The sequence below is a fragment of the Euleptes europaea genome, chromosome 20, assembly GCF_029931775.1.
Source record: "Euleptes europaea isolate rEulEur1 chromosome 20, rEulEur1.hap1, whole genome shotgun sequence".
NCBI lineage: Eukaryota > Metazoa > Chordata > Lepidosauria > Squamata > Sphaerodactylidae > Euleptes > Euleptes europaea.
Window position 1 is genome coordinate 13781508 of NC_079331.1, and position 288358 is coordinate 14069865.

At 48.0% G+C, this 288358-nt stretch overlaps 2 protein-coding genes across 2 annotated transcripts; both read right to left on the reverse strand.

The window, feature by feature from the left end:
* Positions 1-45849: 45849 nt before the first annotated feature.
* Positions 45850-176958, reverse strand: ADAMTS17 (ADAM metallopeptidase with thrombospondin type 1 motif 17). Its single transcript, XM_056866116.1, has 20 exons — positions 176831-176958; positions 172673-172756; positions 170365-170522; positions 166689-166732; positions 142670-142775; positions 125186-125326; positions 122582-122732; positions 112909-113010; positions 110265-110410; positions 106411-106577; positions 102811-102938; positions 97032-97152; positions 87500-87580; positions 83218-83375; positions 76905-77064; positions 74277-74412; positions 67336-67540; positions 64193-64345; positions 49275-49452; positions 45850-46001 (listed from the first exon to the last, which is right to left on the reverse strand). Exons 1-20 carry the CDS (start codon positions 176888-176890, stop codon positions 45850-45852), a joined length of 2631 nt encoding a protein of 876 aa, XP_056722094.1. The 5' UTR covers positions 176891-176958.
* Positions 176959-224595: 47637 nt separating this feature from the next.
* On the reverse strand, positions 224596-259467 carry CERS3 (ceramide synthase 3). The gene is made up of 10 exons (XM_056866117.1): positions 259286-259467; positions 252536-252653; positions 248579-248697; positions 246549-246606; positions 245183-245233; positions 241782-241874; positions 241419-241547; positions 239409-239515; positions 236995-237151; positions 224596-224727 (listed from the first exon to the last, which is right to left on the reverse strand). The coding sequence occupies exons 1-10, from the start codon at positions 259465-259467 to the stop codon at positions 224596-224598; spliced, it is 1146 nt and encodes a 381-aa protein (XP_056722095.1).
* Between the last annotated feature and the right edge of the window lie 28891 nt (positions 259468-288358).

The following is a 288358-nucleotide window of genomic DNA, read 5'->3' on the forward strand; positions in this document are numbered from 1 at the left end:
ATCTCTCTCCCCCAGAGAAACACAGAAGTATGGAGATTAATTCATCATGAATTTTTTTTCTTTTGCCAAAAGAGGGCTGGAAAAGAAGAAGAGTTGGTTTTTATACCCTGCTTTTTCTCCATCATAAGGAGTCTCAAAGCAGCTTACAATTGCCTTCCCTTCCTCTCCCCACAACAGACACCTGGTGAGGTAGGTAGGGCTGAGAGAGTTCGGAGAGAACTGTGACTAGCCCAGGGTCACCCAGCAGGCTTCATGTGGAGTAGGGAATCAAACCTGGTTCTCCAGTTTAGAGTCGGCCGCTAACATGGAGGAGTGGGGAATCAAACCCAATTCTCCAGATTAGAGTCCGCTGCTCACGTGAAATGAGGAATCAAAACCGGTTCTCCAGAGTAGAGTCTGCCACTCTTAACCACTACACCGCTCTCGGTCGCAGTCTTTTGCATGCCTTTGATCCAAATTCCAATGACTACCTGCACATTAAACTCCATGTTAATGAGGCTCAAAACTGACTCAGAAAAAAAGAAGGGGAGGAAACCTCTGATAGAAGACAGAAAAAAATGTGGGAAGCACCAGAGGTTACAAGATTCAAGGTGTGGCTATGGGTAGTGCAGCTGTACCAACTATTGCCAATTTATTCATGGCTAATTTTGAGGAGCATTTTATTTTTCAATCCTCCGACACTCTATTACGCTGTTTAAAAATGTACATAAGATACATAGATGACATTTTCGTGATTTTTAGTGGAAGGGATGAAATTTTTTTTTAATTTTGAATTGCTGAACAATCTTTATTTGACTATGAAATTTTCTTACATATCTGACTTTGACCCTACTGCTTTTACTGTTGTGGTTCTGTATTAACATTAGCAACACTTTGGTTTTTGCTTATACTGTTTTGGCTGTGGGTTATATTATCAACACTTTTGCTTTTGCATTGGCTCATTATTTGGATACTGTAATACATATTTTGCCATTTATTTGAACCTTTCTCGTCACTACTATTTTGTATAATTTTAGAGTAGCTACAATTTACTAGATAAGCGTCTTGCAACCTCTGGTGCGTCCCCCATTTTTTCTGTCAAAATTGACTCAGCCTCCCATCTTTCCGAGGTCGGTAAAATGAGTACCCAGCTTGCTGGGGGTAAAGTGTAGACGACTGGGGAAGGCAATGGCAAACCACCCCGTAGAAACAAAGTCTGCCTAGTAAATGTTGTGATGTGATGTCACCCGAAGGGTCAGTAATGACCCGGTGCTTGCACAGGGGACTACCTTTACCCTTTTAAAAATGAGAATCCAAGACCAAATGGTAGTGGATAAAATCAAGTAGTGGAGAACAAAATAAGCCTCCTCGAGCATCCTCTGGGGAGAAATTGGGGTATAGAAGAAGGAGAAGCAGAGTTGGTTTTTATATGCTGACTTTCTCTCCCACTTAAGGAAGAATCAAACCGTCTTACAATCACCTTCCCTTCCCCACAACAGACACCCTGTGAGGTAGGTGGGGCTGAGAGAACTGTGGCTAGCCCAAGGTCACCCAGCTGGCGTTGTGTGTAGGAGTGGGGAAACCAACCCAGTTCACCAGATTAGCCTCCGCCGCTCGTGTGGAGGAGCGGGGAATCAAACCTGGTTCTCCAGATCAGAGTCCATCGCTCCAAGCCACCGCTCTTAACCACTACACCACGCTGTCTCCCTATAGGAGAAGTAAGTAAATAAATAGTTCAAATAAATGTATTGATAACAAGATCCAACAGGTCTCCTGGAAGCTTTTTAAAAAAACACTAAGCTAAGGCAAAGGGGCGGTAGCTGTCGCGCATTCATTTCAAACCCGACAACTTTTCACAATTCCAGCGATCAGCCCTCACAACTGAATTTCCATGTGTAAATCAATTTTTAAAAGCCCCCACCTTCATTCAGTATACATTGTAGCACCTATCCAAACCCCATTCCCAAACGACTAATGTATCTCTGTGCAACATGTAAACCTTAACCCTACGGATTTTGAGCAGATCAATTCCGTCAGTAAATTCCCAAAATTTTAAATCTGTGGACAATCGTGCTTTTTTTTTTTTTGCCCAGATTATACTTAACACACCAGTAGCGTTGTGAGCATTTATATAACCCCCTCAAACTTCCTGAAAATGGCCAACTATTTCTCTTGTTACATCAGACTTCCCCTCCTCTAGGTTATGTTTCTTCCATTCTTTCCTGGAAACATGACCAAAATCTCCATAGTAATGAATACGAATCTGTAAGAAGATGAGAAGTATACAGCCTAGCCAAGGTGTAAGACATACTCCACTATTAATTGTGCATGACTGCCTATCTTTACGACGTCCCAGCCTATAGCGGTCCAACACAGCATAATGCGTGCGAAAATAAGGGTGCGTCTGTTTTAAGTCATATGAATATGCTAAAATCCTATTTATTCAAGTGATCCGGCGACGGACATTCTGAACACTGAAAACATAAAGAAACCAGATTAAAAGGGAAGATAGACCACATGGGTTTTTACTGACTGGGGGAGGCAGAAGAACCATGGGCTGCAATCCCGCGTGCATTTACTTAGAAAATAGCCCCACTGAACTGTGAGAAATATTTCTGTACGTCGAATCAAGATTAGTGGGATGTGGAGAACACACAAAGAAACAAATTCTGACAACCTGAGAGGAAGGCTGGATGTTATTGTACAGCCTCTACTAAGTCCGTTTTCCCAATCAGATTAAGGATGCCTCCATTCATTAATCGGCCGAAAGATGATGGGAATGGTCATTAGCTGAAAAGTTGTGGTTGCGTGTGTCTTTTTAAAGGGCCAAACAATCCATGAAAGATAGACCTGGATAGGATACTCCACATTTGCAGCAAATTTGAGCGCTGACTTTAGGTCCTGAGGAACGAACAAAGGGGACCGACATCAGCTTTCATGCACACATTGGTACAGAGCTGACCTAGAAACAGTTTGCTGAATTGTGTGTGTGCACACGTGCGGACTTATGGCGACCCCGTAGGGTTTTCAAGGTGGTTTGCCATTGCCTGCCTCCGCATGGCATGAGAGAGTTTGGAGAGAACTGTGACTGGCCCAAGGTCACCCAGCAGGCTTCGTGTGGAGAAGTGGTAATCGAACTCGGTTCTGCCGCTCTTAACCACTACACCACTCTGGCTCTCTTGCTGAATTAGATGGGAGATATTCTTAAATATCTAACTCTGGCTGGAACTCAGAACCTTTGTCCGAGAAGCCTTTCCCTCCAATTATATGGATTTTGAGATAGTATTATTTTCCGGTGCCGAAAGCTGATGGTACTATATGCAAGCAGATATGGAGGGGACCCTGGCATGAGAAGATGGATACCGCAGGATCTCTGTGACTGCCTCGTAAAGGCATGCTGAAGGAATCCTGAGAAAGGGCGGAAGAACAGAGCAGGGTCTCCGGCCTGCTGCTTGAAGCCACAGAGGAACCAAAAAAGTAGACGCTCTTCCTGAGTTTCCCTCTTCCGAAACCACCCTGGACGCGACTCCAGGGCAAACCAGCTTACAATCACCTTCCCTTCCCCTCCCCACAACAGACACCCTGTGAGGGAGGTGGGGCTGAGAGAGCTGTTACTAGCCCAAGGCCAGCCAGCTGGCTTCATGCGTAGGAGTGGGGAGACAAATCCAGTTCCCCAGATTAGCCTCCGCCGCTCGTATGGAGGAGTGGGGAAACAAACCCGGTTCTCCAGATCAGACGCCACCGCTCCAAACCACCGCTCTTAACCACTACACCACGCTGAGAGGGAGGCGTGCCACCTACACAAGACTTAACTGCCAGGAAAGGAAGATACCACCTGCATCAGGTTTCTATCCCACGTGTTGAGAACCACCGTTATAAAGAACGGAAATGTCCCTGAAAACTGTGCTGGAGGTGGTGTGAAAACCCCAACAGAGAAAGGGGTACTGACTTCCGAGGGGCTGGGATTTGGGGAGGGGTGTCACATTCCTCCCCAGCCACAGCCTGGGATGGTGACTGCCCCCAACCAACCAACCCCCCCAGCTAGTTCAGTTCAGATTGGCATATTCAACATTCATCCAAGTACAGTAAGGACATAACATAACTTATTAAAAGGAAGAGCGAATTGCCATCACACCAACAAAGAAGATAATTCACAGTGGGTAGCCGTGTTAGTCTGTTTGCAGTAGTCAAAAAGGGCAAGAGTCCAGTAGCACCTTAAAGACTAACAAAAATATTTTCTGGTAGGGTATGAAAGAAATTAGCCACAATTTCTATGATTTTAGGGTCCTCGTTATTAAGAAGGGTGAGAACCTTTGAACAGTTAGAAAATCCCTCCAACTGAATCAGACTAGTATTTAAGAGTTTTAATTGTAATCTGTGATACAGAGGGCACCGAAGAAGAACATGTTGAATAGTTTCCGTCTCTTCCATAGAGCAAGGACACAGTCCTTGGGGGAAGGGGGGCACCAGTATAACGGCCAGTTAGTAAGGCTGATGGTAATACATTAAGTCTGGCTAGAGAAAAAGCCCTGCACATTTCTGGAGTATACAGTTGATATAAATACATGGCAGTTTCACCAGATTTAGGGAATGTTCCATGGTGGAGAGGTGAGCATGTCTTAGTAGCAGACTCATATAATAAATGGAGCTCATATTGAAGTAAATTGGCTCTTATAATTGAAAAGATCGCCGATTCAGTAAGTAGGAAAAGGGAATCTATAGTGATGCCGATGGACCTTATTTTTGATTCTGTATAAGAGATCCAGTTCGAGTCGTTCGAGTCTAAGGCCCCCCCAGCTACAAAATGGGAACCTGCCTGGCCTCCATCACCGCGTTGACATCATGAAACCGAACCAAGACCGGGATTGGAAAAAGGCCCAGGCCCATTCAGGGGGGCTCTGTTCTTTTCCTGAAAACGAGCTGCGCTGAACCGACCCCAAACGTCCTCAAAGGAAGCACTCTACAAGAAGGAAACCGTGGGAAGGAATTAATTCCCTGGAGCCTTCTAAAGAGGGCTGGTACTTCAAGGGGGGAAGAACAGCCAAATTCTCCCCATTGATGGGCCAAGGCAGGGAGGGCCCTGCAAAAAACGGTGGTGATCTTCAGTGAATTGCTGCTTCATTTTTTTTTTTTTTAAGAGGAGAGTTGCTTGCAACCAAATCAGGCAAAAATCACTTATTTGCCTCAAATTGGCGGCTAAAATGTGCCAGAAGAGAAAGGCTAGGCCGAGCCGCGAGCGCGCCGGTGCTTTGGGTTGCCATGGGAACAGAATGCAGATTTCCCCAATTGCTTTTTTATTTGCTAGACATTGTAATACATATTATGTTTCAACTCTTGGGGTTTTGCGGAGAGGTAAAGAATCCTTTATGAATGTTAACCATTCAGGCAACTTGGAGATGGGGGTAGGAGGGGGGGAGGTGGAGAATCGAGGGAACTAAAGAGAGAAAGAGGGAGAAACTGTCCCAGCAGTTAAAACAGGTAGTTTGTATGCATGCAGAGTCTCAATGTTAAGGCCTGGCCCGATCAGCCAGGCCTCTTTCTATTCAGAAAACCCTCCTCCGTTTCTGCTCCACTTCACGCCGCACGGAGACCCCCCAACTCCACACAAAAGCAGCTGCCAAGGCCCATGAAAAGTGATCAAATTATCAAGAACTTGACCTCACAGAGGGGGCAGAATTTGGGAGGGGGGGGAGACAGAGAGACGGAGGCTCGCAGCAAACCCAAACCAAGGGGAAAGGCTGGGAAGGAGAGGGGGGGGCACGGAGACAAACTCCCAATGCTAATAGGCTTTCTGGGGCTGGTGCATGGAATAATTTGATCAAGGGGCATTGTTAGGAAGAGTTGAGTCCACAATCTTCCCCCCCCACTCCATGCATACACAACTCCCCACCCCCCTTTGCACTGTCTAACAGACTCATCAGTCTCAAGACCTTCGAAGTGAATTCCAAGACACACTTAACAGATTGTATTTTTTTTTGTTTTGTTTAGAAGAATGCATTTCATTAGTAGCTGACGGGGATATTTTTCTTTACCTTCCACACCTCCACCCTCCTAGACCTGCATCCTCCCCACCCTCCCAAAGGGCCTGTATTCCAATGCATTTTGCAACAGAGGCAAGGAGCAACACAAAAGTGGCAGCAACAATGAACAGATCAGCCAAGCACACACAAAGAGCAACCGAAGGAGGGGAGATACCTGTCTGTGTCGGACGGTTTTGCGGGAAGGCATCCTTGAACGGGTCGTTGGAAGGGATCTGGCAGTCAGCCTTGGTCTTCTCCGGGAGATCTGTCCGTCCAGTTCCCCTCCAGCCCCCTCTTCTTCCTCCTTTGGCCTCCCAGGTCTCCAAGAAGTCTTGGGAAAGTCATTTCTACTTTCGGTTATCTAGCTTTATGATAGCTTCATAACACTCATACAGCTAGATAACCAAAGACAGAAACAGCCTCCCTTCTGTCCAAGCGATTTCTCCCTTTCCTCTTTTCCCTCTTCCAAGGCTGGGGGGTGGGTGGGTGAGGGCTCATTTTGGCACGGGGGTCGTGGAGAACAAGGCTGGGGGAGGCCGGACCTTCCACCTGTCGTGGGGAAAAGAAAAGGAGGGGGAAAATATTTTTTAAAATTAAAAGGAACAGAGGCAGAGAGAAGAAAGCAGGTATTTCAAGAAAGCCTAGTTGGTTTCTGAGCTATTCTGCTGTGTCCTGGCTAGGAAGATGAGCCACTTCTGGAAGGGGGGGGAAGGCAGGGGTCTAAACCACACTTTCTCTTGCTGAGTTCCCCCCACCCCTCCCTTGGGGGGAAGCAACTGGTTTGCATGCAGAGCACACCCTGAGAAGCCGGTCTGCTGTCTGGCCCCCTTCGCCCCCGTCCAACTTCTATAACTCTTTTTTTTCCTGATGTTAATGACCCTCGTTGGGAAGTGACGTCAGCTCAGCCGGCACCAACCAGGAGCGGCCCATTCAAATCTCCGCTCCTTCCCGCCTCTCCGACTCCCTTTGGGTTTTTTTTTTCACCACTCGGATTTGCACGCTTGGAAGTGCGCGGGTGCTCATACACACACACACACACACAGAGGGGTTTTTTTGGGAGGGGTTCTCCGGCCCTTCCATCTCTTCTTCGGCCCTCCTCCTAAACGACTGCACCAGTGTCTGCAGTTTTCTTAGGAGCAAGCCCCATAGATAGGGTTGCCATCTCCAGATAATAGCAGAAGATCTGCTATTCCAGTTGATCTCCAGCCTATAGAGATCAGTTCCCCTGGAGGAAAAAAAAAGCCACTTTGGCCATTGGACTCTATGGCATTGAAGTCCTTCCCCTCCCCAAATCCCGCCCTCCTCAGGCTCCGCCCCCAAATCTCCCGCTGATGGCAAAGAGGGACCTGGCAACCCTACCCATAGATGTCAGAGATACTCCCGGGGTGGGGCTGGGGGCTGGAGCTGGACCTCGGACCCGGGGATGGAGGAGGGGGGCAGGTTTTCTCTCCCCCTTTTGCTTTTGAACATATGAACACATGAAGCTGCCTTCTACTGAATCAGACCCTCGGTCCATCCAAGTCAGTATTGTCTACTCAGACCGGCAGCAGCTCTCAGGGTCTCAGGCGGAGGTCTTTCCCATCGCCAACTTGCCTAATCCCTTTAACTGGAGATGCCGGGGACTGAACCTGGGACCTTCTGCACGCCAAGCAGATGCTCTACCGCTGAGCCTCAGCTTCTCTAAAGGAACAAAAGTCAGACCCTCCCTCGCCCCGGTTTGGAACAACTCTGAGCTCACCCTGGAATAAGACAAAGTTTCTTTGGTTGACCTGTGTTTTTCTTTTTTTTGGGGGGGGGATGCAAAAAAAAATCCCTCTGCTCATTTTAAGGTTGCTGTCACTGAACTCGAGGTCTCCTCCTCCTCGAACGCGTCATTATTTCTTAATATCTTGCTTTCTTAACATCTCTTGGTAATTCGCGGCAGCCTTTGAGCAACCCCCAGAAGCACAACTTAAGCCGCAACCGCTGTTCCGCCGGTTCTCATGGAGGAGACCCCAACGCACGCGGAAGGCTGGCAAACCTACGCGCCCGAGAAGCACGCATTCGCGGCCAAACCCCATCCATCTGCTGCGAGGGGAAGCCTGCGCGCAGGACCGCCTCCCATCCTGAGACTGACAGGGCCATCCTAAAGAGAGTCACGCCAGCCTAAGCCCATTCATTTCAATGGGTGTAGACTGGAGTCGCTCTGCTTCGGATTGCACCGTCGGCGGGACAGGCTCCGGAGCAAAGGGCGCTTCCAGTCGCATCTCTCCGCTCCAACCCAACTGCTTAACTCGAGCTGGATCTCCGCCCTTTCCCACTCCTACACACCTGCCTTTTTTTTTTTAAACCAAAAGAGGCTACTTCCAATGGGGAAAAGATACATTTTAAGAAGGGATCCTCATACACCTGTATATAATTTCCCCCAGTCGTCTCAATGCAGTTTTGAGTGGGGTTTAAGAATGGAGCATCTAAGCGTTTGTTTTCCCGGCTGCAAAATATGATACATCTCATTTTATTGTGGCGCCCAGACCACTGGCTTTTTATCTGGCTGCTCGACGGGTCCCTGCTTACAGGAGGGGGGCAAATAGAAACAATCGCCTTAGGGATTTTTTGGGGGGGGGGTTCCCCCCAAATAAAATCTGTTATTCTCCCCTCTCCTAGACTTTTGGTCCTCTATATTTAGAAGAACCTCCCCCCCCCCCTTTTAGGACCTGCATGACACGGAGAGCGAAGAGCAGGCGCCGGAAACCTCTCTGCAGAGATCTTGCTCAGCCAAGATCGGATACACACGTGCAGTTTAAAAAAAAAAAAGTAGAAATTGGGGTGTTTTTTGTTTGTTTGTTTGTTTGTTTGTTAAGGAGATCTATAAGCAATACACCCTCCTTTTGCGCGTGGAATCTTCAGTTCGAGAACGCCCCACTCTTCCACCCATTCCCTCTCCAGCGAGGGCAACTTTTACCTCCGGGTAAGCGGGCTGACCTGGGCATTATTTAGACGGGAGACCACCAAGGGAAGTCCAGGCTTCCCTACCCCCCGAAAAAAACCCTCTGTACAGAACTCTTGCCTATAAAGACCTCTAAAATCGCCGCGGCTTGGTCTGGTTGCCGGCACAACTCAGGATCTCATTCATCCTTCTTGATATTATTCTTTTAAAGCCGCTGGAGTCTCCTCGGCTGCACCCAGAGACCCTATCGGCCCAGATCCAAACGAGCCGGGCTAGGAGACCCCGGGGCCATTGATACTTGGGGTGTTTCGCCTTGGATTTGCCGCTCTCTAGACGCACATTTTCCCCATCCACGTTGTCAGAACTCTGCATGGGGGCTTATTGAGAACTCAGATGGGGGGGGGGGGATGTGCATCTACAGAGTGGCGAATCCAAGGCAAAACCTCCCATGTGCAAATGGCGCGGAAGAGCGCTTTAAGCCCGGGGCGCTTCGGTTCCGTTCCACCGCCGGCTTCCAGCAATAAACCCGCGTTCGGAATTAGGGGTTTTTGAAACATGCAATCGAAATCACCCCAGTAGATCACACCTCCTTTGCATTTTCCAAAGGCCGCTGCATTTACATTCCCTGCTAACCGGGTCGTGCTTTCCCTTGCCGAACCCACGGGGGCGCGCACGTAGAGACACCCACCCACCCGATAACATTATATATGCATAGTCATCTCTCTCTCTCTCTCTCTCTCTCCTTCCTTCCTTCCTTCCTTCCTTGTTTCTGGGCTTCTGCACACGGCCCAGACCGAGATCCGAGGGCTTTAATCTCCCGGCGGAATGAAATCTGCCTTAGCTCGACGTTCCCACGCGCTCCCCCCCCCCTCCTTCCCAATACACAGGCTGGTTTAAGGGGGGGGGGAGAGAAAAACATGGAGAACTTTGCGCAGAGCCGACCCTAATGACACTTCCCTGGAAATCCATGGGGTAGGTTTCCCTGGGATTTTATTTCCTGGTTATGGTCCGTTTGGATTCGAGCCATAAGAAGAGACACAAATATTTCCGGGCCCTCCCCCCCACACACACACACTTCATCGAGGCGAGCTTCCAGGTACAAAGGGAGAGTTAGAAAAGAGCAAGAGTCCAGTATCACCTTAAAATTTCTGGCAGGGTGTGAGCTTTGGTGAGTCACAGGTCTCTTCTTCAGATAATGGGAGAGTCCTCCGTTGAAACCAGCCCCTTCAAGGTAACTGAGTTGTAGATCCGGTACCTAGCATTTGGGGGAGGGGGCATCCTCGTGGTTTCCGATCCGAATTCTAGACCCACCTTTAAGGTTCGAATGTAAACGCCAGGGGCCCCTTAGAGTGCAATCCTACGCAGAATTACTCCGGTCTGAACCCATTCATTTCAGTGGGTTTAGACTGGAGTAATTCATGGACACATGAAGCTGCCTTCTACTGAATCAGGCCCTCAGTCCATCAAAGCCAGTCTTGTCTACTCAGACCGGCAGCGGCTCTCCAGGGTCTCAGGCGGAGGTCTTTCACATCACCTATTTGCCTGGTCCCTTTAACTGGAGATGCCGGGGACTGAACCTGGGAGATGCCGGGGATGCCCCCCCTTTCACCATTGATCAGAATATAATTCCCCCCTTCCCAAGATAGTCTAACAAATATTTAAAAACAAATTACAATTGTACATAATCTACAGGACATAACACTTTGCTGAACAGTGGTCCCAATTCCCCCCCAATCCTAAAATTCCCCCGGGGGGGGATTCCCCCCTTGTTGAGAACCCATGGATTAAAGGGTGGTTCTGGTCTATCCTAAGTAGCCAGTCCCCAAGAATCTTTTTTCTGCTTCTCCACTACTGCACTTTCCTGGCTACCTATCGATAAGGACTTCAAGTTTGACACCCACCATGTAAAGGGGGTTTGGGGGGACACTAGGCTCTGCAGCACCGAGCCCTTCCGAGACTGGGGGGGGGGCATGTTCCATCTATTTGCTTTCAACGTGGGCGTCGTCAGAAAAAGGAAAATCAACTGGGGGGAAGGAAGGAAGGAAGGAAGGGGAGTTGGTTTTTTATATGCCAACTTTCTCTACCACTTAAGACTCAAACCGGCTTACAATCATCTTCCCTTCCCCTCCCACAACGGACACCCTGTGAGGTAGGTGAGGCAGAGAGATCTAAGAGAGGTGTGAGTAGCCCGAGGTCACCCAGCTGGCTTCATGTGGAGGAGTGGGGAATCAGACCCGGTTCTCCAGATTAGAGTCCACCACTCCAGACCACCGCTCTTAACCACTACACCACGCAGGAAGGAAGGAAGGAAGGAAGGAAGGAAGGAAGGAAGGAAGGAAGGAAGGAAGGAAGGAAGGAAGGAAGGAAGGAAGGAAGGAAGGAAGGAAGGAAGGAAGGAAGGAAGGAAGGAAGGAAGGAAGGAAAAATGCTCCCAATTCATCACCCTCCACTCGCCTCCCCCAATCCGCTAAGAAGTCAGACATTTCAAAATGGATTTCCTAAACCCTTTGTGTCTTGATGTTTAAATAAATACATAAATAAGTCCGGGGTCCTTACAGATCAGCCTTTCCCACTATAGCCCAAGGCCCCTATGTCAAGGGCCAGGCCGATCCCCCAGACTCTAAACAGGCCTCTAAACCTAAAAGACGCGCTCTCAGGCTGCCAAGAGGGTCGTGAGTGTTAGAATATCTGGCGTGAAGATATTCCTGCATTTAGCAGAATGCCTTAAGTTTAGCGGCAGCAGAAGCTACACGTGCGACCAGTGCCCAGCTCTGATTGAAGACATCTCCCACCAAGGCCAAACCCGTCGTATTTCAGCGCGTTAAGAGGATGATGCATGTAAAATATTAAGAGACAGGGTTTTTTCCTTGCATTTAAAAAAATGCACGAAAAGCACACGGGGGTTCCACCCCGGAACGCCAAATCTAAAACGTGTGCTTTTTTACACTTGTGGGCGAAAAGGCACGGGAGGTTTTGCCTCGGATTTGCCGCTCTCTGGATGCACATTTCCCCCTTCTGAATTCTCAACGCTCTGCCTGGGGGCTTGTTTTTGCGTTTGGAGAATTTGGCTGGGGAAAAGGTGCATTTAGAGAGCGGCAAATCCGAGGCAAAACCTCCCGTGCGTTTTTGTGACTCCCACTGCAAATAATCCACATCCAGGGTATTATGCACACAGAGACACACACGCATTCAGAGACGCACACAAATAAACAACCACGCACCTCTACGGTATTGTTTTATCCAAGGAAACTAGCAGATCTGTCTGTCTATCTGTCTGTCTATCTGCTATATCTATCTGCACACCATGGGTGTGCGTGCCAGCAGACTATTGGATAGGCAGGCGGAGGGATGAACGAGAGAGGAGAGAGGATTGGGGGGGGCTCTGAAGAGGGGGGCCCTCTGAAGAAATTCACCGACCGCGGGTCTCCGGCGTCCCTTTGGGGTGGGCTGGGGGGGGGGGTCTATCAGCCTACTGGACGCGAGAGGAAGTAGGAGGCGGCCTCCTCTGAATGGCACCCACCCCATCGCCTTCCACCCGCTTACTACCTGGTTAGTCCGCCACCCCCGGGGCTGGATCCGGCCCAAAGGTCTATGTCCTCCGGCGTTAGGGGCGGCCTTCGGGGAGGCGGAGGTTTGGGCTGGAGCAGCCTCGGGGCAGGACCTCCTCCCTCGGATCCCCAAAGGCGGCTTGCGGTGGGCTTCGGAGCCGGAGCCGGGCCCAGACTGCTTACCTGAGCCGCGGCGGCGGGAGGGAGAGAAGGCCCTGGCCAAGGTGCTGGAACCCCGCTCCTTCGCCGGCGCCTGCTGCCTTCCTTCGCTCCTCTTCCCCCTTTGCGATATTGATCGAAAATCGGATTGAGAAACCGACCCCCCCTCTCTCAAAGGGGGCAAACCCCGATTTTGATAAGGTGAGGTCTAATTCTTCCCAGCGAGACGAACAGCGAAATCCCCGGATCGGTAGAAATGCTATTCCTACCCCACCCATCCTCATTTTTAAAACTGGTTAAAATCAGTATTGGAAATGGCCCTTAGTAACATGGGGTCAGGATTCTTCCGGATGCAAAATCCACCTTTTCATCTGGAAACCGAATCCGCCTCCGTTTTTTTTTTTAAATGGCCTGATTCTCAGAGTTGGCGAATCTTCTGTTGGGTTCCGGGGGATTTTCCCGTGGCTTCCACCTTTTGCTGGCCTACCGAGGGCCCTGTGGGGTTCAGCTGTGTCAGTCTAGACCGACACGTTCCAGACCCCTAGAGAACTAGGGCAGGGCGCCCGGCTCGTCCAACCGTCTCCTCTTGCTTATGATTTGGGCGCAGGGGGCGAGGGAACATTTCGGGCGCTTTATTGAATCCAAAGGGTATCCTTTCAAGTCTCCAGATGCAAAGGACTAAGCCAAGATTTTGGATAGGCACAACATCTTTTCAACCCGGGGGGGGGGAATCGATGGGGAAGAGGTAGAGCAAAGAGCAATGGAGGAATGGAAATTGGGGGGGGGGCGGAGGAAAAGAGAGGCTCTGCGATCCTGCATCTCCTTTCTGGGAATTTGCCCAACTGCAGTCAAAGGTGCTATTTTGGAGAACATGGAGCGACTCTGCAAGGCCAGACATTTTCCGGAGGGGGGGTGACCTTACTGGGGGAAAACTGCCCTGTACTGCGGTTTGGGGCTTTGTGCTGAGGCGAAGGAATGCTACATGGTGGGGATTTTGGTAAAGGTGGGGGGGTCGCGTTCCGGGTCGCAACAGGGAGCCGCGCACAACCCGCTTTCTGCCTGCCTGCGGGCGCAGAACCGGCGGGCTGAGCTCCCAGGCGCCGAGGCCGCCGGCTCCATAGGGCAAGCTGCTGCTGCTGCTGAGGCCTGATCCCCCCTCTGTCGTTGTCCCCCAACGTGAAATTGACAAGACTGCCTCATTTCTCCCTCTCCAGCCTTCTGCATAAGCCTGTACAAGATCTGCTCCGCAGCATGAAGACCCTTGAAGGTCTCTCTCTCTCACTCACTCGCACACGTCGCAACCCATCTGCGGGCTCCGACCCTCCCCGCCGCCCCCCGCCCCCCCGCCGGCCCAGCAGCTCGGCTTGCAAGCCAGGCCAGACAGGCAGCCGGCAAGCGACGTCCCGACCCTCCAAGAATATAATCAGATCTCCTCTTCCATAATGGCATTTCGTGCGCGCGCCCACGTGCGCGCGCCAAACACCCATCTCGGCCCCTTTCCCACCTCTTGCGCTTCTGACGTCACTCCTCCTTTAATTAGGGAGAAGTTATTTTTAGCCCACCTCGAGTAACCCCACTTCCTTGCCTGGAAGACTCCAGCGAGTCTCTCTTTCTCTTTCTGCCAACTTTACATGGCAGACCCTGGTGTGTATTTGGGGGGGGGGAAGGGCGTCGAGGGCAACCGCGTCGCTTTTCTGGGTCATTAGGAAGGGGTCGATGCAAACCCTGCACTCGAGCAACGGGATGGCGTTCTGGATCCTGTTTATATCGCTTTCCAACTTGGGGCGAAAACGCACGGGAGGTTCTGCCTTGGATTTGCCGCTCTCTGAACGCACATTTTCCCCAGCCAAATTCTCAAAACTCAACAATAAGCCCCCCATGCAGAGTTTTGAGAATCCAGGTGGGGGGAATGTGCATCTAGAGAGCGGCAAACCCAAGGCAAAACCTCCCATGCGTTTTCGCTGCAAGTCAACCTAAGGGAGAAGGGGTGGCAATTGATGCGGGCAGGGAGATATTTTCCCTGGACCTCCGGCCTGTTCGAGAGATGCTGCCAAGCGAGCCGGCATCACACCACGCCAACCCCATGGCCTACCTCGGTGCGGTTGGTTTTGGGCGAATTTACCCGACGCAAAAGAAAGAAAGGCGATTTATGCATGGGAGGTTTTGCCTTGGATTTGCCACTCTAGAGATGGACATTTTCCCCATTTGAATTCTCAAAACTCTACACGGGAGCTTATTTTTTTTTTAATTTTAAGAATTTTTTAATTTTAAGAATTTGGATGGGGAAAATGTGCATCTAGAGAGCAGCAAATCCAAGGCGAAACCTCCAGTGCTTAACTGGCCAAAGAAAAATAATCCAGGCCCATCAATGGAGAAAACGCCGGCTCAGGAACGAAAACGAAGCCAAAGCGAAACCGAGTCGAAGGTATTGTCCGTCCGCTGCCGCTGCGAGCAATGTAAACAGATGGACAGGATAAAAAAACGGCGACAGAAATCTATCTATCTATCTATCTATCTATCTATCTATCTATCTATCTATCTATCTATCTATCTATCTATCTCCGGGGGAGACATCTAAACTTCAAAACATGAATGAGCGTCCTCACCATAATACAGAAGGGAATCAAATATAACGGTTGGGCGCAGGACAGGTTTAAACATGCACCCAAACGATCTGGCCTGGTATATTTGCAAGGCCAGGCGCCTTGTAAAAGGAATAATAATAATAATAATAATAATAATAATAATAATAATAATAATAATAATAATAATAATAATAATAATACCGTGTTTAAAATATCCCCTGGCCCCCTGGATATTTCCCATTCTTTTGAAATATCCTGCTATCCTTCTTACACATTTGCCTGGTGAATAATAGGAATGTTATCAGACCTCTTGACTTAAGAACCCACCTTCGGACAAGCTCAAAAACAAGCAGCGCTAAAAAAACCCCAGCTCGCCACTGGGAAACCATTCCATGCTGGGAAATGGGGAGCACTAGCCTCCCCGGGGCAGGCCCTCACACTAGACTGAGAGGCGACAGATTTGGGCTGCAATAGGGTCATTCTTTTTTATTTTTTGCATTGATGGATTGGTTTGCGAAGGGGTCCCTCCCCTACGTACTTTAGGCCCGTGGCGCCGCACTCCCCCCCCCAAGGATTCCCCCCAACGGACTCCTACCACACCCACTCTTTCCCACGATCTTCTCATCCCAATAACCCCCTCCTTCTAGGGCCTGGAAAGTAAGGCGCACCAGGGTCCTCAAGGCACTTAGGTGGGGACAAGTCCCGTGCATTGAAATGGATCCGCCCGCTGGCTTAGAACTGCAGGCTCCCCGCCGTTGTGAGCCCACCTGCTGGCCGGCCTGGGCTTGGTGGGTGCTCCAAAACGCCCTCCCCCCCGCGCACCTTTCAACGTTTTGCTTACGGTGGGTGTCTCGGCAGCAGCATTGGAGAAAAGGGGGGGTACCAGATCCGGAGTGGCAAGCCGGGGGAACCAGAGGAATGCCCCCCCTTCAACAACCCTCCCCACTGATTCATACCACCACTCCTATTTCCCGCCATCCAGCCCGGCATCCACACGTCCAACGCCTCTGCCTTTTGCCTGGTTGGCTTCACCCAACGCCGCGGGGAGATCGGCCACCGGGACGACTTTCCCTCTGCGCCTTCCCCTCTGCACCTTCCCCAAAACCCTTCTCCACCTCCCCTTTTGTAGGCCAGCGCCTCCCAGACCCCCGCCCCAACCCCCCAGCCGTGGGCAGCAAGACACCCCCATACCCATCCACTCCAAGACACCTCCATACCATCCATGAACCCACGAAGCTGCCTTGTACTGAATCAGACCGCGGGTCCATCAAAGTCAGTATTGTCTACTCAGACCGGCAGCGGCTTTCCAGGGTCTCAGGCGGAGGTCTTTCACATCACCTGCTCACCTAGTCCCTTTAACAGGAGATGCCGGGAAATGAACCTGGGACCTTCTGCATGCCAAGCAGATGCTCTGCCACTGAGCCATCCACTCCAAGACACCTCCAGACCCATCCTCTCCAAGCTACCTCCAAACCCATCCAAGACACCTCCAGACCCACTCTCTCCAAGACACCTCCAGACCCATCCGCCCCAAAGCACAGACGCCAACCCCTTTTGCCTGGGTGTGTGTGTGAAGATGGAGGGCCCAACCCTGCCTCCCCCCCGCCCGCCGGGAAAGCGAAAGCATCGAGGCAGCTTGGGCCCAGCCATCCGGCACTTACACGCGGCATCTCCAGCCCAGGCGAGGGAGAGGAGGCGGCGGCAGGCGGTGGAGGCAGGAATCCTTCGGGGAGGGAGAAGAAGAGGAGGAGGAGGAGGAGAAAAAAAGCCATGCAGGCGAGGGAGGCGGCGCAGCGATCCCCCAGCCGCCGATCCTCCGGCGTTTCTGCCATGGGGCGCCCCTCCCCTTTCTGGAACCGGATAGGGGGGGTCAGGGTTGGAGGCGGGGGGGCTCGCCTGGAGCCGGGCTGCCTCCCGCTCCTCGCAGCCCCCGAGCTCTGGCGGCTTTGCGAGGAGCTGCCTCCGCCGGCAGGCTGAGCCCGCACTGACGTCAGAGCAGCAGCATCTCGCGCCTGCCAATCGCAGCGGGCCGGGGGAGGAGGCAAGGGGAGGGAGGGAGGGAGGGGAGGGGAGGGGAGGGGGAGGAGGAGTCGAGGAAGGGGGGCTCGGCAGGCCCCGCCGCCGAGCAGACATCTCTCCCGGAGTGTGTGGTTAAGACTCGGATTGGGGGGGGGGGAGAAGAAGAAGAAGAAGAAGAAGAAGAAGAAGAAGAAGAAGAAGAAGAAGAAGAAGAAGAAGAAGAAGAAGAAGATGACGACGACGATGATGATGATGATGATGATGATTCTGGATCTGCTTGGCTCAGAAGGGCCCTTGCAAACAGCCCGGGCAGACCCCAAAATCAATCAGCCCCCCCCCCTAAAACCACTTTCACCCACCCATCCTATCCCAGTTCTCCCAGCTTCCGCAGAAACTGGCTGGAGGAGTGGGTTTCTGAGCAGGTAACCCCCCCACACCCGCCTCCGCCACACAGAGCTCCAGTCTTGGTTATGCATTCAAGGAGGGGCGCTGTAGGGGGGGGGGTCAGGGGAGAGCTTGGGTCGTGCTTGAGTGGGGTGGGTGGGAGGCCAGGAAGGAATCTCAGACCTGGTGGCTGGGGAGTGCAGGGGGAAGGGGAGGGTTTGTGCCAAAGATTTCGAGGCAAGGGGTTGGGTTTTTGTTTTAATTTTTCCACCCAGTCTGTTAGATCGAGTTTATTAGATAGACAGATGATAGATGACAGACAGACAGATGGATGATAGGTAAGTAGTTAAGAGAGAGGGAGATGGATGGATGGATGGATGGATAGATAGATTTCTATCTACCCGATTTCTAGGGGCACCGAGTCATTCGGAAACCACACGTTCACCCTTCCTTCTTGCATGCCCTCGTGTGCCAACATACAGCTTCTACCTGTGCCCAGGGCACCCGATAGATAGATAGATAGATAGATAGATAGATAGATAGAGAGAGAGAGAGAGAGAGAGAGAGAGAGAGAGAGAGAGAGAGAGAGAGAGAGAGATATGATAGATAGATGATAGATAGATAGATAGATAGATAGATAGATAGATAGATAGATAGATAGATAGATAGATAGATAGATAGATAGATAGATAGATAGATAGAGACAGACGGCGGGCAGACAGCCTAGCTGAAAACTCAACCCAGGTGAACTGTAGCCTTGCTGCCAGCGAGGTCTCTCTCCCCCTTCTCAAATCCAGGGCATCCAAATCCCCTTCTCGCCCTTCGGTGGGATCTGAAAGCAGGGGGCGAGGGGCTTCCCGCTTCCCGCCGCCCTCTCTGCGCCCAGCTTCTCCCTCCCTTGACCTCCGCGCCTTCTCGCCCACCTTGTTCGCCTAAGCGCTGTCCAAGTGCTGAAGCCAGTCTCTCCGCTTTCCCCCAGGCCCGGGGGGCTCTTTCTCTCTGGGGGTGGGGGTGGGGGGCTGGCTGTCCGTAGCTGTCCCAACCTCTCCACCTGACCGCGACCAGATCCAGCCTTTTAAATCGGGGGATTCTCTGTTGAAGCCAAGGCGGCGCGGTAGAAAGGAGGAAATCTGCGTGGTAAGGCCGTAGTGGGGGTTTTTTTGGGGGGGAGCTTCCCTTCCTTCTCTCTGCCGCTCCCCGTTCGTCCCTCCGCTGTTTCCCAGGACCTCAGAAGCAACCGAAGGGGAGGGGAGAGGGTCTTGCCGCGTGAACTTGCCAGCGGGGTCTCCCCATCCATCAAAATCCAGACAGACAGGCAAGCCAAGTTCATGAGCAATCGACTTAACCCCTCGTCTGCCGTCGCTAGGCCGAACTGGATTGCAGCAGATTTTGCAAGAAAGCTGACTGTGTGCTTGCGCGCGCGCGCACAAGCACGCGCGCGCGCCGGTGTGTTTTCAAACCTATGATCTGCGATTCTCCCATATTTTTTTGGCCCGAGATCCCTTCTCCCCATCATAAGCATGCACATAGATAACACCACTAATTGGAATTATTATTTAATCCTATTATTATATTATGCAAAAAAAGCATCTCCATCTGTCTCTTCTTTCTTTTCCACTTCCTTTCTGGTCGGGTTTTAGTGCGGGTATAACATTATTCTGACCCCTTGGGCTCTGCATTTGCCATCTTTTAAAAAAATGTATATATTTTTTATTATTTTAAATTAAAATAATTTCACAGTCGCCGCCTTCAACCCGGGACCCACATGGCTGCCAATCCACACCTTTGCGATACAATTAGATCTTTATGTAAAATAATGCCGGTGTGTGTGTGTGGGGGGGGGGGGCAGCCTAGCCATGTGGAGATGGGACAGCCTTAGGAGAGAGGTTTCAACAGTGGAGATACCTAAAGGCCAGCGTGACCTGAATTGCCCACTGCCTGGAAAACTGGGGTGGGTGAGTGGGATGGACAGTTTTCGGGTGTCAGCCGTCCCGACGATCAGTAGTCCCAGAGGCAACGTTCCGTGTTGCCCGCCCTTTCCCAATGGTTCCGGGACTTTGCGAGAAGGCGGGTGAGCTCGTTTGGCTCAGGCGAGCATTAAACTGTTGCACAGCGAGGGGTGGGCTGTGGGGAAGACCCCGAACTTGCAAGAGTCGCAGTACTCCACCCGAAAGGCAACAACCGGTCGTCCTAAATAGCCTTCAAAATACCCAGCAGAATAAACGCAGCGATAATTCGGCTTTGCTTTCCTGCCAACAGGCGGAAACGCACGGTCGCTTTAGCCTCCTTTATTCCCTGTTTCAGCCAGGATTCAGCCAGGATCGAAGGCATGCGTTTTCGGCGAAGGTGCGTTCGATCCCGGCTGAATCCTGGCTGAAACAGGGAATAAAGGAAGCTAAAGCCACCATGCGCTTTCTCTCCACGTTTCCCGGCTGCTCCGTTTATTTGCCTTCACAATTAATCCGGAGCTCAGTTGCCCTGTAACACACACACACTCACTCACTCACTCTCTCTCTCCCCCCCCATTTTAAACCCCCTCGCGTTTCCTATTGAATTAGATCTGCTCCATTGATGCTGAAATGAAGACGCCAAATCAACTTTTACCCGGAGTATTTTCTCACCGCCCCAAAGAAAAGTCTCTCCCCGTGGTTCCCCCCCTCTTCTAAATCTTTCTTTTCTTTCTTCTTTTTTCCCCCCCAATCCAGGCACCGGGGCGCGAGACGTGCCTTGCAATTTAACGACTTCCAGCGCCTTTGTTCCGGTCGCTCCGGGGCTCTTTTCTCGCCCTTTGGAGGAGTGAACTTACTGCAAAGGCGAATTTCGTTTTTTTTTTTTTTAAGGCGCGCATGGTGGAGAGGGGGGGGGGGAGGTCGAGAGCTGTGCGGACGGTTTCGCTGCCTGTCTGGCCTGCCGGCGAGAGAACAGCCCGTCCTCTGCTGTAGGCTACCTTAGCGCCTCCATGCCCGGCAGGCGATCAGGCCTGGCCGGCCCTTCCCCGGAAGCCGCTGCCAAGGGTGCCCGAATTCTAGGGGCACCCAGGCATTTGGAAACCGCACGTTCCCCCTTCCTTCTCGCAGGTCCTTGTGTGCCAATTTACACCTCCTACCTCTGCCCAGGGTGCTCGAATTCTAGGGGCACCGGGGCATTGGGAAACCACACATTCGCCCTTCCTTCTCGCATGCCCCCCTGCACCAACGCACAGCTCCCACCTCTGCCCAGGGTGCTCGAATTCTAGGGGCACGAAGGCACTGGGAAACCACAAATTCACCCTGCCCTCTCGCATGCCCTCGTGTGCCAATGTACAGCTCCTTCCTTTCCCCAGGGGCACCGGGCATTCGGAAACCACACATCCACTCTTCCTTCTTACATGCCCTCGTGTGCCAATGTACAGCTCCTACGTCTGCCCAGGGACACCAGGGCATTCGGAAACCACACATTCACCCTTCCTTCTTGCATGCCCGCCTGCACCAACGCACAGCTCCTACCTCTGCTCAGGGCGCCCAAATTCTAGGGGCACCGAGATATTCGGAAACCACACATTCTCCCTTCCTTCTTGCATGCCCTCCTGTGCCAATGCACAGCTCCTGTCTCTGCCCAGGAGCACCGGGGCATTCGGAAATCACATATTCACTTTTCCTTCTTGCATGCCCCCCTGTGCCAACGTACAGCTCCCACCTCTGCCCAGGGCACCCCGATTTCTAGCGGTACCGGGGCATTCGGAAACCACACATTCTCCCTTCCTTCTCGCATGCCCCCCTGCGCCAATGTACAGCTCCTACCTCTGCCCAGGGGCACCGAGGCAATTGGGAACCACCCATTCGCCCTTCCTTTCTCCGGGCACCATGCGCCGACCCATCCTTCCCGCTGCTGGAGAAGCGATCTTGCAAGCGACGTTCATTTTGACGGTGGGAGAGAGGCGGCACCCCGGCGAACTCTCCGCGGCGCGGCCCTTTCTCGGTTGCTCCGTTTAGTCCTAAGGAGCGGGGCGAGGGCGGGTTGCAAGGAAGAGAGAGGAATCCCTCTCCTCAAAGACGCCCAGGAAAGGAACCCGGGGCGAAACCGTCCTTTGAGGCCCCCAGGATAGCTGGAGCCGGCCCTGACCTGGAGAGGAAGATCCTCCCCCTTCCCCCCCCCCAAAAAAAATCAGAAATCGACAGAAAGGTGATGTCTGTCTGCCCGCCTCCAGACAGCCACGGAGACTGACGATCGCGGCAGAGACGCGCAAGAAGTCGGTCCTGGAGAACCGAGAGGGGCCATTTATGCCTGGGAGGTGTCGCCTTGGATTTGCAGCTCTCTAGTTGCACCTTTCCTTTACCCGAATTCTCAAAACTCTGCATGGGGGGGGGGGCTTATTGTTGAGTTTTGAGAATTTGGATGGGGAAAATGTGAATCTAAAGAGTGGCCAACCCAAGGCAAAACCTCCCAAGGCATAAACGATCCAGGGAGAGAGAAATCCGCCGGCGCTTTCCATGCCCAGATGCGCGCAAGCAAAACCCGCCGACCCGGCCCTCCATCCTGACCCCCTCTAGTGCAAGCAGGGCCCGGGGGCCGGAGGGTGGGGGGCTGCCTCGGGTCGGTTCCTTCCAGGTCCGGAGGAAAGCGGATTCCGACGCAAGGAGGCGGGATGGCCCCTGGGAACGCGTCCTTTTTTCAATACCGCTTTTTCGAACCCGAACTTGGGCCGGAAGCCCTTGAAACGCCCCCCCACCAAAAAAATGCGCCAAACTCTTCCCACCCGGCTTCCCACCCAACCCCGATCGCCATCGCTCCCCGCCAAGGCTTTGGGATCGATGCAGAGCCATTTACCCCCTCCCTTTCTTCATCAAACACCCCACCATGAAAAAGATGCTCGCCTTACCTTGCAGAGCTGATTCAGAGATCCGACTTTTTTCCTTCCTTCCTTCCTTCCTTCCTTCCTTCCTTCCTTCCTTCCTTCCTTCCTTCCTTCCTTGAGGGCACCCCCCAAAGGGCGGGCCCTTTCCCGACGCCTTTCCTTCACCCTTCTCTCTTGTACATCTGGAGTTGTGGCGCGTCTTCCGAACAGAAAGAAAGAAAGAAAGAAAGAAAGAAAGAGAGGGCTGGTTTTTTTTTAATTCCCCCTCACCTCCGGAGGGGAGGGCGGGCGAGGAAGAGGGGAACGGCAGGGGGCGTCGTTTTAGGATGCGCGGAGGAGCCACCGAACCCCACCTAGGTCCGTAGGTCACCTGTAATTTGGCTCGAGCAGATTCGTTTTTCCCTCCCGGGCTCCTGGTCCCGATAGTGGAAATAAAACTACGTCTATAAGTATTCATTTTAATCCCTGCACTCATCCTATTGGGGGGCGGGGGCGGTGAACCATTCGCAGTTTATCCTTCCCTGCCGAGGCTGAGGCTGGATGAGCCAGGTTGGGGGGCAGATGGAAGTCCGGAGGGATGGCTTCGCCCCCTTGGGTCGGAGTTAGCGCTGGGGTGGAGGCGAGGGGGCGACTGGGGGCTCCCAAACCGAGGCAGAAGAGGCCGGGGGGGCCCCTCCGGACGCCCAGGGGAGAGGAATTGACCCGCCGAGTGGGCTGGGGCCGGAGGACGCGCAGGAGAACTTCCCCAAAGGTGGGGAAGGGCCGTAGCTCAGTGGTAGAGCCTCTTGGCATGCAGAAGGTCCCAAGTTCAACTCCCGGCATCTCCAGTTAAAGGGACTAGGCAAGTAGGTGACCTGAAATCCCCTGCCTGAGACCCTGGAGAGCCGCTGCCGGTCTGAGTAGACAATACTGACTTGGATGGACCAAGGGGGTCTGATTCAGTATAAGGCAGCTTCATGTGAGCGGGAGCGTGTTTCTTCCGGCCATGCCCGGAACGGACAGCTCCGGCCGGCCAGGGGTTCCTTCGAGGCATCCAGTCCCGGCGGGGAAAGAACCGAGAGGAAAAGACGCCTCCAACCCGGATTAAAAAAGGACAGGGGAGTTTTTGACCAGAGAGGGGACGGCCCAGGCGGCCGCCGGACTGCGGGATCTGGGGATCTGGCAGGCGCCGGTTGCTCTCGGGAGCCTGCAAGAGACGTTTGCAGAAAGCATGGCTGGGGGGGATCTGCGTCGGTCCTTCCTAAGTTTGGGGTCCTCTCCCGTCCGCCCAGCTTCGTGGGTTTGACCGTGCATTCAGGAATACAGTCGATAGGCAGGCAGGCAGGCAGACAAACCTCTGACCCTTCCTCGTGAATTATTACACTTATACGCTGGGGCGGGGGGCTGAATTATTTCAGTGATCTTAGATATAGGGTTTATTTTAAAAGTTTTATTTCGCCTCTGTGCATGTAAGCATATGTGGACATCACAATTTCAGTAGTCGCTGTAATAGACAGCCAGCTAGCCAACCAGCCAGCCAGAGAAACAGACGGATAGACAGACAGACAGACAGACAGACGGACAGACAGACAGACAGACAGATAGATAGATAGAGATAGATGGATAGATAGATAGATAGATAGATAGATAGATAGATAGATAGATAGATAGAGATAGATGGATAGATGGATAGATAGATGGATAGATAGATGGATAGACACAGAGAGAGACAGAGAGAGACAGACAGACAGATAGACAGACACACACACACAGAGAGAGAGAGAGACAGAGAGAGAGAAAGAAAGAGAGACAGATAGATACACACACACACACACAGAGAGAGAGAGAGACAGACAGAGACAGAGACAGACAGACAGACAGACAGATCTCTGACTCTCCCTCGTTAATTATTACACTTTTACACTTGGGGTGCTGAATTATTTCAGTGATCGACCGTCGATATAGGATTTATTTTCAAAGTTTTATTCCGCCTCTGTGCATGTAAGCATGTGTGGACATTTCAGTTGTGTGGACAGCCACACAACCAGCAGTGTGTGCATGCGTGTATCTATATGCATGGCTCTCACGCTGACCCACTTGAATATGGTACTGGGAAGAATGGATACCTCCCGTGAACGTTCCTCCCCGTGTGTAATATTTGTTTGGCCGGGCGCTGGATTCGCTCACTCTTGACGCCCGCAAGGAATAAATATAGATATATAGGGAGCTGGTCCGAGTTTTCAGCGTGTTCACTCCCCCCCTAAACGCGTTTCCTCTGGGGCAACTGGGGCCGGATGTTTCCCAAGAAGCACAAGGGAAAGTTGCTCCGTCGCAGGATCTGCCCAGGCAGTTTTCAGGGGTCTGTTGGAAAGCCCCAGACTGCGAATTTCGGTTCAACTGAACCAACTCTTCCATATGTTTTTTTTTGGGGGGGGGGGAATCCCACCGTCCTAGTATAAATAACATCCTCATTGATAATCCGTATTATGTGTCAAATCCGGCTTTTTCTAATAGAACAAGAACAAAGCGCGTCCTCTCTGGTTTTGCCTTGTGTGGATTTAGGGCTGTTTAGCTTGGAAAGAAGGCGGCTAAGGGGAGACATGATAGAGGTCTATAAAATTATGCATGGTGTGGAGAGAGTGGACAGGGAGAAGCTTTTATCCTTCTCTCGTAATACTAGAACGCGGGGCCATCTACTGAAGCTGGTGAGAGATTCAAAACAGATAAAAGGAAGTCTTTCTTCACACAACCCATAGTTAAATGGTGGAACTCCCTGCCCCAGGATGTGGTGATGGCTACCAACTTGGAAGGCTTGAAAAGGGGAGGAGACATCTCTATGGAGGAGAGGGGTGTTCATGGCTACTAGTTAAAATGGATACTAGTCATGATGCATACCTATACTCTCCAGGATCAGAGGAGCATGCCTATTATATTTGGTGCTGTGGAACACAGGCAGGATAATGCTGCTGCAGTCGTCTTGCTTGTGGGCTTTCGAGAGGCACCTAGAAAGCCCTGGTCTGCAATTGAAAGAGTGGCCAATGGCAGAGGAGCATGTATTCTGCAGGTTGAATTGCGCCAGGAGATGGTGAGCGGAAGAGGTTTCAAAAAGGCACCAAAGGGAATACAAGAAGCACAATACACACACACACAAACCCACGAGCACCACTCATCAGGCCTCAATGCTGTACATGTGCATGGAAGTTTAAAAAAAAAACACTAAGCAAGGCTCTAGGAGGGGACATGTTCATGGAGGAGAGGGCTATCCATGGCTACTACTCAAAATGGATACTAGTCATGATGCGTACCTATTCTCTCCAGGATCAGAGGAGCATCCCGAGTATATTAGGTGCTGTGGAACACGGGCAGGATAATGCTGCTGCAGTCGTCTTGCTTGTGGGCTTCCTAGAGGCACCTGGTGGGCCACTGTGTGATCAGACTGCTGGACTTGATGGGCCTTGGTCTGATCCAGCAGGGCCTTTCTTATGTTATTGTTGTTTAATTCTTCTTTTAAAAAAAATGTTTAAGCACATCTGATACGTTGGCTATTTTAGCTTTAGGGTCCATTCCGGCAAGCGGCAAAGCAGGAAAACTTTAGGACAGGATCCAACCCAAACCGCACCCCTGCGAGATGCGTGTCTAGGTGCGTGACTCTCCCCCCCCCCCACTAAGATATCCTGTTGGCCAGGCTGCGTCGCCCCTATTACAGGCGTGGGGACCCTCCCGGGGAAACCCAGGGGGCTCGAGTCGACACGCCTAACCTGCCCTAGGCCGTGCCCACCGGGGGGGGGTAGTTTTGTAGGGTCACCGGGGCCCGCCTGCCCTGTTTCTTCATCCATTCGCAGGCAGGATCTGCTGCGTGCTGGGAAAGGGACCAGGACAGACCCGGGCTGGAAGCAACCGCCGCCAGCGGATCGAGGAGGGGGGATAAAGGATCCCTGGAATGAGGGACCTCCCTCGGGCACAGGGGACAGGAGCCAACCCCCCCCCCCCCAGCCTGGAGTCTTTTGCCCTAGATCTAGAACCAGGGCTCCTTCCCTCGGGGGCGTTGGCTTATCCAGCCCCACTGGAGTGGGATCGAGTATAGGGGAATCCGTCGAGGTCACCCCGCGCGACCTTCTCTGTCCCTGGGGGCGCGCGTGTTTAGGACCCCCCCCCCCGGGCGAGAAAGGACAGGGAAATAAAAGCCGGGCGAATGGGGGAAGCTCTCGACCCCTGACCCCTGGATGCTGTTCTTTCCCCACCGAAGCAGGGGGCGGACAAAAGGAGACCGGGTTGTTTCAATGAGGCGGGGCAGCCGAGGTTAAACAAATCCCCCATCCCCACCCCCTGGCGATCGCCTGGCCCGTTTCCTGCGGCCGGGTTAAGGTGACAGGGTTGTTGACTTCGCTGTCCTTCTCTTCTTCCACCTCGCCCCACCTTTATAAAATAATAAAAAAGGAGACGATTTGCGTTTTCTGGGCTTCCCTGGTTAGCTATTTCGGGGTTAAACGTTCAATTCCAGCAATGCTTCGTCCTGGAGGGGCACCTAGCATTGAATTTAGGAAATCCATTTAGGGAAACTGTGGGTGGAAAGGTCAGGAGAGCCAACGAGAAAATCCTAACTCTCCTCCCCGCCCTTTACAACCTACCTCAATTCCCACCCTGAAAAATGTCCTCGGCATTATTATTATTATTATTATTATTATTATTATTATTATTATTATTATTATTATTTGGGGGCTTCCTAGAGGCACCTGGTTGGCCACTGTGTGAACAGACTGCTGGACTTGATGGGCCTTGGTCTGATCAAGCAGGTCGTCATCTTCCTCTTCCTCTTCCTCTTCCTCTTCCTCTTCCTTCTTATTATCGGTCAATATGCATTTGAAATATACATAAAAATCGAAAAAATAAATACAGGTTATGTATAAATAAATACTGGAGTGTCGTTTCTTATATGGAGACCTGGGGCCGTTCCAGTTCGACACCTATTTTCCTGTGTCTTCAAAGGTACACTGTCTCAAAGCATCGTCACTGTTGCGAAGAACCGAAGCCAAAGCCCACCCAATCCGAAATTCACTTTTAGAAAGGGGACACCGGCCCGTTCCCCCAATTGTCAGGAAGATCTGGATCCGCTTCGCAAATAGGTTTGCCATTTATGCGCGGGAGGTTTTGCCTTGGATTTGCCACCCTTTAGATGCGCCTTTCCCCATCCGAATTCTCAAAACTCTGCATGGGGACTTATGGTTGAGTTTGGAGAATTTGGATGGGGGAAATGTGCATCTAAAGAGTGGCCAATCCAAGGTAAAACCTCCCGTGCATAAAGGTTATTATTATCTTTCTGTGTGTCCTGATGAAGCAAAAATGTTTTCTTTGGGGGTGGTGTTAGACAACGGGGCTCGTTTCTCTCTGTTGTGTTGTGTGTGTGTGTGTGTGTGTGTGTTGGTCGGCTTTTTATCCACCGCCGCTCTTTCGACTTTTATATACTGCAGGTCCGTTTCTTTCACGCGTATGTACATCGACAAAGAAAAGCACCGAAACATTCTCTATACATCGAGTCCCCTTCCGGGGGTCTACTGACTATTGCCGGCGCCCCTATAAGACCCTGCGACGCATGGAAAGCGAAACGCAGTTTACATAGGGTGGGCTTGTTTGTATTAAAACATTTTCATTATTCTTAAAGCAACCCCCCCCCAAAAAAACTTTCTATTGAGAATTTGAAGCAAACGGGGGGGGGGGAGGGGGCACTGTTAGATTTGACCCGTGGAAGGGGTGTGATATTTTGCTGGAAAGCTTCTCCTGCTTAAAGGTGGATGATTAATCGATTTTGTTTTCAGTGGGGAAATTGATTTTTTGCAGCATCTCAGAGCGCTGCTTTGATTGACAGGTGCCCTGCGCGGTCCCGTGTAGGCAAGGGCGCCACCTCGCGGCGGCGCTGAGAATTGCGCTAAGGAGCTACGCCGGCGAGGGTTTGTTTGTTCAGACGAGCTTCATTTAAAAAAAAATATAACCCCCCCCACAAAAAAAAACCCACTACTATTTTTCCTTGCGTGATGAACTTGCTGAGTTCAGATGCCACCATCAATCAGTTACGAAAGTGGGTTGGGCTTTTTCTGTGGGGTCAGGCTGACTGATGGGCAAATGATGGCCATCTGTCAGCAATGCTGATTCTATGACCTTAAGCAGATGATGAGAGGGAGGGCATCTTGGCCATCTTCTGGGCATGGAGTAGGGGTCACTGGGGGGGTGGGGGGAGGTAGTTGTGAATTTCCAGCATTGTGCAGGGGGTTGGACTAGATGACCCTGGTGGTCCCTTCCAACTCTATGATTCTATGAATAAATAAATAAAAGTTGCAGGTGGAGAATTTCGCTGAAGAAACAGCACCTTTCCATTCATCGAGGCATTTCCCCCTTTAACAAGAAGTTTCCACCTCTAATCACCATGCTCGGTGTGTTTTGTTGGTTGGCTGTTGAAGAGGAGCACGGTAGACTTTGAAAGGGGATGGAGAACCCCTCTCTAAAATGACACTGATTTTAAAACGTGGGAGTGCACTAAGTTTTGTCCATTTCATTTCCCTTCCAGCAGTACAACTAAGGGGGGGGGGAACGCATTCTTGTATTAGACAAGGGAAAGGGGGGTGGGAAATGCCAGAACAAATCCCCAAGATTCCTTCCATTTCTTCCAAGAAATGCATAGTTGAATTGTGGAACTCTCTGCCCCAGGGTGTGGTAGCTGCCAACTTGGAAGGCTTTAAGAAGGGAGTGGGCATGTTCATGGAGGAGAGGGCTATTCATGGCTACTAGTCAAAATGGATACTAGTCATGATGCATACCTATTCTCTCCAGGATCAGAGGAACATTATGTGTGGCTTTGTGTAGGAATGTTTATTCCATGGGTATTAAAACACGGCCCACAGTTCACGCCTTGTATATAATGTCAAGCTTCTCAGCATCAAGCCATACTGCAGTCAACAGCTCTGCTCACGCACGGCCTGAGTTCGATCCTGACAGAAGTCAGTCTCAGGTAGCCGGCGCAAGGTCGACTCAATTGTCCATCCTACCAAGGCGAGGCGGAGGCAGGCAATGGCAATTTCCCATGGGAACAAAACTCATTGAGAGCCAGCGTGGTGTAGTGGTTAAGAGCACTGGTTTGGAGTGGTGGACTCTAATCTGGAGAACCAGGTTTGATTCCCCACTCCTCCACATGAGCAGCGGACACTAATCTGGTGAACCAGGTTGGTTTCCCCACTCCTACACAGCAAGCCAGCTGGGTGACCGTGAGCTAGTCACACTCTCTCAGCCTCACCTACCTCACAGGGTGTCTTTAGTGAGGAGGGGAAGGGAAGGTGATTGTAAACCAGTTTGATTCTGACTTAAGTGGTAGAGAAGGTCGGCATATAAAAACCAACTCTTCTTCTTCTTCATTATAGATGTAAAACATTTTCAGTATTTTTTTTTTTTTGCTTAAATAATTTCGGCCTCAGTTAATATGCTCTAATGTGCTAATAACAGATCATCAAAGACTTCAGTGTTTTCAGTGTTATGAAGCTTGGCTTCATATCCAAACATGCTCGGTATTTCAACTAAGGTAGCTTATATCCAAGTACACCTTTGTTTACCACAGAGGTTGTTCTCTGCCTTCAACTTTTATTTTATTCCTATCTCTCAGACAGCAAAAAACTAACCCCCCCATGGTTTCAAAATTTCCAGAATTTTTTTACACCTTTATCCAAAATGCAGATTTGAAAACCACCTTAGGTTAGGGTTGCCACCCTTTCCACCCGCAGCGGGAGGTTTTTGGGGCGGAGCCTGAGGAGGGCGGGGTTTGAAGAGGGGAGGGACTTCGATGCCGTGCAGTCCAATTGCCAAAGCGGCCATTTTCTCTAAGGTGATCTGATCTCTATCGGCTGGAGATCAGTTGTAATAGCAGGAGATCTCCAGCTAGTACCTGGAGGTTGGCAACCCTACTGTAGGTGGTCAGAAAGTAGTGTGAGTTAGATATACGCCTCTAAGAAGCGAACAATGCTGCCACCTGGAGGCCAACAGGAGGCAGCGCTTCATGATGGTACGAGACCTGCTCCTCTTACAGTTGGCTCGGAGTCCCCCCCACCCAAATTATTCTACTTTCCATTTATCTGTGCCCAACATGTTTATTTTTTTCCAGAACAGGTGACAAGGGAAACCCCCCCTACATTTGCAGAGTTTTCTTGATGGCTTCTCAGTTCCCCCCCAGCATTAGAGCATAGAGAGCCAGTGTGGTGCAGTGGTTAAGAGCGGTGGACTATAACCTAGCAAACTGGGTTGGTTTCCCCACTCCTACACACGAAGCCTGCTGGGTAGGGTTGCCAACCTTCAGGCGGAGGCTGGAGATCTCCTGCTATTACAGCTGATCTCCAGCCGGTAGAGATCAGTTCACCGTAGGGTGGCCGGGTCATTTCGATTGGCGGGCAATCAGTGTTCTGGGACTGGGGACTGAGAGCAGAGTGCAATGACAGCCCCTGGGAGTAGAAGAAGTGTTCTGGGTCTGGAATGACAGGTCACAGAGTGGAATGAGGGTCCCTAGGAAGGCAATCAGTGTTCTGGGACTGGAATGACAGGGAGAACGTGGAATGACAGCCCCTGGGAGCAGCAGAAGTGTTCTGGGTCTGGAATGACAGGTTGCAGAATGGAATGAGGGTCCCTAGGAAGAGAGTCAGTGTTCTGGGGCTGGAATGACAGGGAGCAACGTGGAATGACATCCCCCAGGAATAGCAGAAGTGTTCTGGGACCAGAATGACAGGTCACAGAGTGGAATGAGGGTCCCTAGGAAGAGAATCAGTGCTCTGGGGTGGGAATGAAAGGTTGCAGCGTGGAACGACAGCCCCTGGGAGTAGCAGAAGTGTTCTGGGACTGGAATGGCAGGTCGCAGAGTGGAATGACGGTCCCCAGGAAGAGAACCAGTGCTCTACTTTGGAAAACGGCTGTTCACTTACTAAAAATTAATGTTGCCAAACTCCATCTGGGGAATGGAGGTCCCCTCCCACACCCCAGAATCATAACTGATCTCCAGTCTACATAAAGCATGCATTTATTTATTTATTCGTTACTTATTGAAAACGTTTATTGCACTCCACCTGGAGAAAACGGCTGCTTCGGAAGGTGAACGACATGGTGTCGTATCCTCCAGAGGTCCTTCCCTTCCTGAACTCCACCTGCCCAGGGGATCCACTCTCCAATCTCCAGGCATTTCCCAACCCGGAGTTGGCAACCCAAACTACGAGTCACATCTTACCTGCTTTTTTTAATGTCAGATGGAAGTGGCAGCCTGAGTTTCCACATGGGCCGTCTAGAAGGGCGCACCAGGTTTCTTAGCCAAAGAGGCAAAAGGAGTAGAGGGCCCAGAAACCTCAACTTGCGGTCTCGCATCAAAGGTGCCACCTCTGACTCTGAGTGGCATCGTCCCGGGCTTTCGGCATCCACTCTCCATCTGAAGAAGTGAGCTGTGGCTCACGGAAGCTGATTACCCTGCCAGAAATTTTGTCAGTCTTTAATGTGCTACTGGACCCTTGCTCTTTTCTACTGCGTCGTTGAAAGGAAAGAGTGGCGGGTGGGGTCACCAGGTCCCTCTTTGCCACCGGTGGGAGATTTTGGGGCAGAGCCTGAGGAGGGCGGGGTTTAGGGAGGGGTGGGATTTCAATGCCATAGAGTCCAATTGCCAAAGCGGCCATTTTCTCCAAAGGAACTAATCTGTATCGCCAGGAGATAGGATTGCCAGCTCCAGGTTGGGAAATACCTGGAGATTTTTGTGGTGGAGCCTGAGGGGGGCAGGGTATGGGGAGGGGAGGGACTTCAATGCCATAGAGTCCAATGGCCAATGTGGCCCTTTTCTTCAGGTGAACCGATCTTTATTGACTGGAGATCAGTTGTAATAGTGGGAGATCTCAAGCCACCACCTGGCAGATGGCGACCCTATGCATAGAGTCGGTGCCTGGGTGTGCCAGAAGGGGCTGGAATCACTCTGATTTTCATCCCAGTGTTTGAAAGGTCCTGGAGATTCCACACAGCGGCCCATCTATCTGGTTTCCCCACCCCGATGTGACTGTTTCCCTCCCTCCCTCTGCAGACTGCTGATGCTGCAACTCTGGAGTAACGCTGGCATACTCTTGGGTACGTCACCGGATCTCGCCCAGCACCAAATGAGTATTGTGTAATTAATTTATGCCCCCCCCTTACCACCCCACCAGGGACCCAAATGGACTAACCACCACCCCATAAAACAGAGTCTGCCTAGTAAACATTGTGATGTGACGTCACCCCATGGTTCAGGAATGACTCGGTGCTTGCACAGGGGGGGACCTTTACCTTTATCGCCCCTCTCCGTTTTATTCTCGCAAAAAATCTTGTGAAGTAACACTGGCTCATCGTTCCTAGAGACGTGGCTGGATCTCGCCCGCCTCATTTGTGCTTTGACCAGAGTGCTAGCAGGGGCCTCTACAAGTGAGTTTGATGTCATTTATTTCATTGATACTCCGCTTCACGCTCAGATGGGCACTGACAGCGGCTTACAATGGCCTCCCTGGCACAGTTGCATCCTCGCCACGACCCTGTGGGGAAGGTTAGCCTGTGAGTGGGGATTTGAACCTGGGTAACCACGACACCCCCAAAATCTTCAGGTGTTTTCCTACCCGAAGCTGGCAACTCAAGCTATCCAGGTCAGGGACCCATTTTGTGCGTGTAAAGTGTACTCAAGTAGCAGCTGACTCATGGTGACCAGGGGTGTGCAAATGTGTGTGTGTGTTAAGTGCCGTCAAGTCGCTTCTGACTCATGGCGACCCTATGAATCAATGTCCTCCGAAACATCCTATCATTAACAGCCTTGCTCAGGTCTTGCAAACTAAGGGCTGTGGCTTCCTTTATTGAGTCCATCCATCTCTTGTTGGGTCTTCCTCTTTTCCTGCTGCCCTCAACTTTTCCTAGCATGATTGTCTTCTCCAGTGACTCTTGTCTTCTCATAATGTGACCAAAATACGACAGCCTCAGTTTAGTCATTTTAGCTTCTAGGGTAAGTTCAGGCTTGATTTGTTCTATAACCCACTGATTTGTCTTTTTGGCCGTTCACGGTATCCGTAACCCTCTCCTCCAACACCACATTTCAAAAGAATCTACTTTCTTTCTATCAGCTTTCTTCAATGTTCAGCTTTCACACCTGTACATAGTAATAGGGAATACGATGGCATGGATTAACTTGATCTTGGTGTTCAGATAAAACCCATATAATGCACACACAAATATTTACAAATATATCAACATATACAAACAACTATACAGCAGCCCAGGCATGCGTGTAGGGTGCATAATAAATTTCAAATTATAAAGCCCTCTAGTTGGAATGCCTGCAATTTGTTCTACACTGGGCTGTATTGGGCACCCATTCAGAATGTGTGTGCAAGTATCAACCTGGTCAAACGCATATGGCGTGTGGTTCAAGTCTGTCACCCTTATGAGATGCCATTGCACCATGTTTTATCATTTTTAATGTTTTTAATCCTGATTTAGCGCCTTAACGTAATAAAAAAAAACATGTCTATATTATATTATTTTATCTTTTCCACCCAGCCTTGGTTACCCAGCTTTTGGATTTTTAGGTTGGGCTTCTCCCCCCCCCCCCCCGTTTTTTTGAATATTGTGCTTAGGGGTGTGCTGTGCACCATTTTTTTTCCTTTGAATTTTTTGGGTTTGGGTTTATTATACCTGGAATTTTTCAAAAACCCAAAAAAGCCGAATATAATGGATTCGGCTTTTCCGAATATTCAAAAATTACCTGAAAAATACCGGCACGGTGCTTAGATCCCTGCCCCCAGGAGCTTCCATTATCGGAGGCTGCAGGGGGTGGCAGTGGACTCCAGCAGGCAAGTAAGGGGTGAGGGAAAAGGGGGGGAAATGGTGGCAGGGCCAAAGCAGCCCGAATAGAGCCGAAAAAATTAAGCATTATTTGGGATCCACTTTTTGGGCTCCCTTTATCCGCTGCCATTTTTTTAAACCGGTAAAAGACCCCCAGAAAATACTGAAAAGGTATTTTTTTGGGGTGTGTGTGTGTTTTGGTCAGTCGAATGCACACCCCTAATGGTGACCCCTTATGGGGCTTTCAAGACAAGAGACTAACAGCCGTGGTTTGCCATGGCTTGCCTTTGCGTTAACGACCCTGATAATCCTTGGTGGTCTCCCATCCAAATATTAACCGGGGCTGACCCTGCTTAGCTTCCGAGATCGGGCTATACCATGCTGCCCTCCCTCCCTCAGGGTACCATATTACCTAACCTTCAATTCGTGACTGCATAGAGAAATTATGGATGTATATGAGGATGGCCAAATTAACGGAATTCCTACATGGAAAAGATATGGAAGAATTTTAAAAAACGGGCAAAGGCCATCACATATTGGGATAAACTGGCAAAAATGGATTTTACTACTTTAATTAGTGAGTTGTAGAAACTAGTTTTAATATTTTTTATATTTTACTGTTTATGGATATTTTTAAAACTGTTTAGACACTTCTTCGGAAGTCGAGTGATGGGTCCCTTTTTTAAGGTGGGTGGAGGGTCGAAGGGGTATCTTCTTGAATCTTATAATTTTGTAACCGCGAATGTATTAATAAGTATATGTAGATACTCTTTTGTATTTTCTTTTTTAAATTTTTTATATTATTATTATTGTGTTTATTTTGTTTTATGTTATAAAATTAATAAAAATTATATATATAAGAAAAAGAAAAACTCCAGAAGGAGCCATTTTAAACACTGACCAGCAGGTGGTGGTATTACCACGCACTATCAAGCTCTGTCCCTTTCCAGGATTCTCCAGTATTTAATAAACCCCTTCCTTCGTTCTCTCTGTTTCTTCGATGATTCACAAGTTACGTTGGCTGGGCTGAAAGGAAGCAAAACGGGGCCAGTTCTGAATGCTGCAGTTAGGGGCTTCGTGGTGTTTGACTCGATCTTGACCGCACAAAGAAGGAATTTCAAACTCAGAATAAATTAGCGTGCTTTTGCTGTGCTCTGTGTTGGACTTGTGAGGGAGGGTATACTCTAAACGCCGGCTGTGTTTAGCGTGATGGAGTGAAATAGAAACCATGAGTAAATGATAAATAGAAAACAATGGTAAATAGAAACCATTAACACGGTGTGGTTATAAGAGGGCCAGATAATCTAATGTATTTTCAGTGATATCATTAAGTAAGATACCCATTTTTGCCAGTCTCCACCTGGGGCCAGGAGATCTCCCAGAAACAATTCTTCAAACAGACATCTCCCAAATGACAGTGTGATATCTTCTTGGTGGCAGTCAGACATGCCACCAAGGGGAACTTGCAGTTTTGAAAGATACCTCAGGGTCTGTCAAGAGCCCAAAATCGACTTGGAGACCAAGTCCTATGAGGAAAGGTTGAAAGAGCTGGGTATGTTTAGCCTGGGGAGGAGACGACTGAGAAGTGATATGATAAACATCTTCAAGTACTTGAGGGGCTATCATATAGAGGATAGTGCGGAGTTGTTTTCTGTTGCCCCACAAGGTCAAACCAGAACCAACAGGTTGAAATTAGATCAAAAGAGTTTCCATCTAAACGTTAGGAAAACTTTCTAACAGAGCGGTTCCTCAGTGGAACAGGCTTCCTCGGGAGGTGGTGGGCTCTCCTTCCCTGGAGGTTTTTAAGCAGAGGCTAGATGGCCATCTGTCAGCAATGCTGATTCTATGCCCTTAGGCAGATGATGAGAGGGAGGGCATCTTGGCCATTTTCTAGGCAAGGAGTAGGGGGTTACTGGGTGTGTGTGGGAGGAGGCAGTTGTGAATGTTCTGCATTGTGCAGGGGGCTGGACTAGATGATCCTGGTGGTCCCTTCCAACTCAATAATTCTATGGTTCTATGACTTCATTTGAACCTTGCTGATTTACTATTGGGTGAAGGGTTGACGTTCTGAAGATCATAGATTTAAATTTACAGAGAAATCTAACAATCTTGGTTAGGTTTTTTTTTTGCATGGGGGCTGGGTAACGCTCAGCTGAGCTTCTGGGGGAGCGAAATGAGAAGGTGTTCCATTATGGAGCTTGTTGGGGACGGTGTTCCCTTCCCAAGAAACCTCTTAACGTAAGGAAAGCCAGGTCAGATTGCTGGTAACCCCTCAGGAGACGAGTAAAACCGTCAGCTTATCTGAAGGGCTTTAGACTAAGTGGAGGAAACAGGTGGACTCCCAGGGACTGGAGAGGGCTTGCTGTGTTTTGCGTTCCCATGAGGGATTCCACAGTGATCTGATGCCATTTTTCGAGGCAGCGCAGTGGTGAGTTCAGTGGAAAACTTCCAGAGGGAAATGGTTGTAACAAGAAGGTAAATATCCCCTTGGAATTCCCTGGTCCTTCAAGAAGAGTTGGTTTTTATGTGCTGCCTTTCTCTACCACTTAAGGGAGACTCAAACTGGCTTACAAGCACCTTCCCTTCCCCTCCCCACAACAGACACCCAGTGAGGTAGGTGGGGCTGAGAGAGCTCTAACAGAGCTGTGACTAGCCCAAGGTCACCCAGCTTTGAGTGGAGGAGTGGGGAATCAAACCCCGTTCTCCAGATCAGACTCCACCGCTCCAAACCACCACTCTTAACCACTACACCATGCTGGCTCATGCACCAGCCATCCAGTCTCTTCACCTGTGTCAGATTCAGCTCGAACGGATAGGCAGGAATTATTGGCAGAAGTCTCGGATACGTCCAGCCAAACCTATTACAACATTAATTCTTGCCCTTCGGCTTCACATGATGCCTCTTGGCTTCCTAAGGAACCCCCAAAAGGCCTTCTATTGTGCACGGAGTTCATCCATTACGATCTCCTCTGGCCGGCGCGTGCAACATGTTCTTCCAAGCCTGGAGAGGTGCGAATTGAAAGAGACCTTTGGCTGCTGTCCACTGTATTTCCCTGCTGTTTAGAGTCTCGCTGGGAGGCTGTCTCGGTTCCTACCTCAGCTACCTCTGAGAACGGGAACCTCCTGGTGGGGAAACACAGCTTCGCCTAGCTTACAGGTCGACCCGCGGGCTGAGCCAGCGTCCCATTCCCAGGTGGGATCTGTTTTGACTGTGGGCCTTGGTATTCATGGCTACTAGTCAAAATGGCTACTAGTCATGATGCACACCTACTTTCTCCAGGATCAGAGGAGGATGCCTATTATATTAGGTGCTGCTGCGGTTGTCTTGCTTGTGGGCTTCCTAGAGGCACCTGGTTGGTCGCTGTGTGAACAAACTGCTGGAGTTGATGGGCCTTGGTCTGATCCAGCATGGCTTTTCTTATGTTCTCATGTTCTTATCATATTAGGTGCTTTAGAACACAGGCAGGATGGTGCTGCTGCGGTCGCCTTGCTTGTGGGCTTCCTAGAAGCACCTGATGGGCCACTGTGTGAACAGACTGCTAGAGCTGATGGACCTTGGTCTGATCCAGCATGACTTTTCTTATGTTCTCATGCTCTTATCATATTAGGTGCTTTGGAACATAGGCAGGAGAATGCTGCTGCGGTCATCTTGCTTGCGGGCTTCCTAGAGGCACCTGGTTGGCCACTGTGAGAACAGGCTGCTAGACTTGATGGGCCTTGGTCTGATCCAGCAGGGCTTTTCTTATGTTCTTATGGATACTAGTCGTGATGCATACCTATACAGTATCAGAGGTGCATGCGGGTTCTGTAAGGTGCTGTGGAACACAGGCAGGATGGTGCTGCTGCAGTCGTCTTGCTTGGGGGCTTCCTAGAGGCCCCTGGTTGGCCACTGTGGGAACAGACTGCTGTGCTGGACTTGATGGTCTGATCCAGCATGGCCTTTCTTACTTTCTTATGTTCTTATTTGGAGTTTTCAGCTTGGGAGTTGGGGGTTTTCAGTTCAGAAGCTTGTAGTTGCCACCCTGGACTAGCACAAGATGCATGAGCTTTGAACGTGGAAGAAAGTCAATATAGCCCACCATAGTAACATACTTTCTTCTAGTTAGATACTGGCATTGTAAAGCTGTATCTGTTTTGCAAAGAAGATGCTAGGTTCTTAGGTTCAGTGAATGGCCAATCCTTGTCTTTGCGGTGGTTTGGAGCCATGGACTCTGATCTGGAGAACCGGGTTTGATTCCCCCCTCCTCCACATGAGCAGCGGACATTAATTTGGTGAACTGGGTTGGTTTCCCCACTCCTACACATGAAGCCAGCTGGGTGACCTTGGCTAGTCACACTCTCTCAGACCCACCTACCTCACAGGGTGTCTTTTGTGGGCAGGGGAAAGGAAGGAGATTGTAAGCCAGTTTGACTCTTCCTTAGATTCCCCACTCCTCCACATGAGCGGCGGACGCTAATCTGATGAACCGGGTTGGTTTCCCCACTACTACACATGAAGCCACTGGGGTGACCTTGGGCTAGTCACAGCTCTCTTAGAGTTCTCTCAGACCCACCTACCTCACAGGGTGTCTGTTGTGAGCAGGGGAAGGCAAGGCAATTGTAAGCCAGTTTGATTCCTCCTTAAGTGGTAGAGAAAGTCGGCATATAAAAACCAACTCTTCTTCACTGTGCCACTGGGTTGCCAACCTCTGGGTGGGGCCTGGAGATCTCCAGGTATTCCAACCGTTCTCCAGGCTACAGCAATCCGCTCCCCGGAGAAATAGGCAGCTTTGGGCTGTGGCCTGTATGGCTGTGACCCCTCCCTTCCCCAAGTCCCCCCTCCCTAGGCTCAGGAATTTCCCAACCTGGAGTTGGCAACCCTATCATGGCTTGGATTGCATGGGTTGATCCGGGTTTGAGCAGCGACTGGTCCTGCCTCATACACACAGAACTTTTACATCGCCTAGACCGAATACCATACCATCAGAGGAGTTAATGGGCCATTTAAATAGGGTACTGTATTGAGAGAGGGTCATTGGGGTCTGGCCATATAGATACTCTTCAGCATTCCTTGTTGAGCTGCGACTTTTTCCACGAGGCTAGAGACAGATGGATAAAGCCTTTTTATCTGGGAATCTGTCTGTGGATTGGCTAATCCGAGGGTCCTTTTAGCAGGGGTGGGTTTTAATACTACATTGGCAGTTGCCCAAAAAAATTCAAATTTTTGCCAAATATGCGAGAGAACAGATACACCCCCTCCAGAAGCATAAGCCGCACATGGCAGAGCTAAAGCAGCCTTGTTAAAATCGTTATGGAAAAATACATTTATTATTATTATTATAATTAATAAACATATTGAACCTTTTAAATTTCCAAAACGGAATGATCTTTTTTCCCCTCTATATTTACAACTGGTTCCATTATGCTTTGACTGGATAGCTTTGACATATTTTAGCCAGCACCAAAAGGAAAAAAAATAGAAATATTACCACGGCTACAATCCATACTTAAATTCACTATGAAGGGGAAAAAATATGTACACTTTTCACTTTGTATTGAAAACATACACAGTACTATTGCCCTGTATTAGAATAGAAAATGGGTATTCGACTGCAGGGGGGGCATTTTAGTTTTACCAACTCTGAAAAGGGGGGGGGAGATAGCACCATTTGATAGTGAGAATCGACACCCTGCATACAAAACATTGTGCAATTATAAATGTACAGTACTTTTAAAAACAGTACACAGAAACCTGGGTTTACACAATGGAAACGCTGCTGTGAGAATCCACCGATCTCCCAGGGAAGGAAGAAAAGACATGGCTGAATACAATAAGCACCAGTTGTTGATAGAGGTTTTTTTTTCCAACTTTGCTCTGGGGAACCCCAGGGAGAAGTTGCTTGGCAGCTGTCCCCTCACTGAAAGGCCAGCGATGGAAACAGGGCTTCCCGGAAAGCAGGGTGGCCAGATCCCTCTTCACAACAGGCAGGAGGTTTTTGGGGCAGAGCCTGAGGAGGGCGGGGTTTGGGGAGGGGAGGGTCTTCGATGCCATAGAGCCCGATTGCCAAAGGCGGCCATTTCCTCCAGGGGAACCAATCTCGGCTGGAGATTGGTTGTAATAGCAGGAGAGCTCCTACTACCTGGAGGTTGACAACCCTACCGGAAAGACAGTTCTTGAATTATCCAGTGCTCCAGGTTGTAGGTTATGGGCTAAAGCGGCACTCTGTTGTTGCAGAACCACAGTGAGGCTCAGCGTGTCTACCGATGCCCCCACCATATGGAAAGAGTAGGTGCCAACTGTGGGACATACCAAGCCCGTTGGCATTGTGTGCACAGATGACCGCTTGGAGAACAACAGTGACAGGTAAGTGACTGTTCTCTCTCTCTTTCCCCCACCCCCCAGCAGATGCAGACGTGGAAAGTGTTCCCCAAAGACACAAGGCTTGATACCCACCAGGGTCACAGGAATAGATTGTCACGAGTGCGAAAGCTGATACAAAACAGGCCCTTTTGAAAAGGGGCTGGCAGAGGACACAGACGGGCTCCCCTTCCAATCGAGGGATTGCTGCTGAAAACCCCATTTCACAAAGAGCTATGTTAGTGCAATTCTAAGCAGTGTCATACCCTTCTAAGCCTATTGACCTTAGGGCCACGCTAGACAAGATGTGTGACACCAATCGGACTGAGAAGGGGAGGGGGTCCTCCGACCCGACTTAAACTCATAACACCCAGGAACTAGTTTCTCAAGTGTTTCATCCAGCCTGGCCCTTAAAGGTAAAGGTCCCTGTGCAAGCACCGGGTCATTCCTGACCCATGGGGTGACGTCACATCCCGACGTTTACTAGGCAGACTTTGTTTTACGGGGTGGTTTGCCAGTGCCTTCCCCAGTCATCTTCCCTTTACCCCCAGCAAGCTGGGGACTCATTTCACCGACCTCGGAAGGATGGAAGGCTGAGTCAACCTTGAGCCAGCTCCCTGAAACCGACTTCCGTTGGGATCGAACTCAGGTCGTGAGCAGAGCTTGGACTGCAGTGCTGCAGCTTACCTCTCTGCGCCACGGGGCTCCTAAGCCTGGCCCTTAGAAGGGTGTAACTCTACTTAGGGCGTCATTGTAACTACGCTAAATGGAAGACACTTGTCCAGTGGGATTTTTTTGTTCTGTTTCTTTGAACGGTAAACCCACTCATAGTTTTGGTAACTCTAGCTGGTTTCAGCAGATGTTTGTTATACAGTATGGACAGTAAGATCCAGGCGGAGCTAGAAGGTCTGATTGAAAACAGTGGATATAGTTCCAGCTGCACTTTGAAATCCTCTGGGGGGATCTACACAGATGTATAACATTCATTGAACCATGGAGTGGGGGGGGGCACAGGGAGAGAAGCCTAAAAACAACAAGATGTTATGCTGAAATACATTTTCGGAAAAGGAGCGAAGAACTCCCAACGTCAACGGAAATGACAACAGTTTTTTTAAAAAATAATCTGCCTGTTGATATTGCGGCTGCAGAAAAGCCGACCTCCTGTATATGCGAGAAGAGATAACGTAGCAGAGTTGCACCTTTCTAAATCCTTTCTAAATCTAAAACGTTTAAAGCTTGTGCTGCTACCCTAAGCAGAGTTACACCTTTTGAAGCTCTGTAGGTTTTGAATGATTTCTCTCAAACGCCCCCAAACCCCACCCCGATTACATACCAAAAAACCTCGATTACGTGACATGTTTTTGATAGGTTCGGGGTGATGGTCCTGATAAATTCCCCCCAAATTTTGTGTCTGTGGGGTTGTTGTTTTTTTGAGACAGGACAGGTTTCTAATCAATTCCCCATCTTCTCGCTGAACCCATAATTGCTGAAAATTCTTTGGCTGCGATCAAAGTGGAGGGTAAATTTGATATTATCATCTCTCAAAAATCTACCCTGACACCCTGTTTTTCCTGTCCCAAAGTACGAACACATCAATAAGGCACCCCCTCCGTTTGACAGTGTTCCTGGAAAATGATTTGCCTGAAGAGTGAATCAGTTCTTTTTCAAATTCACCCATGCATCGGGGTGCCAACCGCCAGGTAGCAGCTGGAGATCTCCCGCTATTACAACTGATCTCCAGCCGACAGAGAACAGTCCACCTGGAGAAAAGGGCCGCCTTTGGCAATTGGACTCTATGGCATTGAAGTCCCTCCCCTCCCCAAACCCCGCCCTCCTCATGCTCTCCCTCCAAAATCTCCAGGTATTTCCCAACCCTGAACTGGCAACCCTACCCATGCAAGAATTGGCCAACTCTGGCACGCAAAACAACCCTTGATTTGCCAATGTAATTTATCAAGCGGGACACAGTAATGCTTCAGAACCACCTCTGCCAACAACAATAAATTATTGTGTCGCAAGGTTCTTCTTCTCCCTGGTTAAAGATATACATTTGTATAATGGCCCAAAGCCTTCAGCTGCAGAATATTAGTACACAAGGATTTAGCATCTAATGAGAGCAAAAGGTTATCCATTTCAACACGGTTCAAGTTGTTGATAAAAGTAGTAGAGTTGCATATGCGCGATGAGTGAGTCGTCTGGGAAGAAAGCCAATGTATCTGGACAAGAGTTCTAAAACCGCATCTCTACTAGATGCCGATCAGTCTCCCTCGCCGAGGGGTGGGGAGCATTTTTAACGGCCTTTTGGGAATACATAGGATCGGGATTATCCTGAAGCTGAGATGCAATTTGTTCCCCAATAATAAACTCTTCTAAGGGGTTGTTCTCACAGCAATTTTTCTGCAGTCCAGCCCCCCCCCCTTCACCTTGCAGTTTGGGGCTAGAGACATTTCTATTTGATAATAAGAGTCATATCAACAACTCCTTGCCGTTTTATGTGATTATGTTCAGAATTCAGGTATTATTCTTAAACTAAAATTTGATTCCGTTAACATTGGGAGGTAGCTTTTTAATTTTTAAAAAATATTATAATGTAATGTTTTATTATTCTGAGGCTTCTGCCCAAGGTTTCCTGAACATTCTCAGTCTTTATCAAGAATCCTGAAGAAGATCTCGAAATGGGTCGGAAACAGTACCTGATATTCTACTATTTGTTTCAAGTTTTATTGGTGAGATTCCTAAGCACAGGGGGCTGCAGGATGTTAGAAGGAACTGAAGGTCAAACTACACAAGACTTTTTTGGAACAAGCCAGGTTCTCCTTGTGGCTGGTTTCCTGAGCCCAGAATGGCCTCGGTAGGGACTCGTTCACTCAAATCTGGAACGGCATGCGGAAGGCAGGAGGCGCTCTCCTCTCCCTGCCGTGGTTCTGAGTTTAATCGGGTCCCTGCAGCCTTTAAAAAAAAATCGGTGTTCCCTGCAGCTGTTGTCTGGGAAAATACAACCCAACTCTTTTTTAAAGGTCTTCTGTAGTTTGAGCCTGAGCTTGCAACCACCTGTTTCTAGCCCTGTCCACTCTCCATCCTGTTCCTTTTAGGGGTTTGGAGGTAACAAAATCAAGGACAGCCATTGGGTTGTGCTTTCTTGGAGCAACAGTCCACAGCACTCAGATGGCGAGACTACAACTGTACGGAAAAGGGATTGCCATGGTCTTTCGGTTCGATCCACCACAATCTCTTAATGTGGACCGCAAAAATGTATTTGCAGATTATTCTCGGGCCAAAAACAAATGTATTTGCATCTCTGTGTCCCTCTGGGTTTACTTTTGAGAAGGAGAAATAAGGACCATGGTAAAAAACTTAGGAGGGGTTCTCAGGTGGTATAAGAGACAGGCGGGTACAACACAGCCAGAGATCAGGCAGAACCCAAGGAACGGGAGGTGTCTGATTCATATTCCCAGAAGCCAGGTGCATGGAGTCACCTCGGGATCAGGCGACTGGGAAGAGGTATGTCACTGAGGTAAGGCTTGGATCCCTGTCTGAATTTAACCTTCTATTCCTTATGCCACACTGGTTTATTCAGGTTTATTAGCCTGAATTCAGTGGAACCGCCACAGTCAAATACCTATGCCTCACTGGTTTCAAGCAGATATCGGCACCCCCCTGTCTATTTCAGGATGTTCCTGTTGAGTGGTAACTGACATGGTGCTGTGAAACAGAACGAGTCATCTAAGAACACCACTGGGAAGGCACAGTTCTTTGAGCATGGCTGCCGAGTTGCTGTTGCGGCCTTTCCGGTACAGACAGGATACTTTGTAGGTTACGGAGAGGACCACAGATTATCATGTTATAAATCGACCCGATCGCACGAGAACAGGAGGGTTAGCACCAGTGGAACTTGGAGAGTGAAACAAACTCTTTCCTTGCTCCAGTTGTATCCATTGCAAACGTTCCCGTCGCCAAGAAGGGCGAAAATCTCGCCCCTCGGCTCTTGAGCACCATTAGCACGTCCCCATCGAGGAACAGTCAATAAGATCCTGCATCCGTCGTCAGGAAAAATATGTATGACGTCTGACTCTTTTCAAAACATCTCCAGCTCATCTTATGGCTCATTGTATTATGGCACAGCGGTGTTATGCATTGGGTTTTGTGACGATATGCATTTCTGAATGCATATCCGTTGACCTTTTGCAAGTCCCAAATATAAGCGAAGCAGCATCAGCCATGGTTAGTACTTGGATGGGCAATACCAAGGAAGACTTGGGTTGCCAGAGAGGAAGAGGAAAGTTAGTTCTTGATTAAGTTTTTCGCTGTCTTCTCCTTGTTGCCTTTTAAAAGTATTCTCAGCGGAATGTCGACTGCAGCTGTCCCGGTCTTTCTGCAGAGATTTCAGACGCGGCTGTCCACCGCTGTTGGCTTGCGTTAGCTTTTCTAGCACATTCCCTCTCTCTTCAAATGAAGCATTTCATTAATGGCTCCCCCCTTTCAAGCTGTCAGCCCTCCACGCATAGTTGGGGCTGAGAAAAAAAGATGAACGCCAAGGCTGAAGGGTTAAGTAATGTCTCTATCTACGCTGAGTTCTTTGCCAGAGGCTTACCCTGTTGAGGTACGCGTAACGTTTCGTCAATTGTAATTGCTTTTCAAATCTTTTCCTTTAAAAAGAAAAAAAAATGGTAGTAAGCCATCCAGTGGCTGGAAATCATCTATATATTACCGGGAAAACATGTCGCAATGTCAAAACATTACACAGTTCTATATGATTGGCTTCAAGATGATTTTTTCCTCTCTCCGAAGGTGGATTGCTTTGGTACATCCATACTGGGGATGCGGTTTCAAGTCCGATGAAGGTAAAGCGCTGAAATCCACTGGGTTCAAGCAATCAGTTGCATTTGCAGCTCATAAACAAACATTCGGTTTTGTTTTTTAAATGGTGGCCAACCAGGTGTACCAGGTTGGCGGCCACCCTTGGCCACTGGCATCCGGCATTTAGAGCTATACTGCCTCTGGACATGGCAGTTCCATTCATCTATCATTGCTAAAAATCACAGATAGGTCTATTCCCCCCCACTGCTCCGATAACCCTTTTTGTTCTCTTTTTTTTCCTTAAAAAACAACAACAACCATTGCCACAAGCTTGTGGCGGTGAGTTCCATAAGTTAATGATGCGTTTTTGCGAAGAAATACGTATGAGCGGCAACCCCCTCCTAAGGAACAAAGCCCCGCTCCGCATTAACTCTTCTGCTGCATCTTGTTGGCATAGAAGTCTCTGCAAGTCTGGCAACACCGCTGGTACCACCTCATGTCCTGGCAAAGGTTCTTCTCCCGGATTACTCGACAGTAAACTGTCCACTGATCTCCCGCGCACTTGTACGTCAGGGCAGCTTTTAGGAAGCATTAAAATCAAAAGGGAAAGGAAAAACAGTGTATTATTAGAGGATAGAAAATGGATTTCCAGGAAGGGTCTCCTCTTGTACTATCCAGTACCTGTTAAGACCTTCCTTTCAAGCCCTCATTCAAATGGGACCCCCAGCCGCTAAGAATTAGCATGCCAGAGATCTATAGGTAGCAACAGAAAGAAGACAGCACGGTCTTGAAAGAATATCAGAATGCAATAAACTTATTAGGACTGGGTACATACAAAGTCTTATGTATGAAGCAATGATATAAAATAGATGACATCATTTGCAAATCACAATGCAAACAATCATACATGAGAATACAGTCCAATGTGCTTGAACATTGTTCTCAATATGGCACTTATTGTGCTTGAACATTGCTTGTACGTACCCAGTCTTTGTATGCACCCAGTCCTTCTCTATAGGTAAGTTTATTGCATTCTGATATTCTGAGTTATAATTATTGGCCATAGCTCTGTGTTCTTTCTGCTACTAGGCTCTTCACAGCACAAAATCTTTTTTTGTATTATAACCTCAGAGATCAATAGGTAGATGGACTTTAGCGCCATGGTGCAGACGTCTAATGGCTAGGCTGGGTGCATAACAGGCCCCACAGGAAAGGTCTGACCCACCAGCATCACATTTAAATGTGTGGCAGCTTCTACCCAGAGGGGGTGCTTGCTCTGCATCTCTTCCCCACCGCGCAGGGTTGTTGTTTTTTTCTGAGTTTCCACGCAACCATTCGCTTGCATGCTCGCCGCATGACTTCCAAAACTTCTATGATCTTTCTGAGAAGATGGCTCTCAACGCGGGTTTTGGATACACGTGGGCGGGAAGGTGTGGATTTCCACACTTCCCCGCCCACATCTGATACCATTTCCTACTAGGGCTGCCCCCGGATCCTACTGTCTGCCGCTACAGCAGAAGAAAGTTTTTGTGTGTGTATAATTACTGGAAGTTCTTATTCGAAGAGAGCAAGGGTAACTCTAGGAATCTCTGCAAACTCTATGGTTTCCCCCCATTTGGTTTTACCATAGAGTTTCCAGCAATTCCTAGAACTACCCTTTGTCACTTGCAGTAAGAACTTTGGGTAAAGTACGTGAAGCTGTATTTTTTTTTAATTGTCCTTCTGATGCTTCACAATCCTCCCACCAGTTGCAACCCTTTTTTACCCATTCCTGCCCCCCCCAGTTGCTATCCTCTCACGTCACAGGCAGTATTTTTGCTGTTTTTTAAAAAAATTAGTACCTGTTACCAATTGATAAATAAATAAAAATAACAAAAAGTCTGCCACCAGTGTTGGAGGGGAAAGCTGCAGGTGCGAGGGGGAAGCGTTGGAGCTCAAAGCATTTGCAAGAGCAGTGAAAGAAAAAGGGGGGGATTGTCCCTGTGGCAAAACTAAGTGCCTCCCTCCCACAGAAGAATGTATGACACAAACTTTCACCGTAGTCTATGGGGTAAATAGACTATAGTGGATTATTTATTCTTAGTCCCTTGGGTATGATGTTCAGACTTCTACATTGGGAGAGAAAGATGATGTCTGTTTGTACCTGTGCAAGTTTCTTTACAAGATTTATGGATTTCCATTCTGTATGGCTAAATGTGGGGCCTTCCGCGGAGAGAAAGCCCGACGGGTAGCCGTGTTAGTCCGTCACTAGCAGTAGAAAAGAGCAAGAGTCCAGTAGCACCTTAAAGAGAACAGCATTTCTGGCAGGGTGGGAGCTTTCGTGAGTCACAGCTCACTTCTTCAGTAGAAAAGAGCAAGAGTCCAGTAGCACCTTAAAGACTAACAAAATTTCTGGCAGGGTGTGAGCTTTCGTGAGTCATGGTTCACTTCTTCAGATACAGCTAGAATGAGAGTCCATCTATCCCCAAGTAGAGAAGAAGACAGACCAGTGGTTCCCAAAGTGGGCAGTACCACCCCCTGGGGGGCAGTGGGATTACCTAGGGGGGCACTAAGAGGCAAGAGGGCAGCAGGGGGGTGCTAGAGGTGGGCCCCTTCAACTGTGTTGTTCACTAATATACAATTGATCAAGCTATGTCCCCAGGCTGGCAAATTTGGTGGAAACTATCAGAATTTCTTTCCACATTTTGAAGAGCTGGTACTACTGGATCAAGTTCATACAGTTTTGTTGAACAAATTTCAACTAAAAAGTTTTAATTTGATTTTGAATAGATGTGCAATTAATTGTCACTGTTTTGAAATTTTATTGTTATTATCTTCTTTAGTGCGTCATGCAAATCCCTATTTTGAATAGTGCTTTTTATAGGGTAGGGTAGGGGCCCTGGGGGTTGAGTTTGTGGAACCAAGGGGGCAGTTTTCCCAAACTGAAAAGTTTGGGAACCTCTGGGATAGATGGACTCACATTCTAGCTGTCTCTGAAGAAGCAGAGAAGAATGTAGAGAAAAATGTAAGAAAGACGTAGACAAGCTGGAACGTGTCCAGAGGAGGGCAACAAAGATGGTGAGGGGTCTGGAGACCAAGTCCTATGAGGAAAGGTTGAAGGAGCTGGGTATGTTTAGCCTGAAGAGGAGAAGACTGAGAAGTGATATGAGAACCATCTTCAAGTACTTGAAGGGCTGTCATATAGAGGAGGGTGCTGAGTTGTTTTCTGTTGCCCCAGAAGGTCGGACCAGAACCAACGGGTGGAAATTAAATCAAAAGAGTATCCATCTAGACATTAGGAAGAATTTTCTAACAGTTAGAGTGGCTCCTCAGTGGGACAGGCTTCCTCGGGAGGTGGCGAGCTCTCCTTCCCTGGAGGTTTTTAAGCAGAGGCTAGAAGGCCATCTGTCAGCAATGCTGATTCTATGACCTTAAGCAGATTATGAGAGGGAGGGCATCATGGCCGTCTTCTGGGCATGGAGTAGGGGTCACTGGAGGGGTGTGGGGGGAAGATAGTTGTGAAATTCCTGTATTGTGCAGGGGGCTGGACTAGATGCCCCTGGTGGTCCCTTCCAACTCTCTGATTCGAAGAGAGCCGTGGTTCACGAAAGCTGATCACCCTCCCAGAAATTCTGTTAGATCTTTATGGTGCTACTGGACCCATGCTCTTTTCTACTGCTGGTGATGGACTAACATGGCCGCCCATCGTGATCTATCCCACAGAGGAGAAAGCGATTTAAGGCAAGCAGCTGGAACCACCATACCACGGCCACTAGTGGCAGCATCTATTTCTTCGGTGTGTGTGTGTGCCTGAGCGAGCGAGAGAAAATAAAGAGCCCCAAAGCGTCAAAGTCCAGCAAATCCACCCTTACCGAGCCTCGGAGAGGTGATAGTGTTGACGTTTATCTTCTCGTTGCACGCTTCCTGGTGGCACTGCCGGTAGGCCGCCGGCTTGGAGAGGGCCGGGCACTCGCTGCCGTGGCGGCCCGTGACCTTGTGCATGCACTGCACCACCCGCGACTGAAGGCCTTTCCCGCAAGTCGAGGAGCACTGCGGGAGAGAAGATGCGCGTCAAGAACGGCCTGGAGAGAAGGGGGCGCGCGAGGGTGACATCGTCAAAACCAGTAAAAACTGTTGCCTTAAGCCACAGCAACTTGGAAACGAAGAACCCAAATGGGCCACCGTTTTGCCACAGACATGCTCCTATTGTGTGGGGAAAGCCACCTCTTCACTTGGTAGGACAATGTAGCTCACATGGAGGAAGGACTCACCTTGAATCAGTCTGGTCCTCATTCTGGGCTCTAACTAGGGTAAAGCTATTGCCTCAGAGGCTGGGATGGGACCTGCTAGCCTAGCCTATTGAAATAGTTCAGAGGAAAGATGTTTCTGTCCATTTTTGATCATTGGATGCATTGGATGCATGCATCTCAGCAAGTTGCAGCAAAGAAGGAGGAGGAGGAGGAGGAGATGGAGATGGAGATGGAGATGAAGATGGAGAAGAAGAAGAAGAAGAAGAAGAAGAGGAGTAGGAGGAGGAGGAGGAGTTGGTTTTTATATGCCTACTTTCTCTACCACTCAAAGATGAATCAAACCAGCTTGCAGTCACCTTCCCCTCCCCACAACAGGCACCCTGTGAGGTGGTGGGGCTGAGAGAGTTTGGAGAGAACTGTGACTAGCCTAAGGTCACCCAGCAGGCTTCATGTGGAGGAGTGGGGAAACCAACCCGGTTCTCCAGATTAGAGTCCACCGCTCCTAACCACCGCTCTTAATCACGACACCACGCTGGCTCTCACCCAACAAAAGGGCAATGGGTTGGATCCAGACAGCATTTGTTGCTCCATCTTGGCCAACTCCCCTTATTACAGACCCTGTCCCATCTGGCTTTTGACCACGCAGGTCCTCCTGCATAGCTGTTTTAGTGGCCCTCCCTTTCCACCAGTAGAGAAGCTGGCTGTCTCCAACCCTCTGTTATGTGCTCCGACTTGCCTGTTGCTTTAAACACCCCCTCCTTTCCTCTACACGGTTGGCGTCCCCCCTCTTTTGTTTCCAGCCTAACATTGGCATACAGCCTACCGTTGCTATTTTCGATCTCTCCACATTCTGTATGCCGTTCCTGAGTCTGCAGCGTGGAAGCCCCACATTACTATACATAACCATAGCCTCACACCTGGGGTGAGATACAGATAACCACCAGTGGGTGGTCTTTTCAACACACAAGAAGGGAAACTCCGCACTCAACGGAGCTCAACGCCCCGGTCCTGTAGCAATTTCCACTTCCAAAATTGCTCGACAAACATCAATGCATGTTCACTCAGCCCTCTCCCTCTGGGAAATTACGCAGAATACGGCTCCCTGTTACCTGTTGGGCACAACTGAGTCCCCAAAGCCAGAAAAACAAGTCTAATGCAGGTTGAGTATCCAGCGTGGCGTAGTGGTTAAAAGCGGTGGTTTGGAGCGGTGGAGTCTGATCTGGAGAACCGGGTTTGATTCCCCACTCCTCCACATGAGCGGGGGAGGCTAATCTTGTGAACTGGATTTATTTCCCCACTCCTACACACGAAGCCAGCTGGGTGACCTTGGGCTAGTCCCACTCTCTCAGCCCCGCCTACCCCACAGGATGTCTATTGTGGGGAGGGGAAGGGAAGGTGATTGAAAGCCGGTTTGATTCTTCCTTAAGTGGCAGAGAAAGTCGGCATATAAAAACCAACTCTCCTTTTTCTTCTTATCTGGACATCCAATATCCAGACTGACCCAAAAACCAGACTTTTTGAGTTGGCATGCAGGCATTACTCACAGGCCCTCAGCAGCACTCCAATTTGCTTTCTGATGGTTCAACATACACAAAATTATTTTAAAAATATTGTTTAAAATTACATTCAGGCTATGAGTATAAAGTGTATATAAAGCATATAAAATGTAAATGAATTACGTGTTTAGACTTGGGTCCCATCCCCAAGATATCTCATTATGTATATGCAAATATTCCAAAATACAGAAAGATCCGAAATATGCACCACTACTGGTCCCAAGCAGTCTGGATAAGGGACACTCAGCCATTATAGGATACAAACTTGATACTTTGGCTTTACCAGCTTACAAAATGTTGCCGTGCTTGTGGAGATGTCTTTCATGGCAAAGGGGAGGGGTAGGGTTGCCAGGTCCCTCTTCGCCATCGGTGGGAGGTTTTCGGGGTGGAGCCTGAGGAGGGCCGGGTTTGGGGAGGGATGTCAATGCCATAGAGTCCAATTGCCAAAGCGGCCATTTTCTCCAGCTGGAGATCAGTTGTAATAGCAGGAGATCTTCTGCTATTACCTGGAGGTTGGAAAACCATATACAGCACGTAGGCTGTCATCACAATTCTCATTAATTTTACGACACAATATAACAGAATAACACAGTCACGTTTACTGAAAATAATTACTGGCATAATTAACATGCCCCAATATTTCACTTAACCCACCACACCATATAACATACAACAAACTTCATATAATGTCCTCAGACTGACACCAATATCCAGTCCTTCTATCTAGAAACAATTGTTTATTTTCAGTAAACATGGTTGTATTATTCTGTTATATTGTGTAAAAAAAATTAATGAGAATCGTTATAAGAGCCTACGTGCTGTATATGGTTTTCCAGCATTACCTGGAGGTTAGCAACCCTGGGGGGGGGGGGGGAGAACCTCCTCCTTATCACGTCGATCGATAAATATTGCAAATGTTACCTGCCTGCATTTCTCTGACAAGCCTGATCTTGTCAGATATCAGTAGGGTTGCCAGGTTCCTCTTCACAACCAGCGGGAAGTTTTTGGGGTGGAGTCTGAGGAGGGCAGGGTTTGGGGAGGGGAGGGACTTAAATGCCATAGAGTCCAATGGCCAAAGGTGGCCATTTTCTCCAGGTGAACCCATCTTTATCCTTTCCTTTTATCCCTTAGAAGCTCCTTGATCCATTGATCTTGAGCAGCATATATCTAGTGTTTGAGGGATATAAGGACTGAAACAAATCTTGCCACTGACAATGTAGCCTTGGGGTCCCTATCTATCGCTTAGTAGAAAAGGCATTTTGTCAGACACAGAGGCATTAGATTTGTATGTTAAAAGGGGGGAGATATAATGCGTTCGAAGTTCCTCATAAAAGTGGCATTCCAAAAGGGCATGAGCTAGTGAATCGATAGAGCCAGAAGAGCAAGGTCAGGTCCTGTCTGGATATGGTATATTCAAAATTCTGCCCAGCATAACCATAGAGGGGTTAGCATTCAGTCTAGCTAAACAGAAGGCTCTAGAATACATGTCAAATAATATGTATAAGCAGGCAAACCACGTGGTGGTGGTATTCCGAAGACCACTAAGTGGGAGACCCAGGGTTGCTACAAAGAGGCAGGCAGTGGCAGATCCCCTCTGTTCGCCTCTTGCCCTGAAAACCCCATGGGTTTCCCAAGTCGGTTGCAACTGGACCCCCCTTTCTTCCACCTCTGTGCGTGCCTGGGTCGCTGTATGTTATCCCATAAACAGGGCAAAACTTCCAAGTTTTTTTTTTCCACCACCGCTGCCAACTCGCCTCCTTAACACACAAAGAATCACCAAGTAGGACTCCCCAACCCCCACCATTGCCCAGCTCTGAGAGTAATTTGATTGCTTCTCCTGGGAAACGAAGAGCATCGCCTGGGCTATGCAATCGGTCTTTTCAGCGCCAGGAAGACAGCCTTTGACATCTATCTTCAACGGCCTCGGTTTGGCAGCTAAAGGGAAATCTGGCTTATTTGAGAGAGAATGCGTTCCAGCTCTCCGGGAGAGGAGGAGAGATTCAGAAAAGTGTAAAAAAGGAGGTGGATCCGGGATTGTCATAGGAACCAGAGGGAACTGAGTATTGTGTTCAGTTTGGGGCACCGCAATTTAAGAAGGATGTAGACAAGCTGGAATGTGTCCGGAGGGGGGCAACAAAGATGGTGAGGGGTCTGGAGACCAAGTCCTATGAGGAAAGGTTGAAGGAGCTGGGTATGTTTAGCCTGGAGAGGAGAAGATTGTGGGGGGATAGGATAACCATCTTCAAGTACTTGAAGGGTTGTCATATAGAGGATGGTGCCGAGTTGTTTTCTGTTGCCCCAGAAGGTCGGACCAGAACCAACGGGTTGACATTAAATCAAAAGAGTTTCCGTCTAGACATTAAGAAGAATTTTCTAACAGTTAGAGCGGTTCCTCAGTGGACCAGGCTTCCTTTCCTGGAGGTTTTTAAGCAGAGGCTAGATGGCCATCTGTCAGCAATGCTGATTCTATGACCTTAGATCATGAGAGGGAGGGCATCTTGACCATCTTATGGGCATGGAGTAGGGGTCACTGGGTGTGTGGGGGCGGGAGGTAGTCGTGAATTTCCTGCATTGTGCAGGGGGCTGGACTAGATGACCCTGGTGGTCCCTTCTAACTCTATGATTCTATGAATATCTCCAGGTACTGGGTCATGATCTCAGGTTTTCGTATGCACCGCAGAGCAAAGAGAAAGTACAAACTTGAATGATGGATGCTCCCAACGTAAATTTGCCCTCATTCAGTCACTGGGAGCGCGTCCATCATTACCGAAAAGACTCATTCATCGTGCAGCGAAATCACGAGGCCTATTGGTGAATTGGGGTGGGGGAGCCACCCTTTTCTCTCAGGTGTGCATTTTCAGGCCCTTCTTGCTTAGCTTTCCAAACAGGCATTATAAGCGAGACACGTGCGTTCCAATTGGTAAAAAGAAGAAAAAGCTCTTTATCAATACTCGCTCATGACCGCAGAATCTCTTCTCCCTCCTCCTTTCTCTTCCCATTTTGGCGTAACGACATTTCCAGGAAGTTCTCAGCTTTCTGGGCTTGTCGTCTTGAACTCTGTGCTCTTTGAAAATGAAGTCATTTTTAATTATGCACTAAAATAACACCCGAAATTCTGGTCCCGTCTTGTTCCCAAGACCGTCCGGCCTTGAAGTATAGCTCGAAGGCAGTTTGAACAGCTCGGTTGGGTGCCCCTCTGCAAATATCCGAAGATGCTTCTTGCATCAGCCAACAAAACAAAACAAAACCTTTCCCACTATATAATTTATTACTCCTCCTAAAGCTGAGTCAGACCCCTGGAATCAGAAGGCTTTTTATTATTATTTTTTTCTTGATTGGAATTAGACAAATCATCTCCTTGACACACTGCCTTTGCATGAAAGATGGTTTCTTAGCAAGACTAGATATGCCCTCGTAGCTTTAGAGAGTTCTCCCCCTCCCCTTTTACATCTTTAAACCATGAAAAACAGTTTACAATGTGCTATGGGCTACTTCGATCTTATCACTGTGAGGTCAAACTCCTCTCGGTTGTTCTTGGTTAATGATGCTAACATTGGCCATTGACCCAAAGTTTATTTTATTTTATTTATTTTAAAAAAATGTGTTTCATGGCAATTAGCTAAGCAAACAAGAGCCTGGGAAACCTGAGTAGTAACATTTCCATTCAAGGAACCAAAGCCTATATTTTAAGCAACACAAAGACAAATTTAGAATCATAGAGTTGGAAGGGATCACTAGGGTCATCTAGTCTAACCACCTGCACAATGCAGGACATTCACAACTACTTCCCCCCACACCCCCAGTGACCCCTATTCCACGCCCAGAAGATGGCCAAGATGCCTTCCCTCTCATGAACTGCCTAAGGTCATAGAATCAGCATTGCTGACAGATGGCCGGCTAGCCTCTGCTTAAAAAACTCCTGGGAAGGAGCGCTCACCACCTCCCGAGAAAGCCTGTTCAACTGAGGAACCGCTCTAACTGTTAAAAAATTCTTCCTAATGTCTAGATGGAAATTCTTTTGATTTAATTTCAACTCGTTGGTCCTGGTCTGACCTTCTGGGGCAACAGAAAACAAGTCGGCACCATCCTCCATATGACAGCCCTTCAAGTACTTGAAGATAGTTATCATATCCCCTCTCAGTCTTCTCCTCTTCAGGCTAAACATACCCAGCTCCTTCAACCTTTCCTCATAGGACTGGTCCTATGAGAACAAATCTATGGATATTTCTTTGTATCTGTGTGTCTGTAAAGTGCCATCAAGTCGCAGTAGGGTTGCCAAGCTCCAGGTACTTACCACCTCCGGAGGAAGCATGTTCCACTGAGGAATCACTCTAACTGTTAGAAAATTCTTCTTAATGTCTAGACGGAAACTCTTTTAATTTAATTTAAACCCACTGGATCTGGTCCAACCTTCCGCTATTACAACTGATTTCCAGGCGACAGAGATCAGTTCTCCTGGAGAAAATGGCCACTTTGCCAATTGGACTCTATGGTCTTATGCCCCATTGAAGGCGGACTCAATAGCATTATACCCCTTCCCCACCCCGTAGCTAGCAACCCTATGACCTTTGCATGCTGAAACACTTCCAAAAACTGCAGATGACTAGCAATGGAAATATGGGGACCCATCTTTTCGGTAAGATGAGGAACAGGTTGCCCCGATCGGGGAACCCCTGGTCTTGATTTCCATCATGCACCCCATGAGCCGTTATGCGCAGTGCAACCTACTCCTGAAGCGAGGCCAAATAGAAATTCTAGCTTTGCGAACATGTGATCACATCTAACACGTGCATGCTGACTACGCCCTTCAGGTGCTCTGACAAACTTATTACCTTCATTCCTTCTCGGGGCGATCATAAATCCTGAAAAGAGCTGCAGGAAGGAATGCGAGCTCCAATGTTGCATCACCAGATGTTTTTGTGGGGGACATCTGTACGTGCAACATCTGTGCGTGGAGCAGTACAAAGACTTAGAGCAGGTCTGTGAGGACTCCATCTGCAGAATCCCTCCGGCGCGAGCCAAGGAATCGCGTGTTCTAAATGTCTGGCTGGCGCTGCACCCAGTACTGAAACCCTCCCCAAATTCTTTGCTAAAATAAAAACTCCAACAACTTTAAAGTTTGTCCAAAACCCCAAATACTGTATCAGAAAGGGTGATGGGGAAGCATTCAGAGCTTCAAAATCACCTGTATTCTTATCATGAAGCAACAGAAGAAATATTTTGCCAGCATGGTGTATTGGTTAAGAGAAGTGGTTTGGAGTGGTGGAGTCTGATCCGGGTTCGATTCCCCTCTCCTCCACATGAGTGGCGGAGGCTAATCTGGTGAACCGGGTTGGTTTCCCCACTCCTCCACACGAAGCCAGCTGGGTGACCTTGGGCTAGTCACAGCTCTCTTAGAGCTCTCTCAGCCTCACCTACCTCACAGGGTGTCTGTTGTGGGGAAAGGCAGGTGATTGTAAGCTGGTTTGAATCTCCCTTAAGTGGTAGAGAAAGACGGCATATAAAAAACAACTCTTTTTCTTCCTCCTCGAATCATAGAATAGAATCATGGAATCATAGAGTTGGAAGAACCACCAGGGTCATCTACTCCAACCCTCTGCACAATGCAGGAAATTTACACTACCCTCCCCGCACACACCCAGTGACCCCCACTCCATGCCCAGAAGATGGCCAAGATGCCCTCCCTCTCATGAACTACCCAAGGTCACATTATCAGCATTGCTGACAGATGGCCATGTAGCCTCTGCTTAAACACCTCCAGGGAAGGAGTACTTACCATCTCCCGAGGAAGCCTGTTTCACTGAGGAACTGCTCTAACTGTTAGAAACTTCTTCCTAATGTCTTGACGGAAACTCTTTTGATTTAATTTCAACCCATTGGTTCTGGTCCAACCTTCTGGGGCTACATAGAACAACTCAGCACCCTCCTTTATATGACAGCCCTTCAAGTACTTGAGGATGGTTATCATATCCCCTCTCAGTCTTCCTTGGAGGTCTCTAGTCCAAGTACTGACCCAGCTTAGCTTCCCAGATCTGACGAGGTGGAGCTATACTACACCATTCCACATCCCTCCTCCAAAGTAGGTCAGTAATATTAATTCCCTTATTGCAGGCGGGAAGGATCAGGCTGAGGGATAGCTTGTGTAAAGCCTCCTAGTATGTCAATGGAAGAGGCAACCTTTTACCTGCAGGTCAACCCTGTTTCTTACCCCAACTGCTTACGCACTATGCTACCCTAGAAACGAAGCTTATGGGAAACAGATAAACTAATGCGATCTTGGGGTGCATCAACAGAGGCATAACATCGCAAGATGTCATAACTCCACTGTACACTGCATCGGTCAGGCTGCACCTGGAGTACTGTGTGCAGTTGTGGAGGCCTCCCTTCAAAAAGGATGTGGACAAAACCGAGCGGGTGCAGAGGAGAGCGGCGAGGATGATCAGGGAGACAGAGCCCTATGAGGAAAGGCTGAGGGAGGTGGGAATATGAAGAAGAGGTTGAGGGGGGACATGATTGCTCTCTTGAAGTATTTGAAGGGTTGTCACTCAGAGGAGGGCAGGGAGCTGTTCCTGTTGGCAGCAGAGGATAGGACACACAATAATGGGTTTCAATTGGGGGCAGAAAGATACTGGCTGGATATCAGGAAAAGATTTGTACAGTAAGAGTTGTTCGACAGTGGAATAAGCTACCTAGGGAGGTGGTGATCTCCCCCTCACTGGCAGTCTTTAAGAAGAGGCTGGACAAACACTTGTCAGGGATGCTCTAGCCTGATCCTGCATTAAGCAGGGAGTTGGCCTAGTTGGCCTGTATGGCCCCCTTCCAACTCTATGATTCTATGATTGGCAGAGTAATTTAAAAAAATGGTTTCAAATGTACCGCATCGTGTTTTTCTTTGGTTCCCCCCTCCCATTGCCAAAATAATTCCATCGCAATTAAGAAAGCTCTTGTTACTGCAACCGTGCTGGATGACTGCCGGTCCCACCTAGAAGTCATGTTTCGGTGGGGGTGGCACACAGAAGTGGGGTTATTCTAACAGGAAATGAGATCCCCCACCCAAGCAAACACACACCCCTTGTCTGAAGAACTGCTGGCAGGGTTTTGCAGACGGAGACAAGGACGCAGAGGCAACTGGCAGCTCTTTTCGTCAGGGGTGGGGCGGGGACAGGTGTCCGGGGGCAGGTTTTCAAGCGCGCCTCGTCAGCAACGGCAGGCCTTGGCAGCCGCGAGAGCCTTCTGCATGCTCGATCGTATCTATACGGTTTGCCAAGTTCGTGCTGATGCTTCCAGATGTGTTCCAAGCAGGGATGGGACCCCCAGAGGGCCCTGTTGAGTGTGCGTGTTAAGTGCCATCAAGTCGCTTCCGACTCACGGCGACCCTATGAGTTCATGTCCTCCAAAACGTCCTATCTTTAACAGCCTTCGTCAGGTCTTGCAATCGGAGGGCAGTGGCTTCCTTTATAGAGTCTATCCATCTCATGCTGGATCTTCCTCTTTTCCTGCTGCCCTCAGCTTTTCCTAGCATTATTGTCTTTTCCAGTGACTCTTGTCTTCTCATAATGTGACCAAAGTATGATAGCCTTGGTTGAGTCATTTAAGATACTAGGGTCAGTTTAGGCTTGATCTGATATGGGTTTTTGTTGGCAGTCCATGGTATCCGTAACCCTCTCCTCCAACACCACATTTCAAAGGAATCTACTTTCTTCCTATCAGCTTTCTTCATTGTCCAGCTTTCACACCCATAGTATTAGGGAATACGATGGCATGAATTGATCTTGGTTTCCAGTTACACATCCTTACACTTATAGGGTTGTCAACCTCCAGATAGTAGCTGGTGATCTCCTGCTATTACAACTGATCTCTAGCCAATAGAGATCAGTTCACATGGAGAAAATGGCCGCTTTGGCAGTTGGACTCTATGGCATTGAAGTCCCTCCCCTCCCCAAACCCCGCCCTCCTCAGGCTCTGCCCCAAAAACCTCCCGCCGGGGGCGAAAAGGGACCTGGCAACCCTATACACTTAAGAATCTTTTCTAGCTCCTTCATGGTTGCCCTTCCCAGTCTCAATCTCCTTTCTTGGCTGCAGTCTCCCTTTTGGTTGATGGAGGAGCCAAGGAATAGAAAGTCTTGAACACTTTCAGTCTCCTCATTGTCGACCTTAAAGTTGAGTAGTTCTCCTGTAGTCATTCCTTTTGTAACGTTGAGGGGGCACTGCCAATCAGGCGCTTGACAGGGGAAGCGAGACTTATTTCCCAGCAAGGGGTGTGGAGGGATGGCACAGAGTGTAGGCACGGTGCCAGATTCCCATGCCCTCCGTTAGCAAAGGGGAAAAGGGGAAAAGAGAGTTTGCTTGCCTACTGTACGCCAGCTTGGAAGCTGTGGTTGTTTAATCGCCTACTTCGGGGTGGGTGGGAACCTGAAATAAATTTACATCCCGACACCAATTTCACTATCCAGGTTCTGCTCCCTAGCTCAGAACTTCTTCAGAAGGCAGTTTTCCAGAAGGCCCCAGGTTCAATCCCCAGCATTTCCAGTTAAAAGGGCTAGGCAGGTAGGTGATGTGAAAGACCTCAGCCTGAGACCCTGGAGAGCCCCTGCCGGTCTGAGTAGACAATACTGACTTTGATGGACCAAGGATCTGGTTCAATGTAAGGCAGCTTCATGTGTTCATGTGTCCAATCTCAACACTGTGCTGCTAATGGAATGTAGTGGTCTACAACCACGAAGCATAAGTAGAGTTGCCAACCTCCAGGTAGGGCCTGGAGCTCTCCCAGAGTTATGACTGCTCTCCAGGCGACAGAGATCAGTTCCCTTGCAGAAAACGGCTGCTTTGACACTATATCCCATGGAGATTCCTTCCTGCCCCAAACCCTGCCTTGCTCAAGCTCCATCCCCCAAATCTCCAGGAATTTTCCCGGAGTTGGCAACCATAAGCATAAGATGTCAGCTGTTTAAAGGTTTGTTTTATGAAATTGTTTTTACGTTGTACTGACCTGCCTTGGAACGTCACATTTTCATGAGAAAGGCAGGTTCTATATTATTTTAAATACATAAAATTTTGCCGTTGTCAATTGTCACCCCTTCCAGATTGTTCTTTATGACTGGAAGGGATAACATTAGGGGGAAATGCAACTGTTTCATATATGCCCACTCGGACAAACGGAGCCTACGGTCAAGTCATAATTTGAAGTGGGGAGAAAGAGTGTGTGTCTTAAAATATGTTATTTCACCTGTTAATGCACAGATGCTGTTTACTTTGGCTAGGCCTCCTGTTTCCACGTTCCAGATTATGAATAATATAACGTTCAGCACTCCAAACATTTGGTGATAGAAATTCTTGGCGTGACCAAAATATAAGCTTATTCTAGGACAGACGGTGAAGAGGGGATACCTCCCTCCCTTAAGCGTTGCATATATTTGCTACTTAAAAGAACACAATTGCAAACACTTTTAGCGTTTGTGCAAAATCAAAAACGGCCCTATGAGGAGCGGTTAAAACTCTTAGGGCTGTTTAGCCTGGAAAGAAGGTGGTTAAAGGGAGACATGATAGAGGTCTATAAAATTATGCATGGTTTGGAGAGAGTGGACAGGGAGAAGCTTTTCTCCCTCTCTCATAGTACTAGAACGCGGGGTCATCTGCTGAAGCTGGAGGGTGAGAGATTCAGAACGGATAAAAGGAAATATTTCTTTACAGAACGCATAGTTAAATGGTGGAACTCCCTGCCCCAGGATGTGGCGATGGCTGCCAACTTGGAAGGCTTGAAGAAGGGAGTGGGCATGTTCATGGAAGAGAGGCGTATTCATGGCTACTAGTCAAAATGGATACTAGTCATGATGCATGCCTATGCTCTCCAGGATCAGAGGAGCATGCCAAATATATTAGGTGCTGTGAAACACAGGCAGGATGGTGCTGCTGCAGTCGTCTTGTTTGTGGGCTTCCTAGAGGCCGCTGGTTGGCCATTGTGTGAACAGACTGCTGGTCTTGATGGGCCTGGGTCTGATCCAGCAGGGCCTTTCTTATGTTCTTATGACCCTGATACTGAGCCTCAGGTTTTTTTTTTTTATATATCGGAAACAAGAAAGCTCTAATTCTTGGAAGGCAAAATGAAACAGAGGTTTTTGTGTGTTTTTAAAAACCCACATGCTACACATTCCTACGGAGAAAGCAGTTGCTCTGCTTAAAGACTGTTGCACTTGTGAGGATAAGGTAAAACCAATTGAGAACACAACATGCCTGGGACGTTTCATTTCCTTCTGCAAAAACAGGATGCTAGCAAAAGTAAAGGGACTTAACAATGCAAATCAGTCAATAGGCCTGTCCACACTACTGACTTAAAACAGAGACATTTGTCCTTTCCATGGAACTGTATGTAGTACTGGGGGCGGGGAGGGAGCAACTAGGAATCTCTAACGGTGACACCTTAGCATATCACTAACATACAAAACAGATACAAATCTGTAGGGCTTTGATTCAGTTTCTACTTTGTCTAGGGTTGCCAACCTCCAGGTACTTGCTGGAGATCTCCCGCTGAGGGTTGCCAACTGCCAGGTAGTAGCAGGAGATCTCCTGCTAATTCAACCGATCTCCAGCCGATAGAGATCAGATCGCCTGGAGAAAAAATGGCCACTTTGGCAATTGAACTCTATGGCATTGAAGCCCCTCCCCAAACCCCGTCCTCCTCAGGCTCCGCCCCAAAAATCTCCCGCCGGTGGCGAAGAGGGACCTGGCAACCCTACTCCTGCTATTACGACTGATCTCCAGCTGATAGAGATCAGCTCCCCTGGAGAAAATGGCCACTTTGGCCATTGGACTCTATGGCATTGAAGTCCCGCCCCTCCCCAAACCCTGCCCTCCTTAGGCTCCGCCCCCCAAAACTCCAGGTATTTCCCAACCTGGAGCTGGCAGCCCTAACTTTGTCCCTCATGTTGCAGTTTTATCTGGTCATACTCTGGCCAGGCCTGAAGTGAGGTACATGTTCCATGCAACCGTGCAAAAAGACCTAGGGATGTGACCGCTCTCCAAGCCTCTTTGGAAGCCAAAAACATCCAGTGTAGCTGGGTTGCTTAGCCATCATCTGCAAAGTTTGCAACCTCTTCATCTCATACAGGTGAGCAATGCAGAAAAGATCTGGGCATCCTACAGCCAATCTCCAGGTGGTGGGTGGAGATCTCCCACTATTACAACTGATCTCCAGGCGACAGAGATCCGTTCCCCTGGACAAAATGGCCGCTTTGGAAGGTGGACTCGGTGGCATTATACCCCATTGAAGTCCCTCCACAAAATCCCACCCTCAAATTCTCCAGGTATTTCCCAACCCAGAGCTGGCAACCCTAACTGGATCCCATGGTTTGACCCAAAGAGGTCCACCAGTCCACAAGGAGACCAAACGCTTATCACTGAAATGGCTCATTTGCACTGTCTAGTTTCGTCAAACATACACAACATTTAAACAACCTGTTTCTTTATAATGAGGCTAATCTTTTAAAAAACCTGGCAAATAACCATTATCTTCTTCCCGAGTGTGGTTCTCTGGACCCAATTTGGGCCTAAGGGCATCATCTGGGAATTCCTGCTCTCACAGGGCAGACGGAGTTCTCCTTCGAGAGAAGGGAATCAGGTCAATCTGTATTTATCATCCTATCCCCAAGTTTTTCTTTACTCGAGGCAGGAATTTGAGGAACAGCTTAGCCCGGGCTTGTCAGAGCTTGGGAGCTAAGCAAGATCGGCCACAGGTAGTATTTGGATGGGATACCACCAAGGAAGACTGGGGTCGCTATGCAGAAGAAGGCAATGACCAACCACCTCCATTTGTCTCTTGCTTGGAATGTCCCGTGGATATGGTCGCCACAAGGGTTGTGAATCAACGGCATGTTCCCAGCGTGGCGTAGTGGTTAAGAGCAGCAGACTCTAATCTGGAGAACTGGGTTCGATTCCCCACTCCTCCGCATGAGCGGCAGACTCTAATCTGGAGAGCTGGGTTCCATTCCCCACTCCTCCGCATGAGCAGCGGACTCTAATCTGGTGAGCCAGGATGGAGTCCCCACTCCTTCACCGGAAACCTGCTGGGTGACCTTGGGCTAGTCACAGTTCTATCAGAACTCTCTCAGCCCCGCCTACCTCACAAGGTGTCTATTGTGGGGAGGGGAAGGGAAGCCGACTGTAAGTGGCTTTGAGACTCCTTAAAGGTAGAGAAAAAGCGGGGTATTAAAACCCAACTCTTTTTCCCTTTATCCCTTCCTTCTTCTTCTTCCCTTTATCCCCTCTTTGGCTAGATGGGAATGGACAGGTGGAGAAGAGTAGAAAACCAAGATTTTGGAAGCCACAAAGAAGCTCCAATGGAGGCATCACCCTCATTCCATCAAAGCACATCACCCATAATTCTCATCTCCAGCCACCAGCTGAATGTTCAATTTATCCTTGCAGCTTTGCTTCTAGTAGAGCCAAACTCAGTTTTCACAAAACACTTCTGTGGTTTACCATGGATTCCCCTTGGCTCACACAACAGGAACAGTGTTCTTCTGGCTTAAAGCAATTTGCATGACAAAGAAGAAAAAAGAGAAGAAGGGTTTTTATATGCCGACTTCCTCCGCCACTTAAGGGAGAATCAAACCGGCTTACACTCACCTTCCCTTCCCTTCGCCTCCCCACAACAGACACCCTGGGAGGTAGGTGGGGCGGAGAGAGTGTGACTCGCCCAAGGTCACCCAGCTGGCTTCGTGTGTAGGAGTGGGGAAACAAAATCCAGTTCACCAGATTAGCCTCCGCCGCTCATGTGGAGGAGCGGGGAATCAAACCCGGTTCTCCAGATCAGACTCCCTGCTCCAAACCGCCGCTCTTAACCACTACACCACACTGGCTCTCAAAAGCCCTCGATAGCAATTATGGTTTCTATCACGTTATGTAAATACAGGGGTTAGCAATGTTATATTCATCCACTGACAGACCCATCCCTCTGCTGAGTATACAAGGTTCTAAGTACGGGCATACCTTGGACCAGTCCCCCGTCTTCCACTCGTAACAGCCCGTGTGATCCTCGCAATCTTCCTCATCCCTCGGCCTGGTGGCTGCATCACACTTCCCTTGCGAGTTGGTGCAGGTGACCGTTCTCTTCTGCATCCCGCGTCCACAGTCCGACGAACACTGTCGAGCGACAGGAGAGATCAGTGGTCGCCGATCGTGGCAGAGAGGAAAGCGGAACAAAAGCGTCTCTCTCCGACAGCATCTGAGGTTTCCGAAGCATTATTGATGAACTGTGTATTCATTCTTTTTTTTAGATCCATATCTAGCTGCTTTACCTGTTTGTTCTGTTACTGTAAATGCCAATAAAGGTTCTGCATTCTGTATTCTGCTTCCAAAGCACTTTCCGATTTGTACAGAAACATACGAAACTGCCTCATACCTAAGGTTGCCAAGTGCCCAGTGGCGGTGGGGTAAAATCCCGCCAATCCACCGGGCCGCCCGCCAACCAGCTGGGGGCTGGCGGGCACTGTGCGCATGCAGCGCACGAGTCACTTTCAGGTTTACCCGGAAGCGACGTGGTTGTTCTGGCAACTTTGGCTAAAACTCTATGGAAACCGTAGAGTTTCGGCCAAGATCGCTTGAGCATCCGCGTCGCTTCCGGGTAAACCCGGAAGTGACATAGGCGCGTCGCACGGGGTGTGCGCGCGTGCTGCGACAGGCGTGCGCACACATCGGGCACCTCGGCCGCAGCCCTGCAAAGCTCCAACTAGTGGATCTATGGGGCCTGGCAAGCCAACGCATACCTAGCCAGAATCGAGCGGGTGCAGAGGAGAGCAATGAGGATGATCGGGGCCTGGAGACCAAGCCCTATGAGGAAAGGCTGAGGGACTTGGGAACGTTCAGTCTGGAGAAGAGGAGGTTGAGGGAGGACATGATTGCTCTCTTGAAGTCTTTGACGGGCTGTCACTTAGAGGAGGGCAGGGAGCTGTTCCTGTTGGCAGCAGAGGAGAGGACTCGCAATAATGGGTTTAAATTACGGGCGGAGAGGTATCGGCTGGATATTAGGAAAAAGTTTTTTACAGTTAAGAGTTGTTTGACAGTGGAATCAGCTACCTAGGGAGGTGGTGAGCTCCCCCTCACTGGCAGGCTTTAAGCAGAGGCTGGACAAGCACATGCCAGGGATGCTCTAGGCTGTTCCTGCATTTGAGCAGGGGGTTGGACTAGATGGCCTGTATGGCCCCCTTCCGACTCTAGGATTCTAGGATTCCAATACTAGCCCTAGAATAATGCTATCTACTAGACCACCTGCTGAAGAAAAAGAAGAGTTGGTTTTTATATGCCGACTTTCTCTGCCACTTAAGGAAGAATCAAACCGGCTTTCAATCACCTTCCTTCCCACAATAGACACCCTGTAAGGTAGGCAGGGCTGAGAGAGTGGGACTAGTCCAAGGTCACCCAGCTGGCTTCAGGTGGAGGAGTGGGGAATCGAACCCGGCTCTCCAGATCAGACTCTGCCGCTCCAAACCACCACTCTTAACCACTACACCACGCTGGCTCTCAAGAGGCGTCCAGGGGCGGTTTGCCATTGCTGCTTCTGTGTAGCAACTCCGGACTTCCTTGGTGGTCTCCTGTGGTCTCCCAAGTACGAATTGAGGCTGACGCTGCTCAGCTTCCGAGATTGGACAAGATCGAGCTAGCCGGGGCCGTCCAGGCCAGGGCAACCGGCCTCCACCAGCTAGCAAAAATCCTGTCTTGGGCTTTTCAAGTTTTCCCCCCATGGCTGCAGAGGAGGCAGCCGACTGGAAGCTGAATAAATAAGTTGGCGACATGAGATACTCTGTGAAAACTTTTGAACAATTCTCCAAAGAAGCCTGTCTCTTGGGGGGAAGGGGGGTCCAGGACGGAAACAAGCCCGGGCCTGAGACGAGTTACAACCAACGGGCAGATCTCAGCAAGCCCTTCCAGCTGTCATTAAGGGGGGGGGGAGGAAAAAATATAATCCCCGCAGTCGTGACCTGCTGACCCTGTTGAGGACATGAACGGCAAGTGTTTATGAGCCGGCGGGTGAACGGGCGTGCCTTGAAACACTTCGCAGCAACTCCAAAGCGGCCCCTCCTTACACACTCACTCACACACACACATACATAAAGAATCTGGGAAGACTTCCACCTAATTTGCTGCGGTGAATTGCATGATCCTCCCCCTTTAGGGTTGCCAACTTCCAGGGACTAGCTGGAGATCTGCTATTACAACTGATCTCCAGCCAACAGAGATCAGATCACAGGAAGGAGAAGGAGAAGGAGAAGGAGAAGGAGAAGGAGAAGGAGAAGGAGAAGGAGAAGGAGAAGGAGAAGGAGAAGGAGAAGGAGAAGGAGAAGGAGAAGGAGAAGAGGAGGAGGAGGAGGAGGAGGAGGAGGAGTTGGTTTTTATATGCCTACGTTCTCTACCACTTAAGGAAGAATCAAACCGGCTTACAATCACCTTCCCTTCCTCTCCCCACAACAGACACCCTGTGAGGTAGGTGAGGCTGAGAGAGCTCTAAGGGAGCTGTAACTTGCCCAAGGTCACCCAGCTGGCTTTCTGTGTAAGAGAAGGGAAACAAATCCAGTTCACCAGATTAGCCTCCACCGCTCATGTGGAGGAGAGGCGACTCAAACCCAGTTCTCCAGATCAGACTCCACCGCTCCAAAGCACCGCTCTTGGCGATAGGACTCTATGGCATTGAAGTCCCTCCCCTCCCCAGGCTCTGCCCCAAACCCCACCCCCCTCAGACTCCGCCCCAAAAATCTCCAGGTACTTCCCTACCCGGAGCTGGCAACCCTATCCCCCCTTCAAGAAAGTAGCATCTTGATCACGAATGGTATTCTGCGGGCTACTGGTAATTATCTTCGGCTGTCTCTAGATATTTCCCACATCCCTCAGCTCTGGAACTAGATTTTAGTGATCTGTCTCTGGATCACATGCAGATACCTAATTCTTAGTAATTTACAGTAATTCTCACTAATTCCTGGCAAATGCATTAACAAGACTGTGCTGTCCTCTAAGCTAATATTTCCTTTTTTAAAAATCAAGTTCATTTCTGTGTCTATAATTGCACCCATTTGGGGGTAATGACTGCGATGTTTCTGGCCCATACGGATTTCTCTTCTCCTTCCCTTGCGCCTGCCTACCTTCGACCATTCCGACGCTTCCCAGATGGAAAGGCAATCGCGGCCTTCGCAGCTTTGGAGGGGCGCTGGTTTGGGACCGAGGCAGTAGAGGTCCCTGGTGCGCACGTAGGTGCCGTTCTGCAGCTGATAGACGCAGGTCACTTCTCGGATCTGGATGCCTTTGGCGCAGGTGGAAGAGCAAGGGCTCCACTGGCCGGCCACCCACCTGTTGGGAGAAGATTCGACAGGTTTCATCGGGTGAATACAATCCCGGCGCTGCGCACGAGCCAGACACAAATTGCTGGTTTGTGTGCATGTGTGAACATGTGTCACCTTCTGTCAACCATCTGTACCCATGGAATCATAGAATCCTAGAGTTGGAAGGGGCCATACAGGCCCTCTAGTCCAACTCTCTGCTCAATGCAGGACCAGCCTACAACATCCCTGGCAAGTGCTTGTCCAGCCCCTGCTTAAAGACAGCCAGTGAGGGGGAGCTCGCCACCTCCCGAGGGAGCTGATTCTCTTGTTGAACAACTCTTACAAAACCTTTTCCGAATATCCAGCCGGTACCGCTCCGCCTGCAATTTAAACCCAATTATTGCGAGTCCTCTCCTCTGCTGCCAACAGGAACAGCTCCCTGCCCTCCTCCCAACCCTTCAGATACTTCAAGAGAACGATCATGTCCCATGTCACTGTGGGAAATCTATTTTTATGATAGAGGGGTGCTACATGTTCACTCCCATCGGTTAGCCCTGACCTGGATGGCCCAGGCTCGTTCTGTCTTGGAAGCTAAGCTGGGTCATCCCTGGTTAGCACTTGGATGAGTAACCACCAAGGCAATTGCAGGTTTCTACGCAGAGGCAGGCAACAGCAAACCACCTCTGTTTGTCTACCCTAATCGGGGTGGATCAAGCTAGCCCGATCTCACAAGATCTTGGCTGTGAAGCAGGGTTGACCTTCGTTACTATGTGAATGGGAAACCGCCAAGGAAGTCCAGGGTTGCTACGTAGAGGCAGGCAATGGCAAAACACCTCTGCTCATCTCTTGCCTTGAAAATCCCTTGAGGGGTTGCTATAAGTGGGCTGCATCTTGACGGCGCTTCCCACCACTTACTTACACAGCCTCTTTGTTTCCCGGTCCAAATAGCAGCCGGGATACATTAACTCTTCCTCGAATCCCCACTGCTACGAAGGTTTGCCGGGTAGGGTTGCCAACCTCCAGGTACTAGCTGGAGATCTCCTGTTATTACAACTGATCTCCAGCCGATAGAGATCAGTTCACCTGGAGAAAACGGCCGCTTCGGCAATTGGACTCTATGGCGTTGAAGTCCCTCCCCTCCCCAAACCCTGCCCTCCTCAGGCTCCCAAAAACCTCCCACTGGTGGCAGAGGGACCTGGCAACCCTATTGCCGGGTGACCTTGGGCCAGTTGCACACTCTCAGCCTAGCCTACCTCACAGGTTTGTTGCGAGGGTAAAATGGAAGCGAAGAGAGCGACATTTTAAGCTGTTTCCAGTCCCCATTGGGGAGCAAAAGCGGGACGCTGATCCCCCAATAAATAAATAACTCATCTGCACTTCTGGCAACAGCCGGGCAGCAGAGGCGGAACGCTTCGAGAGCAACCCTCGGCCGGCAATTGCGGGATGAAAAAAGGCGAAGAGGAATGCCTTTGGCCATTTCTTCATGGAAGGTTTTGCCTTGGATTTGCCACTCTATAGATGCACCTTTCCCCCATCTGAATTCTCAAAACTCTGCATGGGGTTGGATGGGGGGAAAGTGCATCCATCAAAAGAGCAGCAAATCCAAGGCAAAAGCTCCCATGCATAAATGGCATTTTGAGAACCGTTGATCGCCCGTCTCCGTAAAGTACTTCCTGTGAGCTGTCACGGAGGAAGATTCCCCTCTATAATTACAGGAATTCCTGGTCAAAGTGCAGCCCTGTGTGAGCCGGGCGCAAAATGCTCAAGGAGACGGCAGCGATTGACTCGGCCCTTTCGGGACGCTGGAATGCCACTCTGTCATTTTGAGCCTGTCAGCTTGATGAAGCCTCCCAAACCAAACAAGCCTCCGTCTTTGCAACTTGACGCGGAGGAAACCAAGCAGGGCAGGAGCGAAAAGAGACGAAAGGCAGCTCCTGGCAAGGAGGCCTTTCTAAAAGCCTGTTTAATAAAACACACACGCACACATGCACAACAAAAAAGAAGCTTTTGTTGTTCTTGTTAAATTGAGGAACTACAATTATGTACAATCCAAGTTATCATTTACTCAGAGCTTAGATCAGTTGGGTGTTGGCGGCGGGTTCTGCATTTGCACTTTGCTGTCAGAACCTCAGAAGCAGGCGTGGGCCGGCGTCCAGGAACGGCTGAATTAAATCTAGCAACGGGTATTGTAATCTCGCCGTGATCTATAGCTTTTGGCAACGAAAGGAGAGAAAAGGACGGAGAGCAGAAAGGAGAGCGGCGGAGATGAAAGGGGCGAGGATCTCGGGAGAAACCACCCTGGTTGTCTGCCTTCGGGAGGGATGGTTCGGACCCCACACCGTCCTCCCCGGAGAAAAAGCGGGTTGTGACCTCAGTTGGAAAGGGAAAGAAACGTCAGCCCCGACCCCTGTCTAAGGTTCTGCCCTTCTTGAACAGAGGCGCCCACAAGGCAGTGGAAAAGAGACGAGCCCCCGCTTTCTTTTCCAGATCTCTGGTCGGTGAGGAAAGGAAGAGTCAGGAATTCTGGATGATCGACAGGGGTGGGTGAACGGATAGTCCAGAGCCCCACTTGCATCCACCTACCGGATAGGAGCCTTTTCATGCACTTGTGGCAAAATGCCAACAACTGCGAGAAAGAAGGGTGGGGGGAAAGCTAACTTCAGTTCTGGCGCGGGAAGGCCAAATTTATAGCCGTGTCCTGGACGTCAGCGGGGTTGCTTCTCAAGCAATGCTTGGTTTACAGAATACGTTGGTGGGCTACTGATTAAAATGTCCTTGTAAAACTGAAAGAAGAAGAAGAACAAGAACAAGAAGAACAAGAACAAGAAGAGCTGGTTTTTATATGCCGACTTTCTCTACCACTTAAGGAAGCATCAAACTGGCTTACAATCACCTTCCCTCCCTCTCGCCACAACAGGCACCCTGTGAGGTAGGTGGGGCTGAGACAGTGTGACTTGCCCAAGGTCATTCAGCTGGCTTCGTATGCGGGGAAACAAATCCAGCTGGCTTAGGAGCGGGGAAACAAATCCACTTCACCAGATTAGCCTCCGACACTCATGTGGAGGAGTGGGAGATCAAACCCGGTTCTCCAGATCACAGTCCGCTGCTCCAAACCACCGCTCTTAACCACTGCTCCATGCTGGCCGGTGGGGGGAGTGGAGAAAGGAGAGCAGAAGAAGCCATTGGCTGCAACAAGTGATTTTCAGGTGGGTTGTTGCGTTGGTCTGCAGTAGCCAAGCAAGATTGAAGTCCCGGAGCACCTTTAAAGACCCTTAAGATGTCTAGGGTATAAGACTTCGAGAGGCAAAGGACCCTTCATCAGATACAAGTATGAATGGAGATCCCTGAGACCTTATATCCCAGTCAGAAGACACAACATTCCTCCCACCTTCTTACTGGGATATATGGATATTGCAGAGCCTGAGAAGGTGCAGAAAAGAGCAACCAAAATGATCAGGGGGCGAGAGCAACTGCACTATGAGGAGCAGGTAAAACTCTTTGGGGCTGTTTAGCTTGGAAAGAAGGTGGTTAAGGGGAGACATGATCGAGGTCTATAAAATTATGCATGGCATGAAGAGAGTGGACAGCGAGAAGCTTTTCTCCCTCTCTCATAATCCCAGAACGCGGGGTCACCTGCTGAAGCTGGAGGGTGAGAGATTCAAAACAGATAAAAGGAAGCATTTCTTCACACAACGCATAAATTGTGGAACTCCCTGCCCCAGGATGTGGTGATGGCTGCCAACTTGGAAGGCTTTAAGAGGTGAGTGGAGATGTTCATGGAGAAGAGGGCTATTCATAGCTACTAGTCAAAATGGATAAGAGTCACAATGCAAACCCCTTCTCTCCAGGATCAGAGGAGCAGGCCTATTATATGAGGTGCTGTGGAACACAGGCAGGATGGTGCTGCTGCTGTAATCTTGCTTGTGGGCTTCCTAGAGGCCCCTGGCTGGCCAGTGTGTGAACAGACTGCTGGACTTGTTGGGCCTTGATCTGATCCAGCAGGGCTTTCCTTATGTCCTTATAAGCATGCCTATTATATTAGGTGCTGTGGAACACAGACAGGATAATGCTGCTGCAGTTGTGTTATTTGTGGGCTTCCCAGAGGCGCCCAGTTGGCCACTGTGTGAACTGACTGCTGGACTTGGTGGGCCTTGGTCTGATCCAGCAGGGCTTTTCTTATGTTCTAAGGGTTCAGGGATCTCCATTCATCCAAGTAGGAGACTCCTTGGAATCTATCCACCAAAGCAGCCGAGGTGAAAGCATTTAGCCTGGCCAAGAGGGGCGTGATACCAAAATAACAGCGTACTGCATATTCTACGCGCCCTGCCAAGAGTCAAGTGACGGTCGAACGCCTCCAACGCTCTGTTTGGGGATCGTCTAGCAGCCCGTGGGCCAACAGACAGGAGGAATGAACGGGAACGGGCAGGAAGTTTAAAAGGGGAGCCCTTCGTTCTCGTCTCTCGAAATCACATACAACCGGAGGCTGAGCTCGGCGGGGAGAAACGGGAGACGTTGCTGTGAAGACCGCCACGATAATTCTACTTGAACTCCGAAGGCGAGCCCAGAACCCGTTAGGGGGGAAAAAAAGTAATAAACCAGAGTCACGGTGAAAGAGAACAGTCTCTTTCAGATGTTCTCGGCCAGAGGCGATGCCAAGCATGCATTTCTAATATCTGGGTGGGCAAACAGAAGTGGAAATTTAAATTCTACGGAGACGCAGAGAGAATGTGCTCCGGGAAACGTTTCCAGTTGGCAACGTGGGAAGCGTGAATGTGTGGTCGACCTGGAGAGAGCAAGGGGAATGTGCAGGAGAGAGGGAGGCATGGCCGTCTGGGATGCTGTTTGTTGCCATGGAGCCGGGGGCCAAACGCGCCCCCCGGCCAAACGCGCCAGTGCTCTGCTTGTCCGGTGAAGGATAAGGGCCCTTTATTGTGACTATAACGTCTGCTCCGTAATTCCACACCAGAAGCTGCAATGCTAAAACTGCACAAAGGGGTGGGGGGGGGGGGAAGACATCAGGCCAGGCAGCTAGGCAATTGAGACTTTCCTCCGCTCGACGGGACCAGGTTGGGTCAGAACCGCCCCTCAGCTCAGACCCCGAAACCGTTTGCAATCTTTCCCGAAGTTCAGAGCAAGAGGGGCTGGGTATGTGAGTGGAGAAACGAGACAGGCAGTCTCCCAAGGTACCAAAACGTCATCTTTACGAGGGGCCTTGTGTCCACGCAGCCGAAAAACCAAGGTAGCTGCACCAATCTGTACGGAAAACAAAAGGTGTGCTAGCCAGCGTGGTGCAGTGGTTAAGAGTGGTGGGCTCTGATCTGGAGAACCGAGTCCGATTCCCCACTCCTCCACATGAGCGGCGGACGCTAATCTGGTGATCCAGCTTGGTTTCCCCACTCCGCCACACGAAGCCAGTTGGGTGACCTTGGGCGAGTCACAGCTCTCTTAGAGTTCTCTCAGCCCTGCCTACCCCACAGGGTGTCTGTTGTGGGGAGGGGAAGGGAAGGTGACGGTAAGCCGGTTTGATTCTCCCTTAAGTGGCAGAGAAAGTCGGCATATAAAAACCAGCTCTTCTTCTTCTTCTATTAAAAAAAAATCTAAGCTTATTTTCAGAAAATGGTCCGATATGTTTTGAAGGAAGAACTATTTTTGACTTGAACCTTCCCTATTGCAACTCTTTCCGAGAGGCCAAAAAAACAAATAGCATGACCGAAGCTGTGCCAGTTGAAACATAACTGCACTTCACCATCTAAACCAGCCCCTATTAAACTGAGCCTCAGCCTCATCTGAAAAATACCCAGACTTTATTGAGTCTTTAGGGGGTTGTATAATTGGGGGATAATTGGGGGCGCCCTGACCTGGCTATCCTAGGCAAGATTCGAATCTGCCACTCATGAGGAGGAGTGGGGAATCAAACCCGGTTCTCCAGATTTGAGTCCACTGCTCTTAACCACTACACCACACTGGCTCCAAGCCAAGTGTCTCCACACACTTTCAAGTGCTCTTGGCGTAGTGATTATTCTGGCCGATGTTCGAAGGGAGGTGCAACACGAGGTGCCACAACATTTTTGGGCTTCCACTCAGGCATAACGCGAACACTTAAGCCTGCAATAGCCAGAGCGCTCACTGATATCACAAATGCCTCTCTCCTGCTTCCTCTTCCATACAATGGGCAGACGCTTGTGCAAATACCATATGATAGATTCAAGGGTAATTCAAGATAGTGGAACTCCCTGCCCCAGGATGTGGTGATGGCTACCAACTTGGAAGGCTTGAAGAGGGGAGTGGACATGTTCATGGAGGATCCATGGCTACTAGTCAATGAATACTAGTCATGATGCATACCTATTCTCTCCAGTATCAGAGAAGCATGCCTATCATATTAGGTGCCGTGGAACACAGGCAGGAGAATGCTGCTGCAGTCGTCTTGTTTGTGGGCTTCCTAGAGGCACCTGGTTGGCCTCTGTGTGAACAGACTGCTGGACTTGATGGACCTGGGTCTGATCCAGGAGGGCTTTTATTATGTTCCTATTATAATTATATTATATATAATTATATTGGGTGCTGTGGAACACAGGCAGGACAATGCTGCTGCAGTCGTCTTGTTTGTGGGCTTCCTGGAGGCACCTGGTTGGCCACTATGTCAGCAGACTGCTGGACTTGATGGGCCTGGGTCTGATCCAGCAGGGCTTTGCTTATGTTCTTACGATTATGAAAGGCTCTCAGAGAGAAAAGTTTATGAATGGCTGTAACTAGGCCCATACCTTGATTGACAGGGATGGACGTTACATCTTCTAACCTGAGGATCCGGACGGGTAACCCGCTGACAGGCGCTATCATTTACCAACATCATGGTCTTGTTGACAATCCGTGTACAGGACACAACGGTCTTGCGCTCTCCTGAAAGCAAAACAAAGGCGGGAGGGAATCATCCCTGTGCTTGTCTATTTATTAAAAATACGACGGCACTGTTATTTATTTAAAGAAAGTCAAAATCGTTTAAAGCAACTATCGATCCTTACGGAACTAAAACATCACTAAGGGACAGAGACAGCATGGTATAGTGGTTAAGGTGTTGGACTAGGACATCTCCACTCATACCATGGAAGCTTGCTGGGTGACCTTGGGCCAGTCACACACTCTCAGCCCTGACCCTGGTGGGTATTTGGATGGGAGACCTCCAAGGAATATCAGGGTCTTGAAGCGGAGGCAGACAATGGCAAACCACTTCCGAACATCTCTTGTCTTGAAAGCCGTATGGCAGGGGTGGGGAACATCAGGCCCAGGGGCCGTTTAAGGCCCGCAAAATCATTTGGTCTGGCCCTTTGTGGGTCCTGGCAGATCTCTAGCTCAGAAGGATCTAAGACAGGTGATCTGCCCCTTCCTGCGGACAGGAATAGCCTCTGTTCAAGGCGGATGTGAGTTTGTTTTGCTGAGAAAAGGAACCTTTTTCCCCCCTTGCAGAAGAGTCATTAGCTATGGAACTGCTAGGACCGCCCAAGAAACTGTGTTAACTTCCACCCAGTCCATGGAGAAACATATCCCCTCTGTACTACAAGAGGGCTGAGGGTGGAAGTGGCGACAATGGAGGGGTTAAAGGGGGCAGGGCCAGAATGTGCGGGGGGAGAGGAGTTCTTAGCCAGTGTGTCCTCATTTCATCCCTGCAGGCGGAGGTAGAAGGAGCTGACTGTAGAATCCGGCCCTGACCATGAGGAGCAGAAGCAACTCTGGCGTGTGGCTGGACGGCTATGCCCGGCTGATGCAACAGACCATCCTGTGCCACCAGGTGGGCAAGTGCACCACTGGTTGCTTGCCCGCGCCGGGGGGGGGTGTGTCATTTGGGGCAGCTGCTTGCTTGGGGCTTGGTCGGCTAATTTTTAAGGTGATAATTTTGTATGGCCCGCGAATGATGTTACAAATATCCAAATGGCCCTTGGCGGAAAAAAGGTTCCCCACCCCTGCCCTACGGGGTCGCCATAAGTCAGCTGTGACTTCATGGCAAGGAAAAGGGGATATTTAATAACTGTTGAATCCCTGTTGACTTTCAGCGGGTCCCTGTTTTGCAAACTGTGAAATGAGTTAAATTCACAGGATTGCTGATTCTGAGCACCGATGCACGAAAGAAACTCGACTTTTTTAGCTAGTCGGGTTGGGGCATTATTTGTCTTGTTAGGGGGATGCACGCATACTGAATACTGCTTGCACAAAAGCGGACCCCCTGGGCTGTTTTGGCTCAGGAAAACTGCAGTGGGGGGAGGTTAAAGCCCCCCTCCCCAATGCCACAGTACCTATGAGAATCAGGTCCCATGGAGCTTAGGAAGAAAGCTTCCCACGGTCAATCACACTGTGATACGCCGAGATTCCCCCATAACAGATAAGGTGTATTTCCATTTCTCTTATGCGGGAGTTGCAACGACAGCCATTAATCTGGCACTCTCTATCCTACCTTAGAACCTCTGCCTGCCATTAAGAGAGAATGGGATTTGGACATAGGTGCAGATTCTGTCATCAGGTCCGGTTTCCCAAACCTTCTCTGATGATGGTCATTACCTACGGTCTTCAGTTCTGGGATTCTTCACTGTAACATGGTGTCATGTGGCTATGGTGATCCCTGCTCTGACCACACCCAGGTTAGATTACTATTACACAGTTTACATGGGGCCACCACTGAAGACTGTCCAGAAAACTTCAAATGGTCCAAAATGGAGTGGCCACCCCATTATCAGGGGATGGATACAGGGATCATATCACTCTTCTGTGGAAAGATCTGTTCCACCTCCTGCGCTAACCATTTTGGTGTGGTGCTCACCGCCCCCCTCCCAAAATTCCAAATATGCCCACAGGCTCAAAAAGATCAGGGGCCTGATTATTACTGGTTGCCACTACCACAATGAAGCTGGACAATGAAGAAAGCTGACAGGAAGAAAGTAGACTCCTTTGAAATGTGGTGTTGGAGGAGAGGGTTACGGATACCGTGGACTGCCAAAAAAACAAACCAGTGGGTTATAGATCAAATCAAGCCTGAACTGACCCTAGAAGCTAAAATGACTAAACTGAGGCTATCGTCTTTTGGTCACATTATGAGAAGGCAAGAGTCACTGGAAAAGACAGTCATGCTAGGAAAAGTTGAGGGCAGCAGGAAGAGGAAGACTCAACAAGAGATGGACTGACTCAATAAAGGAAGCCACAGCCCTCAATTTGCAAGACCTGAGCAAGGTTGTCATAGATAGGACATTTTGGAGGACACTGATTCATAGGGTCGCCATGAGTCGGAAGCGACTTGACGGCACTTAACACACACACACTACCACAATCTTCTCTTAAACCTCGCCACCTGACCCCACAGCTCTCCTCAAAGCTATCGCTCCGGCCCTTTTCACCCCGGGGCTCACCTCCACCGCACTGGACGCTACACCCTTCCCACCCGCTGTGTGTCCAGATGTATAAGGAGTCCGGCAGGTTTTCCGGCTCGCTTCTGTTTTCGGCAGAGTGGTTCACGGGGATGGTGTATTCATAGTGGATCCCGTAGTTTTGATCATGGAACAGAAGCACCTGGTAGAGAGAAAGCGTGAGAGAAAGACCCATTAATAGGGAGTGGGGAGGAAGGGGAAATATCAGAATAGGTATGCAAAAAAAAACCCACCAAGGCGGGCAAAACAACCAACCAACAAATTTACGTTGAGTTTTGAGAGAAAGGTAAACCAACTGCCACTTGTTTTTTAGGTATTCCCATCCCTTGTATGTCTGTGTTTATGTATTGAAATAAAAATCCTAGCGAAAAAGAGAGAGAACCTTCTGTAATCTCCTTCCCCTCTCTTTCAACGAGCAAGAGATGCTCAGCTTTGCAGTCTCTCTATCACCGAGCTAAGACTGCTGAGGGTCATAGGACAGGGCTTTTTCAGTGGTGGCACCCAATTTGTGGTACATGCTTCTTCTTGAGACTTGCCTGGCTCTTTGCTTCTATCGAGCCAGTGTGGCATAGTGGTTAGGGTGTCAGACTAGAATCTGGGAGACCCAGGTTCAAATCCCCACTCTGCCAAGGAAGCCTTTCAGGTGGCCTTGGGCCAGTCACACATACTCTCAGCCTAACCTTCCTCACAGGGTTGTTGTTGTGAGGATAAAGTGGAGCAGGGTCACATTATGGAAGCTTCAATGGGGTATAATGCCACAGAGTCCAAAGCAGCCATTTTCTCTAGGGGAACTGATCACTGTTGCCTGGAAATCAGATGTAATAGTGGGAGATCTCCAGCCACTACCTGGAGGTTGGCAACCCTAATGACTGGGGTTGCTATGCAGAGGGAAGCAATGGCAAACCACCTCTGTTTGCCTTCTGCCTGTAATGGGGTCGACATGAGTTGGCTGCGACTTGGGGAGGAGCTGCGGCTCAGTGGAAGAGCCTCTGCTTGGCATGCAGAAGTTCCCAGGTTCAATCCCCGGTTAAAAGGACCAGGCAGGTAGGTGATGCGAAAGACCTCTGCCTGAAACCTTGGAGAGCCGCTGCCAGTCTGAGTAGACAATACTGACTTTGATGGACCAAGGGTCTGATTCAGTAAAAGGCAGCTTCACGTGGTCATGACGGCACACAAGTATTATTATAACTATTGAGAAATGTGGCTTCTAAATGCCTAAAAACAATCAAAGAGCATTAGAATCATAGAATCATAGAGTTGGAAGGGACCACCAGGGTCATCTAGTCCAACCCCCTGCACAATGCAGGAAATTAACAACTACCTCTACCCCACATCCCCAGTGACTCCAGGTTCCTTCAGAACGAGACTTCGGGTCTCATCCGTTCTCCCACCCATCCATTCGCTTCTGGCCACTCAACCCAAAGGAATCAAGGCTGCCGGAAATGTGAAATCAACCACTCTTACTCTTCCAGCAACTTACTAACTTTCTTGAATTTGCTGAATTAAGATGCCATCGATTGTACAAGTTTAAATCTGTCTGGAAGAATTCAGGTGTGCTGGAAGGTGTATCTGGCAGAGGTTGGGACAGAAACGGGGAAGGTGGGGTGCGGAAGCCGAAGGTGAGACGGTATCTCTTTGCGGCGAAAAGGTACGTGAGCTTATTGAATTAGCTGGAGGGGGCTAAGAGGCCCCCTGAACAAATCGAACCCTAAACAAACACGGTAAGGTGTTGTCTGGTGTGTGGTAGGGAACAGAGCCAACGAGATCTGGCCCTCTGATAGCTGGAGGCATCTCTTCCTGCTTCAGCATCACAGAATGTGATGAAATAGATAAAAGTCGCCTCCATCTCCAATACATGCACCAGACAAGATTAGGAATGGAGGAGGAAAACCCCCTCCAACCTCCCCCTCCCCAAGTCTTAGGGTTGCCAGGTCCCTCTTCGCCACCAGCGAGGGGTTTTGGGGGGTGGAGCCTGAGGAGGGCGGGGTTTGGGGAGGGGAGGGACTTCAGAGCCATAGAGTCCAATGGCCAAAGGGGCCATTTTCTCCAGGTGGACTGATCTCTACCGGCTGGAGATCAGTTGTAACAGCAGATCTCCAGCTAGTACCTGGAGGTTAATATAAAGATAGACACTTCTGTGTATATAGTAGTTAAACCAAAATTCACACAGAAAACAAATATTCCAAGCCATTTCAATATTATTCCAATATTACCATCATAATGCAAAAGTCATATCCAAGCACAGGTCATAAATTACAAAGTCACGTGTATTGTTCACCAGTAGGTGCATACAAACAGGTAAGTGTATAATCCTGGTTTAAAATATAGGTAAGTAGACACATCACCATGTATATAATAATTCTAACAATATTTTTTCTTCTTCTCTAGCAACAATATATTCATCAGAAGTCAGACAGGTGAGGAAAACGGCCGTTTTGTTCTTCATCAGTTCCTCAACCTTAATCTTTTCACTTGGTATGTATTTCTTTATTTATCTTATAAGCACAAGTTTAAACTCCCCATGGGTAGAAGACTGATCCTTCTGCCTAACCAGTACCTGGAGGTTGACAATCCGACCAAGTCTGCCCACAGGCTCTGAATTCACCTCGGACCTCTTGGTTGTTTTAGAGTATACTAAGCAATTTACGGCGCAAGTTAGCTGCCGGAAAATTGCCAGCGGATCTACATTTCTCTTCCTCTTACATTTTTATCCCACTCTTCCTTCAAGGAGATCTGGGGAGGGGGGAAGCATGCACGGTTCACCCCATTTGATAATTACAACCACCCTGCGAGGTAGGCTACGTCAAGGCCTCCAAGCGAGCTTCCGCTTCGAGTGGGCATCTGAACGCTGTGCTCCTCGGGCCTAGGGCGACGCTGTCCCTGCAGATCCATGCTGGGTCTTGAGCATGGCTTGCTGAACCAAATCTGAGTTTCCTGCCATTAAGTACATAAAGGACTATTTTGCTCAATGAAACCAGAGCACACTACTCTCTGCCTAACCTACCTCACAGGGTTATGGTGAAGATAAAACGGAGGAGAGAATTATGTAAGCTGCTTTAGGTCCCTCACTGGGGAGAAAAAAAGGTAAAGGTCCCCTGTGCAAGCCCATAGGGTGACGTCACATCCCGACGTTTTCTAGGCAGACTTTGTTTACGGGGTGGTTTGCCAGTGCCTTCCCCAGTCATCTTCCCTTTACACCCAGCAAGCTGGGGACTCATTTTACCGACCTCAGAAGGACGGAAGGCTGAGTCAACCTTGAGCCGGCTACCTGAAACCGACTCCCGTCGGGATCGAACTCAGGTCGTGAGCAGAACTTTGGACTGCATTACTGCAGCTGAAGTGTGCTGTCCCTAGGGTTTCCAACTTCCAGGTACTATCTGGAGGTCTCCTGTTATTACAACCGATCTCCACCCGATAGAGATCAGTTCCCCTGGAGAAAATGGCCACCTTGGCCATTGGACTCTATGGCCATTTGGACTCCCCTCGCCAAACCCTGCCCTCCTCAGGCTCCGCCCCAAATTCTCCAGGTATTTCCCAACCTGGAGCTGGCAACCCTATACCCATAGCTTAGTTGTTCTCATTTAAAGCTTGGGGTTTAAGAGAAAATGGCCAGGTGTAGTTTTGAGCAATGCTCAGCAAACATTTGCGGCGGATCGTTTCCACCTTGGGTAGATGCAGCCTCTAAGGGGACACTGGGCCAGATAACCCCTGAGGCCCTTCTAGTCCTCTATTTCTATGAAATCAGGCACTCTTTACCAAGGTCTTTTTTTCCCTTTTGGCTGATCGGTATGAAAACAGACAAATATCTTTTGCAAGACGGGGGGACATAAAAAGACACATCTGTAGCTACAGAGAGCTTTATGAGCCCGAGCCGGAGGCCAAACCGAAGACAGACGAGAGAATCAGCTCGGGTTTTTAAAGCTCCTCGCGGGATCCAAAATGCTTTGGCGCTCGCCAGCGCGAGAAGTGAAAGCCCTGCCCTGCCCTTACTGAAGCAAAGGAGACGCCAACGACTTCGCTGCGCTTTCTTCGGAGGAAGCCGCCGTCTTGGGAAGCATCTTGGGGTCTTTGGTTGCCAAGTGGGGGCCTGAAAAAGACCTTAGCTACACAAACACTCATCTATCCAAGAAACATACTTACAGTAACGTGTTTGGAGAAATGCCTTGGATATTTTTTTTTATATATATATAGACCAAACTCCTTTAAAAACAAAAAAAACCCAGAGAGATCCTTATTATCTCAACCTGGGAACAAGGCTGGGGAAATCCAAGCGCTTGTATGAATTCAATTGCAAGCAATTGTGTACCCGCATATTATACGAATATATGTGTGAGAATTGGTTTCCAATGGAGGTGGTGAGAATTTAACCCAGGTGGGTTTGCTCTAGGGTTGCCAACCTCCAGGTACTAGCTGGAGATCTGCTATTACAACTGATCTCCAGCCGACAGAGATCAGTTCACCTGGAGAAAATAGCCGCTTCGGCAATTGGACTCTTTGGCATTGAAGTCCCTCCCCAAACCCTGCCTTCCTCAGGCTCTGCCCCCCAAATTCTCCCGCCAGTGCAGAAGAGGGACCTGGCAACCCTACTTAGCAGCAACTTGGGACCGACTTTTAATTTCTTATCCTGGTATGTCAGCTTCTCTCCTTGGCATTGCTCAGTTTCTCTCTCTCTCTATTTCTGCCTCGCCTCTCATTCTTTCTTGGTGGTGGTGAAAAGTGGCATGAAGTCATAGCTGATTTATGGCGACCCTGTACGGTTTTCAAGGCAAGAGACGTTCGGAGGTGGTTTTGCCATCGCCTGCCTCCATGTGGGCTGAGAGAGTTCAGAGGGAACTGTGACTAACTCAAGGACACCCAGCGAGCGTCATGTGGAGGAATGGGGAATCAAACCCGGTTCTCCAGATTAGAGTCCACCACTCTTAACCACTACCCCACACTGGCTCTTTGTTCTTTCCTAAAAACCTTTAAAAAGAAGAGAAAATAATAGTGTGGTTGTCTCTTCATGTGACTCAGTTGGGTTATAGAATCATGGAGTTGGAAGGGACCACCAGGGTCATCTAGTCCAACCCCCTGAACAATTCAGGAAATTCACAACTGCCTCCCCCCCCCACACCCCCAGTGACCAGAAGATGGCCACAATGCCCTCCCTCTCATCATCTGCCTAAGGTCACAGAATCAGCATTGCTGACAGATGGCCATCTAACCTCTTCTTAAAAACCTCCAGGGAAGGAGAGCTCACCACCTCCCGAGGAAGCCTGTTCCACTGAGGAACCGCTCTAACTGTCAGGAAACTCTTCCTAATGTCTAGACGGTAACTCTTTTGATTTAATGTCAACCCGTTGGTTTTGGTCCGACCTTCTGGGGCAACAGAAAACAACTCGGCACCCTCCTCTATATGACAGTCCTTCAAGTACTTGAAGATGGCTGTCCTATCCCCTCTCAGTCTTCTCCTCTTCAGGCCAAACATACCCAGCTCCTTCAACCTTTCCTCATAGGACCTGGTCTCCAGACCCCTCACCATCTTTCTCTGGACTCGCCAGTCAGTCCAGTGATCTAGAACATGATCACGATCCTGTGCAGTGCTCTGGTTTTCTGCGACCCATCTTCAGGACTTCCTTGGCCTTGGCCAGCAAATCGATTTGGAAAAAGATCCCCTTGAAGGTAGACAGCTTGAAAATGGCTGTGTTCCGCCATAGCTTAGAAGCCATTGAGTCCAATAAAGAGCATTTACTGTTCAGTTTCAGATCCACATTTTGTATCTGCCCATATCCCAAGGAGAGCTTATGACATTTTGTCATGACAGAAAGGTCAGGCTAGGACACTAATACCATACAGACAGTTTCAGGGCCGATCAGAGGATCTGAAACGAGACGTTCCTAGTCCAAAATGAATACTAAGTTCATGTAGGCTTACCAGGTCCTGTTGGTCCATGGGCTGGAGGTTTCTTGGAGCGTGCGGTGCATGCGCGCGCCTGGCACGATGCGCCCGCGCGGCTACGTCACCTCCGGTTTACTCGGAAGTGATGCGGACGCTCTATCCATCTCGGCTGAAACTCTATGGAAACCACACCAGCCCTCAGCTGGTCAGCGGGAAGCCCAGTGGATTGGCGGGATTTTACCCTCCACCACCGGGCACTTGGCAACCCTAAGTTCACGGCACCACCCGAATTTTCGGTGATTGCCTCTTTTTGGGTCTCAAAAGCCAGCCACACCAGGAACCAGATAAGGACGCACACTGTTACTCTGGAAAGCAGCAAAACCACCAAAGAAAGACAATCAAAGCATCTCAAAATTACCATCAAGTGGAGCGGTATTTTAGTAGGGCCTTTGGCCGAGATTTTCTCCCACAGGCCTCTTCGCACGTACCGGACGGTCGTTCCCGCAATCTGAAACTCCCCAGGAAGTTCAATTTTCCAGTCACTATTAATGGATTTCTTACTGGAATCTTTCAAGGCTGGGGGAAAAAAAATCAGCACAGCATGGGAAACGCATCTATTGTGGAATACAGATTACTGTGGTTTAGAATCACAAAGGTTGACAAATGTCCTTTTTTGGGAGGTAGCATTATAGGTCAAATCAAGCCTGAACTGACCCTAGAAGCTAAAATTACTAAACTGAGGCTGTTGTATTTTGGTCACATTATGAGAAGACAAGAGTCACTGGAAAAGACAGTCATGCTAGGAAAAGTTGAGGGCAGCAGGAAAAGAGGAAGACCCAACAAGAGATGGATTGACTCAATAAAGGAAGCCGAGGCCTCAGTTTGCAAGACTTGAGCCAGGCTGTCAAAGATAGGACATTTTGGAGGACTTTGATTCATAGGGTTGCCATGAGTCGGAAGCAACTTGACAGCACTTAACACACACCACATTCTGAGGGATCCCGGCCTTCCCCCAGCATTTCGTTTATGTACGTCATTTATACCCCGCCATTCTCCCCAATGGGTACTCAAAACACCTTACATCATTCTCTTCTCCGTTATCGGCATGCTATTATTTAGAATCAGCACCCAGTTCAGAAGCTGTTAGAGACAATATCTATCCAACCCATTCTGCTGCCAATGCAGTCCTAAGCAGAGTTATCCCTTCTAAGCCCGTTTACTTCAATGGACTTACCCGCGTGTCAAGTTGCAGCCACTGTGTGGCAACCCCATGGGGTTTTCAAGGCAAGAGATGAACAGGTGGTTTGCCATTGCCTGCCTCTGAGTAGTGACGAAGGTTAAAATTCAGTTTAGGATTGCACTATAAATCTTTCTCGTTGATGTGGTGATTTAGTAGAGAGGGATCGTTTGTTTTACACCAGGTAGCGCTCAAAAGTATGCATCACGACCCCAACTGCACTGTAAACTTTCTGGGGGAGGCGGTCTCACTATTTGCCCCATTGATAGGGTTGCGAGCTCCGGGTTGGGAAATACTTGGAGATTTGGGGGTGGGTGGAGCCTGAGGAGGGCAGGGTTTGGAGAGGGGAGGGACTTCAATGCCATAGAGTCCAATTGCTAAAGTGGCCATTTGCTCCAGGGGAACTGCTCCCTATCAGCTGGAGAGCAGTTGTAATAGCGGGAGATCTCCACCCACCACCTGGAGGTTGGCAACCCTAGTCATTGAGGAAAACTCATACAGGACGTATCAGGCCCCCAACAAAGCAAACAGTGCCCCTATGGTCATTTCAGGTTGAGAAAAGAACAAGGGAGTGGGGAAGTTAAAGCCCCTTCTCGTTCCATGCTGCATCCCTGGTCCAAACTGGGCCCCCGTGAGCCGGGGAATTGATTTCTTGGCACCGCCTCGCAACATATGTGTGTTCTTGAGGGCCGGGGGGGGGGAGGAGGAGGAGGAGGAGGAAGAGAAGAAGAAGAGCTGGTTTTTATATACCCACTTTCTCTGCCACTTAAGGGAGAATCAAACCGGTTTACAATCACCTTCCCTTCCCCTCCCCACAACAGACACCCTGTAAGGTAGGTGGGGCTGAGAGAGCATGACTCCAAACCACCGCTCTTATCCACTACACCTCACTAGCCCCTAAGATTCTTCAGGCTAAGGGTAAAGACAGTGCAACCTTGCAGATGCGGCGCAGATACTGTGGAGTTCCCCTGCCGCTGTTCCATCTAAATTCCTTTTCCTCTCTCCCGCTCAGCTCGGGGGGGGGGGGGGATTGTTCTGCCAGGTTGAAACAAAATCCAGCTGTGTAGGTGCCCTGTGATGTCACCAAACTCCCCAATCCCAATACTTTAAGAAAAACGTTTCCTATAAACACAGTTAATGAGGGGATGAATTAATGGATAAATGAACTAATAAGAACATAATAAAAGCCCTGCTGGACCAGACCAAGGCCCATCAAGTCCAGCAGTCTGTTCACACAGTGGCCAACCAGGTGCCTCAACCAAGCCCACAACCAAGACGGCTGCAGCAGCATTACCCTGCCTACGTTCCACAGCACCTCATAGAATAGGCATGCTCCTCTGATACTAGAGATACCCTCCTCTGATACTAGGTATGCATCATGTCTAATATCCATTTGGACTAGTAGCCGTTGATAGCCCCATCCTCCATAAGAACATAAGGAAAGCCCAGACCCAGGCCCATCAAGTCCAGCAGTCTGTTCACCCAGTGGCCAACCAGGTGCCTCTAGGAAGCCCACAGACTGCAGCAGCACCATCCTGCCTGTGTTCCACAGCACCTAATAGAATAGGCATGCTCCTCGGAGACAAGAGAGAATATGGCCGCTTTGGAAGGTGGGCTCTATGGCATTATACCCCACCGAGGTCCCCCCACTCCTCAAACCCTGCCCTCATAAGAACATAGGAAAAGCCCTGCTGGATCAGACCAAGGCCCATCAAGTCCAGCAGTCTGTTCACACCGTGGCTAACCAGGTGCCTCTAGGAAGCCCGGAAACAAGACAGATGCAGCAGCATTATCCTGCCCGTGCTCCACAGCACCAACTATTCATGCCATATCTTTATATTTTTAAGGTGGTGATGCCCATGTAAACCATGGGAGCAGGAGGCGAGATTCAATGCTGAGTCAACGTCTGCTCCGTGGGAATGCCGTTCCTGTCATTTCAGATCTGAGTGGAAGCTGGATTTGGAGAGAGGCGAGGGGCGGGGAGAGGGAACGCTCTTTTTACATCACGTCTGTCTTCACCCTAAGTGACGTCTGACAAATCTCAACTGGCAAGCGAGCCTCCGGCTCTGACCAAGGCAAACAAGACCGCTGGCAGGGAGGGCTTGCAGTACTCCAAAGCACACTGGCTGTCATTGTTCTCCCCAAAGCGTTGCCCTGTCAAAGTCTTCTGTGTAGGCGTTAACTTTGGTCCACACTCACACACACACACAAACCCCACCGACAAAACAGAACAAAACCCTAATAGCCCTGCCAGTTGAAAAAGAAAGCAGAAAAAGGCAAGGGATCAGAAGAATGGCACGTTGTAATCTTGGAGGCTTTTCGGCCTTTGGGAGGGACGGGACCGGCAAAAATGTTGCCCGGGGCATAGAATACAACTTCCTGAACATCTGAGATTTCACTTAACGAAAAAACCCAGTACATTCCTGGCCTAGGGTTGCCAACCTGCAGCTTCTAGCTGGAGATCTCCTGCTATTACAACTAATCTCCAGCCGATAGAGATCAGTTCGCCTGGACAAAATGGCCGCTTTGGCCATTGGACTCTATGACATTGAAGTCCCTCCCCAAACCCCACCCTCCTCAAGCTCCGCCCCCAAAACATCCCGCTGGTGGCGAAGAGGGACCTGGCAACCCTAGCCGTTATGCATGTGAAGATAGGCCTGAAAGTGTGTGGGCTAGGGTTGCCAGCTCCGGGTTAGGAAATACCCGGAGATTTTGGGGGTGGAGCCTAAGGAGGGTGGGGTTTGGGGAGGGGAGGGACTTCAATGCCTTTGAGTCCAATGGCCAAAGCAGCCAGTTTCTCCAGGTGAACTGATCTCTATTGGCTGGAGATCAATTGTAATAGCAGGAGATCTCCAGGAGAACTGGAATTTGGCAACTCTACCCATTGGACAAGTTACACTGGGAAGAGAACCCCTTCCAGGACTCCTATTAGAGTTGCCAGTCCCTCTTTGCCACCGGCGGGAGGTTTTTGGGGTGGAGCCTGAGGATGGCGGGGTTTGAGGAGGGCAGGGACCTCTGTGCCATAGAGTCCAATTGCCAAAGCAGCCATTTTCTCCAGGGGAAATGATCTCTATCGGCTGGAGATCAGTTGTAATAGCGGGAGATCTCCCTGGAGGTAAGGAACCCTAGTCTGGGCGCAGCAACACACTCAGGCACTGATCAACCCCTGCCCCTTAGCCTTTACCTTTGCTAGACAAGCAGATGATCCCAAGCCAGCCTAGACCTGCTTAGCTGTAGCTGTGTCAATGTGAGATTTTTTTGTCTTTAAAAAATCCCACATATTAATGCAGAAGAAGCAGCTCTTCCAAAGAATAAAAAAGAGGCCCTTGGAGGGATGAGAATCCCAAAGGAACAGGATCTGACATCCAATATCCTTCCCTTCCCTAATATTTTCCACTGGGGCAAAAGGCAATCCCATCAAGGGGTAAACAAGCAAGCGTTTCTCTCTTCCTCTGATTTTTACCCAGAAAACTGTGAGCAGGTTGATCTTCCATTACACGGATTCGTCGAGCTCCTGCAGGGATCACGGTCGCTTCGATATAACCTAGGGAAACAAAGCAAATATGTGAACGAGGCAGGAATGATTTTTAAAGGCGCAGGGAAATAGACAGTGGCCCCTTGCGATTTATCACGGGGACCGCATAATGTTTTAAAAAATACCCAACTCCGACTGAGATTAGAAATAGGAAATGATGTCCCATTTCCAGCGCTATGAGCCTGCGGAGCGAAGAAGAAAATCCCTCTCCTTGTGTGAATTTTAAAAAACCTACAGTGACAAATTATGCCAGATTAACCTTGTTTGTGTGCACTGGGCTTCTTTACATGGAGCCGGCGTCACCCCCTGAATCAACCTCTCTTTTCTACAGGCAGGGAACCATGGCTGGTTTCAGCTACACATCCTCGCTCTGCTAATTCAGCATTCCTTTGAGTTTGCAGATAACAGTTCCTTTTGCATGCCTTCACGCAGACACAAGGAGCTGCTTCAAGCTTTGGTCCTGCTTTAAGCAGCATTGGTCCCGTGGCTCCCCTGCCTTTGACTTGGCCACAGCTCTTTAAGTCAAGATTTACAAATCGTGTTTAGCTTGTGTGCGTTGGGAGCACTTTTTGGCCATTTATGCTTGGTAAGTAGCAGTGCATTCCAGGTTGAAGTGCCCTGCATATTATTTTGATTTCTTCACAGTGAACCGTCATTCCAGACGGCCGCGCATACCTGCGTCACATTTCTTAAGAGCCCCTTTAACGTGACCTTTTGTATTTGCTCCGCCCCCGCGTCGAAGCATTCACTGAAGGAAGCATGCAGAATCCCAGCCGCGGCTTAGCTATGCAAACGACCATCGCTAATGGCTATGCAAACGAAGGAACGAAGGAGCAGGTGAGTGTGTGTGTGGGGGGCTGGAATTTGTTTGACTTTCCCCTCTTGCATCGGGACCGTGAATACTCATGTTAAAGTTCGGATTTAAAGAATCAGCATTGAGCGAGGAGCAGAATCGACCCTGCATAAACGGCTACTTTTAATTCTGAGAACACTGAGGGGTGTGTGTGTAAAGTGCCGTCAAGTCACAGTTGACTTCTGGCGATCCAGTAGGGTTTTCAAGGCAAGAGACGTGCAAAGGCGGTTTCCCATTGGCTCCCTCCACATCACAACCCTGGTATTCCCTGCAGGTCTCCCATCCACGTACTAGCCAGGGCCGACCCTGCTTAGCTTCTGAGATCTGACGAGATCAGGCTAGCCTGGGGCTAACCAGATCTATGGTGATGGTGAAAAGTGCCGTCAAGTCACAGATGACTTACAGCGACCCTGTCAGGCAAGAGACGTTCGGAGGGGGCTTGCCGTTGCCTGCCTCCGCAAGAGCTGAGCGAGTTCGGAGAGAACTGTGACTGGCCCGAGGTCACCCAGCAGGCTTCATGTGGAGGAGTGGGGAATGGAGCCTGGTTCTCCAGATTACAGTCCGCCGCTCTTAAGAAGAAAAAGAAGAAGAAGAAGAAGAAGAAGAAGAAGAGTTGGTTGCTATATGCCGACTTTCTCTACCTTTTAAGGAGACTCAAACCGGCTTACAATCCCCTTCCCTTTCTCTCCCCACAACAGACACCTTGTGAAGTAGGTGGGGCTGAGAGAGTTCTGAGAGAACTGTGACTAGCCCAAGGTCACCCAGCAGGCTGCATGCGGAGGAGTGGGTAAAACCCATCATGGTCTGTTCCTCCAAGGTTCTACAAGAGCCAGCATGATGGGAAAGGATAAAACTCCAAGGACGCCCCTTTCGTCGCTCATTACTACTTCCCCCTTTGGTTCTCCTCACCCCTATTTGCATTTCCATGTCACTGGATCTCCCCACCTGACTGTGCATCAACCCTTTTAATTTTCTTCTCCGCTCCTCAGGTTACCAAAGAAACAGCTCCACATCCCCGGAGGGGAGAGAGCGGAGGCAGCAGGAATGCGAATCAAGACTCCTGTTGAGGCCAGCCTGACAGATTTGGCATTTCTCTGATTGGAAAGTGTGCCGCAACTGAGTTTTACCTTTAGTAACGGGATCCGTAAGCATTAAAGCAAACACCAGTCTGGCATACAACTTGGTGTTGGGGATTTTTTTTCCACCCCTTTACCCGCCCACCCCCGGATGTCCAACTCGAGATACTGAATGACATTCTGATCGGCGTATTCGAACAGGGCGAAAATCTTTCCGCAGAACCCGCACGGGCCAACCGACGGCAACCACCAGACAGGAAAGAAGTGATTAATGACAAGGAAAAAATGAAAATAAAATCAACAAACACCTTGTAATCACACCCAGTCACCATTGTTAGGAAGTCACCTTGGAACATGCCCAAAACCTACTGTGCGTTATATTAATTTGTCATTATTAAAAAAGACACGCGTGCAATTAATCCGAGTCATGTCATACCAGTGCCCTTCGAGGCTTCCACAGTGCTTCCTTTTCACTGGTAATTAAATGTAAAGATGTGCAGAAATGGAGTCAGTGCGGTGTAGTGGTTAAAGTGTCAGATTAGGATCTGGGAAAGCCAGGTTTGAATCTAGGGTTGCTGTCGATGGGTTGGGAAATGCCTGGAGATTTTGGGGGTGGGACCTGAGGAGGGAGAGGTTTGGAGAGGGGATGGACTTCAGTGCCATAGAGTCCAATTGCCAATGCGGCCATTTTCTCCAGGAGAACTGATCTCTGTCGCCTGGAGATCAGTTATAATAGCGAGAGATCTCCAGCCACCACCTGGAGGCTGGCAAACCAGGTTTGAATCCCCACTTGTTCCAAGGAAGCTTGCTTCGTGACCAACCTCCAGGTACTAGCTGGAGATCTCCTGCTATTACAACTGATCTCCAGCCGATAGCGATCCGTTCACCTGGAGAAAATGGCTGCTTTGGCAACTGGACTCTATGGCATTGGAGTCCCTCCCCTCCCCAAACCCCACTCTCCTTATGCTTCGCCCCAAAAACCTCCCACCAGTGGTGAAGAGGGACCTGGCAACCCTATCACCCAACAAAATTCCATGGTAGAGTGGGGATTCGAACCTGGTTCTCCCTAGATCCTAGCATGACGCTCTTACCACTACCCGATACTACACCACACTGGCTTTCATCTCGATATTTAGCCAAATATATCACCCACCTTTCTACGTGGATGCTGGGTTTCTAGAGAATTTCCACCTGCTTTCTAACTAGGGATGAATCAGTTCCCATGTAGGGTTGTAGTAGCTGGAGATCTCCTGCTAATACAACTTATCTCCAGCCGATAGAGATCAGTTCCCCTGGAGAAAATGGCTGCCTTTGGCAATTGGACTCTCTGGCATTGAAGTCCCTCCCCTCCCCAAACCCCTCTGCCCCCCAAAAACCTCCTGCCGGTGGCAAAGAAGGACCTGGCAACTAGGTGTCCCCCGGCAATTTGCCCCTTTGCCCGCCAACCAGCTGATGGTCGGCGGGCAAATGTGGGCGCGCGTATACGCCGCTGCCGGTCACTTCTATTTTACAACCGGAAGTCCCGCCTCGCGTGGGGCCTCGCGTTGCCGCGCAATCTTGATCTGTGCCTTAAAAGTCTTCCGCCAGAGGAGAGGTAGGACCTGGCAACCCTACCTCTAACCTAGATCTTTTTAAAAAATCTATTTTAAAACCGATTCAACTTTTTAAAAAGATAAGCAGAACCGCTATATGATTACTTGAATGAATGCATATACATTTTTAAAACCCAGGTGCGTTATTGTGTGATTTGTGCAATGGTGTGCTACTACTCTGTATGTTGGCGGTGAACCTTACTTTTGAAAGCGCACACAGTACAGTTCTGGGGCATGTTCCTCTGAAAGAGAAAGGGGCTGGAAGTTTTAAGCTAGCTTTCCCGCAAACGGCAAGTTACGGAAACCTCATCTTGTCAACCGGTTCCAGAAATGTCCTACAGGTACGTGCAAACTCACAAACAAGGGCTAAGATCATATTTCCAGAACTGCTTTCCTGGGCTTCAGGGTTCATCTGTCACTGCTTCCTGAGGGATTAATAAATGATGGGAAAGACGCTTGCCAACATTTGAAGAAAAGGTAGCTCTTAATAACCTTCTCCGTTACAGGCAAGCCACAATCCCTGTTTGTATCCAGTTTTCCCACCAAAAAGAGCAACAAGTGTCAATTATTCTGACTAATGGAAGTCCCATTATCTAGACGGACTTTTCTCTCTCTCACTCTAAAAGAGGATATTTCAAAACCCTCGCAGGAGCACTTCATTATTTGACAATTCAGAGAGCCGTTTGCAAAAGTGGCGCTCCGCGTCGGGAACGGCTCTCTTTTTTTCTGGCACGCAACAATATTTCTGGATCGTCTGGGTTACATCAATGTCTCAGGAATGCAAAACTGTGAAGCGAATCCCGCATACAAAATTATAGGGCAGAGCCCGAACGAGGGGAGACACCTGAACAAAGAGGGAGAAAGAGGGAGGGGAAAAGAAAAAAGAAAGACAAGCTTTTGATGCTATGAAGATTAATACATGGGAAAGGGGCCGCTGCATCTTCGTGGAGAAGACCGGAGAGCACCAGCTGAAGATAATAATAATAATAAAGCAAACATTTTGTGGGTTTCCAGGATGAGGCAAAGTTATGTTCCCCAGACAGTGAAAACAGATGTTAGTGTGATTTTCAGTGTGAAGGCCGGACTACTAAATAGTTGGTATGGATCCTTGGAAGGTGATCTCTTGAGGGAGGTAGATGCCATCCCAGTGGTTCCCAAACTTTTCAGGCCACCGTCCCCTTGGTTCCACAAACTCAACCCCAACGCCCCCTACCCTATCCTATAAAAAGCATTATTCAAAACAGGGGTTCACATGATGCACTAAAGAAGACAAGAACAATAAAATTTCAAAACAGTAACAATTAATCGCACAGCTATTCAAAATCAAATTAAAACTTTTTAGTTGAAATCGATTCAACAAAACTGATGAACTTGATCCAGTGGTACCAGCTCTTCAAAATCTGGAAAAAAAAAATTCTGATATTTTCCACCAAATTTGCCAGCAAGGTGCCATAGCTTGATCAATTGTAAATTAGTGAACAACACAGTTGAAGGGCCCCACCTCTAGCGCCCCCCTGCTGCCCTCTTGCCTCTTAGTGCCCCCTAGGTAATCCCACCGCCCCCCAGGGGGGTGATACTGCCCACTTTGGGAACCACTGGGATTAACTTGGAAAAAAAACTCCTCAAAAACCACAACAACCTTAAAATACCGATTTGATCCAACCAGCAGAGAGACAGAGAAAGACCCGACACCAAACCGTTATCTAGCCCCAAAGCAGAGAGCAATTGGGCATCTTACACGAGAAACACTTGAGAGCAGCTTTTGCTTTGACCATCACACACGTGGAAACCTTCTTACATTGGCTATGGGACACTGGGAAAGAGAAAAGCAATTGGCAATGGGTTTAGTTCCATCGGCAAAGTTGGTTTGCGCAGGTCAGCAATCGCAAGGAAGGTCTGACGCTGCTCCCCATACAGCCCCCACATGTCCCTTTGTAGAAGAGAAACACAGTTTTGTGACAACCGACTTCCCAGTCACTCATTCATAGGCTTACCAATTGCCTGGTGGCCCGCCAATCCACCAGGCTGCCCGCCGACCAGCTAGCGGTCGGCAGGCAAAAGAGGGGGAGGCATGCCGTGTGCACGCACGCAACCCGCGCGCTGCGCTGACATCGCTTCTGGGTTTACCCGGAAGCAACGTGGACACTCTAGCAACCTCTGGTGAAACGCTATGAAAACCACAGAGTTTTGGTGGAGATTGCTGGAGCGTCCGCAATGTCGGTGAATTGTGCAGGGTGCGCTCGTGTATCACGTGCCCCCAGCCACGCCCCTGCAAAGCTCCCGCCAGTGGAGGAAAGGGACCTGGCTACCCTACTCGTTCACTCCTTTCCTGAGTGTCTGCTTCCAACAGCAGACGGACGGTGTCAACGTTGGACCAGAACCAAGGGGTTGAAATTAAATCAAGAGAGTTTCCATTTAGACATTAGGAAGAATTTTCTAACAGAGCGGTTCCTCAGTGGAACAGGCCTCCTCGGGAGGTGGTGAGCTCTCCTTCCCTGGAGGTTTTCACGAAGAGGCCATCTGTCAGTAATGCTGATTCTATGACCTCAGACAGGTCATGAGAGGGAGGGCATCTTGGCCATCCTCTGGGCATGGAGTATGGGTCACTGGTGGGGGGGAGGTAGTTGTGAATTTCCTGCATTGTGCAGTCCATTTCATGACTGAAACATTCCGCTTTATCTCTGCTCTGGCCGCTCACAACAAGCTGGCCACACTGGAGTATGACCAATACACAGATCCTGCACAGAGGGCCAAATGATATAACTTGCTTTCTCCGCTGCTGCACAGGAACCGCACGGAGCATCATTTCTAAAGCCTACCGGGCCCCGACCGGCTTGCAGGCTTGGTGTCCAGGGAAGAAGGGTTTCCTGCTTCCCCCACCCCCGATGGCATTTTACCAAGCTGAAACAGTCCCAGAGGGGAGTAATTTGCATCACTTTGGGCCTGCGCATGCACAGAATATGCCATATAAGGGTTGCCAGCTCTGAACTGGGAAATTCTTGGGGGGATTTTGGGGGTGGAGCCTGAGGAGGGTGGGGTTTGGGGACAGGAGAGACTTCAATGGCATATAATGCCATAGAAACAACCTTTCAAAGTGGCCATTTTCTCCAGGTAGGGTTGCCAGCCTCCAGGTAATACTAAAGATAAAGATTAGCCTGCTGTAATAGGAAGTATGGCAAACAAACAGCAGTGTAGGCTGTTGCTGTTCCATTCAACACAGAACTAGCTATTATGCAGTCAGTGTTGAACCCTGATGAAGAGGCATTTCGAAACAGGATGAATACCGGATCCCTGTCTTTGATTTGATGGGTTTATGAACTTTCCTCTGCCTATGTTTTGATGAGTGGAAATACTACCACCTTCTAATTGACAACTTGATTGTATCCTGGCAAGACTGTGAACAACACTGGACAAAATTTGAAATCATATAGCATCATGAAATCCTACAGCAACTCATGTTGTTTCCCTGTAGTGGATTTATAGGTTTATACCTGGTTGTTAGATGATTGTATATTTTGTATGTTTGAATAGTTGGATTTGTATTATACTATTACAAACCTCCAGATAATAGCAGAAGATCTCCTGCTATTACAACTGATCTCCAGCCGATAGAGAACAGTTCCCCTGGAGAAAAAAGCCACTTTGGCCATTGGACTCTATGGCATTGAAGTCCTTCCCCTCCCCAAATCCCACCCTCCTCAGGCTCCGCCCCCAAAATCTCCGGCAGATGGCAAAGAGGGACCTGACAACCCTATCTCCAGGTGAACTGATCTCAGTCGCTTGGAGATCAGTTGTAATCCCAGGAGATCTCCAGCTGCCACCTGGAGGTTGGCAACCCTAATGCCACATGCGGGCGGACACAGCTCGCTAAAAAATATCTCCATCTTTCTTTGTGAAAAGGGAACAATCACAGCGCAAGAAAGGTAACGTTCCTATTTCGGTTACACTTTTCGCCATTAACAACTTGGATTACTATTCCGAACAATAAGAAGTATGATTACACTTCACAAAATATAAACCTACGGCATTCAGCTCTGGCATACGACGTGCGCTTCCTAATTTTCTTTAATTGTTTCTGATCTTGCGTCACGCAGCATTCGAACCAGCTGTTCAAATGCTCGGCCCCTCCAAAGCCAAACAAGTGACTTCATAATCCTTCAGTGGCCCAGCTCAAAGGCAAGGGGAGTTGCCAGAGGTCATGGCAGGTGGTGTATGTTATCTCAAGGCCGCATTATGCAAAATGTAAGTTTTAATTAGGTGTTGCCAACCTCCAGGTGGCAGCTGGAGATCTCCTGCTATTTAAACTGATCTCCAGGCAATAGAAATCAGTTCCCCTGGAGAAAATGGCCGCTTTGGCAATTGGACTTGAAGGGCTGTCATATGGAGGATGGTGCCGAGTTGTTTTCTGTTGCCCCAGAAAGTCGGACCAGAACCAACGGGTTGAAATTAAATCAAAAGAGCTCCCATCTTGACATTAGGATGAATTTTCTAACAGTTAGAGCGGTTCCTAGGTGGAACAGACTTCCTCAAGAGGTGGTAAGTGCTCCTTCCCTGGAAGTTTTTAAGCAGAGGCTAGATGGCCATCTTCCAGCAATGCTGATTCTATGACCTTGGGCAGTTCATGGGAGGGAGGGCATCTTGGCCATCTTCTGGGGGTCACTGGAGGTGTGGGGGGGGAGGTAGTTGTGAGTTTCCTATACTGTGCAGGGGGTTGGACTAGATGATCCTGGTGGTCCCTTCCAACTCTATGATTCTATGATTCTACTTTGGCAATTGGACATGGCATTGAAGTCCCTCCCCTATGCAAACCCCGCCCTCCTCAGCCTCCACCCCCAAAATCTCCAAATATTTCTCAACCTGGACCTGGCAACCCTAGTTTTAACCCTGCATGACCTCTTTATCGAAATGAATGTAGAACTCCGTCATCCAGTAAACGGTGGAAATCTTGACATTCCTCACCAAGATCATTCCATGTGGAATAATGACTGTTACCTAAGGCCATGAATTCTGACTGAAAGCCACAAGTTCTACACGGGATGTTCGACAGGTTAATCAGCCTGGTAGCTCACAGATCTTTCTCTCCATTGACCATCTCTGATCTGAGCATGCACACCCTTTGGAGTCTGCGCCTGCACACTGGGAATTGAGGCAGAAATATGGGGGGAATCCAAATGGCTGGACGATTCAAGACCATCCCTCGGCTGAGATGCCCAAAGGTTTGATTCCCCCACTGAGATCTGAATAGGGAAGGCGAGATTTTTTTGGGTTGGATTTGTTGGCAGGTTCTGAAACCACACAACCAACCAGATGGAAGAGGTCCTTCGAACAAGGGGGGGGGGAGAAACAAATAAGGACCTCTTAACAGAGGGCAACATGGCACAGAGTGGTAAGCTGCAGTACTGCAGTCAAAAGCTCTGCTCATGACCTGAGTTCGATCCCGACAGGAGTCAGTTTCAGGTAGCCGGCTCAAGGTTGACTCAGCCTTCCATCCTTCTGAGGTCCGTAGAATGAGTACCCAGCTTGCTGGGGGTAAAGGGAAGATGGATGGGGAAGGCACTGGCAAACCACCCCGTAAATACAGTCTGCCTAGTACACGTCGGGATGTGACGTCACCCCATGGGTCAGGAATGACCCGGTGCTTGCATAGGGGACTACCTTTACCTTTAACAGAAGGCAGGCGGCCACAATACAAGTAATTGTTTAATAATTAAAAACAACTTTATACTTATGTTCTGAAACTGCAGCATCTGAACCAAGAACTAAATTATGAGAGATATCACTCCACGCCAACATCAAATCAAGCACCGCACCGTTGTTCAGCTGAACTTCTTAACTTTGCCTTCCAACTTCCCCATACGTTAACCCCCTGGAAGTACAGATGTTCTTGCCTTTCATTTACCCCATACCAGGTGGTTAAGACTGCGAAGTGGGCTACTTACCCATCCCTTTGGTATGGTTGAAATCGCCTTTCACCACTCTGCAGGTTTTGCCGTCTCCGTTGCAGACCCCGCAGCGGTCTTCTTTGGCAGCCGAGCCAATGATTCCATCACAGCCGATTTTCTGAGAAGAATAAGAGGTTCTTCGTCACTTCGACGAGTCAAGAGTACAACCGCCAACACAAAAAAAGGCGCTTTCGCACAACTGGAAGGAAGGGCAATGCCTTTTTGTAGTGAATTAAGATTCATCCTACTCTGCTAATTTATCAGCAATCTTGTTTTCATGTGTGTACAGTTCTGGTCACCACACCTAAAAAAGGATATTACAGAGCTTGAGAAGGTGCAGAAAAGAGCAACCAAAATGATTAGGGGACTAGAGCAACTGTCCTATGGGGGCGGTTAAGACGCTTAGGGCTGTTTAGCTTGGAAAGAAGGCGGCGGAGGGGAGACATGATAGAGGTCTATAAAATTATGCATGGTTTGAAGAGAGTGGACAGGGAGACGTTTTTCTTCCTCTCCCATAATACTAAAAAGCAGGGTCATCTGTTGAAGCTGGAGGGTGAGCAATTCAAAACTGATAAAAGGAAGTATTCTTTTACACAACGCATAGTTAAATTGTGGAACTCCCTGCCCCAGGATGTGGTGATGGCTGCCAACTTGGAAGACTTTAAGAGGGGAGTGGACATATTCATGGAGGAAAGGGGTATTCATGGCTATTAGTTAAAATGGATACTAGTCATGCTGCATACCTATTCTCTCTAGTATCAGAGGAGCATGCCTATTATATTAGGAACTGTGGAACACAGGCAGGATCGTGCTGCAGTCGTCCTGTTTGTGGCTTCGTAGAGGCACCTGGCTGGCCACTGTGTGAACAGACTGCTGGACTTGATGGGCCTTGGTCTGATCCAGCAGGGCCTTTCTTATGTTCTTATGTGTGTGCTCTGCAATGTAATTTTACAAACCTGTGCCCTTAGAAACGGGCTCTTCTGGCCTCTGTAGATAGTAGTTTATTGCATAAAACCATAGGCCATTATAATCCAAAAACAATATAACAGCAATTTTAAAATAGACAGGCCAATATCATTAAAAAAGGGGGGGAAAGTACATTAAAATACGCCCATTCTATTCTATCCAACTTTCCTCAATTTATATTTGCTTCTCTCTGGTTTTCTTGGCCGCCAGGCTGTAAAGTGCCATTTCTGGGAGATATAGGGATCCATATCTGGTATCAAATAAATTAATTTATCAGCATGAGATAACGATTGCAATGCAGATAGAATATTAGCCAAAAACCTATTTCGGGGTTCGGTGTATAAAGGGCAGGCCAAGATATCACAGCCGATTTTCTAAGAAGAACAAGAAGTTCTTCGTCACTTTGATGAGTCAAGAATACAACCGCAACACAAAAAAGGGCGCTTTCACACGTGCCAAATAGTATACTTTCAATGCATCAAAAGTGCATCAAAAGTGCATTATTCGGCATGGGGGAAAGCACCCAAAGAGAATGCTGGAAGCCAGGGGTAGTGCTGGGCAGTACAAAAGAATAACAATTCCATTAAAAGAATCATTAGAAAGAGAGGTTGGAATACTGATCTACTAAATGCTAACAAGAACCTCACTAATAGGAGAAAAGAAGCATACCACCCCAAACAAATGAAGCATATTAGTAGTCGGCTGCAGCATAAGTTATTAGGGCTTTGTGGATTACTACCTAATTTCCATTCGGGGGAAATTTAGGACTAGTGTTTCCACCAGATTAGGGGTGTCGAACTCATTTGTTATGAGGGCCAGATACGACATAAATGTCACTTGGCCGGGCCAGGCCATGCCTCGCCAGCCCAGATCAGGATCAGGGGGTGGGTGCCTTGTCAACTCAGATTGGGACTTGGGGGTGGCTAGGGTTGCCAGCCCTGGGTTGGGAAATACCTGGAGATTTTTGGGGCAGAGCCTGAGGAGGGCCGGGTTTGGGGAGGGGAGGGACGTCAATGCCATAGAGTCCAATCACTAAAGCGGCCACCTTCTCCAGGTGAACTGATCTCTGTTGGCTGGAGATCAGTTGTAATAGCGGGAGATCTCCAATACTACCTGGAGTTTGGCAACCCTAGGGGTGGCTGCCTCGGCTGGCTCGCAGACTGGATAAGACCTTTCAAGGGGCGGGAGCCAGCCACCGGGCCGTGTGTTTGACACCCCTGCACTAGCTGCTGCTTTTATGGTGTTTCTCCCCAATTGGGGCATATTTCTACTTCCTGGATGAGTCACATGAGCGATCCTTGCCCATCAGAGACCTCACAGTGATCTCACAGTGAATGGCGTGATGCTTCTCCCGCTAAACAATCTATCTCATTCCTTTTAACAAGCTCCTTTCCGAAAACACTCAATGGGTGGGATGTGTTTCTCCCTTCCTTCCTCCTTTTTTTAAGTCATGCCACTTCTCCCTTGGCACAAAATCAGAATTTTATACTTGTTTGGTCTTTTTCAAGGATTTTTGAAAAAAGTGTTTTGGATATCTCCACAGAACACCAGTTGACACTGAGCGCATATGCGCTTGGGTGTTGCTGACGCCGGGGACGACGCTGATTGCCGTCCCGCACACTTGCCTCACGCGAGAAACGACAGCGCGACTCAGAGGACGGCATAATGCGTCCCAGATGCGAATCTCAGCCAACCGCCGCTGTCAACAGCATGTAAATATTGACGTCGCCATGTGCCTGCAAATTAATCATGGGGACGTCGTGCCGGGAGAGCAGATCCCTCTACGCTGCCCACGCTTGCCCAAACTATCCGGTAGTCCTGGAAAGGCCGCCTCATGCAACGACCCGGTGGGCTGTAGCCACTCTTCTTCACGGGGCAGCTCCAAATTTGTGGAACTGAGCAAACCCTCACAAAAAGCACCAGTGTTCTGATTCGTACCAAGACGAAGTTGCAACATAGGAGGCCACCAAATCTCCCTGTATATGGAGTGTGAGCTTCGACAGTACGTAATGCATACCTTCGCTTATGTGCGTGTGTATGCCATCAAGTCACAGCTGACTTGTGGCGACCCTGTAGGGTTTTCAAGGCAAGAGACGTTCAGAGGTGTAACCCAATATAAGGCTGTGGCTCAGTGGTAGAGCCTCTGCTTGGCATGCCGAAGGTCCCAGGTTCAATCCCCGGCATCTCCAGTTCAAGGGACTAGGCAAGTAGGTGATGGGAAAGACCCCTGCCTGAGACCCTGGAGAGCTGCTGCTATAGTATTATGAGAGAGTGAGAAAAGCTTCTCCCTGTCCACTCTCTCCATGCCATGCATAATTTTATAGACCTCTATCATGTCTCCCCGTAACTGCCTTCTTTCCAGGCTAAACAGCACTAAGCGTTTGAACCGCTCCTCATAGGGCGGTTGCTCTAGCCCCCTGATCATTTTGGTTGCTCTTTTCTGCACCTTCTCAAGCTCTGTAATATCCTTTTTTAGGTGTGGTGACCAGAACTGTACACAGTATTCCAAGTGTGGTCTCACCATAGATTTGTACAAGGGCAGTATGATATCCACTGGGAAGGGCGCAACTGTGCTTTAGGGTTTCACTGTGGGCGACTTTTGCACATATAAATACAACATCTGTAACCATCAATCTATTATTAAAAAGTTGCTGCTGCTAAGTACCTGATTTTCAGAAACTCAGGTGCCATGGGGAAAAGGGCTTACATTTTGTAAGTTGTTTTTTTTAAAATAAGTCCTACCAGGGCAAGTTTCCAAACCCCGGGGGGGATGGCAACTCCTTAGCTGAGAGGTGTTCTTATTAAAGACTGCTCAGTTATTCTAGCCTGATTCTCCGATCATGATCTTCTTTGGATGCGCTCCAAGACTCACACATTAAGTTTAGATTTTTATTTTTTTTAAAGACACTGTTCTTGAGTTCTGCAACCAGCTGGGATGTTACAAAGAGAGAATTATTATATAAAGTTGGGGAGAATGAACAGCAGCGGAAACACATGGGCCGGAAAAAAAACCCCTATTAAAAAGAAAGTGGAGAGGGGAGAGAAATTCCAACTGGGTCAGATGCTCTGCTAGTAAAAAACCACAGGTGGCTTTTGGAATTGAAGGAGGCTGAATGGGGTGGGGGGGCGATGGGGGGGATAAGAGTCCTGATTTCAGAGATAACTTCTCACATGGCTTGGATGGAGTCCACCGAGGGCTTTAAGAGGTTAAATCCAGCTCCTTGAACGGGGACACAAAAATTATGCATTATCCAGCGGAGTTGGTGGAAGACCCGCAAACGAGACAGGCCAGGTGCAGATTAACTGATTCATAAGGACACTGACCCGATTTTACGATCATGGAAGGTTTTGAGGACTAGATACCTATTTTGGACAGTTAAAGCAGTGCCTGATCCCTGTAATCTACAAGGAGTTCAGACCAGGATACCTCCCTTCCCGCATAGCCACAGGGCTGAAAAGGATTCCCTGACATACGGATGAGGAGGAGGAGAAGGAGGAGAAGGAGAAGGAGAAGGAGGAAGAGGAGGAGGAGGAGAAGAAGAAGAAGAAGGGGAGGAGGGGAGGAGGGGGAGGAATTGGTTTTTATATGCCGACTTTCTCTACCATTTAAGGAACAGAAGAAGAAGAAGAAGACGACGACCCAGCTTTTCTCTACTGAAAGGAGTCTCAAAGTGGCTTACAATCACCTTCCCTTCCCTTCCCCCCAACACAACAGGCACCTTGTGAGGGAGGTGGAGCTGAGAGAGTTTGGAGAGAACTGTGACTAGCCCAACGGCACCCAGCAGGCTGCATGCGGCGGAGTGGGGAAACCAACCCAGTTCTCCAGATTAGAGTCTGCCGCTCATGCGGAGGAATGGGGAATCAAACCCGGTTCTTCAGATTAGAGTCCGCCACTCTTAACCTCACTGGCTCTAAGAAAACCGAGGAGCACTTAAGTTTTCTTATGAGACAGCAATAATCACTGTCTATTCTCGCTGCCCACCACAGGCCTCTGCTAGGCTACTCCTGAAGGTCTACTAATCCTGACCCTGGAACAAAATTAGAAGGCTCAATGGGCAGCAGAGGAGGATTTGTAAAAAAAAAATCCTCCCTCCCTGCCTTCACAAACTGTTAGGGCACTTAAGTTTTCTTAACTTCGTGGTCTGATACAAGCCAATATTTCTTCCTAGTTTTCAAGAATGCTTATCAGGACAGAAAGATTTGACCTGAGGCAGGATATGTCAGAGAAGGGTGTTGTGAGATTAAAAATCCCCCAAAACCAGAAACCAAAGCAATACAGCTATTGGAGAGGACTCTACCACCCTGACGGGTGATCTGCGGAATCAGTCCAAGGGCAGAGAAAACAACTGCTCAGCACTGCGCACCTGAATACCCTTTGAATAGTTGTTACGTCGCCTACCTGAAGAAGAAGAAGAAGAGTTGGTTTTTATCTGCCGACTTTCTCTACCACTTAAGGGAGACTCAAACCGGCTTACAATCACCTTCCCTTCCCCTCCCCACAGCAGACACCCTGTGAGGTTGGTGGGGTTGAGAGAGCTCTAACAGAGCTGTGACTTGCCCATGGTCACCCAACTGGCTTCGTGTGGAGGAGCGGGGGAAACAAATCCAGTTCGCCAGATTAGCCTCCGCCGCTCACGTGGAGTGGGGAATCAAACCCGGTTCTCCAGATGAGAGTCCACTGCTCTTAACCACTACACCATGCTGGCTCTACCTGCCTGTGACACACACACAAGCATACACACCCTTTAGAAGTTCAACAGAAAAGCTGCAAAGGGCGAGCTTAAGAGAAGATCACAAAACGTTTCTCCACCTGGCACTTTCCATGAACACAGAGCTCGGTCTCATAAGGTCCGCAGGGAGTTCCGTCGACCACCCTGTCTGACACCAGCACGGGAGACTCCTTCCCGACGGGGGAACAGTAGAGTTCGCAGGGCTTATCTGGAAAACAAAATTTAACAAGCAACACCAAAATTCTAGTAAATGCTGGTATTGTGATTCAGCTGGCACAGATTTTCTACACATGTGGTGGAGCTGCAGTAGAGCCCAAACATACTGGATGAAAGTGATTAAGAACATAAGAACATAAGAAAGGCCCTGCTGGGTCAGACCAAGGCCCATCAAGTCCAGCAGTCTGCTCACACAGTGGCCAACCAGGTGCCTCTAGGAAGCCCACAAACAAGACGAGTGACGACTGCAGCTTATATGATTGAAATAATATCCAGCGGCCTTGAAATTGTTATTCCAGTAAGACCGGAAACAATTTTATTAAATTATTTTCCAGATAAACCAAAGGATATTCGAGTCATGTTTGTCCATGTATTACTTTTAAAAAAAACTTTTTGTATGATTAGGTTTACGTATGATTACGCTGACATGGCACGACTAACTTTCTGCGAAAGAAAATGATGGACGAACCCGAGCGGAGATGGCAACCTTTTTATAATAGAAATGCTTCTAACTTGAAAGATTTATCCAGTCTGAGAAATAAATATTAAGTCAGATAGAGGATAAGATATATGTGATATTTAATGGAAACATTAGGATCAACTAACTTGCATTAGTATGATAGAAATTAGGCAACAATTATTAATGGTTAATTATTAATAATAATAATTATTATTAATAATTATTATTATTATTAACAATTATTAATTTTGACAACAGTTAAGATCATTGGTGTTGTTAAAGAGGGCTCGGCCTGGATACCAACCCAACCATGTAACCTCCCAAGTCAACTATTTCCTTTCTTTTTTCTGTGCCCATAAAACCAAATAAAATATTTATTTGAAAAAATGTTTTTCCACATATTAACAGTGGCTAGAACAAATCTTTGCGAGATATTGGAAAAGCAATAAATTCCCTGATTTAAATAATTGGCTTGATAAGGTTAAAGAAACCTATGCTTTAATGAAGTTGGCATATTATAATAAAGACAAAAATACGGAAGAACTGGACGCTCACTGGAATGTAACAATCTCAAGGATGGAAAAAAACGCTCCCGTGTGTAAATCAAAGAGAGGGAGTGATGTAATTATCATTGGATTTTAGATAACTAGATAGCGAATTGTTTGGCTCACTGGTATAGATATTTTAGTTATATTGCAGCACGGTTTTAGTTTATTTTCAAGAATTTGTAGTATGTGCATTTTAGTAATGTTGTATTTCCGATTTCTTTTATTGTTATAGTCTCATTTTCTCTAAATAATAATAATAATAAATGAACAAGCAACTGCGGCTATACAAACCAAAGGCAACAGTGTGCCCAAGAGCTGTTTGGACCCAGGGCATTAGGGACAAATATAGAACATGTGTGTGCGCATGTAAAGTGCCCTTGAGTCATGGCCAAATTATGGCAACCCCTCACACGGTCTTCAAGCAAGAGACTAGCAGAGGTGGTTTGCCATTGCCCGCCTCAGCACTGCGACCCTGGACGTCCTTGGTGGTCTCATGAACACATGAAGCTGCCTTATACTGAATCAGCCCCTTGGTCCACCAGAGTCAGTATTGTCTACTCAGACCGGCAGCGGCTCTCCAGGGTCTCAGGCAGAGGTCTTAAACATCACCTATTTGCCTAGTCCCTTTAACTGGAGATGCCGGGGATTGAACCTGGGGCCTTCTGCACACCAAGCAGATGCTCTGCCACTGGGCCACCGCCCCTCCCCAAATGCAGATGAACACATGAAGCTGCCTTATACTGAATCAGACCCTTGGTCCATTGAAGTCAGTATTGTCTACCACTGAGCCACAGCCCCTCCCCATCCCAATACTAACCAGGGCTGACTGTGCTTAGCTTCTGAGATCTTTCTACTGCCCTGAATGTGTGAAGCATATGTGAACAAGCGGCTGGGGATTTAAATTATCACTTGATGTTGGAATAACGAATCCTCGTGTGTGAACCAATCCTCTGTTTGTGGAGCTGGCACCATGGATAGCTCCCAAGCCTGCAGAGAGCTTGAGTCTGGGGGGGCCACTTCAGGGCCAAACTACACGATATGCGTGACGCGAGTCCCGTGACCCGACTTGCAATCTGGGCGTTCATCTTCCACAGACTCCGTTGTTCAGTGAGACTTGGGGCTGCTGGGGAGAGAGAAGGTCCAGCCTTCCCTCCTGAGCCATTTCCCCAACTGGAAACAGCCATGGGGAGGATCTGCTTATCCTGCGGTCGGGATTCACGTGTTCTCAACCACATGATCCCCAGTACACGTGACACCCCACGGTGGAGTAACAGGTCCCCTCTCCACAGCTGTTTCTGCTCAGGAAAACGGTGCGGGAAGGAAGGCACTTCTCTTCTCGTGCATTATATCCCAGGGGCTATTCAGGTTTTCAACTTAAAAATCATTCCAATTCTCCTTTTTGGTGTTGCCATTTGGATAACTGTTGTTAATGAAACTATAGATAGTCCACTGCTTCAGTTTTTACGAAAACTCTTAAATGCCCCTCGATGTGTTGCTGGTGTTACCCTTCGCTCCGAGTTTGGCCAAATGTCGCTCGAAGCCAGGGCATGGTTGGCCACCTTTAAGCTACAACTTAAGGTGCACTTTAGCACTGAGGGGCGTCTAGCTACTTTGAAGCATGACCCTTTTAAACCCTCATGGGAAAAAAATCTTAGATGAGAAATTATCATTGTTGGGCTTCTCGCAGGATATGTTATTCGATCTTGTGAAAACTGAAACTTTCACCAAAATTAAAAAGCGCATTAAAGAGCTCGATTATAACAGCGTTACTTTTTGTGCTCGCCGCGTTTGTTCATCTCAGTTTTTTGGAATACCACCACCATGCTGTTTGCCCGCTTATACTTACTATCTGACAGCTCCTTGTCTTTCTAGAGCCTTCTGTTTAGCTAGACTGAATGCGAACCCCTTTATAGTTACGCAGGGCAGGATTTTGAATATACCATACCCAGACAGGACCTGTCCTTGCTCTTCTGGCTCTTTCGATTCATTTGCTCATGCCCTCTTGGAATGCCGCTTTCATGAAAAACTTCTATCACGTTATATCTCTCCCCTTTTCAGATATAAATCTAATGCCTCTGTGTCTGACATAATGCCTTTTTTACTAAGTGACAGGGATCCCAAGGCTACATTGTCAGTGGCAAGATTTATTTCGGTCCTCATATCCCTCAAACATTAGCTACATGCTGCTCAAGATCAATGGATCAAGGAGCTTCTAAGGGATAAAGGGAAAGATTAAACTGAACTAGACAATACATGGGTACAAGGGAAACCTTCTGCCTGAAAAGCTGTTATGTGTGTATGTTGCAAATTAATGTCTCTCTGTGTCATCAAGGGATGAGCATCAAGTTGCTCCCTGGCTGAGGCTCCGTGCCACATGCACTTCTGGTGCTAAACAACGGTTGGCAGCGGCACCACGTGTGAAGTGGGATTGACCAAAAAGCTGCAGGGGAACTGACCATCCACGATGACCGCCGTCCAAAGGTTTTTCTTCTTGCTGTTGTATCGATCGTGGGACTGGCACTGCTGGTCACGAAAGGTGGGCACCCCTTTAGGACATGGCAAGTTTTCGCAAACGGTGTGCTCGACGTTGGCTCCGCGGCAATTTTTGCCCCCGGGCCCAGGACTGCGAAGGGAGGACAAGCGGGAGGCTGTTAGCAGGAGCAACGCAAATCCAAAGAAGGATTTCTTCAACAAACAAGCAAACAAAAAACCCCACTCCCTTTCGGTTACGATTCCCCCGCGTCTCCCAACCCAAATCTGGGCTGCTGTGCAGGAGGAGGAGGAAGAGGAGGAGGAGGAGGAGAAGAAGAGTTGGTTTTTATATGCCGACTTTCTCTACCACTTAAGGGAGACTCAAGCCGGCTTTCAATCACCCTCCCCACAACAGACACCCTGTGAGGTAGGTGGGGCTGAGAGAGCTCTTAATAGAACTGTAACTTGCCCAAGGTCACCCAGCTGGCTTCGTGCGTAGGAGCGGGGAAACAAATCCAGTTCACCAGATTAGCCTCCGCCGCTCACGTGGAGGAGTGGGTGAATCAAACCCGGTTCTCCAGATCAGACTCCACCGCTCCAAACCACTGCTCTTAACCACTACACCACGCTGGCTCGCATGACAACTTGGACGAGTTCCAAGAGGCAATCTTTCAGAGAAGCTTGACATCCATTACTGATCTTCTCACTGGAGGATACCCCTGATAAACTTTCAAAGAGCTCCAGGCCTTTCCAGAACACACCATGAAAACCTTCGAACGAGAATTTGCTGTATTGCATTTAAGAGGCCTTGGATAGTATCCGCACACCAATAATCATGTACCCCGCGTCTCCCAGCCCAAATCTTGCTAATGCTTTTGCAACTCAAAAAAAAAAAAAAGCTGATGCTGCTTGCGTCTTGATAAATAAAGAGGCCTTAAAGTTTTATGCAAGCATGTGAGCGAGCACAGCTCTAAAATAAGAACGGGCCCGACTGTTTTCACAACACCCTACCTTGCAAGCAAGTCTTAGGTAATTCATACAGACAGTCACGCAAATCATAGTGTGGAAAAAGCCAACCCAAGCGGGGAAAACAGGAAGGTTTAAAAATACTGAGATAGACTCACAGGCTCAAATGTCAACCTGGCACGGAGCACAAATTCTGATCCTACTACTAATAATAAAGAACTCCCCAAACAAAATACATGTACATATATATATATATATATATTTAAAATCCCCTAACCAATATTTTTGGCCAGGGGCTAAACCAGCTGCAGGAGAACAAGAGATGCAGAAAAGGAATATAAAGTGGAAGAGAGTGAAACAGGATCATGTGCCAGTGCCGAGCCAAGAATTTACATGAGCAGAGGAATGTGAAAAATCAGCGCAAAAACACACACACACACAAAAAAACACACCACACGTGTGAGTGAAAGAAGAAAGGCCTGAGATGGATTCAGCGTTAGGGGGCTGATTCACAAAGTGTGCTTCTGGTGCACATTCCTCGTGTGCTTCACGACCAAGGGGCTGGAGCCCCTTTCTTATGAGGAAAGGCAGAGAAGTCTGGGACGTTTTAGTTTGGGGGAAAAGACAGCTAAGGGGAAACAATTGAGGTTTACAAAATTACACATGGTGGGGGGGGAGTGGACACAGAGAGGGTTTTCTCCTTCTCCCATAATATTCAGGGGCTCCCAATGAAGCTGATGGGCAACAGGAACAAGACAGAAAAAACAATACCTCTTTCATAGAATTATAGAGTTGGAAGGGACCACCAAGGTCATCTAGTCCAACCCCCTGCACAACGCAGGAAATTCACAACTACCTCCCTCCACACACACCCAGTGACCCCTACTCCATGGCCAGAAGATGGCCAAGATGCCCTCCCTCTCGTCATCTGCCGAAGGTCATAGAATCAGCATTGCTGACAGGTGGCCGTCTAGCCTCTGCTTAAAAATCTCCAGGGAAAGAGAGCTCACCACCTCCCGAGGAAGCCTGTTCCACTGAGGAACCACTCTCACTCATTAACGGAAAGGCTGGTCTTGGCTGCCCAGCATGGTGTAGTGGCTAGGAGCGGCGGACTCTAATCTGGAGAACCGGGTTTGATTCCCCACTCCTCCACATGAGTGGCGGACTCTTAATCTGGTGAAACGGGTTGTTTTCCCCACTCCTACACATGAAGCCAGCAGGGTGACCTCGGGGCGGTCACAGTTCTCTCCAAACTTTCTCAGCCCCACCTGCCTCACAAGGTGTCTGTTGCGGGGAGAGGAAGGGAAGGCGATTGTAAACTGGTCTGAGTCCATGGAAGGAGCGCAATCCACCTCCCGAGGAAGCCTGTTCCACTGAGGAACCGCTCTGTTAGAAAGTTCTTCCTGATGTCTAGACAGAAACTCTTTACTTAACCAGAAAACCTCAGAATCCCAGGTCCAGGAGGCAACATCAGGAGGCCTCGGCCTCTGTGCCCCATCGTTGGATCCTGATGGAGAAATTTATACAAGCGGTGCGGCTGCTTGCCCGACTCCACTGGCCTCTGGAGAGCCCTGGACAGATGGCCTGTTGTGCCCAAAAGCTGAATTGACCCTCTGCTTCCTGGCTGGTGGAAAAATTAAGCACCTCTGCCAAGAGCAGGAAGACCCACCCCCCTCCAAAAAAAAATATCAAATAAATTTCTCCATCAACCTCCAGAGGAGAACTGGCTGTCCACTGCGTGAGAGAGGATGCTGGACTAGAGGGACCACCAGTCTGATCCGGCAGGGCTCTTCTGATGTTCTTACGCTTTGATATGCACTCACACTTCCAAATATCGTGTGTCACATGAAGCTGCCTTCTACTGAATCAGACCCTTGGTCCATCAAAGTCAGTATTGTCTACTCAGACTGGCAGCAGCTCTCCAGGGTCTCAGGCAGGGGTCTTTCCCATCACCTACTTGCCTGGTCTCTTTAAGTGGAGAAGCTGGGGACTGAACCTGGGACCTTCTGCATGCCAAGCAGAGGGTCAGCCACTGAGCCATGGCCCCTCCCTGGCTGCCATGCACACCGTGAAATTCGCATAACAACTTGGACGAGTCCCCCTCACCCAACCTTCAGGCCTTGAGCGTGCTGCGTGTCTTGACTTGGAGAGGGTAAGCTGGGAATTTGGCCCGTGCCTCAGCTAGAAGCCGAACCAGCCAGCTACCGCCACCAGGAACCCTCTTGGGGCCATTTTTGCCTCGCTGAACAGTTCCAGTTAAGGTCTTGGTAGAGACTTATGGCTAGGGTTGCCAACCTCTGGGTACTAAATAAAACAACCTGTGCCGTAATAGGATATCTTAGGAAATAAGCAGCATGGAAGCTCTAGTATTAGTTACGGTGCAAAAACTGACATACACCATGTAGTCATAGAACTTTCAAAAATATTTACTAGGCATTAATGTCATGCCCTAGAATGAACCAAATGCAAAGTCAAACATATATATACATATAATATAACAACCAAAAAGATATACAGAATTGCAATTCAATAGCAGCGCAACAATAGTTCATGGGCACAAAGCGTCAAAATAAGTTGCGATAGCACCCAAAGAGGGACCCGTCGTGATCCACAGAGGCGTATACAGCGGGTGCAAGGAGAACCTTGGAGAATTCAAAGTGGAAAAAGATAAACAGAGGACATAAGACAAGCTGGAGATCTCCCAGAAATGATCAGCAGCCGATAGGGATCAGTTCCCCTGGAGAAAATGGCCACTTGGGCAATTGGATTCTACGGCATTGAAGTCCCTCCCCTCCCCAAACCCCGCCCTCCTCAGGCTCCACCCCAAAAACCTCCCGCCGGCGGCAAAGAGGGACCTGGCAATCCTACTTACGGCGGATTGTCACATTTGCGTTGTCTGAATCTGGCGCCGGTCCCGCACGTCCTGCTGCACATACTCCACTGGCTCCAGACACTCCAGTCTCCGTCGACATGTTCGGGGATGGGGGTTTTGCTGACGCACTCGCCTGTCCGGCACCACTGGAGGACGAGGAAGTCAGAAGACACAGATTTTGCAGCCGCCAGAGCTCCGGAAAGGGGAAGGAGGCGAGGGTTCGCTCACGTGAAACAGTAAGAGTTTGCAAAGCCGGGATTATTTTAGCCGCGCAACGATTTAAAAAATACGGCATGTTTAGAAACCGCAACAGAGTAAACGGCAACGCGAAAAAAAATGGACAGCTAATCCCGTTTAGGGTCCGTGACCCAGACATCCAAATAATATGGGGGGCATTTTGCAACAGGCAAAACCCAGTTGGCTGCTCTTGGCGTTACTGCTTACCATTTGCAAGTAAACATTCAAGTTTTTACTGATTACACAAATTAGGTCTTCCTGCCAATAGCCGAAACACACGAAATCTCTAGATATCCCGGACACCCAGGGTCATTGTATATCTCCGAGGGTTGTTGTGAGCATAACTTGGAGGAGGGGAGGGGTACGTAATCCACTTTGGGTCCCCATCTAAGAGACCGGTGGGGCATAAATAAATAAAACAACATGCTTCTTCCCCCCCCCCACCCCGTTGGTGGAGTTCTTGTGTCTTTAACAAGCAGGGGTTTCAGAAGGACAGCTTTCCCGCTGCGCGGGTATGAAATCATGCCAAAACCTTCCCCTGCTGACTTTCTGCTCAAATGTGAAATTCTAGAAGAAGGGGAGTTGGTTTTTAGATGCCGACTTTCTCCACCACTTAAGGCAGAATCGTCATCATCATCTGTTTATTACGGTCAAAGACCAGTTTTTACAAAAAGAGATATCATAATAATTAAAACAGAATGCCTGATATTTGGTAAAACAGTCCGTTTGACGTAAAAGTCATTTTAGCAGCTTCTTCTGCCTTATTGCACATGCCCTAGCACAGAATCTCGCAACCTGATAGGTAATATCTTTAACAGAATCATCTAATAATAAAGTGGTATAGCGAACTCTGTCTCTATCTGGGAAGCTAGACAAAATTGGGTCAATGAGCGTTTTGCGTATGTCTTGATAAAATGGGCAGTGTAATAGCACATGTTCAACCGTTTCCACCATTCCAGATCGGCATGGACAGAGGCAGAATTCGTAAGGGTTAAGCCAGAATCAAACCAGCTCACAATCACCTTCCCTTCCCCTCCCCATCTACAATCTCCCAAGCCAAGCAGAAGATAGCCTGTCTCTTGACGTCTGTTTAGGGATGGTTTCAACTTTCTCCCCCCTCGTGCTAGAAGGAGAAGGCGAAGGAGAAGAGGAGTTGATTTTTATATGCCCACTTTCTCTACCACTTAAGGCAGAATCAAACCAGCTTACAATCACCTTCCCCTCCCCACAACAGACACCCTGTGAGGTAGGTGAGGCTAAGAGAGCTGTGACTAGCCCAAGGTCGCCCAGCTGGCATCACGTGTAGGAGCAGGAAAACAGATCCAGTACACCAGATTAGCCTCCGCCGCTCATATGGAGGAGTGGGGAAGCAAACCCAGTTCTCCAGATCAGAGTCCACTGCTCCAAACCACAGCTCTTAAACACTACACCACAATGGCTCTAGTCATGGTCTCGATGGAATCCGTCCATCTCTGCATGCCTCCGGACAGCCCAGTTCTGCTCACTTCCTAACACTTCCAAAAGTTAGGATCAATCGGCTAACGAGAGCCAGTGTGGTGTAGCGGTTAAGAGCGGTGGTTTGGAGCAGTGGACCCTGATCTGGAGAACCGGGTTTGATCCCCCACTCCTCCACAGGAGCGGCGGAGGCTAATCCGGTGAACTGGGTTGGTTTCCCCACTTCCTAAAAACACTTGGCGGGTGCCAGACAAGGTGTCAGTGGGAACTGTGGTGTCACAGGTGCCATGTTGGGGACCCCTTCTCCAGAGATATGGCAGTTATCACAAAAAGGCGAGGGGAACAACATAAGCCGTTTTGGCTCCTCGTTGGGGAGAAAGGGTGGAGGACAAATGAAGTAAGGAAATAAACTTGTCCCCAAAAATCTGAGCTGGATTTCCTGAGCACACTGCCGGGTTAGATGACACACTCTTTTAGGCCAATGTCAGGAGCCCGATCGCTAGGGTTGCCAGGTCCCTTTTCGCTACCAGCGGGAGGTTTTGGGGGTGGAGCCTGAGGAGGGCGGGGTTTGGGGAGGGGAGGGACTTCAACGCCATAGAGTCCAATTGCCAAAGCGGCCATTTTCTCCAGGTGAACTAAGGTCGGCAACCACCAGGTACTAGCTGGAGATCTCCTGCTATTACAACTGACCTCCAGCTGACAGAGGTCAGCCCACCTGGATGAAACGGCCACTTTGACAACTGGACTCTATGGCATGGAAGTCCCTCCCCTCCCCCAAACCCTACCCTCCTCAGGCTCCGTGCCAAAAACCTCCTGCCGGTTACAAAGAGGGACTTGGCCACCCTAAGGTGAACTGATCTCTATCGGCTGGAGAACAGTCGTAACAGCAGGAGATCTCCAGCTTCTATCTGGAGGTTGGCAACCCTACCGATCGCTCATCGTCCGAGATTACCTTGTCTGCCCCGCATTCTGTGCCGTCCAGGGGAGGGTCCAGTTTGGTTTTGCAGGACGTGTCTCCTTCCACGAGGCACCAGAGGCCGGCACACATCAAATGCTGAGAACATAAAGAAGGGACAGAATTGGCCTTCATTGCTCCTGAAGACATCAGCTGTCATTAGGAATGGAAGGAAAGGCGTAGAGGAAGCCCTCTCTCATCGGAATCCAGCAGCATCGGGCCGACTTCTCTTTTTTATCCTACCCTGTTAACGTTTCCTGGTATTAAACGACTGAGCTGGAAACACACACATGCAAGGTCAATTTTTATCTCCTGACTGAAAAAAAGATGTTGTGGCTAGGAGCGGTGGACTCTAATCTGGAGAACCGGGTTTGATTCCCCACTCCTCTGCATGAGCGGCAGACTCTAATCTGGAGAACCAGGTTTGATTCCCCACTCCTCTACATGAGCGGCAGACCCTAATCTGGAGAACCAGGTTTGATTCCCCACTCCTCTACATGAGTGGCGGACTCTAATCTGGAGAACCGGGTTTGATTCCCCACTCCTCTACATGAGCGGCAGACTCTAATCTGGAGAACCAGGTTTGATTCCCTACTCCTCTACATGAGCGGCAGACCCTAATCTGGAGAACCAGGTTTGATTCCCCACTCCTCTACATGAGTGGCGGACTCTAATCTGGAGAACCGGGTTTGATTCCCCACTCCTCTACATGAGCGGCAGACTCTAATCTGGAGAACCAGGTTTGATTCCCTACTCCTCTACATGAGCGGCAGACCCTAATCTGGAGAACCAGGTTTGATTCCCCACTCCTCTACATGAGTGGCGGACTCTAATCTGGAGAACCGGGTTTGATTCCCCACTCCTCTACATGAGCGGCAGACCCTAATCTGGAGAACCGGGTTTGATTCCCCACTCCTCTACATGAGTGGCGGACTCTAATCTGGAGAACAGGGTTTGATTCCCCACTCCTCTATATGAGCGGCGGACCCTAATCTGGAGAACCAGGTTTGATTCCCCACTCCTCTGCATGAGCGGCAGACCCTAATCTGGAGACCCGGGTTTGATTCCCCACTCCTCTGCATGAGCGGCAGACTCTAATCTGGAGAACCGGGTTTGATTCCCCACTCCTCTACATGAGCGGCAGACCCTAATCTGGAGAACCGGGTTTGATTCCCCACTCCTCTACATGAGTGGCGGACTCTAATCTGGAGAACAGGGTTTGATTCCCCACTCCTCTATATGAGCGGCGGACCCTAATCTGGAGAACCAGGTTTGATTCCCCACTCCTCTGCATGAGCGGCAGACCCTAATCTGGAGACCCGGGTTTGATTCCCCACTCCTCTGCATGAGCGGCGGACTCTAATCTGGAGAACTGGGTTTGATTCCCCACTCCTCTACATGAGCGGCAGACCCTAATCTGGAGAACCGGGGGTTGGTTTCCCCTCTCCTACACATTAAGCTAGCTGGGTGACCTTGAGCTAGTCACAGCTCTCTTACAGCTCTCTCAGTCCTACCCACCTCACAGGGTGTCTGTCGTGGGGAGGGGAAGAGAAGGTGATTGTAAGCCGGTTTGATTCTTCCTTTAGTGGTAGAGAAAGTCGGCATATAAAAAACCAACTCTTCTTCTTTATAGCAATTTCACTTTCTTTTCTTTAATCTCCATTCCCTCCGTGACAGAAATCAGTTAAATCAGGATTAACAGCTGGGTTGGTTAAATCTGCGTTTCCTACCCACACGCCTCTCTGCCAGTTCCCTCTCTGTCTTCCTTCTCTTTTTCATCTCTCCTTTCCAATTCTCCTTTCTTAGACCTGTCCAAGGCACCATTGGCCTCCGCCTTCTACCCTGTCCCCTTCTTCCCAAGGTCTCTTTGCCATTGCTCAGTGGTAGAGCATCTGCTTGGCATGCAGAAGATCCCACGTTCAAGCCCTGGTATCTCCAATTAAAAGTATCAAGGAATAGGTGATGTGAAAGACCTCTGCCATAGACAAAGACAAAGACGGAGAAGGAGAAGAAGGAGGAGGAGGAGAAGAAGAGTTGGTTTCTACAACTTAAGGGAGAATCAAACCGGCTTACAATCACCTTCCCTTCCCTCCCCACAACAGACACCCTGTGAAGTAGGTGGGGCTGAGAGTGTGTCTAGCCCAAGGTCACCCAGCTGGCTTCATGTGTAGGAGCGAGGAAACAAATCCAGTTCACCAGATTAGCCTCCGCCGCTCATGTGGAGGAGTGGGGAATCATACCCGGTTCTCCAGATCAGACTCCACCGCTCCAAACCACCAATCTTAACCACTACACCACACTGGCTCTCTGACTTTGACGGATCAAGGGTCTGATTCGATAAAAGGCAGCTTCAAGTGTTCATGTGTTGCCATATGTTGGCTACAACCGGACGGCAAAAATAAACGAACAGGCAATCTTTAAGAGAAGCTTGTCTGCCATTACTGATCTTCTCATTGGAGGATACCCTGATAAACTTTCAAAGAACTCCAGGGCTTCCCAGAACATACGATGAAAACCTTCGAACGAGAATTTGCTGTATTGCATTTATGAGCGTTGCTACAGAGGCCTTTGATAGCATCCGCATACCAATAATCATGTTCCCGCACGCACTCGACTTAAGTTACACTTCTCCCAAGGATAAAGCGCATTCAATCAACCTATTTAATGAGATGCTGTAAATCTTGGGCGGGGGGGGAGGGGAGAACAACCCAGCTGGGAGCAAGGGGCTCATCTTTTTGCCATTAAACTGAAATACGAATACGGGAGAAAAAGAAATGTAGCAAATCCCCCTTTCCCCCCTTGCTCTCTGCAGATATAAAACATTTTGCTGAAATCATCCGGTTGCATTGGGTACAGAATACAGAAGAGGAATTCGGGCCATGCATAAGATGGATGGGTTATTGTTTTCCCTTCAGCGATTGCCTTGGCACGACACGGGACATGGACCCAGCTTAGGGTTTTTTTTTTCCTTTTGGGGAAGGGCTGTGGCTCAGTGGGAGAGCATCTGCTTGGCAAGCAGAAGGTCCCAGGTTCAATCCTCGGCATCTCCAGTTAAAGGGACTAGGTAAGAAGGTGATGTGAAAGACCTCTGCCTGAGAGCCATGGAGAGGGGCTATGGCTCTGTGGCAGAGCATCTGCGTGGCATGCAGAAGGTCCCAGGTTGAATCCTCGGCATCTCCAGTTAAAGGGACTAGGTAAGAAGGTGATGTGAAAGACCTTTGCCTGAGTACCTGGACAGCTGCTGCCGGTCTGAGTAGGCAATTCTGACTTTGATGGACCAAGGCTCTGATTCAGAAGAAGGCAGCTTCATGTGTTTCACGTGATCTCCAGTCCCATTCACTGTTATTTGTGAAAGGCGAGGATTATTACACATTCGGGCACGCCCATATACATACACTGTCATAGTTTCGAAATACTGTTCTCAGCTGCCATGTTCATGTGTGTTCCTTTACTATGTGTGTGCATAAAGTTCCATCAAGTCACAGCCAATTTATGGCAACCCAGTAGGGTTTTCAAGGCAAGAGACAAACAGAGGTTATTTGCCATTGCCTGCCTCTGCATAGCAACCCTGGACTTCCTTGGTGGACTCCCATCCAAATACTAACCAGGGCTGACCCTGCTTAGCTTCCAAGATCTGACAAGATCAGGCTAGCCTAGTCTATCCAGGGCAGAGACAATGGGCTTAGAAGCTCTGATTAGGATGCCCCTGACTGATTGCCCCCTTTCAGCGTGGTGTAGCGGTTAAGAGCGGTGGTTTGGAGCAGTGGACTCTGATCTGGAGAACCGGGTTTGATTCCCCACTCCTCCACATGAGTGGCGGAGGCTAATCTGGTGAGCTGGATTTGTCTCCCCACTCCTCCACACGAAGCCAGCTGGGTGACCTTGGGCTAGTCACACCCTCTCAGCCCCACCTACCTCACAGGGGAGGGGAAGGGAAGATGATTGTAAGTCGGTTTGATTCTTCCTTAAGTGGGAGAGAAAGTCAGCATGTAAAAACCAACTCCTCCTCCTCCTCCTCCTCTTCTTCTTCTTCTTCCCAAGAAGCTCTTTCCAAATTTGGCGCTATTTATCAGAATAGTTGCCCAGGTGAAAACATAAACACAGACGTGCTCCTTTGCATTTAGTGACAGGAGAGACCTTTGCGTGCCTGAAACCTTTGGGAGCTGCCTGAGATCCTTTGAACTGGAGACGACAAGAACTGAACCTGAGAATGTGTACGCTCCAAGCCTACTCAGAATCATAGAATCATAGAGTTGGAAGGTACCACCAGGGTCATCTAGTCCAACCCCTGCACAATGCAGGAGTTTCACAACTACCTCCCCCCAACACACCCTCAGTGACCCCTACTCCATGCCCAGAAGATGGCCAAGATGCCCTCCCTCTCATCATCTGCCTAAGTTCATAGAATCAGCATTGCTGACAGATGACTATCTAACCTCTTCTTAAAAACCTTCAGGGAAGGAGAGCCCACCACCTCCCGAGGAAGCCTGTTCCACTGAGGAACCGCTCAAACTTCCAGCTCCCAGCCAAAGTGTACACAGTCCAGACAGGCAATGCTCACTTCTAAGCTATGCATCTTCTGAAATCATCGAAACAACCATGGATGGTGTTTCATTCCCCCCCCCCCCGCCCGCAATAACGTGATCTTGTGAGCTTCTTGCCCAACACCGAATCACTTAGCTGACGGGGTTTGCTTACTCAAAGCTATTTCCATTTTGTAATACATGCACATTGTCAAATGTTTATTGCCTTTATGTTCTGCACTTTCAATCTATTCTTTTATGGTCTAAAAACACAGCATGCCAACTGGCGACAAAACAAGCAAACAGGAACCAGACCCATTGGATATACGAAATGCTTTCTACAAGTCAATTGCTCACTTCCAATTCTCCCGTCCCCGTTTTGCTTATTTTTTTGGAACCAACTAAAGCCTTTTGCCTAAGTGCATCTACTTGCATATTACGAAGGATTTCAGCCAGTCTTACGTACAAGTCATTCTGCAGAGGAATCCCAGCCTTATGACAAGCGCTCGACAGAATTCTGAACCAGCCCTCCGCTAGGGTTGCCAACCTCCAGGTACTAGCTGGAGATCTCGCACCATTACAACTTACCTCCAGGCGACAGAGTTCAGTTCCCCTGGAGAAAATGGCTGCCTGGCCAATTGGACTCTACGGCATTGAAGTCCCTCCCCTCTCTAAACCACACCCTCCTCAAGCTCCGCCCCCAAAATCTCCAGGTATTTCCCAAAACGGAGCTGACAACCCTACTCACAGGGTTGTTTTGAGAGGGCAATGAAGGAGGGGAGGCTGACATTGGGGGTCGCTTTGTTCCCCACTGGGGATACAAGCAGGATACAAATAAATAATAACAAATGATGGATCGGTACAAAGTAGCATGCAACATCTTATGCCCCCAAGATGCATTTCGAATGGCATAAGTACCATCCCTATTACCGAGCAGGAAGAATTACTGGGAATAGCGTTGCCAACCTCCAGGTACTAGCTGGAGATCTCCTGCTATTACATCTGATCTCCGGCCAATAGAGATCAGTCCACCTGAAAATGGCTGCTCTGGCAATTGGACTCCATGGCACTGAAGTCCTTCCCCTCCCCAAACCCCGCCCTCCTCAGGCTCTGCCCCCAAAATCTCCCGCCGGTGGCAAAGAGGGACCTGGCGACCCTAAGAGGAAGGCAATGGCAAACCACCTTGGAACGCCTCTTGCCTTGAAAACCCTATGTGGTTCAGTATGTGTGCGTGTTTGGTGGGTTCGATTATCAAACATACGCAGGGATAAAAAGGTTTAAACTCTTTCTCCTCTCCTCTCCCTGCACCATGGATCCGAATCAGGGCAATCCCCAGCAATTAGCTTTCTTCTTCTTTTTTAAATACTGGGAATCTTTCAGCATCTCAATTTGCTGCTAAAGTTGCCAAGTCCAAGTTGGGAAATTCCTGGAAATTTGGAGTTGGAGCTTGGGGATGGGAGGACCTCAATGGAGTGTAATACCACAGAGTCCATTTTCTCCAGGGGAATTGATCTCTATTATCTGGAGACAATAACAATAATATTAACAGTAAGAAGAAGAAGAAGAGTTGGTTTTTATACCTGATTTTCTCTACCTTTAAGGAGTCTCAAACCAGCTTACAATCACCTTCCCTTCCCCTCCTCACAACAAATACCTTGTGAGGTAGGCGGGGCTGAGAGTGTTCGGAGAGAACTGTGACCGGCCCAAGGTCACCCAGCAGGCTTCATGTGAAGGAGTGGGTAAACCAACCCAGTTCACTAGAGTAGAGTCCGCCAGTCATGTGGAGGAGCGGGGAATCAAGCCCGGTTCTCCAGATTAGAGTCCGCCGCTCTAACCACTACACCACGCCGGCTGTGATTCCGAGGAGATCTCCAGGCCTCACCTGGAAGGCGGCAACCCTATCTGTTGTAGATTCCAGGACTCTGCCCATAGCTCCCTACTCCACTCAAGGGTTTGGGGGCTTCCCCTCGGTGGAGTTTCCTGAACGTATGAAAAGCAGAGCTAAGTGGGGAAAAGAAAAATGGTCCAAAGATGAAGAAAGCCAGCTAGTTTCTTAAAAGCAAAGGCAGTGAGCATATCCTTAATTTTAATAGCTCTTCTTCGGCTGGCCTTTAAAGATGTACACATTGACAGCGCATTTCCATAACAGCAACCTTGGTGGTCCACGTTCCCGAAAGCACTCATTTTCCGGACTTTTTTTTTTTTTTTGTAAGATAATATTTTTTGCTCATTGCGTTCCCGTTGCATTAGCAGCCCTTCCAGATCCAAAAAAACTCCAGAACGATTAAGGCTCGACGCTCATTCCTTCTGCTATGGTCCGCAGTCAAAAAGTTTTATTAATTTGGCACGGCTCGTTTATGCAGCAGTGAAAAATATAAATGGGTCTTATTTTGTGTTTTATAACGGATTTGGAAGTTCCTGAGATTTTTACTCAGGGAAAAGCGGGCGGGCGGGCGAGGGCGGTGGGGAGATTTACCAAAAACAGTTACTCAGCTAATAATAAGAGAGCAAAACCTGAATTGTTCTCCCTCTTCTAAGCACGACCCTGGAGAAGATTCTGCATACGGCGCGCCTGCTTCACATCACAGTCTGGGGGCCGGAGCTCTATGGGGCTGCACAAGTCTTTGTTTGAGGGCTTTGTGTCTGTAATAAAGCTGGTGCCATCCAGCAGAAACAGCTTTACGCTTGTCGAGGAACAGTGTGACGCAGTGGTTGGAGCGTCAGGCGGTTTGCCATTGCCTCCCTCCGCATGGGCTGAGAGAGTTCGGAGAGAACTGTGACTGGCCCAAGGTTATGTGGCAGGCTTCACCTGTAGGGGCGGGGAATCGAACCCAGTTCTTCAGATTAAAGTCTGCCGCTCTTAACCACTACACCACACTGGCTCTCACATATTGTGTGTGTGTTTTGTGCCGCCAAGTCGCTTCTGACCCTATGAATCAATGTCCTCCAAAATGTCCTGTCTTTGACAGCCTTGCTCAGGTCTTGCAAATTGAGGGCTGTGGCTTCCTTTATTGAGTCCATCCATCTCTTGTTGGGTCTTCCTCTTTTCCTGCTGCCCTCCACTTTTCCTAGCATGACTGTCTTTTCCAGTGACTCTAGTCTTCTCATATTGTGACCAAAATACGACAGCCTCAGTTTAGTCATTTTAGCTTCTAGGGTCGTCAGTTCAGGCTTCATTTGATCAATAACCCGCTGATTTGGTTTTTTTTTTAAAGTCCACGGTATCGGTAACACTCTCCTCCAACACCAATACATTATGTACGAAATTAAGAAAAAAAGAAGCATTAATGTTGAAGTAGGGGACAATTCTATCTCTTACCATCTGAAACATTTGTCTCTTTCCTTATATGTGAAACTAGGCCCCCGTTCTTTCACAATTCCTTGATTAAAATATGGGAGAGACATAAGGTTGCCAACCTCCAGCTACTAGCTGGAGATCTCCCGGTATTACAACTTATCTCCAGCCGATAGAGAACAGTTCACCTGGAGAAAAGGGGCGCTTTGGCAATTGGATTCTATGGCATTCAAGTTCCTCCCCTCCCCAAACCCCACCCTCCTCAGGCTCCGCCCCAAAAACCTCACACCGGTAGTGAAGGGGGGCCTGGCAACCCTAGAGAGACGATGGTGGGAATTACCATCAAGTTACAGCTGACTTAGGTGGCTCCCTATTGGGTTTTCAAGGCAAGAGACTAACAGAGGGGATTTGCCATTGCCTGCCTCTGCGTAACGACCCTGGACTTCCTTGCTGGTTTCCCATCCAAGTATTAACCAGGGCTGAGTAAATAATGGGAATGAGTACTCCCTGATATTTTATTTCTTTATATCCTGCTTTTCTCCTCAATGGGCTCCCAAGGTGGCTTCCTCCATTCTAATTTCTTTCTTTGTCTCGTCACAACCACCCCTGAGGTCGGTAACGCTGAAAGCATATGGCCGGCCTAAATGTCACCCAGCGAACTTCCACGACAGAGCTTGGGATTCAAACCTGGCTTTCCCAGATCCTGCTATCCAGGGCTGACCCTACTAAGCTTCTCAGATATGATGAGATCGGGGTAGCCCAGGTCATTCAGGTCTAGGCATGGGAAAGCTGCTGGGGCCAAAATAACTGCTTCAGGGGCTGAATCTGGCACTCAGGCTGTCCCCATTCTAGAGAAGGTAACAGTACATAATAACATAAGAACATAAAAAAGCCCTGCTGGATCTGACCAAGGCCCATCAAATCCAGCAGTCTGTTCGCACAGTGGCCAACCAGGGGCCTCTAGGAACAAGATGACTGCAGCAGCAGCATCCTGCCTGTGTTCCACAGCACCTAATAGGCATGCTCCTCTGATACTGTAGAGAATAGGTATGCATCATGTCTAATATCCATTTTGACTAGTAGCCTCCATAAGAACATAAGACAAGCCCTGCTGGATCAGACCAAGGCCCATCAAGTCCAGACATCTGTTCACACAGGGGCCAACCAGGTGCCTCTAGGAAGCCCACAAACAAGACGGCTGCAGCAGCATTCTCCTGCTTGTGTTCCACAGCACCTCATATAATAGGCATGTTCTTCTGATACTGGAGAGAATAGGTATGCATCGTGACTAGTATCCATTTTGACTAGTAGCCATCGATAGCCCTGTCCTCTATGAACATGTCCACTCCTCTCTTAGAGCCTTCCAAGTTGGCAGCCATCGCCACATCCTGGGGCAGGGAGTTCCACAATTTAATTATGCATTGTGTGAAGAAAGACTTCCTTTTATCAGTTTTGAATCTCTCACCCTCCAGCTTCGGCAGATGACCCCGTGTCCTGGCATTATGGGAGAGGGAGAAAAGCTTCACCCTGTCCACTCTCTCCAAACCATGCAGAATTTTATAGACCTCCATCATGTCTTCCCTTAACCACCTTCTTTCCAAGCTATACAGCCCTAAGCATTTTAACCGCTCCTCATAGGGCCGTTGCTCCAGCCCCCTGATCATTTTGGTGGCTCTTTTCTGCACCTTCTCGAGCTCTGCAATATCCTCTTTTAGGTGTGGTGACCAGAAATGTACGCAGTATTCCAAGCGTGGTCTCACCATAGATTTGTACAAACCATGCAAATACTGCCAAAGTACTACCAAAGGGCCTGTCCCTTCTCCCTCTTCTTCATTTCGGAGGTTTGGCTTACCTCCATGTTCTTGCAGAAGGTCGCGTTTGTTCCAAAGAGGATCTGACACTGCTCGTCTGCGCTGTAATGCATCCCGGGAAGTTTGTAAGGAAGCCGCACGGCGTATCGGCTACGGGGGTCTGTTACCAGCAAACAGCTGCTGATCTTGGACCTGCCGAGTTAAACACACCTCTCAGAGAAGGAAACCCCGAATCCCTGAATCGTCTGCTCGCCCTGGGTGCCGTTAAGTAAGCACTCTAGGGTTGCCAACCTCCAGGTGATCAGCAAAAAGTACCAGTACTAGGCTCTATCTACAATCATTTATATGACAAAGTAACTCTATCCATACATACCAAAACATACAGTGCAATGGTGTAAATCAACACTACAACATTTAACCATAGAAGAACACAGGTAACATACAAAACTATACTATGGGGGTTACAGCATTATGTATTCCCAGCGATGTATTAAGATTGGTTCTTGTAGGTTGTCCAGGCTGTGTAACCGTGGTCTTGGTATTTTCTTTCCTGATGTTTCGCCAGCAGCTGTGGCCGGCATCTTCAGAGGAGTAACACTGAAGGACAGTGTCCTTCAGTATTACTCTTCTGAAGATGCCTGTTACAGCTGCTGGCGAAATGTCAGGAAAGAAAATACCATGGTTACACAGCCCGGATAACCTACAAGAACCAATGAACTCTGACCATGCAAGTCTTCGACGATGTATTAAGAGTTTGAAAATGTTATGAAAAATACTGTTCGCACTTTGTTTGGCCCCTTTAGCTGTGAAGACGTCTTCCAACCATTTTTTAGCCAAGGCATCTAAAAACCCTTTTAAAGCGATGTTTTTTATAACATTTTCAAACTCTTAATACATTGCTGGGAATATATAATGCGGTAACCCCCTATATTAGGTCCGTTCTGGACTACACTTGGAAGAAATGTCCAATGGACTATTGAAGATTTTGGATGACTTCTGTTTTGTATATAAGGTTTTTGTATAGTTATGTATGTTACCTGTGTAATTCTATGGTTAAATGTTGTAGTGTTGATTTACACCTATGTTTTTGTATGTATGGATAGAGTTACTTTGTTATATAAATGATTGTAGCTAGAGCCTAGTACTGGTACTTTTTGCTGACGTACACATTACAGTATCGGTGATTATTTTGGCTGGTTAACCTCTAGGTGGTGGCGGAAGATCTCCCGCGACTGCAACTGACCTCCAGCTGATAGAGATCAGTTGACCTGGAGAAAAGGACCGCTTTGGCCAATGGACTATGTGGCATCGAAGTCCCTCCACTCCCCAAATCCCGCCCTCCGCAGGGTCCACCCCCACAATCCCCAGGGAGCTGGCAATCCTAATGCACACTCTTGGCATTACATAAATAATATGGTCATCACGGTGGGTATCTCTCTGGCGAAAAGACAGGACATCGCACTTCCTGCTGATGCTTAAGAGTCTTAGGTGAACGGGGGTCCATTTCAGACTTGGCCTGACACATGAGGGAATTTGCTAACATTAAGCCCATTTATTCATGGAAGGTTTTGCATTGGATTTGTCACTCTATTCATGCACATTTCCCCCATCTGAATTCTCAAAACTCTGCATGGCGGCTTATTGTTGAGTTTTGAGAATATGGATGGGGGGAAAGTGCATCTAAACAGTGGCAAATCCAATGCAAAACCTTCCATGAATAAATGGCCTAAGAGAAATTTCTCTTTACCCAGTTTCTCCATGAACTCCAACAATCCATTTCTTTTGGTTTGGGTTACCAAGCGACCCCTTACGATAAGGGTAAGGAGATGGGTAATGACCGTCCAGAGGAGGAAGAAGAAGAGTGGGTTTTTATATGCCGACTTTCTCTGCCACTTAAGGGAGAATCAAACGGGCTTACCATCACCTTCCCTTCCCCTCCCCACAACAGACACCCTGTGAGGGAGGTGGGGCTGAGAGAGCTGTGACTAGCCCAAGGTCACCCAGCTGGAGTCATGTGTAGGAGCGGGGGAACAAATCCAGCTCATCAGATTAGCCTCCGCCGCTCATGTGGAGGAGAGGGGAATCTAACCCGGTTCTCCAGATCAGACTCTGCCGCTCCAGACCACTACACCACGCTGGTGTAAGCTCTACTAGACCTTGGGGAAGCGAAGGGAGAAAGCTAGACCTTATGGAAGCGAAGGGAGAAAACTAAATACAACTTCTCTTCTGTCTGCACTGGTGGAAGAGGAAGCGAGATCTCCCGTGAAACTCAAGTTTCTCTGCGCTGATCGGACATCCCAACGGCAGGGCATGAAACATTTCCTTCGGACAGAAAGAGCTATTCAAAAGCATCCAGGAACGTCTTCCGTTGTCACCAACCGTTGACAGGGTTTGATGTGAAAAACAGAGGGGAACTGGGATTCCTTTCAGGAAGCTACCAAGGTGCTGAAATGTGGGTATCACAAAGCTTCTGTTCTCTCGCCAGTGGGTTCCCCCCACCCAGCCCCCCAAGGCCCCAGATGCCAGAGGACGTGGTTGTTATCTTCTGGCCCCCGGCCGCTGAAACCCCCTTGCCGTTTCGGCTCGGAGACAAGAGGCGGCTGTCTCCCGGGCCAAAGGCCCAGCAACCCCCACCACGTTCTTACTTGAAGAACTTCTCGAGGTCGTCGCGGCTGCAGGAAGACCACGATAGGTCGCTGGGGTTGCGGCCCTTCACCCATTCTCCGGACATGATGTGAGATCGGCCGGTGCAAGACGCGTGGTCGTCGTCGTGGCTCATGCCCATGCTGCCGGAGGAGAAAGACACACAGAAAAAGGAAAGCCGTGAGGAGACGGGGCCTTTCCTAGCGCCATCGGAGCTTTGCCCGTCCTTTCAAGAAGCCACAAGACGCCGCTTTCGCTTGAGGCTGGTAGCACTGAAAACATTTATAACAATTATAGAGGTCTATAAAATTATGCATGATTTGGAGAGAGCAGACAGGGAGAAGCTTTTCTCCCTCTCTCGTAATACCAGAATGCGGGGTCATCTGCCAAAGCTGGAGGGTGAGAGATTCAAAACAGAGAAGAGGAAGTATTTCTTCGCACAACGCATAGTTAAATTGTGGAACTCCCTGCCCCAGGATGTGGCGATGGCTGCCAACTTGGAAGGCTTGAAGAGGGGAGTGGACATGTTCGTGGAGGAGAGGGGTATTCATGGCTACTAGTCAAAATGGATACTAGTCACGATGCAGACCTATTCTCTCCAGGATCAGAGGATCATGTCTGTTATATTAGGTGCTGTGAACACAGGTAGGACAATGCTGCTGCAGTGGTCTTGTTTGTGGGCTTCCTAGAGGCACCTGGTTGGCCACTATGTGAACAGACTGCTGGGTTTGAAGGGCCTTGGTCTGATGAAGCAGGGCCTTTCTTATGTTCTTATAAAACGAGGCACATTGATGGGCAGTGTGTGGTGTATCTTGGAAGCTGAGCAGGGTCAGCCCTGGTGAGTACTTGGATGGGAGACCACCAAGTAAGTTCACGAGCGCTACGCAGAGGCAGGCAATGGCAAATCCCCTCTGTTCATCTCTGCCCTGACCCACCCACCTCACAAGGTGCCTGTTGCGAGGAGAGGAAGGGAAGGAGATTGTAAGCTGGTTTGATTCTCCTTAAGAGGCAAAGAAAATCAGTATATAAAAACAAACTCTTCTTCTTCTTCTGTTCCAGTCCCCTAGCCAGCCCTTAATTCTGCATCTGGGTTGTCCTGGTGGAACTGCCTTGGTTCTTTGCTCTGAGTCTGGTTCCGATCCTGCCATGCGTTGCCCGTTTGGCTCTCCCTATGCTCGACCCTGATCGGATCGAAATTGATGCTGCATGCATGCCACTTTATCAGTAACACAAATCTAGCTTTTTCAGCACTCCATGCGCGCGATAACGTCACCCGAGCTGGCGAACCAAGGGCTGCCGTCTGTCATTGCTTGCTTAAATGGAAAGGAACCCTTTCAGGTGCAGCCAGGTAAGCAACTCGACCCGGAGGGACACAGCTAATAGCCGACAATCACAAGACACCAAAGGGACAGTGGGCTCAGAAGCCCACCGCCTCAAACGGCGCCTTTATGTAAAGACGAACAGACAATGCCAAGCTCTGTTCTCATGGGAGCGCGGGACTAAAATGCAAAGATTCATTCTAAAAACCGTCTTTCAAAATACACAACCCTGCACCCCCACCTGCTACTTTTATTATCATCACCTTTATTAGGCATTTACATGAGAACATAAGAAAAGCCCTGCTGGATTAGACCGAAGCCCATCAAGTCCAGCAGTCTGTTCCCACAGTGGCCAACCAGGTGCCTCTAGGAAGCCCACAAACAAGACGACTGCAGCGGCACCATCCTGCCTGTGTTTCACAGCACCTAAGATAATAGGCATACTTATAAGAACATAAGAAAAGCCATGCTGGGTCAGACCAAGGCCCATCAAGTCCAGCAGTCTATTCACACAGCGGCCAACCAGGTGCCTCTAGCATTATCCTGCCTGTGTTCCACAGCACCTAATATAATAGGCATGCTTATAAGAACATAAGGAAAGCCCTGCCGGATCAGGCCAAGGCCCATCAAGTCCAGCAGTCTGTTCACACAGTGGCCAACCAGGTGCCTCTAGGAATCCCACAAACAAGACGACTGCAACAGCATTGTCCTGCCGGTGTTCCCCGGCACCTAATATAATAGGCAAATTCCACTGATCCTGGAGAGATCATACCATAGTTATATATAGTGATATATACCACACCATCGTTATAAAACAAGATTACAAAAAACCAAATTGTCTGCAGAAGCATTAAAATAACATTGTCAGTGACATTATCCAGGAGCGCGTACAAGCGGTTCGCGTATCCTTGATACAGCCAACAGGTATCTGGCTACTGGTTGAGCAATAAAATAATTTTGTCTGATAAAAGATTACACCAGCAGCTGTTGGTCTGAGAAACTCTGAGCCCACAACACCAAATGTCTGATAGAAATGTTCCTCGGCCTCAAGTAAAACTTAGAGCTCAGTAATACATGAATTAAGTGTTCAGGTACCGCAACCATGCATGGACAACACTGGTAACAGCACCTGTCGCTGAAAGGAATTCTCTTATATCTACCATATAAAATGGAAGAATATTAAACTTGGCAAGCATAGATGCTCTGTGGATATCAGGTAGGCTTGCCAGGCCCCGTAGCTCCACCGTATTCAAGCCACATGGGGCCATGGTTTTAAAGAGAAAAATGAAGCGTCTTTCCTGACAATTTAAAATCTTTTTTATATCTTGAGTCTGAAAGGATCGGGGTTGATATTGCCATATAACAAAGAATTTAAGGTCGCGGTGGCCATGGCTTACAAAGTGGCTAACGACCGGTGCCTCTAATGTCTTAGTTCTTATCCTCGTGCGACTTATCCTGTTTTCTTTAAATGTAATATCCCTTTAACACTTTCTGTTTAATTTCAACTTACCCGCAGCTGTGGACATCTCACTTGGAGCGATTTCTTTTCGCCATTTGAAGGAGCACACCTAGACTCTCCGCGGCTTTCTCTATCTAAATATCTTCCTTGAATTATTCCATACTAATTTCTACATTGCAAGATGGGTAAGACCAGCTTAGTCTTTATGACTATTTTGCCTTATAAATTTATATCTAGTTAAATATCTTACCTTACTATTATATTTATATTATAGGGTTATTATACCCTTGTGACATCCCGCGGTAGTGACCACCATTCTTTCCCGACGTGCTAGGTAAGCCTAACGTATTAAGTAAGCCACCCCATACTTGGAATGTATTTGTGAAAGCTCTCTATTCGGCTTTGCATAATTTGGAAATTTGCTTCGTTACTGATGGTTCCTTTAAACGCTTTACGGTCGGCAAGCTGAAGAAGATCTCGAAAAGCGTCCTTGTGACGGACCCAGTCACGGACTCTTACCTTGTTAAGTCATGTTAGCATTGCTACTCTTTGTGATTGCACCTATAGTATTGTTGCTGTGTAACTATAAGCCATTGGCTTTGTTGAATTTGCTATTTCTATTTTGTATTTGTTTAGCCTTGTGCTATTTCAAATTTGTATTTGTTTAGCCTTAAAAAGGCATTGTATTTGTTGGAGCCGGTTGGCCAATAACTTTTTTGAGCCTTTAAGGCTTGGTCGTAAGCCCTGCGAGGCTACTACGCTTTTGGTTGGTTTTGAATGAATATAATTCCTATACCAAGATATTGTTTTTGATATTTACTATGTTCTATTATTATTATTATTATTATTTTGAGCCATGTGCTGCTTCTCTATACAGTACCTGGAGGTTGGCAACCCTAACTATGCCACGCTCAGGCTTCCCAGCCAAAAGGCCACTGTAAATGTGGAATACGGCGCCACTAATTAAATAGCAAGAGAGGCCAGACTCATCTTCTCACCAGGCAGACCGTCGTCGCTCGAACTTCACACCCGCCAATCTCTGTGGCTCCAGGCAGCCCGGCACTGGCCTTCGTCTCTCCTCTTAGGTTACACACACATATCTAGAGGGCGGCTAGGATGAGGGCAAGCCCCCCCCCCAACTCGTGACACTCCTCCCCCCCCCGAGCCTGACTGACATGTACCGTGGGCCCGACGGGGTCTAAAGGCTCAGGCAGCGACGGCCTTTCCCAAATAAAAAAGCCATCCTTGCCTCAAAAATTCAGAGCAAGAGGTCAACAAAGCGTCAGCGCAGGAATACCCACCTGCACAACGGAAACAACTGTACAGGCTGTGTGTTAAGTGTGTTAAGTGCCGTCAAGTCGTTTCCAACTCATGGCGACCCTGTGAATAAAAGTCCTCCAAAATGTCCTATCTTTGAAAGCCTTGCTCAGGTCTTGCAAATTGAGGGCTGTGGCTTCCTTGACAGAGTCAATCCATCTCTTGTTGGGTCTTCCTCTTTTCTTGCTGCCCTCAACTTTTCCTAGCATGATTGTCTTCTCCAGTGACTCTTGCCTTCTCATAACGTGACCAAAATACGAAAACCTCGGTTTAGTCGTTTTAGCTTCTAGGGTCAGTTCAGGCTTGATTCGATCTAGAACCCACTGATTTGTTTTTTTGGCAGTCCCAATCCCAACCAAGGCCTCAAATGAGTCACAACGTACAGAGGGGGCGAGATTTCAAGTCACTTACAAAGGTGTCTCTTTTTCCCTCGCTTGTTTTCATGCCCCAAAGGCCAAAAAAAGGTGGTTTGCCATTGCCTGCCTTCGCAACATGACCCTGGCATTCCTTGGAGGTCTCCCATCCAAATACTAGCCGGGGCCAGGGCTGAGAGCGTGTGACTGGCCCAAGGTCACCCAGCAAGCTTCTGTGGCAGTGGGGGGATTCGAACCTGGGTTTCCCAGGTCCTAGCCCGACCCTTTAACCACTACATGCTGGCTCTTGTGCATTTCATTAGAACACAGCGAATTGATGCCGGTGGCTGAAACTTGCCAGGTTTTTTTATTTTTTTAAAGGACAAGGATTAATAAAAAGACAAGGATTTCTCCATAAATACAGAAAGTTTCTCACTCATCTCCCCTTGGGACATTTCCAAAAACGACACACATGAATAGCTTTCCAGAGATCCTCATACTGACCTTTTCCTGTCCAATGTTCACCCATCCTTCCCCCTCAGCCCTTTTGGAGAAGCGAAGCTTAAAAGTAATGTCTTCGATAGACCCTTCGAGAATTCCCTAAAATAGAACTCAGGGGGTAGGGTGGCTAAGCAAAAGCAAAGGACAGGAAAATCACAGCAAATCCTTGCTTCCTGCTGCTGGCCATTCCTCTTTTTGCGCTAGGTGTTCCTCTGTTGGTCTGAACAGCAGGGGTAGCCAAAGGCTTGGAATACTGACACCAAAGCAGCTGCTAGCTACAGAGCCCAGAATTCACACTCAGCCCTCTTGCAGTTTCCTTGGGCTTTTATTCATGTTACTCTGGGGTACAAAATCTGCAGAGAAACAGCCTGAAATTCTGATGCTTGTCCAAGCAAACACAGATTTTATATTCAAACAGCAGGTGCTGGAAAACAAGAAGAAGAAGAAGAAGAAGAAGAAGAAGAAGAAGAAGAAGAAGAAGAAGAAGAAGAAGAAGAAGAAGGAGAAGGAGAAGAAGAAGGAGAAGGAGAAGGAGAAGGAGGAGGAGGAGGAGGAGGAGGAGGAGGAGGAGGAGGAGGAGAAGGAGAAGGAGAAGGAGGAGGAGGAGAAGAAGGAGGAGGAGGAGGAGGAGGAGGAGGAGGAGGAGAAGGAGAAGAGTTGGCTTGTGGTGTAGTGGTTAAGAGTGGTGGTTTCGAGCGGTGGAGTCTGATCTGGAGAACCGGCTTTGATTCCCCACTCCTCCACATGAGCGGCAGAGGCTAATCTGGTGAACCGGGTTTGTTTCCCCCACTCCTCCACACTAAGCCCGCTGGGCGACTTTGGGCTAGTCACACTCTCTCAGCCCCACCTACCTCACAGGATGTCTTTTTGGGGAAAATGATTATAAGCCGGTTTGATTCTTCCTTAAGTGGTAGAGAAAGTTGGCTTATAAAAACCAACTTCTTATTCTTCTTTTATACCGCACTTTTCTTTACCTTAAGGAGTCCCAGAGCAGCTTACAATCACAATCCCTTCCTCTCCCCACAGCAGGCACCTTGCAAGACAAGTGGAGCTGAGAGAGCTCTGAAAGAACCGTGACTAGGCCAAGGTTCACCCAGCAGGCTTCAGGTGGAGGAGTAGAGAATCGAACCCAGTTCTCCAGATTAGAGTCTGCTCCCAACCACTACACCACCCTAGCTCTCCACACCATGCTGGCTCACAGAAGGAGCTTCTTACATGATACACAGGCTGATCCATACAGACCTGTTCATCACTTGACAGAGTGGTGACTTGCATGTGCGAATAAGGTTGCCAGCTCTGGTTTAGGCAGAGGTCTTTCACATCACCTAATTGCCTGGTCCCTTTCACTGGAGATGCCGGGGATTGAACCTGGGACCTTCTGCACGCCAAGCAAATTCTCTACCACTAAGCCATAGCCTCCTCCCCTAGCCTTGTGAAGATGCAGTGGCCATCTATCCACAGTACATTGTGGATATACTCATGAACACAAGAAACTGCCTTATACTGAATCAGACCCTTGGTCCATCAAAGTCAGCATTGTCTACTCAGACCGGCAGCGGCTCTCCAGGGTCTCAGGCAGAGGTCTTAAACATCACCTGCTTGCCTGGTCCCTTTAACTGGAGATGCCGGGGATTGAACTTGGGACCTTCTGCATGCCAAGCAGATGTTCTACCACTGAGCTGCAGTCACTCCCTATGTTTGCAGAGGTCCAGCATCCATTTGGGTTCATCCACTTTGGGTCACAGAATCACAGAATCATAGAGTTGGAAGGGACCATTAGGTTCATCTAGTCCAAACCCCTGCACAATGCACGGGGCATAAATGAAGTAAGTAAAGAAGTAAATAAATGTATCCAGCCACAGATTTAAGTTTTCTGCAGCACAGAATTTGGAGCTGGTTAATGCAATGTAACGTTTGCAGAGGTCCAGCATCCATTCCAACGTGTGGCCAACAAACGGTTTAAATGAGCCTTCCCAACATTCATGACGAAGAACAATCCCCTGGACAAAATTAAGGACCCTTTACCCAACTCCTTTTCCTGGTGCCAGATTAAAATCATATTCCCACTCCCCGCCCCCTCCACCCGGAACATTGCCATTTTCCGCCCAATACCACAAGGCAATTGTCCCGCCCCAATAAAACGTTTATGGTGAGCAGTGCTGAAATATCCACTTTTTCAGCCCGTGCCAAGAAAGGCTGCAGATTTTACCTCGAAATAGCTTCCTGCAGAAAGAGAGGGAGACAAAAAGCTTCAAGCCCCACCTAGAAGACATCCTTGAGGTCAAACCAGGAGCCAAGGATGATGCAAATCTGAACCCGCCTTTTCAAGGCAGAAAGCCCTGCATAACCTTATCACACTCCCCTCCCCCCTCCTCCCGTTCTCCAGTCCCTTGGGCAGACGAATGTTAGGAATTTTTATTGGTGTTTCATACTCAAAACGGCATTGCGGGAGGAACGCCAGGAGCCTGGACTGATTCAATATGTTAAAGCTCTTTGGCTGCGAAGCCCTGATTCCGGCCAAACCTTCGGGCACCTGGGCGAGGTGGAAGAAGCAGCAGAGAGTTGGTGCGGGGAACCTGGAACTGAGCTCAGAGCTTCACAGTAGCAGCTTAGCCAAGATTGTGCCCATTCAGGTATTCAGGGCCAAACCCCCAAACAGCGTGGGATGTACAACGTTGGCCTTTGTGACGGGAACAGCCCATGAAGCTTCTGGGTTGGCTCAACTAGGTTTATGGTCTTCTGTTCTGGTCGGGTAAGCTGTAGGAGCTCCATGGCACAGAGTGGTAAGCTGCAGTACTGCAGTCCAAACTCTGCTCACAACCTGAGTTCGATCTCGACGGAAGTCGGTTTCAGGTCTCCGGCTCAAGGTTGACTCAGCCTTCCGTCCTTCCGAGGTCGGTAAAATGAGGACCCAGCTTGCTGGGGGTAAAGGGAAGAAGACTGGGGAAGGCAAACCACCCCGTAAAACAAAGTCTGCCTAGGAAACGTCGGGATGTGACGTCACCCCAAGGGTCAGGAATGACCCGGTGCTTGCACAGGGGACCTTTACCTTTTTTTTTAAAGCAGAGCAGGGCGGGCCTTTTGTGACTGGCATGTCATATGAGGCGTCTTTATTGGCTCAATTGGGGTTATGAAGAGAGTCTTCTATCTTGGTCTCTCAGGTAGGGTTAGGGTTGCCAACCTTCAAGTAGGTGGAAGGAAAAATATGCCTATGCTATAGCTAAGCGGTTAGCAAGAAAAAACAGCACAAGGCTCTCTATATATTTCAAGTACAAAAACCATATTAAATAGATAATGCTAAATGACAAACAATGTGACAAATGTGAATTATCACCCCAAGTGTGACAAAACAAATAGTACAGACAATACAAACATGAAAATTCTGTCAATATATAGTCGTTCCTATTTTCCTTTCTGGCTGAGAAGACTTCTTCAGAAGCTATACTTAATTTCATTTTAGCCTTATGGGCAAAAAGAATGAAACTGTAATTGATGCACTACTTGAAAACTGTGAAACATTGATATGTGCAATTAAGAAAAAATAACTTTTTGATATATATTGACAGAATTTTCATGTTTTTATTGTCTATACTATTTGTTTTGTTACACTTTGGGTGGTAATTCACATTTGTCACATTGTTTGTCATTTAGCATTAGTTTTTGTACTTGAAATATATAGAGAGCCTTGTGCTGTTTTTTCTTGCTAACCTTCAGGTAGTAGCAGGAGATCTCCTGCTATTTCAATTGATCTCCAGCCAATAGAGATCAGTTCCCCAGAAGAAAAGGGCTGCTTTGGCTATTGGACTCTATGGCATTGAAGTCCTTCCCCACACCCTGCCCACCTCAGGCTCCGCCCCAAAAAACCTCCCGCCGGTGGCAAAGAGGGACCTGGCAACCCTAGATAGGGCAGCCAGGCCTCCTGCTACAGTGACCGGGTTGCCAGGTCCCTCTTTGCCACCAGCCAATTTCTTCCCTATCATTTGCGGGCCAAATCTCTTGCCTTTCTAAGGATTTCCCATTCCAAAAATCAAGTATTTCCCAAGCCTTCTTTTCTAGAACCGACTAAAGACAAATTTCTTCTTTTTAAAACTTCATCGCACACCTTCTAACCTACCTGGTGGGAAATTACTACAGGCTCCAGAATGTTCCCTGAAAAATCAGGTCCTCACATGAGAAATGATACAGGAAATATTATTTTGTTCTGTTAGCTACCCATCATTGACACCCACAAAACACTATCCGATACATGGAGACAAAATGAGAAGGAGAAAGAGGAGGAGGAGGAGGAGGAGGAAGAGAATCAGGAGAAAGAGGAGGGAGAGAAGGGGAAGGAGAAGGAGGAGGAGGAGAAAGAGGAGGAAGAGGAGGAAGAGGAGAAAGAGGAAGAGAAGGAGGAGAAGAAGCAGAAGGAGAAAGAGGAGGAGAGAAGGAGGAGGAGGAGAAGGAGAAGAAGCAGAAGGAGAAAGAGGAGGAAGAGAAGGAGGAGGAGAAGCAGAAGGAGAAAGAGGAAGAGAAGGAGGAGGAGGAGAAGCAGAAGGAGAAAGAGGAGGAAGAGAAGGAGAAGGAAGAGGAGAAGAAACAGAAGGAGAAAGAGAGGAAGAGGAGGAGGAGGAGGAAGAGAAGGAGGACAAGGAGAAGGAGAAGAAGCCTGGATTCCTGCTGACAGCTCCTTTTACTTCCCAACTCTCCATTATTGTTCATAGTATAGCAGCTGTGAAAGATCATTCATAATCCTGGAGCCATTTGGCTTGGCGGTTCCAAAAAACTATTTGGGACGCACACTGCAAAGTCTCCTATGCTTTCTCTGCAAGGAGAAGATGACAGACAGAAATTGCAGATGATGGGCTTGGTATCAAAGCAACCCAGAAAGCATGTGGACAAACTAATTCCGAAATGGAATTTGCAGCCGGGGTAGGGGACAGAAAATGACTCTGGCTAACGCCAAAGCTAATGAATTCAAGTTATTAAGTTATTATCTCCCTCTTTTTTGTAATGAAACAAGCTATTTGAAAATAAATATTTTTGTTTCAAAAATATTTGGCCGAACATCTTATTACAAGAAAAATCACAGTGGGGGAACTGGAGAGGGAGAGTCTTATCTTTTTTTAAAAAAAAACACCCAGATACATTTCAGTGGTTATTAAGTGGGAAAGGGAAGGGAAGGGAAGGGAAGGGAGGAAGGGAGGAAGGGAGGAAGGGAGGAAGGGAGGAAGGGAGGAAGGAAGGAAGGAAGGAAGGAAGGAAGGAAGGAAGGAAGGAAGGAAGGAAGGAAGGAAGGAAACTTCACAAACATAGGCTTGGATCCAAACAGCTATTTGATGCATAGCCCAAAGTTTGAGTATGCACACTGGCACTTTTTTGACAGCAACCCTTTAAACAGCAGATCTTGGTGCCGTTATCACAGATTGCTTCTGGAAGTCCCCATAGTTTCTCAACTAGTTTTGCCACATGACACGAGGGCCTGCTTTTTAGAAACAGTTTGCCAGAGTTTGTTGGATCCTGGACATTTGGATCATTTCTTTTTTCCTACCCAGCAACATTTAGCAGTGGCACCATAACCTCGAAGGCATGTCCCTGGTGCGAAAGCCCTGGGAAAATCTGTTTTGGGATTGTCTGCTTGAACACAAGAAGCTGCCTTATACTGCCAGACCAACGGCCTCTCCAGGTCAGCCTTGTCTGCTCTGGCTGGCTCTCCAGGGTCTCAGAATAAGGCCTTTCACATCACCTACCATCTGATCCTCTTAACTGCTCTGCCCCTGAGTCACAACACCTCCCCAAAACTAGCAACCACTTCCCAGAGGTAGAACTAATAAAGAGAAGATCCAAAGAATGGATTTGAAAGAGAACAGACATGTTCCTAGTATGCAATCCCTGAGCAACAGAGGAAGCAGAGCTGAATAGTATATCATCCACCGCTTATGTTATAAGTTAAGCATCTACTTTCCTTCTGTATTCCTGCTATTCGTATTTAGATCAAGGTAGTCCCCTGTGCAAGCACCAGGTCATTCCTGACCCATGGGGTGACGTCACATCCTGACGTTTACTAAGCAGACTATGCTTGCGGGGTGGTTGGCCATTGCCTTCTCCAGTCACCTGCACTTTACCCCCAGCAAGCCGGGTACTCATTTTACCAACCTTGGAAGGATGGAAGGCTGACCTTGAGCCGGCTACCTGAAACCGACTTCTGTCGGGATCGAACTCAGGTCGTGAGCAGAGTTTTCGACTTCAGTACTGCATCTTGCCACTCTGCGCCACGGGACTCTTGTGTGTGTTAAGTGCCGTCAAGTCGCTTCCGACTCATGGTGACCCTATGAATCAATGCCCTCCAAAATGTCCTATCTTTGACAGCCTTGCTCAGGTCTTGCGAATTGAGGGCTGTGGCTTCCTTTATTGAGTCAATCCATCTCTTGTTGGGTCTTCCTCATTTCCTGCTACCCTCAACTTTTCCTAGCATGACTGTCTTTTCCAGTGACTCTTGCCAAAATGTGACCAAAATATGACAGCCTCAGTTTAGTCATTTTAGCTTCTAGGGTAAATTCAGGCTTGATTTGGTCTATAACCCACTGATTTGTTTTTTTGGCCGTCCAGGGGATCGGTAACACTCTCCTTTCACACCACATTTCAAAGGAATCTACTTTCTTCCTATCAGCTTTCTTCACTGTCCAGCTTTCACACCCATACAAACCATCCCTTAAATCATCTTCAAGATGCAGGTGGAGAAGAGAATATCTTCCTTAGTGTCTTGTAGATTCTGCAGGGTATGAGTTCCCCTGGTTTGCTTCCCCCCCCACCCCTCTTCTGTCCCTAAGAGTTTCTCTAACATCCCCAGTGAAATGCTAAACCGATCCGGCACCAGAAGAACGGCATTGTTTAGAAGCATCTCACAGAGTTCGTACTTTGATGCACTGGCATTGCACGGGAAATGCTAACCGGTGCTGAGACGTTTGGAGAAACCGGCCAAAATAACTGGAGTTTAATCAACAGCTTTGTGGCTCAGCTGCCTCCCCCCCCCCTTGGGTTTATTCTGCTGAGTAAGCCAAGGACACGTTAAACAGCCGGTCTCTAATGAGTTGGCAATCCAGCAGTTGTTTTGTGCCAACATGGTTCTGGTTCAATCCATCACGGCCTTTGCTGGCACAGCGGCCGCCTTTACCCAATGACGCAAACCCTGGGAGCGTTAAAAAGACTTGCTATGCAATATTTTGCAGAGTGTGTTACTGATAAAGGACACGTTTGATTTGCATGTGCAGCAGGGGAAAGGAACGTTTCTTTTGTTTTATAAGGACCGCAAATCTCATGGATCTAATCGCTTGTTAAACTAGATATCCGTGCTGGGTTTTCAGTGGCTCGGAAGGTTCTCCTTGTGCTAGGTTCTACTGCCGAAGAGCGGGATGAGATTGTAACCTACTAAGGACTCCACAAGTGGAGAAAAGCTTCCAGGTGACTACCTCTCACTACATCAGTCCGGCGTGGTGCAGTGGTTAAGAGTGGTGGTTTGGAGCGGTGGACTCTGATCTGGAGAACCGGGTTTGATCCCCCACTCCTCTACATGAGTGGTGGATGCTAATCTGGTGAACCGGGTTGGTTTCCTCACTCCTACACATGAAGCCAGCTGGGTGACCTTGGGCTAGTCACAGCTCTCTTAAGAGCTCTCTCAACCCCACCTACCTCACAGGGGGTCTGTTGTGGGGAGGGGAAGGGAAGGTGATTGTAAGCTGGTTTGAGACTTCCTTAAGTGGTAGAGAAAGTTGGCATATAAAAACCAACTCCTCCTCTTCTTCTTTCTCCTCCTCCTCCTAATCACCAAAGCAGTGGTTTCTATGGGGTTTGCCGAAATCAATCCAAAGCATGAAGCTGAGTTTAAAACACACACCCACACGCCCAAATATTTTCATTGTGACCGTTGTCAAGCTGAGCAAAAGAACACAAACGAGCTCAGGAAATGTGATTTCAATTATCCACGGGTAGAATAATGAACAATTAAATGAACAAAAAACAAACATTCCACCCTAGATGTACAACAGAACAGACAAGCAAAAAGGAGGAGACAACGAAGGGTGTCCCTAGAGATGGCCAGCAGGAGCAGTGAGTAGACTTTGAGCAGCTCTATCTATTTATCTACCCTGACCTGGATAGCCAAGGCCAGCCTGATCTCGTCAGATCTCAGAAGCTAAGCAGGGTTGACCCTGGCTAGTATTTGGATGGGAGACCTCCAAGGAAGACCAGAGTTGGCAACGGCCAACCACCTCTGAACATCAAGTTGCAGCCCTGTAGGGTTGTCAAGGCAAGAGACGTTCAGAGGTGGTCAGCCCTTGCCTGCCTACGCGTCATGACCCTGGTATTCCTTGGAGGTGTCCCATCCAAATACTATCCAGGGCTGACCCTGCTAAGCTTCTGAGGAAGGGCTCAGGCTAGCTGGGGGCTATCCAGGTCAGGGCACGATCTTCTTCGCCTGTGGCAATGAACATGTTTGCAATATGTTCCGAGGAACAAGGCATTTGGTATATGTGGGCCACAGAGGTTTGATTCCAAACCATCTGAAAGACTAATGTGGCTGTCGGGGGTTCTTTGGTTGTTCCTCCCTCAAGAAGGAGGAGGAGGAGGAGTTGGTTTTTACATGCCGACTTTCTCTACCACTTAAGGAAGAATCAAACCGGCTTACAATCGCCTTCCACTCCCCACAATAGACACCCAGTGAGGTAGGTGGGGCTGAGAGAGTTCAGAGAGAACTGTGACCAAGGTCAACCAGCTGGCTGCATGTGGAGGAGTGGGGAAACCAACCTGGTTCACCAGATTAGCCTCCGCTACTCATGTGGAGGAGTGGGAAATCAAACCCGATTCTCTAGGTCAGAGTCCACTGCCCCAAACCACCGCTCTTAACCACTACACCACGCTGGCTCTCCAGCTTCAAAGCTTCCTTTAGAAAGTTATGAATGATTCAAGGGATACGAAACTCCAAAGCTCCCGGGGGGGGGGGGGCAGGAACATACAGAGATGAAAAAGTTTTTTGTTGGGGAAATTCTGTGCACGACGCCACGTATATCATCGTGGCAAGTGCTCCTGTTAGACGTCACGTCACCAACCAAGAATGTGGTAAGCAGCATCACGTAGAACAGGCCTCAGAGTTATGACCTCCAGGCTACAGCAAGGGACCTACGTTTCGGTAGCAAGCGGAATTGGCAAAACGCCGAGCTCTTGCCCTGAAGGAGTGACAAGACCCCACTCACGGCCTGTTTCAACTTCTGGCCACAATTAGGCAAGAGCAGAGAATAAAACTTACTGCCATCATACCGCCCTTGTACAAATCTATGGTGAGACCACACTTGGAATACTGTGTACAGTTCTGGCCACCACACATTAAAAAAAGGAGACTGCAGAACTTGAGAAGGTGCAGAAAAGAGCAACCAAAATGATCAGGGGCAAGAGCAACTGCCCTATGAGGAGCGGTTGAAACGCTTGGGCTGTTTAGCTTGGAAAGAAGGCGGCTAAGGGGAGACATGACAGGGGTCTCTAAAATTATGCATGGCATGGAGAGTGGACAGGGAGAAGCATGTCACCATCAACCATGGTGAATTATGGGGGGACGACATTTTTGTTTTTAAGGCAAAAAAGGCCAGCTGCGAGGGCAAACTCGATCCATATCAGACCGGACGGGGGAAACACACAGATTTTCAACAAACATTTCGAGGTTGTCATTATGACATTCCAGAAAGCCTCTCTCTGGCCCACTTCATTATTTGGCTTAGTGTCTGCAGTGTGACCTGAGCGAAGCCAGCGACCATGACAACGAAGGGAAAGAAACGGCCGCCAGCCAGATGGTTGTTTGCTGCAGCCGGGATAACCGGAATCTCCCTCCCATTTATTCTGGGCTTTTACAGGGGTCCCTTGTGAAATATTTTCATTTTTAATGGTTATCACAGGCAAATCTCCGTATTTCACACATGTGGATAATTGCTCTTTCAACTTCCTGCTCTGGGAATTGAGAAAACTTGCATGCCCACGTTCCATCACCTCCTGCACATACAGGTTATGTTATAGGAGGTAATTTGGGAGGGAGGGCTTGCAACTAGGGCTGTTGAAAAAAAATTCGGTAAAATTCGGATTCGGCAAAATTTGGCCTGTTTTAATTCGGGAAATGCCGAAGTCCGAACTCCCTCGATTCGGATCCGTGGAATTCGGCGCCACGTTCCGAGTTTGGGGGGAAATTCAGCCGAATAAGGCCATTAAAAATGTATTTGAGCCTTTCCGTGGCTCCGGGGGGGGCATTTTTTGGGGTAGAGGTCCCAAACTTTCAGGGTAGCTTGAGGGGACGCTTCTTGCAAGAACCCCCAAGTTTTGTAAAGATTGGGTCAGGGGGTCCCGAGATATGGGGCCCAGAAGGGGTCACCCCCCAAAAAAAAATCGCCCACAGGAATAAAGCCACTTAAAGCACATTGGTGCTTTTCCGCGGCTCCGGGGGGGGCATTTTTGGGGTTAGAGGTCTCAAACTTTCAGGGTAGCTTGAGGGGACGCTTCTTGCAAGAACCCTCAAGTTTTGTAAAGATTGGGTCAGGGGGTTCCGAGATATGGGCCCCGAAAGGGGTCCCCCCAATGTGCATTTTTATTCGTTACAGCACACATTCGAGCCACTCCGCGGCTGCAGGGGGCGCATTTTTGGGGGTACAGCCCCCAAACTTTCAGCGTAGCTTCAGAGGAGTCTTCTTGTAAGAACCCCCATGTTTTGTAAAGATGGGATCAGGGGGGGCAAAATATTCTTCTACCGTACTCTCATGAACACATGAAGCTGTCTTATACTGAATGAAATCCTTGGTCCATCAAAGTCAATATTGTCTACTCAGACTGACAGCAGCTCTCCAGGGTCTCAGGCAGAGGTCTTTCACATCACCTGCCTGCCTAGTCCCCTTTAATTGGAGATGCCAGAAATTGAACCTGGGACCTTCTGCATGCCAAGCAGATGCTCTACCGCTGAGCCACAGCCCCTCTCCTCATTAACTGTGCCTGCCTATACACACACACACACACACACACCAGTAGAGATGGGACCTTCCTAGGCTTAGTTTGCCAGTGGGTCTCCCAACAATTGGGACCAGTCGTGCCCTCTCTCTAGGGACCTGCGACTCTAGGAGAGGGAGCCAACCATCTCCAACAGAGAATACGCAGAACCCTCATTCACGTTTCAGTTCTCTGAACTGTTGGGGAGGATGGTGGAAAGAGAGCCATGACAGTGGAAGCGCTCCGAAACCAGTCCTGCTTTCAGTAGAGCTGGGGCCTCAGAAGCCGAGAACCGCTGCGCTAGCATTTTCAACATCTTTTCAACATGTAACAATGATTTCCTCAAACAGCAACCCACAGATTAATGCCTTGTTAAGGTCGAGAATAGATTTAACAGCCTGGCATCTGGTTTAAATAAAAAAAAAGGCCTCCCATCATTCCGTGCTGCCGAAACTGTTTGCAGTTTGGCTCATCTACCTTCCGGCGTCAAAGGAGAAGGGGGGTGGGGAGCAGGACATTCGTTTTCATCTTGGCAAGTTTTGGTGGGAGCTGAAATTATTCTCTGCGCCCGTCCCCGAGCATTCGGGATAAGAGCGGAGAAGCCACATATGTCTCTTGCACGATTGCTGAACGCTGAGGGGTAGGACCAGACTCCAACTCTTGACAACGGTTTATTGGATTCCCTTTAGCAAGCAAATATTTGTTATTAGAGGTAATGTATTATAATGGCCACGCAAACAGTAAGGAGCTATGTACATCTGCGGCCAAGAATTTCTCTGCAAGAAATGTGTTTTTTTTTTAAAGTTATTTGATCAAGATGCTTTTTGTTTTTCCTTTTTGAAGTATGGCTTATTGCAAGCACATGCATTTGAGATATCATCTCGAGTCATAGCCTCTTTTGGTGACCTTTAAAGAATCCTAAGATCGGACACGGAACTTCCAAAGAAGAGAGATTTGGCAGAAGGAAGAGAGAACAACCAGCATAAGAAGTAGGGTGGACACTTCATCCCACCCCTTCAAAAGCAACTTCTTCCTTGAGGACCATTCCTGGTCTGCAAGCAAAATACATCCTGAGGTTGTACAAAACCTTACTTCTTCCAGCAGTCTCCTCTCCATGCTGTTTATATATCTTAACATACTGAGCTTCCTTAATAGACCAGCCTTAATAGACCTTCCTTAACAGACCTTTGGTCTATTAAGGTCAGCCTCATCTGCGTTGACCAACAAGGGCTATCTAGGGTGTCAAAGACTTTCACATCATCTGCTACTTGATCCTTTTAACTGGAGATGCTTAATAGACCTTAATGGACCTTTCTTAATAGACTTTTGGTCTATTAAGGTCATCCTCATCTGCTTTGACTGACTAGGGCTCTCCAGGGTCTCAGGCAGAGGTCTTTCACATCACCTACTTGCCTAGTCCCTTTAACTGGAGATGCCGAGGATTGAACCTGGGACCTTCTGCATGCCAAGCAGATGCTCTGCCACTGAGCCACGGTGTCTGTGTGTGCATATATGTATGTAAGCAAATAAACTGTGAATGCTTACTTGTGTCCCAGTTCGTGTGCAATGGTGAACGCTAAATTCAGCCCGTTGTCTTCTGCTAAGACGCATTTCCTTTTCGCACTGCAGATCCCTCCAAGATAGGCAATTCCTGCCGAAATAAGGAAGAAGGGCTTTCATCAACACCAGCAACTCAGATCTTCCAAACACATTGAAAGCAACTTTACAGAAGAAGCAAAACTCTCTGGTAATCTTGAAGTAGATGGGCCAAAGCTTTGACTTAGTATGAGGAAGTTCCATGCAAGGAGGGAGATGAAAGAGGTTTGTCAAATCATGTCAAAAGAATTAAAAAAAAATACTTTCAGAATGCAAGAACTTGGGAAGTGGATCATGCAGTGAAAATGATTGGAGACAGGTTCAGGATTGTTTCCCTCTGTTCTTGTTTCCGAGGCGATCCCCTGCAGAAAGGGTAGATGCTACAAGCCAGGTACCCATTTCAAGAGCGCACGGGACTACCCGCACGATATGTACCAACCTTAAGGCTGCATTTCTATTTTTTAATTAGGACGTTATTTAATTCAGACTCGGGAGGGGGAGAACTCGCAGACCCTCCAATAAGAGCTTTTTAATTAATTCAAGCTTAGAAATTTTTTTTTGTTAAAAGCTAAAAGACAAGGGATCTATTTTACTCACAAGAAATAGTTGCTCCCACACAGAGGGGGCTTGGAGTTCAGCTGCTCGTAATAATGTGAGCGGGACAATACACCCAGCTGCAATATACAAGGACTGTTCTTTTCCTCCCACCCCCACCCCAAAATCTTCAAAGCAGAAAACATCTTCGTTTATCAGGACGTTCAGGGTTAGGGGGGGTGGAAGGCAGAAATAAAACCACAACGTTCTTATTTGATCAAGAGGAATTCACACCACTTCATAATCCATACTCTTCTCAGATAGTAAATTAGAGTAAAGACAAATGCACAGTCCTAGAAGGAGTTCTTCGTCCCAATTTGCCTTACACAGCACAAAAGAGACGGGATCAGACCTCTCCTGTAAGTAATGAGATCCATGCAACGCCAGAATGGCAACGCAGCACCGAGCATAATTATGCCCTTTGTCTGAACATGAATCAGGGGTCAGAGTAATTTGGACATCTTCATAATAAGCCACCGATCCTGATTCTCTCCCCCCCGCCGCCACCTTAATTGGCTTGCTAGAAAGGGGGCAGATATTTTTGGAAGATGCAGTTAGGTAGAAAATCCTCTTGCTTTTGGCAAGAAGCAAAATCTTAATTAGCAAGCTCAGCACAATGCGGAGACCACTCTATGTGGCAGCTTTCTGTAATGCTGGAAGGTTGGTTTTGCAGTTTCCAGTCCACAGCGAGGGAAGCTTTGGCCCTCATACCGCCCTGCGCTAAAGGAAAACGAGCGACCTGCTTGTTATTAAGGAGCTGCTGTAGACAGATGCCTGAAATACAAGCTAACTTCAGGATCATGAGCTTATAGGGGTAGATCGGGTATACCCAGATCACAGCGCTATAGCACCGCATCTGTCCAGCAAAGCTTCCATACAGAAAACAACGGTTTGCGTCAACGTGTTTGTTATTGATAGGGCTGCTCGTGCCCTCTTGGAATGGCGCTTTCATGAGGAACTCTGATCACATTATATCTCTCCCCTTTTAACATATAAATCTAATGCCTCTGTGTCTGACATAATGCCTTTTTTTATTAAGTGACAGGGATCCCATGGCTACAAGATTTATTTCAGTCCTTATATCCCTCAAACATTAGATTTACGCTGCTCAAGATCAATGGATCAAGGAGCTTCTAAGGGATAAAGGTAAGGTAAACGACACCTCGGTGTTCCTACTATAGTTAAACTCAAATGCAACACAGATGGGCAAAGATACCTTTTAACTCTGTATTGTTACAAAACCCACAGGTAGCATTATAATTTCGACGCCCTTCTTCAGTTCCCTTTCAAAGCTCTCCTCAATATTTACGTTCATGCATTAATTCTTAATCCTGCATATTTCAGTTCCTCCGTTCCTCAGTGGAATACCTGTAGAAGGATGACGAAACAAAGTAACTCGAGAAAACCGTCCGGATTCTCCCGGAAAGACTGGTCACATATATGAACTGTTGGGACTGTAAACTCCAATTTTACATTGAGCTTGAAGCTCATATTGATGTATATATTGCGTTTTACTTGGTATAACATTTCATGTTTGGATTCTTTCATGTGAAATTATGATGCTACCTGTTGGTTTTGTAACAATACGGAGTTAAAAGGTATCCTTGCCTATCTGTGTTGGATTTGAGTTTAACCTCCAGGCAGTAGCTGGAGAGGAGCCTCGTGGCACAGAGTAGTAAGCTGCAATACTGTAGTCCGAGCTCTGCTCACGATCTGAGTTCGATCCCAATGGACGTCAGTTTCAGGTAGCTGGCTCAAGGTTGACTCCGCCTTCCATCTTTCCGAGGTCGGTAAAATGAGGACCCAGCTTGCTGGGGGTAAAGGGAAGATGACTGGGGAAGGCACTGGCAAACCATCCCATAAACAAAGTCTGCCTAGGAAACGTTGGGATGTGATGTCACCCCATGGGTCAGGAATGACCTGGTGCTTGCACAGGGGACCTTTACCTTTACCTTTATAGTAGCTGGAGATCTCCTGCTATGACTACTGATCTCCAGCCGACAGAGATGAGTTCCCCTGGTGAAAACAGCCACTTTGGCAATTGGACTCAATGGCCCTGAAGTCCCTCCCCTCCCCAAACCCTGCCCTCCTCTGGCTCCGCCCCCCAAATCTCCAGGGATTTCCCAACCCGGAGCTGGCAACTGTAGCTTGTTCACAGGCTCCCAGATCTCTCAGACTCATGAGAATCTGTCTTGCCAAATTCAGAACAGCAGCTACAGTTTATTGACTCCTTCATTAACTTGCGAACCGAGCGGAGGACCATTCCTCCGCTGCCGACCGGCTCATATCATTTATAGAGGATTAACAGAGGGGAAACAGCATCAGAGTTTGTATCCTTCAGGGAGGGTGGTTTGTTTTTATTTTTTGATCGATCACCTCTGCAATGAATGGGTTGACTGAGCCCCTTCGCTAACCGCCCCTTACCCCAGCTGTAATAGCTTCTTCTGAAGATGTTGCTAGCTGCGTCCTCATTAACTGGCAACTCAGTCAGCAGCTGCAAAGTGTTTACATATGGCAGCTGGGAGAAACCCAGATTTTACAGTTGTGTGCGGGTTTTGGTTTTTTTTTTTTTTTTTTTTTTTTTGCTGTTCGAGTCCAGATAGCATCATGGGTCCAAACCCAGGCTCAGAATTTACATCCTGCAGTTACGGAATTCCCTAAGTAGGGTTGCCAGGTCCCCCCTGGCTAAGGTTGCCAGGTCCTTCTTCACCACCAGCGGGAGGTTTTTGGGGTAGAGCCTGAGGAGGGCGGGGTTTGGAGACCGGAGGGACTTCAATGCCATAGAGTCCAATTGCCAAAGCAGCCCTTTTCTCCAGGGGAACTGATCTCTGTCGGCTGGAGATCAGTTGCAATCGCGGGAGATCTCCAGCCACCACCTGGAGGTTGGCAACCCTACCCTTGGCACCAGCGGGAGCTTCGTGGGGGTGTTTATTCAGGCACGTGGCACTGATGAAGTCACTACCGGCATCGCTTGGGACACTCTAGCACTGTCCTACAAAAACTCTATGGAAACCGAAGATGAGGAGGAGTTGGTTTTTATACGCCAATTTTCTCTACCTTTTAAGGATAATCACACTGGCTTACAATCACCTTCCCTTCCTCTCCCCACAACAGACACCCTGTGAGGGAGGTGGGGCTGAGAGACATCTAACAGAGCTGTAACTTGCCCAAGGTCACCCAGCTGGCTTCATGTGTAGGAGTGGGGAAACCAACCCGGTTCTCCAGATTAGGGTCCGCGGCTCAATAAGGTTGCCAGCCTCCAGGTTGTTAGCACGGGAAATTGGTACAAAAATGCACAGAGGTTGCAAAATAGCAAGTATATAATAAGTGATAAAGCTAGAAAAAACAAGACAAGTGTACAAAATGAAATCTTACCAACTAAGTAGCTAAATATATACAAAATTACAGGTAAGTATGAAATAGTCTTTTGGTGTACAAAATTGGTGTACAAAATTTTGGTGTACAAAATTACAGGTAAGTATGAAATAGTCTTTTGGTGTGTACACCAAAAGACTATTCATACTTACCTGTAACTTTGTATATATTTAGCTACTTAGTTGGTAAGATTTCATTTTGTACACTTGTCTTGTCTAGCTTTATCACTTATTATATACTTGCTATTTTGCAACCTGTCTATGTGCAGTTTTGTACCAATTTCCCATGCTAATTTCCAAACCTTTTCGGTACAGGCACGGAGGTGCCCTTTGTTTTTTTGATTTGCTTAGCCTCCAGGTTGTAGCTGGAGATCTGCTATTACAACTGATCTCCAGCCGATAGAGATCAGTTCACCTGGAGAAATTGGCTGCTTTGGCCACTGGACTCCGGCATTGAAGTCCCTCCCCTCCCCAAACCCTGCCCTCCTCAGGCTCCGCCCCAAAAACGTCCCGCCGGTGGCAAAGAGGGACCTGGCAACCCTAGTGGGGAATCAAGCCCAGTTCTCCAGATCAGAGTCCACCGCTCTTCACCACTACACCACGCTGGCGTTCTGCAGATGGCTGTAGCAGCTGTGGACATCAAGAGCTCCTACATTTGCCAGGAGACTTGGGACAACATAGCTGCCCCCTCTCCAGCGCCTTCCCAATCGCCTCTCCTCAAGGCTGGGATTTTAGAGAACAGAAATGCTCCTCAGACCCATAAGCAAAAAACAAGACGGGTAACATCTGCAGATACGTTTGGCCTAAACTTTTCAGTCATCAAGAAGCCAATTTCTGGTTTGGATTATGACTTCATATCCATGCAAGGAAAGCAGGGGTCCCTAGCAACCACCGTCTTTGTCACTGCGGCTAATTGAAACCACGCTGGAAAGAAACGAACCCATTACAAATTCTGGACTACGTACGCAACCAGGCTTCCAGTTCATGGTTTGAAAACTGGGCAGAGGATTCTTTACTAACAGAACTTGTTTATGGGGCATTCATAAGAGGCCAAAAAATATATGATGCCCTAATCCTAAAACCAATTTCGCAGCGAGGAAATGTGTGGGATGGGGTTAGGTTGCCAGGTCTGCCACCAGAGGGAGGTTTTTGGGGTGGAGCCTGAGGAGGGCAGGGTTTGGGGAGGGGGGGACTTCAATGCCATAGAGTCCTATTGCCAAAGCGGCCATTTTCTCCAGGTGAACTGATCTCAATCGGCTGGAGAACAGTTGTAGTATTGGGAAATCTCCAGCTAGTACCTGGCGGTTATCCAAACAACAAACCACCTATGCTGTAACTAGTAATAGTAGGAAAAGCAAACAGCACGAGGCTCAAAGAAAGTAAACTATGCTATATTGTACAGTCAATAACACACTTCACTGTTTGATAATAAATACCCATACATTTAAAGGCACAAAAATGCTCATAATTATCCTATCGAATAAATATACAAAACTCAACGTCCAAGGATGAAGAAGGCAGTGACGGAGAGACCGATGACTTGTTACAGGTCCCAATCCGAGGTAAATGCAAGAAGCGGGTAAGACCGAACTGAGCTTCCAAATCCCAAGCAAGTGGTGTTGGAGTAGGAACGCTGCGCCGACTGCCCTGCACCAAGCCAAGACGGGGAAGGCGGGGCCTGGCGGCAGGACAGCCAAGAAGCTGGAGGGGGCATGGGGGGGAATCATGGATGGCCAAGAGCCCGGGAGGCAAAGGAAATCCTCTTTCCAGAATAAAGTTCCGTGTTTTCGCTAATATTTTAGCTTCATCAGCCAGCAAGTTTAGCAATGCTTAGTCCACCATCAAAGGTTTCCATGCTGTAGTCATGCTCGCTTCTGGCCTAAAGAGCCTTCTGTCAACTTAAGTGGCTCCTTCATTGGAGGAGCCATTTAACATTGGTCTATCAAGGTCAGTATTGCCTACACAGGCTGGCAGCGGCTCCCCAGGGTCTCAAGTGGAAGTCCTTTCACATCACCGACTGCCTGATCCTTTTAACCGGAGATGCCAGGGATTGAACCCGGGACCTTCTGCATGCCAAGAAGATGCTCTGCCGCTGAGCTAGGACTAGATGGGCATTGGTCTGTTCTAGGGCAGGAGCTCTCAAAGTCAGATGAAACTACCAAAGAAGGGTGGGGTGGAGAGATCCATCCTTTTGTTCGTATTTTTAAAAAGGAAGACTGGATGGCTTTCCTGTTTATGTGCTCTGCCCCAGCAAGCCAGCTTCCTGAGGACATGAAGCAAAACTCGGGGCAAAGCTCAAGGAAGAGAAGCAGGAAACGCCTCGCCCGTTCAGACATCGGCCCTTTTTTGTACAGCGGGACGTTCATTATCCCATTAAACCAATCCCGCCCCATTCCCTTTCCAGACCCAACAGCAGGCTAATAAACACTGGGGAATCTCGCACGACACAGCGGCCCTTCAATTATGGGATTAGCCCAAGCACAGGAAACGGAGCATCCTCTTGACGTTTACTCAGCTACGGTGTGCCAGAGTCCCCATTCCAAAACCATCCCACCCTTTGGTACCTCCCCAGGAGCTGCAGGTGGGAGCTGCAGACTGCCGCTTCTGCCGCTTACCACTGCGGTGGGCAAAACATTCCCCTTTGTCTGCTTTGTCTGGCGGATCTTGCATATTGCAGCGCCGAATTTAGCTACTTGTTTCATCGTCTGGGCTGACCCTTCCCATCGGAGATTCCTCAGCCTCCCTTCCTCAGAGCTGTCCTTTGTTAGATTAAGGAGAGGGGGGATTAGCTTAAATCTGGCTTCGTCGTAGAAAGAGCATCTGAGAAAAACGCGCGCGATAGACTCGACTTCACCCAACTTCCAGGGACACCCCCATTCTAATCTTGATAGCCTCTTGAATCTGGCTTCTAGAATCGCTGAAGGTAAGCGTGACCAATCAGCAATAGATATACGTTGGCGCCAGCAGAATACCTGTCATTCCTGGAACAAACCAACAACGAAGGGCTTTCTCATTGGCCAGAAGAGCTGCCCTACCTTCAGCGATTCTATTTTTTTTAAATAATTTTTTTATTGTTTTCTCATTTTATACATCATAAATCAATTTCCATTAATACTTTAACAACATAAGGTAGAATCTATAAAAGTTTCTAATCTAAAAGATAACATAAAATAATTGACTTCCCCTTCATTCTCTTCTGTCCAAAATTAAATTGTATATACTTTTGCTAACAGTATCATCAGCATCAGCTGGCTGCTACAGCAGCAGGGGAAGGGATTTAAGCCATCACTTAGGCTTGGCTGATGTGCAAGCAACTTGTCACCAACCTCCTTGAGTACCTGCCTTGTTTCCCTGCTATCCTTTGGATTCCTGGTATCCTGACTTCTTGGACTGACTCTGACTAACGCCTTGGACTTCCCTTGCCTGTATTGATATCTCGGACTCTGCCTTCACTGTGAATGACCTTGGACTGTTCCCCAGACTACACTTACAGCCCTCGCTCCTCGCCTGTACCACGACAATAATCCCCCTCTATTCAGTTATTTTATAAGTATCTTATTTTATCTAGTTAATATACCTGTAATCATCCTGATATTATCACTATACCAAATAAATGTGAGGAATTAAATCAAAGAGTATCCTTTAAAACGACCCATCGAAAAATATTTTTCACAGTAAATTCTCCACATCTCCCACTCCCCCAGAAATTGTACATTATCAGTCTGATTAATATAAGCAGTAAGTTTAGCCATCTCCATCAATTCACCTTCAGCTATTCTAGAAGCCAGATTCAAGAGGCTATCAAGATTAGAATGGGGGTGTCCCTGGAAGTCGGGTGAAGTCGAGTCTATTGCGCACGATTTCTTCAGATGCTCTTTTTATAAGGAAGCAAGACTTAGGCTAATTTCCCCTCTCCCTAATCTAACAAAGACAGCGCTGAGGAAGTGAGGAATCTCCTATGGGAAGGGTCAGCCCAGACGATAAAACAAATAGCTAAATTCTGGGCTACAACATACAAGATTCGTCAGATAAAGCGAGGGATTGGCAATCTAACCTAAAATGGAGAACGTTATTTTAATCTGAGGTTTTTAGTTAATTTATCTATTTAAGAATTATATATCCTATATTTAGATGTTGAATCTTTTAATTCTACCTTGTAATCGATATATTTTAATGGCGTTGCCATATTAATAAATCTGAGTCTGAGAAGGTAAGTGTGACAATTCTTCTTCAGATATAAATTTGAAGGATCCGGGCATTTTCAGTCTCTAAACTCTTTACTAACGAAACTCAACCATGGTTTGTGGATAAATGGCTGCAGGGATTTTCTCTGTGGCATTCAGGTGTTCCCATGTACAGCAGTTAGACCCTTTCACCTCTGCATCAGAAAGTCAATCCATGGAACGACGTTGGAATGGAGAAGGCAACTCTACCCTCAGCTAAACTTGCAGGAGTCTCTCCTCGGGTTTCCAAAGTCAGCTTTTCGTTTCGCTCCTTAAGATGAGCTCACAGACTTCTTTTCCATGTTGTCACTTTCCCCAGCCATCTGCGTCAATAAAGTATTTTGGACGGAGGCAAGGAGGTGGAACGGGAGAGGAGGGAGGACAAAGAGGCCTTCAGAACAACCACCATAATATCCACCACAGAATTCGCCAGCAAGGGACTAAGGGCGCTCCCTAATGTCACAACATTCAAAGACAGAAGTCGGATGTGTAGCAACACGTGGCAAAGAACCAAATCCTTAAGAGATCAAGTCAACGTGTCTAAGCCAGTGTGGTAGAGAATACAGATAGGAAGATCAGAAGGATTTAGGTTCAAAGATTTAGGTTAAGATATACACTCATTGGAGCTCCTGGAACTCACAGGGGAAGGGGTGAAGAGGAAGAGGAAGAGGAAGAAGAAGAAGAGGAGGAGGAGGAGGAGTTGGCTTTTATACTTCGCTTTTCTCTACCTTTAAGGAGTCTCAAAGGGTTACTATGAAGGTAGAACCTGGATACTGCAAAGGGGTTACAGAAATAGATAAACAGTAAAAGGGCCAGATGTTATACCCATGATACATTAGCTTTACAGTAGACCCTTTCCAGTCACAACTCACAATTCCACTTGAGTACACACGAAGCTGCCTTATACTGAATCAGACCCTTGGTCCATCCAAGTCAGTATTGTCTACTCAGAGTGGCGGAGTCTCTCCAGGGTCTCAGACAGAGGTCTTTCACATCACCTACTACCCGATCCTTTTTTAACTGCAGATTGAACCTGGGATCTTCTGCACGCCAAGCAGATGCTCTACCCCTAAGCCACAGCCATGGTCCAACCACCTGGCGAGGGTCTCCGGCCCGTGTTTAGTCCCACTGCGTAACCATTGTAATCATCACATCATTAATTTCCTTGGAAACGTGGTTGTGTTGCTATCGGGAGGAAGCAGATCCCGCCTCCCGGTATTTGCAAACGTCGCCATTCATGGTAACCCTGGAATGGATCTTTCACAAATGGCGAGGGTCTACTCTACCTGACTTTAGCTGGTAGCTGTCTTGGCTTTCCCCCAAAGAACCATGGGAATTATATCCTCCTGGAAGTTCTCTGTTAAGATCCCTAGTTCCCCTTCACGAGTGACAATTCCAGGAACGAGGAAGGACTGTGACGCTAATTTGTACCCATACTGGGAACAAATCCACCACAGATGGTCAAGCAGTTGGAGAGTGCCTTAACAACACATAAGTTCTCCCTTTGGAGTTAGGATTGCCAGGTCCCTCTTTGCTACAGGTGGGAGGTTTTTGGGGGCAGAGCCTGAGGAGGGCAGAGTTTGGGGAGGGGAGGGGCTTCAACGCCATAGAGTCCAATGGCCAAAGCGGCCATTTTCTCCAGGGGAACTGATCTCTATCGGCTGGAGATCAGTTGCATTAGCAGGAGATCTCCAGCTAATACCTGGAGGTTGACAACCCTGCTTGGAGTTCCACAGCCCTAAATGTGCAAGCAAAACGGAGAAGCCGCGTCCCTCTCCGAAGCAGCATTCTCTTTTCAGCGCTGCACACATCGAGCCGTTGTGTTGGCAAAACACGAATAGTTCCTGTGCTCGTCGGGAGGGAGCCAAGTTGGACCGTCTCAGCGGAACGATTCCGAAGGCCTGAACTCCGAACTGATGCCGCGACACGTGGTTCAGGGAGGAATCCCAGTGTAGAAGCCATGCGTCTTCACTCCCAGCTCCAAGTATTCGTCTGGCTTCACCTCCTCAAGTCACCTGCTGACGTTGCTCCACACCCATAGTTTCAGTCGTCAGCTTTTGGGGGGACATTTTCTGTTGCGTGCGGTGGGGGGGGGTTGTTTTGGTTTTACACCAAGTGCTGAAATATCTCTGCCCTCCTATCAGATCTGGAAAGAAGCCGCTGGCGAAGGCTTCGACCCCAATAACATACCCCTCTGAACGCAGCGAAAAGCTTCTACTGTGAGTCGGTAAATAATTCGAAGGCGCTTTTTTTGTTGTTGAAAAAAAATATATGGCCGCACTGAAACCACTGCGTCAATGAAGGCTCTAAATTACATTTTGGCTCCAGCGCCGAGGCCCACGGAAGAATGAGTAGGAGAACAATACTAAAACGGCTTATCTTGAGAATCAGCAACGCCACAATCTTAATAGGCTTTGGAGGCAAATGAATTGCGCCGCGTCCTGAGCCAACTTGTCTTCTGTTGGCAGAGGAGCAAGCTTGATCCCTTTTCTTCAGAAGGGAGTTTTTAACGTGCCGTGTTGAGCAGGCCAAGAGGTTACGGTTATATTGAGTCTGGCGAAGAGAAGATGTGTGGAGATTTTAAATTGACTCTCCTGCTCCTTGCAGATATTAAGAACTGCTTTGCTAGATCTGTCCAAACTCCATGTAATCTAGCACGGTGAAAAGAATCGCAGTCCTGGTGAGGGTGGGGAAGAGTAAGAAGCCGGGCAACTGTCTAGGACTGCTGCCAAGTTGGTGATGGCTGCTGACTTGGAAGACTTTAAGAGGGGAGTGGACATGTTCACGGAGGAGAGGGTTATTCATGGCTACTTGTCAAAGTGGATACTGGTCATGATGCATGCCTATTCTCTCCAGGATCAGAGGAACAGGTCTATTATATTAGGTGCTGTGGAACACAGGCAGGATAATGCTGCGGCAGTCTTGTTTGTATGCTTCCTGGAGACACCTGGTTGGCCACTGTGTGAACAGACTGCTGGACTTGATGGGCCTTGGTCTGATCCAGCAGGGCTTTCCTTATGTTCTTATGGAGGATGGGGCAACCCAAGGCTACCAGTCCAAATGGATACTAGTCATGAGGCATACCTATTCTCTTCAGAATCAGAGGAGCCTGCCTAATATATTAGGTGCAGTGGAAGACAGGCAGGAGAATGCTGCTTCGGTCGTCTTGTTTGAGGGCTTCCTAGAGGCACCTGGTTGGCCATTGTGTGAACAGACTGCTGATGGACCTTGGTCTGATCCAGCAGGGCCTTTCTTATGTTCTTATGACCATGCCTATTCTATTAGGTGCTGTGGCAGACAGGCAGGAGAATGCTGCTGCAGTCGTCTTGCCTGTGGGCTTCCTAGAGGCACCTGGTTGGCCACTGTTTGAACAGACGGCTGGACTTGATGGGCCTTGGTCTGATCCAGCAGGGCTTTTCTTATGTTCTTATGAGCATGCCTATTATATGAGGTGCTGTGGAACAACAGCAACCCAAGGCTACTAGTCAAAATGGCTACTAGTCATGATGCACACCTATTCTCTCCAGGATCAGAGGAGCATGCCTTTTATATTAGGTGCTTTGGAGCACAGGCAGGAGAATGCTGCTGCAGTCATCTTGTTTGTGGGCTTCCCCATTTTTCTTGAACTTCATACCAAGGGCGGAAGATAGGTCAAGTGTTTGCAGGAGAGCAAATAATAAGCCTAGGTGAAGCACACCTTCTTCCCTTTTCTCTGCTGTGTCCTGGGGGGCAGGGACACGACGAGGAGATGAAGCCAGAACCCTAACTACCCCACTGACAGCAGCTGGGGGGAGTAAAAGGGTATGGGACCGAACTGCCACCCTAGTTCAAACAGCAGGAATTCAGCGCGGAGTTTGCTTCGCCGTGCCTTGTGACTGAAGGCTGAGCTTGGAATGCGGGGCGACAGAGCACCGAACATTTCCCAACAAATCTCCGGGATTAAAGGCAATGTAAACAGCTCCCGGGCGCCAAATTACGCTGAATGCATATTGTACCCAATCGGATACAACCAGTCGCTGCAATTGCTTTGCACCTGTCTGAGCTCCCCTGATCGGCATTCCTGGTTCCACCAAACACACCGTCACACAAATCAGCCTTGAAAAGAAGTCAATGTGCCCCTTCATTCTCAGCTGTGCTGATAAGAATTTGCCCTTTGCAGTACAAAATCCCCATTGCCACTAACCAACTAAAGCTGGGAGCTCTAGAAAAAGAAGAAGAGTTGGTTTTTTATATACCGACTTTCTCTACCACTTAAGGAAGACTCAGACTGGCTTACAATAGTCTTCCCTTCCCTTCCCCACAACTAGGGTTGCCAACCGCCAGGTATTAGCAGGAGATCTCCTGCTAATTGTACTGATCTCCAGACGATAGAGATCAGATCGCCTGGAGAAAAATGGCCGCTTTGGCAATTGAACTCTATGGCATTGAAGTCCCTCCCCTCCCCAAACCCCGCCCTCCTCAGGCTTTGCCCCCAAAAATATCCCACCGGTGGCGAAGGGGGGCCTGACAACCCTACCCACAACAGATGCCCTATGAGGTAGGTGGGGCTGAGAGAGTGTGACTAGCCCAAGGTCACCCAACTGGCTTCATGTGTAGGAGCAGGGGGGGGTCACCCTTCCCTGGCAGAGCTGGGCTCAGGGTGGCTTACAATATAAATACAATCAATCAATCAATCAGTCAGTCAATCAATCAATCAATATGTATAATTCACATCCTGGCTGCATCAGAATGGTTTTGTATAGACATAGTACATGGCAATATAAGAAGAAGAGTTAGTTTTTATATGCCGATTTTCTCTACCGCTTAAGGGAGACTCAAACCGGCTTACAATCACCTCTCCTCCCCACAACAGACACCCTGTTAGGTGGGGCTGAGAGAGCTCGGAGAAAACCATGGCTGGCCCAAGGTAACCCAACTGGCTCCGTGTAGAGGAGTGGGGAATCAAACCCAGTTCTCCAGATCAGAGTCCACCACTCTTATCCTATCCACTACACCACACTGGCTCTACCGGAAGCCCATTGCGATTGAATATTATTCCGTGCTTCCATGTGCGATTGAAAATTACTCTGTATTTACTATTGTATATACACTTACCTTATTGTATTCTATATTTATTGCTAATCATTGCTCTGGAGTTTTACCCTTGGGGTACAGTGATGTGAGGCTCCTCCTCAGAATACAATTAATTGCAGTTGCTGTGTATGTGCTTTATTGAAGCTTTGTTCAAGTGCATAATTTTGATTTCTCAACCTCTAGGTACTAGCTGGAGATCTCCTGCTATCACAACTGATCTCCAGCCGATAGACATCCGTTCACCTGGAGAAAATGGCCGCTTTGGCAAATGGACTCTATGGCATTGAAGTCCCTCTCCTCCCCAAACCCTGCCTTCCTCAGGCGCCGCCCACAAAACCTCCAGGTATTTCCCAACCTGGAGCTGGCAACCCTAGATACTAGATCATTTAACAGCAAATTATTCCTCTGAATCCACTGTTTCTTTATATACAGCGTTCATAGATCTGAAATCGGTCTGCGACTCAATATCTAGAACTATTTTATGGGATAAATTGAAAGCGCCTACAACTGACACACGCCTATTATTTCTGATTCAAGCCTTATTTGAAAATACTTCTATCAGGATAAGATGTAATCCCCAAGGCCATTCGGCAGAGGCTATAAGAATGGAGAAAGTCAAGTCAAGTTTATTAATACCGTCTATTTGACCAGCCAGAAGTTAGTTTATCATATTGTCCAACTTGATAAAACTGTAAAAACTGTTACAAATTACAAGAATTGATAAAAAAATTCTGGTATTAATAAGATACAGAAAATTAGTGCATGACACAGAAGTGGCTTGCCAATTTAAGATTACTAAAAATAGTAAAAGAGTTTAACAGTTTTTTCCCACCCTAATTTTGCATATTTTAATTGCAACGGCGCAGAATTTAGCAGTTATTATTTCTGATTCAAGCCCATTTGAAAATACTTCTGTTAGGATAAGATGTAATCCCCAAGGCCATTCGGCAGAGGCTATAAGAACGGAGAAAGGGGTTAAACAGGGCTTCATGTGCCCTTCAACTTCCTAAACTCTTGTTAGGGGTATGCGGGGCGGAGGGGGGGGGGTGTTTCCCAAACCAAACCAGACAAATCAGCCCGTTCAAAGCCCTGTGACGCCAGCAAGATTGCTGCACAAAAGCCGGCCTTTTCAGCCCTGCTGACCAAGGAATAAAAGTACAGACACTCAACCTAATTCCAAACTAAACAAATGTGTGTGGGGGGGGGGCTCGGACTCAGAGAGTCCAAGAGAGAGAGAGTCCGAGAGGGAGAGACAGAGACACAGAGAGAGAGAGAGATGTTGGCGGTATGCTAAAGAGCAACATGCCATGACCGTCCATATTTGACTAATGAATATGTCTGGAAAGGCTCTTGGAGGCGCAACGAGAAACTGGCAAAAGGCCAAAAAATAAAAAAATACCCCAAAAGGAAAGAAATCAGCATTAAAGATTTATCTCAGTGTTGCGATTAAGTAGAATTTGTATTCTCCCCCAATAGAGAAGCTGCCGGGGGGTTAACGTTGTCGCTAGACTCCTGTTTTATTTGACAGTGTCGGAAAACCGCGGACTATCGGCCAAAAAAGGGTACCTCTGACATACAAGTTAACAAGTGCCACCTTCGGATATTTCGCCAGGTCAGCCCGAATAGCCCCAGCTTAGCCTGATCTTGTCAGAACTTGGGAGAGCAGCAGGGTTGTCCGTGGTCAACGCTTGGATGGGAGACCACCGGCATTGCTGTGCAGAGGAAGGCAATGGCAAATTACCTCTGCAGGGGTAGTGGTTAAGAGCAGTGAGTTTGGAGCGGTGAACTCTGATCTGGAGAACCGGGTTTGATTTCTAAGTGACACTCCAGGAGTCCCCCTAATCTCTAAGGTCAAGACCATAGAGACATGGGGGAAAACTCCTAGCCTGTCATTATGGAGGCCGTTTTTCTGGACATATTTTTTTCTCCTCCTCAACTTCTAAAGGCTGGGGGATTGGGGTCCATGCTGGGGGTTGCACCGTTGAGGGTGGGGAAATGGCAAGCCAGGCAGAGGCGCAAGCGTGGCAACCAGTTGTATTTCTGCCTGTCCCCAACAATCCTCTATTTCTTGTGATGTCTGAATGCTGCCAGGTTTGCACGAGATGGTAGCTCACAGTCGGATCCTATGAATGTTTACCGTGAAGCAAGGTTGCCATTCAAAATGGGATTTCCTGAACCCGCAACATGCCTAGGACTAGGCTTGCTATGTCCCTCTTTGCTACTGGTGGGAGGTTTTTGGGGCGGAGCCTGAGGAGGGCGGGGTTTGGGGAGAGGAGGGACTTCAATGCCACAAAGTCCAATTGCCAAAGCAGCCATTTTCTCCAGGTGAACTGATCTCTTTTTGGACACCTTTAGGGTCACTTTTGATTTGCTGCTCTTTCTCTTTGAGCAACGTGCATTCTATCAGTTTTGTGTATTGCCCTAGTTGCAATGTGTATTGCTGTTCCGTTTCCATTACATTTTTGATTTTGAGCCTGCGTGTGGTTTTTTTGGGTTTGCTATACCACCTGGAGGTTGGCAACCCTACCGAGGACTGCAGCGCAGAGTAACCCAATTTTATGTTTATTCGGAAGTCAGTTCTGCTGCATTCGGTGGGCCTGACTCACAGAGAAGCGCAGCTCTAAAGTTATTTTGGCAGAGACTCATACGCCCTTTGGCCCCTTCAAGGGTTTTTCAGGCCCCACAGGCGCCCAACGGTGGTTCATCAGCCCACGCGAGCCCCCTTTCATTTCTGCTCGCTTTCTCCCACACTCTACTCCAGTCCTCGCCGGACCGCTCTTTAAACGCTCTGGCAACATCCAAGAGCGATCGACTCCAAGAGCTGCAAATCTCTCCACGGGACGTCCCGCCTCCAGATCTAACTTGCCTAAGCTGTTCTTGTCTTCAAAAGAGACCATGCCTCACACACCCGGTAGCGGGGAAGGATTCCAGAAGCCCCGTGTTGACATTTGTTTGGCTTCTGGTCCTTCGCTGGACATCGGTGAAGCTTGTGCCTTCAGCCCCGTCCAACTCCATCTAGGATTGCCTACTTTCTGAGATATGCAAAGCCTTTGGCGGTACGGGGACAATGAAAGGGAATTCAGCTGTCCCGGCTGATCAGGCGATGCTTTGTTTGTTGGTGCCCTTTGAAGCAGCGGCGAAAAATGTTCATTTCAAAGACGCTACCAAAGCCAAGAGGGCTGGGAGGGGACCCCAAATCACCTAAGCTGCTTGGCTAAGGATAAAAGAAATCATCAATTTACTACGCCCTTTCTGGGCATTACATTTTTGGCACCGGCCCGCCATTTGCCGGCTTGCAGTGGGCATACCCCCGCCCTTACTCCCACCACCCCCACACTCAAAGAGATTGAGAAGTGGTACAAAGAATACTTTGGTTGTGCTTTGGTCACATGATGAGAAGAGAAGAGTCACTGGAAAAGGCAGTCAAGCTAGGAGAAGTTGAAGGCAGCAGGAGAAGAGGAAGACCCAACAAGAGATGGATTGACTCTTTAAAGGAAGCCACGGCCCCCAATTTGCAAGATCTGAGCAAGGCTATTAAGGATAGGACAACCTGGAGGACATTGATTCATAGGGTCGCCATGAGTCGGAAGTGACTTGACGGCATTTCACACACACTCACACACAGAATAGCCAGAAAATGGCCTCCATAGTAATGGTCTAAAAATTTGCTCGTGTCTTTATGGTGTTTACCATAGAGACTAGGAGAAATTCCTAGAGCGTCTCCCAGAAACGACATCACATCTTCCTCAGCTGGCACCCTGCAAATTGTCCAGCGTTTGCTGAGCCAGTGCTTGCAACCCTATTTCGTTGTTCCCGTCTCACTTACCCAGAGGGCATGCGCCCAGTGATCACATGAATACATGAAGCTGCCTTATACTGAATCGAACCCTTGGTCCATCAAAGTCAGTATTGTCTACTCAGACTGGCAGCGACTCTCCAGGGTCTCAGGCAGAGGTCTTTCACATCACCTCCTCGCCTGGTCCCTTGAACTGGAGGTGCCGGGGATTGAACCTGGGACCTTCTGCATGACAAGCAGAGGCTCTGCCACTGAGCCACGGCCCCTCCTTCCGATCTGCACCACCGCCATTCCGTGCGAGATGTTTTCAAGCTTCAGTGAGTGTGAATGTTTCCAGCCGCGTGTGCTGAAAGCTGGAAAATATGCATAACTGCCCTGCTCACGCAAAATGGAAATCATGCATCTCAGGAGAAGTGCAAGGAGCATGAAGCCAAAGTGACAAGCACATAAAAAGGGGCTTTGATAACGATACATCCATGGCAAAAGCTTTGGCAGTTTTGGACAGCTGGAGGCCTCCGGAACACGGCTTTCACCTTCAAGCATCACATGACACTCTCCCCCCTGGGGCAGAGTATGAAACATAGCCAAGGATTCAAAGCAGATAAAAGGAAGTCTTTCTTCACACAACACATAGTTAAATTGCGGAACTCCCTGCCCCAGGATGCGGTGGTGATGGCTGCCCACTTGGAAGGCTTTAAGAGGGGAGTGGACATGTTCACAGAGGAGAGGGCTATCCATGGCTACTAGTCAAAATGGACACTAGTCATGATGCATATCTATTCTCTCCAGGATCAGAGGAGCAGGCCTATTATATGAGGTGCTGTAGGACACAGGCAGGATAATGCTGCTGCAGTCGTCTTGCTTGTGGGCTTTCTAGAGGCCCCTGGTTGGCCACCGTGTGAACAGACTGCTGAACTTGATGGGCCTTGGCCCGATCCAGCAGGGCCTTTCTTATGTTCTATGACAGATTCCTCAAATTCAAATGCAACCACTCCCTCAGAAATCCAGTGTCACTACCGGCAACCATCCTCAGGATTTGCTCGATCACCACAAGATGGTTTTTGTTTGCTTCTATTCCATTTGCTTGGCATAGAGACCCTGGACTTCCTCAGAAGTCTCCCGCCCAAAGGCTAAACAGGTCCGACCCTGCTTAGCCTCTGAGATCTGATGAGATCGGACTAGCCTGGTTCATCCAGGTCAGGGCGAGGGTGATATACCTGCTACTGATTTTGAAAAACGTTGGCAAAAAGCTCACTGGTACCTGGGGGGGAGAGGATGGAAGGAGGGGACCTGAGCCTGAGGAGGATGGGGCTTGGGGAGGGGACTAGGCTTGCCAGGCCCCGTGGCCCAACCGGCAGGAGCTTTCCCGGGGTGTGGCTGCGGCGCACAATGTGCGCGCACGCTGGGTGCAGCATGCGTGCACACCCCGCGCGACATGCCTACATCACTTCTGGGTGTACCCGGAAGTGACGTGGATGCTCTAGCGATCTCGGCCAAAACTCTACAGTTCCCATAGAGTTTTAGCTGAGGTTGCCAGCGCGTCTGCGTCGCTTCTGGATAAACCCGGAAATGACGTGCGTGCAGCGCGTACACGCGTTGCCCACCAGCCCTCAGCTGGTCGGCGGGCAGCCCAGTAGTTTGGCAGGATTTTACCCGCCACAACCAGGCATTTGGCAACCCTAGAGGGGAGGGACTTCCATGCCATAGAGCCCAATTGCCAAAGCCACCATTGTCTCCAGGTGAACTAATCTCTATCGGCCGGAGATCAGTTGTAATAGTGGGTAGGGTGGCCAACCTCCAGGTACTAGGTGGAGATTGCCTGCTGTTACAACTGATCTCTAGCCGATAAAGATCAGTTCTCCTGGAGAAAATGGCCATTTTGTCAATTGGACTCTAGGCCATTGAAGTCCCTCTCTTCCCCAAACCCCACCCTCCTCAGCCTGCACCCCAAAAACCTCCCACCAGTGGCGAGGAGGGACCTGGGAACCCTAGTATCGGGAGCTCTCCGGCCAGCACCTGGAGACCCCACAGCATACGTTTGTCTGTAATTGCTTTTTTGCCATAAGTGCTTGAGATTTCCAGTAGCACCTGGAGGTTGGCAACCCTGTGCTCACTCCTCATCCTCAAAACAGACCAAAGGGTTACATGCAAACCAGCCCTCACAAAAGGGAGCTCGGATTCTGGCAACCCACGCAATGGCTCATCTCGCCTTCTTCCCCAGGATATTAAGAGCGAGACGCTGCGCTCTCCCCGTTTGGCTGGCTCGGAGGGAGCGTGGCTGGAACGGAGCTCTGGGCAGGAAACAGGAGACCTGACTCAAGTCACAACCGGAGAGATACAGGCCCCAGGCTGTCGGGTGCAGACTGCAGACTGTTTAACTAGCTTCGGGGGTGGAGGGCCCCCCAGGACGCCGAGACTGGAGAAAAAAGCCACCCCTTCTGCTTTTCCATCACCGGTTCTTCACCTCTCGTTCCGTCTCTGGAGATCTGCAGAGAGACTCGCCTCTCCCTTCAAATCCTCCCTTTTTCAGGGGTGGGGAAACGAGGAAAAAAATCCCCGCTGTCCTTCGGAGCTGGGTAACCGAACGAGCCAGTGCATAGCGAACGCCAGCAAACTCTTTTCCAGCCCCAATGTGGTTGTTCTGCTTCTTGGAGCGGCCGGCAAAGCTCTCCTCCCGCAAATGCATACTTACATACTTTCCCCCCATTTTTGAGCACGGTTCAGCCATTATGTAACCTTCAGAGCTACCTTGGCAGTGGGATTCCATTCCCCCCAAAGCGGGCCATTCCAGCAAGGACGCCCGGCCAAAATACAAAAGCAAACCTCCTGGTGCCATTCTGCTCCAGCGAGCAATAATCTTTTCTTTGGGGGGGGGGGTGTTTTTGTTTCCAAGCAAGTTATTTCAATTTCTGCAGAACCCGGATCTGCTGGGACGTCTGGGTTAACATGAGGTGAATGGAGAATGTGCATAAACACCAGCTACCATGGAGAGGAGGAGGAGGAGGAGGAGGAGGAGGAAGAAGAGGAAGAGGAGGAGGAAGAGGAAGAGGAGGACAAGGATAAGAAGAAGGAGGAGGAGGAGGGGGAGAAAGAGGAGGAGAAGGAGGAGGAGGAGGAAGAGGAAGAGGAGGAGGACAAGGATAAGAAGAAGGAGGAGGAGGAGGAGAAAGAGGAGGAGGAGGAGGACAAGGATAAGAAGAAGGAGGAGGAGGAGAAGGAGAAGGAAAAGGAGGAGAAGAGGTGGTTTTTATATGCCGACTTTCTCTACCACTTAAGAGAGACTCAAACTGGCTTACAATCAGTTGTAAGCTTCCCCCCCTCCCCACAAAAGACACCCTGTGAGGTAGGTGGGGCTGAGAGTGTGTGACTAGCCCAAGGTCACCCAGTTGGCTTCATGTGTAGGAGCGGGGAAAGAAATCCAGTTCACCAGATTAGCCTCCGCCGCTCGTGTGGAGGAGTGGGGGATCAAATTCGGTTCTCCAGATCAGAGTCCACGGCTCCAAACCACCACTCTTAACCCCTACACCACGCTGGCGCCACAAAGAGGGAAGGGTGCACGTTCACCAATCGATACACATAGTCTCTAAGAAATGCCAGGGAATTGACAGCCACTGCCAGGTCAAGGGGGGAATTCCACACACTGTTCGGGCAAGAAGCAGTCACTATGTGATGCAGGAAGAGAATGTAAATCCATCGGAAGGGTTTTGTACAGAGAATGTGAGCGAAACTGCAAACTGGTGTGTTGTTTAGGGGTTCGTTCGGGTTATTATTATGATTTTTGCAAATTCTCGATCAATATGGATAGCCTGTATGGATAGTGATGTAGGGTTGCCAACCTCGCCAGTCTTCTTCTTCCTGCGCCTGTGGGATTTATAAGCATATGAACTGTACACAAGTCCTAAGGGATTACAAGTGATTGAATGAGATAAGAAGAATCCTTGCCTGTGGTACATTGTTGTATCGAGTTTGTACTCTTAGCATCTTGTAAGTTTCCTTTGTTAATTTTTGTAGTTTTCACTTTGGCACTAAATTCGCTTTTTCATTGAATACTTGCTTGTGTACATTTTTTAGAGCCATTACTGCTCTTTTCCTTTAGCTTGACTATCGTAGTATATGTGCAATTTCTGCTCCAACCTCCAGGTGCTAGCTGGAGATGTCCTGCTATTACAACTGATCTCCAGCCGATAGAGATCAGTTCACCTGGAGAAAATGGCCACTTTGGCAACTGGACTCTAGGGCATCGAAGTCCCTCCCCTCCCCAAACCCCGCCCTCCTCAGGCTCCACCCCAAAAACCTTTCGCCAGTGGGGAAGAGGGACCTGGCAACCCTAAGGTGATGCCAGAGACAGAGCTTCACGAACTAGCAGTTTGGGACCTTTTAATAATACGGATTCAAAATAACAGAATTCCAAACCTTGGCACCACCCATCAGTCGGAGGGAAGGCAGCCTGGTACAGCCCAGTCCTGCCATATCTTGGAAGTTAAGCCGGCTCGATTCTTGGACGGATGCCCGCCAAAGAAGACTCTGCAAAGGAAGTCTTGAATCCTGTTGCTGGGGTCGCCATAAGTCAGTCGCAACTTTATGGCACTGACCTCCTTAGGTAAATATCCGCTACCCTGACATGGATAGCCCAGGTTAGCCTGATCTCATCAGATCTCGGCAGCTAAGCAGAGTCAGCCCTGGTGTAGTGGTTAAGAGCGACGGACTCTAATCTGGAGAACCGGGTTTGATCCCCCACTCCTCCACGCGAGTGGCGGACGCTGATCTGGTGAACCGGGTTGGTTTCCCCACCCCTCCACATGAAGCCAGCTAGGTGACCTTGGGCTAGTCACAGCTCTCTTAGAGCCCTCTCAGCCCCACCTACCTCACAGGGTGTCTGTTGTGGGGAGGGGAAAGGAAGGTGATTGTAAGCCGATTGATGCTTCCTTAAGAGGTAGAGAAAGTTGGCATATAAAAACCAACTCCTTCTTTTTCTTTCTTTTTCTTTCTTTCTTTCTTTCTTTCTCTTTCTTTCTCTCTCTCTCTCTTTCTCTCTCTCTCTCTCTCTCTCTCTCTCTCTCTCTCTTTCTTTCTTTCTTTCTTTCTTTCTTTCTTTCTTTCTTTCTCTCTCTCTCTCTCTCTCTCTCTCTCTTTCTCTGTCTCTGTCTCTCCTAACAGAAAGACTGGCCCATTTTACATTCTCTCCCCTAAGCACCAAGTTGAAGAGGAACAAATGTGGTGATAACAAATAACAGGATCTGAAGTTTTTACATGGAATTTTCCAGTTGTGTCAACCGAATGAAGGCTCCTCGCCATTCTAGCCACCCTGACAGTACACAGAACAAGAAAGCCAGAAAACACGTTGCAAGTTATGCTTTAAAAAAAAGACTTATGAATAGAGACGCCGGTCCCTCAGAGGTAGCATGTGTCTTCCATCAGGTTGGTTTTAGCACGCAGATTGCCCCAGCCATGTGCTGTTCTGTAGCCACATCTGGACCCAGGTACACAGCTTAAATACTTCCTCCATGGAAATATGGTTTCCATTGGGTTGGAAGACAATGAGGGTGTTGTGAACCACAATGGCCCTCGTTTCTGAAAAGCAGAGATTCGGTGGCAATCTCGTGAACATTGAAACAGAAGGTATCCTTCCCCTGTGACCATGTTTATGTCCTCTGTCTCCTGCAATTGTCCTTCACACACCAGAAGGAAATGAGAAGAATCAAGGGAAGGGCCCGACCACGGCAAGTGAGTTTACTTTACAAGAACCTGGGGGTCCCAGAGGGCCAAGCACACTCCCATTAACAATCATGGCCATCCAGAAATAAATGACATTATTCTTTCATGACTCCTTTCCTTTCCTTCTTTCAAGCTCCCTTGACCAAAGAGTCCTGAGTAGTAGAAGAAGAAGAGTTGGTTTTTGGAGGAGGAGGAGGCGGAGGAGAAGGAGAAGAGTTGGTTTTTATATGCTGACTTTCTCTACCACTTAAGGGAGACTCAAACCGGCTTACAATCACCTTCCCTTCCCCTCCCCACAACAGACACCCTGTGAGGGAGGTGGGGCTGAGAGAGCTCTAAGAGAGCTGTGACTAGCCCAAGGTCACCCAGTGAGTTTTCGTGGCAGGGTGGGGATTTGAACCTGGGTCTCCCAAATCCAAGCTTGGCACTTTAACTAGCACTGTTTGTTGGTTTCTATCACCATCCATGGCAGTTCTTCTCAACTTGCCACTCACCAAGCTGAGGTCCAACCCATTAGCCATTCATTGAGATTTGCCAGCTGCAATCACAACAAGCAAAACCAGGTAGGGTTGCCAGCCTCCAGGTACCAGCTGGAGATTTCCTGCTATTACAACTGATCTCCAGCTGATAGAGATCAGTTCACCTAGAGAAAATTGCCGCTTTGGCAATTGGACTCTATGGCATTGAAGTCCCTCCCCTCCACAAACCCCACTCTCCTCAGGCTCCCACCGATGGCGAAGAGGGACCTGGCAACCCTGAAACCAGGAGGTTACACATTTCATTTATCTTGGGTCGCAAGCGGTTCAGGCTTGCTACGGGATAGAAACTATTGTTGGCGTTCGGATGTAGAATTACCGACCAGCCGTAAAACAAACATCTTGACGTTACGTCTGGTCAATTACCATGTACTTTTCACTCAAAGTGTTTGGTTGTGTTTCCTGTACTCTTCAGTCCAGGGACGTTCCATACTTACTAACAAATAAGCAAGATTTTAAGGCAGCAACAGCTATCCAGCATGCAAAACCATCTTCGGGATGTGATGCTTTGAGTCACAAAGTTAACCGAAACAAATGAAGAAGCGAATCAGCTGCCTGATCCGGTCAGCAGCACAGAAAATGAGGTCTGAGTTGGGAGAAGTTCATTTTAAACTAGAGCAGCAGCGATGAAACGCAAGAGGCGCATGAGTTACTTACCCACGGTGTCACAGGGCTCATCTTTGTGGACACAAAAATCTGTCCTACAAATAATAATAAAAAATAACCATAATTATACTCATTTGGAGATGCAGTCTCAGAACAATCCAAGCGCTTCCTGTACATTTTTTCAACATTTCTCCCACATCTCGCCCTGAATCCTAAAACGTCAGAACGTGGAAATTTTGTATATAAAATTTATACACAAACGTGTACATTTAGTTTTATGCATCTACCGCAGGCCTGCAATTAAAGAAAAAGAGGGTGCCATATTTGAGCTGTGCCATATTATTCTGTGGGTGCAGCCAAAGGGGAGTTTGCATTCCATGAGCAACCAGTCAGGAAAGGTGAACTGATCTCTGTCGCCTGGAGATCAGTTGTAATGGTGGGAGATCTCCAGCCACCGCCTGGAGGTTTGGTAAACCAAAGTTAGCGTGCTGTAGATAATTAGCAAACAGAAAACTGCAACAATCTGCAAACAATACTTCTTTATGCTACAAAAAGCATATAAAGATACAACCAGTATCTAATACAGTGGTGGACAGTGTCCAAAGTTACATATATGGCCACAATAAGAAGAAAAATCCTAGAACATAAGCTAGGAACGTGTCTTTCTTTCCAAGAGGTAAGGTGATGGAACAATCCTACAGAAGTCCGGTTTCCTTTCTGTTTCGGCTTAAAGTGACAGCCTTCCTCAGGGGCCAACGCTAGCTGTAAATTACAATGCTTCCGCGTTGGCCATTGTAATATGTTCTAGGATTTTTCTTCTTATTGTGGCCATATATGTAACTTTGGACACTGTCCACCACTGTATTAGATACTGGTTGTATCTTTATATGCTTTTTGTAGCATAAAGAAGTATTGTTTGCAGATTGTTGCTGTTTTCTGTTTGCTAACCGCCTGGAGGTTGGCAACCCTAGGTATGCATCACGCCTCGCATCCATTTTGACGAGTAGCCACGGATAGCCCTCTCCTCCATGAACATTCCCCCTCCCCTCTTCATGAACATGTCCACTCCCCTCTTCAAGCCTTCCAAGTTGGCAGCCATCACCACATCCTGGGGCGGGGAGTTCCACAACCGAACTATTTGGGGACTGCACCCCCCCCCCCCGAAAGCATTTCCAAGCCCGGTCTCCCAACTGTGATCCCTTGCCCCTCAGCGGTGCAATGCGGAGGATTAAAAATTGCAAGCGACACCTCGGCTTGTCGTCTCTTTCCTTTTGCATATGAGGCGCTCAGTCATCGCTGCCCCCCGCCCTGGTAATGACAGCCCTCCGAAACGATCTCGTTCAGACGGAAACAAGACAAACGCCAGGCTCCTCGCAGCAAAAACCAAAGAATTCAGGGCTGCTCCGTCATGTCTGAGCGCTTGAAAGACAAGCCTTCCCACAAGGCACCTGATGACATTTCCCTCTCGTCCCAGCTGGCTCGAGCCCTCTCGCAAGAGTTCCCAGCGCCAGCTCGACAGAAGTTTATTTAAGGATTTATTATGTTATATAAACCGGTAAATCCTCCAGATGCTTTTTATTGTGAACTTTAGAGTAAGTGGCAGGCGGCACCGGTTGGAGGGGGGGGTGAAACCCTCTCCCCTGAGGGGATCGCGAGAGTCACAAATAAAAGCAGATTTCTTCCTCTCGCACTGATCCGGAGGGACCCTGACGGCGACGAGGGGAAAGGGCAGGCAGTCTGGCATGCACCCTGTCAAGAACGGGACACCAACGAACCCTTCTGCGTTTGACCGCAGGGAGTGGGAAATAATGTCATGCCTACAGACCAGCCAGCGTGGTGTAGTGGTTAAGAGTGATGGTTTGGAGCGGCGGGCTCTGATCTGGAGAGCCGGGTTTGACTCCCCGCTCCTCCACATGAGCGGTGGACGCTAATCTGGTGAACCAGGTTGGTTTCCCCACTCCTCCACATGAAGCCAGCTGGGTGACCTTGGGCTAGTCACAGCTCTCTTAGAGCTCTCTCAGCCCTCACAGGGTGTCTGTTGTGGGGAGGGGAAGGGAAGGTGATTGTAAGCCAGTTTGATTCTTCCTTAAGTGGTAGAGAAAGTTGGCATATAAAAACCAACGCTTCTTCTTTTTCTAACATTAGGTCCCTGGGAGAAATTGGCTGCTTTGGAGGACGGGCTCTATGGCATTATATCCCACTGAGGTCCCTTCCTTCCCCAAGCCCTGACCTCCCCAAGGAGGAGGAGGAGTTCCACAGCTTGTGGAACTCCCTGCCCCAGGATGTGGTGATGGCTGCCAACTTGGAAGGCTTTAAGAGGGGAGTGGACATGTTCATAGAGGAGAGGGCTATTCAGGGCTACTAGTAAAAAAAATGGATATTAGTCATGATGCATACCTATTCTCTCCAGGATCAGAGGAGCATGCCTATTATATTAGGTGCTTTGGAACACAGGCAGGATAGATGCTGCTGCAGTCGTCTTGCTTGTGGGCTACCTGGAGGCACCTGGTTGGCCACTGTGTGAACAGACTGCTGGACTTGGTGGGCCTTGGGCTCATCCAGCATGGCTTTTCTTATGTTCTTATGAGGCTGACCCTCAAAAAGCTGGGTCTTGGGGGTAAGATTAAAAACATCAAAATAAACCAACTCCCGCTGTTGGAAACCCCAGGCCTGCTTTTTCCTGGCGTAACCATTTCAGCTGGACACCCAGCCACTTCCACAGACTCCGCCACTAGGCAGTGTGGGGAGTATCCAGACACACACACCCACACACACTTTGAAAGCCAGAGTTTAAAATGCACACACAAGGCTCCACGCAGCCACGCTGAGTTTTGTGTCGAGGGAGCCAAGCCAGCCGAGCCAAGAGGTCTTCCAACCAAATGCACTGTCCTTTCCTCTATGCAGGGGAAAGTTCAAATAGTACAGTAAAAAGAAAGAGAGAGAGAGAGAGAGAGAAATATACAGGAAGGGAAGGGCCTCAACAACATAAGGCAGGCTTATTTTACTGGGGGAAATGTGGTTTTGCTGAAGGCTGGAACTCGCCGATGCCCAGTTCTCTCACAAAACCAGAGAACCGTCCCCCTCCTTTAACCAAAGCAGTGGTAGAAAGAGCTCCCCAGCAATTATTTTGGTTTTTAGTGCAAACCTCTCCAATCCAGCTGATTCAGAGAGGATCCTGAGAGGTTCCTCCCCTCCCTTTCCCCCCCACCTCACATGCCTGGCTGCAAAAATATTTGGCAGGACTTCCAGCATTTTGGTTTGTTCTGTAAATCAGCTGGGGCGGGGAAGGGAAATGGTTACTGTGTGTGATGTAGGGTTGCCAGGTTCCTCTTCGCCACCAGTGGGAGGTTTTTTGGGGAGGGCACAGAGCCTGATCTGGTCAGATCTCAGAAGCTAAGCAGGGTCAGCCCTGGTTAGTATTTGGATGGGAGACCACCAAGGAAGTCCAGGGGTGCTGTGCAGAGGAAGGCACTGGCAAACCACCTCTGTTAGTCTCTTGCCTTGAAAACCCTACCGGGTTGCTATAAGTCGGCGGCGAGTTGACAGCACTTTACAAGCACACAGTCCATTTGAGGTTCCCATTGGGAAGACGCGACTACGTAAGCGAAGTAAATAGATTAAATCAACTCCCCGAGACTTGACCGGGCCCTGCTATCAAGAAGCAGCCAAATGGAGCTGGGGGGAGAAGGAAGGAGCCCTAGAAAAACCTCCTGGAGGAAGCGCCCACCTGGTAACAAAGACAGCTGCATCCACCGGAAGGGTGTCGTCGCGGGCGCCAGGAACATGATTGTTTCCAAGATACTTTGCGCCGCCAAACTCTTCGTTTTGCCAGTGGCAAAAGCTCTCCAGAGACCTTTCCCCGTGGTGCCCAATGGACAGCTCGGCCTTCGGGAAACAAATGGGATGATACCATGAGAACAGGTAAAAGCATATATTGTAAGTTTTAACTATAATAAATTTGTAGTGCTGCTAGTATTGTTATTGGATCACTCTTTAGGAGCACTCCTGTCTTATTGTATTTTCATTTGTTTGGGCGGTTGGAAACTGTCTTCTGTATATGCTTCTGTGTTTGGCTGTTAGCCATATTTTTAATAAATGGTTGTGCTGCTAATATTTTTTTTAAAGGCTGATTAAGAGGCATAGTATATTACTAGTATTATAGCATTATATAATAGCAATCAAATACGGCAATTCATTTAGCTTGTGTGAAGGCCAGAGTATACGTCTAGATATTTCTCACTTTGTTGAAGACTTATTTTTTTCCTAAAGATTTAAGGAGGAGTTCTTAGAATAATGCAAAAGGATATAGAAGGATTCAGATCTGCTCCAGACAGTAATTGATGAAGGTCTCGTTGCAGATATATATGCATAAGGTGTGATTGTGGTATGTTGTCTGTTTTGTTTTATGCGGTTTTTTAAAAATATTAAAATTTTGTTTAAAAAAGGAAACAAATGGGAATTGGAGAGAGAAAAACAGAGTCGACCCAAGTGGCAGATCATCATGCCATACAGCACACCTGGGGCTACCAACAGCGTAGTAACTAAAGGTATTCGCATCGAAGCAATCAAATCAATAATGCAGAGGATAGGACTCACAATGATGGGTATACATTACAGGCAGAAAGGTACCGGCTGGACATTAGGAAGACATTTTTGAGACTAAGAGTAGTTCATCAGTGGAATGGGCTGCCTAGGGAGGTGGTGAGCTCCCCCTCACTAGCAGTCTTCAAGCAGTGGCTAGACGAACACTTGTTAGGGATGCTTCGGACCAGGAGTGTGAAACATAAGGCCCACGGGCTGGATCCGGCTCCTTGGGAGCTCTTATCTGATCCATGAGCCAGCCAAGGCACCCCACCCCCACTCTCGATCTGGGCTGGAGAGGCATGGCCCGGCCCGACCAAGGGACATTTGTGTCATATCCAGCCCTAGGGTTGCCAACCTCCAGATAGTAGCTGGAGAGCTCCTGCTATCACAACTGATCTCCAGCCGATAGAGATCAGTTGACCTGGAGAAAATGGCCACTTTGGCAATTGGACTCTATGGCATTGAAGTCCCTCCCCTTCCCAAACCTTGCCTTCCTCAGGCACCACCCACAAAACCTCCAGGTATTTCCCAGCCTGGAGCTGGCAACCCTATCCGGCCCTCGTAACAATTGAGTTTGACACCCTTGCTTTAGGCTGATCCTGCCCTGAGCAGGAGGTTGGACTAGATGGCCTTTATGGACAATTCCAACTCTATGATTCTTGAGCTAACTCCTGTAGGCCCTGCCTTAACAGGAAGTGACCCTACATGGTGGCCTAGAGCTGCAGTTCACTCGTCAGATCTCAGAAGCTAAGCAGGGATGGCCATGGTTAGTACTGGGATGGGAGACCACCAAGGAAGTCCAGGGTTGCTATCATCCAAGTCATAAGAACGTAAGAAAGGCCCTACTGGATCAGACCAAGGCCCATCAAGTCCAGCAGTCCGTTCACACAGTGGCCAACCAGGTGCCTCTAGGAAGCCCACAAACAAGACGACTGCAGCAGCATTATCCTGCCTGTGTTCCACGGCACCCAAAATAATAGGCATGCTCCTCTGATACTAGAGAGAATAAGTATGCAGCATGACTAGTATCCATTTTAACTAATAGCAATGAATACCCCTTTCCTCAATGAATATCTCCACTCCCCTCTTCAAGCCCTCCAAGCTGGCAGCCATCACCACATCCTGGGGCAGGGAGTTCCACCATTTAACTATGCGTTGTGTGAAAAAATACTTCCTTTTATCTGTTTTGAATCTCTCACCCTCCAGCTTCAACAGATGACCTCGCGTTCTAGTATCATGAGAGAGGGAGAAAAACTTCTCCCTGTCCACTCGCTCCACACCATGCATAATTTTATAGACCTCTATCATGTCTCCCCTCCGCCGCCTTCTTTCCAAGCTAAACAGCCCTAAGCGTCTTAACCGCTCCCCATAGGACATAAGTCACTATTTTAAGCAACTGATTCACACCCACACAACCCTTGACAGCTGAGTGAAAGCTTGTTGAAACTTACAGGACGACTCCGAAGGAGGACAAGCTTGGTCACTCGAATGTTGACTTTAACTCCGAGGCTCTGGTGTTGGAACATGTTGTACACCTGGTGGGAAGGCAGAAGAGTCAGAATACCATGATTAGACGGTCGCTAAAAGAAACAGCCATTTTCTCCAGGGGAACCGATCTCTGTCACCTGGAGATCAGTCATCAATCTGGGAGATCTCCAGCCACCACCTGGAGGCTGGCAACGCTACCTGGGACTACAGCTTGTATCCCGCTCGGGAACATGGTAACTGTGAATTTGTATGTGCAACCGTGGCAAATAGATATCCTAATATTGGAATTGATGAAATAGAGATATAGATGGTTGCTATTTTGATCCCTTAAGAGGAATGACTAAGAATTCTATGGAAATTGTTGAAGCTACTGAAGCTTATATTGAAAAGTTCATATTTAAACGGGACTGAGGAAGAATTGAAACAATCGTATCCCTTTCTACTGTTCTTCAACTGAAGATATCAACCTTGGATTCGTTGTTACTGTACTTGGACTATATGTTTCTTCACTCTGCACCATTGTTTGACTTTGTAGCTTGTTGTTATATCCAATATAATATTGTCATCATGCCTTGCCATTAGCTTATTTCTGTGCTTATTTTCTAACCTTAGGTAATGGTCCAGAGGTGTTCACTTTGATTGCTTACCACCTGGAGGCTGGCAACGCTACCTGGGACCTTCTTCTGCATGTAAAGCAGATGTTCTTCCACTGAGCCACGGAGCTTCTCTACTCACGAGGGCCTCATCTTTCCATAATAACAACCAATAGCCTTGCAGGACTACAACCCGGCTATACTCCCCAATCGTACCCAACTCGAGGGCTCTTTAAGCATTCAGTAGGACCCTGCGTGCTTCCCAAGAGTCTAAAACCTGAGCTTCAGTTTAGAGCGGGTGCCGAACCCCTTCATTTTTTACTTTGAGGAAAGAGAAAGTCCAGACTTTTGAGACCATGGAAGAGTAACATCACAGGAATTTTCCCTCTGTAATTTGCTGTTTGTTTGACCTAAATAATTACATTTCAGAAACAGACATATACTCTCTCTCTCTCTGGCTTTGAAATGAACTTGTCTCTATTTCAGGAAACACCACAGGCCGGCTAAGTAATTGCAAATGTATATTCTTAGTCCTGCCGCAGCGGCTGCGAAACCCTGCAATTACTTTAAGAGCCTCCCAAAACGGCAAGCAGTAACATGAAATTAGTGATCCCTTGAACATTATTAAAAAGGAAAGTGTAGATGCTAGTCTTTTGAAATACAGCTACGGTTCCCCCCAAAGCAGCCTCTTAAACCCAGTCTTCCCACTTGCAGATGCTTCCTGTTGGTGGAATCGTGGAGGAATAGGCTTGCCAACCTCCAGGTACTAGCTGGAGATCTCCCGCTACTACAACTGATCTCCAGCCGACAGAGATCAGTTCACCTGGAGAAAATGGCCACTTTGGCAATTGGACTCTATGGCATTGAAGTCCCTCCCCTCCCCAAACCCTGCCCTCCTCAGGCTCTGCTCCAAAAACCTCCTGCCATTGGCGAAGAGGGACCTGGCAACCCTACTCAGTAAATAACAGTTATTTACTAAAAAGCAATTTTATGCAAAATTAATTTCTTTTCTCTTTCGAGAATAGGGTTGAATAGGATGACAAGGTTTGGGGAAGGGAGGGACTTCAATGCCATAGAGTCTAATGGCCAAAGCGGACATTTCCTCCAGGGGAACTGATCTCTATCGGCTGGAGATCAGTTGTAATAGCAGGAGAGCTCCAGCTAGTACCTGGAGGTTGGCAACCCTAGCGCCAAGGAGGGGCTGCCCTTTTTTGTTGGAGATGCCAGGGATTGAACCTGGGCCCTTCTGCATGCCAAGCAGATGCTCTACCACTCAGCCACAGCCAGTACAGTACATTGGTTTTTTTAGACAAAATACTATTGCACACTTAATAGGCTACAGTATAGGGTAAACATGACTTTTACATGTGCTGGGAGACCCAAAAATTCGTGTGACTCGCTTTATTGCAATATCTCCAAGTTATACCTGTACGTCCTTTAGGGGCAGGCCTTCCAGGATTCCACCACTTCAGAATACAGGTGGGGCAGTTTAAGCATCCTATGCAATAAACTCTCTACAAGTCCGCTTTTACTGTCAGCTCGGAAACTTCTCTCCCCTATAGTAGCATCCAGTGTTCTCTGACATATTAGAGAAATGAGTTATGAGATTCTCCCCCTGCATTTTCAAGCGGTACAGTCCAAGGAAGCTAATTCTCCCAATTTCCCAAACACAGAGACCATATTCATTTCAACAACCAGTTCTTCCGTAGGTAACTCTCACCACCACTAAGTCACGGCCCCCCACGTCTCACACAAAACCCACGATTCCGTATTAAAATGTTCTCCTGGAACATCATATAAGAACTTTAAGTACTCACCATTTAACTAGTCATAATTTAATGCTCAATTTTGGGCACAAGATAAAAGCTATTTTTTAAAAAAGGTATTAAAAACAGAGATTTGGCTTGGGGGCCATCATTCTATACGTGCCTTTTGAAAGGGGTTTTATTCTATTTTTGTATTTATTTTGGGTTGCATCTTTACAAAAAAAAAGCCTCATATCCTCATTTGCCAGCTGCAAAAATAAAGCTATATTTTATAACGATGGCTCTCATTCCCTTTCAACCAAAAGATATTAAATTGATTTAAGCAGTTGCCGACTTTAAAACAACCGTAAATATAATGTGTGTGCTAATAAGCGCTTTTAAGCCTTACTCTGTGGCTTGACAGGGAAGGTAATGCCATACAGCAACCAGCCCAATTAATAAATCCACACCCCACCCTACCCTAGTGCCAAGTAGCGCTCCGTTTTGCTTAAATCCTGGCACATGCTCCAAAATTAACATTCTGGTTTCTTGAGAGGCAGCCTTTCAACCTGCCGCGCGAGCCGAAAGAGAAAGAACCTCAACATCGCTGCGCCAAAACCGACAGGTTGCCCATATTTATACAAGGCCCGGAGCATCCCTGCGTTGGAAGGGACGGAAATGAATCACTGGCCTGGTTGACCGCTGGTAATTTTGGAGTTCTCTTTCAATTTTTGAAAAATTTCAACCCGAGCCAGTTGGCCGGAGTTGCGACGGGCAGTTGGCGGTGAGATTTGTACATTGCAGGAAGCCCCAGTTGGAAGTAAATTGTTATTGTGTGCAGAGATTTACGTCGTCCCCTTGGTGAGAAGCCTCTCAGAAGACACTGAACAACCCCGAGCTGGAGATGAAGAGCAGATTTGGCCTGAGAAGAAGAGCACATTTGGCCTGAGGAGGAGAAGAAGACTAGGAGGAAGACGAAGACTACGAAGAAGAAGACGAAGAAGACGAAGAGGAAGACGAGGAAGACGAGGAAGACGAGGAAGACGAGGAAGACGAGGAAGGAAGGAAGGAAGGAAGGAAGGAAGGAAGGAAGGAAGGAAGGAAGGAAGGAAGGAAGGAAGGAAGGAAGGAAGGAAGGAAGGAAGGAAGGAGAAGGAGAAGGAGAGCTGGTTTTTATATGCCGACTTTCCCACCATTTAAGGAAGAATCAAACCAGCTTACAATCACCTTCCCTCCCCCTCCCCACAACAGATGCCCTGTGAGGTGGGCGGAAGAATTTTCTAACAGTTAGAGCGGTTCCTCACCGGAACAGGCTTCCTCGGGAGGTGGTAAGCGCTCCTTCCCTGGAGGTTTTTAATCAGAGGCTAGATGGCCATCTGTCAGCAATGCTGATTCTGTGACCTTGGGCAGATCATGAGAGGGAGGGCATCTTGGCCATCTTCTGGGCATGGAGTAGGGGTCACTGGGTGTGTGTGGGGGAAGTAGTTGTGAGTTTCCTGCATGACCCTGACTAGATGACCCTGGTGGTCCCTTCCAACTCTATAATTCTATGAAGGCAGCTGGATGACCTTGGGCCAGTCAGAGTTCTCTTAGAGCTCTCTCAGCCCCACCTACCTCACAGGGTGTCTGTTGTGGGGAGGGGAAGGGAAGGTGACTGTAAGCTGGTTTGATTCTTCCTTAAGTGGTAGAGAAAGTCAGCATCTAAAAACCAATGCTTCTTCTTCTATCATCATGGTAGGTCTGAATCCAGACCTTCGGCTCCAGGAGCAAAGGTAGCACCTACCATGTTCATGACAGTGAGGATGAACCTCTGGGCAGTGTCCACCCCATGATACTGGACCATATCAGCATCTGCCACCACCAACGTTTCCACTGTGTACTCATTGGTGAGCCGGATTGCATTCCTCCGAGGCCTCCAGGCATTAATTGTCTTCTTCTTCTTCTTCTTCTTCTGCTTCTTTTCTAGAAAAAAAAGCACATCTTCAACAAAAGTTCTGTATTAAACCAGTCTCACTTGACGCTCTGGCTAAAGCAGTTGCAAATTTTAGCTCCTCTGCACAATAAGTATGCCAACCTCCAGGTACTGGAAATGAATGCAAACAGCATGAAAGCTCAAGTTGGAAAATACTCACTATATTTACTATAATGTAAAAGGTAAAGGTCCCCTGTGCAAGCACCGGGTCATTCCTGATCCATGGGGTGACGTCACATCCCGACGTTTACTAGGCAGACTTTGTTTTACGGGGTGGTTTGCCAGTGCCTTCCCCAGTCATCTTCCCTTTACCCCCAGCAAGCTGGGTCCTCATTTGACCGACCTCGGAAGGATGGCAGGCTGAGTCGACCTTGAGCCAGCTACCTGAAACCATCTTCCGTCGGGATCGAACTCAGGTCGTGAGCAGAGCTTGGACTGCAGTACTGCAGCTTACCGCTCTGCACCACAGGGCTCTTCATTTACTATAATGTATACTCATATAATCCACTACGTGAAAATAATTAATGTAACTATACACATACAATCACAAATCAATAATTCTTATACTCAGTCTCGACTGCCTTCACAGCAAGTATAGGAAGAGGACGTCCTTTCCCTTTCATTTGCTCTCTACTAACAGCATATGGAAGGAGCCCCGTGAATAACATTAATTATTTTCACGTAGTGGATTATATGAGTATACATTATAGTAAATGAAGAGCCCCGTGGTGCAGAGCGGTAAGCTGCAGTAGTGCAGTCCAAGCTCTGCTCACAACCTGAGTTCGATCCCTACAGAAGTAGGTTTTAGGTAGCCGGCTCAAGGTTGACTCAGCCTTCCATCCTTCCAAGGTCGGTAAAATGAGGACCCAGCTTGCTAAAGGTAAAGGGAAGATGATTGGCGAAGACACTGGCAAACCACCCTGTAAACCAAGTCTGTCTAGTAAATGTTGGGATGTGACGTCACCCCATGGGTCAGGAATGACCCGGTGTTTGCACAGGGGACCTTTACCTTTACCTAACAGCATATGGACATTATTTAGGACTTAGGACTGAGTATAAGAATTACTGATTTGTGAATGTATGTGTAGCTATGTTGATATTTTCACGTAATGAATTATATGAGTATACATTATAGTAAATATATTATAGTGAGTATTTTCCAGCTTGAGTTTTCGTGCTGTATGCATTCATTTGCAACCTCCAGGTACTAGCTGGAGATCTCCTGCTATTACAACTGATCTCCAGCCGACAGAGATGAGTTCCCCTGGGTAAAATGGCCGCTTTGGCCATTGGGCTCTGTGGAACTGAAGTCCCTCCCCTCCTCAAACCCCGCCCTCCTCAGGCTCTGCCCTAAAAACCTCCATTGGCGAAGAGGGACTGGCAACCCTAGTAACTGGACATAACTCCAGCATTAAATACAGAGTAAGGGGGGGGGCTAACCCCTAGCTCAAATTAAGATGTGTGTACAATTGCAACTCTCCAAAAGGATTGTGTTCATCTTTCTAGAGGTTTTGTGTTTCTGAATCCAGAGGGGGGAAATAGCCTGCCCTGTGGGTCTCTCGCCTTATGAACCAAGATGTTCAAGAAACCCTCCCAGGGTGTACTTTGGGAAATGGATCTCCCACAACTTACACCTTGAGATTTGCAGAGTTCATACCATCATGGTCCAAGTTTGGCTGGGTGTAGTGGTGAAAGAGTGGTGGGCTTTAATCTGGAGAACCGGGTTTGATTCCCCACTCATCCACATGAGCGGCGGACTCTAATCGGGTGAACAGGGTTGGTTTCCCCGCTCCTCCACATGAAGCCAGCTGGGGGACCTTGGGCTAGTCACAGTTCTCTTAAAGCTCTCTCAGCCCCACCTACCTCACGAGGTGTCTGTTGTGGGGAGAGGAAGGGAAGGAGATTGTAAGCTGGTTTGATTCTCCTTAAAAGAGAAAGGCGGCATATAAAAACCAACTCTTCTTCACCTTACATAGCGCAGCCTGAGTTTCCCCTTCCTAAATCAGAATGGCAAAGCATTCCTGGACTCGAACCTAGCCTGCCTGTGCTTCACTTGAGTGAGTCTCTTTTTTTTAATTATATGATGGCCTCGGAGGGATGCCAGTTTCCAGGTGGGACTGGAGGATCTCCCAGAATTACAGCTCATCTCCAGCCTACAAAGATCAGTTCCCCTGGAGAAAATGGATGCTTTGGAACAAACTCTATGGATGCTTTGGGAGAACTCTATGGCACTGTACCCCACTGAGGTCCCTGTCTTCTCCAGTCCGGGCTCCATCTCCGAATCTTCAGGAGTTTCAGAACCTGGATCTGGCAACCCTACCACCCATCCCCAGCCGGTGGCCAGGGGGGATCTGGCACAGCTTCTAACAGCCCTACTAGCCCCCCACCCTGGGTGCACACCTGAAATCGATACTGATCCTTCCGCCCATTCCTACACCCATCCCATCTCATCCTCACACAGACAGCCTCTCCTTTCTTGTTAAGCTGTCTGGCAGCCGTTCTGCTATATCGCTTTTCCGCCCGAGGCATCGGCCATCACCGCTCGGCAAAGTACCTCTCCCACCGACCGACCCCTCCACCCAACTGAAACAGCAGACAAGAAACGAGAGCCTTCCCCATAGCCCCCCTCAAGAAACAGATACAGAAAAGGAGGGAGTCAGGAGAGATAACCTCTGGAGATAAAGATCGGACGCGGGGGTGGGGGAAGAGAAGAGTCTTAATTTCGAGACTTGTCAGGAATAACAGCAATTTACACGCGGGTGGCGGACATCCCACTAGGCTCCGCCGGGCAAGCTGCCATCTGCGTGTGTGTTCGGAAATAGGAGACAGATTACATCGGATGTGCCGCCCCACTGTATCCCCCAAGGCTTAGGGGAGATATCAGCAACATCCCACAAAGTTGGAAGGTCTCCATCCAGATAGAGCGTTGCGATTTAACACCATCAGATGCTATCTGCAGGATAACTGGCAAAACGTTCCACGGGAATTCCTGGCGCTTCCCGTGAGGTTCGGGGCAGGACGACGGAGAACAAGGTGGTCTCACATTCAGCGAGACGGGCTATCCAAAGTGTTCAGAGCAAGAAACAAGACTGATCTGTAGGGTTGCCGGGTCCCTCTTTGCCACCGGAGGGAGGTTTTTGGGGCGGATCCTGGGGAGGGTGGGGTTCGGGGAGGGGAAGGACTTCAATGCCATAGAGTCCAATTGCCAAAGTGGCCTTTTTCACCAGGGGATCTGATCTTTATTGACTGGAGATCAGTTGTAATAGCTAGGGTTGCCAGGTCCCTCTTTGCCACCGGTGGGAGGTTTTTGGGGTGGGGTCTGAGGAGGGCGGGGTTGGGGGGGGAGGGACTTCAATGCCATAGAGTCCAATTGCCAAAGCGGCCATTTTCTCCAGGGGAACTGATCTCTATCGGCTGAAGTTCAGTTGTAATAGCAGGAGATCTCCAGCTAGTACCTGGAGGCTGGCAACAAGCAGGAAACCAGGGTGGTGAAGGAGTGGTCATGGGACAACAGTTGTCAGGGGAGGAATGACAACTCTTCCAGGGAAAACCTGAAAGTGGCATCACTAGGATTGCAACCCTCCAGGTGGTAGCTGGAGATCTCCTGGGATTGCAAATGATCTCCAGGCGACTGAGATCAGTTCCCCTGGAAAAAATGGCCACTTTGGAAAGTGGGCTCTATAGCCCACCTATATCCCATTGAAGTCCCTCTTCTTCCCACCCCCCCCAAATCTCCAGGTATTTCCCAAACTGGAGCTGGCAACCCTAGGCATCACACCTCTCTAGGAACCCCCAGAAACTATGGTTGAACCATAGAGTTTCCGGTGATTCCTAGAGAGGTGCGATATCACTTTTGAGTTCCCCTGGAAATTATGTCATGCCATCGACCCAACTGCCATTATTTAATTTTATTTCTCTAAGAGGGGGGGAGCAGGGGACTGGCAACTCTACATTGAACACTTCCAGAATAATCATTACAGAACCAAACTTCAGTTCCCACGCCACAGCTCAAGGTCACACAATGTGATTTGTAGGAGCAAGCCCAACATAGAAATACAATTCTTAGAAGCACCCCTGCAAAGCCACAGGGGACAGGCTAGGGTTGCCAGGTCCCTGTTTCCCACCGGCGAGAGATTTTGGGAGCGGAGCTTGAGGAGGCCGGGGTTTGGGGAGGGGAGGGACTTCAATGCCATAGCGTTCAATTGCCAAAGCGGCCATTTTTCGGCTAGAGATCAGTTGTAATAGCAGGAGATCTTCTGCTATTACCTGGAGGTTCAAACGAAAGAAAGGCAGGGTACTGTAAGATAACTGCAAACAAAGGAACAGTACCCAAATATAGGCTACAAAAAAGTGCTATATTACAAGTGAAATTACAAAATCAGTGCAAACATGAAAAACATATACAAAACACCTACATGGTACAAACAGACAAATGAATCAAACCTGGTAATTTTCTAGGCAGACAGTTAACAAACAACGCAAATGAACGTCAATTTCAATTCATAAGGCAAATGAGCTGGATCCTCTGAGGCTTATTTGAGCAAGCATTAGCAGCAAGGCTGGTTGATAAAGCCAAAGGCGAAACGTGCCAAATTGATCTTGATAACACGTACCGAAGATTTCTACGATATCAACCCTGGATCCCTTCCCTTCAATTGAATGGCAGCCCGTCTCCATGGACCGCTCTAAGGGCATTTGCCTTATGAATTGAAACTGACGTTCCTTAGCATTCTTTGTTAACTGTTTGCCTAGAAATTTACCAGGTTTGATTCGTTTGTCTGTTTGCACCACGTAGGTATTTTATATGTTTTTCAGGTTTGCACTGATCTTGTAATTTCACTCTTGTAATATAGCACTTTTTTGCAGCCTATATTTGGGTACTGTTCCTTTGTTTGCAATCACCTGGAGGTTGGCAACCTTACTATACAGAAAACGCTGGTAAAACACGTGTGAATGCGCAGGGAGAGCGAGGCGGCCTCTGACAATCGGAAAAGTCCGGCATAATCAAAGCAACGCCCCGAAGAAGTCGGCAGGGTGACTGCGAGGAAACAGCCATGCATAAAGGGCCTCTATGAGCTCCCCTTCACAAGAAATCAGCGTAAGCCACACCAGGTTTTCTAAAGGAAGAGAGGCTTACAAATATAAGTCGGAGAAATATGCTGATCTTTACAAGGGGACTCATATTTGTCTCCAGTGGGAGACAGCACCTCCCTCATTGCCTCCTCCACTCCTTTCCCCCCAGGCTGTGGATCTACAGTAAGGGGCCTGGACAGCCTCATCCCTGGAATGACAAACATTCCCCAAACACGTTATCTCAAAACATCAGGAGAGTCATGTTTCACACTGTGTAAGTTTGGATGGCTTACACCTGGAAGCTACCTGTCTGGACACCACAGCCAGACGGAAGCTTGGCGGTTAGGGTTGCCAACCTCCAGGTGGCGGCTGGAGATCTACTGTTATTACAACTGATCTCCAGTCAATGAAGATCGGTTCACCTGGAGAAAATGGCCACTTTGGCAATTGGACACTATGGAATTGAAGTCCCTCCCCTCCCCACCCCCAAAAAGCCCAGAATAAATGGGAGGGAGATTCCAGTTATCCCTGCTGCAACAAACAGCCATCTGGCTACTTCTTTCCCTTCGTTTTCATGGTCGCTGGCTTCGCTCAGGTCACACTGCAGACACTAAGCCAAATAATGAAGCGGGCCAGAGAGAGGATTTCTGGAATGTTGTAACGACAACTTTGAAGTGTTTGTTGAAAATCTGTAGGGTTGCCAACCTCCAGGTACTAGCTGGAGATCTCCTGCTATTACAACTGATCTCCAGCCGATAGAGATCAGTTTACCTGGAGAAAATAGCTGCTTTGGCAATTGCACTCTATGGCATTGAAGCCCCTCCCCAAACCCCACCTTCCTCAGGCTCCCCCCCAAAAGCCTCCCGCTAGTTGTGAAGAAGGACCTGGCAACCCTATCGGAGGTGGCAACACCAAGGTCCAAACATTGGGAAGAGAAATGGGTCTCCTAGATCTTAGGCTGACACGCTAACCAAACCACACTGGCTCTCATCGGGTGGTTGCTGCCCTAGAGATGAAGCGGAGGAGATCAGATGGGAATTCCACCCACCTCGCCATAAGAGGGTTCTGAGCAAATCTCTAACACAAAGAGTATGGTATGGAGAGAGTGGGCAGGGAGATGCTTTTCTCCCTCTGTCATAATACCAGAACCGCAGGGTCATCTGCTGAATCTGGAGGGTGATTCAAAACTGATAAAAGGAAGTCTTCCTTCACACAACGCATAGCTGCCCCAGGATGCGGTGATGGCTGCCAACTTGGAAGGCTTGACAAGGGGAGTGGATATGTTCATGGAGGACAGGGCAATCGGGGGCAAATAGTCAAAATGAATACTAGTCATGATGCATACCTATTCTCTCCAAGATCAGAGGAGCAGGCCTATTGTATTAGGTGCTGCTGCAGTCATCTTGTTTGGGGCTTCCTAGAGGCACCTGGTCGGCCACTGTGTGATCAGACTGCTGGGCTTGAAGGGCCTTGGTCTGATCCAGCAGGGCTTTCCTTATGTTCTTATGGAGGATGGGGCAACCCAAGGCTACTAGTCCAAATGGATACTAGTCATGAGGCATACCTATTCTCTTCAGAATCAGAAGAGCCTGCCTAATAGGTGCAGTGGAAGACAGGCAGGAGAATGCTGCTGCAGTCGTCTTGTTTGAGGGCTTCTTAGAGGCACCTGGTTGGCCATTGTGTGAACAGACTGCTGATGGACCTTGGTCTGATCCAGCAGGGCCTTTCTTATGAGAATGCCTATTCTATTAGGTGCTGTGGCAGACAGGCAGGAGAATGCTGCTGCAGTCGTCTTGTCTGTGGGCTTCCCAGAGGCACCTGGTTGGCCACTGTTTGAACAGACGGCTGGACTTGATGGGCCTTGGTCTGATCCAGGAGGGCTTTTCTTATGTTCTTATGAGCATGCCTATTATATGAGGTGCTGTGGGACGCAGGCAGGATGGTGCTGCTGCAGTCGTCTTGTTTGGGGGCTTCCTAGAGGCACCTGGTTGGCCAATGTATGAACAGACTGCTGGACTTGATGGGCCTTGGTCTAATCCAGCATAGCCTTTCATATGTTCGTATGAGTCAAAAAGTTATGGTCTGGCACCCCTATCTACCAGCAAAATGGCTTCCTGGCTAGGAGGTAGATCTCATCAACGGGTCGTCTCAAGTTTATGATAAAGTGGTGGACACTAGTCCGGGAAGTCCACGGCCCCGCTTCTGATTTCTCACATAGTTCTCCACCGCACAACAACACACTCCCAGTCTAACTTAGTAGTGACACGAGTTTTTTAGTAGCAGCCCACCTGAGAGAAAAAACACAGAGCTGTCCGCAAGGCTGGCAGTCAAAAGGGTTTCAGTACAGTGAGGATGGTTTTCCGCTTGGCAACCACCTGAGGCGAACATGAAGAGGGCGAGAACCGAGGCAGGCTGGGAGCTGGCACCCATGACGGCGGGTATTTGGAGCGCCTCGGCAGCCAACGTCTGCTTGTTCCTCCCCGGGTGATGCAAGTGTGAAGAGAGCGGCGTGGAATTTTTCAAAAAAACGTCCCTTCGAGCACTCTTCTCCAACATCCCTCCTCCCTCCCAAGTCGCCTCTCGACGGCAAAACCTTTCCCCCTTCCTTTTTTCTTTCTTTAAATAGAAACGGAGATGGTCATTCCTTACAGTCCCCAAAGCAACTGCTATTATGTAAGGCTGGAACCGGACACAGGTTTTATTTTTAATCGGTTCCTGGCAGGGAGCAAGCGGTGAAGAATACCAGGGTGAGAGAGAAAAAATTAAAGCAGGAAAAATTGCCTCCTCTTGCGCTTCATTGCGTCGAAAAGCAAACCTTAGTAAAGGGATGGGGGGAAAGGTATACAGCCACTGCACAGAGGTTGGAATGGAGAGAATCCTGATTTATTGTCAAGTATCATAAATAAAAAGGTAAAAAGGTAAAGGTCCCCTGTGCAAGCACTGGGTCATTCCTGATCCATGGGGTGACGTCACATCCCGACATTTCCTAGGCAGTGGTTTGCCAGTTCCTTCCCCAGTCGTCTTACCCCCAGCAAGCTGGGTACTCATTTGACCGACCTCGAAAGGATGGAAGGCTGAGCCGGCTACCTAGGGTTGCCAACTGCCAGGAAGTAGCAGGAGATCTCCTGCTACTTCAACTGATCTCCAGCCAATAGAGATCAGATCACCTGGAGAAAAATGGCCGCTTTGTCAATTGAACTCTATGGCATTGAAGTCCCACCCCTACTGCCAGTGGCGGAAAAAAATCTACTGCCAGTGGCGAAGAGGGACCTGGCAACCCTACGGCAACCCTACCTGAAACCAACTTCTGTTGGGATCGAACTCAGGTCGTGAGCAGAGCTTGGACTGCAGTACTGCAGCTTACCACTCTGGGCCACGGGGCTCACTATCTATACAGGATGGCTGCCTACAACTACTCTTAAATAAGGAGGGCTCATAAAGAAAGTACATAATCAACAAAAAAAATATTTTTACCACAAAAAGGTATATCGGGAAGAAATCCAGAGATGAACTGGCTGCTAGCATTTATTCAGAAGAAGAGTTGGTTTTTTGTGCCCCCGCTTTTCTCTACCTTTAAGCCGTCTCAAAGCGGCTTACAGTCGCCTTCCCTTCCTCTCCCCACAACAGACACCTTGTGAGGCAGGCGGGGCTGAGAGAGCTCAGAGAGAAAGGTGACTAGACCAAGGTCACCCAGCAGGCTGCATGTGGCCGAGTGGGGAAAACCAACCAGGTTCACCAGATTAGAGTCCGCTGGAGATCAGTTATAATAGCAGGAGATCTCCAGGGGGTACCTGGCAGTTGGCAATCCGATCCATAAAACTTGCCAGAAGTCCATATCGGGGAGTGGGAGAAAGTGCCTACGGCCCATCCCTCTGTAATATTTTTTCCCAAGAGACCAAGAAGTGAAACTTTCTTTCCCCCCGATGAGGATCTAAGAGGCATTTCAAAGCAAACACTTTTAAAATGACCTTGGAGAACCTTGAGAGTGTTACTGAAATCTTCTTCGGGCAAATTAAACCCATTAGTGCCCACTGAGGCATGCTTTGCCTAATTTACTCTGATCATTGCTTTTTAAAACTTTTTCTAGCCGTAACATTTAAAGGAGAGGGAGGAAGAGAACAGCATAGGCAGTAGAACTGGTCCCCAGTAGGGTTGCCATGTCTCTCTTTGCCATTGGCGGGAGGTTTCGGGGGTGAAGCCTGAGGAGGGTGGGGTTTGGGGGGTAGGGACTTCAATGCCATAGAGTCCAATTCCCAAAGCGGCCATTTTCTCCAGGGAAATTGATCTCTATCGGCTGGAGATCAGTTGTAATAGCAGGAGATCTCCAGCTGGTACCTGGAGGTTGGCAACCATAGTTACCAGCTACACACTGGCCAGTTTCAGCATGAGGATGGCAAGATCCAAATAAAATTGCCAGCTACAGGTTGGGAAATACCTGGAGATTCTGGGGGTGGAGCCTGAGGAGGGCGGGGTTTGGGAGGGGAGGGGCTTTGATGGGTCATAATGCCATAGATGCCTCCTTTCTTCTTCTATAAGAACTTATTTTATTACTCTATTGATTTCGCATTTTCCTGTATGTTCAAACAACTACCACTTAATCTATCTGGTGTCTGGTAAAGATATCGCTTTTACTCTATCAGTAGTTAATTATTTAAGGACCGCTTTGAAAACACGCCGAAAGTTATAATCAAGTTACGCCTAAATGCTCCTTTACATATAGGCGCTCCTTTTGCGCTGGAAGTGGATCCCACCTTTCGACGCAGCCATTTTCTCCAGGTGAACTGATCTGTCGCCTGGAGATCAGTTGTCGTCCCAGAAGATCTCCAGGATTTTATATGCCGACTTCCTCTACTACTTAAGGAAGAATCAAACCAGCTTACAATCACCTTCCCTTCCTCTCCCCACAACAGACAACCTGAGAGGTAGGTGGGGCTGAGAGAGCTCTAAGAGAGCTGTGACCAGCCCAAGGTCACCCAGCTGGCTTCATGCAGAGGAGTGGGGAAACCAACCCGGTTCACCAGATTAGCCTCCGCCACTCATGCGGAGGAGTGGGGAATCAAACCCGGTTCTCCCGATTCGGGTCCACCGCGCCAAACCACCACTCTTAACCACTACACCACGCTGGAGCAGGTTGAAAAAGAAAAAAGTTTTAAAGAAACCGCTTTGTTTTCTATGAATTAGCCTGGGCAAACCTCAAGGGGGGCACCCAAAAATGTCCAAGCACTCCACCAACCTCTGAAAGTTAACACATCTATTATAAACCATTATCTTAAAAATGCACTTGTTAATATTTTCAACAGATTCTTCCTAATATGGGATCACGGAGGTTTCAGTACATTGCTCGTTGGCTATTTTTAGTGCGCATGGTCTTTGGCCATAACAATGAGTTTTCCTGGCCAAGTTAAACCTACAGTGGGAAACACTTGCATGGTGGAGAGACGGCCATTGCAGACTTGGGGGAGGGGGTGCAGCCTACTAGCACTACTTAGAATTTGCAACTGTCTAAGAGAAATGACCCGGGTGAATGATGAAGCATGTATATCTGGCTCTCAATAAAACAAAATCCTCTCCGGGATTTTAAACATTATTTTCAATATTTTTTTTTTTTAAGTATTGTAATTACAGTGACAAACTTATACCAGCGTGGTGCAGCGGTTATGAGCGGTGGTTTGGAGCAGCAGGCTCTGATCTGGAGAACCGGGTTTGATTCCCCACTCCTCCACGTGAGCGGCGGAGGCGAACTTGATTTGTTTCCCCCACACCTACACACGAAGCCAGCTGGGTGACCTTGGGCCAGTCACGCTCTCTCAGCCCCACCTACCTCGCAGGGTGTCTGTTTTGGGGAGGGGAAGGGGTTTGTAAGCCGGTTTGATTCTGCCTTAAGTGGTAGAGAGAGTCTGCATATAAAAACCAACTCTTCTTCAAACAGCACAAACCCGTTAAGCCTTGAGTAAGCCCACTGATTTTTTTTAACACACTGACCTCAGAGAGTCATTCCCTCCTTGGTTTGTTTGCTGAGGAACTCCTGCATGGGGGACCCGAACGGCAGGAAAATGAGGTGGGAATAAGGGTGCTGAGAGCCAGCGTGGTATAGTGCTTAAGAGCAGTGAAGAAGAGCAAGAGTCTAGCAGCATCTTAAAGACTAACAAAAACTCTGGCAGGTGTTACTATAGAGTTTCTGGCAATTCCTAGAACCAGTCTTTTACCGGACACGACGTGATGCTGCAGTCGGCCCCATATCCCTGTCTCACCGGTTCCCACACCGCCCGGCAACCCTCATGGACGGTGTTACTATACATCACTATATACTATACACCTCATGGATAGCGTTACTATTTTTGCTTGTGTGGAAGAGGAAAAGAAAAAGTTGTGTTAAAAGTAAACAAGACCCACCTTCTTTTTTTAAAAAAATCATATTTTTTTTGTAATAATAAATTCCTGTGTCTATGTGGAGTATGACTATAGGCTTCAAAACAAAGTATGTGGCTCAACTGAGCCGAACTTAAAACAGATGCATTTTCCCTCCCCAGAGTAATTTATGGACTTCGTGTCATAAGCATTAAATACTAATCTTTTCTTAGCAAATGACCTGCCTTGTTTTGTGCGCTCAAGCTGTGTTTTATATCACGGCCCTTCCATGTACCGCATTTAAATCGCCACCCGTGACCATTGGAAAAGCGATTAAGAAACTTCGCAATGTCCAGATATAACAGCCCATTTTGGGTCGACTTGTTCCAATGGGCTTTGCTTGCGCAATGTGGCTTGGCTAGATCTTGACTTGTTAAACGTCAGAATCGCACCCTTGAAGGTTATTCTTTAGCTTCATTGGTATTAATTTCCCGCAGGATATGTTATTAGATATTGGGAAAACTAGAGCTTTCCCCAAATTTAAAAAGCGCATTAAAGAGCTTGATTATAACAGCGCTACTTTTCATGCTCGCCGCGTTTGTTCATCCAAGTTCTTCGGATACCACCACCATGTGGTTTGCCTGCTTATACTTATTATCTGACAACTCCTTGTCTTTCTAGAGCCTTCTGTTTCGCTAGACTGAATGCGAACCCCTCTATGGTTATGCAGGGCAGAATTTTGAATATACCATACCCAGACAGGACTTGTCCTTGCTCCTCTGGCTCTATCGATTCATTAGCTCCTGCCCTCTTGGAATGTCGCTTTTATGAGGAACTTCGATCACATTATACCTCTCCCCTTTTAACATATAAATCTATATCTCTGACATAATGCCTTTTTTATTGTGACAGGGATCCCAAGGCTACATTGTCAGTGGCAAGATTTATTTCGGTCCTTATATCCCTCAAACATTAGCTATATGCTGCTCAAGATCAATGGATCAAGGAGCTTCTAAGGGATAAAGGTAAAGGAAAGGTATTAATTTCCATGAAAAACTTTAGGCAATTCCCATTGCTTTATTTATTGTACGTTGTATAGGGGGGTTTTTAGTGCATTTTTCCTCCCTTTGTATTCTAGTTTTCCGGCATGCACTCCTCTGTTTTTATAGCCTCGTGTGCCAGTTTTGTAATCCTGTTTTGATACTCTTGCTTTTGCATTGTGTGCACGACCCTGCTGTGTTTACCCTGCACGCCAATATTTGTAATCCTGCTTTGACTCGTGGTTTGCGGGATGTTACTACGCAGTCGTCTTTTGCTTTCTCTAATTTTACAAACGAGTTAATTATTACGGTTTGCATGAGGAAGGTCCCAGGTTCAACCCCCAGCATCTCCCCTTGAAAGGATCAGGTAGTAGGATGATGTGAAAGACCTCTCTACCTAGGGTTGCCAGCTCTGGGTTGGGAAATACCTGGAGGTTTTGTGGGCGGAGCCTGAGGAGGGCGGGTCTGGGGAGGGACTAGGGTTGCCAACCTCCAGGTACTAGCTGGAGATCTCCTGCTATTACAACTGATCTCCAGCCGATATCAGTTCCCCTGGAGAAAATGGCCGCTTTGGCAATTGGACTCTATGGCATTCAAGCCCCTTCTCTTACCAAACCCTGCCCTCCTCAGGCTCCACCCCAAAAACCTCTCTCTGGTGGTGAAGAGGGACCTGGCAACCCTAGGAGGGACTTCAATGCCATAGAGTCCAATTGCCAAAGTGGCCATTTTCTCCAGGGGAACTGATCTCTTTCAGCTGGAAATCAGTTGTAATAGCGGGAGATCTCCAGCTACTACCTGGAGGTTGGCAACCCTACCTATACCTGAGACCCTGGAGAGCTGGTGCCTGTCAGATTAGAGATATTGACTGTGATGGACCAAGGGTCTGATTCAGGATAAGGGAGCTCCATGTTTTCAGGTGTGGTCAGATTCTAGTTGTTCCTCCACACACACACACAACCATGGTTTTTATCTCAAATTCTCAAATATACACATCATTACTCCACCACTATAAATGTATTGCTCATCTACAACTGCATATTTGAAAACATGTCATCTTAGTATAACTACCAAGCCACCATGATTCACACGCATCTGTCTGTAAAGGTTCCCGGCGGTACATCGCAAGGAAATACACACCTAAAAAGGTAGCAAAGTTTTTTGAGAATCTCTCTGTAAATTCTAGAGACATTATATCCATGGAGAGATCTCCAAATCCAGCCTGACTTGCCCTTTAGGCGAAATCTGCAACCGCCCATGGTCATACTGAACCCCCCAAAGATATTCCACTATCCTCTCACAATTTTTATTTTGGCTTCCTTATAATTCAGGTACTGCGCCCAACTCTACGCATGAGCATTTTGGTAGCATAAAAAAATGTGTTCTTATGGTGCTTTTCTTTTCCTCTTCCAGCCAACCTCCTGAGTCATTGAAATTGTGCCAGGATGAAACTTGACATCCTAACTACAAAGGAGGAGGAAGAGAAGGTTTATATACCCCACTTTTCTCCACCTTTAAGGAGTCTCAAAGCGGTTTACAATCATTACATTCCTTTTCCTTCCTCTCCCCACAACAGGCACCTTGTGAGGTAGGGTTTGGGAGGAGAGGGACTTCAGTGCCATAGAGTGAACTGATCTCTACCGGCTGGAGATCAGTTGTAATAGCAGGAGATCTCCGGCTAGTACCTGGAGGTTGGCAACCCTACCTAAGGGTAATCTATGCTTGAGCTTAACACTCACTGGGCTGCCAGTAAACACCTCACTGGGCTGCCAGTAAGCATGGAGTAGGGGTCACTGGGTGTGTGTGGGGGAAGTAGTTGTGAAATTCCTGCATTGTGCAGGGGGTCGGACTAGATGACCCTGGTGGTCCCTTCCAACTCTATGATTCTATTCTATTCTGTAATTCTATCCTACTAAGGTATAACTGCAACGGTTGTGTGTTATGTGCCATCAAGTCATTCCCAACTTATGGCAACCCTATGAAATGACCTAGGAAGCATCCTATCATTAATAGCCTTGCTCAAGGTCTTGCAAACTGAGAGCTCTGGCTTCCTCGATTGAGTCAATCCACGTTAACTGTTCCTCACATCAAATCTCTTTCCACAGTTGTTTGAATCAGTCCTGAGACCTTTCAGAGGGAGAAATGTCAGGAGTCCTCGCCTATTTTTGCTTCCCTGACAGTTCTTTCAGATGTTTTGCATGAAGCTGCAGCTTCTGAATGGGCCTCGAAATTTCATTGTGAGCAAAATTTGGTAGACTACAGGTCCCAGAATGAGCCCCGTGGCGCAGAGTGGAAAGCTGCAGTACTGCAGTCCAAGCTCTGCTCCCGACCTGAGTTCAATCCCGACAGAAGTTGGTTTCAGGTAGCCGGCTCAAGGTTGACTCAGCCTGCCATCCTTCCGAGGTCGGTAAAATGAGGACCCGGCTTGCTGGGGGTAAAGGGAAGATGACTGGGGAAGCACTGGCAAACCACCCCATAAACACAGTCTGCCTAGTAAACATTGGGATGTGACGTCACCCCATGGGTCAGGAATGACCCGGTACTTGCACAGGGGACCTTTACCTTGACAGGTCCCAGGCCTTGTCTGTTTTTTTCATGCTTAGCATGTCAGTTTCTTCGCTGCTTTCAGACTTCCAATACCACACCCAGTGCTGGGGAGAGGAAGATGAAGTCTACAGCATACTCTGAATGAAATTTTTGGTGGTAAAGGTGGAAAGTGCCGGCGAGTCACTGCCAGCTACAGCGACCCCGTAGGGTTTCCAAGGCAAGAGATGTTCAGAGGTGGTTTGCCATTACCTGCTCCTGCATAGTGACCCTTGACTTCCTTCATGGTCTCCCATCCAAGTACTAACCAAGGCTGATCCTGGGTTTGATGAGACGGGGCTAGTCTGGGCCATCCAGGTCAGGGTTGAAACTTTGGGACTTCCCTAAAAATTCCAGAGGTCCTACATAACAATGAAACCCTATGGGGTCACCTCTGCAGTGTGGAGCTATTGCTCAGCTACTTCTAAGACTTTTGTAACTTTTGTGACCATTGTTTGGAACCCAATGGTCACACGAACACACCCTAATGAGGCAGCTTACTGGCTCAAACAGCAACGAAACCAGTGGAAGCTACTTTGGAGACAACGATTGAGAAGACGAGGCCAAAAAAACTCCAGGATGTGGTGTCTCTGTGAGGAAAGGCTGAGAGAGTTGGGTATGTTCAGTCCAGAGAAGAAGAGGTTGAGGGGGATGATTGCTCTCTTGAAGTATTTGAAGGGCTGTCGCTTAGAGGAGGGCAGGGAGCTGTTCCTGTTGGCAGCAGGGGATAGGATTCACAATAATGGGTTTAAGTTGTGGGAGGAAAGGTACCAGCTGGATATTAGGGCAAAAAAAAATTATAGAAAGAGTTGATTGACAGTGGGATCAGCTACTTAGGGAGGTGGTGAGCTCCCCCTCACTGGTGGTCTTTAAGCAGAGGCTGGACAAGCACTTGTCAGGGATGCTCGAGGCTGATCCTGCCTTGAGCAGGGGGGTTGGACCAGATGGCCTGTATGGCACCTTCCAACTCTATGATTCTCATTATACAATGCCACTCTCATCAGTCTGATAGCCAAGGCCAATTCCACCTACCATGATTAATCTTGGCACGAGGAAGCTGACCCACAATATTGATTTCCGCACTCACCAGCGACGACTTTGCAGTGTTCGTTTGGGATCTCCGACTTGGCAGCACGGGTTGGCTTGGCGGCGGTCCGCTTCCATCTGACGAAGTGCTCCTTCCCGCTGAAGGAAGACTCGGAGGCGTTCACCGGCTGGATCTGCACCAGCTCGGACCCAAGCTGGATGTAGCCCACCTGCCAGACCGAGAACGAAAACATTCCCGTGACCTTCAAATCACTCGGGTCAACCTTTCAGCCCGGTGCGTTTCAGAATTCCCCCATTGGGGAGAATTGAAGTCGCCCCCCTCCACCAAGAGTGCCCAAACGTTTCTATCACGTGGGGCTTCATAACCAAGACCAACACTCTAACCACTATAGAGCCAGCCGGCGTGGTGTAGTGGTTAAAGGTAAAGAGAGTTTAATACGGTCCAAGACCAGCATAAAAACAAACCAGATATACATACATAACGTAACACATATAAAAGAGTATCAAGTGCGAGCCCCTATAACATCTTACAATCTCTCACTCGTAAAAGCCGTTGAGCGCATAATTTAAAAAATATTACATGTTTGGAATTGGAATATAAATATAAAATCGCTCCACCATTAAGTTCGACCCATGCACGCCTGATCCTCATAGCTTGCCATCCAAATTTGGCCACTTTAAAAGTTATCTCCATATCCTTGTCTGAGAGCATGTTAGAAAGACTAAAAGCTCTGGATCGCCCTGGGAGGCCCGATAATACAGAAAGAACGGCTTCTCGTATCTTGTTATAGATTTTGCATCCAAACACAACGTGCTCAAGGGTCTCAGTACTCCCGTCAGAGCAGGGGCATAACCGTCCTGCATATGGTATCTTTTTGTATCTCCCTTCCAAGACGGCTGAAGGGAGTGCGTTACAACGCATCAGGGTGAAGGGGTGCAGTGGTTAAGTGCGGTGGAATCTGATCTGGAGAACCAGGTTGGTTTCCCTACCCCTCCACATGAAGCCAGCTGGGTGACTTGAGGTTAGTCACAGTTCTCTCTGAGCTCTCTCAGCCCCACCTACCTCACAAGGTGTCTGTTGGCCTTCAAATCATTTGGGTCGACCTTTCAATCCGGCGTGTTTTGTAATTCCCCCCATCAGGGAGAAATGAAGCGGCCGCCCATCACCAAGAGTGCACAAACGTTTCTGTCATGCAGGGCTTCATAACCAAGACCGACACTCTAACCACTATACAGCCAGTGTGGTATGGTGGTTAAGTATGGTGGACTAATCTGGAGAACTGGGTTTGATCCCCCACTCCTCCACATGAGCGGCAGACACTAATCTGGTGAACCAGGTTTGAATCCCCATTCCTACACAAGAAGCCAGCTGGGTGACCTTGGGCTAGTCGCAGCCCCACCCTACCTCACAAGGTGTCTGTTGTGGGGAGAGGAAGGGAAGGTGATTGTAAGCCGGTTTGATTCCCCTTAAAAGGTAGAGAAATTGGCATATAAAAACCAACTCTTCTTCTTCTACTACTACTACTACGCATTGCAATGACCCCACTTGCGCCTCTAAGGAAAACTCCCAGATAGGTACCAACCAAGAGCGAGACTAGAAATTATTTGTTAAAGAAATGAGCCTTCTATACCAGCCAGGGCGCCTCCCAAAGATGTATTCCGCACGTACATACGAACACTGGGCTGCAGAACGGCTGACAACATTAATGTGATTTACAACCTACATTACATATGCGCTATAAATTCTACAGCCCCCCCCCCACACACACACACACACGCAAAATGCCAGCCTTTGGCTTCGCTTACACCCGGGCGGATTCACTGACAGATTGTCGCTACGTCACTTCGTAAGAAGACTCCACGCTCCAGACGAAGAGCGTCCCTGCACTTCTACTTAATCAACATTGTCCAAGCTAAAGAAAAGAGCAACCAAAATGATCAGGGGACTAGAGCAACGGCCCTATGAGGAGCAGTTAAAACGCTTAGGGCTGTTTAGCCTGGAAAGAAGGCGATTAAGGGGAGACATGATAGAGGTCTATAAAAGTATGCCTGGTTTGGAGAGAGTGGACAGGGAGCTTTTCTCATAATGCTAGGACGCGGGGTCGTCTGCTGAAGCTGGAGGGTGAGAGATTCAAAACAGATAAAAGGAAGTATTTCTTTACACAACACATAGTGAAATTGGGGAACTCCCTGCCCCAGGATGTGGTGATGGCTGCCAACCTGGAAGGCTTTAAGAGGGGAGTGGACATGTTCATGGAGGAAAGGGGTATTCATGGCTACTAGTTAAAACGGATACTAGTCATGATGCATACCTATTCTCTCCAGGATCAGAGGAGCATGCTGAATATATTATAGGCAGGATGGTGCTGCTGCAGTCATTTTGTTTGGGGGCTTCCTAGAGGCGCCTGGTTGGCCACTGTGGGAACAGACTGCTGGTCTTGATGGGCCTTGGTCTGATCCAGCAGGGCTTCTCTTATGTTCTTATGTTAAAACTATCACAGCTGGGAAGAATCGCTACAATTAAAAAGAATGTGTTACCAAGAATGAATTTCCTATTTCAGATGTTGCCAATCAGTATTGAGGGAAAGACTTTGGATAGCTGGCAGAGACAAATTAACAAATTTGTCTGGGATGGGGAAAAACCAAGAATTAATTTCAAAGTGATGCAGGAGGAGAAGAGAGGTGGCTTCGCTCTACTGAATTTGAAATTGTATTACCAAGCTGCAGGATTAGTCTGGATTGTAGAACGGATAAAAGATCCAGAACAGAAGATTTTGAAAATGGAGAAAAGGAAACAATGCTTTTTAAAAGAGCGCTGGGTCTCTTCTCCCTTCCTTCGAGAGAGATGGTGAGATCTGTAGTCACTGGGGTGGTAACTTCCGGGAGGCCAAAGTCAACAGCCTCGTTCACACCTTACAATGAGCACAGAAAAATTTGGGGTTGCCACTTGCCAGGCCCCTCCTGGTACCCTGGGGGAGGCTACTGGCAGTGAGGAAGGCTACGCCCAGCACTTCCGGCATGCAGTGGAAGCGACATCATCACAAAATGGTCCATCCCCATATAGAGGGTTTATGCCCCCCTAGGCCGTCTACATCGTCCTCCCTGGGCATACTGGGGGGGGGCAGGTGTGCTCTGGAGCCACACCTGGCCGCCCATGCAGCCGCCGCCAAGAGCAGCTGGCCCCAGGGCCCCCAGGACAAAGGGCACCGACGGGTGCACAACTGCTCTCAGCAGAGACCGGACTTGCTCCCCCCTTCTCACAGCCCACACCGGCCAAGGCTTCGAGCAGGGGCATGGGGGTCTTGCCCAGATCTCTTGGGAGGGCAGGTGGCGCCGATCCAGGTCCCCCCCCCAAGAGCCGGCCGCAGCCCCTTCCCTCGCTCCAAGACTGCTCCCACCGCAGCAGCTTGAGGATGCTCCAGTATTTGAGCAAAAAACTCTATAGTAGAGGGTCTCAGTTTGAACCCCACTGTGCCAATGCACTTCCTATACAGCCCTTCAAGCTCCCAACAGTGACATCATTTTCCAGGCGATCTCCACACCCAGCCGAAACATCTTTATTCGTCCCAGCTTCCCAGGTGTTCCTCCCTCCTCGCCGGTATAATATAGGTTTTAAATATTTAGCAGAAGCGCCGTAAATCTGGTCTTTAAAAAGACCACTGAAAAGGCGCCAGCCGTTTTCTTTGGAGCCAAAGACGTGTAACCGAGGGGCGGGGGGCGGGAGAGTCCATTTAATCATCCCCCCGACTTGAAAACCAAACTGGCACCAAGCAGAGAAAACGATTTAAAGTGTTGTGTTTTCTGGTTATAGTTACAGTTTGAACAACACTCATTTTGTCGAAGGCTTTCACGGTCAGAGTTCACTTGTAGGTTATCCGGGCTGTGTGACCGTGGTCTTGGTATTTTCTTTCCTGACGTTTCGCCAGCAGCTGTGGCAGGCGTCTTCAGAGGAGTCACACTGAAGGACACTGAAGCTTTACTACTTAATACTGGTGACTGTATAAGTTGTACCTAGGAGCCTGTCCTTCAGTGTTACTCCTCTGAAGATGCCTGCCACAGCTGCTGGCGAAACGTCAGGAAAGAAAATACCAAGACCACGGTTACACAGCCCGGATCACCTACAAGAACCAACGCTAATTTTGCTTGTTCTTATCGCTCGATCCTGCTAGAACTTATCAAAATACTGGAGAATGACGCATTCTTTAAAAAATGTAACATTCGAAGTTATCTGGGAATACCCCAATGTTACCACTCCAGACTTACTTGAAGCAGAATAAACCCTAATAATTAGGCTTCTGGTTAAACTTTCCCCAATGCCCCACCTCTGTTTGTCTCTTGCTTCGAAAACCCTTCACTAAATCAGCCGCGACTTGACAACGATAAAAAAGGAAATGGGAATATTTACCCAGGTAAATTCATGTTAATTGCACACACACTGCTCTACCACCATTAAATATCAAGAAAGTGAATCAGGTTCTGGTTTAGATTTCAGAGGGGTAACCTCTATCTGGACTGTATTCCTGCCGAATGCTGGCAGGGTTCACATGACATGCAAAAAAATATCCCTAGCACAACAAGACCTTGTGTCCCTGAAATGCTAGCTTTCTAAGTGAAGGGCATTGTTTCATGCGGAGGCGTATTCCATCAGACGACTTCTGACCTGCCGCCTGTATCAGTGAGAACCAGACCGTCACATGGCATTAACCGCAGCGAGCATTTTCAAGCCCTTCTGCTGTCGAATTTTCTTAATCCATTCCAATTAAAATTAAAACACATACTGTGGATTTGTCAAGTTGAATTTAGGGGTGGAGAAAAATTGCCAACACCCAAAGGTCCTTTATGGCAGAATTTGAGGCCAAGATCCCCACACTGATTAAATTGGAAGTAAGGTTTCATATGAACTAAATTGGCTTTGAAAAATACCATCTTAACTGGTTTTCAGGCTGGGTTTACATAAAAGCAAAGATTCTGCATGAGACAACAGAACTTTGGGGTTAAGCCATGAATCTTTCAAATCCCTGGTAGGAAAGACTTATCGTTAAAGCAGAATGCTGACTGAGAATAATTGCAATTCTCTGAAGCCTGGAAATCCACACATTCACCCCTGATGTTACTAAATCCAGCTTGAATTTTGCAATTAACACGACAGGACATTGCAAGCTGACAGAACCCCTCATTCTACATTAGTAGGAAGCCCTGCAAAAGTTTACCTGAACCTCAAGAAGAGGGGCAGGGGAACTGTCAAGATGATCAGAAGATTTTTTTTTAATTTGACAGAAGTCATATTTTATATTACTAGCAACTCAAGAGGGTTAAACCCTTCTCAAGCTTTGCTCAGTCGGAATTCAGCTGCCGAAATCAGGCAGAAATCAACTACCAGCAGAGACAGCCCATTTACGAATGGGAGGTTTTGCCTTGGATTTGCCATTCACTAGAGCAGTGGTTCCCAACCTTTTTTTGACCAGGGACCACTAGGACTTTTTTGTTCGGTGCAGGGACCCCAAGGTTCAAAATAAAAATTCTGAGAATTTGAAAATAAACTTTAATCATAACTGTTAAACATTAAAGTTAGAATAATATTTGAATATATATTTTTCTAATAGAGAACTTTTAATTGAAAATATTAATTTATTATGGGTTTATAACTTTGTTTCGCAGACCTTAATTTAGTTCTCGCGGACCCCTGGGGGTCCACGGACCCCCGGTTGGGAACCAGTGCACTAGAGGCACATTTTCCCCCATCCGAATTCTCAGAACTCAACAATAAGCCCCCATGCAGAGTTTTGAGAATTCGGATGGGGGGAAACGTGCATCCAGAGAGCGGCAAATCCAAGGCAAAACCTCCCATGCCTAAAGGGTCAGAATCATAGTTCCCACTCTACGGACACATCCACAAAAAGCTGCTCTGTTCTTCTATACGCCCAGAAATTGAATCACGCATCATTTGCGACACACCACAAGCAACTAAAACATTACTGAACGTTCCTCTGTGACAGTTTTTAGGTTGAAAATAGAGGTAAGGGACATTTTCCAACACCATCCTCTGAATTGTGGGAACGTCAGACTTTTTAAACTCGTGGGTAGCTAGTGTGTTCAGAGCCAGCATGGTGTAGTGGTTAAGAGCGGTGGTTTGAAGCGGCGGACTCTAATCTGGAGAACCGGGTTCGATTCCCCACTCCTCCACATGAGCGGCGGAGGCTAATCTGGGGAACCGGGTTGGTTTCCCCACTCCTCCCCATGAAGCTTGCTGGGTGACCTTGGGCGAGTCACAGCTCTCTTAGAGCTCTCTCAGCCCCACCTACCTCACAGGGTGTCTGTTGTGGGGAGGGGAAGGGAAGGAGATTGTAAGCGGATTTGATGCTTCCTTAAGTGCTAGACAAAGTCGGCATATAAAAACCAACTCTTCTTCAATCGCCACCACACACAAAAAAGAAAATCATCACCCAAGTTTTGCTAATGATTTTAACACTACCAAGTCAGTTGAGTGCTTTTGGCTCCGACTTGCGCACAAGGATGCGGCTGTTAAAACCCCGAAGGGAGGCCAGTAAAAATAGCACCAACCCTACTTGATAATAGGGCCACCAGAACGATGCTCAATCTGAAGGAAACTGGGCCCTCCGCCCTCTCGTAACTTCTATAATTAAGGCCACGGCGGTGAGCGCACCCGGTTGAACAGCTGGCTTGCCTTCCTTAGCAGCTGGGCATGGTTAGACGATCATGTTCTCCACCCCTCCTGCCCATGTGTTATGTTGCGCATTTCAGGATGTGTCGTTTCTCTCCCACAATCTGCCCTTTGCCAACAATGATGCAGTTTGCAAGGCTGGAAACGGACCAAGGAGAGGGCCCGGGTTGCGATCGCTCGCGGTTAGTTGACTGCCGAGCATATACTGCTTCGCGGATGTGTGGCAGGCAGATGTCAGGAACTTCACTGCTGTTCACAAGCAAATCCCTGGTTTATGCTTTCCCGCAGATGGCTTTCCCATTTAATTGCATCAACTCCTAGGAGCTCACAGGTCTTCCGAGCAGCCCACTCGTCGTCCCAAGGGGAGATATTTTAAAAATTCGGAACCAGTGTGCGGATGTGGCCTTGCGCCCCCACCCGTTCTCAAGCCGACTTTCCAGATGGAAACGACAGAAGGGGGGGCATAACTCAGCGGTAGAGCCCAGGCCTTCCACGCAGAAGGTCCCAGGTTCAATACCCAGTATTTCCAGTCTAAACAAAAAGAAGGAGGAGGAGTTGGTTTTTATCTGCAGACTTTCTCTACCACTTAAGGGAGACTCAGATCGGCTTACAATCACCTTCCCTTCCCCTCCCCACAATAGACACCCTGTGAGGTAGGTGGGTAGGGTTGCCAGGTCCCTCCTTTCCTCCGGTGGGAGGCTATTCTCGGATAGCGCGTGTGCGCCGATGCACGCCACTCCCAGTTGAGAACCGGAAGTGCCGCCTCGCAAAGGGCCTTTACCTCTTAGTTTGAGTGGTAAAGCGGCCCTTTACCACTCAAACTAAGAAGTATAAGGCCCCTCGCGAGGCAGAACGTTTGCCCACCGACCCTCAGGAGGTTGGCGGGGAGAGGCGTAAATTGCCGGGGGTTTGCCCACCACTAGCAGGCACCTGGCAACCCTATAGGTGGGGCTGAGAGAGCTCTAAGAGCTGTAACTTGCCCAAGGTCACCCAACTGGCTTCATGTTTAGGAGTGGGAAAACAAATCCAGTTCGCCAGATAAGCCTCCGCCGCTCATGTGGAGGAGTGGGGGAATCAAACCAGGTTCTCCAGATCAGAGTCCACCGCTCCAAAAAAAACAAAACCAAGGTCAAAATATTGGGAAAGAAGCCCACTCAGCCAGAAAGTTACCTCCCCGTTCTAGAATGTACCAGAAGACATGTATCACTTTTCCATCAGATCTTTCCTTTTCCATCAGATCTTTCCTTTTCATTTATCGTATCAATTCCAGATTAGGCCACAGAGTGTGGATTAACAGATCTGCAACATGGAGCTAGAGGCAGATAGGGGAATTTCTCTACCAACCCAAAGGAAGCCCCAAATGTACCAAAAAAACTGAAATCTTAAAAAAAAAAAAAAAACATGGTAGGAATGGATTAAAAATCCCCCAAAATCTTAGAAACCACACCTGTACCTTTAAGTAAAGAATGCCCACAGAGCTCTCGGTCACCATTCTGGATGTTGCTAGGAAGCGACAACAATATTGTTGAGCTTTCCAAAACCATGGTTTCTGTAAAGCCAAACAATGTGGGGCGGGGGTGAACCGCCCAGGAAAGGGCCCCATGGCCCACAGTTGCTAACTCCAGGTTGTGAAATTCCTGGAGATTTGGGGGCAGACCCTGAGGTGGGCCGGGTTTGGGGAGGGGACGGGCCTCAGAGGGGTGTAATACCGTAGAGTCTAACATCTAAAGCACCTGTTTCTGGAAACGAGTTGTAATTCCAGGCGATCTCCAGGCCGCACCGGGAGGTTGGCAATTCTAAGCAGTCCTCAGCTAACTCCCCCGCCATGTGCCAATGCTCAAATTAGTAGCTCAATCTAAAATCAACACCTTACTATGCACAGCACGTATCCACAATAACTCGCATCGTATAGCTACTGTATTTCATATAAACATACCGTATTTTCCTGTGCATAAGACGCCCCCATGTATAAGACGCCCACTATTTTTTTAACCCAAAATTAAGAAGTCAGGGGTCGTTTTATACATGGGGGAGTCCTATACACAGAAAAATATGGGTGAGGAAGAGAGCGGGGACCATCAGAAGGCCGGTTGCAGGCCGGCCAGGGTGACCGGGCTCTTCCCTGCCCGCTCTCTTCCCCACCCATCAGCTGACGGGTGGGGAAGAGAGCTGCGACCTTCCGTAGAAGATGACCCCCAATTTTTTTGTAAAATTTTAAAGAAAAAAAAGGTTGTCTTATACACGGAAAAATACGGTATGTCAAATTTAATAATACAACTTGTACACTTCTAAATAAAAAATACAAAAACTAAGCAAAAGACGCCCGTGTTTATCCACAACCAGTGGGCACTGTACTTCTATAAACTATCCAAACACTATACAAAAATTGATTCTTATTCGCAATGCTTATATCATGGAATCATAGAATCACAGAGTTGGAAGGGACCAACAGGGTCATCTAGTCCAACCCCCTGCACAATGAAGGAAATTCATAACTACCTCCCCCCCACACACCCCTATTGACCAGAAGATGGCCAAGATGCCCTCCCTCTCATCATCTGCCTAAGGTCACAGAATCAGCATTGCTGACAGATGGCCATCTAGCCTCTCCTTAAAAACCTCCAGGGAAGAAGAGCTCACCACCTCCCGAGGAAGCCTGTTCCGGTGAGGAACCGCTCTGTTAGAAAATTCTTCCTAATGTCTAGACAGAAGCTCTTGATTTAATTTCAACCCGTTGGTTCTGGTCCGGCCTTCTTGGTGTATGATCTGTAATAACAATATGATCAGATGGCTAACGCCTATATAGTACCACCTGTGGCCTCAACAAGAAATTGAATGCCTGAAATATGAGACTAAGACCATGAAATACAACTGAGGAAGTGTCTCACACGAAATGGCTTGATGTGCTTCTGGAGGAGAATGTCCGTCTTCTTCAACATTTACGGACTTTCCACATAAGACAGTTACATACCAGTGTTGAAACCAAAAGTGGTACTATATAGGCATTAGCCATGTGGTCATACTGTTTTTACAGATCATATAAGCATTGTATTGCAAATAAGAATCAATTTTTGTATAGTGTTTGGATAGTTTATAGAAGTACAGCGCACACTGGTTGTGGATAAACACGAGTGTCTTTTGCTTAGTTTTTTGTATTTAGGAGTGTATAAGTTGTATTGACTACAGGAGAATTACACAACTTTAAGGTTGACATTGAGGAAATGGAAATTGTTAAAGACTTTCTATTCCTTGGCTCCATCATCAACCAAAAGGGAGACTGCAGCCAAGAGATCAGAAGGAGACTGGGAAGGGCAGCCATGAAGGAGCTAGAAAAGATTCCTAAGTGTAAGGATGTGTCACTGGCCACCAAGATTTGGTTAATTCATGCCATCGTATTCCCTATTACTATGTATGGGTGTGAAAGCTGGACAATGAAGAAAGCTGACAGGAAGAAAGTAGACTCCTTTGAAATGTGGTGTTGGAGGAGAGGGTTACGGATACCATGGACTGCCAAAAAAACAGGGTTATAGATCAAATCAAGCCTGAACTGACCCTGGAAGCTAAAATGACTTAACTGAGGCTATCGTATTTTGATCACATTATGAGAAGGCAAGAGTCACTAGAGAAGACAGTCATGCTAGGAAAGGTTGAGGGCAGCAAGAAAAGAGGAAGACCCAACAAGAGATGGATTGGCTCAATAAAGGAAGCCACAGCCCTCATTTTGCAAGGCTTGAGCAAGGCTGTCAAAGATAGGACATTTTGGAGGACACTGATTCATAGGGTCGCCATGAGTCGGAAGCGACTTGACAGCACTTAACACACACACAAGTTGTATTATTAAATTTGACATATGTTTATATGAAATACAGTAGCTATACTATGCGAGGTATTGTCAAATTAGTAGCTCGGCAACGTTCCAAGCAAGCAGACCGCACCAATCTTTTTGGACACTCCGATTCATTTCACGGCGACATCTAAAATTCATACAGTGGAAGTGCGCGTTTGCAAAGTCAATGGGGAAAAGGGGGGAGAGAACACAGCTCAGCCCATTCAGCGTTTCCCCAGTGGGAGGACTGCCAGCAGAGTGTTACTAATCCACCCTCCACCACCACGCCGTCTCGAGCAATACATGTTGTCACTGCAGACGGATTCCTCTGATTTTCCCTCCCCCTTTCCGCGAGTCCCTTTCTGCGGCGTTCGTGCGCTCTTCAACCGGCCCAGAAAAAAGCAGGTTTAAGAGCTCAGCAATTCATGAATGAGATCAACAAAGACATGCTTCGCGGCCAAGAGGGGGAGGAAAGGGAGAGAAGGGGAAAAAAAAAAACACGTCAGCATTTCAGAAGTAGAAAGCGGCTGTATCAGCGGGATGCTCTAAGGAGGCTTCGGCGGCGTTCGGCTCGGCTTCCAGAGTTCGGCTCAAAGGGGGCCAGGATGCCATTATGCTCGCGCAGGTGCTTACCTGAGGCATTGCTGACACACACACACCTTCCCGAAGGACTGCCTGTGTCACGGCTTCCCAAGCTAAGCCTCCCGTGTCTACCCTTAGGGTAAGGGGTCACAGGCGGGGGGACACAGGCTTGAAGAGGAAGAAGAAGAGTTGGTTTTTATATGCTGACTTTCTCTACCACTTAAGGGAGACTCAAGCTGGCTTACAATCACCTTCCCTTCCCCCTCCACAACAGACACCTTGCAAGGTAGGTGAGGCTGAGAGAGCTGTGACTAGCCCAAGGTCACCCAGCGGGCTTCATGTGTAGGAGTGGGGAAACAGCTCCAGTTCACCAGATTATCCTTCGCCGCTCGTGTGGAGGAGCGGAGAATCAAACCCAGTTCTCCAGATCACAGATTCCCCTCCACTGTGAGGTAGGTGGGGCTGAGAGAGCAGCGACTAGCCCAAGGTCACCCAGCTGGCTTCGAGGGTAGGAGTGGGGAAACACATCCAGTTCACCAGATTAGCCTCCGCAGCTCGTGTGGAGGAGTGGGGAATCGAACCCGGTTCTCCAGATCAGAGTCCACCGCTCCAAACAACCGCTCTTAACCACTACACCACGCTGGCATCAGGGGGTTCCAGTGGCGCTGACATTCCCCACACAGTCACAAAAACACAGTGCACAGTAAACCGACGAATCCCCTGTTCTGACTAGGCTGCGGCCGAAGGCAAGAAACACAGACAACCCTAGTAAACTGAGGCAAAGGACTCCTGGGCAGTTAACGTTTTAAGGCTGTGAGATACGGTTTCTAAAACCACAGTGCCCCTCAGAAGGTTAACAAGGGATTTCTTGGAGGACGGTTATGGCAGACCAGCAGCTTGTGGGGGAAAGGGTCATCCATCTTTCCCTGAATAATACTAGAACGCGGGGTCATCTGCTGAAGCTGGAGGGTGAGAGATTCAAAACCGATAAAAGGAAATATTGGTTCACACAACGCATCGTTAAATGGTGGAACTCCCTGCCTCAGGATGTGGTGATGGCTGCCAACCTGGAAGGCTTTAAGAGGGGACTGGACATGTTCATGGAGGAAAGGGGTATTCATGGCTACTAGTTAAAATGGATACTAGTCATGATGCATACCTATTCTCTCCAGGATCAGAAGAGCAGGCCTATTATATTGGGTGCTTTGGAACACAGGCAGGATAGATGCTGCTGCAGCCATCCTGTTTGTGGGCTTCCTAGAGGCCCCTGGTTGGCTGCTGTGTGAACAGACTGCTGGACTTGATGGGCCTTGGTCTGAGCCAGCAGGGCCTTCCTTATGTTCAAGGCACAAGATGAACAGAAGTGGCTTGCCATTGCCTGCCTCTGCATAGCAACCTTGGACTTCCGCGGTGGTCTCCCATCCAAATACTAACCAGAGCTGACCCTGCTTAGCTTCTGAGATCTGACTAGACTGGGCTAGCCTGAGCCACCCAGGTCAGAAGAAGAAGAGTGTGTGTGTAAAGTGCCGTCAAGTCGCAGCTGACTAATGGCGATCCCTTTTGGGGGGTTTCATGGCGAGAGACTAACAGAGGTGGTTTGCCAGTGCCTTCCTCTGCACAGCAACCCTGGTATTCCTTGGTGGTCTCCCATCCAAATACTAACCAGGGCTGACCCTGCTCAGTTTCTGAGATCTGATGAGATCAGGCTAGCCTGGGCTACCCAGGTCAGGGCATAAGAAGAGTTGGTTTCTATATGCCGACTTTGTCTACCACTGAAGGAAGAATCAAACTGGCTTACAGTCACCTTCCCTTCTCCACAACAGACACCTTGCAAGGTAGGCGCGGCTGAGAAAGCAGTGACTAGCCCAAAGTCACCCAGCTGGCTTCATGTGTAGGAGTGGGGAAACAGCTCCACGTCACCAGATTATCCTTCGCCACTCATGCGGAGGAGTAGGGAATCAAACCCAGTTCTCCACATGACAGGCCCCAGCTCCAAACCACAGCTCTTAACCACTACACCACGCAGGGCACATAGGTCTGTGTTTTTTTTTTTTTGGTTTGGCCGTCAAGTCACAGAGATCCCATAGGGTTTTCATGGCAAGAGATGTTCAGAGGTGGATTCCCACTGCCTGCCTCTGCGTCACGCACCTGATATTCCTTGGAGGTCTCCCATCCAAATCCTTGCCAGGGTCAAGGCTGAGAGCGTGTGACTGGCCCAAGGTCACCCAGCAACCTGCCAGGCCAGAATGGGGATTCGAACCCGGGTTTCCCAGACTCTAGTCTGACACCGTAACCACTACACCACGCTGGCTCTCCCACATAGGGCTGTAGGGCCTCCCTATGTCTTAGTATCTTCCTAGTAGAGGGCAGATCCCACTTTCTCACATTCGAACGGTTAGTTCTCTTAAACCTATGTCCCATCCAACACCCAGGGGAGGGGCCGTGGCTTAGTGGTAGAACATCTGCTCGGCATGCAGAAGGTCTCAGGTTCAATGCCCGGCATTTCCAGCTAAAGGGACCAGGCAGGTAGGTGATGCGAAAGACCTGAGACCCTGGAGAGCCGCTGCGGTCTGAGTAGACAATACTGACTTTGATGGACCCAGGGTCTGATTCAGTAGAAGGCACCTTCATGTGCGGCCAAGTTGCTGCCTTCGCTGAACCCCCCCCCCCCAGTTCCCAAACATGCTCCCATGCTCCCCAAAAACCACACCCATCCGGGCAGATTACTACAAGCAAGTACCAGCCCGCTGCAGGCGCTGAGCGAGGCGAAGGAGTCCAGACTGCGGTTCAGCACGTGCCCAGTGTAGAAGCAGGAACGGTCGACGTCCGCTCGACGGTGGCTCGCGTCCTCGCTGACCTCCTCCACCGAGAATCCCGGGGCCAAGAACTGGACATTACGGTGAAGGTTCAAGTAGAGGTCAGAGTCTTCGGGGCCGGGGCCGGGGGCCGAAGGAAGGCGGATCACCAGGGCCCCCGCCTCCTCCTCTTCCTCCGGCTGAAGGAAAACGGAGCGCCGCCTGCGGGTCTCCTGCGAGTCGCTCTTTTTGGCCCGCGGCAAACCGATCCTGTCTGGAGTCACTTGTTCTGGGATCACCACAGTCAGCTCCGCACTGGCTGTGAAGGAGAGAGAGGCGAAGGAAGGTCAAAATGAAGAAGAGGAAGAGTCTCAGGCAGAGGTCTATCCCATCGCCTACTCGCCTAGTCCCTTTAACTGGAGATGCCGGGGATTGAACCTGGGACCTTCTGCATGCCAAGCAGAGCCTCTACCACTGAGCCACAGCCCCTCTCCATGGTTCTCCAGGGTCTCAGGCAGGGGTCTTTCACATCACCTACTCGCCTAGTCCCTTTAACAGGAGATGCGGGGATTGAACCTGGGAACTTCTGCATGCCAAGCAGATGCTCTACCACTGAGCCACAGCCGCTCCCAACATCAGCCAACCTCTCTGTCAAAGTGCTGCCCGTCCATGGAATAACAAGCGGCAGGAAGGAACCAGCCCTGAACCATGGAGCGTCCCTGGACGTTTCGCACCTGCAGCTCTCCTCCATGCAAAGAGCCTGCATCACCTGGGGGCAACACACACAAAACCCAGCCTCCCTTACCATGCAGACAAAGCCAGTGTGGTATAGCGGTTAGAGTGTCCGACTAGGATCCAGGTTCCAATCCCCGCTCTGCCGTGGAAGCTTGCGGGGTGACCTGGGAGTCAGTCCCAAACTCTCAGCCTAGCCTACCTCGTAAGGTTGTCGCGAGGATAAACTGGAGGAGGGAAAATGCTGTCAGCCACCGGGGAGAAGAGCGGGAGATAAATGAAGTAAATAAAATAAAGACAGGCGTTGGATGTAGGAAAACTAGGTCTTACGATTGGTGCAATTTGAAGGGAACTTGAGGCCGGATTTAACCCCCAACCCACCCACCCTTCCAAGCAGATACAATATATACCGATGGCTGGTGTGTGCATTATAACATGCACTTTAAAAAAATAAAGAACACCTTGTAAAGATAGAATCATAGCTGGAAGGGGTCATAGAGGCCATCTAGTCCAACCCCCCGCTCAATGCAGGATCAGCCTCGAGCATCCCTGACAAGTGTTTATCCAGCCTCTAAAGACTGCCAGTGAGGGGGAGTTCACCCCCCCTTAGGTAGCTGATTCCACTGTCCAACAACTCTTACTGTAAAAAAGAAAAGCAAATTCCTAATATCCAGCCGGTACCTTTCCGCCCACAATTTCAACCCATTATCACGAGTCCTACCCTCGCTATAATGGGTTTATCGCGAGTATAGTAAGATCGTTTCTTACTATGCAGGATCACCAGTCCACAGACCCAAACAGATCTCTTGGAGCTCTCCTAGACCCGTCAGCAAAGCCCTGGGCCCAGATCTCATACAGCTGAGAGTATATTTACGGTAGGTATATACATCTGAAAGCTTCCTAGAGCTACTTGGCTGATCCTCACTGGAAACAGGGAAATGCGTCAGGCTGCGCCTTCCTCGACCTGGTCCAGAACGACCCCTTTACGATGCCTCGAACCCAGCGCACCGCACACCAGACCTGTCATCCAGATTCCCTATTCAGTCAGCCGTTCCCATCTGCCCAATTCTAGAACCACCACCCAACCCATACAACCCCAGGGAGTGATTTGACTCAAAGAGCTAAACCCAGAATCGCTTTTAAGAGAGATATTAAGACAGTTGCTTCCTTCTTGGCATCAACTAAACCCCTTCTCATTCACCCGGATTCACCCGCCTTGCCGGCATTCCCTTTCCAAGCATGGTTTGTCCGCATCTTCGTACTCAGAGGTATACTTCTTTAGACCGTGGAGGCTCTATTTTAGCAACTAGGTTCAACAGACCCACCTTTTCAGGAACTTGTCATATCTTACACCCACCTCCCAAGTATTACCTAACTGATGTTTTAAAATATACATATAAGAGGCATTCCGGAGGGACGCCCTGGAAAATCGGGGGCAACCCCCCCTTATCGAGATGCCCCCTGCCCTACAGGGAAAGAAAATATTGCCTCACCCTGTTCTTTAGAACTACTTTCCTCCCTTCGCAAAGCCAGAAGCACAGAGGAAAAGAAGAGAGGAGGATCCAAAGCAAACACTGGAGCGGTTTTTTTTTTGGTGCACCGTGCAATAAAATTATGTTTGTAGGAAAACACAAGATACCTCCGCGCGGAGAGAGCAGCGTGAAGTTTCCTGTTTGGCCAAAACCAATCCGAAAACTGTGCACGAAGCAAAAGGGAGAAGAGGGGAGGGAAGGCCAGCCAGCTTCCCTCCAGGAATTTTTCATTTTATCCTTTTGCAACAAGAACAGCTCCGAAAGATGCCAGGAACGAAGGATACACAAGGCTGGAAACAGATCCATCCTTGCGGATCGGGAGAAAACTGGGAGACCAGCCATGGAAAGGAAAGGGGGGGGGGGAGAGAAAGCAATATACAATTTGGAATTGCAGACTCTTGCTGGTAGGGGGGAGAAGGGGAGAAAGAGAGAGGAGTGCATTTTGGCTCTCCCCGGTCTTCCCTACATGCACGTACTTTGCAACCAGCGACCATGCCACCTCCCTTCCCCAGGTGTCTAACCCGCTCAGGTCCCGGCAGGCTGGGGAAGGGGGGGAAGGGGAGAAAGGGGAGCGCGCCCCCCCCTTACCTGCGCGGATGCTCGCCCCCCAAAACAGCAGAACGGGGAAGGCGAGCGGGAGGAAGCAACCTTCAAACATTTTATTGCAGTCCAGGGGCCCCTTGCAGCTGGGCTGCGCGATGCAGAGAGGAAGAGGAGGAGGGAAGAGACGGGCCGGGGATGGCAGCGGCGGCCGCAACAGCTGGATCGCGATTCGCAACAGCTGGATCGCGACTCGCGAGCCTTTGGAAAATCAATTAGCGCCGCAGACAAACTCAACGTGGTTTGCAGCGAGGGGGGGAAGGGGCGGGGGGGGAAGGGGGGAGGGCGAGGGGGCCTCCCCCTCCCCGGGCAGCCGCAGGTGCTGATTGGCCCTTCCCCACCCCGGAGCTACACCTCCCGCCCGCCCATTGGCCGGTCGGGATTTAACACGCTCAGGGATGGCGAAGGGGGAAAGCGGTACACGTGGGTGGCGGGCGGAGGAAGGGGCGGCCGCCAGGTGGCGCCAGAGAGACAGGTGGGGCGGCGGCGCTCTTATTGTTATCACCTGTGGGGTTCGAGGCGAGCGGCTGCAGGTGTGGCTTCCCTTTCCCCCCCCTCCCCCGGCCAGGTGCCTGTGCCTTTAAGCCTCTTTAAAAAAAATCTATTAATCGGCAATGCAAGAGAAGCTTTTCCTGTAGGGTTGCATAAGAACATAAGAAAGGCCCTGCTGGATCAGACTCAGGTCCATCCAGTCCAGCAGTCTCCCCTCTTCAAGCCTTCCAAGTTGGCAGCCATCATCACATCCTGGGGCAGGGAGTTCCACAATTTAACTATGTGTTGGGTGAACAAAATACTTCCTTTTATCTTAAAGACTAACAAGAATATTTTCTGGTAGGGTATGAGCTTTCGCGAGCCACGGCTCACTGCTTCAGTATCTGAAGAAGTGAGCTGTGGCTCACGAAAGCTCATTCCCTACCAGAAAATATTCTTGTTAGTCTTTTAGGTGCTACTGGACTCTTGCCCTCTTCTACTACTGCAGACAGACTAACGCGGCTACCCACTGTGAATTTCCTTTTATCTGTTTTGAATCTGTCACCCTCCAGCTTCAGCCGATGACCTCGCGTTTTAGTATTTTGGGAGGGGGAGAAAAACGTCTCCCTGCCCACTCTCTCCAAACCATGCATAATTTTATAGATCTCGATCATGTCTCCCTTCAGCCGCCTTCTTTCCAAACTAAACAGCCCTAAGCGTCTTAACCGCTCCCCACAGGACAGTTGCTCTAGTCCCCTAATAGTTTTGGTTGCTCTTTTCTGCACCAACCAAAATGATTGCCAACCTCCAGGTGCTATAAATAAGTCGCCAGTGGATTTCTCAAAGGTAAGTTCTTATAAAAATAAATTCTAAGAATTGCCCCGTCTGACTTTCCTTGTGAAGACACCTTTCGTTTGTTTCCCTGTGTGGCTTTTTTTCTATGAAGGCGAAAAGAAAAAGCAATTCTTAGAATTTATCTTTATAAGAACTTGCCTTTGAGAAATCCGCTGGAGACTTATTTATAGGCCCATTAAGGACTTTATGTATGTATTATTGTTGTATGTTTTTTACGTGGGTTTCACGTTTTTGTATAGCTTTTTGGTATATTTGTTGTATGTTAACACTGTGTATTTTGCTTGGTTATTGTGTATGTTGTCACATTAAGATTGCCTTTTCGATACAATTGTTTTTCATTGAGCCTGTGCTGGTAATTTTTGCTGACTTAGACTGTACAGTATTGGTGATTCTTTTGATTAACCTCCAGCTGCTAGCAGGAGAGCTGCTATTACAACTGATCTCCAGCTGATAGAGATCAGTTCCCCTGGAGAAAAGGGCCGCTTTGGCCATTGGACTCTATGGCATTGTAGTCCCTCCCCAAACTCTGCCTTCCTCAGGCTTCGCCCCAAAAACCTCCCGCCAGTTGTGCAAAGGGACCTGGCAACGATTTATAGACATTCAGCAAAAACATCCATTTTGATGTACAAGAAATGGGAGAGGTTCTGCTTTGCATGCAGAAGAAGAAGAGTTGGTTTTTATACACCAATTTTCTCTACCTTTAAAGGAGAGTCAAACCGGCTTACAATTGCCTTCCCTTCCTCTTCCCACAACAGACACCTTGTGAGGTAGGTGGGGCTGAGAGAGCTCTAAAAGAGCTGTGTCTAGCCCAAGGTCACCCAGCTGGCTTCATGTGTAGGAGTGGGGAATCAAACCCAGTTCTCCAGATTAGAGTCTACCGCTCCAAACCACTGCTCTTAACCACTACACCATGTTGGCTCATGCTAGAGATGCCAGGTTCAATCTACTCAGGGCCCATGGCTCAGTGGTAGAGCATCTGCTTGGCATGCAGAAGGCCCCAGGTTCAATCCCTGGCATCTCCAGTTAACAGGGACTAGGCAAGTAGGTGAGTTGAAAGACCTCTGTCTGAGACCCCGCCGGTCTGAGTAGACAATACTGACTTTGATGGACCAAGGGTCTGATTCAGTATGAGGCAGCTTCATGTGTGTTGAAGGAAGGAAGGAAGGCATCTCCAGTTAAAGGGACCAGGTAGTAGGTGATGTGAAAGACCTGGACCTGAGACCCTGGAGAGCCGCTACCAGTAGACCCTGGAGAGCCGCTGAGTAGACAGTCCTGACCATAATAGACCATTAATCTGACTTGGGTTCATTTAGAGAGTGGCCGTGGCTCAGGGGTAGGGCATCTGCTTGGCATGCAGAAGGCCCCAGGTTCAATCCCCGGCATCTCCAGATAAAAGGACCAGGCAGTAGGTGATATGAAAGGACCTCTACCTGAGAACTTGGAGAGCAACTGCCAGTCAGAGTAGACAATACTCACCTTGATGGTCCAATGGTCTGATTCAATAGAAGGCAGCTTCATGTGTTCAAAACACAAGAGCCCTCCTGGATCAAAAATCTGGCATCCTATTTCCTATAATGACCCATCAGGTGCCTCAGCATCGATATTTTAATTACTCGACCTAACACGAGCTCTCACCTGGATGGCCCAGGCTGGCCCGAACTCATCAGATCATAGAAACTAATCAGGGTTGGCCTTGGTTAGTACTTGGACGGAAATCGAGGGTTGCTACCCAGAAGCAAGCAACGGCAAGCCACCTCTGAACGTCTCTTGTCTTGAAAAACCTACGGGGTCACCATAGGTCAGCTGCGACTGGACTGTATTCCACGACCTCCTATGATCCCTTTCTAGGTAAATACTGCTCAGTTCAGACCCTGTTGCTGCCAGGGTGGTATAGTGGTTAAGAGCAGTGGTTTGGAGCAATGGACTCTGATCTGAAGAACCAGGTTTGATTCCCCACTCCTCCACATGAGCAGCAGACGCTAATCTGGTGAACTGGATTTGTTGGAGTGTTTCCCGATTCCTACACACGAAGCCAGCCGGGTGACCTTGGGCTAGTCACAGCTCTCTTAGAGCTCTCTCGGCCCCACCTACCTCACAGGGTGTCTGTTGTGGGGCCGGGAAGGGAGAGTGATGGTAAACTGGTTTGATTTTCCTTTAAGTGGTAGAGAAAGTTGGCGTATAAAAACCAACTCTTCTTCTTCTTCTATGTGACATTAGGATTAATCATTAGACATTAGGATTAGTCAGTCAGAATGGAGTTTACGTGTGAGTAAACATGCATAGGTTTGCAATCCTCATGGGTTTTCAGTTCATCCTCAGAACTGGTGTGAACAGAACTGCTGGACTTGATGAGCCTTGGTCTGGTCCAGCAGGGCTTTTCTTATGAGAACATATTAACTGACCAGGGTGCCTGTTTCCCATTGGTACTGAATGTTTGGACCGGCCCTCCAGCCAACAGCTTCTGGCCTTCTGCCTCGGGATTCTTCTGTTCCTTCCTTAGCTTCCTGTGAAATAGGTTTTCAGACACAACCCTGAGCTAAATTCCTTCTTGGCCACGTTCCATCACTTGCTCTTCTCTATTTATTTATTTGTTTTTGTTTCAGAAAATTATATCCTGCCTTTCTGCCCCCGCAAGGGCCGCCAAGGGCGGCTAACAAATTATAACAGGCATAAAGTCACGTTTTAAAACCACTGCACCCAAACGAAAGAACAACAACACATCATTCAAACCATCAAAACCAGAGCTAAAATACGTACGGAGACATAAAAACACAAACAAAATGATGCTCAGATCTTCTTGGTACTACCAGCCTTATACCCATGAGAAGACAAGACTTCCTGGAAAAGGCAAGGAAAAGCCGAAGGCAGTAGGAAAAGAGGAAGACCCAACAGGAGATGGGTAGACTCTATAAAGGAAGTCACGGCCTTCAGTTTGGAAGACCGGAGCAAGGCTGTTTTAAAGGAAGTTAATTCATAGGGTCGCCATAAGTTGGACTAGATGGCACATAACATACACATACCCCCATCTGAACAGGTTTCTTTTACTTTCCTGCCAGGAATCATCTAGGGGGGGGGAGCTCCAGCATGGTGTAGTGGTTAAGAGTGGTGGTTTGCAGCGGTTCTGATCTCGAGAACCGGTTCTCCAGATCAGACACTCCAAAAAAGCCACGCAAGCAAAACCCTTCCTCGTCTAGAGAGATGGCTGAATGTTTGCTCCCGGTTCTGAACTGGAGAACCGGGTTCGATTCCCCACTCCTCCACATGAGCGGTGGAGGCTCATCTGGTGAATTGGATTTGTTTCCCCGCTCCTACACATGAAGCCAGCTGGGGGACCTTGGGCTAGTCAGACTCTCTCAGTCCCACCCACCTCACAGGGTGCCTGTTGTGGGGAGGGGAGGGGAAGGGAAGGTAATGGTAAGCCAATTTAAGTCTTCCTTAAGTGGTAGAGAAAGTCAGCATATAAAAACCAACCCTTCTTCTTCCTCCTCCTCCTGTCATTATTCCAATCGAATTTTGGGGAGTTTTTTGGTTGTTGCTTTTTGCTGTTTTAAATATTGGGAGAAGCCAAGTTTTACAACTCGTCTTGCAAAATTAATAACCCATCCGAGACATCCCACATATGTTAGCAACATCCTTTGCAAGCGTCTCTTTGGCTCTCGGCCTGGAAACCAGGGGTTAATTTGGATGCTGAGCCAAGTACTTTTCCCCACTACATCCTCCTCCTCTCCTCCTCCAGAGAGCCTGTTGTCTCTAGGGGATATCTATTTTGTATTCTCCTTGTAGTAATGAAGCCTGTGATAACTGATTGAATGAACTGCCGAGTGTGAAATGTTTGTGAACCTTCCAAGTGGTCAAGGGACAAAGAAAGAGCTGGATGCTTGCAGTCCATATTCTGCGAGGGGAAGGGAAGCTGTCGGTTTGGCTGAGGTTAAAACCTCACACGGATCCAGGACACAATAGTGAGGACTGGAAACTTGCAGGAACAAATTCCAGGAAGTTGAGACGAGGCAAGGTAGCTGGACGTAGTACACAAATTCAAATTCAAAAACCTTTATTGGCATAACAAATCGTCCAAGGTATTCCAGAATTTGGCAAATGATAAAAACATCAATATCAAAATCTGTAGCAATAGATACGAATAAAATGAGGTATGCTAGAGTACAGTGAATATAAGGTATATATAGAAAACGAGTGTCTACAAGTAACCGGAATAGCAGCTATTATATTTTTTGTTTGATTTTTATCATTAGAGCTTGCTTCAAAAACATGGCTACTATTTCTGTAGTTTCTGGATCACACCCATTCAGTAAAACTCTAAACAAAGAGTGGGGGAAAGAGTTCCTATCCAAAATTGATGGCGTTAAAAATTTAGTACATAGGTCCGCTAGCATTTCACATTCCAATAAAATGTGATAAATGGAGTCTATCTGATTCAAGCCACAGCCACAAATTCTCTTTTCCAAAGGGGTACCATTAAATCTCCCGAATAAAACCGCCGATAGAAAGGCATTTAGTTAGTACACAAAATATGCAACCTGCTAAGAAACAGAAACCCCCAAAAAAGGTGAAGAGGAAAAAGACTTGAGAAAGAAGGAGTAAAGAACTGAGCCACAGAGTGGCAAATAAGAGATCGGGTTCAATTCAAAATATTGATTTGAACTAACAAGGCAGTACTTTGGCCATGAGAGTCCACTTCTCAGTGTAAAGGATACCAAACACATATGGAGTTATGTTTTCCTGTATTTTAACTTCTGCTGTTTAGGCCAACCAAGATCCCCATTTGCTCAATAGCAATAAGGCTGCAGAATTGGCCTGGATGATTGCCCACGAAGGACAGCCTACCTAAATGTACTGGGCATGAGATTATTCAAGAATCAGGACACTACAAAAGTGTTTTATCTGTTTTGACGTCAGTGCCACCCAACCCTCCAACCCAAATAAGGTTTGATCCCCCACTCCTCCACATGAGCGGAGGAGGCTAATCTGGGGAACCTGATTTGTTTCCCCACTCCTACACACGAAGCCAGCTGGGTGACCTTGGGCTAGTCACACTCTCAGGGTGTCCATTGTGGGGAGGGGGAGGGAAGGCAGTTGCAAGCTGGGTTGATTCTTCCTTAAGTGGTAGAAAAAGTCGGCATACGAAAACCAACTCCTCCTCCTCCACTTCTTCTTCTAAACCAAACTTTCAAGTGCCAGATTCCATTTCTGATCGGTTATACCTGCAGCAGAAAACATTCCCCATACAGGCTTTTGAAGGATGCAAAACCCTTCCCCAAACAAACAGAAATCTCCATGTCACATACACACAAAAATGGTGTAGAAAGGCCCCGATTGATACTCTGAGACTGGTAAGTGGTCTATCGAGTAATAGGGCATCTCCCGTCTGCATGTATACGTAAACAAGGAAGTGTCTCATCTTTAGACATCAAAGCCGCCGAGTTCCTAACTGTCTCGCTAAAGCTCCGCTGTGGGATGTACAGCGGTTATTTAGTTTGGGATTAAAGGAATCTGTTTACAGTCACAGATTCCCTGCTTTTTTTTTTTTTTTCCGGCTGCCTCCCAGCCAGGTCAGGTCGGTGCCTGCGGTTAGATTGGCTCGATGCGAGGAGCAAGCATTCAGCTCTCAAGACGATGAAGGGTTTTGCTTTCGTGGCTTTTTGGGAGCGTCGGAGCGTTTCCCCCCAAGGATCTTACGAACTTCCCACTGTCCCGGTGCACAGTCTAGAAGGCGCTGTCTAGATGTTGCTTCTTTATTCTCACATGGACGATCTTCCGGGCATGTTCCCCTGGAGGAAATGGCTGCTTTGGAAAGTGGACTGTACCATACTGAGGTCTCTCCCCTCCCCAAACCACACCCTTTCCAGGTAACACCCCCCCCCCAAATCTCCAGGTGTTTCCCAGCCCAGAGATGGCGACCATAAGCATTTGTAATAGGCACTGGTGAATGTGCATGCAAGAATAACATCTCTCTCCTGGATTCCCCATCACCTCCTTTTCCTGCCAGTAGCATTCAAATTAGGGTTGCCAGTAAGGCTGCCAGCTCCGGGTTGGGAAATACCTGGAGATTTTGGGGTCGGAGCATGAGGAGGGTGCGGTTTGGAGCGACGAGGGGCTTCGATGCCATAGAGTCCAATGGCCAAAAGCGTCCATTTTCTCCAGGGGAACTGATCTCTCCAGGGGAACTGAGGGAGCTCCGTTGATGGGTCGTTGTACCGTGGATTACATCCAGAAACTACATTTTACACTCCAGGGAGATCATGCTCTCTGATACTTGATTTGCTCTCAAGGAATATTACAGAAACTGTTAATTACTGCAGTATTTCTGCTAAGGACACTCCCTCATTGCATTGTTTTGTGTTACAAATTATATTCCATTGGTGGTGTGATATACCTGTGCTTTGTATATACTATTGAATTTTTTGAGATACTATATAGTGACTTGGATAAACTATTTATATATGTTTATGCCTTTTGTGGCTGCTGTACTTAATTTGTCACCCTCCAGGTACTAGCTGGAGATTGCCTGCTATTACAACTGACCTCCAGCCGACAGAGATCAGTTCACCTGGAGGAAATGGCCGCTATGGCATTGAAGTCCCTCCCCAAACCCCACCTCCTCAGGCTCCGCCCCAAAAACCTCCCGCCGGTGGCAAAGAGGGACCTGGCTACCCTAGTCGAGGAAGAGCGGTGACGTATGGGTGGCATGCAGTACAATTTAATAAAATGCACACTGTTTTGGTTTAACCAGCCTTTTAGGAAAGGCTGTACCGCTAGAGCATCAGGGAGGCAGCGTGGCAAATCCTTCCTCCCCCAGTTATTTGCTGCACAGGTCATGACTAGTTTGACCTGGAAGGTCCAATCTAGCCCGATCTGGTCAGATCTCGGAAGCTAAGCAGGATTGGCCCTGGTTGGTATTGGGATGGAAGACCACCGAAGAAGTCCAGGGTTGGTATGCAGAGGCAGGCAATGGCAAACCCCCTCTGTTCCTCTCTTGCCTTGAAACCCCTACAAGGTCACCACAAGTCGGCTGTGACTCGTCAGCGCTTTTCACCACGAGTGTGCAATATGTCCCTGAATTTGCCCTGGGCTGTACTGCCACCTGCTGATTTAGTTGAGCTACAGCAACAATTTAGAAGGGTTATCAATCATTATTTAAAAAACATTCTTTTATCAAACAAATTATTAAAGAAGGACGTTTAAATTCAAGGGAAGCTAGTACTGGGCTTTTAAATCACAGGTAAAATCCTCACATTAGTGAGCTACTAAAAGAACTATTTATATTAGGAAGAAGAAGAAGAAGAAGAAGAAGAAGAAGAAGAAGAAGAAGAAGAAGAAGAAGAAGAAGAAGAAGAAGAAGAAGAAGAAGAAGAAGAAGAAGAAGAAGAAGAAGGAGAAGGAGAAGAAGGAGGAGGAGGAGTTGATTTTTATATACCGAATTTCTCTACCTTTTAAGAAGAATCATACCGGCTTACAATCCCCTTTCTCTCCCCACAACAGTCACCCTGTGAGGTAGGCAGTGCTGAGAGAGCTCTAAGATAACTGTGACTAGCCCAAGGTCACCCAGCTGGTTTCATGTGTAGGAGCGGGGAAACCAACCCGGTTCACCAGATTAGAGCCTGCCGCTCATGTGGAGGAGTGGGGAATCCAACCCGGTTCTCCAGATTAGAGTCCACTGCTCTTCACCACTACACCACACTAGCTCTCAAAGAAGAAATGGTGGAGCCTGAGGAGGACAGGGTTTGGAGCAGGGAGGAACTTCAATGCCATAGAGTCCAATTGCCAAAGCGGACATTTTCTTCAGGGGAACTGATCTCTATCAGCTGGAGATCAGTTGCAATTCCTCTTGTTTGAGGAAAGGGGTGGTCTGAGGTGAGGGGAGGAGGTTGTCACTCATCGATTTGAACAAACCATGCAATCCTTGGGCTTCCGGGTTCTCATACGACCAGCGTGTAACAAATTGCATTGTGTATGTTCATGTCTTTGGCGTTCTGATACACTGATTTTAAAGAATGTAAATGTGGGCACAGATCCAAGTCATTGTGCAAAGGATAATTCCCGTAGGTAAAAATAAATACAGTCTTTGAAACAATAGGAAAGAGGGTGGAACTTCTAACGATCTTACATTAAAACAAATAGTCCTCTGCTGTAGATTCCAAGAAGGGAAAAGAAAAGGATTGGAGGGTTAATAACAGCCATGCCCATAAGGACAGGCATATGTGGAGGTTGCTCCGTCTGTTATCTCCCATCCCTCCAATCTGTTTTAGGGGCCAGAATAGGGTTGCCATCCTCCAGGTACTGGCATGGGGTAAATACAGTACAATGATACAAAATTTGTACTGTGTTTCAAAACAATTTAACAAGTACAATGGACTACAAAAAGTGACAATAAACAATATATATATACAATATATACAAAACGTGCTTGATGCAGTCAAAAAATAGTACAATCTTCTTAGTATATATATGTAGGAAAAATAGTTTTTCAAGAATATTTCTTCAGCCCCATAATATTCAAGTAATATTCTTGAAACGGCCGTCCCCCACCCATCATGCTTAATGAAGACTTTGTGATCATTTATACATGTACCTGATGAAACTATTTTTCTTACATATATATACTAAGAAGATTGTACTATTTTTTGACTGCATCAAACACGTTTTGTATATATTGTATATATATTGTTTATTGTCACTTTTTGTAGTCCATTGTACTTGTTGAATTGTTTTGAAACACAATACAAATTTTGTATCATTGTACTGTATTTTCCCCGTGCCAGTTTCCAAACCTTACGGTATTAGCACGGAGGTGCTCTTTTTTCTGATTTTGCTAATCCTCCAGGTAGTAGCTGGAGTTCTCCCCCTAGTACAACTGATCTCCAGCCGATAGAGATCAGTTCGCCTGGAGAAAATGGCCACTTTGGCAATTGGACTCTATGGCATTGAAGTCCCTCCCCAAACCTCGCCCTCCTCTGGCTCCGCCCCCAAAACCTCCCGTCGGTGGCGAAGAGGGACCTGGCAACCCTAACTCTATGGCATTGAAGTCCCTCCCCTCCCCAAAACCCACCCTCCTCAGGCTCCGCCCCCAAAACCTCCCACCAGTGGCGAAGAGGAACCTGGCAACCCTAGGCCAGAATGGTGGGTTTTTTTAGTTATGCACATCTGAGCCCATTTTAGCTCTTGGATTTACACATTATGCTGCACAACGATCTGTACTGCAAGATCTGTTGCAGCAGCCGGCGTAGCTGTCCAGCTGCACGCCAGAGTTGCTCCTGCTCTGCATGGTCAGGGCCGGATTCTACAGCCAGCTCCTGCTACCTCTGCCTGCAGGGGTGAAATGAGGACACACTGGCTAAGAACTTGCCCCCCCTCCACGGACTCTGGTTCTGCCCCCTTTAACCCCTCCATTGTCGCCACTTCTGCCCCCAGCCCTCTTGTAGTACAGAGGGAATACTCTCCATGTTCATGTCTTTGGTTTCTCCATGGCCCAGGTTAACACAGTTTCTTGGGCGGTCCTAGCAGCTCCATAGCTAACGGCTCTTCTGCAAGGGAGAAAAAAGGTTCCTTTTCTTGGAAAAACAAACTCACATCTGCCTTGAACAGAGGCTGTTCCTGTCCGCAGGAGGGGGCGGATCGCCAGTCTTAGATCCTTCTGAGCTAGAGACCTGCCAGGACCCACAAAGGGCCAGACCAAATGATTTTGTGGGCATTAAACGGCCCCCGGGCCGGACGTTCCCCACCCTTGTTTTAAGGAGTCTCAGTGGCTTACAATCGCCTTCCCCTCCCCACAACCTTGTGAGGTAGGTGGGGCTTAGAGAGTTCGGAGAGAGCTGTGGCTAGCCCAAGGTCACCCAGCTGGCTTCACGTGGAGGAGCAGGAACTCGAACCCGGTTCTCCAGATTAGGGTCCGTCACACTCCCGCAGAAAATGAGGAACGTCTGCCGATGGTCGTGCTACCGCATCAGTGTACAAAATAAAATCCCTTCATAAGATGAGCAAAGTGATCTTGTCTCCCCAAAAAAAAAAAAAAGGGAATGGAGAAATGAAACCATCTTTACCCTTTTGCTTGAAATTCTGACACGGAAGTTGTTGCCTCCTCAGATTGGTAATGGAACAAGCTTCTTGAACGTCAAAACCAAACTCACTAGGTTTGATACCTAGGGGAGGGGCTGTGGCTCAGTGGCGGAGCATCTGCTTGGCATGCAGAAGGTCCCAGGTTCAATCCCCGGCATCTCCAGTCAAAGGGACTAGGCAAGTAGGTGATGTGAAAGACCTCAGCCTGAGACCCTGGAGAGCTGCTGCTGGTCTGAGTAGACAATACTGACTTTGATGGACCCAGGGTCTGATTCTGTATAAGGCAGCTCCGTGTGTGTTCATGTGTGTACCTCTTATTCCGTGGAATACCTTTTCGTGATCAATATCGAATTAACAACGAGGACAACCCCGCAAACAACTGACAGGCCCACGAGAGGTAGGGTTGCCAGTTCCCTCTTTGCCACCGGCAGGAGGTTTTTGGGGTGGAGCCTGAGGAAGGCAGGGTTTGGGGAGGGGAGGGACTTCAATGCCATAGAGTCCAATGGCCAAAGCGGCCATTTTCTCCAGGCGAACTGTTCTCTGTCACCTGGAGATCAGTTGTCATAGCAGGAGTTCTCCAGCCTCTACCTGGAGGTTGGGAACTAAAGTTTCCAGGTCCCTCTTTGCCACCGGTGGGAGGTTTTAGGGGCGGAGCCTGAGGAAGGCGAGGTTTGGGGAGGGGAGGGACTTCAATGCCATAGAGTCCAATGGCCAAAGTGGCCATTTTCTCCAGGCGAACGGTTCTCTATCGGCTGGAGATCAGTTGTCATAGCAGGAGATCTCCAGGTAGTACCTGGAGGCTGGCAACACTAACGAGACATCGTGAGAATGTGGGGGGGGGTTCAGCTGAGTAAATAGAAGATGTTTCCCCCCAAAGTTAGGAGCCACTGAATGTCAGCAACGGCACCCCTTAAGTGGAAGGAGATGTCTGGTGTCGAAGCTCAGACTGGTTCATTTGGCCTTGCTTTCTAATAAGCCCACAACTCAGAATCCTACGGGGAGCCCTCAGTGGTCAGGGAGGGGGGGCAGATTAGGTGCCTTTGATCTCCCCCAGCTCTTTGATTGAGAATCCCATTCTTTGACAAGGGATTAATGTCAAGTTCTTTACTTCCTCTCCGCCGCTTAAGATCTAGGCTGGGTTAGGTAACGGGGTGGAAAGCAGAAAGGCTCCCCTCCCCGCCCCCCGACTTCCTTGCAGGTGACTTAGATTTCTAGCCAAATCCCCTTCCCCTTCTCATTACTGCAAACCAAGCCCTAGGCCCTGATGGTACTTCTGCTGTCCACACTTGGATGTAGTAAGAGGAGGAGGAGTGGGTTTTTATATGCCGACTTTCTCTACCTTTTAAGGAGAATCAAACCGGCTTACGATCCCCTTCCCTTCCCCACAACAGACACCTTGTGAGGTAGGGTGGGGCTGAGAGAGCTCGAAGAGAGCTGTGACTAGCTCAAGGTCACCCAGCCGGCTTCATGTGGAGGAGTGGGGGAACCAACCTGGTTCTCCAGATTAGAGTCTGCTGCTCAAGTGGAGGAGAGGGAGAACCAACCCGGTTCACCAGATCGGAGCTCCTGTGGACCTGAGTCTAAGGCATTACATCTCGTCAATAAGAAAGCTTGTGGTGTAGCCAGCGTGGTGTAGTGGTTAAGAGCGGTGGTTTGGAGCGGTGGACTCTAATCTGGAGAACCGGGTTTGATTCCCCTCTCCTCTGCATGAGTGGCGGACTACTACTACTACTACTACTACTACTACTACCTTCTTCTCCTCCTCCACCACCACCACCACATTTATGGATTTCTAACCAGTGGAAATAGTCTGGCAAGGAAAAAGTTCTGTTAAAGGGGATCTGGAAGAAGCGAAGTGAGCATTTACAGTTTGCATCCTTAAACACTGAGGACCAATCCTCATTGAAGATCTTATTTTTTAATTTAACCTTGCTTCCTTGTCCACAGCTGTCAATTGCTTTAAACTGGATGGCTGCACAGAGACAGCAGACTTTAGTGCACACACCCCGAATACAGGTGGAGCTTGCAGCTTTCAATATTTTTAATTAATTTATTTATTTCTATTAAAATATTTACACCTCGCCTTTCCCTCCTGGCTCCAGGCGATTCGATACAATTCCAATATGAACAAACATACAAAACACAACCAGTTAATCCCCTCCAAGAAAATGCCTGCAAGCATAAACCCCCTTTAAAGCCCTCGCAAATAAAACAACCTTACAGCGTCTCCTAAAAACTTCTAAAGATGGCGCCCCCCTCACCTCCTCGGGTTGGACAGTGAGTCAGAAGGCCAGATGGCTAGGGATGCCCTGGGGCTTGCGGTACAATACATGGTGGAAAGTTCTGGAAGAAAATGGTATGGAGAATCTTGGAAGAAAATGGTATGGAGAACCTTGGAAGAAAATGGTATGGAGAACCTTGGAAGACCTTGGTCTACTTTGCTTCCCCAGCCCCAGGTTGCCTCCATGAATCAAATTCAGCCACAGGTGTAGCTGAAAGTCCGTAGCCTGGCGAGCGTGATGCTTATTTAAAGACATTCAGTGTCGTGGACTCCCCTTGCGTAAAAATAATTTGGCTCTTCCACAGAACATGCACTAGCTGTACTTCTCAAAACCATGTCGCAAACGCTAGGAGGAGCTGAGTACAACGGCTTAAATTGTGAACCAGTTTGAAACGTCGCTCAAAACTAGGATGTTCCAAGGCTGTTCGGAGATCCTTGGGCGCCGAAGAGCTGAAGAGGTCATGTTTGCTGCCCGCACCAATGTGCAGCGTGTCAGAAAACGGACCCTGAAGCATATTTAGTTAAATTGTTTTTGCTCTTTTAAAAAAGAAAACTGGGCTTTCTTCCAGCTTTTAGCGACCAGCAATAAAATCAATCATGGATAGGGTTGCCAGCTCCGGGTTGGGAAATACCTGGAGATTTTGGGGGTGGAGTAGGGTTGCCAGGTCTCTCCGCCACCGGCGGGAGGTTTGGGGGCAGGGTTTGGGGAGGGACTTCAATGCCATAAAGCCCAATTGCCAAAGCGGCCATTTTCTCCAGGGGAACTGATCTCGATCGGACGGAGATCAGTTGTCATAGCAGGAGATCTCCAGCTACTACCTGGAGGTTGGCAACCCTAGGGTGGAGCCTGGGGAGGGCGGGGTTTGGGGAGGGACCTCAGCAGGCCATTTTCTCCAGGGGAGCTGAACTCTGTCGCCTGGAGGTCAGTTGCAATAGTGGGAGATCTCCAGCCACCACCTGGAGGTTGGCAACCCTAATCATGGTCTCCAGTGAAGATGCTGATGATCGGTCCTCTGCTTTAGGATGGTACCACCAATCAATGCCACAGAGCCAACAACTCTCTAATAATTGTTGTTGTTCAGGAGAGGGTGGCTGGCCTCACAGCCGTTCTTGTCGCCATTTTTGATGGACTGCTCTTCCGTCTCGCTGAGGGAATCTTCCTCTTCCTCGTCGCTCCGGTCGTCTTTCACTTTCTAGGAAAGAAAAGAGCATTTGTTCACTGTCAACCGAGGCCGGCGAGCATTCTGTCCGCAGGCTGCGTTGTGGGAGCAGCCGAGCCGGGAAAAGGAAAGGGGCGGCTGGGAGGAATGTAAAGGAGGGACGCGAACGAGATGCTGAAGCTGGACGGCGGGCTGAACCTTTGTGATGGAATCGGAGGTTCGAATTGGATCCCGCAAGCATCTGGCCAACCCTATGCTAAATAATCCTCCCATCAAAACACAGGGTATGTTGGACCAAAAACAAAAGCGAGGCATACCAAAGGTATATTGCTGCAGTGATACGAATGTAAGTGTAAAGTGCCATCAAGTCGCAGCCGATTTATGGCGACCGCTTTTTGGGGTTTTCATGGCAAGAGGTGGTTTGCCAGTGCCTTCCTCTGCACAGCAAGCCTGGACTTCCTTGGTGGTCTCCCATCCAAATACTAACCAGGGCTGACCCTGCTTAGCTTCTGAGATCTGACCAGATCAGGCTAGCCTGGGCCATCCAGGTCAGGGCAGTGATAAGAATAGTCCTCTAGAATTATCCAGATGGCCTACAACATAGACTAGGCCAGACATCAGGCCTGCCGGCCATATCCAGCCCCCTCTTATCCAGCCCGCAAGCCAGCCGAGGCAGCCACCTCCTCCAGTCGCGATATGGGCTGGCGAGGTATCCAGATTATCACCCTGTTTCAACTCAAAGTCTTCTTCAGAACTTGTTCAAGGCAGTTAGTATGTCTGCTCTTGTTTTCGGGACTCAGAGGCCATTTATTCATGGAAGGTTTTGCATTGGATTTGCCTCTCTACAGATGCACATTTCCCCCATCTGAATTCTCAAAACTCTGCATGGCAACTTATTGTTGAGTTTTGAGAATATGAACGGGGGGAAAAGTGCATCTAAAGAGTGGAAAATCCAATGCAAAACCTTCCATGAATAAATGGCCAGAGTTCTCGAAATAATCCGGACCCCTGTAATACGCCCCGGACTGGGAAGTCCGTGAGACCCCAGCCTTGTACTGACAGTGCAACCAACAGGATATGATTCCACGTATGCACTTCAACAACAAGATATTCAATCTTGACAACCTTGAAAGGTTGAAATGGACATAAGTCTGACATCAGAAACCACAATATTGAAAAACCAGTGGGAGAACATTTCAGCCTTCCAGGACATTCTGTTGCAGATTTAAGAGTAGCACTTCTCTTACAAAGGAATTTCAAAGGGAGATTAGAAAGAGAAACTGCTGAATTACAGCTGATATTCAAACTAAAGTCAATGCATTTACCTGGGCTGAATAAAGACCTTGCATTCATGGCTCATTACGAATGCTGATTTCTCCACACCCATCCCTCCCCTGGACATCACAGACTCTTCTGCATACCACACCTAATCCCATCACGCCTGCTATTCACATACTGTTAACATTTACATACTAATGCTTGTCTGAATTCACTCTCCTCTACTTAAAGACAGATGGATTCGTATTCTAGCTGTATCTGAAGAAGTGAGCTGTGGCTCACGAAAGCTCATACCCTACCAGAAAATATTTTTGTTAGTCTTTAAGGTGCTATTGGACTCTGGCCCTTTTCTACAACCTTGAAAGGATTACACATGGACAATGATTCCAAAAGAATAATGCTTCTAAAGAAGAAAGATTAACTTTTGTAAATAGTTCTATTTGTTTAGATACTATCACTGTATATATTATTAATAAGTGTTTATTTGTGTTTTGTCATTGCACATAGAATATAGCACTTGTAACATAGCTTGACCAGTTTGTTTTGTTGTCATGCTGCTGTGAATATAAGTGTGTAACTAACATTACAGCAGGCTGGTTATTTGTTTTCCTATAACCTCCAGCTACAAGCTGGAGATCTCCTGCTATTACAACTGACCTCCAGCCTCCCCACAACAGGCACCTTGTGAGGTATGTGGGGCTGAGAGAGCTCTAAGAGAGCTGTAACTAGCCCAAGGTCACCCAGCTGGCTTCTTGTGGAGGAGTGGGGAAACCAGCCCGGTTCCCTAGATTAGCCTCCGCCGCTCATGTGGAGGAGTGGGGAATCGAACCCGGTTCTCCAGATCAGAGTCCACCGCTCCAAACCACCGCTCTTAACCATGCTGGCTCTGAACTGTGAAGCCTTTATGGTAATAGCTGGTCTGGCTGCAGATTTCTGTAGCCCATCTTGTGTGCCAGGTCTCAACGCGCACAAAAACCGAGCAGAAAGAAAGGAACACCCAAGCATAAATGGTACCCGCTCGACCGGATGACATAAACTTCCTGGGGTTCTTCCTTTTGTCTTTTTTTCGTAGCAATGTGCAGAAAGGGTATCCAAACAAACAAAGCTGACTGTAAATACTGTCGGATAAACTTGGCACGTCTTCAGATAGAAGGAAGGAAAAGCAGCTTTCCCCTTACAGACAATTGATGAGGTATCGTCTAATTCAAATCAACCACTGGCACCTCCTAAGTAGGATTCCGCTTTGCATTATTATTATTTTTTTGTGGTTGAAGGAAGCAACATTTTTGGAAGGTCCTGAGGACGATGACCACCAGACCACACCGGGGGTGGGTGGGAGGAAAGAAACCCCCTGCAAGTCCAAAGAGAGTGTACACAGGCTGAATTATTGAGGGATTGATGGAAACTTGGCTTTCTTTCGGATCTCGGGATAGCTTGTGCTGTTGAATAAGCAAAGGACTTGAGGGCAGAGTTGCGATTAGATGCTTCCTGAGAACTTTGAACTATAACTTAACTTTCTTCATTAAACCTACATAGGCTGCTCCTTTTGCGGTGTCGCGGAGTGTACCCTGAAGAAGAGAAGTACCACAAGCAAGAATTCCCTCCCCCGTTTTGGTATATGCGCATCTACGCACTGACTTGGATGCCCCAATGTAGCCAGAGTTCGAAGCTCAGATGATAACCATCTTCAAGTACTTGAGGGGCTGTCATATACAGGAGGGTGCCGAGTTGTTTTCTGTTGCCCCAGAAGGTCAGACAAGAACCAACAGGTTGACTTTAAATCAAAAGAGTTTTCATCTAGACACTAGGAAGAATTTTCTAACAGTTCGAGCAGTTCCTCAGTGGAACAGGCTTCCTCGGGAGGTGGTGAGCTCTCCTTCCCTGGAGGTTTTTAAGGTTAGATGGCCATCTGTCAGCATTGCTGATTCTATGACCTTAAGAAGATGATGAGAGGGAGGGCATCTTGGCCATCTTCTGGGCATGGAGTAGGGGGTCACTGGGGATGTAGGGGGAGGGAGGTAATTGTGAATTTACTGCATTGTGCAGGGGGTTGGACTAGATGACACTGGTGGTCCCTTCCAACTCTATGTTTCTATGAGGGTCAGCCCTGATTAGTACTTGGACGGGAGACCTCCAAGGAAGCCCAGGGTTGCTATGCAGAGGCAGGCAATAGCAATCCACCTCTGCTCATCTCTTCCCTTCAAAACCCAATGGTGTCTGATGGCTGTGACTTGACAGCACTTTCCACCACCATATCTAAACAAGTTGACTGTATATTTGTTTAAAAACTATTGAATTCAGAGGTCACCTCACTCTTCCCCTGCATTTGACTGCATTTTCAAAGACCTGCTTTATCCCGAATTTGAAAACACGGGCAAAACGCAGAGAAACGCAGGGGGAGAGCGAGGCGACCTCTGAGGGTCGGGAAAGGCACACATAATCCAAACACAGACCCAAAGTCGTCGGAGGGGTGACAGCGAGGGAAACAGCCATGCATAAAAGACCTCTGACGTTCTTTTAGCCTCAGTTCTTACAGCTGAAAAATCTATTGATGCATCTCTAGCTGTAACTTGCGCAACACGACAATTTCCATAGTCCCTGCTACTTTAGGAAAAGAGGTCAACCTCAGCGGTGAGCGCTTTGTGTTCTGGAAGGCCAATCGGTTTAAGGGAGTGATCCTGAGCAGATCTACTCAGGGGCTGTGGCTCAGTGGTAGAGCATCTGCTTGGCATGCAGAAGGTCCCAGGTTCAATCCCCGGCATCTCCAGTTAAAGAGACTAGGCAAGGAGGTGACGTGAAAGACCCCTGCCTGAGACCCCGGAGAGCCACTGCCGGTCTGAATAGACGATACTGACTTTGATGGACCAAGGGACTGATTCAGTATAAGGCAGCTTCATGTGTTCAAGCAAGTCCAGGTTTCTTCACTGGAGTTTCCTTCCAGAAAAAAGTGTTTTTTAGGATTGCAACCTAAACCTAGTAAATGAGCGCATGGATTCAAAGTTCACCAATGCTATTAAGTCTGTAATGGAATAATTTGTTGGGAGGCCAGAATGTGACATTTTAATAATTGTTTTCCTTTCATGTTGCCCTTCTGCTGTTAGCTGTCCCTCACTGAGTTCATTTGCGGCCATCAATTTTTCTAACACGAATTATATCTATCTATCTATCTATCTATCTATCTATCTATCTATCTCGCAGGTCAATGTAGTTTTAACCAACTTATATTATGTTGTGTAAGCATTTAATAGTTTTATATCAGTTCAGGTTAGAAGGATTAGAAACCCGTTCCCATTATTCACAAACAGTAACTTGTCCTAGAGATGTATTGATAGGCAGAATTGTTATGTCGTGTGGTTTGTATGCTTTTTGTTGTATGTTGTTGTATGTTTTATAATATTTTGGGGGAAAAATAATTAAAAAAAAGAGATATAAAGAAGAAGCCAATTCGGAGGGAAATCCTGTGGGGGGAGGGAAATCAGCCTTTTTGTGGAAGGGGGTTTGGTGGAAGGGGAATCTATTCAATTTGTAGGCTCGCAATTAACTCTAGCTTCTCGTTCTGCCTGAGCTGCAGGTCTTTGCACATTGGAAACCCAAACGTTACGTCTTACCTGCCTGTCAACTCATCGCACTTTTGAAATGTGCTAGCCGCTCGAGGGCATGTAGCTTTGGGAGCATATCAAAAGGCCATGCGGTACGGCATGAGTTATTATGCGTCCCACTAGTTTCCAAGGGAGTCCAATTATAAATCCACTGTTGGCAGGCACACAAAGGACAATATCATAAGGGCATTCTGATGCTGTTTTGAAATTTCTTTGTGAACCCTCGGAGAAAGCTTAAGAGTGGAGCTAAAGGGTTCCTTGTTATGAGACTTTTATTTCACATTATGAACGCTTGCTTAGCAGAAAAACAGATTATCGGGGGTTGTTGTCTTTTACTGAGCTCTCTAATTGTAGATTGTCTGGGGCACGCCACGCAGCCTGGTTGGGTCGGCACTTCAAGGGGCCTATACTGGCTAGGAAGAGGGGCGCCTGCTTTGAACACATGAGGTAAACTCGTCCTATTTTGCGCGACGTTTGCTCATTGGTGTAAAAACATTTCTCACACAGAGCGTTCTGAGGATCCAAAGATTTCACGTGAAGCCAGGGTTGCCAGGTCCCCCCCCCCCGGTCCTCTGGCAGGAGATTTTGGGGGTGGGGATCGCGCGCGCATGGCTGCGAGCGATGCGCTCCCTTCAAGCACGCGCAATGGGACGATTTACCACTCGAACCCCCATTTGAGTGGTAAATTGTCCGTTCACACTGTGGCGCTTCCGGAAGTAAACCGGAAGTCGTTTGTGACCGCACGCACACGATCCTTGTTGTGAGTCGGCCGATGGATTGGTGGGCAATTGCCCGCCATTCCAAGCCACCCGGCAACTCTATGTAAAGCTGAACTCACGCACAAGGGAAGAGATGAGTCCTTCTACTGAGTCAGACCACTGATTTATCAAAGCCAGTCTTCTCCACTCTGACTGGCAGTGGCTCTCTGGGGTCTTTCCCATCACCTACTACATGATCCTTTTTTTAAACTAAAGATGGTGGGATTGAACCTGGGACCTTCAGCATGAACACATGAAGGTATTTCCAGGTGGGCAGCCATGTTGGTCTGCAGTAGAAGAGCAAGTTTTGAATCCAGTAGCACCTTCAAGACCGACAAGATTTCCAGCGTATAAGCTTTCAAAAATCAAAGCGCCCTTTGTGAGATACCAAGGCAGCTTTATGAACACACGAAGCTCCCTTATACTGAGTCAGATTCTTGGTCTATCAAGGCCAGTTGTCTACTCAGACTGGTAGCAGCCATCTAGGATCTCAGGTAGTGGTCTTTCCCATCACCTGCTACTTGATCCTTTTTTTAACTAGAGATGCTGGGATTGAACCTGGGACCTTCTGCAAGCAAAGAAGGCACCCTACCACTCAAGATCACATCAACTCATGAAGTTGCTTTATAGTGAGTCAGACCATTCTTTTATTAAGGTCAGCGTCGTCTACTCTACTGAGGCTCAAGGGTAGGGTCTTTCACATCACCTGCTGGATGGATGATGGAAAGTGCCATCAAGTCGCAGCCAACCTATGGTGACCCCATGGGGTTTTCAAAGCAAGAGACAAACAGAGGTGGTTTGCCATTGGCTGCCTCTACTCTGGAACCTCGACATCCTTGGTGGTCGCCCATCCAAGTAATCACCATTGCTAATCCTGATGAACTTCAGAGGTGTGATGAGATCGGGCTAGCCTTGGCCATCCAGATCAGGGCAAGAGACGTTCAGAGGTAGCTTGGTGTTGCCTGCCTCTGTGTAGCGACTCTGAACGTCCTTGGTGGTCGCCCATCCAAGTAATCACCAGGGCCAACCCTGATGAGCTTCCGAGATCTGATGAGATCGGGCTAGCCTGGCCCATCCAGATCAAGGCAAGAGACGTTCAGAGTTAGATTGGTGTTGCCTGCCTCTGTGTAGCGACCCTGGACGTCCTTGGCAGTCGCCCATCCAAGTACTAACCAGGGCTGACCCTGCTTAGCTTCCAAGATTCGACAGGATCGGGCTAGTCCTTGCCATCCAGATCAGGGCACATCACCTGCTATCTGATTCTTTTAACTGGAGATACCAGGTATCTTACCTGGGACTACTGCTCAGTCAAGGTGCCAAACAGGCTTTCTCATGCATCGTTCTGAAATTGGTCTTCCCTGAGCATTTTTAAATTTCAGAGATAAGACCTGCATTTCCTGGAATATCGCAGTGGGAAAAAAATTCAGACCAGTTTTAACCTGTCCGCCAGTTTTGTCTCCGAGGCTCCTTCACATTCCTCTTCCTCTCCCTGCTCCACCAAGCAATTATCACACGTTCAGCATTGACTGCTGTTCTGGCCTCTAAAGCCATTAAAAAGCCTGATGGAGGCAGGTGGGGATGCCAAACTTGAGGAGATACCAAGGAAAAACGGTGCTGATGCAGGCAGAGAGGTTGGGAAATCTGCACCTGCCTGCCTACGTAAAACAACTGTGACTGGGATCTTTCTGGAAAGAATGTACCAAAACAAGTTTAGGAAGGATTGCAGCAAAGCAGGAGAAGGAGAAAAAGAAGAGGAGGAGAAGGAGAAGAAGAGGAGGAGGAGGAGAAGGAGGAGAAGAAGAAGGAAGAAGGAGAAGAGGAGGAGGAGGAGTTGGTTTTTATACTCCTGTTTTCTCTCTTTTAAGGACAATCAAATCAGCTTACAATTGCCTTCCCTTCCCCTTCCCACACCAGGCACCTTGTGAGATAGGTGGGGCTGAGAGCTCTGAGAGAACTGTGATTGGCCCAAGGTCATCCAGCAAGCTTCATGTGGAGGAGTCAGGAAACCAAGCCGATTCACCGGATTAGAGTCCACCACTCATGGGGAGGAGTGGGGAATCAGACCCGGTTCTCCAGATTAGAGCACCGCTCTTAACCACTACACCACGCTGGATCTCAATCACACAACAATGTTGAACACATGAACTCATGAAGCTGCCTTATCAGACCCTTGGTCCACCAAAGTCAGCATTCTCTACTCTGACTGGCAGCAGCTCTCTAAGGTCTCAGGCAAAGGTCTTTCACATAACCTCCTGCCAGATCATTTAACTGGAGATGCTGGGGGTTGAACCTGGGGCCTTCTGCCCGTCGAGCAGATACTCTACCATTGAGCCACAACCGTTTCCCAAAGTTGTGAGGATGCTCTGAGAAAGAAAACATTCCACTTTGGGAAGCAAAATGTCCCAGCATCCTTAAAAAGATCAGTGAAACACGTCCGCTCTACCGATAGCCTGAAACGATCCAAGGAAATTTTCAACATTGAAATTGACTGAGTGTAGAAACCTGTCGACGGTATGACGGTGAGGTGGGGAAGAAAATTAAGTCTGGCGAAGGGCAAGATGAGGCAGATGGCTATCGTATTGGAAGGCAGATGGAATAAACTATGACACTTTAGTCTGGAAGATGGAGACCTCCAGGGACAGAAGAGACAGAAGTATGTGAATTAATGAATCGTTTGGGGGGGGTGGGAAATGAAGCGCGACCAGCCAGTGACGTTGAAACACAGCAGTGTTAAAACAAACGGGGTGGAGTGGGGAACGCACAGGCTGCCTGTGTAACTTGTTGTCGTGGGATGTCCTGGCGTCTGCCAGAGTAACTGGATACAACCAAGACATTGACAGACCCGACGGCTGTTGTAAAGAGCAAGAGTCCAGTAGCACCTTAAAGACGAACAACATTTCTGGTAGGGTAGGAGCTTTCGTGAGCCACAGCTCACTTCTTCAGATACAGCTGGAACGGGAGCCCATCTGCCCTTAAGTAGAGAAGAGTGAATTCATACACACAATGGCAATGTAGTGACTGCTGAATTACAACTAATAATGAAGCTCAAGACAATGCATTCTCCTGGATAGGATAGAGATCTGGGATTCCTGTCTCATTACCAGTGCTAATTTCTCCACGCCTACTAGCCCTCTGCACATCACACCTAATCTCGCTAATGTCATTCATTTGCTTTTGACATTTACATCGCCATTGTGAGTATGAATTCACTCTTCTCTACTTCAAGTCAAGTCAAGTCAAGTTTTATTGCGATATAATATCAGCTCTAGGTAAAAATCAAAGTTAGGTTAAAATAATAAAATAAAATAATAAAAGTTGATGATTCTGGAAGGATGATTTGAAGAAGAGGAGGGAAGCTCAAGAGAATGCATTCTCCTGGATTGGATAGAGATCTGGGATTGCTGTCTCATTACCAGCGCTAATTTCTCCACGCCTACTACCCCTCTGCATATTACACCTAATCTCGCTAAAGCCATTCATTTGCTTTTGACATTTACATCGCCGTTGTGTGTATGAACTCACTCTTCTCTACTTAAGGACAGATGGACTCACATTCTAGCTGTATCTGAAGAAGTGAGCTGTGGCTCACGAAAGCTCCCACCCTGACAGAAATGTTGTTAGTCTTTAAGGTGCTACTGGACTCCTGCTCTTTTCTACTGCTAGTGACTATAGACGGACTACTGCTACTGACAGACTAATACTGTGATCTGTCTCAGCAGCTGTTGGTTCAGACGGATTCTCATGACCAGCTCTGTGTTCCAGGTTTAAGTCCCAGCTTTGTGGAAACTTGAACAACGTAAATGGGGAATTCCATTATCTTCTTGCGCTACTGGACAGAGCTACTCACGGATCCAGAACTGGCCACTATGGAGGACGAGATGGAATTCTGTCCGTATTGCAATTATCATCTGATGCTGACAGACTAATCTATTTGTTATCAGATATAGATCCTTATATTTCTCAAACAAAATGGCACTGAACAGTCTAGCGGCTAAGAAAATAGGGCCACGCAAATCACAAAAGGTGCAATAACTGGACAGAGCCGAATCGGTGTACTTCAATTTTTTAACTTTTGTATTCCGTTTGCGGAGCCCTGTAGCGCAGAGGTGTAAGCTGCAGTACTGCAGTCAAAAGCTCTGCTCACGACCTGAGTTCGAACCCAACGGAAGTCGGTTTCAGGTAGCTGGCTCAAGGTTGACTCAGCCTTCCATCCTTCCGAGGTCGGTAAAATGAGGACCCGGCTTGCTGGGGGTAAAGGGAAGAGGACTGGGGAAGGCACTGGCAAACCACCCCGTAAACAAAGTCTGCCTGATAAACATCGGGATGTGATGTCACCCCACGGGTCAGGAATGACCCGGTGCTTGCACAGGGGACCTTTACCTTTGCTTTTATATTCCTTTTAATGATATTGTGTACCTTAATTTGCTGTTAAATTGTTTTAGATATGCTGTTAAATTGTTTTAGATTGTAATGGCCTATGGCCTTATACATAGGGCTGCCAGGTCTCTCTTTGCCACCGGCGGGAGGTTTTTGGGGAGGAGCCCGAGGAAGGCGGGGCTTGGGGAGGGGAGGGACTTCGATGCCATAGAGTCCAGTTGCCAAAGCGGCCATTTTCTCCAGGTGAACGGATCTTTATCAGCTGGAGATCAGTTTTCACAGCAGGAGATCTCCAGCTATTACCTGGAAGTTGGCAACCCTACTTATACAATAAATTTGACTGTGGCAAATTTTCTCGTGCGACCAAGAGACTGTCTAGCATGGTTCTCTAGACAAAATCAAAGTGTGTGTGTGTTCTTCACATCTTTACAACAGCAGTATCCTTCTCCCCACCCCTCCGCCCATAGAATCATTTTAACGCTGCTTCCTGTTGAATTTTACCCCAGTAGTCTAGATGGATACCATTGTACTTTGTACTCATTCATTCAGCTCTGGAAACAAGACGTTTAATCTCGAAGGATTCCAAATTGGCAAGACACTTTAAATTAGTACATCCTTGTTTCACCATATGTTTTAAAGCTTTCCCCTAAAATATCCATCCTATGTTTAGACATTACGGCGACACACACGTTTCAGTGAAGCTAAAATCCTGAACCAAAGGGGAGCTTTCGGCTACAGAACTGGATCGCTTTACAGAAACAAAAAGCGTTTCTTAGCAACTCAAATCCTTGGACATCAAGATTGCCGCCAAAAAGTTTTTTTTGCTTTAAACAAAAAACAAAAAAAATCTGCATTACAATTTCCTTCACCTAACCTGAAAAGAAATGACAATGTGAAAAAAAAAAAAAACCCTCTCTTTAAAAAATGTCATTCGAAACGATTGCTCAGAAATTCAATCCTGAAAGTTCAACCGGTGAGATGGTCCCTCAAATTGCTCTTTCAAAACGACCCCAAATATTTTTTGATGCTTTGGTAGGGTTGCCAGGCCTGGCAACTGGCAAGAGGATTGGGGGCAAGGGCATGGCGGGATATGTGGCCTGCCCGCCGCCCCTCAGCTGGCCGGCGAGCGAAAGCCGGCCAGCTGAAGGGGGGGGGATCCATGAAATAATGTCCCTTGCCAGTTTACCCCGGAAGCAACGGGAACACTCTAGCACATCCCTACAAAAAAAAAAAAAACCTATGGTTTCATAGAATCATAGAGTTGGAAGGGACCACCAGGGTCATCTAGTCCAATCCCCTGCTCAATAGAGGGTTTTTTTTGGGGGGGGGGGTTTGAGAGATGTGCTAGAGCATCCCTGTGACTTCCGGGGTAAACCCGGAAGGGACATTATTGTATACGTGCATGATGCACATGCAGTTCACTTCCTCCCCTCCACCCCACTACAAGCAAGCTCCCGCTGGTATAGGGTTGCCAGGTCCCTCTTTGCCACTGGAGGGAGGGTTTTGGGGTGGAGCCTGAGGAGGGCAGGGTTTGGGAGGGGAGGGACTTCAATGCCATTTTCCAACTGCCAAAGAGTCCAACTGCCAAAGTGGCCATTTTCTCCAGGTCTCTATCGGCTGGAGATCAGTTATAATAGTAGGAGATTGCCAGGTTGGCAACCCTACCTATCCCACCATCCCCTGGCAGTGGCGAGGGGGGACTTGGCAACCCTACTTCTGCCTGAAACTTTGAATAGTTGCTATGAGAGTTATGCAAGACCTCACTCCCTGGCCTTTTCTGGTTGGCTCTACCTAAGGTTGCCAGGACCCTCTTCGCCACCAGTGGGAGGGTTTTGGGGTGGAGCCTGAGGAGAGCGGGGTTTGGGAGGGAAGGGACTTCAATGCCATAGAGTCCAACTGCCAAAGCAGCCTTTTTCTCCAGGTGAACTGATCTCTATCGGCTGGAGATCAGTTGTAATAGCAGGAGATCTCCAGCTAGTACCTGGAGGTTAAATACAACGATCATCTGTACTGTATAGTATGTAATGCTAAAGAAAAGACAGCACGTAGCTCTATATGCAAAAGTATCAAAACAGTGTATTACAATAAAGTGAAGACAATAGTGAAGTGCAAACAAACTTAAACACAACTAAACATAAATTGTATATACACACAATATTGGTAACTCTTCTTAGAGTTTACAATATTGGTAACTCTTCTTTATTCATAAAATGAATAAAAATAAATAAATAAAGCGAGCTGTTTTGCCACCCCAGATACTTTGACTGGAAGCCCAGCAGGTCCCTTACCTTTATAAAAAGGAATTTCCTCAGAATTTTGAAAATTAAGTAGCTCCAGTAGACATGCAGGCCTTGCAGGATCAACAGCTGCCCGTTGAAAAAGAAATATGCTATGACGACCGTTGTTGTATAAAACACAGGATAATACACCGTGGCACGAATGATCCTGAAATACAAAGACTGTCATCAAAGAGTGCACAGTTGGGGGGGGGGGGGAATCAGTAAAATCCCGATGGATTTCTAAAAACGGTGGGTAATGTGTACTGTGACATCAGTTGGGTAACCATAAGCCGGCCGCATGCAGCGTTCATATTTCTCCTGCAAAATGGATTCTTGCCTGTCTTATAGAATCATAGAGTTGGAAGGGACCACCAGGGTCATCTAGTCCAGCCCCCTGCACAATGCAGGAAATTCTACACTACCTCCCCCCCCAACACCCCCAGTGACCCCTACTCCATGCCCAGAAGATGGCCAAGATGCATTCCCTCTCATCATCTGCTTAAGGTTATAGAATCAGCATTGCTGACAGATGGCTATCTAGCCTCTTCTTAAAAATCTCCAGGGAAAGAGAGCTCACCACCTCCCAAGGAAGCCTGTTCCACTGAGGAACTGCTCTAACTGTTAGGTAGGATGGCTGTGTTATTACCCTTACAACAATTCCATAGACCACTTAAAAAAAAAAAAAAAAAAAGCAGGAGACCTCAGCCTTGTTTGTAGGGTGTAGTAATTTGGTAATTTGTAATATAGAATTTGACACTTTGGCCTACGCTGTTCCTTTATTACTACCATTGATTTAACAGTGTTAGTGAGTTATTGGATATTACTGCCAGGTAGCGGCAGGCAATCTCCTGCTAATTCAACTGATTTCCAGCCGATAGAGATCAGATCACCTGGAGAAAAATGGCCACTTTGGCAATTGAACTCTATGGCACTGAAGTCCCTTTCCCCCCCAAACCCCGCCCTCCTCAGGCTCTGCCCCCCAAATCTCCCGCCGGTTGTGAAGAGGGACCTGGCAACCCTACCTTAGGCAGATGATGAGAGGGAGGGCACCTTGGCCATCTTCTGGGCATGGAGTAGGGGTCACTGGGGGTGTGGGGGGGAGGTAGTTGTGAGTTTCCTGCATTGTGCAGGGGGTTGGACTAGATGACTCTGGTGGTCCCTTCCAACTCTATGATTCTATTTGTTGAAGTAATCATATGAGTTTCTGCTGATACTGCTGATTACAATAGCCAATCAGAATACTTAGAAGTAGTCACTTGATCGTGTTTATCAACTTTAGGAACTGATCAGATAGATAGATTTTCTCTATAAATATACATGGTAGTGAAGAGCAAATCAGATTTCCTTGAACTGAGGCTCAGAAGGCAGAGATTGAAGAAATCCAATTGGAAAGACATTGGGACCTTTAGGCTTATTTGAAAATCCTTAAGAGCAATAGACAAGAAAATGAAATCTGATCTGTTTTAACTGTTATAACTAATTTTGATATGTATTAAAATAATGTTAGGAACTTTAACCATATTAGCCTGTTTAACCCCATTCTGTGTAGGTTCGATTATTGCCCTTCTTTACTGTACACTGTCTTGCTTAAGAAAAAGAATCCCTTCTTTTATCAATAAAAGAAAGAAAGATTCAAATAGGTGTTTGGTCAATTACTGGTTGCTTGAATAAGAGAAAAAACAGGATTCATGGTCCAAAAGATTATATTGCATTATCAAGAGTTGGAAAGAGTGATAACTTTTTCTGGCACGGTAAAACAAGGATTGATAGGAAGCTGCGAATTGTATCTAAAGCAGAGCTTTGGAGAATTTTCAGCTCATAATCTTTCAAAGGCCATTTATGCAGGGTCAATTTTGTTGCTCGCTCAAAGCTCTTTTTTAAAAAAAATGCAACCTTTAAAATGCTTATTCACGACCCCAACACAAAAGGAGAAATTGCACCACCACCCCACTCGCGGGCTCCTTTGTTCTTTCCATAAGCCAACTGCATAGCTAACGTGCGGCTGTCATTTTGCATGCTTCCTTGACGTGATTTTTCGGTGGGGGGGGGCAGAGCAAACACAAAAGGTCACGTCAAAGGGGCTCTTCAAAAACGCGAAGCCGGTATGGGCCAGCTTCGCAGTCACTTCCTGAATGACGGTTCAGCGTGAAATACTCAAAAAAATATATGGGGGGTTATTTCAGCCAAGAACGCGCTGCTAATTACCAAGCATAAATGGCCTTAAGTGTCATGATCGAGAAAAAGCCGAACGCCACACCACCACATTGAGGGGGACATTGCTTGAAAGTGTTACACAGAAGCGACTGTTAACGGTGACCCAAGAAATAATAAGGACGATCGTATTCCTAACAATGTCCATCGCGCTTCAGGGTGATCAAGGCAAAAGAGACAGGCATGTGTGGCGGGCCACGGACTCCACTCACCAGAAGGGGAAGATAATGAGTCTTGAGACGAAGAATATGAAAGCGAAGATGACAAAGAGGACGCTGCAGGTCTTCTCCCAGTGAGCGTAGTTGAATATCTTTGCAGCCTAAATCCCAAACAGATCTGTTAGGAGGCGTTAGGAGGCAGAGGGACAGCCGCCTTAGCGTAGCCGCGGCAAAACCAAACTGGTCCATCAACGTTAGTACTGTCTACTCAGACTGACAGCAGCTCTCCAGGGTCTCAGGTAGAGGTCTTTCATTTAACTTTCTACCTGACCGTTTAACGGGAGATACCCGGGATTGAACCCAGGACCTTCTGCATGGAACACTGAGCTACAACTCCTTCCCAAGCATCCACCTCCTCGCCTGTTTAAATATCCACCTAATGCATCTCAAGAATTTTATTTTATTTATATTAGGTCATTTTGTTAGTACATTTTTTTACTTATGAAGAAATTAAAGAGAATACATAGCGCAGCAGTGTCAAACATAAGGCCCGGGGAGTGTATCTTGAGAGCTCGTATCTGGCCTGCGAGCCAGCCAAGGCAGCTGCCCTTTCCCTCTCAATCTGGGCTGGCCTGACCAAGCGACATTTATGTCATATCCAGCCCTTGTAACAATTGAGTGCGACACCCCTGATTTAGCAATGTGGGAAGATGATATCTTTATGACTGCACATGTGCTTGTGCGTGTTAAGTGCCGTCAAGTCGCTTCCGACTCATGGTGACCCTATGAATCAATGCCCTCCAAAACGTCCTCTCATTAACAGACCCCATCTCATGTTGGGTCTTCCTCTTTTCCTGCTGCCTTCAGCTTTTCCTAGCATGATTGTCTTTTCCAGTGACTCTCGTCTTCTCATAAAGTGACCAAAGTGCGATAGCCTCAGTTTAGTCATTTTAGCTGCTAGGAAGTGTTCAGGCTTGATTTGATCCAATAATTTATTGAACCGGATATCTGTACGCAGCCAAAAAAAAAACTAAGAAAGACACCAACACACAATGTTGGGAGGGGGAGGAAGGCAGCGATGATCGGTGTGTGGGGAGGGTGGGGGAGTTATCCACAGGCTGTAACCCTGGCTCCCCAGAGGGGGAACCTTCAATCCTACAGCAATTTGAAAGTGGAGGGCGGGAGAATAGGGCTCAGGTGGGGGCAATCATTGCAACACTGCGTTAAGAAAAAAATTATAATCTATTTACAGGGAGAATGGTAATTTGATTTGATCTAGAACCCACTGATTTGTCTTTTTTGGGCGGTCCACAGTATCTGGAAAAGACAGTCATGCTAGGAAAAGTTGAGGGCAGCAGGAAAAGAGGAAGACCCAACAAGAGATGGATTGACTCAATAAAGGAAGCCACAGTCCTCAGTTTGTGAGATCTGAGCAAGGCTGTCAAAGATAGGACCATTTTGGAGGACTTTCATTCATAGGATCGCCATGAGTCAGAAGCGACTTGACGGCACTTAACACACACACACAGTATCTGTAAAACTGTCCTCCAACCCCACATTTCAAAGGAATCAACTTTCTTCCTCTCCGTTTCCTTCGCTGTCCAACTTTTGCACCCATACGTAGTAAATGGGGTATACCGTGGCGTGAATTATCTTGATCTTGGTCGCCAGCGACACATCCTTACCCCTAAGAATCTTTTCTAGCCCCTTCACGGCAGCCCTTGGCAGTCAGCTGTGCAAATGAAAATGAAGGGACAGCCCAACAGCTTCGCCTTGCACACGCATGACTCAGCCTTATCTTGATTCAGACTATTGGTCCATCAAGGTCAGTCCTGTCTAAAGTCACTAGCGGTCGCTCTTGGGGGCTCTAAAGCATTGATCTTCCGCACCATGTACTACCTGATCCAGGGCCCCTTCCCTGCCCCTGGAAACGACCAATCATCGGGGGCGGGGTGTTGCAAGCTAAACAGGAGCCGTGCACGTCTCCCGCACTTTCTGTTTACATGGATGGGTTTGCACACCGTTTCGTCCCTGCTTTTCAAGGTAACGCGTACAGTTTCTTACCTCAAGCCAGAAGTCTGCACAGTCGTGGACAACCATCACCAGCGTACCCAGGCGGGTGTAATTGGCACAGTAGGAGCAAAACATCAGGCAGAGCGCCGCCAAGTGGTGAACAAAATGGGCTTTGAAGTCCTGGGGGGAAAGAGGTCATTTTTTTTCCCTTCTCTTTTCCTTCTTAAAACTGATTTAATAAAAAGAGACGAGCATGTTTAAACTTGGGTTAACCTGTGGGACTGGTTTCGGGGGGGGGAGGGCAATGTCAAGGAGGCATCCCGTGTTCCCATTATTCGACTTAAGCTCTTAATTAATAAAGCAAAAAAAAAAAAAAAGGCAGCAAATCAGAAAATGCGGCGACAGTCCACTTGCCTTCCTTTTCGTGTCCACTCCCAGGGTGAACAGTAGTGACCAATAGAAACTCATCTCAGCCACGTAGTACCAGTACTGGGATGGAAGCAAGTTCTGCAGGGAGGCAGGGATGGAAAGAAGTAGGGAGGGAGGGAAGGAGAGGGAAAGGGAGGGAGAGAGAAGGAGGAAGAGGGAAGAGAGAGGGAGGGAAGAGAGAGGAAACGGAGAGAGGGAAGAGAGGGAGGGAGGGAAGGAAAAGGAAAGAAAGGGGGGAAGAGGGAGGAAGAAGGAGGAAGAGGGAAGAGACAGGGAGGGAGGGAAGGAAAAAGAAGAGGGAGAGGGAGGGAGGGAGAGGGAGGTAGAGAGAGGGAAGAGAGAGGGAGGGAAGGACAAGGAAGGGAGAGAGGGAGGGAGAAGGAGGAAGAAGGAAGAGATAGGGAGGGAGGGAAGAAAAAGGAAGGGAGCGAGGGAGACGGAGGGAAGGAAAAGGAAGGGAGAGAGGGAGGGACAAGGAGGAAGAGACAGGGAGGGAGGGAAGGAAAAGGAAGGGAGGGAGGGAGGGAGGGAGGGAGGGAGAGGGAAGAGAGGGAGGGAGGGAAGGAAAAGGAAGGGAGAGAGGGAGGGAGAGGGAGGGAAGAGTCAGGGAGGGAGGGAAGGAAAAGGAAGGGAGAGAGGGAGGGAGAGGGAGGGAAGAGTCAGGGAGGGAGGGAAGGAAGGAAAAGGAAAGGGAGGGAGAGGGAAGAGAGAGGGAGGGAAGGAGAGGGAAAGGGAGAGAGGGAGGGAGGGAAGAAAAACAAATTTGTTACTTCTCTGGTCAAGAATACAGTATTTTTAGAGGGGACGGAGAATGTAGACATTGGTGCTTGCAGCTAGACATAGGTGCATCTGCGGCTGTTTCAGGTCAGGAAAATGTCTTGGTGGGTAGGGTTGCCAGCTCCGGGTTGGGGTGGTACCTGAGGAAGGTGTGGTTTGTGAAGTGGAGGGACCTGATCTCTGTCCCCCTGGGGATCAAATGTAACAGAGGGAGATCTCCGGCCACTGCCTGGTGGCTGGCAACCCTAATGGTGGGAGAGGCTGAACCCTCCTTTCCCCATGCACCGTGGTCCCACTCCACAGCCCTCCACAGGCATGAGCATCTCAGTTTCTATCTGGGAACACCTAGAGCACCTCTGCTTGACAGTAGGGCTGTTGATTCGGTTCAGCCCGAACTGAAAATCAGCCGAATTTCCCTTGATTTGGTGGTTTTTAGTTCGGGACGAACCGAACTCAAAAATGGCGGGCAACCGGGGGCCCCGAATTCAGCGAGTTCGGGAGTTCGCGAATAAATCCGGCCAATTCGGCTGTCAGTAAGCAGCATAACCTTCAGTAAGCAGCATTCTCCTCCCCCGGCCAATCGGTGGCCAAGCTGGGTCTTCTTCTAGCCAATCAGTCAGGATTGAGTACTGGAGGAATCAGCTGATGTGCGGCCGGCCGGTGAGAGAGAGAGAGAGAGAGGGAAATCTTCGTGTGTGTGCGGGGGTGCTTGTGCACATTCGCTCCTTTCCGTGGCTGCAGGGGGTGCATTTTTTTGGGTACCAACCCCAAACTTTCAGGGGATATTCAGACAAGCCTTCTTAAGAGACCACCCAAGTTTTGTAAACATTGGGTCAGGGGGTCCCGAGATATGGGCTCCCCCCTTTTTCTTTCCATGGCTGCAGGGGGCGCATTTTTGGGTGTGCCGACCCCAAACTTTCAGAGGAGCATCAGACAAGGCTTCTTAAGAGACCCCCCAAGTTTTGTAAGCATTGGGTCAGGGGGTCCCGAGATATGGGCTCCACCCCTTTTTCCTCTCCCCCCTTTTCCATTTCCGTGGCTGCAGGGGGCGCTTTTTTGGGGGTGCAGCCCCCAAACTTTTATCATAGCTTCAGACAATCCTTCTTAAGAGACCACCCAAGTTTTGTAAAGATGGGTTCAGTGGGGGCAGAAATATCGGCTCCCCCCTTTTCTCTTTCCGTGGCTGCAGGGGGCGCATTTTTGGGTGTGCCGATCCCAAACTTTCAGCGGAGCTTCAGACAAGGCTTCATAAGAGACCACCCAAGTTTTGTAAACATTGGGTAACGCCCCGCGAGATATGGGCTTTCCCCTTTTCCCTATTGGGATGAATGGATCACCCTCGAGAGATGCATACATATGGCTCTCATATTGGATACAAATGGAATCATATTGGATTACCCAGCCTCCCAGCTGCTCCTGATGGAACAGAAGACAGCCACAGTAAGACCCCTTTGGGGGCTTTAATCTGTAATTTTTCTTTTTTCTCTGTGTGTGTGGGGGGGAAAGCAGAGTCTGTGTGTGTGTGTGGGGAGGGAGCAGTTTCTGTGGGGGGGGGGAAAGCCAAAGGGGGCTTTTGCCGGTTCTGCCGGGGGTATGTGTTCCCCCTCCAGTCTCTCTCTCCCTGGTTTGAGGGGGGGCTTCATTTTTATGTCTTCAGGTTTTCCCTCATTCATAAGATCAGTTAGGTTATTTTGATGCTTGCTCAAAACTGGTTTTCAAATGGTGACTTAAAGAATGCATCTGCCTGGTCCCAAGTCCAATGCAAAAGGAGAAATTCCACCCCCTCCTGCTCATTATGCATAGCTAGCTGCCTCTGTCCCTTTCCATGGTTTGCAAACTCCCAGGTGTCAGGTGTTGCTTTGCACTGTTGCAAAGGTGCTTGTGTTGCTTTGCACTGTTGCATTGCGTGCTTGTGTTGCTTTGCAGTTGTATTGTGTTGCTTTGCACTGTTGCATTGCGTGCTTGTGTTGCTTTGCAGTTGTATTGTTTTGCAAAATTCTTCACACCTGCCCCGCCCTTTGCATGTTTGCAAAGGTGTTGCTTTGCAGTTGTATTGCTTTGCAAAGTTCTTAGCACCTGCCCGTCCTTGCTCTCATCAGCTGTTTATCGGGGCTGGGAGCTTTGTGCGTGGGCGGCAAGCTCTGCCCAGAGATGCACATTAAGGGTGGGGGGACCCCTTTCGGGGCCCATATCTCAGCCCCCCTGACCCAATCTTTACAAAACTTGGGGGGTCTGGCAAGAAGGGTCCTTTGAAGCTCCTCTGAAAGTTTGGGACCTCTACCCCCAAAAATGCCCCCCCAGAGCCGCGGAAAGGCGCGGTTGTGTTTTTAATGGCTTTATTCGGCCGAATTTTTTCCCCGAACTTTGAATTCCCGCCGAATTGCACGGACCCGAAGCGGGGGAGTTCGGACTTCGGCATATCCCGAATCTAAACGGGCCGAATTCAGCCGAATCCGAACTATACCGAATTTTTTTAAATTCAACAGCCGTACTTGACAGGTCTTGGCCATGGACCTGGGAATGGTTCCTAGAAGGTACTTCTTCACAAAGAAGGTACTTTTTTACACACACAAAAGAATACCCAGTTTATAAGCCTTCGCAATGCTTACGTGAAATGGGTAGTCGACCCAAACGTTCCAAATGTCTTGAAACCAGGGTTTCTGGGAGAGAACACAAAATTGAGACAGAATAAATGTCTATTCCCTGCGGCGCTAGCACCGTTGTTAAGCAGCTAAGATGTGCACTGAACACACGAACACTTGAAGCTGCCTTCTACTGAATCAGACCCTGGGTCCATCAAAGTCAGTATTGTCTACTCAGACCAGAAGCAGCTCTCCAGGGTCTCAGTCGGAGGTCTTTCACATCACCTACTTGCCTAGTCCCTTTAACTGGAGATGCCGGGGATTGAACCTGGGACCTTCTGCATGCCAAGCAGATGCTATGGCCCTTCCCCAGTTGGGGAATTGGGAATTGAATTGGGAAATCCCCAATTCAAATCCCATGTCCTAAGCAAGACATTCCTTCTTGGTCCTATTTGCAACATGGGCAGAGTCACTCTGGCCTACCTGTATTATCCGTTTATCTCTGACCTTGTGACCATCAATTTTAGTATGCCAATAATGGTTATCTGATTCTGATTCTGGCCTACCTTGAAGGGTGGCTGAACAGTTCCTGAGGTTAAGGTAAAGGTCCCCTGTGCAAGCACCGAGTCATTCCTGACCCATGGGGTGGCGTCACATCCCGACGTTTACTAGGCAGACTTTGTTTTACAGGGTGGTTTGCCAGTGCCTTCCCCAATCATCTTCCCTTTAACCCCAGCAAGCTGGGTACTCATTTTACCAACCTCGGAAGGATGGAAGGCGGAGTCGACCTTGAGCCGGCTACCTGAAACCAACTTCTGTCGGGACTGAACTCAGGTCAGGAGCAGAGCTTGGACTAGCCCAAGGTCGCCCAGCTGGCTTCATGTGTAGTAGCAGGGAAACTAACCTGGTTCACCAGATTAGCGTCTGCCGCTCATGTGGAGGAGTGGGGAATCAAAGGAAGAATCAAACTGGCTTACAATCTCCTTCCCTTCCCACAACAGACACCCTGTGAGGTAGGTGGGGCTGAGAGTGTGTGACTAGCCCAAGGTCACCCAGCTGGCTTCATGTGTAGGAGTGAGGAAACAAATCCAGTTCACCAGATTAGTGTCCACTGCTCATGTGGAGGAGTGGGGAATCAAACCCGGTTCTCCAGGTTAGAGTCTGCTGCTCATGTGTAGGAGTGGGGGGGAATCCAGTTCACCAGATTAGCCTTCGCCGCTCATGTGGACGAGTGGGGAATCAAACACGGTTCCCCAGATCAGGGTCCACCGCTCCAAACCACCTCTCTTAACCACTACACCACGCCGGCTCTTTGCGAAGCCATTGAGACATTTGGCCTTCTCTTGCAATAACGCAGAAATCTCATTGACAGCCCTTCCCCAATTCAACTTACGTCATAGAGAACTGCAAATCCACCAACAGTTGACAAGAAATAAAATGTAAATCGCCAGCTGCAGAAGTAAAAGGACATAAGGACAAGGCGTTCATTGACTCAAACGATACGGTGGACCAGTCCAGATGTAGCACTGTTCAATAGTCTAACCATGGTTACGGCACCCTGTAGGCTCCTCTTCCTCTCTCCTTCACCTCCCCTCTTAACCATGAACCACCCCCACTTTCATTTTTAAAGCATAACCATGGTTTAACGATAATTGGCACTTTTGTCATCCATGTTAAGCAGAGGAAAACTAACCTAACCACGGTTGAGCTGTGCTTGGAAGCTAACCGCGGTTCGTGAAAAACCACTAGTGTAGGCAGAAAGCTAATTCAGCCTACTCAGACCATAACATGTCCCCCTTCCTCATTTACATATGCATTGTTCCTACCAACACTTCATTGCCACAAGCGGAATACAATGTGAAGTTATAAAACATCCCGAATCTCCTAGAACTCTTTCCTCACCATAGGGTTCCCAACTCTAGGTTGGGAAAGCCCTGGAGCCTGGGAAAGGTGGGGTTTGGGGAGGGGGGCACAGAGAGGAATAATACCATAGAGACCACCCTCCAAAGAAGCCATTTTCTTGAAATGAATTGATCTCATCTTAAAATCAGTTGTAATTCTGGGATGTTTTCAGGCCCCACCGGGAGGTTGGCAACCCTAGCCAAACTGCACCTTGTATTGTACCATTGAATTTCGTCACCCAATGCAGAGTTAAATTGTGGAACTCCCTGCCCCAGGATGTGGTGAGGGCAGCCAACTTGGAAGGCTTTAAGAGGGAAGTGGACATGTTCACGGAGGAGAGGGATATCCATGGCTACTAGTCAAAATGAATACAAGTCATGATGCATACCTATTCTCTCCAGGATCAGAAGAGCATGCCCATTATATGAGGTGCTGTGGAACACAGGCAGGATAATGCTGCTGCAGTCGTCCTCTCTGTGGGCTTCTTAGAGGCACCTAGTTGGCCACTGTGTGAATAGACTGCTGGACTTGATGGGCCTTGGGCTCATCCAGCATGGCTTTTCTTATGTTCTTATGAGCATGTCTATTATATTAGGTGCTGTGGACAATGCTGCTACAGTCATCTTGTTTGTGGGCTTCCTAGAGGCACCTGGTTGGCCACTGTGTGAACAGACTGCTGGACTTGATGGACCTTGGTCTGATCCAGCAGGGCTTTTCTTAAGTTCTTCTGTTCATACTATGAGTTGCCACTGGAGTCTTACAGCAACTGCCAGTCCCATGGTGTCAATTCTTGTGTAAAAGAACTATGGGCCCCCGACTGGGATCAGGACTGTGGGGGGGGGGAGCAGGGGGTGTCTGGATCTGGAACCCCCCAGGGGATGGGAGAGGTTTTTTTTTTTTGCCCTGCCGGGGCAAAAAAACATTTCTCCACGCCCTCTGGAGCTGTTTCAGCACTGGAAAAAGGTGCAGAGGAAAGGCAAGAGCATCTCCACCACCCTGGGCCATGGTCCCGATCTGAATCAGGCTCCACGGCGCTTTTACACCCGAGTTGCCACAGAAGACTGGCAGCTGCAATATAACTGCCAGTCCCCCGTGTCAACTCATGTAAAACATAAGATGTCGTTGGACCCTGAGAGAAGCATGGATTTTGTCCCCAGGCACAAAAAAACAGAAATAGTAAAAATCTGCTCTAAGAAGCTCTGTAGGTCTATAGGATTCTGAAATAGGGGATGCAACTTGAAGCGGAGGCAGAAGAACTAGATGTTCTTTTAGCCTGCTTCAGAAAACAAAGACATCAAAGAGTTTGCAACCTCTCTTCCTCGAGGATGTGAAGCTGCCTTCTAGCGGGTCGGACTGCCAGTCAATACGGGTAGCGTTGTCTACTGGGGCTGGCGGCAGCAGCCGTCCAGGGTCTCAGGTCGAGGTCTTTCACATCACTTAGAACCTGATTCTTTCAACCGGAGAGGCCGGGGATTGAACCTGGGACCTTTTCGCGTGCAAGGCAGATGCTCTGCCGCTTACCAAGCTTCTTGGAATTTCCTAAGCACCGTTGGAATCTCTAGATTTCGCCGCCGTCTAAACCACTTTTCCACCAAGTGCACAGTCCAATTACACTTCTTGGCTAACCTACGTATCTCTGCCTGTGGGGGGGAAAAGAAAGGGAGGAGGGAGAGAATCAGAGACACGCAGGTCGGTGGCCAAGTAAGAAAAACTGAAAACAGGCCAACTCCATTCTAAGTAGGGTTGCGAAATACCTGGAGAGTTTGGGGGTGGAGCCTGAGGGTGGCCGGGTTTGGGGAGGGGAGGGACTTCAGTGGGGGTATAACATCATAGAATCCACCTCCCAAAGTGGCCATTCTCTCCAGGCAAATGGATCTCTATCGCCTGGAGATCAGCCGTAATCCCGGCAGTAAGAAGTCACATGCACAGTTGCTTGGGGGGGACAAATCCGGAAAAGCAAGGGTGGGCTAGGAGACAAAAAGAGCCCTGGAAAAGGGCCCCACCCCTACCCGGACAGAAGGAGGAGGGAAGAAGAAGAGGCCCGCATCAGCCTCACAGTGTCGGCGGCTCACGCCTGCCTCCCATGACTGCTGACGTACGAGTCTCTCCGTGAACTGCAGATATTGCAGTCTGATGGATCATGTATATAATATAATATTCTGAAGAAGACAGTGAAACAAGCATTACCGGTGCTTGTCAATTTCACTCTCAGCATACGGAAGTATTGCCAATCCCATTTGGGGCAATTTCATCCTTGCATACTTAGTGACCTTCGGGTCTACTGGAAGGACGGCATCTACAATTTGTTCTCTATACAATTCTTACTTAGGATCATCTGACATCATTCTACCAGCAAGTTTTGTTTCAAACGCACAATCGGCGTTCGCCCCAGCCTTTTGTTTTCTACGCCGCGCACTCCTCGAGAAGTGCCACTTCGGACTTGGCTACTTGAGGCGCTCTTCAGCCTTGCTTACCACATTACGCAGAGTGGTAAGCTGCAGTACTGCAGTCCAAGCTCTGCTCACGACCTGAGTTCGATCCCAACGGAAGTCGGTTTCAGGTAGCCGGCTCAAGGTTGACTCAGCCTGCCATCCTTCCGAGGTCAGTCAAATGAGTACCCGGCTTGCTGGGGGTAAAGGGAAGATGACTGGGGAAGGCACTGGCAAACCACCCCGTAATCAAAGTCTGCCTTGGAAACGTCGGGATGTGACGTCACCCCATGGGTCAAAAATGACCCGGTGCTCGCACAGGGGACCTTTACCTTTTTACTTGAGGTGCTGTTCAACCTTGCTTACTACATTAAGGTAAAGGTAAAAGGTGAAGATCCCCTGTGCAAGCACCGGGTCATTCCTGACCCATGGGGTGACATCACATCCCGACGTTTCCAAGGCAGACTTTTGTTTACGGGGTGGTTTGCCATTGCCTTCCCCAAGGCTTACTACATTACTGTAGATTTATTACTTTGAGTGTATATTGGTTCTCAGATATGTGGAGAAATTTTGTACTTATCTTGTTTATATCATGAGATGTTTAATTAGAGAATTTGATGCTAATTATAGCATATATGCACTGCTACTTTAAATAGACTTGGATATTAATCACAATTTTGTTGTGGCTTGTGTGCTTGTTACATCACTTACCTTTTGCTCATGATAGTAACAGCACACGATCCACCCCCGTTCTGCGGACAGGAATAGCCTCTATTCACAGCAGCTGTGAGTTTGTTTTGCCGAGAAAAGGAAACTCCCCCCCCCCTTGCAGAAGAGTCCTTAGTTATGGAACTGCTAGGACCGCCCAAGAAACTATGTTAACCCTTTCCCACCCGGGCCATGGAGAAATGTATTCCCTCTGTACTACAAGAGGGATGGGTGCAGAAGTGGCAATAATGGAGGGGTTAAAGGAGGCAGGGCCAGAATGCATGGGGGGGGGGAGTTCTTAGCCAGTGTGTCCTCATTTCATCCCTGCAGGCGGAGGTAGCAGGAGCCAGCTGTAGAATCCAGCCCTGTCCATGCAGAGCAGGAGCAACTCCGGCGTGCGGATGGACGGCTACGTCCGGCTGGTGCAACAGACCATCCTGTGCCACCAGGTGGGCGAGTGCGCCACTGGTTGGATGCCTGCCTGCTTGCCAGCGTGGGAGGGGTGTCATCTGGGGCAGCTGCCTGCTCGGGGCTTGGTCGGCTAATTGTTAAGTTGATAATTTTATATGGCCCATGAATGATGTTATAAATATCCAAATGGACCTTGGCAGCAAAAAGGTTCCCCACCTGTTTTAGATCAAAGAGATATCTGACACTGTGCAGTAGGGTAAGTAGGTTACCTACTTGAGCAGTGCAATTTCAAGCAAAGTTACACCTCGGGTTGCCAGAGGCCAGTACTACAAGATCACTCCATATTTACCCTCATGGCTCTGAGCATGAAAGAATAAATTTCCCAGAAATATGTAATTGGAGACTTTGGATGGGCGAAGAGAGGATTGATGTCTTCCTCAGGAATCGGCCGGCAGGAATTTGGAACCAGGCAATGATGACGCATAGTTAAATTGTGCAACTCCCTGCCCCAAAATGTGGTGATGGCTGCCAATGTGGAAGGCTTGAAGGGGGGAGTGGACATGTTCATGGAGGAAAGGGATATTTATGGCTACCAGTTAAAATGGATAGTAGTCATGATGCATACCTATTCTCTCCAGGATCAGGCCTATTATCTTAGGTGTGGTGAAACACAGACAGGATTGTGCTGCTGCAGATGTCTTGCTTGTGGGCTTCCTAGAGGCACCTGGTTGGCCACTGTGTGAACAGACTGCTGGACTTGATGGGCCTTGGCCTGATCCAGCAGGGCTTTTCTTATGAATATTATTTATTCTGGACACTGGGAAGGTGTGATCTTGAGTAATGGAGGAAGGGAATGGCTCTTCATTTCGGATCGATTCATCTTCTTTAAAAGGCGCGATCTTGCCTGTCACAGGTGAGAAGCCCCAAAGCCATTCGAGACAACACTAGGTGTGTGTTTTTTAATAGTGCTCCTCTGCACATGCCCAAATTTTGTAATAGTGATGAATTATTCAAAATGCACCTTGTTAACTTCATACATAAGAACCTTGTGAGGTAGGCAGGGCTGAGAGAGTTCAGAGAGAACTGCGACTTTCTCAACCTTTGAAGGAGAATCAACCAGGCTTACAATCTCCTTCCCTTCCTCTCCCCACAACAGCAGGCACCTTGTGAGGTAGGTGGGGCTGACAGAGTTCAGAGAGAACTGAGACTGGCTCACGGTTATCCAGCAAGCTTCGTTTGTAGGAGCGGGGAAACCAAGCCCGTTCACCAGATTAGAGTCTGCCGCTCTTTGGTGTACAACCAAATGCTTGAGTATGTTGATGACAGTAAATGTTACTTATGGAAAGACTCTCCTCTCTTCCTTTCTTACAATCTATGTCCCAAAAGAAAGGAAGAATCCAAAGACTTTATTTAATAGCAAAGTTTAGCAGCTTTTTGGAAAGCAACCAAATGGAAAAGCAAAACACCCGCACCACACAGTAGAAGGAAGCATCACCATTTCAAAGAGCTTGGAGAAGAAGAAGAAGAAGAAGAAGAGCTGTTTTTTATATGCTGATTTTCTCTATTTTTAAGGAGAATCAAACCAGCTTACAATTGCCTTCCTTTACTCTCCCCACAACAGACGCCTTGTGGGGTAGGTGAGGCTGAGAGAGTCCAGAGAGAGCTGTGACTAGCATAAGGTCACCCAGCTGGTTTCGTCTGTAGAAGAGGAGAAACCAACCCCGTTTACCAGATTAGAGTCCGCCGTTCATGTGGAGGAGTGGGGAATGATGGCCCATCCACTAATAATAAACATACCTGAATCTGCCTTGTATTGTTTTATGTGACATAGTCCTTGCTGCTGGAGACACCGGGGATTGAACCTGGGACCTTCTGCATGCAATTTAGATGCGCTACCACTGAGCCATGGCCCCTCCCCTGGTGGTTATACCTGCGATGGCTTTTTGGTGCACTCCTTGAAATATTCCTCCAGCGTGGGGTTGGGCTGGGGCTTGGCTCGCTTCACTTCCTTGATGCCCAGAGCGCTTGCCAGAGGAGCAGCGAAACACCTGGAAAAACAGAACGGAGGAGAATTCATCTGGAAGAGGCAAACCCTTGGAGGAGCAGGAAATGGTGGTGGTGGGGTGACAGAACATCAGAGACAAAGAGACGGTTCTGCACTTTCTGAAGCACTGTCTCCATCAGTGGCACTGGATTTTTCCATGATGTGAGTGATTGGTACCCATTCTTTCATGGGGGGCGGGGGGACAAAGTGGTGTTCAGAGACCTAACTAGAAAATGGAGGGGCGTATAAAACCAGTTCTGAGCCTCTGGTGATCCCAGTATCTGGAGGAGGAGGAGAGGAAGAGGAAGAAAAGGGAGAGGGAGAGGAAGAGGAAGATTTGGTTTCTGAGCCTCTGGTGATCCCAGTATCTGGAGGAGGAGAGGAAGAAGAGGGAGAGGAAGAGGAAGATTTGGTTTTTATATGCCGACTTTCTTTACCACTTAAGGGAGACTCAAACCAGCTTACAATCTCCTTGTCCCCCCCCCCCCAGAATGATTAAGTAAGAGCGTGGTGTATATAGAGGCTGGCTAATCTCCTGTTAAGGAAAAATATCCCAACACGCAGCCACTTCCAATTCTTTTGTTATTTTTATATTTTTCCCATGCTTAGTATCTCTTTAAATACCAGTTCACAAAGTTTTCATAACACGATTAACAATACTAAATCACCATAGACAAGATAGATAAATTGTCCACAATGTCCTGCAATCCAAGTCCTCAAAGAGAAATTACAGATGTCTTGCTGCACAGTGTCGTCTTGCAATATGTCTTCTAAAAGTCAGCTGACAAGCTGACCAATAGGATTCCTCTTTTGCATAGCCGTTTAACAATCCATACTCAGTATCCACCGTAGTGAATATATGCAGGCTAATGCAATGATAATATGACAAGCAACCAGTTATGCCTTGTTTCGCTGGATTTCTGCTTCTTCAGATAATTACAATTTCATCTAAAAATACATAATGGTATAGATAATATAATGCTCCTTACATTTATCAATTATAAAAAAACATAATATAATTATATGCAAGTATTATTTTACCAATATTAATATCCTCTTACCCGATCACAATTTTGCAATTCAAAGTTCCATGCTCATGAGCCTTATAGGCACCTTAGATTCCTAAGCTTAACTATTCTGTTTTAAAGATCACACAGCAAATGACAGGTGTATGCATTCAATTTCCTTGTGAAAGGTAAGTATTCTGTTGTACTTAGCATTCACTACAGCCCTAAACTATGACCTACCCCATGGGATTCACAGTTATAACTATGGATATGTGACAAGCCCAAGGTCACCCAGCTGGCTTCATGTGTAGGAGTGGGGAAACCAACTTGGTTCACCAGGTCAGCGTCCACCGCTCGGGTGGAGGAGTGGGGATTCAAACCTGGTTCACCAGATTAGCCTCCGCTGCTCATGTGGAGGAGTGGGGAATCAAACCCGGTTCTCCAGATTAAAGTCCGCCCCTCCAAACCACCACTCTTAACCACTACACCACGCTGGCTGGGTTTTTCTCAGTTCACCAATGTGTGGTCCTGCAGCACGTTTTCTTGCGGTTCCACACCCAACGGGAGCCACTGAGAACTGACCCATTCCTGATCAACATGCCCCAACATTTACCTTCCTTATCTCTCCGAATCTGTCATATCTGTGCTATCTCTATGTCTCTGGACCTATTACATCTGCCCCTCTCTGTCTTGTTGAGCCATCAAGCTGAATACCCAAGGAGTATCATTGCAAACTGATATGAAGATAATAGATGGATCTGTTAAGAAAATGGTTGAAGATCACAAGGAAGTCAAGAAAAAGATAGTCATGAAAAACAACTGGAAAAATACAATTACAGGAGGATACCACGAAAGACCAACTGGCAATGATGGATTTGAAAGCCAGAGAACCAAATCTTCGCCTACGCAATCTACCTGAAGACTGTGGTCAAACAAGAGAATCTCTGGTGAAAACATTAGCTGATTTATTCCACATAAACCAAGAAGAATTGGAGCATGCAATTAATAGAATTTACAGGATGCCCCTACCTGCCAATTTGAAGAGGGCCAAGGCAAGAGATGTCATGATTATTTTTTATGATGTTAGGATGAAAGATATTATAATGCAACATTACAAAGAACCAATAGTCCTACAAGGAAGTGCCTTGATACTTCTTAAGGATATACCAAGACATCTGATGGCCAAGAGGAATACCTTTAAAGACTTCACATTAACTTTAAGGAAAAGTGGAATAAATACAGGTGGCTGTTGCCACAAGGACTAACATTCACCTATAAAGAGGTAAAATACAGTTACTACAATGGATGACGTTGGGAAATTTATGAGAAATTACAAGAAAGAACTTACAGGCCTGACACCAGATCAGAAACATGACTCCAGACAAGAAGAAGATAAGGATTCATCAAAAGGCGCTTCAGGCGGATATTAAATAATTACCTAGACATCATGGCTAAAGTTATTTCGTGGAATGTCAATGGACTGAATGAAAAAGTGAAAAGAGGACGGTTCTTCAAATTTTTGCAAAAACAAAAATACTCTTTAATTTGCTTACAGGAAACTCATATTTTCAGGAAAGATAAAAAATATTTACAAAGGAACTCTTTCGGACAAAACTTCATCTCTTCATCAAAAAACAAAAACTAAAGGAGTTGTCATATATATACAAAGCTCATTTGCTCCGGAATTTGTTTATAAAGATGAAGAAGGCAGAATACTTATGATTAGAGCCAAAATATTTGGACAAAAAACATTGGTGGTAGGCATCTATGCACCCAATGAAGGTAAAGCACAATTTTACAAGCAACTTCATGAAATTATATTGCAACATGCTGAAGAACAAATACTACTGATGGGTGATTTTAATGGAGTTATAAATTGTGTGACTGATAAAAAATCTAAGGCTATAGATGATAAAGAAGGCTGCCTGCCTAAGACATTTTTTCAAATAGTCGAAGACCTACAAATACAGGACATTTGGAGAACAAAACATACTGCATCTAAGGAATATACTTTTTATTCCGCAAGACATGATTCACACTCCCGTATAGACATGATTTGGGCGAGTAAATCTATATTTACACAACTACACAAGATTCAAGTTGTTCCTAGAACATTTTCTGATCACAATCTGGTATCCTTTGAATGGAATAACAGACAAGCATTCAGATGGAGGTTAAATGATAGACTTTTGCGAGATGACAATCTAAAGAATGAAATACATACTGTAATTAAAGATTTTTTTGAGATCAATTTAAATGGAGAAACTAGTTTAAATATTGTATGGGACGCTTTTAAGGCGGTATTGAAAGCCTTTATGATTCAGAAACATACTGCGTGGAGGAAGAAACAATTACAACAAACTAATGACATACTTTGGGAATTACAGAAATTAGAACAACAACTAATGATGGAAACTAAAGAAGATCAAAGGAAAGACATTCTGTTACAGAATAAAGCGGCTAAACATCAATTAAACCTGGTTGTTATGGAAGAAATGAACAAAAATATGAAATATGCAAAGCAGAGATATTTTGAACAGGCCAATCGTCCAGGTAAACTGTTAGCTAGTCAATTGAGAGAATCCATGCAGAAGAAGATAATCAGCAAAATACAGACAGGAAAAGGTCCGGTTTTTACCACAATAGAAGTACAGAAAGAATTTGTTTCATTCTATACTAAATTATATCAAAAAGATTCTATTTCGGGGGAAAAGATGGATAATTATTTGAAAACAGTAAATATTAATAGTTTATCCCTTGAACAACATAAAGCATTGGATGCTCCAATTACAATAATAGAAATTGAAGGTGCAATATCTAAACAGAAAATAGATAAAACTCCAGGACCAGATGGAATAACTGCTTTGTTTTTTAAGACCTTTAAAGAAGATTTGAAAAACCCGTTCTTGAAGGTTTGTAACACAATATTGGACTTGGGGCTTTCTCCAGAGACATGGTCACATGCTTTTATTTCCTTAATACATAAAATTGGGAGAGACCAAGAAAGAGTGACAAATTATAGACCTATTTCTTTATTGAATGTGGATTAAAAAATATATGCATCAGTACTGGCTAACTGCTTAAAACAGATCATTACAACATTGATTCATGAAGACCAAGCTGGTTTTGTTCCGGGAAGACAGATAAAAGACAATTTGAGGATTTTACTAGATGCAATGGAATATTATGAATACAATAATCAACATAAAGCTGCCTTTGTCTTCCTGGATGCCGAGAAAGTTTTTGATATGGTCTCTTGGGAATTTATTTAAAAAGTTTTTAAAAAAATGAATTTTGGTGATCGATTTAAAACAGGCATCGAAGCTATTTATAATAAACAAAAAGCTAAGATTTTGGTCAATGAATCTATTTCAGATAATTGTGATATCCAAAAAGGAACTCGACAAGGATGTCCACTTTCCCTTTACTTTTTATTTTGACACTGGAAATTTTATGTAGTAAGATAAGAGAGACCGAGGAAATCTGCGGTCTTAAAGTAAACAAGCAAGAATTTAAACTTAGTGCTTTTGCAGATGAGGTATTGCTTATTTTGAACAATCCAAATCAGTCTATAACAAAGCTGTTAGAAGTGCTGAAAAATTACGGAGAAGTCTCGGATTTCAAGATTAATCAAGATAAGACTCAGATATTATTTAAGAATCTTACAAAAGAAGAACAAAATATATTTATGAACACTTCAAGATGGGAGAAAACTAATAAAGTACTTGGGCATATGGATTACAAATAAAACAAAGACTTAATAGTAAATAACTATGTTAAACTATGGCAACAGGTGAAGAAATATATGATATTGTGGTCCAATAGGAGTATTTCCTTTCTGGGTTGTATTTCAGTGACCCAAATGAACATTTTGCCAAGACTGTTATTTTTATTCCAGAATTTACCAATAATTACACAGAAAAAATATTGTGACGTTTGGAGAAAAGACTTGTTGAATTTTATTTGGCAAGGGAAAAAACCTAGGATTGCCTATAAATACTTGGTAGATTCTAAAGAAAGAGGAGGGTTTGCTTTACCAAACTTCCAACTATATGCGGAAGCATCTGCTATTGTATGGTTAAAGGACTGGATATCATTAAAAAATACAAGACTATTAGATTTAGAAGGTTTTGATAATAGATTTGGGTGACATGGATCCCTATGGTACAATAAGCTTAAGAATCATGCAGCTTTTCAACACCATGTGGTAAAATCTTCAATAATAAAATTTGGCTGAAGTGCAAACATCTGTTAGAGACTAAAACACCATTATGGATCTCGACACAAGAAATGTTAACTTTGCGACCACTGAGACCTTCACTGTTTATCAAGTACCAAGATATATTAATATGGGAGGGTGATAAAGTTACCCTGAAAGGATATGAAGAACTAAAAGACTATTTGACTTGGTTTCAATATGGTCAAATAAAATCAGTATTTACCCAGGATATGAAAATAGGCTTTATAAAAGACAAATCAATCATACAACGTTTACTGTTGGACTCTGATTATCATTTAATTTCAAAGATGTATAAAATGTTTTTGATGATTTACACAGAACAAAACCAAATTAAGCCTACGATGGTAACTTGGGCACAGACATTGGGACATAATATACCTTTGAATAAATGGGAAAGGCTGTGGACAAAAGATATGAAATGCTTACTTTCGCAAACACTAAGAGAAAATATCTATAAGATGATTTATAGATGGTACTTGACACCAAAAAAATTAGCGAAAATGTATGGAAATATGTCGGCAAACTGTTGGAAATGCCAAGGTGAAGTTGGCTCATTTCATCATGTTTGGTGGTTATGTGAAAAAGCCAAAAACTTTTGGGATATGATTTACAATGAACTAAGACTGATTTTACAGCATAATATCCCTAAAACACCGAAAATGATGTTGTTAAGCATTATACCAGATACTATATTAACTCAGAGAACTTTTCTAATATATGCCACCACAGCTACAAGAATGGTGTATGCAGCAAAATGGAAATTGTCCGAAACCCCGGACAAGATGGAATGGATAAATAAAATGTTAGAATTAGCAGAAATGGCTAAACTAACAGCATTGATAAATCAAAAGGACAATGCAGAATTTGTGGGAGAATGGGAGGCATGGATAACATATTGTGAAAATGAACTAAACTTGGTAAATATGAAAGGATATGTATTGATCTAATTCGAATGTTTATAGATTAAAGGTAATGGTTTATTTTTAATTACTAAAATTTTTAGCGAAATTTAAATATAAAGAACCATGACGAATTTGATAGTAAATGCAAAGGGGAGTATTAGAATCTTAAATGGACAGAGGAGGAGGGAGGGGAAGTTACAGAAAGTATTATAAACATATGAGAACTGTTTGTGTTTTTTTTCCTCTTTATATTAAGACAAATGATGATGAAATTAACTGTAATATTATTAAAAACAATTTTAAAAAATTCAAAAAAAAAAAAAAGCTGAATACCCAAGGAGAAGCCCTTGTTGGGAAACTGCTCAAGGTATTGCTGTTACCACCATGACCTCGTGCTTCTCACGAAAATGACCAGAAGCAGTCTGAAAGGGCCTTCCTGCCCCTCCTGCAATCTTAGAAATGAGAAAGTGAATAATCCCCCCCTTACCTTTCAAGAAAGAACCTGAGAACCAACATCACAAAGGCAAAGGGGATCGTGGCATATAAATGTTGCGGTCTGGGGAAGACCAGTCCCTCGCGGTCTTCAAAGTTTGCCCACGAACAGTTCACTGGCATCCAGATGTTCTCCCACCAAAACCAGCTGTTTAAGGTTTTCAGTATGTGCGTCATTCTGGGGGGACAAGGAGAAAAAAACAGAGAGAGAGAGAGAGATAACGAATGTGTCCTGGAGAAACCTGTTCGCTCATCAACCACAAACGCACACCGAGCTTGTAACATTTCCGAACAGAGAAGCAAAAGATTTCCAGCCCTTGCAAACCAGCAGGGAGGGCTAAGCCAGTCTATAAAATTATGCACGGTTTGGAGAGAGTGGACAGGGAGAAGCTTTTCTCCCTCTCTCATAATACTACTACAACAACAACAGACTTTATTTGTAGTCACAGACCATCAAATACCCCAAAGAATTGTAAGTAAATATATACATAAATAGTCATGAACTGATAATACAAAAGATAAAGATGTAGTAGAGATTAAAAACTGGAATAAAGGGATAAAATCCTCCAAAGTATACATAAAACAGTAGAGATTTTAATCATAGATTGGTTATTCTAGCGCCTTATGTGCATTTTGTCTTATTTTAGTTGCCAGCCAGACATGATAGAGGTCTATAAAATTAGGCAAGTTATGGAGAGAGTGGGCAGGGAGAAGCTTTTCTCCCTCTCTCATAATACTAGAACGCAGGGTCATCCGCTGAAGCTGGAGGGTGAGAGGTTCAAAACAGATAAAAGGAGGTATTTCTTCACACAACGCATCGTTCAGTTGTGAAACTCCCTGCCCCAGGATATGGTGATGGCTGCCAACTTGGAAGGCTTGAAGAGGGGAGTGGACATGTTCATGGAAGAGTGGAGTATTCATGGCTACTAGTTAAAATGGTTACTAGTCATGATGCATACCTATTCTCTCCAGGATCAGAGAAGCATGCCTATTCTATCAGGTGCTGTGGAACACAGGCAGGATGGTGCTGCTGCAGTCGTCTTGTTTGTGGGCTTCCTAGAGGCACCTGGTTGGCCCCTGTGTGAACAGACTGCTGGACTTGATGGGCCTTGGTCTGATCCAGCATGGCTTTTTTAATGTTCTTATGTTATTATGTCCTCCCAACTGTTTCTGCACATTAGTTACAGAAATAATTCCTTCGCCTGTGTCAGATCATAGATTACATTTCCCACTCTCGAATTCTGCATCTCAGTTCATGACATTTCTGCATGGCTGTTACTTTCACCTATACTTCACATGGAAACGCAACGCCTCTTGATACCGAATCAGACCATTGGTCCATCAAGGTCAGAGTTGTCTTAGGTTGTGGGAGGGGCTGCAACTCAGTGGTAGAGCCTCTGCTTGGCATGCAGAAGGTCCCAGGTTCAATCCCCAGCATCTCGAGTTAAAGGGACTAGGCAAGTAGGTGATGTGAAAGACCTCAGCCTGAGACCCTGGAGAACCGCTGCCGGTCTGAGTAGACAATACTGACTTTGATGGACCTTGATGGTCTGATTCAGTATAAGGCAGCTTCATGTGTGCTTATGTGAGATCATTCACATCACCTGCTAAAAACTGGAGATGCTTATGCTCTCGGATACAGAAGCATTTCAAACAATAAAACACAGACTATTAAGAGATTGGATGTCAAAATCACGATAGCACTGCTAACAAAACTTGCTCCCCGTTAAGTTTAGGGATTCCCTTTCACCTATATATATCAGCCCACGCCATATTTGTACCACTTTTTCCCTTCCTAGATTTAATGTCATGCTATCTGCAATTTTGGCTTCCGCCACTCATGTGGAGGAATAGGGAATCAAACCCGGTTCTACAGATCAGAGTCCACCTCTCCAAACCACCACTCTTAACCACTACACCACGCTGGCTCCAAGCTTGCTACACCACGCTCTCACCACACAGGAGAAGAATGTCTTCAATTTTGACACAGCAAGAACATTTTCCATATAGGAATTTCACATTAATTTGCAATAAATCTTTAGTAAGCAAATCTGTTGAGAAGATAAGAGTCACTGGAAAAGACAATGCTAGGAAAAGTTGAAGGCAGCAGGAAAAGAGGATAGGGTTGCCAAGCCCCCCCTGGATACCAGCAAGGAATGGGGGGTAGAACTGCCAGATCCAGGTTGGGAAACCCCTGGAGATTTGGGATGCAGACTGGGGAGGACAGGGACTTCAGCAGGGTACAATGCCAAAGAGTTCACCCTCCAAAGCATCTGTTTTCTACAGGGAAACTGATCTCTGTAGTCTGGAAATGAGGTGTAATTCCATGAACACATGAAGTTGCCTTATACTGAATCAGACCCTTGGTCCATCAAAGTTAGTATTGTCTACTCAGACTGGCAGCGGCTCTCCAGGGCCTCAGGTAGAGGTCATTCCCATCACCTCCTTGCCTGCTCCCTTTAACTGGAGATGCCAGGGATTGAACCTGGGACCTTCTGCATGCCAAGCAATGCTCTACCACTGAGCCACAGCCCCTCCCTTCAAAGTCAGTATTGTCTTCTCAGACAGGCAGCGATTCTCCAGTGTCTCCGGCAGGGGTCTTTCACATCACCTAGTCCGTTTAACTGGGGATGCCAGGGATTGAACCTGGGACTTTCCGCATGCCAAGCATAGGCTCTGCCACTGAGTCACAGCCCCGCATGCCAAGCAGAGGCTCTGCCACTGAGTCACAGCCCCTCCTTAGGGCATCCCCAGGTCCCACCTGGAGGCTGGCATCCCTAAAAAGGAAGACCCAACACGAGATGGATTGACTCAATTGAGGAAGGCAACAACAGATCAGTCTCTGGCTCTCTTCGATCACTTAGCTTCATTAGCCACGTGTAATTCCATGAACGTTGCAAGAGCAATGCTTGGCCCACAACCCAACAGTTCCCTGGGAGATTTCCCAGAGCACCTGCATCTTCTTTTAGAAATGATGCCAGGCCCTTCCCTTTGGCACACGGAGCTAACCCGGCACTTGGAACGGATTTCTCATTGTGTTTACATTGTAAAACGGTCTCCCTGTTCCACAGTCCCAAGATGTAAAGGTAACGGAATGAACAAATCCCAAAGGGGAGAAAAACATGAACACATGAAGCTGCCTTATACTGAATCAGACCCTTGGTCCATCGAAGTCAGTATTGTCTACTCAGACTGGGAGAGGCTCTCCGGGGTCTCAGTTAGAGGTCTTTCACATCACCTACTTGCCTGGTCCCTTTAACTGGAGATGCCAGGGACTAAACCTGGGACCTTCTGCATGCCAAGCAGATGCTCTACCGCTGAGCCACGGCCCCTCCCCACGAAGCTGCCATTGGTACAATTGGTCCATTTGCCCATCGAAGTCAGTATTGTCTACTCAGACCAGCAGCGGCTCTCCAGGGTCTCAGGCAAAGGTCTTTCACATCACCTACTTGCCTGCTCCCTTTAACTGGAGACACCGGGGATTGAACCTGGGACCTTCTGCATGCCACGCAGATGCTCCACCACTGAGCCACGGTCCCTCCACAAAGGTAAAGGTAGAAAGAGTTTCACGGTTGTCCTGGGACTGAACAATTGGCAGACGAGAGTCCAGAGATCTCCAGAAGCAAACAAAAACAAACAAAACGTCTCCAGGCTGTGGTTACAGAGCCTGGAATGGTGAGTTGTGTTGGCTTGGACTGCATGCTAGGAAGATTTCCCAGAGTCCAAGTGGAGATTTCCCAGAATTACACCTGATCTCCAGACTAGAGAGACTGGTTCCCCTGAAGAAAATGGCTGCTTTGGAAGGTGAACTCTGTGACGTTGTACCCCACTGAGGTCCCCCTTGGGTCCCCCCTCAAGTCTCCAGGAATTTCCCAGCCCAGAGTTGGCAATCCTACTGCAAGCCCACTAGCTTGATACAGTCCACTTTTGACATTTCAGAAATAAAATATGTGTTTTTCCTTTCATTACTCAAGTAGGACTGCTAAACCAGCCTCTTTGCTCCAGTGAGAACAAGGGCAGGTAGGAGCAACATCATGACATCACTTCCGGTTGTAACTTGAAGAGGCATCACGACACTCTAGGAATTCCCCGAACTCTATGGTAAAAACTACATTGATGAGGGAAATTCCTAGAGTGCCATGAAGTCACATCCAGGTATATCCAGAAGCCATGTTGTGACATCACTTCCCAATTCCCAGTTTTGCTCCTACTGGAGCAAAGAATAGCAGTGGCGACCAAGGCCTTGGGTTAGGAGATTACTAATGGCAGGCAAACTGGTAATTCTACTAAAAAGGTTACCAATAGGGAAATTCCTAGAGATTTGGGGTAGAAGCCTGAGGAAGGGTGGGGTTTGGGAAGGAGAGGAACCTTAATGAGGTATGATTAGGATTGCCAGCTCTGGGTTGGGAAATACCTGAAGATTCTGGGGGTGGGGTCTGAGGAGGGCAGGTTTGGAGTGGGGAGGGACTTCAATGCCATAGGGGTGAGTGGCCATGGCTCAGTGGTAGAGCATCTGCTTGGCATGCAGAAGGTCCCAGGTTCAATCCCCTGCATCTCCAGTTAAAGGGACCAGGCAAGTGGGTGATGCGAAAGACCTCCGCCTGAGACCTTGGAGAGCCACTGCCGGTCTGAGTAGACAATACTGACTTTGATGGACCAAGGGTCTGGTTCAGTAGAAAGCAGCTTCGTGTGTTCAATTTCCAAAGCAGCCATTTTATCCAGAGAAACTGATTTCTGTCTCCTGGAGATCAGTTGTAACAGTGGGAGATCTCCAGCCACCACCTGGAGGTTGCAGGAGGAGACAGCACGAGGTTCACTAATATAAGCCCACTAATATAAGACTGATTCATTAGCCACGGCCACAGTGATCGCGATCTTAAATTCTTTGTATTATGGAAGTATCAGCCTAAGGTTTTTCAAGCTCAAGACGTCAAAAAAATGTTGAATTGCCAAGAAAGACGCTTCATCTTTATGTTCAAAACTTTGGCCCCTAGTGGGCTCAATACTGAGTTTGATCTTTCTTGCTTTCTGTAATTCTGCACTGTCTCTTTAATTAGAGTGATTTGCCCCTCATCGGGCTTCTACAGCTGCATGTATTTTAGAACAGTCTTGAGACTTTTCTTGCATTCTGAAGAATTTCTGGAAACCTGCCCGGTGTCTTTCATCTCCTCATAACTATGGGTGAACTTTCATACCTTGCCAGTCTTTCTATTGACATATGTATTCATACTAGTAGCTGTTCTCATTGCTAATATAGCACATTGTAATATTGTTCATTATGCTTTAGAAACTGCTTGAAATTCATGAAGCATTGCTGTTGTGCTTTCCAATGCTCCAATTTGTAGGTAAGCCATCCTATATTGTCTGTATATAAATGTTATTCATTTAAGACAAATCTTGAAACTTTTTGTTACATAGTTTCTGTCTGTTGCCTTTAGAAGTTCATTCCATTTCACTGGTTGAAAGTGTGTATTACGGCAGTCCTCTGATCAGCTATTGGGTCGGCAAGCTGAAGAAGATTTCGAAACGCGTCCTTGCTATGGACCTCAGCCACGGACCCGCTGCTCTTTCATTTCCATGTTCTTTGTGATTACTATATGCGGCAAGCACATACTTCTCAATCTTGCTATTACTGCGGTTTGCCACAATTGAGATATTTTCAGCCCTTAGCGACTGCGTATTGACTATAAACCCCAGCTGGCAGTTAACTGAATGGTAACATTTTTTTTTTTTTGCTTTTTACTTTGTATAAACCAGATTGTTTTTCAGTTTAAGCCCTGCGAGGCATTCCGTGTGTATTAACACGTTCACAAGTGAGTGTATTTTCATTTTTTGTTTGCTCTTTTTTTATTAGTAAAATTGCATCTTAGTAATTTACAAGCTTTGTCTTATTACATGCCTTTGGGCTTATAATAGTGAGCCTTGTGCTGTCTTCTCCTTCAGTCACCACCTGGAGGTTGGCAAGCCTAGGCATAATGCCATAAAGTCCACCCTCCAAAACAGCTATTTTTTCCAGGGAAACTGATCTCTGCCTAAAGATCAGTTGTCATTCCTGGAGATTTCCAGGCCCTCCCTGAATGTTGGCAAACCTACTCATGATATTGTATCTATGGGACAGCCCCAGAGAAATTATGTGTTGGCCCTAGCTGCAGTAAGGTTGCCAGCTCCCGGTTGGGAAATACCTGGAGATTTGGCGGGGTGGAGCCTGAGGAGGGTGGGATTGGGAAGGGGAAGGACTTCAATGGGAAATGATGCTATAGAGTCCACCTTCCAAAGCAGCCATTTTCTAAAGGGGAACTGATTTCTGTCGCCTGGAGATCAGTTGTAACCAGGGTTGCCAGGTCCCTCTTCGCCACCGGCGGGAGGTTTTTGGGGTGGCGCATGAGGAGGGCAGGGTTTGGGGAGGGGAGGGACTTCAATGCCATAGAGTCCAATTGCCAAAGCGGCCATCTTCTCCAGATGAACTAATCTCTATCAGCTGGAGATCAGTTGTAATAGCAGGAGATCTCCAGCTAGTACCTGGAGGTTGGCAACCCTAGTTGCAACAGCAGGAGATCTCCAGCCACCACACGGAGGTTGGCAACCCTGAGCCACAGAAGTGCAGCCTGGTATGTTTCACACGGCAAGCATCTATCAGGCAGCTAGAAATCCCCTTAAGCATGAGCTGTTCTTCTTTAAAGCACCATGCAGCAGATTTCTTTGTGTCACTTACAGCCTCCCTGCTTCTCGATGGGGAAAGACTTAACAGAGGGTTACAGCCGCTGCCTTCGCCACCCTAGCCTCCAGGGTAGAGCTGATAAAAGAACGACACAGCCAAGCAGAATTTAAACCGAGACCGATCCATGACGTCACAGTCCTCCAACCAGGTCTCGGTCCCCTGAGCCAAATCCATTGTCTCCTCTTCCAGCACCCCAGACAGGAATGCTGTTTTATATCTTGCTGAGCTGGAGTTGTGCCATAGGAGTAAACTTTTTTTTTAAAATGGGAATTTAGCAGGTCCTTTCGGAATCCTGCCAGATGCAACTGATGCTTTTGTGCTGGTGACCTGATTCCTTGGCCATTTAAACAGGGTCGACTCGATTTTGATGCTTGCTCAAAGCTGCTTTTTTAAATCCGCCCTTTAAAATGACTATTCACAGTCCCAATAAAAGAGGAGAAATTCCACACACACCCCAGTCACCTGCTCCTTCATTTGCATAGGTTGGTATTTATTGTTATTTCTTTGGGGGAGGTTGAGCATCTAATTTATGATATAATTTAACTAACAAACATTTTCGTCATGTAGATACTTGTGTGAGCAAATTGTGTGTGTGTGTTCTGACTCATGGCGACCCTATGAATGAAAGTCCTCCAAAATGTCCTATCTTTGACAGCCTTGCTCAGATCTTGCAAACGGAGGGCTGTGGCTTCCTTCATTGAGTCAATCCATCTCTTGTTGGGTCTTCCTCTTTTCCTGCTGCCCTCAACTTTTCCTAGCATGACTGTCTTTTCCAGTGAGCAAATTACCATGCTGGAAAACCCATGATTGGGGTTATTAACTTACATTTAGCCATGCAGGATATAAAGTATATATGGTTTCTTTAAAAATATATATTCTTTAAAAAATTGCTGCAAATTGGCCTTAGTAATTATATCTGTAATATTAATTTGGCTTTCCTTCCCCCCTTTTAAGGTTTATATATTCCTGATATAATACCTTGTAAAGTGCACTTCGAGATATGGTGTTTTAATTATCATGCTTTGTATAATTTGACCACTGAGGAAGGCCTAAGAGTAGGGTTTCCAGGTCCCTCTTTGCCACCAGAGGGAGGTTTTTGGGGCGGAGCCTGAGGAGGGGGTTTAGGAAGGGGAGGGACTTCAACGCCATAGAGTCCAATGGCCAAAGCAGCCATTTTCTCCCAGAGAACTGATCTCTATCAGCCGGAGATCAACTGTAATAGCAGGAGATCTCCAGCTAGTACCTGGAGGTTACTAGTGGCTGCGTGTTGGGATATTTTTCCTTAACAGGAGATTAGCCAGTACCTGGAGGTTGGCAACCCTACTTAAGAGGCCGAAACGCATATGGTTGATTGGTCATTTATAGATGTATATCATCAATAGGGTTGCCAACCTGCAGATACTAGCTGGAGATCTCCCGCCATTACGACTGATCTCCAGCCGATAGAGATCCGTTCCCCCGGAGAAAAGGGCCGCTTTGGCCACTGGACTCTATGGCATCAAAGTCCCTCCCCTCTCCAAATCCCGCCCTGTTGTGGCTTCACCATTAGAAGTAGTCCTGATGGGTTGTTTTTCTGCTCATTTGGAATCAACCCAGGGAACGTGAACTCTGCAGCCAACCTGGGAGCTTGGTATTAATCCCTAACTACCTTGGCTAGCAGGAATGCTCAACTTAAAAGCACTGCTAGAGGCATGCACATGGTTCCCACAAAATGCCAATGCGCCCATGGCCTACTTAGAGAAATGCTTCCTCAAGTCCTGCCCTAACACAGAACTCTGAGTTTGAGAGTCACTGTAGGACAGTCATGTTATCTGAAATCACAGGAAGGATTCAGTCATTCATTCATTCAAGAACAAGAGTTAGTTTTTATATGCCGACTTTCTCTACCACTTAAGGAAGAATAAAACCAGCTTACAATCACCTTCCCTTCCCCTCCCCACAACAGACACCCCATGAGGTAGGTGGGGCTAAGAGAGTGTGACTAGTCCAAGGTCACCCAGCTGGCTTCGTGTGGAGGAATGGGGAAACCAATCCAGTTCACCAGATTAGCGTCTGCTGCTCATGTGGAGGAGTGGGGAATCAATCCCGGTTCTCCAGATCAGAGTCCACTGCTCCAAACCACTGCTCTTAACCACTACCCCACGCTGGCGCTCAAAGGTGGCATGGTAGAGCCCGGTCTCCTCAGATCTCAGAAGCTAAGCATGGTGGGTAGAATCATAGACTCGGATTACCAGGGTCATCTAGTCCAACCCCCTGTACAATGCAGGAAATTCACAACTACCTCCCCCACACACCCCCAGTGCCCAGAAGATGGCCAAGCTGCCCTCCCTCTCATCATCTGCCTAAGTTCATAGAATCAGCATTGCTGACAGATGGCCATCTAGCCTTGGCTTAAAAACCTCCAGGGAAGGAAGCTCACCACCTCCCAAGGAAGCCTGTTCCACTGAGGAACCACTCTGTTAGAAAATTCTTGCTAATGTCTAGATGGAAACTCTCCTGATTTAAATTTAACCCGTTGGCTCTGGTCCGACCTTCTGGGGCAACAGAAAACAACTCGGCACCCTCCTCTGTATGACAGCCCTTCAAGTACTTGAAGATGGTTCTCATATCCTTTCTCAGTCTTCTCCTCTTCAGGCTAAACATACCCAGCTCCTTCAACCTTTCCTCATTGGGCACTTGGATGGAAGACCTCCAAGGGAGGCTCTGCAGAGGAAAGCAAGGATAAACCACCTCTGCTTCCCACTTGCCTTGAAAGCCCCTTGCTTTACAAACAAACACACACACACACACACACACACACATCTTTAAAACTGCAATATCCCCTAGCTGAAGTGGGTGAAAAACAAACAGAAGGACAAGGCCAAACTGATGCCTGGGGACAGACGGCTGTAGGAGAGGCTTCAGAGAGTCAATGACAGAACACTGTGTTCCCTACTTCTCCCGCGTAAAGCAATACCAGCTATCTCCAAGATCATTCTAGACAACGCCTCCCTCCCAAAGCCCTTTGAGGTTAGCCGTTGACTTGCACACACAGAGCTTCCAAAATTGCAAGAAGCTGCAAATCAGGGGACTTAGAAACTGTTGAGCATGCCCTCCTGAACTGCAATTTCTATACATTACCCCGTTCAAAGTTTATCGAGATTGAGACCTGACAGGGCAGGTGAAAGGTTTGAGATGCTCCTACAAGGCGGTCATCCTTCAACCACTCTTCAGGTTGCGAAATTTTGTTCAGCAGCAATGAAAATTCAACGCCTTAGAACAGCGCAATTGACAGATGTCAAATCCCAGCTGTAATTCTTTTTTTAAATGTTTAAAAAAAAATTAAGCCTCGGACTGTAATTCTTTGGCTGTAAGAATCTATTAGTCCATGCTTCCCGTTTTATCATGTTTTGACTGGCTAAGTGCCGCAAATAAATTATCTATCTGCAAGAAGTTGCAGCGCAGCAGGTCAGCCCCCATTGGGATTGCCAGCCGGCAGGGAACAATCAGTAGGAGTTTGGGAGGAGGGGCAGGGACATGACAGGAAGCCGTCAGGGCAATGGTGTTATGTCACTTCTGGGGAAAACCTGAAAGTGGCATCACGCCTCTCTAAGAATCGCTAGAAACTTTATGGGCAAAACCACCAAGTTTCCAGCAATTCCTAGAGAGGGGTAAGGTCTTTTCTGGGGGAAACCCAGAAATGACATAACACCGTCAGGCCAACAGCAACTGTTTAGTTTATTTTTCTGGTATCGGCACACAGTATGAGGCAGCAGTAGTTTAGGGTTGCCAACCTCCAGGTACTAGCTGGAGATCTCCTGCTATTACGACTGATCCCCAGCCGATAGATATCAGTTTACCTGGAGAAAATGGTTGCCTTTGGCAACTGGACTCTATGGCATCAAAGTACCTCCCCTCTCCAAACCCTGCCCTCCTCAGACTCCGCCCCAAAAACCTCCCGCCAGTAGAAAAGAGGGACCTGGCAACCCTACATAGAGTCCACCCTCCAAAGCATCCATCTTCTCCAGGGCAGCAGATCTCTGTAGTTTGGAGAGGAGCTGTAATTCCGGGGCATCCCCAGGCCCCGCCTGGAGGCTGGCATCCTTAGCAGCCACCGTGGTCAAAGGCCGCCTCCTTGTTATCCTGATGGCTAGCTCAGCCCAGAGTTCTTCAGCCTTCATTTGAGAAGGCAGCAGTTTCTCTCCCGGGTTGCCAAGCAGACGTGGATTGAGTCATTCTTGGCGGGCGCCCAGAATTCATGAACTGCCACAGCCTGCGGGCTGTAACCGTTCCACAGTTCATCACCCAACCCTGGACGTCTTTTTGGAAGCGTTACAAGTGCTTCCGCTTTCGTCCGGGTTGCACTGGAATTCGGATTTTGCTGGGGAATCTTTATCGGGTTGCGCCTAACAACGAACTGTCTAAAAACCAACATAAACACGGAACTGCTGCTAGACGTTTTGCACTGCAGAATTAGGATCCTTTTACTTTTTCTGCCTAAATCGCAGAGGGATGAACCATTGGACGGTGCAGCCAAAAAAGATATCCCCAATTGCCCCCGCTGCTGCTGCTGCTGATGCCATAGAGTCCAATTGCTAAAGCGGCCATTTTCTCCAGGTGAACTGATCTCTACCGGCTGGAGATTAGTTGTAATAGCAGGAGATCTCCAGCCTCTACCTGGAGGTTGGCAACCCTACCCCCACAAAAAAATCTTACTTTGCCAGGAAACTGCTTAGCACTGCTTTGGTACCACTAACATAAGGAGGTCGTAATAGTCCTAAAGTAAGCTCAACACCACCAAGAGGGTAATTATGCACCTCTTCAGACTAAAAGCAGGGAAGAACCACAGATATGCTTCAATTTAAACATTAGTATTAAAAGGGTTGGATCTAGCGTGCATGCTTTTTTTGTGTTTAGCTCAGTCTCACCCAAATTGCCTCCTTACTATGGCCCTTGCTCCACACGGATTTTGTCCGTAAAAATCCCATGACTTTCTGCTGTTCAAAAGGGTTCCCGGTTTTTGCCAGTGGAAAAGCCGGTTGGATGCAACTCAAGGCATATAAAGCAAAGTATTGTGTACACAAAGAGATGTGCCCGTAGGCAAGTTCGTTTTTCTTTGCCTTGGCCAATAAATAATAAACAAAGCTATAATATAATACCTTGGTGGTGGAGAGTGCCGTCAAGTCCCAGCTGACTTATGGCGACCCTGTAGGGTTTTCAAGGCAAGAGACATTCAGAGGTGGTTGACCATCGTTTGCCTCCTCATGGGTTGAGTCAGTTCTGAGAGAACTGTGACTGGCCCAAGGTCACCCAGCAGGCTTCATCTGGAGGAGCAAGGAATCGAACCCGGTTCTCCAGATTAGAGTCTGCTGCACTTAACCACTATACCAAGCTGGCTCCATAACACCTCGGCCAAATCTTATTTTGTCTATTGCAGCTCTTGTGTCTTTCCTGTTGGCACCTTATGTCATTGGTAATGGTTTGATAGACCCTCCTTGTCCAGGGGCAACATACTTTTGAATATCTGCTGTAGTGGACAATAGGGCTGTCAATTCGGTTCGGTCCGAACTGAAAATCAACCGAATTTCCCCTGATTCGGTGCTTTTCTGTTCGGACGGATCCGAACTCAAAACTGGCGGGCAACCGGGGGGGCCGAATTCAGCGAGTTCGGGAGTTCGCGAATAAATTCGGCCAATTCGGGCGTCAGTAAGCAGCATTCTCCTCCCCCGGCCAATCGGTGGGCAAGCTGGGTCTTCTTCTGGCCAATGAGTCAGGATTGAGTACTGGAGGAATCAGCTGATGTGCGGCCCGGCCAGGGAGAGAGAGAGAGAGAGCGAAATCCTCGTGTGTGTGTGTGTGGGGGGGGGTGCTTGTGCACATTCGCTCCTTTCTGTGGCTGCAGGGGGCGCATTTTTTGGGGTGCACACACAAAACTTTCACTGGAACTTCAGATGAAGCTTCTTAAGGTACCCCCCAAGTTTTGTAAACATTGGGTCAGGGGGTCCCGAGATATGGGCTCCCCCCTTTTTCTTTCCATGGCTGCAGGGGGCGCATTTTTGGGGGTACAAATCCCAAACTTTGAGCGGAGTTTCAGACCAGTGTTCTTAAGATACCCCCCAAGTTTTGTAAACATTGGGTCAGGGGGTCTCGAGATATGGGCTCTCCCCCTTTTCCCTCCCCCCCTTTTCCATTTATGTGGCTGCAGGGGGCGCTTTTTTGGGGATATAGCCCCCAAACTTTTAGCATAGCTTCAGTGAATTATTCTTAAGATACTACCCAAGTTTTGTAAAGATGGGTTCAGTGGGGGCAGAAATATCGCCTCCCCCCCTTTTCTCTTTCCATGGCTGCAGGGGGCGCATTTTTGGGGGTGCAGACACAAAACTTTCACTGGAACTTTAGATTAAGCTTCTTAAGGAACCCCCCCCCCCAAGTTTTGTGAACATTGGGTCAGGGGATCCCGAGATATGGGCTTTCCCCTTTCCCCTTTCCCCTATTGGGATGAATGGGGCAGCCGATCCGATCCTGTGTGCATCTCTCCAGAGCAAAACGTTCCGTGCCTAATTGGAATCATCTTGGATTACAGCCCGTCCTGATAGAACAGAAGACAGCCACAGTAAGACCCCTTTGGGGGCTTTAATCTATAATTGTTCTCCTGTGTATGTGTGTGTGTGTGGGGGAAAGCAGAGTCTGTGTGTGTGTGGGGAGGGAGCAGTTTCTGTGGGTGGGGGGGAAGCCAAAGGGGGCTTTCGTCGGTTCTGCCTGGGGTGTGTGTTCCCCCTCGAGTCTCTCGCTCCCTGGTTTGAGGGGGGAGGTTTCAGTTGTGTGTTGCAAAGGTGTTGTTTAACAAGGTTGTGTTTGCAGTTGTTTTGCTAATTTCTCCGCTGTTGTCGGGCTGGGAGCTTTGTGCGTGGGCGGCAAGCTCTGCTGAGAGATGCACAACATTAAGGGTGGGGGGGACCCCTTTCAGGGCCCATATCTCAGCCCCCCTGACCCAATCTTTACAAAACTTGGGGAGTCTTTCAATAAACGTCCTTTGAAGCTCTGCCAAAAGTTTGGGACCTCTAAGCCCAAAAATGCCCCCCCCCCGAGCCGCGGAAAGGCGCGGTTGTGTTTTTAATGGCTTTATTCGGCCGAATTTGTTTCCGAACTTTGAATTCCCGCCGAATTGAACGGATCCGAAGTGGGGGAGTTCGGACTTCGGCACGTACCGAACCCACAAGGGCCAAATTCGGCCGAATCCGAACTGTACCGAATTTTTTTTTTTTGACAGCCCTAGTGGACAAGTAATATGGAAAAGCCACCCAGAGACTTCCAGTTTGGAAACAGAATGCTGGACCAGATAAGCAGAACTCTGTTGAATTAGTCTAACCTCTTATCTTTATAATCCTAGTCATTCAGCAATTGTTCAATAGATGGTCAGATTTGAAAGACCACTTTGGTTTTTATAGGCAGACTTTCTCTACCACTTAAGGAAGCATCAATCGGCTTACAATCCCCTTCCCTTCCCCTCCCCACAACAGACACCCTGTGAGGTAGGTGGGGCTGAGAGAGCTCTAAGTGAGCTGTGACTAGCCCAAGGTCACCCAACTAGCCTTATGTGTAGGAGTGGGAAAACAAATCCAGTTCACCAGATTAGCCTCCGCCGCTCATGTGGAGGAGTGGGGAATCAAACCCAGTTCTCCAGATCAGAGTCCGCCGCTCCAGATCACTGCTCTTAACCACTACACCATGCTGGCTCTCAAATGGCTGAACCGAGGCTATCATACTTTGGTCACACCATGAGAAGGCAAGACTCAGAGGAAATGACAATAATGCTAGGAAAAGTGGAAGGCAGCAGTAAAAGAGGAAGACCCAACACGAGATGGATGGACTCAATCGAGGAAGCCACTATAAGCCGGAAGCAAGTTGATGGCACGTAACACACACAAAGCAAGGAGGTGTTGATGCAGTTGAACAGAGGGAACCCAATACTCTAGGGAGCTGGGCATGCTCTAGTTCTAGTATTAATTTGGAACTTTGCATTTTTAGTCCAGAAGTCAAGACAAATCAAGCATGGAGGTAGAGCAAAGCCCCCAAACAAGAAAGGAATAAAGATAAAGAGTCCACCACTCCTAACCACTGCTCTTAACCACTACACCACGCTGGCTCTCCTACACCATACAATGCAACTATATGATGTGGAAAGAAGAATTATTGAACAATGATCATTAACTCGAATGAGTTCCTGGGGCTTGGCTTGCTTCATATGAAGAACTTCTTCAGATATTCGTGCTCAGATGAGTCATTCCAGTTTAGTCAATCCAGATTTACAAACAAAGATTGCAGGAGGGATGCTGCACATAGGAAATCCTTAAGACCAGTTGCTAAATCTTGAAGCATATATTACCAATTCTCTCTCTCTACAAGGAGGAGCAACTAATCTGAACAAGGATATCTGAAGAGGTTCATATGAAACGAGTCAGGGGTGTGGAGAACTCATCTGAGTCACACTCATTGTTCAATATTTTTTCGACCCAACGTTCAGAATGACATGCTAATTTATTCTACGACATAATGTTGCATTATACAAGTATATTTATTCTTGATGTGACCTATTTATATTTATTGTTCGGCATGACAACGTACAGGGTCTCTCATGCAATTCTAGATTTACTGACATTGTCACATTGCTGATTCATTCAATAGAGTCCTCTGCTTTTATTCATAGGGTTGCCAGCGCCAGGTTGGGAAATAACTGGAAAATTCAGGGGTGGGGCATGAGGAGGGTGAGGTTTGGAGAGAAGGACTTCAGTGGGGTGTAAGGCCATACAGTACACCTTCCAAAGTGGCCATTTTCTCCAGGGAAACTGATCTCTGTCGCCTGGAGATCAGCTGTAATAGTAGGAGATCTCCAGCCACTACCTGGAGGTTGGCAACACTATTTATTTGGGTCCTTTCTTCTGAGGATGTCTTGGTTTTTCCAAAGGGCTGTTTACCTTTCCTTTTTTGCAGATGGTTGAATTCTGGGGCAGCCTCTCTATGTATCCTTGCTGTTTGGTTCATGGATGGTAACCAGTCAAAAAGGACCTCTTGGTTCATTGTAACAACCGTCATGGTACCAAGAAAGGAAGCCCCAGAGGCGTATGTAAAGGATTTCCTAGGTCAAAACCAGCATTTTTAGTTGTACCCGAAACACAAAAATAGAGGTAAGAATGATCCAAGCTAATACACACTAGGGTTGCCAGGTCCCTCTTCGCCGATGGTGGGAGGTTTTTGGGGCAGAGCCTGAGGGCAGGGTTTGGGGAGGGAAGGGACTTCAATGCCATAGAGTCCAATGGCCAAAGCGGCCATTTTCTCCAGGTGAACTGATCCCTATCGGCTGGAGATCAGCTGTAATAGCAAGAGTTCTCCAGCTAGTACCTGGAGGTTGGCAACCCTAATACGCACCCACATTCTAACTCATACTTGTACCTTCTTACTAAGGGCCTATTCACATGTTATAAAGGACATGAGTGGCTGCCACAATGACTTGCTAGAGGGTTGCCAACCTCCAGGTGGTGAAATACATACAAACAACATGCTGCTGAAGTAGTTACAATCTAAATTACAGCGCTGTGGCCATCAAGCAATAACACATACAGTACTGAATGCCAAATCTATAATATTAAAAAACACAATAACAATGGCTGTTACCGCACTAGGTATTCCCAGCGATGTATTAACAGTTTGAAAATGTTATAAAAAACATTGCTTTAAAAGGGTTTTTGGATGCCACGGCTAAAAAATGGTTGGAAGACGTCTTCACAGCTAAAGGGGCCAAACAAAGTGCAAACAGTATTTTTTATAACAGTTTCAAACTCTTAATACATCAGTGGGAATACATAGATAGTGCAAACAGTATTTTTTATAACATTTTCAAACTCTTAATACATTGCTGGGAATACCTAGTGCGGTAACAGCCTATAACTACTAAGCTATCTACCTAATCTACATCTAGGGAGTTGCTACTTGCAGCTTTTCTTGGGACTTGTACAGATAGCAGTCAACCAATGGGAATCTAGTCAAAAGTAGAATCCCAACATTAAGGAATATTTATATTAATTTCATTTTATTTTAACTTCTATCCTTTTTTATACTGCAAATTGTACTATGCCGATAAAGGTATTTGAAATCTGAAATATGCACATTACCTTGGCCTTGCCTATGTTGTTACGTTCCAGTCTTTTGTATTATGTCTCACATTGATTGTACGTATATTTGTAGATGTAGATTAGGTAGATAGCTTAGTAGTTATAGTTATTGTGTATTTTAATATTAAAGATTTGGCATTCAGTACTGTATGTGTTATTGCTTGATGGCCACAGTACTGTAATTTAGATTGTAATTTAGATTGTACAGGTGGTGGCTGGAGATCTCCCGCTATTACAGCTGATCTCCAGGCAACAGAGATCAGTTCCCCAGGAGAAAACGGCAGCTTTGGCAATTGGACACTATGGCATTGAAGTCCCTCCCCACTCAAAACCCCGCTCTCAGGCTCCACCCCCAAAAGCTCTAGGTATTTCCCAACCGGGAGCTGGCAACCCTAACTTACTATCAGATGTGCCCTGGGAGTGCCCTGCTGGGCACTTCACAGGGGGCCTGATTCAGATTGGGACCATGATACGTGCCGTTTTCCTGACTTTAATCAACCCCATGGAGTTGTTATTTGCCCCACTGCAGAACACGTACTACATAAGAACATAAGAAAGGCCATGCTGGATCAGACCAAGACCCATGAAGGCCAGCATTCTGTTCACACAGGGGCCAACCAGGTGCCTCTAGGAAGCCCACAAACAAAATGACTGCAACAGCAGCATCCTGCCTGTGTTCCACAGCACCTAATATAATAGGCCTGCTCCTCTGATACTGGAGAGAATAGGTATGTATCATGTCTAATATCCATTTTGACTAGCAGCCATTGATAGCCCAGTCCTCCATAAGAACATAAGAAAGGCCCTGCTGGATCAGACCGAGGCCCATCAAATCCAGCAGTCTGTTCACACAGTGGCCAACCAGGCAACGCCTCTAGGAAGACCACAAGCAAGACAACTGCAGCAGCATTATCTTGCCTGTGTTCCAAAGCACATGATATAATTGGCATGCTCCTCTTGTCTTGGAGAGAACAGGTATGCATCATGACTAGTATCCATTTTGACTAGTAGCCATGGATAGCCCTCTCCTCCATGAACATGTCCACACCCCTCTTAGAACATAAGAACATAAGAAAAGCCCTGCTGGATCAGACCGAGGCCCATCAAGTCCAGCAGTCTGTTCACACAGTGGCCAACCAGGTGCCCACAAGCAAGACGGCTGCAGCAGCACCATCCTGTCTGTGTTCATAACTGAAGATTATGAACAAGTCTCTCGAATAGGCCGAACACTGACTCCCTAGGGCCATTTCAAGTCTGTGGGGAGTAAGACTGAAGCCTCACGCATGCCACGGTCCCGATCCAAAACCAACATCTGCAGCCCTGGTGGGGTTTTTATCCATTTTATCCATGCAACAGCCCTGGGAGGGAGGTTAGGCAAGGACTGTGTGACTGGCCCAAGGTCACCCAGCGAGCTTCCAGGGAAGAGTGGGGACTCGAACCTGGGTCTCTCAGATCCTTGTCCGACACGTTAAAAAGAAGAGTTGGTTTTTATACCCCAATTTTCTCTACCTTTAAGGAGTCTCAAAGCGGCTTACAGACACTTTCCCTTCCTCTCCCCATAGCACACACCTTGTGAGGTAGGTGGGCCTGAGAGAGTTCAGAGAGAACTGTGACTAGCCCAAGGTCACCCAGCTGGCTGCATGTGTTAAGAGTGGGGAAACAAACTCAGTTCGCCAGATTAGAGTCTGCCGCTCATGTGGAGCAGTGGGGAATCGAACCCGGTTCTCCAGATTAGAGTCTGCCACTCTTAACCACTACATAGGGTTGCCAGGTCCCTCTTTGCCACCGGCGGGAGGTTTTTTGGATGGAGCCTGAGGCGGGCGGGGTTTGGGGAGGGGCTTCAATGCTATAGAGTCCAATGACCCAAGCGGCCATTTTCTCCAGGTGAACCGATCTCTATCTGCTGGAGATCAGTTGTAATAGCGCAGGAGATTTTCTGCCACCACCTGGAGGTTGGCACCCCTACCACTACACCATGCTGACTACACCACATTCATATAAGCGAAAGCGCCACCATACTAAGAATTCCCTCTATGCAGAAAACCAGATGGATATCAGAGATAAATGTTCAAGTGTAATCTTCTCTCTGAGCCCGAGTCTTCCTTGGGAGCAAATTTAAAAAGGGAGCATTCAGCAAAATTAATGAAGGAGTGTCTGACCGTGTAACCCCCCCAGTTTGAAGCAATACAATTCAAACCCAGGTTTATACCCTCGATGAGAACTTGGCCGGTGTGTGTTCTGAATCAAGATGCAACAAGGCAAAAGACCACAACTGTGCAGACATGGGATCTCCCTGCAGCTTAACGGTTCAAAGTCATTTTCATCGCTACCCCAAGCAGCCTCGGAGAACGCAAATCCGTCCGCCGTTAAAATCAAGCATTTTCTTAAAGGAGTAACGTGAACTGTTGCATATCAGATATTTTTAGCAGCCATCCAATGGGCAAAATGAGCGCTTGGGAGGGGAGAGGTCACAAAGGAAGCGAGGTGAACTTGGAAAAAAAAAGTTATTAAAGGGTTTCCACTCGATGATTACACCTGTCATCTGAACGGAAAAGCTCATTAATCTCTTCCCCCGTCACCGTCTAGAACCATTCGGATGTTTTTTTTAAATCCCCATCAACATCACGTTTAACAACGACCTTCACAAAGAGGAACCCCATCGTCAAAAGTCCTACCTGGATGTTGCTCTCCAAAGGCCAGGTGGCAAATGCAAGGGGAGCCAAGCGTGCACGCCAGCTACTTTCTCAGAGGTAGACGCCTCACCTCTGCGTGCTTCCAAATCATCGGGGCCCCGCCCTTGAAAGTTGCCAGTCAGGATTTTTGACTTATGGGCAATGCCGTTGGATGCAATTCTTGCGGAGCAACACCGGCTGGTTTCGACACTGAAAAAGAGGACGGTTTCAGGACTGTATGGGATGTTTCGTCAGGAGGGTAGAATGCAGGAGTTTGTAAAATGCAGGAGGGTAAAATGCAGGAGTGCCGTCAAGTTGCTTCCGACTCATGGTGACCCTATGAATCAGCATCCTCCAAAACGTCCTATCCTTAACAGCCTTGCTCAGGTCTTGCAAACTGAGGGCTGTGGCTTCCTTTATAGAGTCAATCCATCTCTTCCTCTTTCCCTGCTGCCTTCCACTTTTCCTAGCATGATTGTCTTTTCCAGTGACTCTTGTCTTCTCAAAAAAAAAAAAAAAAAGAGCCCAGGGAGGAAATCTTTCAGGTCTTTTATGCATGGCTGTTGCCCTTGCAGTCATCCCTCCGATGACGTCAGGACTTTCTTTGGATTATGCATGCCGTTTGTGGCTGTGAGAGGTCGCCTCGCTCTCCCCCTGAGTTTCCAAATTCGAGATAAAACTGGTCCCTCAAAACACGGGGAAATGCAAGGGGAGAGCGAGGCGACCTCTCACGGCCACAAACGGCATGCATAACCCAAAGAAAGTCCTGACGTCGTCGGAGGGATGACGGCAAGGGAAACAGCCATGCATAAAAGACCTCAGATTAAAACAGAACTGCTTACACAATATATGGATGCCGGGCTGAGTCGAGTCAAAGACCCATTTCTATGATGTATCCAAGATGAAAAGGAAAAGAGGGCAGAAATATGCTTCCAATATTACCCTTCTAGCAAATACACAATACTTGCAATATGTTAAAACCGTAATATAAGTAGTATTCTGGACCACTGAGCTTTTAGGGTTGCCAACTCCAGGTTGGGGAGGGGAGGGACTTCAATGCCATAGAGTCCAATGACCAAAGCGGCCATTTTCTCCAGGGGAACTGATCTCTGTCAGCTGGAGATCAGATGTAATAGTAGGAGATCGCCAGCTAGTACCTGGAGGCTGGCAACCCTATTGATTATGCTTGCATTTTTCCGACTGTCAAAGGTCGCCTTGCTCTCTCCGCGCGTTGTCTGGGTGCTGGCTAAACACAAATCCAGAACATGCGGGCAAAATGTGCGGACACGCGCAGGGAGAGCGAGGCAACCTCTTAAGGGTCAGAAACAGCATGCTTAATCAAAGCAAAGCCCTGAAGCAGTTGGTGGGTGACGTTGAGGGAAACAACCATGCATAAAAGGCCTGCATGTTTCTGGGGCTCAACTGATGGTGCTATTTTTAACCTATGAAGCACTCTGATTGATTGATTGGATTTATACCCCACCTTTTCCCGGTGGCCTTACAACAATAAGTTAACACCTCCAATGCAGCAAGAACATGCTCACCACTCTTTTTTTCGGCATTTATCCGGCTCGAGATAAGCTTCCAGACCACCTCTCAAATTTGACCTCTCCAATGTTAAGACGCCAGCTTATGTAGATTGCATAAATTTACTCCCAACAGCAATGACGAGAGGCAGATACATCTTACGAAGAGAGGCTCCATGCTTGCACAAAGAGGCAACCCAGATCGGTAGCCCACGTTTTACTGCACTACGATCTTTATGCGCTCCCACGGGGAAAATTCCTGCTACCATTACTTAAGGATAGCCCAGCCGAAACAGTTGTGGCCCTAGTGCACTACCTATTAAAAGACAGTAATGCGCACACAACATTGAGGGTAGCAAGATTCTTGGAGGCGCCAAGCGCCTCCACAGAATCAAACTCTACCAAACTGATTACTTTAAGGTTTAGAGGTTTTAACCAGTTTATTGATATCGTTTAAAGATTGTATTTTAATCACTTAATATCTAGCACTTTAAGACTCAGAGGTTTTAACTAGGCTATTGATATTTTATTGTCCACAGATTGTACTTTAATCATTGAATGTGGTATTTAAAAGATCTATGCCAATAACGATTGGATTGGATTTGAATAAGTTAACAGAACGTTACAGCTTTGGACACATTTATTTGGAGGGCCATGAATCCTGACATACGTCCATATAACCATTGTGTTCTTCCCGTCAGGTCCTTGTTATCTCTTCATATTACAACAGAGATACGATCAGTACTGGCTCATAGGAGAACGCTTTCTGTAGTCACACCAACAATACAGAATGAACTGCCCTGGAGGCAAGATGGACTCAGCCAACGGCTGCCTTCATTAAAAGGTGTGGGACCGTTCTATCGCAGCGAGTCTTTAGCTGCGCCTGTTCAGCGTAGATTTATCGCATTTTAATTTGAACAACTTGCACAATTTCAATGGGTAGGTCAGTCAGTTTATTACAGCGGTTGACAGCAAAAGAGAACAAATATACATTATATACATTATAAATACCAAATAAGCAATTTCTAAAAACCCAGATAAAATATTCTCTCCCTAAAAATATGGCAGAGGAAGAAGAAGAGGAGGAGGAGGAGGAGGAGGAGGAGGAGGAGGAAGAAGAGTAGGAAGAGGAAGAAGAGTTGGTTTTTATATGCCAACTTTCTCTACCACTTAAGGCAGAATCAGACCGGCTTACAATGACCTTCCCTCCCCCTCCCCACAACAGACACCCTGTAAGGCAGGTGGGGCTAAGAGAGCTCTAACAGAACTGTGACTAGCCCAAGGTCTCCCAGCTGGCTTCATGTGTAGGAGCGGGGAAACAAATCCAGTTCACCAGATTAGCCTCCGCCGCTCATGGGGAGGAGTGGGGAATCAAACCCAGTTCTCCAGATCAGACTCCACCGCTCTTAACCACTACACCACACTGGCTCTTAGGATTTAAAATTATTGACTATACCCTTTTCCGAACAAATTTTGTTCGCTACAGAACAGAATTTATCTACCTGTCACAATCTTTTAAGATCTCCTTCCCACATGAGGTATTTCAATTTCTCCACCTCTGAGCTCAAATCTGTTGTATTAATAAGTGGGAAGATCCATTTCTGGCGCATTTCCTCATAAAAGATACATCTAAATAAAACATGACCCACGTTCTCTATTTCTCCTGCCTTACAAGGGCTTCCCCACTCTGATTTTGCTGGCTTCCTAAATTTTTCGAGGGGTGGAGGCTGGGGCTGAGAACAGTAGGGTTGCCAGATCCAGGTTGGGAAACTACAACTGATCTCCAGGCAACCCTAATCTAGACCCACTGTCTATGTTTGACAAGGGAGCGGGAGGTCCCCGTTACAAATTCAGAGCTGCAATAAAAACTACTTATTTCTGTTACATCGGCAAGGAATTTCAGCGGTTTCCTTTGAATACAGCAAACTTTGATATTTGAGGAGTCCTCTTGGTCAAATAGGTTACTGGGCAAAGTGCAATAAACCAGCCACAATAAAGAGCAAAATTGAGCGACTTCACTAAGACAGATATCTACCTTTCTGTACAGAAACCTTCCCTTGACAGGAATCCTTGGTCATGGAAGGTTGGATTGCCATTCAGGTGGAAGGCTCATTGGACTGATGAAAGACAACATATTATAACAGTGGAAACGTTTTGTTTAAAAAAGGAATTTAAAATAAAGCAATAGATCTAATATTATAAAGTTATAATCATTTGTACAAGTGTGTAAAGTGCCGTCAAGTAGCAGCCGACTTAGGCGACCTTTTTTGGGGTTTTCATGGCAAGAGACTAACAGAGGTGGTTTACCAGTGCCTTCCTCTGCACTGCAACCCTGGTATTCCATGGTGGTGTCCCATCCAAATACTAACCAAGGCCAACCCTGCTTAGCTTCTGAGATCTGACGAGCAAGAGGGAAACTAAGAAATGTTTCTTTATGTCCACTCAGCTAAAGTTTATTTTATTATAATTTGTACATGTATTGTATTGTTTGGGTGTGTAATGTATTGCTAATGTATGTGTGTATTTTGTGATATTTGTTTGTATGTTTGAAGGTTTATCTCCATACGAAATAAAAATATTTTGGGAGAAAAAAACAAGGAAGTATTTCTTCACACAATGCATAGTTAAATGGTGGAACTCCCTGCCCCAGGATGTGGCGATGGCTGCCAACTTGGAAGACTTGAAGAGGGGAGTGGACATGTGCATGGAGAAGAGGGCTATCCATGGCTACTAGTCAAAATGGATACTAGTCATGATGTATATCTATTCTCTACAGTAGCCAAGGAGCATGTCTATTATACTGGGTGCTGTGGAACATAGGCAGGGTAATGCTGCTGCAGTCATCTTGTTTGTGGGCTTCCTAGAGGCCCCTGGTTGGCCACTGTGTGAACAGACTGCTGGACTTGATGGGCCTTGGTCTGATCTAGCAGGGCTTTCCTTATGTTCTTATGGAGGACAGGACTATCAATGGTGGCTACTAGTCAAAATGGATACTAGTCATGATGCATACCTATTCTCTTTAGTATCACAGGAACATGCCTATCCTATTAGGTGCCATGGAGCACAGGCAGGATAATGCTGCTGCAGTCGTCTTGTTTGTGGGCGTCCTAGAGGCTCCCTGGTTGGCCGATGTGTGAACAGCCGCTGGACTTGATGGGCCTAGGTCTGATCCAGCAGGGTTTTGCTTATGTTCTTACGTTCTCAGGTGGTTCCCCGCCCCCCATTATCTTTTGCCTGCATGGAACACCTCTAGCTCTTTCCCACAGGAGCTCTGACTAAGTGTTGTTTATTCCACTACCCTGGTGTCGTTTCCCAATTTCAGGAAAGGTAACGCAAGTCTCTTCATGTTTTAGGTGAGACACTAAACTTCACGCATAACCCGATCGACGGGAGAAACGCCCACTCTCGCCATCTTGCTTCACTGCCCGGCTCAACTCCTGCCTTCCTCTGTGAAACAAGCTCATATGAATCGGGGCAGGGGAATTAAACCTTGCTAGGCATGTTCGAATGGCAGAGAGCGATGTTTTGGAGACTGCAGCGCCAGGGAATGGATCGCTTTGAGCAGGCAGGCGTCAGCACGAAGCAGCGAAAATTCATCTGAGGGCTGCTTTCCCCCCGCAAGTTTGGTTTCAGTCATTTATAGCAGCCCCCCCACCAAATTTTTGAGCCTGCGGACAACTTCGGAGTTGTGAGAGAGGTAGACTCACACACACATACTCTCTGGCCATTTATGCACGGGAGGTCTTGCCTTGGATTTGCCGCTCTCTAGATGCACATTAAGGATTGCCTGCTTCCATTCATTCCAATGGGTGGATGGGGGGACCACATAATTCGGGATTAATAGCATTTTAGTCAGACCCCCGGGCCTGGGTAATGGTACGGCCCAACCGCCGAGGCAACCAGACCCCCTGGCCGGGGTAATGATACGGCCCAACGCAAATGTGTTTTTAAAGGCTGTATTGCAATGGGCAGATGGGCAGGGGGACCCCTTCCGGGCCCCATAATTCAGGACCCCCTGACCCAACCTTCACAAAACTTGGGGGTACTTTCAAGAAGGGTCCCCTCAAGCTACACTGAAAGTGTGGGACGTCTACCAAAAATGCCTCCTGGGAGCCGTGGTATGCCACGAATGTGTTTGTAATGGCTTTATTGCAATGGGCAGATGGGGGGACCCCTTCCCGGTCCCATAACTCGGGACCCCCTGACCCAATCTTCACAAAGCTTGGGGGTTCTTGCAAGAAGGGTCCCCTCAAGCTACACTGAAAGTTTGGGACCTTTACCTCCAAACATGCCCCTCAAAGCCACGGAAAGGCGCGAATGTGCACACGCACCCCCCCACACGGGGATCTCTCTCACACACAAACAGACACTCTCTCTTTCTCTCCCTGGGCCACGGTGCAGCTGGGCTCACACACTCAACCGCGACTGATTGGCCAGAAGAAGACCCGGCTTGGCCACCATTGGCCGCGGGAGAATGCTGCTAGTTGTTTACTGACGGTTATGCTGCTGATTCAAAGCCCCCGAATTTGCCGAATTTATCCGGCAATCGCCCTGAACTCGCCGAATTCGGCTTGTCGTTTTCCTGCCTTTTTAAAAAATTCAGTTCCAGCCGAACTGAAAACCGCCGAATCGGGGGAAATTCGGCTGTTTTTCGGTTCGGGACAAACCGAATCGACAGCCCTAGTATGAACCCAGGACATAATTCTGCACCAGTTATACCATCCTGGGCTCGTCCTCTTGCTCATCTTCCACTGTAATACATGCCTTCCTATGTCAACAAGGGCCTTCTACTCTCTACATTGGACCAACAGGTCTGTCCTTCCAACATAACAGTATACAGGGACACAAATCCAACATGAACAATTGCAGTATTCAGAAACCGGGCCATTCTGTTGCTGATCTAAAAGTAACTGGTCTCCTCAAAGGGAGAATCCAATGTGAAACTAGTGAATTAGGATCCATCAAGAAACTCAATAACATCCCCTCCTTCAATCTGAATAAAGATTTGGGATTTCTCACTCACCATGGGCTTTAACATCGCAGCAAATACCACCGCGTACAGATGTTAATTAATTAGTTCAACTAAACAGCTGTACTTTTCTAATCGGATCTGGGTATTACGTTTCACCCTGCACCTTCCTAGATTAGATCTAATTTTGTGTTAATCCTACTTTGCCTATCAACACTTGGGAGTGGCCAAGTATTCTGAGGGGATGGATCACTCTTTTGATTGGGTCTGGTTTTAAACTGGCCTTTGTTAATAACATCTACCCTCCCTGCAACACACACACGCCTTTCTGTTGTTGGCAGCTTTTACTATAACACTGCATGCATCTGATGAGGCAGGCTCTGACTCATGAAAACTTATGCCGGAATAAATTTTGTCTTTGCTTCTTTCCTTCCTCTTCTGCTATCTATATATCTAATTCCCAAGTGTGGCCCCAATCTATGGATACCTAAATCCACAGATTGGGGGCACACTTAACCCAAACAGATGCTTCTGCAGACTTGGAGGACCCTGTAGGTCTACAGAAAAATCTGACATTAAAAAAAAAAACATTGGGGGTTTGAATCCCCCCCCTATAAAAAAAACTTACCTTTTGAAGTGGTGGTGGCTGCCGCCACAGAGATGTACCCAGGCCCAGCCTAGGGTTGCCAACTGCCAGGTAGTAGCAGGAGATCTCGTGCTAATTCAACTGATCTCCAGCCGATAGATCACCTGGAGAAAATTGCCAATTGAACTCTATGGCATTGAAGTCCCTCCCCTCCCCAAGCCCCGCCCTCCTCAGGCTCCACCCCAAAAACCGGTTGCAAAGAGGGATATGGCAACCACAGCCCAGCCATCTCAGCAGCAGGCGCCTGGAAAGGCTCCTGGCCAGGCCGTGGCAGACACCAGGAGCCTCTCTGGGCCCAGCAGTGGCATGCAGTGAAGGGGGCTGGAGCTGAGATAAAGGGGGAGCTGAGGTCCCCCCCCCTTGAGTCTCATGGGCTTCCCACTTGTTTTCCCTAATGGGGAACCCAAAGCAGCTTACATTGTCCTCCTCTCCTCCATTTTATCCTCACAACAACCCTGTGAAGTAGGTTAGGCTGAGAGTCTGTGACTGGCCCAAGGTCATGCTTCCATGGCCGAGTAAGGATCTCAACATGGGGTTTGATAGAATCTAGTCCGACACTCTAACCGCTACACCATGAAGCTGCCAGTAGATTAGAACTGTATTCAAATCCCTACTGCCGTGAAGCTTTCTGGATGAACTGAGGCTAATCATCCTCTCTCAGCCTAACCCATTCCACGGGGTTGTTGTAAGGATAAAACGGGGAAGGGAGAGATGTGTATGTACTCATAACTGTTTAGTGGACGAATGGGATTTTTAAAGAAATGTGCTAATACCGTTTTATGTGCCCTGACTTCCTTTTATCAGCGCGTTTTTTAATTGACTTGGTTTAGTTATGGCTTGGATCCTTTCACTGCTGGGTTTCCATTAGCATGATCTGGTTTTTACTGTCTGTCTGCTTGGAAAGGTTTTATTGCCAAGAGATGTATCGAGAAGGTCCGGACGGGCGGCATACACATTTTCTCAATAAATGTACCAGACTGAAATCCTCCACACCGTTGAAAAAGAACCCCTGAGGTCCTGTCCGGTTTTGCAGAGATCAGCAGCTTTGGCCGGGATTACAACCAAATCTCTAAACCACAGAAATCAGTTCCCCTGAAGATTTGGAGGGTGGACGCTACGGTATACCATGGACTCTTGGAGAAACTGAAGTCCTACAATGGAACCAGATTGTTCAAACTGCCCTCCCAAGCCGGGCACTGCTCCCAGATTTCTAGGAACTCCGCAAGCCAAAGGGAGTTTATGGCCAGGCCAAAAGCAGCATGTGCGGAAATCGCAACCTGCCTATCACCTCAGACGTGTGGACGAGTTCCGGGCTCCTTTGAGACAATCCAGCTGACCCTCGTTCCCACCATCTCTTGCCCCCCCTTTTTGGCCACTCCACCACCTCTCTCAGGAGAGCGGATTCTGGACGGTGTTCTTCGAGGGATTGGATGCGGCCCTGCTGAGCTTTGCTCAAAAGAATCCACGCAGGAAGAGAGAAAAGCAAACGGCTGCAGAGGAGACAAAAACTTGAGTTACTGACGGAGAGGCTCCGTTGCCTTTTGATGGAGGTCCTCATTACCAATTCCCCAAACTACGAAAGTCGCCTCCTGAGCGAAGACCAAACAAGTTTATTTCCCCTACGAAAGGGCCCGCGTTGGCTGAGAGGATTATCGTTCTCATATATTTGTAAATTGAGTTCACCCAGGGCAAAAGTCTAGCTCCTCGAATCATTCCACACTGTATAAAAAAGAGATGAGCAAAGATTACCATCCTTGATTAATATCCTCTTCTAAAGAATGCTTTTTTAAAAAAAGAGAGAGCGAGAGAGTCTCTCCCACTCAACAGAAACCATTTGAGCCTGAGGTTAGTGGCCAAGGGAGTATGAGCACGTATCTCAGAGCCAAAGGCGAGACAGGAATCCTGGTAAATGCCAAGGAGGATGCTTTAAAAAAAGAAACTGCTGCGGGAAAATAATGAAAAACATCAGTTCCTAGAAACCAGACTCACAAGGTTTCTAGCACAGGTGCACAAGAAATCAAAATGCAACGCTGGATGTCCCTGGGGAACAAATGTTCTTTTCTGCCATAACTTTTGTGCTGAAAGGAGATATGCGGAACTCGTCTCCGTCCAGGGCTAATATCTACACCTGCTCCGCTCAGAGAGGTTTGATCGTTCGCCAACTTGGCTCCCATCCTTTGCGGGTGGCGTTCAGAGGGGAGCCAACTGTCCGGCACACCGTACGGCTGCATCCATTCAGCTCAAATCTGCCTGGTCGTGGGGAAGAAAAAGGATGACTCTGCATGCATGATAAGCTGCTGCTCTGCTGCAGCTGCCATGCCCCCCCCACCGCCAAGTTGGCCACTGACATCGTCTCCAAATTCAAAGATGCATTTTAAAAGATAGTGTG

Bases quoted from the DNA above. Each gene is read 5' to 3' on its own strand.
- ADAMTS17 (XM_056866116.1), bottom strand. From the start codon at position 176,890: ATGGTCCAGTATCATGGGGTGGACACTGCCCAGAGGTTCATCCTCACT. The intron at 172,757-176,830 runs GTAGGTGCTACC...CCTTCCCACCAG, and splicing joins TCCTCACTGTCATGAACATG to GTGTACAACATGTTCCAACA. The intron at 83,376-87,499 runs GTAAAAATCAGA...TTTTTCCCCCAG, and splicing joins ACCTGCTCACAGTTTTCTGG to CCTTGAAAGATTCCAGTAAG.
- CERS3 (XM_056866117.1), bottom strand. From the start codon at position 259,467: ATGACGCACATACTGAAAACCTTAAACAGCTGGTTTTGGTGGGAGAAC. The intron at 241,548-241,781 runs GCAAGTGGACTG...CTTTCCCCCCAG, and splicing joins GAGTGGACACGAAAAGGAAG to GACTTCAAAGCCCATTTTGT. The intron at 237,152-239,408 runs GTGAGTGGAGTC...TTTGTATTTCAG, and splicing joins CTCATTATCTTCCCCTTCTG to GATCATTCGTGCCACGGTGT.